General features: G+C 44.1%; 6 protein-coding genes across 18 annotated transcripts in view; 1 reads left to right on the top strand and 5 right to left on the bottom strand.

The window, feature by feature from the left end:
* Positions 1-4,475, bottom strand: part of LOC100688694 (UDP-glucuronosyltransferase 1A9-like) — an 8,139-nt gene extending 3,664 nt beyond the window's left edge. Inside the window, 2 exon segments of the mRNA XM_038573029.1 lie at positions 3,600-3,802; positions 3,805-4,475. Coding sequence (XP_038428957.1) covers positions 3,600-3,802; positions 3,805-4,453 — 852 coding nt within the window. The 5' untranslated portion in view covers positions 4,454-4,475.
* An 18,297-nt stretch (positions 4,476-22,772) lies between these two features.
* On the bottom strand, positions 22,773-25,369 carry LOC119865819 (UDP-glucuronosyltransferase 1A8-like). Its single transcript, XM_038573028.1, is given in 5 exon segments — positions 22,773-22,787; positions 23,610-24,395; positions 24,397-24,471; positions 24,929-25,024; positions 25,268-25,369. Coding segments are annotated over 5 exon segments (1,074 nt in total).
* Positions 25,370-33,535: 8,166 nt separating this feature from the next.
* On the bottom strand, positions 33,536-34,471 carry LOC119865816 (UDP-glucuronosyltransferase 1A8-like). Its single transcript, XM_038573088.1, has one exon. It carries the CDS (start codon positions 34,412-34,414, stop codon positions 33,536-33,538), a length of 879 nt encoding a protein of 292 aa, XP_038429016.1. The 5' UTR covers positions 34,415-34,471.
* Positions 34,472-37,625: 3,154 nt separating this feature from the next.
* On the bottom strand, positions 37,626-44,161 carry LOC119865858 (UDP-glucuronosyltransferase 1A8-like). The gene is made up of 2 exons (XM_038573087.1): positions 42,499-44,161; positions 37,626-37,729 (listed from the first exon to the last, which is right to left on the bottom strand). The coding sequence occupies exons 1-2, from the start codon at positions 43,471-43,473 to the stop codon at positions 37,694-37,696; spliced, it is 1,011 nt and encodes a 336-aa protein (XP_038429015.1). The 5' UTR covers positions 43,474-44,161; the 3' UTR covers positions 37,626-37,693.
* A 10,699-nt stretch (positions 44,162-54,860) lies between these two features.
* USP40 (ubiquitin specific peptidase 40) lies at positions 54,861-132,367 on the top strand. Of its 9 annotated transcripts, XM_038574233.1 has the most exons (32): positions 54,861-54,991; positions 56,747-56,964; positions 59,885-59,952; positions 61,105-61,218; positions 63,669-63,833; positions 65,416-65,562; positions 67,782-67,925; positions 70,355-70,483; positions 77,038-77,136; positions 79,171-79,278; positions 88,271-88,571; positions 91,517-91,598; positions 93,041-93,212; positions 95,534-95,618; positions 96,998-97,068; positions 97,786-98,105; positions 100,593-100,716; positions 102,142-102,199; positions 106,870-106,923; positions 107,832-107,920; positions 109,124-109,210; positions 113,182-113,218; positions 115,266-115,330; positions 117,130-117,204; positions 119,624-119,750; positions 120,991-121,085; positions 122,307-122,425; positions 125,347-125,412; positions 127,204-127,414; positions 127,549-127,644; positions 130,671-130,750; positions 131,578-132,367. In XM_038574233.1, exons 1-32 carry the CDS (start codon positions 54,939-54,941, stop codon positions 131,687-131,689), a joined length of 3,771 nt encoding a protein of 1,256 aa, XP_038430161.1. In that variant the 5' UTR covers positions 54,861-54,938; the 3' UTR covers positions 131,690-132,367. The 9 variants fall into 9 exon arrangements, 8 of the variants coding, with proteins under 8 accessions (XP_038430161.1, XP_038430162.1, XP_038430163.1 ...); XM_038574234.1 differs by lacking the exon at positions 63,669-63,833; XM_038574235.1 differs by lacking the exons at positions 130,671-130,750; positions 131,578-132,367 and adding an exon at positions 128,620-130,494.
* A 3,648-nt stretch (positions 132,368-136,015) lies between these two features.
* Positions 136,016-246,533, bottom strand: DGKD (diacylglycerol kinase delta). Of its 5 annotated transcripts, none has more exons than XM_038574228.1 (30): positions 246,374-246,533; positions 221,176-221,286; positions 219,406-219,486; positions 173,967-174,071; positions 173,588-173,720; positions 172,241-172,347; positions 171,723-171,848; positions 171,510-171,612; positions 170,724-170,886; positions 167,806-167,914; positions 164,943-165,082; positions 163,658-163,742; positions 162,406-162,500; positions 162,201-162,300; positions 161,851-162,124; positions 160,451-160,600; positions 159,529-159,657; positions 158,201-158,297; positions 155,703-155,813; positions 153,345-153,441; positions 153,035-153,142; positions 151,949-152,062; positions 150,797-150,931; positions 150,320-150,471; positions 148,550-148,661; positions 148,371-148,463; positions 147,094-147,213; positions 140,576-140,693; positions 139,248-139,378; positions 136,016-137,978 (listed from the first exon to the last, which is right to left on the bottom strand). In XM_038574228.1, the coding sequence occupies exons 1-30, from the start codon at positions 246,527-246,529 to the stop codon at positions 137,889-137,891; spliced, it is 3,645 nt and encodes a 1,214-aa protein (XP_038430156.1). In that variant the 5' UTR covers positions 246,530-246,533; the 3' UTR covers positions 136,016-137,888. The 5 variants fall into 5 exon arrangements, with proteins under 5 accessions (XP_038430156.1, XP_038430158.1, XP_038430157.1 ...); XM_038574230.1 differs by lacking the exon at positions 246,374-246,533 and adding an exon at positions 245,594-245,713; XM_038574229.1 differs by lacking the exon at positions 139,248-139,378.
* Between the last annotated feature and the right edge of the window lie 2,136 nt (positions 246,534-248,669).

Genomic DNA, 248,669 nt, shown 5'->3' with positions numbered 1-248,669 from the left:
CAGACTGGATAAAAGCAAGACCCATCTATTTGCTGTTTACAAGAGACTCATTTTAGATCTAAGGACACCTACAGCCTGAAAATGAAAGGTTAAAGAACCATTTACCATTCAAATTGTCCTCAAAAGAAAGCAGGGGTAGCAATCCTCATATCAGATAAATTAAAGTTTATCCCAAAGACTGTAGTAAGAGATGAAGAGGGACACTATATCATACTTAAAGGATCTATCCAACAAGAGGACCTAACAATCATGAATATTTATGCCCCTAATGTGGGAGCTGCCAAGTATATCAATCAATTAATAACCAAAGTACGGACATACTTAGATAATAATACACTAACACTGGGAGACCTCAGCACTGCACTTTCTGCAAATGACAGATTTTCTAAGCACAACATCTCCAAAGAAACAAGAGCTTTAAATAATACACTGGACCAGATGGATTTCACAGATATTTACAGAACTTTACATCCAAACACAACTGAATACACATTCTTCTCAAGTGCACATGGAACTTTCTCCAGAATAGACCACATACTGGGTCACAAATCATCGGTCTCAACCGATACCAAAAGATTGGGATTGTCCCCTGCATATTTTCAGACCACAATGCTTTGAAACTTGAACTCAATCACAAGAAGGAATTTGGAAGAAACTCAAACATGTGGAGGTTAAAGAGCATCCTGCTAAAAGATGAAAAGGTCAACCAGGAAATTAGAGAAGAGTTAAAAAGATTCATGGAAACTAATGAGAATGAAGATACAACCATTCAAAATCTTTGGGATACAGCAAAAGCAGTCCTAAGAGGGAAATACATTGCAATACAAGCATCCCTCAAAAAATTGGAAAAAACTCAAATACACAAGCTAACCTTGCACCTAAAGGAACTGGAGAAAGAACAGCAAATAAAACCTACACCAAGCAGAAGAAGAGAGTTAATAAAGATTCAAGCAGAACTCAATGAAATAGAGACCAGAAGAACTATAGAACAGATCAACAAAACCAGGAGTTGGTTCTTTGAAAGAATTACTAAGATAGATAAACTATTAGCCAGCCTTCTTAAAAACAAAAGCGAAAAGACTCTAATTAATAAAATCACAAATGAAAAAGGAGAGATCACAACCAATACCAAGGAAATACAATTTTAAAAACGTATTATGATCAGCTATATGCCAATAAATTAGGCAATCTAGAAAAAAAATGGACGCATTTCTGGAAAACCACAAACTACCAAAACTGGAACAGGAAGAAATATTTTCAATGTTTGCATATGTATGTATACACACACACACAACAGGATGATCAATGAAAGATTCAGGCATAAAAGCAGGTTAAAAACCTATGGCATTGTGGAATAGAAATACAAGCTCAAAGAGATAAAGGAGTGATGGTTGAATGTCAGAATGAGCAAACCGAACAAACACACCCACTCTTCAACCTGTCCTGGAGACACCTGTTCAATCTGTAGACACCCAGACTGTGAGGAAGCTCTTTCTTTATAAAACGACTCAACGGCTGCTCCCTGGTCCTGATTTATTTACTCTGACATACAGAATGGATTCTAATGGCATTCGGATCCCAACTTACTAGCTTCTAAAATTTCATATATCTGAACACAACTCTTGAATTCCCCCAGAAGCTCACCTTCTCTTCTAGGCTTTCCATGTGGTAATGATACTTCCATCTACTTAGTATTTCAGGTCACAAAGTGTACGAGGCATCACGCTCCCACAGCCCATCATTTACTATTCAGGGTTCAATCAGAGACATGAGGCCACCAAAGATTCATGTACTCAAGGATTTGGGGGTTTTTTTCGTTAAGATTTTATTTATTTATTCATGAGACACACACACACACACACACACACAGAGGCAGAGGGAGAATCAGGCTCCGTGCAGGATGCCCACTGTGGGACTCAATCCCAGGACCCCGAAATCACATCCTGAGCTGAAGGCCGACACTCAACTGCTGAGCCATCCAGGTGTCCTTAGTCAAGGACGTGTTACAGGGATTTGATCCAACACTATGTGGGAGCTGATTGCACAATTTCTAGAAACAGTGTGATGCTGGAGCTTAAGGACAGCAAGGTGTGTCTTCAGAAAGCATGGGTGGGTGTGAAGTGGGGGAGAGCAAGGACAAGCTGGGACCCACAAGGATGAGCTAAAACCCATGAGAAGGGACTAGACCCCTGCAGTTGTGCTCAATGCCTCCAACCTTGATGATGTGAGTGTCCTGTAGGAGAAGCTGGTGCTCTTCCTCTCAGAGCTAAACACACATGTCCCAGGTGTGGGGAAAGCTGAAGGAGGAGCCAGCGAAGGGCAGAGCAGTTGAAGGTCCAAATGCTATTTCAGGCAAGTGAATTGAGCCTGCAGATAGGGGACGATGTGGTCTGAGCCAACTAAATCATCTGTCCTGAGCATCTGCGTGTAAGAAAACACTAATGGCTGTGCTTCACTTCTACACTATCATTTCAAAATGATATGACAAAAATACCTGAGACCTACCCTAATCAGAAACATCCAGATTGTTTGATCTTTGAAAGCAACTTGTTGAATTAACTTAAAAAGGTAACATGGGCATGCATTTGGCCAAACAACCCCTACTCCCAAGGACATTCAGCCTACAGAGAGAAGAGCAAGAATGTGGAAATGTGAGAGATCTAAAGCAATTATTTAAGTAGATTAGTGAAGTCTTGCTTATAAAGCACACAGTGGGATAAGCTTTAAAAATCTATCACTATGGCTTAGTTGAGAAGAACTATGGTGCATCCAAGTAAAGAATTTATGCAACTATTATAAAGAATGTGACGGGGCCTGGATCTCTGGGTCAGTTAATTTTATGCCTTGGGCTCAGGTCATAATCCCAGGGTCCTGGATGTAGCCCTGCATTGGGCTTTCTGCTCAGCAAGGAGCCTGCTTCACCCTCTCCTTCTGCTGCCCTCTCCTGGTACTTATTCTCTCTCTCTCTCTCTCCTCTCTCTCTCTCTCTCTCTCTCTGACTCAAGTAAATAAATAAAATCTGAAAAAAAAAAAAAAGGCCACAGATTTTTATGGATTGACTATAAAGATATTCATTATTTATTAGTAAATGAAAAAAGCAAGGTAAAGAACATTAAGTCCAATCCATTACTAGATTTTATTTTAATAAAACATGTGAGAGAATATACATTAGATATATGCATATAGAAAAAATAATTTCAGAAAAATGGGAGAACTACCATAACGAAACTTCTAAGGGCCTTTTCCTCAAAGGATGGCATTAGTTATTTTAAAAAGTGAAATTTCAGTTTTAGTGTGTTTTTCAGTAGTTTCCAAAGGATAGTACTACAAAACCAGCCTAGAAATTATATACGATTATATCAATTGTGTACATATACGTATCAAACAGAGCAGCTTTATAATTTGCTACAGCACGAATCAATGAATTGGCACAAAAGAATTCTTTCTACCAGGAAAAATTTCCAAATGTGGGAAATGTAAATGTCAAATCTGGAGTTTAGTAGGAATCTTTTTTTTCTTTTCCTTTTGTGTGTGTGTGTGTGTGTGTGTGTGTGTCCAAAACCAGGTTATTCTTACTAGGCAAAAAAGAGGTAACTTACCTTTGGCAATGGCTTTCCCTCCTGGCAGTTGATGCCTCCAATGAAGACCATGTTGGGCATCACAGGTTTGGGATAGTCAAAAACAAAGTCTGTTCTTAACAGCCAAATCGACATATGGCTATAGAGATCATAAGGTGTGACAGCCTTTTGGAGAATCTCAGATGCAACTTCCAAAGCGGTTTTTAAAAAATAGTGGCAAATAAATGTTCCTCCAGGTGGAAGATGTGATTCCTCACTCTCTCTCTGAAACTCATGACATCTGACAATATGGAGAAAGGTCTAGGAACATAAGAAGGAGAACTGGGGCACTGTGTGGCTTCTTCAAGATAATGGCAATACAATCTCCTTGTGAAGCCCACGGATGGGAGTGAAAAATACTTGGCTACAATTAAGCCACACACATCAAAAGGATCCAGAAACACTGCATCAAAAGAACTCTCCTTTATGTATTCTACTAATTTTGGATCACTAAACAAATTCTTACAATGTAAAAAAAGGTGTTCAAGACTGTCTTTTAATGGACTTAAGACCAAAAAAAGTGAGCTTTGCTGCTGAGTTTTCCACTGAGAATAAGAGAAATTCTTGAACATCTGATTCAACTCCTCCAGATTGTAAGTTGTGGAATAAGTCTTCACCGTAAAATTGGAGGATTTTCCCAGTTGCCAACTCACCTCTGGTATGATTAAAACCAACTCATGCCCTCTTTGGATGAGTTGCTCCACAACCAAACGCATGGTAAACCAGTGGCTCCCATCCATGGGTACTACCAGCAGCTTGCCTGCCTCAGCAAAGCCAGATGTCAGCAGGAGACACACACACAACAGAGGAAAGCCGGTCAAAATTGTGGCAGCCATTGGAAAACTGCAGCCCGGGGCAATCCAGTTGCTTGGGTCTGAGCTGGTGTAATAGAGTCAGTCCGTGGAAGAAGTATAGGCACAAAGCCCGCCCCAGCAGAGGGAGTGTATTTACACAGTCATGAAAAAAAAAAAACTACACTCATTGCCAGTGATGCACTCCTAAGAACGATAATGAATGGGTAGCATTTGCTGACAAACATGCTTGTAAATTTCCAGACAGCAGTACCATTTGATCTTTGCCTTGGACAAAGATCATGCACTGTATGGCATGTCAATGCTCTTTTGGAAACAGAATTATTAGGCAATGTTTTGAGGACTCAGAGTGATAAAAAGGAAAGTAAATATCAATTAAAGTGATTTTTTTCCAATTTTTTCCAAGGAAAGCTTGGGTTATCTTCAGGATACATAAGACAATTTTGCCCAGAAAGAGATTGGCATCCCAGTTTCCAAGGAGGACATGAAGTCACTTACCACTAGCGTCCTCATGGACAATGGAACTGTATTCACAAGAGCCTCTAAAAAGCCTGGCATTGCCACCGGTTTTTCCACTTCCAAACCCTTTGTGGGCTACAAAAGGTTAAGAGTGCCAAATCCTGCCTCCATGGACCATTCTAGGAATTGATAGATGGAATAGGACTGTCCTCTATATTCAGTCACTTTCCCTACACACATCACATGCAGTGGGTGGTCACTTGCCTGAAGCTTGCCAGAAGCACTCTGCTAGGCATCCTCTCTCTTTCCTCTGGGCTTCTGCATTCCTCTGTCTAGACCTCTCTGCTGAAGGCTGACCTAATTTGGCCTGCTACCCCACCTGCAGGAATCTTTGTATCTGTCTCCCAAACTCTACTGAGCGCTTGTTGACGCCAGAGGGTATATCTTCTTCATATTTGCACTTTCCTTCTACAGGACCCATGCTATGCCTCACACATGGAAAGCACACAAAACTTTTTGTTCCACTGGACTGGATTGCACTGTGTGAGTGCAATCATGGGTGGCTTAAGTGGTGTATGTCAGATAAGACCCTGAGAAACATTTACTGAGGGATTCTAAAGCCAACCTGGGGGCATAATCTTTGTTAGGGGCCAACATGGCTTCTTCTGAGTTGCCCAAACTAATACTAGACAAATAATAATATTTGCTTAGTCACCATTTATATCAGGGACTGATGGACTTTCAGATGAATGTCTAAAAAACAAAAATGAAGGCACATGATCAATCTTTCTGGATGGCTTACTTCAGAATAGATATCAATAAGATATAAAATAGCAGAAAATCAATGAACCCAAAAGCTGGTTCTTTGAGAAGATGAATTAACCTGATGAAGCTCTAGCCAAACTGATCAGAAAAAAAAAGAGAAGAAAAAATTATCAATATCAGGAATAAGAGAGTTGGCATCACTACATATTCCATGGATGTTATAAGGATAATAAGAAAGAATACCAAGAACAAATTTATGTCAGTATATCTACAAGTTAGATGAAATGGACAAATTCCCCAAAGATGCAAACTATTAGTTTAACGGAGAAATATTACATAAATTGAGTAAAAATAATTTGTATATTTTAAGTTGAATTAACTTTGAATCCAAACGTTCCTACAAATAGAATTTCAAACTCAGATGGCTTCATTGATACAAGGTACCAAACATTGGAGGAAGAAATAAATTATTATTCAGAATATATCCTGAAAGAGAAATAATATATTCTAGAGAACAGAAGCAAAGAGAACTTCCTAATCTTTCTAGGAGGCCACTGAGTTTGTCTATGAGACCAGCATTGCCACATACTAAAACTAGATAAAGACATCAAAAAAAGAAAAATGTAAAGACCAGTACTCCTCATAAATATAAATCAAAAATTTGACACAAAATTTAGCAAACCAAATTAAATAATATAAACTTATATAAAATATATTTTATCCCAGGAATACAAAGTTGTTTTATCAATAGAAAATCAGTCAAGGCAATTCACCATATAAATATATCATGCCTATAGAAATGATTATATGGTTTAGAAAAAAATATATATACACACATATATATACCATGTATATGGTATATAAAGATATATAATAATAATATACAAAAAGTAGTGGGTCTTATCTCAGAAACACAAGGCTCTTTTATCACTAGAAATCAATCAAGGTAATTCATCATATAAATAAATCATCCTTATGAAAATGATTATATGGCTTATAATCATTTCCATAGGCATTGAAAAGGTATTTGACAAAAGCTAACATCCATTCCTGATAAAAATTGTCAGAAAACTAGGATCAGAAGAGAAAGTACTATACCTAATAAAGAGCATCTGTGGAAAAACCCATAACTAACAACGCACTTAACGATGAATGACTGAATGCTTTACTCCTAATCACATACAAGTCAAGGATGACCATCCTACCACTTCTACTATTGTTCTGAAGATTCTAACCAGTGCAGTCAGTCAAGAAAAATAAAAGGCCTCCACTTTGGAAAGAAAACTCTAGCTGCCTTCTCCACAGACAACATAATCATCTCTCTAGAAATTCCAGGGGAATCTACAAAATATCCTAGAACAAATAAGTTTAGCATTGTTGCAGGATACAAGATAAATACTCAATAATCAATCATATTTCAGGGCATCTGGTGGCTCAGTTGGTTAAGCAATCAGCTCTGGATCTCAGCCCAAGTCCTGATCTCAGTGTCCTGGGATGGAGCCCCAAGTCAGGCTCTGTGCTCATCATGGGGAGTCTGCTTCAGGATGCTCTTTCTTCTTCTGCCCCCCTTCCCCCTCATTGCTCATGTTCTCTATTTCTCTCTCTAAAATAATAAATAAATAAAAATTTTAAAAAACAATCAGGAGAGAGTCCAAGAAGACAGATGAGAAGGAGACCTTAGTTTCACTGCTCCCAGGAATTCAGCTAGAGAGTCCTAAATCATCCTGAACTCCTGCAAACTCAATCACGGATCTAAGAAAAGAATAGCTGCAACTCTACAAATAGAAAAGTGACCACTTTTTACAAAACAGGAGGCTGGAGATGTGAATCTGGGGCAATATATCAGAAGATAAACCCTGGGAGGAGGGAGACTCCATAAGCTGGCTACCAGAAAGTGCTAGAGCAGTGGAGCACAAAATCTGAACTTTTAGAAGTCTGCTGGAGATTAGAAGGCCGCCTTTTTACCTCTCATCTTCTACAAGGGTGAGGTAAGACCTCAGGGAACAAAAGCCACAGGGAGCAATTGGGAGCTGGTTACTTAGCCTGGCCCCCTGGCAAGGGAGCTGCAATACCCCCCACCCCCCAGGGCAGACACTTGAGAATGAACACAACAGGCCCCTCCCCCAGAACAACAGCAAGAACATCCAGCCAAGACTTTGTTTACTGAACACTGAGAACTGTAAACACCCAGCGCTGAGGGAATATAAGACATAGAATTCATGGGTTTTATCCCATTATTCTTTGTCTTTCCATTTTCTTTTTTTCTTTCTTTCTTAAGATTTTATTTATTTATTGAGACACAGAGAGAGAGAGAGAAAGAGAGAGAGAGAGGCAGAGACACAGGCAGAGGGAGAAGCAGGCTCCATGCAGGGAACCCCACGTGGGACTCGATTCCGGATAACCAGGATCACACCCCGCTAAACCTCTGCGCCACCGGGGCTGCCCTATTTTTCTATTTCCTTTTTCCATATCTTATTTTATCAAGTCTTTTTATAAAATCTTTTTAATATTCATGTTTACAGTTATTGTCATTATATTTGCTTTTATTTTTGTATATATCTAATTTTTATTTCTCTTACAATTTCAGATGCAGTTTCTTCTAACGCACCAAAATACACCCAGAATCTAGTATATAGATTATTCTGTTCTGTTCTCGTCACCTGTCTGATCATATTTGCTATGATTTTCTTCATTCTTTTTGGTTCTTTTCTGTTTATTAAAGTCTTTTTTAATTTTCATCTTTGTCTTTAATTTTATTTGTGTGTGTGTGTGTGTGTGTGTGTGTGTGTGTGTGTGTGTGTTTCTTTCTTTACAATTTTGAGATGTAGTTTCTTCTAACAAACCAACCAAAATACATTCAGGATATAGTGTATTGCTCTGTTCTGTTCACCTGTCTGTTTATATTCCTTCTCTTTATTTTTTTTTGTCTTTTAATGTTCATTTTTACAGTTACATTCTATCTTTTCATTGTATTTTTTGTACATTGATCAGTTTTTCTTTGGTCACAATTTTGGGATCTCGTTTTCTAACAAACAGACTAAAATTCACACAAGATCCTGGTACTGCTCTATTCTGTTCACCTGTCTGATTATATTCCTTTTTTGTTTGCTTGTTTGTTTTTTGTTGTCTCAAGACTCTTCTTATTTGTTTAGTGTATATTTCTCTGGGGTCCTTGTTGCCATTTTAGTATTTTGTTCTATTCATCAATTCTTCTCAGGAGAAAATGACAAGATGGAAAAACTCACTTCCAAAAAGAGAACAAGAGGCAGTACTGGCTGCTAGGGACCTAATCAGTATGTACATAAGTAATATGTCAGAACTAGAATTCAGAATAACAATTATAAAGATACTAGCTGGGCTTCAAAAAGAGCATAGAAGACTACAGAATCCCTTTCTGAGAAATAAAAGAACAAAAATCTAAATAAGTCAGAATCAAAAAGATGATTAATGAAATGCAATAAAAAACGGAGGCTCTAACTGCTAGGATAAATGAAGTACAAGAGGAAATTAGTGATATAGAAGGCAGAATGATGGAGATTAAAGAAGTTGAGAAAAAGAGAGAAAAACAAAACTGGATCACCAAAGGAGAATTCAAGAGATAAATGATACCATAAAGGGAAACAATATTAGAATATGGGATCCCAGAAAAAGGAAGAGAGGGGTGCAGAAGGTATATTGGAGCAAATTCTACATAGAACTTCCCTAATTTGGGGAAGGAAAGAGGCATCCAAGTCTACCAGGCACAGAGAACCCCCTTCAAAATTTATAAAGATCCATCACACCCCAACATATCATTGTGAAACTTGCAAATCTCAGAGACAAAGAGAAAATCTTGAATGCAGCTCAAGAGAAGTCCATATCCTGCAAGGTAGAAACATTAGGCTGGCAGCAGACCTAACCACAGCGACCTGGCAGGCCAGAAAGGGCTGGGACGATATATTCAGGGTGATAAATGAAAAAAATATGCAGCTAAGCATACTTTATCCAGCTAGGATGTCATTCTAAATAGAAAGAGAGATAAAAAGCTTCCAGAATAAATAGAACTAAAAGAATTTGGATCACCAAAATAGCCCTACAAGAAATATTAAAAGGGAACATTTAGCAAAGTGAGAGCAAAAAGTAACACACAGCAGAAAGGAACAGAGACAATCTACAGAAACAGTGACTTTACAGGTAATACAATGTCACTAAACCCATATCTTTCAATAATCACTCTGAATGTAAATGGGCTAGATGCCCCAATCAAGACACAGGGTATCATATTGAAGAAAAAACCAATAGCCATTTATATGCTGTCTGCTAGGGACTCACTATAGACCCAAAGACACCTCCAGATTTAAAATGAGGGTGTGGAAAATATTTATCATGCTAATGGATGTCAAAAGAAAGCTGGTGTGGCAAGCCTTACATCAGACTAACTAGATTTTAAACTAAAGACACTAATAAGAGATGAGGAAAGATACTATGTCATAATTAAAGAGTCTATCCAACAATTGACTGAGACAGAGGACTAACACTTCCTAACACATTTCAAGACTTCTTGTAAAGCTAGAGTAATCAAGTGTTTCATAAACAGATTGTTGAAACAGATTAGAAAGTCCAGAATAAATCCATAGATATATGGACAACTGATCTTTTATGGAGATGCAAAGGCCATTCAGTACAGAAAACAATAGCCTTTTCAACAATCAAATATCTATCAGCCAGAAAGCAAGAAAAAACATCACCTCTGTGGTCTTCCTCCCAAAATAGCTGAAGTCTGGTTTCATCATGATTTTTTTTTTTTTTAAAAAAAGAACAAATTGAAATCGAGGGGCATTCTACAAAATTCCCAAACAATATTTCCCAGAACTGCCAATATCATCGAAATCAAGGAAAGCCTGAGAAACCATCACAATTTAGAGGAGACACTATAATATGATATTCTGGATGGGAACCAGGAAATGAAAAAGGACATTAAGTAAAAATAAATGAAATCTGAGTAAAATATAGACTTTGATCATATCAATATTTGTTCATTAGTAGTGACAAAGGCACTGTAGTAAAATAAGCTGTTAACAATAGGGGAAGGTAGGTACAGAGTATACGGGAATATTTTCAACTGCATTTTGCAACATTTCTGTAAATCTAAGTTTATTCTAAAATTAAAATTTTACTTTTAAAAAAGGAGAATCCAGGGCAACTAGATGGCTCACTTAGGTAAGCATCCAACTCTTGGTTTCTGCTCAGATCATGAGGTGGTGAGATGGAGTCCCAAGTCAGGCTCCATGCTCTGCAGGGAATCTCCTTGAGATCCTCTCCCCTTTGCTTGTCCCTCCCCCTCTGCTTCTTCTCCACACTCACACTTTCTCTCTAAATAAAGAAATAAAATCCTTAAAAAAGAAAATCCAATCCAATGGGTGGAAAATTTGGCTCAGGACAAGAAAGAAAGAAAGAAAGAAAGAAAGAAAGAAAGAAAGAAAGAAAGAAAGAAAGAAAGAAAGAAAGAAGAAAAGAAAGAAGAAAAGAAAACAATAGAATAGAAAAAGAATATAAAGACAGAAAATCTACAGACTGGGAGGAAATATTTGTACAGCATATACCTGATTAAGAACTTATGTACTGAATCTATAAAGAACTCTTGAATCTCATTAATAGGGAAACATTTTTTTTTTAAGATTTTATTTATTCATAGAGACAGAGAGAGAGGGGCAGAGACACAGGCAGAGGGAGAAGCAGGCTCCATACAGGGAGCCCGACGCGGGACTAGATCCCGGGCCTCCAGGATCACACCCCAGGCTGCAGGCGGCGCTAAACTGCCGCGCCACAGCGGCTGCCCAACATTTTTTTTATATACACAAAGATTTGAACAGACATTTCACCACAAGACAATAGAGATGGGAAACAGGCACATGGAAAGGTGCTCCACATCATTGCTCAATAGAGACGTCAAGTTATAGCTACAATTTAATTTGCACACATCTTAGAATGGCTGAAATGTGAAAGAGAGACCACACCCATTGTTGGTGACTCTCTGGAAGGGCTGGGCACTCATTTGCTGCTGGTGAGACCCTACAGTGGATCAGCAGTTTCTTTTTTTATTTATTTATTTATTTATTTATTTATTTATTTATTTATTTATTTATTTATTTATTTATTTTGGATCAGCAGTTTCTTAGAAACCTACACCTGTCATACAGCCCAAGGCTTCCCATTCCTAGGTATTCACACCGGAGAAAAGAAAGTACACTTCCTGAGTGGCTGATACTTTTCATTTTCTGGTGAAGTTCTGACATCTTACAAAACCTTCTGACTGGGGAGACACCAACACACACACATGCTTCCCCAGCCCTGATTCTTAGAGATCCCAAGAAGCCCAGCCCACTGTAAGCCTTTGAGATGCAAACTACCAATCCAGAGCCATAGGAGACAATATTCCTCTGCCTTAATCATCCCAGGCCTAGGGACCAGGCAACCAGGGAACACCCCTATAGCTTAGAACCCACCAGAGTTCTTCACACTAGCCAGTCCTAGGCCATTTGCCCTGCCCTGACTTGCCTTTCCATGAAAACACCAATGAAGTCAGTGACCCAGGCCCTGTCCTGGCTCCTGCTGCTTCTGCCTCCTGACCAACCCTGGTGCTTCCCCATGTAGCCCTGCGTGGCAGCCCCTTTCTCTAGGACTTGTGAGTAATATAAACTTTGTTTCCCTGAGCCTCTCCTGTGTCTCCTCTTATGGCCGCACCTAAGGGACCATCATATAAAAGGACACAGAATGCTTCCATCCAAAAACCATTTGTATGGGATACGAATATTCAGAGCCACTTTATTTGAGCCACAGAAAACTGGGAACAGCACAAAGACTTATCAACATGTGACTGGATAAAGTGCGCGTTATCCACAAATACAATGCTTCTCTACAATAAATAGAAATGAACTACTTACTACACATGAAACAACAAGGATGAATCTCAAAATAATTTTGCTAAAGAAGCTATGTCAAACAAGAGAGTCCATATTGCATAATTTCATGTATGCAAAATTAAGAAAATGCAATAAGTTCTACAGTGACATAAAGGACATCAGTGGTTGGTTGTCCAGGGAGGCGGGTTGAGAAGGGGAGGCTTCAGGGAGGGATGGAGCTGGGAGAATTAAAAATGGGCACAGGGAGGGACACCTGAGTGGCTCAGCAGTTGGTCTGCCTTTGGCTCAGGACAAGAACCCGGAGTCCCGGGATCAAGTCCCACATCGGGCTCCCTGCATGGAGCCTGCTTCTCTGTTAGCCTGTGTCTCTGCCTCTCTCTTTCTGTGTCTCTCCTGAATAAATACGTAAAATCTTAAAAAAAAAAAAAAAATGGGCACAAGGAAACATTTGCAGGTTGTTAGGGGTCAAATCGTGTCCTCCCCAGAACAGATGTACTGATGTCCTAAACCGAGGAATTAGAAGATGGTCTTATTTGGAAATGGGATCATGGCAGATACAATTCGTTAAGATGAGGTCATCCTGAGGTGTAACAGACTCCTCATGGCATATTCCTGGTGTCCCCCTAAGAAGATGGCCATTGCCTACTGTCGTAAGCCACACAGTTGGTGGTACTTTGTCACGGTAGCCCCGGGATACTGATACTGCTGATCATTCTCCTGATTGTCGTGATGATTTCGCTGGACTTTACATATGTGAGAACACATTAAATCCTATATGTCAGATCTGTGCACTTTATCACATACCCTTTACGTCAATGACGTTGTTACACATTACTTAAATACGTATATCAATAGAAGTTCTTCTCTTTGATTCTAGTGTTCTGCACATTGGCGACCACTGGCCCACGCTGTATAAAGTTTGCACAAATGGGTTTGCAGAGGCTGGCACAAGGTCAATAAATGATCAAAGAGAGTGGCTTTCAAACAATTTGGCCGAGGCCTTGTAGCGATAATTTACATATAACATTGAATCAATACACAAATATAGATCTACGTATCTGAAACAAAACTCCACATGACAGCCTTTGTCTTCACAACTCTGCTTTTTTCCACCCAATCCAATCCTACGCTATTGCTTGTCTTTTATTCTCTGTCTCTCTCTAAATGTTTATTCCAACCCCCCTGTGAATACATTTTATAACCCACTTTAATAGGACAGGACCTTCAGTTGGAAAGATTCTTATTCATAGCTTTGCATAACACATACATTGCATAATAAGTGATACAGTGTACAAAGGAAACTAACTGCAAGTTTTTCAGGTCAGGGTCTTGGTTTTTTTAACTCATCCAAGCCAATAGAGGCAAAAATCCCAGAATATTTAAAAAGAAACTATAGGCCTTGGAAGAGTTGGCCTTAAGCAATTCTTGCTTACATCTATTACTGCATCTGTGGGGTCTCTGGCTCAGGTGGGCCTCTGGGTGTGGTGTCATTCTGCATGGCAGGTGTCTTTAACAGATGTCATTCTGCATAACAGGTGCATGACAGGTGTCATTCTGCACGAAAGGAGGCTGCATCCAGGTGGCCCTTCTGGAGCATCCCTCTGGGGAGCAACCAGTGGAAGAGAAACATCCACCCAGGCCCAGAATCTGTAATTTGGGGTTGGTATGCAAGTCTACTAACCTGGTGTTCCTGATCCATGAATTAAGAATCACACAGGGGTCTCTGCCTGTCCTTTCCCTAATAACACCAGTGAAGGGTCAGCTCTATTACTTATCAATAGGTTCTATGCAAAAGCCCTGGGTACGACCATTTATCCAGCATTGTCCTCTAGATATACAATAGGAGTTACATACATCGTTTTAAAAAATTTTGGTAGCCACATGTAAAAACCAAAATAAACAGCTATAATTAATTTTAATAGTTATTTTATGTAACCCAGTCTTTGCAATACGTGATCATTTCAACATGAAATCAAATAGAAATGAGATTTTCAGGTTCCTTTTTTCATACTAAGTCTTCCAAAACTGGTCTATTTTACACTACAGTACATCTCAGGATGAGCCACATTTCAAGTGCCCGTGGTCACAAGTACCTACCCAGTGGCTGCTGCCCTGGAGAAAGCACAGGCCCAGCCCCTGGCAATTCATAGGACTCTTGAGACTAGCAGTGTAGGCATAACCTGGGGTTATGTCGTGCTCAAGCCTGTGACCCTGAGATCAAAACCTGAGCTGACATCAATTGTCGGATACTTAAAACCTAAGCCAAAAAGGCACTCTTGTTAGGAGATTTTTGATTAATGATTCATTTGATTAATGATTGATTAATAATCAAATTAGTCATATTTTTAATGATTCAATCTCCTTACTCATTACTGGCTGTTTAGATTTCATATTTCTTCATAATTCAGTCTTGGTAGGTTGCAAGTTCCTAGGAATTTATCAATTTCTTGTAGGTTGTTCAGTAGTGTTGGTATGGAATGGTGAATAGGAGTCTCCTATGGACTGTTGTATTTCTGTGCTATCCCTTGTGATATCTCCACTTTCATTTTTTATTTTGTTCAATTGAGCCTTCTCTGTTTGCTTCCTTAATCCAGCTGAAAGGGGATCCCTGGGTGGCGCAGGGGTTTGGCGCCTGCCTTTGGCCCAGGGCGCGATCCTGGAGACCCGGGATCGAATCCCACATCGGGCTCCCGGTGCATGGAGCCTGCTTCTCCCTCTGCCTGTGTCTCTGCCTCTCTCTCTCACTGTGTGCCTATCATAAATAAATAAATAAATAAAAATTAAAAAAAAAATCCAGCTGAAAGTTTGTCAATTTATTTATTTTTTAAAAAACCAACTCAAGTTTCATTAATCTTTACAATTGCCTCTGTAACCTCAATTTCCCCTATTTTCTGGTCTGATCATTTCCTTCTTTTTACAAATGTCGGTCTTTGTTCTTTTTCTAGTTACTTGAGGTATAAGTTAAATAGTTTATTTAAGATATTTCTTTTCATAATGTGAGTGTGTATTGTTATGAACTTCCCTCTTAGGACAACCTTTGCTGCATCCCATGTATTTAGGCAGGTTGTCTTTCCATTCTCATTAGTCTCGCCTTTTAAAAAATATCTAGTTCCCTCCCTTTTCATGGATGAACTCCTGTTACTAGGATTTTCTGTCCCATCAGAAGACAGACTCTAAAATAAAACAAAACAAAACAACAAAACAAACAAACAAAAAAAACAAAAAAAACACAGACTCTAATCCTGAAAATATATGCTCTAACACCACAATTCCCGTTGACTGCCATTAAAAGCAAAAATTTTGGAGTCAGCCTATCCCTTCCAAGCTGTACAACCCCACCCTCTGTGCCTGATTCTCATTCCCTCAAATGGGGCTTGCATCTGTACCTCCCTCAGGGGGCTGTGAGATTAGTGAGTCAATCTGTAATCTGTGGATGCCCAGGACAGGTCCCACGGAGGGGCTTCCTCTGGCTGTCATCAGGCAGCTAGGTCCTATGTGATATGAACTAAGGGGCACCCTGGTGGTCAGAAAGTAACCCCTAAAATCTCTCAATGAGTGAAAGAATCAGCTCTGTACCGTGAACACAAGAGTATAGGAGGAATAAAGGCGGACAGAAAAAGAGGTGGAAAAATTAAAGGGGAAGGAACTGTAGAAATATCAAACAACACGAAGGATTCACATGACAAGCATTTGATGGCAGCAACTGACCAGCCAGTACTCAGAACAAAAAGGAAGCTCTAACATCCACATCCCCGATACCTGCAGAACACTTCCTCGCTTGCACTAGAATGGGACACCCTATGGACAGGGACAATATTTATTTTGTTCTCTGCTATATGCCCAGTGTCTAGAATAATGCTGAGCATACAGTAGGCTCTCCAAAAATGTTTGCTGACTAATGAACAAGCCCTTGTTTTGCCTGTTTTATTCCTACACTTAATTGAATTTTCTTTCCTTCTTTTATTAACAGAGGCTCCCTGCCCAGTGTGGAGCCCATCATGGAGCTTGAAAATACAAGCCTGAGATGAAGACCTGAGCTGAAACCACAGGTTAGATGCTTAACGTACCGAGTCACCCAGGCACCTCTCCTACATTTCACCTGCCTGCTTCTTTCCAAGTTGTGAGAATGCACATATGAAATTAAAGAACCAGGTGCTCTATTTTGAGAAGAAATTTATCAATGACATTATGAGCATGTGATTGATCACTTCCCTTTAGGAAATTAAGATTTGAGAAGTTTAAGTGGAGTCAGAAGGTGGTGAGAGCCCTGGAGCAGCCTGGAGTCCCCTTCCAGCCCTGCCACCTGTCAGCCTGGGGCATGACCCATCTCCTGACTCTCAGGCTTCTCAACTGAGACCCAGAGATGGAAGATCACGTTTCTCCTGCCTGATATACCACATGACTGAGGGAGGTTAAAGAGGGTTATGGGTGTGGATACAGGGCTGTGCAAGTGAAAGGTGGTTCTTGGCGTGGCTAGAACAGACTCGCCCACAGCTAGTCATGCACACCTGAACTATCACACAAGGTCTTGCCATAACCTATGCCTGTTGGCTCAGGAGGCATGCTGGAACCTAGGAAAGCAGAAGAAGACCCAGTGATTCTGAATGAAAACCTAAGCCCATCCACACACTCAGCCATCTCCCCACCGCCAAACAAAAGCTCCACAAAGCCAACAAATGTCATGTCCACTGAGTGATTAGAAGCCGTGTAATTTAAGTCAAGACCACCTTCAGCAAATTAAACTTCCTCTAATGTTCCCCAGAGACTAGGGGCACGATGTGCCCTGAGAAGTCTCCAGCCTGCACAGGGAGGCAGTTGAGCAAGGTTAGGCTCGTGGGCTCCAACACAGAAGATCTGGGCTCAGATTCATTGTACACGAATGTTCACAGCAGCAGCACTCATCACAGCCATCAAGTAGAAACAACCAAAGGTCCAGCCACTGATAAATGGACAAGATGTGAGGTCTGAGCAATGGAATATTTAAGCCTTGAAATGTTCGTGTCACAAAATAGACGAACCTTGAAACCAAAGTGAAAGAAGCCTATTACAAAGGACCATACATTGGGTGATTCCATTTCTATGAAATGTCCAGCAGCAGCAAAGACATAGAGACAGAATTAGGTGAGTGGTTGCCAGGTGCTGGAGGGATGGAAGTGATGACCAACTGGCAGGGACTCTCCTCTGGGGGCAAGCAAATGGCCTGGAATTAGACAATTAATGGTTTCTCATCTCTGTGAAAATACTAACCACTGCTGAACTACATATTTTTTAAGGGCAACCTTTAAGATATATGAATTAATTCTTTTTTTATTTATTTATTTTTTATTGGTGTTCAATTTACTAACATACAGAATAACCCCCGGTGCCCGTCACCCATTCACTCCCACCCCCCGCCCTTCTCCCCTTCCACCACCCCTAGTTCGTTTCCCAGAGTTAGCAGTCTTTACGTTCTGTCTCCCTTTCTGATATTTCCCACACATTTCTTCTCCCTTCCCTTATATTCCCTTTCACTATTATTTATATTCCCCAAATGAATGAGAACATATAATGTTTGTCCTTCACCGACTGACTTACTTCACTCAGCATAATACCCTCCAGTTCCATCCACATTGAAGCAAATGGTGGGTATTTGTCATTTCTAATGGCTGAGGAATATTCCATTGTATACATAGACCACATCTTCTTTATCCATTCATCTTTCGTTGGACACCGAGGCTCCTTCCACAGTTTGGCTATCGTGGCCATTGCTGCTAGAAACATCGGGGTGCAGGTGTCCCGGCGTTTCATTGCATTTGTATCTTTGGGGTAAATCCCCAACAGTGCAATTGCTGGGTCGTAGGGCAGGTATATTTTTAACTGTTTGAGGAACCTCCACACAGTTATGAATTAATTCTTAATTAGAAATAATCTGTGCTTGGAATAGTACATGCACCACCCAATTGTAGCTATCACTGATTTTTTACTACATATCACCTGGGTAGAGGGTAGGTGGTAACCGGGTGGTACCAGGCACTTCTGCTAACACAGAGCAAACCTGGAAGGCTCAGCCTCAGAATTATGCAACTTGATCTCCTTGCCATCAAGAGAACCATAGCCTGTTCTTCCAAGAGCAGAAAACCATGCTAATTAGTTGACAGGTCTAATTACCCAGATTTCACAAAGAACATGATTTCACTTTCCCATTGGTGGCTGACAAGTCACTTATATACCAACCATCTGCTGAGAATGTGCTGGAGCGAGAACACAGGACTAGACTCTACGGACCAATAAGGATCCAGGATATATGGTATGTGTTTGCCTCTTCCACTCAACTTTGCTGTGAATCTAAACCTTCTTTAAAAAGGAAACAGATTAAGGAAAAAACAAAAAGATGGAGGCTCAACCCTGGCCTCCAGGAGAGCTCTTCCAGCAGAGAAGACAGATAGGCAAATGATGCCAGACAGGATGAGGGCAGCGCTGCTCTGCCAGCTGGCTTACTAACAACTGCCTCAGGAGCCTGGCAGCAGGATTTAGAGCTGCCTGCGGCCCCATTACCATACAACAGCCACAAACAGGTGCCTCTGAGCAGCCTTTACCTGGCTTCTACCAGCCTGGGTGTACCAGCAGCAATTCCAAGTTAATATGAGCTCAACTCAGGACATCACTGACACCCCTGGGCTGTGCTCAGACTCCCTCTGTTTCCAGGCCCAGGTACCTGACGGCCACTCTAAAGAAAGGTTAGCTCTTACTTCTTCCCACCTCTCCAAGGCTACTGTGTGTCCCAGTTCTGATCTAGCTTGAAGAGAGGCCAGGCTGGGCTGAGACTGAGTGTTCAAGGGGACATTGGCCTATGTCCAAGAGACCATAAAAGGGTAAGGCAGGCCTATCTGTAAGGTCAGACACTCCTTCCACTTTCCAGATAGGCTTCCCGTCCCAGCTCTGAATCATCTCATCTCTGGAGCCCTCCCAGATTTCCCTGGCCATGGGGTTCCATGTTCCCCTTTCTGTGCACATCCATGCACTGTATGGGCACTTCCACTTCCCGACTCTGTGCCCTGGACCAGAGCTCCTCTGGCCCTCCCAGCTGTAGCACAGACCTAGTTCCATTGTATCCTCAATGCAAGTCTGTCGGGAAAGGAAAATGTCAGTGTAGGATCATCACACTGCAACATCTCTTAGTAACATGCCTGATAGCTTCCCAACAAAGTCTATGGAAAGAAGTGTCTTCAGGAAGAAAGAAAAACCTTTTGTTGTCTGTCTTTGCAAAGCACTAGTGGAAGCCCTGCAGGGATGTGCAGGGGAGAGCAAGCCCAGGGATGTGACCCAGGAAATGTCCCATCCCTTTGGAAGTGAGGGACAAGTTCTATGCCTCTGCCCAGGGAAAAGCCAGGAGAATGGGATTCAGATGGCCCAAGACTGAGACCCCATCAGCCACAAGGGTTCAGGGACATGTGCAAATCCTAAAATAGGGGTGCCTGGGGGTCAGGAGCATTACAAAAGTAGCCCTTCCTGCATCCAATGCTCTTGTTATTGATGTGAAGATGGATGGATGATGACGTTGGAATTCCAAATACAGAAACAGAAAACAAGACCTTTGTGTCCAATCACAGTACTTTTCATAAAATTAAATGCACCACAAACCACGGGCCCATTGTGAATCAGGACTTTGGTTACCTCTCGAATGTTTTAAATTCAAATGTATTACTCTTTTAAGTAACTCTGTCTTGTACCAGTAGCACTCATTTATTAAAACTTCTCATGACCTGGTGATGCAATGGCTTTTTTTAGGGTGAGTAGTGTATTACCATATTTCTAAAACTTACCTTTTCTTACTAGATCCCTCTTCTTCCTCAATCATCTTATTACTGACCTTCCCCTAGGGGAACCCAGAGAACTTGTACTCCATCTCCAAAGGGATGGAAAAATCTGAACAACCTATTTTTGTATGGCTCATGAGCTAAGAATGGAGCTTACAATTTTTAAGAACTATAAACAAACAAAGCAATGAACAAAAAAGTTACAAGACAGAGATTGTATGTGACCCTGCAAAAGCTAAAATATTTGCCCTCTTGCCCTTTAAAAAAAAAAAAAAAACTTTGCCAATCTCTGGTGCAGCATCGTTAATTTACACAAACAGACTAACATGTTCCCTCTTACAACACTTATATTCACTTTTTTTTTTCTTATATTCACTTTTAATGTAAGGATGATGGGAGTGCTTAATTATTCTCATACCCCTCCCCAAAATCCCGATACCTAATGGCATGCATTATATAAGTCTGTACATCCTACAGGCCAACAGATGCCTTGGTTCTCATTTGCTTGCAGTTATGCTAAATAAACCCATCATTATCTTCTTAGGTTTCATACATGGGTGTGTGTACATAATCTGAGCACAATTTTCTCAGCTATGTGAAGACCTTGGTGCCTGCAATAGTCCAGACATGGTGAACAGACCCCCGTTACAAAATGCTATCCCAGCCAGAAGTGGTTCAAGCTCTGGGTAGTCTGAGTTATATAAGCAACATGTCCACAACACAGACTCACTGAGGGCATGATCCATTCCCAGCCACTCCTTAGTTCAAAGAGGAAAATCAGGCTCCCAGTGTATGAGAAGATAAGACTTTACAAAATGTAATTAGCCTTAAGATGCCTGATCAGTAGATAAAATGTATAATACATCCCAATAAAGTAATTAACTGAAACATGATACCAGGTTCTTAATTTGGAATTGGATGCAATGCATTCCCTGGGAATCTTACTCTTCAACTTTTCAAGAGCTTATCAATCCCAATGACTGAACCCCAATCAAACTGCCTGGACCAACTATTTAACATTATTCAGGAACTATTGAAAAATTGTTCTGAACTAATTGTTCAGCAATGTTTAAGAGGTACATGCTCCAATAACACAAAATAAGAGGCATGAATATGGGGAGGAATTACTACTGGCAGATGATATTGTGTACATAACAATCTTGGAACTAAGGACAGAAATTAGGAATGTGGCTAGATAAAAGATAAATGTGCAAAAAACCAAAGCTATACATTAATTACTAATAATCAGTTCAAAATACCAATGAAAAATGCCCTGTTCACAACATTTCAAAAGTAATGACATGCCCAGGAAAAAATTTCAATTAAAAAAGTGAAAGATATATGAAGTAAAATGCTAACTTTTATCAAAGGACATAAGCAAGATCTGAATAAATAAAGAGAAATATTATACCCTAAATGGGAAAACTTCAAAGCAAAAAAGAATGCCAATCTGACTCAAATTAATAAAAGTATTTTACGTCATATAAACAGAACCCTAATATTTTATTTTTACTTTTGGAAATAGACAAAACATTTTTCAATTTTGTGAAGGAGGGTAAATTACAAAAGTCACCAAGAAAAATTAGAAAAATAGTGAGTATGACGCTTACCTTACTACATATTAAAACTTGCACTAAAGCTACTACAATCAAAATATGATACTGGCACATGAGTAAATAAATAAATTGATGGAACAAAACTGAGAGTTCAAAGTACGTGCAAACATATGGAAATTTAAAATACAATAAAGACGCATTTCAATTACACACATAAAGAATGGATATTTTTATTACATGATATTGGGACAATGACTAACCATTTAGAAAAGTAACAAAGTTAGATCATTATACCATGTAAATTCTTCACCGTAAAAAGTATAACTCTTAACAATGGAGGAATTAAAAATACTAAGAAATAGTATGGAAAGATATTTGTATATTTCTGGCTTGGAAAGATCCAGACAAGTTGAAACCCAGAAACCACCAGGAAAAACATTAACAAGTTTGACTAACCAAAAATGAAAACCATATATGACAAAAGATGAAGAAGAGCCAATGAAAAAATATTTACACTTCATAAAAAGTGTAATAATAATAGTCCTTCTACTCAAAAGACTTAAAATCATTAGCCGTAAAAAAGACAAATGGCCCTAGAAAAACGATTAAAGGATGTGAATACATAATTCCCATAAGATGAAATTAAGTGGACAATCTTTGAAAATTGAAGCGGCTATATAGAATTTCTTTTTGCTAAAAGAATTTTAAAAATCTGACACCATCTGAAGCTGGAGAGGGTATGGAAAAACTAGAGCTCTCATTTATTGTTGACCAAAGTATCAGATTGTTCAATGTTTTGAAAGCAATTTATCAAATTAATTAAAAGGTAATATGTGTGTACCATTTGGCCCAGCAACCCCTACTCCTAAGGACATTCAGCCTACAGAGAGAAGAACAAGAATGAGGAAATGTGAGAATGCAAACAAATTATTTAGGAATGTTTACTACAGTCTTGCTCATAAAGAAGGACACAGTGGGTAAAAGCTGCAATGTCAGCATGGCTTAGTTGAGTGAATTGTGGTGCATCCTGGGATCTAGCCCTGCATTGAGCTCCCTGCTGAGTGAAGAGTCTGCTTCTCACTCTCCCTCTGCTGTCTCCCTGCTTGTGCTTGCACACTCTCTCTCTCTCTCCCAAATGAATAAATAAATAAATAACATCTTAAAAAAAAGAAATGCAACAGATTTCTATGGATTGACGATAAAGATGCTCATAATTTATTAGTAAGTGTAAAACTAAGGTAAAAAACAACGGTCCAATCGTTATTAGATTTTATTTTAATAAAACAGACGTGAGAATTTACATTAGATATATGCATATATATAAAATAATTTCAGAAAAATGGGACAAGTACCATACTAAACGTCCAAGGGCATTTTCCTATAAAGGATGGCATTAGATTAACAAAGAGGGAAATTTCATTTCCTACTGTGTTCTTTGGGAGTTTCCCAAGGATAGTACTACAAAACGTAGGCTGGAAATTATGTAATTAAGTTATACCATTATATACATATGCATATAAGAGCACAGCTTTATAAGATTTTGACGCATGATGCAATGAATTGGCAAAATATAATTCATTTAATTAGAAAAAGATTTCCAGATGTGATGATTGTAAATGAGAAATGACAGTTCAATAAGGAATCTTTTTTTTAATGTCCAAAGCCAGATTATTCTTACTACACAAAAGAGGAGGTAACTTACCTTTGGCAATGGCTTTCCCTCCTGGCAGTTGATGCCTCCAATGAAGACCATGTTGGGCATCACAGGTTTGGGATAGTCAAAAACAAAGTCAGCTCTTAACAACCAAATTGACGTATGGCTATAGAGATCATAAGGCGTGACAGCTGTTTGGAGAATCTCAGATGCAACTTCTAAAGGAGTTTTAAAAAAATAGTGGCAAAATAAATGTTCCTCTAAGTGGGAGATGTGATTCCACACTCTCTCTCTGAAACTCATGGCATCTGGAAACCCTAAAAAAATTCTAGGAACATAAGAAGGAGGACTGGGGCACTGTGTGCTTTCTTCAAGAAAATGGCAAAATAATCCCCTGGTGAAGACCACAGATGGAAGTGAAAAATAATTGGCTACAATTAAGCCACACATATCAAAAGGATCGAGAAACACTGCATCAAAAGAACTCTCCTTTATGTATTCTATTAATGTTGTGTCCCTAAACAAATTCTTACAATGTAAAAAAAGGTGTTCAAAAATGTCACTGGATGAATCGAAGAACATAGTAAGTAAACTTTGTTGCCGAATATTCCAGTGAGAGTCAGAGAAAGTCTTGAACATCTGATTCAACTCCTCCAGATTGTAAGCAGTGGAATAAGTCTTCACCGTAAAATTGGAGGATTTTCCCAGTTGCCAACTCACCTCTGGTATGATTAAAACCAACTCATGCCCTCTTTGGATGAGTTGCTCCACAACCAAACGCATGGTAAACCAGTGGCTCCCATCCATGGGTACTACCAGCAGCTTGCCTGCCTCAGCAAAGCCAGATGTCAGCAGGAGACACACACACAACAGAGGAAAGCCGGTCAAAATTGTGGCAGCCATTGGAAACCTACAGCCCAGGGCAATCCAGCTGGTTGGGTTCTGAGCTGGTGTAATAGAGTCAGTCTGTGGAAGAAGTACAGGCACAAAGCCCGCCCCAGCAGAGGGAGTGTATTTACACAGTCATGAAAAAAAAAAACTACACTCATTGCCAGTGATGCACTCCTAAGAACGATAATGAATGGGTAGCATTTGCTGACAAACATGCTTCTAAATTTTCCAGACAGCAGTACCATTTGATCTTTGCCTTGGACAAAGATCATGCATTGTATGGCATGTCAATGCTCTTCTGGAAACAGAATTATTAGACAACGTGTTGAGGACTCAGAGTGATAAAAAGGAAAGTAAATATCAATTAAAGTGATTTTTTCCAAGGAAAGCTTGGGTTATCCTCAGGATACATAAGACAATTTTGCCCAGAAAGAGATTGGCATCCCAGTTTCCAAGGAGGACATGAAGTCACTTACCACTAGCGTCCTCATGGACAATGGAACTGTATTCACAAGAGCCTCTAAAAAGCCTGGCATTGCCACCGGTTTTTCCACTTCCAAACCCTTTGTAGGCTACAAAAGGTTAAGAGTGCCAAATCCTGCCTCCATGGACCATTCTAGGAATTGATAGATGGAATAGGACTGTCCTCTATATTCAGTCATTTTCCCTACACACATCACATGCAGTGGGTGGTCACTTGCCTGAAGCTTGCCAGAAGCACTCTGCTAGGCATCCTCTCTCTTTCCTCTGGGCTTCTGCATTCCTCTGTCTAGACCTCTCTGCTGAAGGCTGACCTAATTTGGCCTGCTACCCACCTGCAGGAATCTTTGTATCTGTCTCCCAAACTCTACTGAGCGCTTGTTGACGCCAGAGGGTATATCTTCTTCATATTTGCACTTTCCTTCTACAGGACCCATGCTATGCCTCACACATGGAAAGCACACAAGGACTTTTTGTTCCACTGGACTGGATTGCACTGTGTGAGTGCAATTATGGGTGGCTTAAGTGGTGTATGTCAGATAAGACCCTGAGAAACATTTACTGAGGGATTCTAAAGCCAACCTGGGGGCATAATCTTTGTTAGGGGCCAACATGGCTTCTTCTGAGTTGCCCAAACTAATACTAGACAAATAATAATATTTGCTTAGTCACCATTTATATCAGGGACTGATGGACTTTCAGATGAATGTCGAAAAAACAAAAATGAAGGCACATGATCAATCTTTCCGGATGGCTTACTTCAGAATAGATATCAATAAGATATAAAATAGCAGAAAATCAATGAACCCAAAAGCTGGTTCTTTGAGAAGATGAATTAACCTGATGAAGCTCTAGCCAAACTGATCAGAAAAATAGAGAGAAGAAAAAATTACCAACATCAGGAATGAGAGAGGTGGCATCACTCCAGATTCCACCGATGTTAGAAGGATAATAAGAAAGAATACCAAGAACAAATTTATGTCAGTATATCTACAAATTAGATGAAATGGATAAATTCCTCAAGGATGCAAACTATTATAGTTTAACAGAGAAATATTACATAAATTAAGTAAAAATAAGTTGAATTAAGTTTGATTTCAAAGTTCCTACAAATAGAATTTCAAGCTAGATGGCTTCCTTGATACAAGTTACCAAACATTGGAGGAAGAAATAAATAAATTATTATTCAGAATATACCCTGAAAACAGGAAATTATATATTCTAGAGAAGAATACCAAAGAGAACTTCCTAACCTTTCAATGAGGCCACAGAGTTTGTCTATGAGAACAGCATTGCCACATACCAAAACTAGATAAAGACATCAAAAAAAAAAATAAAAAAGAAAAATGCAAAGACCAATACACCTCATAAATATAATGCAAAAATTCAACACCAGATTTAGCAAACTAAATTTAAAATGACAAATGTATATAAAATATATTTTATACCCCAGGAATACAAGGCTGTTTTATCATTAGAAAATCAATCAAGGTGGGGAATCCCTGGGTGGCTCAGCAGTTTAGCGCCTGCCTTTGGGCAGGGCATGATCTTGGAGACCTGGGATCGAGTCCTACATCGGGATCCCTGCATGGAACCTGCTTCTCCCTCTGCCTGTGTCTCTGCTTCTGTGTGTGTGTGTGTGTGTGTGTGTGTGTGTCTCATGAATAAATAAAATCTAAAAAAAAAGAAAATCAATCAAGGCAATTCACCATAGAAATAAATCATGCCTATAGAAATGATTATATGGTTTAGAAAAAATTATATATTTGCATATATATATACCATATATATATGCTATATAAAATATATATAATAATAATATACAAAAGGTGGTGGGTCTTATTCCAGGAATACAAGACTGTTTTATCTTTAGAAAATCAATCAAGGTAATTAACCATATAAATAAATCATTCCTATGAAAATGATTGTATGGCTTATAATCATTTCCATAGGCACTGAAAAGGTATCTGACAAAATCCAACATCCATTCCTGATCAAAATTTTCACAATTCTAGGATAGGAAGAGAAAAGACTAAACCTAATAAAGAGCATCTGTGAAAAACCCATAACTAACAACATACTTAATGATGAATGACTGAATGCTTTATTCCTAATCACATACAAGTCAAGGATGACCATCCTACCACTTCTCTTCCTATTGTTCTGGAGATTCTTTTTTTTTTTTTTTTTTTTGTTCTTTTTTTTTGTTCTGGAGATTCTAACCAGTGCAGTCAGTCAAGAAAAATAAAAGGCCTCCACTTTGGAAAGAAAACTCTAACTGCGCTACTCACAGATAACGTGATCATCTCTGCAGAAATTCCAATGTAATCTACAAAATATCCTAGAACAAATAAGTTAGTTTAGCATTGTTGCAGGATACAAGATAAATACTCAATAATCAATCATATTTCAGGGCATCTGGTGGCTCAGTTGGTTAAGCAATCAGCTCTTGATCTCAGCCCAAGTCCTGATCTCAGTGTCCTGGGATGGAGCCCCAAGTCAGGCACTGTGCTCATCATGGGGAGTCTGCTTCAGGATGCTCTTTCTTCTTCTGCCCCCCTTCCCCCTGATTGCTAATGTTCTCTATTTCTCTCTCTGAAATAATTAAATAAGTACACATTTATAAAAAAACAATCAAGAGAGGGTCCAAGAAGACAGATGATAAGGAGGCCTTAGTTTCATCTGCTCCCAGGAATTCAGCTAGAGAGTCCTAAATCATCCTGAACTCCCACAAACTCAACCACGGATCTAAGAAAAGAATAGCTGCAACTCTACAAATAGAAAAGTGACCACTTTTTGCAAAATAGGAGGCTGGAGATGTGAATCTGGGGTGATATATCAGAAGATAAAACCCCCGGGGGGGGGGGGCGAGGCAAGATGGCAGAAGAGTAGGGTTCCCATGTCACCTGTCCCCACCAACTTACCCAGATAACTTCAAATCATCCTGAAAACCTATGAATTCGGCCTGAGATTTAAAGAGAGAATAGCTGGAACGCTACAGAGAGAAGAGGTTTTGCTTCTAACAAGGTAGGAAGGTGGTGGGGGGGGGGGATAAAAAAGAATCAAGTGGGGGAGGGCCTCCCCAAAAAGCCAGGCTAAGAGGGGCAGGGACAGCCTCAGGGCAGGAGAGCCCTGCCCCGGAGAAGCGGGAACTTTAAAAATCCGCACCGGATTCTTCCCCGACAGAAAGGTGCTTAGCAGGGAACCCGGGCAGAACCGCAGGAGGGGCATTGGGGCCTCCAGGTACCTGGGGTCACTAAAGAGGAGGGGCACCCTGGTTAGAGTGCTGCACCACGCGGGCTGAGCTCTGTAAAGGCCTGGAGTGCGCACCCGGTGGAGCCTCGGGAGCAGCTCAGGGGGTGGCTCCCTGTGGAAGGGGCCAGCCGGCCGGCAGTAGGATCCCAGCAGCGCAGGGCCCGGAGCCCAGGGCACCGGGGGACACAGCCCTGGACCCTGCGCTGCCCTTGGCACAGGCAGAGGCAGGGAGGGCACAGGACAGTGAGGATGCTCCTGCTGCCGGATGGCCCCGAGCTGTGCAGGTCAGCGCCCCCTGCCCCCTGGAGCATCCAGGCCCTTGTGGACTGGGAGACTGTGGGAGTCACTGCAGGAGCTGACTCTAGGGCTGGAGATCTGGCCGCCTCCAGTGGTGTTGTTCCTCCTGGTGTCACCCTGTGCCTGGGACAGAGCGGGCTGCCCGGGGACAGGGGCCTCATGGGGTAAACAGCTCCCACTGAGCCGTGCACCTGGCAGGGGGCTGGGCAGCTCCCTCAGGTGCACACACCTGAGCTTCAGCACAGCAGGCCCCTCCCCCAGAAGACCAGCTGGAAGGACAGGGGAAGAGCAAGTTCTTGACTGAGCAGCACTGGAAAGTTCCAGGGGAAGTCGAGGGAATTACAGTATATAGAACCAAAGGGTACCTCTCCTTTTTTTTTTTTTCTTTTTTTTTCTTCCTTTTTCCAGTACAACTTGTTTTTAGCCACTGTGCACTGAGCAAAATAATGAGAAAGAAGAACTCACTACAAAAGTAAGAATCAGAAACAGTCCTCTCTGCCACAGAGTTACAGATTTTGGATTACAATTCAATGTCAGAAAGCCAATTCCAAAGCGCAATTATAAAGCTACTGGTGGCTCTGGAAAAAAGCATAAAGGATTCAAGAGACTTCATGAGTGCGGAATGTAGATCTAATCAGGCCAAAATTAAAAATCAACTACATGAGATGCAATCCAAACTGGATGTCCTAATGACGAGGGTTAATGAGATAGAAGAAAGAGTGAGTGACATAGAAGACAAGTTGATGGCAAGGAAGGAAGCTGAGGAAAAAAGAGAAAAACAAAAGACCATGAGGAAAGGTTAAGGGAAATAAATGACAGCTTCAGAAGGAAAAATCTGTTTAATTGGGGTTCCAGAGGGTGCAGAGAGGGACAGAGGACCAAAAAGCATATTTGAACAAATCATAGCTGAGAACTTCCCTAATTTGGGGAGGGAAGCAGACATTCAGATCCAGGAGATAGAGAGGTCCCCCCCTAAAATCAATAAGAACCGTTCAACAGCTTGACATTTAATAGTGAAACTTGCAAATTCCAAAGATAAAGAGAAGATCCTTAAAGCAGCAAGAGACAAGAAATCCCTAACTTACATGGGGAGAAATATTAGATTAACAGCAGACCTCTCCACAGAGACCTGGCAGGCCAAAAATGGCTGGCAGGATATATTCAGGGTCCTAGATGAGAAGAACATGCAGCCAAGAATACTCTATCCAGCAAGGCTCTCATTCAGAATAGGAGAGATAAAGAGCTTCCAAGATAGGCAGAAACTGAAAGAATATGTGACCACCAAACCAGCTCTGCAAGAAATATTAAGGGGACTCTGTAAAAGAAAGAGGAAGCCCAAAGAAATAACCCACAAAAACAGAGACTGAATAGGTATTATGATGACACTAAATTCATATCTTTCAATAGTAACTCTGAACGTGAATGGGCTTGATGATCCCATCAAAAGACACAGGGGTTCAGACTGGATAAAAAAGCAAGACCCATCTATTTGCTGTTTACAAGAGACTCATTTTAGATCTAAGGACACCTACAGCCTGAAAATGAAAGGTTAAAGAACCATTTACCATTCAAATTGTCCTCAAAAGAAAGCAGGGGTAGCAATCCTCATATCAGATAAATTAAAGTTTATCCCAAAGACTGTAGTAAGAGATGAAGAGGGACACTACATCATACTTAAAGGATCTATCCAACAAGAGGACCTAACAATCATGAATATTTATGCCCCTAATGTGGGAGCTGCCAAGTATATCAATCAATTAATAACCAAAGTACGGACATACTTAGATAATAATACACTAACACTGGGAGACCTCAGCACTGCACTTTCTGCAAATGACAGATTTTCTAAGCACAACATCTCCAAAGAAACAAGAGCTTTAAATAATACACTGGACCAGATGGATTTCACAGATATTTACAGAACTTTACATCCAAACACAACTGAATACACATTCTTCTCAAGTGCACATGGAACTTTCTCCAGAATAGACCACATACTGGGTCACAAATCAGGTCTCAACCGATACCAAAAGATTGGGATTGCCCCCTGCATATTTTCAGACCACAATGCTTTGAAACTTGAACTCAATCACAAGAAGGAATTTGGAAGAAACTCAAACATGTGGAGGTTAAAGAGCATCCTGCTAAAAGATGAAAAGGTCAACCAGGAAATTAGAGAAGAGTTAAAAAGATTCATGGAAACTAATGAGAATGAAGATACAACCATTCAAAATCTTTGGGATACAGCAAAAGCAGTCCTAAGAGGGAAATACATTGCAATACAAGCATCCCTCAAAAAATTGGAAAAAACTCAAATACACAAGCTAACCTTGCACCTAAAGGAACTGGAGAAAGAACAGCAAATAAAACCTACACCAAGCAGAAGAAGAGAGTTAATAAAGATTCAAGCAGAACTCAATGAAGTAGAGACCAGAAGAACTATAGAACAGATCAACAAAACCAGGAGTTGGTTCTTTGAAAGAATTACTAAGATAGATAAACTATTAGCCAGCCTTCTTAAAAACAAAAGCGAAAAGACTCTAATTAATAAAATCACAAATGAAAAAGGAGAGATCACAACCAATACCAAGGAAATACAATTTTAAAAACTTATTATGATCAGCTATATGCCAATAAATTAGGCAATCTAGAAAAAAAATGGACGCATTTCTGGAAAACCACAAACTACCAAAACTGGAACAGGAAGAAATATTTTCAATGTTTGCATATGTATGTATACACACACACACAACAGGATGATCAATGAAAGATTCAGGCATAAAAGCAGGTTAAAAACCTATGGCATTGTGGAATAGAAATACAAGCTCAAAGAGATAAAGGAGTGATGGTTGAATGTCAGAATGAGCAAACCGAACAAACACACCCACTCTTCAACCTGTCCTGGAGACAACCTGTTCAATCTGTAGACATCCCAGACTGTGAGGAAGCTCTTTCTTATAAAAACGACTCAACGGCTGCTCCCTGGTCCTGATTTATTTACTCTGACAGTACAGAATGGATTCTAATGGCATTCGGATCCCAACTTACTAGCTTCTAAAATTTCATATATCTGAAACACAACTCTTGAATTCCCTCCAGAAGCTCACCTTCTCTTCTAGGCTTTCCATGTGGTAATGATACTTCCATCTACTTAGTATTTCAGGTCACAAAGTGTACGAGGCATCACGCTCCCACAGCCCATCATTTACTATTCAGGGTTCAATCAGAGACATGAGGCCACCAAAGATTCATGTACTCAAGGATTTGGGGGTTTTTTCGTTAAGATTTTATTTATTTATTCATGAGACACACACACACACACACACACACACAGAGGCAGAGGGAGAATCAGGCTCCGTGCAGGATGCCCACTGTGGGACTCAATCCCAGGACCCCGAAATCACATCCTGAGCTGAAGGCCGACACTCAACTGCTGAGCTATCCAGGTGTCCTTAGTCAAGGACGTGTTACAGGGATTTGATCCAACACTATGTGGGAGCTGATTGCACAATTTCTAGAAACAGTGTGATGCTGGAGCTTAAGGACAGCAAGGTGTGTCTTCAGAAAGCATGGGTGGGTGTGAAGTGGGGGAGAGCAAGGACAAGCTGGGACCCACAAGGATGAGCTAAAACCCATGAGAAGGGACTAGACCCCTGCAGTTGTGCTCAATGCCTCCAACCTTGATGATGTGAGTGTCCTGTAGGAGAAGCTGGTGCTCTTCCTCTCAGAGCTAAACACACATGTCCCAGGTGTGGGGAAAGCTGAAGGAGGAGCCAGCGAAGGGCAGAGCAGTTGAAGGTCCAAATGCTATTTCAGGCAAGTGAATTGAGCCTGCAGATAGGGGACGATGTGTCTGAGCCAACTAAATCATCTGTCCTGAGCATCTGCGTGTAAGAAAACACTAATGGCTGTGCTTCACTTCTACACTATCATTTCAAAAATGATATGACAAAAATACCTGAGACCTACCCTAATCAGAAACATCCAGATTGTTTGATCTTTTGAAAGCAACTTGTTGAATTAACTTAAAAGGTAACATGGGCATGCATTTGGCCAAACAACCCCTACTCCCAAGGACATTCAGCCTACAGAGAGAAGAGCAAGAATGTGGAAATGTGAGAATCTAAAGCAATTATTTAAGTAGATTTAGTGAAGTCTTGCTTATAAAGCACACAGTGGGATAAAGCTTTAAAAATCTATCACTATGGCTTAGTTGAAAGAACTATGGTGCATCCAAGTAAAGAATTTTATGCAACTATTATAAAGAATGTGACGGGGGCCTGGATCTCTGGGTCAGTTAATTTTATGCCTTGGGCTCAGGTCATAATCCCAGGGTCCTGGGATGTAGCCCTGCATTGGGCTTTCTGCTCAGCAAGGAGCCTGCTTCACCCTCTCCTTCTGCTGCCCTCTCCTGGTACTTATTCTCTCTCTCTCTCTCTCTCTCTCTCTCTCTCTCTCTCTCTCTCTGACTCAAGTAAATAAATAAAATCTGAAAAAAAAAAAAAAGGCCACAGATTTTTATGGATTGACTATAAAGATATTCATTATTTATTAGTAAATGAAAAAAGCAAGGTAAAGAACATTAAGTCCAATCCATTACTAGATTTTATTTTAATAAAACATGTGAGAGAATATACATTAGATATATGCATATAGAAAAAATAATTTCAGAAAAATGGGAGAACTACCATACGAAACTTCTAAGGGCCTTTTCCTCAAAGGATGGCATTAGTTATTTTAAAAAGTGAAATTTCAGTTTTAGTGTGTTTTTCAGTAGTTTCCAAAGGATAGTACTACAAAACCAGCCTAGAAATTATATACGATTATATCAATTGTGTACATATACGTATCAAAGAGAGCAGCTTTATAATTTGCTACAGCACGAATCAATGAATTGGCACAAAAAGAATTCTTTCTACCAGGAAAAATTTCCAAATGTGGGAAATGTAAATGTCAAATCTGGAGTTTAGTAGGAATCTTTTTTTTCTTTTCCTTGTGTGTGTGTGTGTGTGTGTGTGTGTGTGTGTGTGTCCAAAACCAGGTTATTCTTACTAGGCAAAAAAGAGGTAACTTACCTTTGGCAATGGCTTTCCCTCCTGGCAGTTGATGCCTCCAATGAAGACCATGTTGGGCATCACAGGTTTGGGATAGTCAAAAACAAAGTCAGTTCTTAACAGCCAAATCGACATATGGCTATAGAGATCATAAGGTGTGACAGCCTTTTGGAGGATCTCAGATGCAACTTCCAAAGCGGTTTTTAAAAAATAGTGGCAAAATAAATGTTCCTCCAGGTGGAAGATGTGATTCCTCACTCTCTCTCTGAAACTCATGACATCTGACAATATGGAGAAAGGTCTAGGAACATAAGAAGGAGAACTGGGGCACTGTGTGGCTTCTTCAAGATAATGGCAATACAATCTCCTTGTGAAGCCCACGGATGGGAGTGAAAAATACTTGGCTACAATTAAGCCACACACATCAAAAGGATCCAGAAACACTGCATCAAAAGAACTCTCCTTTATGTATTCTACTAATTTTGGATCACTAAACAAATTCTTACAATGTAAAAAAAGGTGTTCAAAAATGTCACTGGATGAATCGAAGAACATAGTAAGTAAACTTTGCTGCCGAATATTCCAGTGAGAGTCAGAGAAATTCTTGAACATCTGATTCAACTCCTCCAGATTGTAAGTTGTGGAATAAGTCTTCACCGTAAAATTGGAGGATTTTCCCAGTTGCCAACTCACCTCTGGTATGATTAAAACCAACTCATGCCCTCTTTGGATGAGTTGCTCCACAACCAAACGCATGGTAAACCAGTGGCTCCCATCCATGGGTACTACCAGCAGCTTGCCTGCCTCAGCAAAGCCAGATGTCAGCAGGAGACACACACACAACAGAGGAAAGCCGGTCAAAATTGTGGCAGCCATTGGAAACCTGCAGTCCAGGGCAATCCAGCTGGTTGGGTTCTGAGCTGGTGTAATAGAGTCAGTCCATGGAAGAAGTACAGGCACAAAGCCCGCCCCAGCAGAGGGCGTGTATTTACACATTCATGAAAAAAAAAAACTACACTTATTGCCAGTGATGCCCTCCTAAGAACGATAATGAATGGGTAGCATTTGCTGACAAACATGCTTCTAAATTTTCCAGACAGCAATACCATTTAATCTTTGCCTTGGACAAAGATCATGCACTGTATGGCATGTCGATGCTCTTTTGGAAACAGAAGTATTAGGCAATGTTTTGAGGACTCAGAGTGATAAAAAGGAAAGTAAATATCAATTAAAGTGATTTTTTCCATTTTTTTCCAAGGAAAGCTTGGGTTATCTTCAGGATACATAAGACAATTTTGCCCAGAAAGAGACTGGCATCCCAGTTTCCAAGGGGGACATGAAGTCACCTACCACTAGCGTCCTCATGGACAATGGAACTGTATTCACAAGAGCCTCTAAAAGCCTGGCATTGCCACCAGTTTATTCCATTTCCAAACCCTTTGTGGGCTACAAAAGGTTAAGAGTGCCAAATCCTGCCTCCATGGACCATTCTAGGGATTGACAGATGGAATAGGACTGTCCTCTATATTCAGTCACTTTCCCTACACGCATCACATGCAGTGGGTGGTCACTTGTCTGAAGCTTGCCAGAAGCACTCTGCTAGGCATCCTCTCTCTTTCCTCTGGGCTTCTGCATTCCTCTATCTAGACCTCTCTGCTGTGGGCTAACCTCAGTGGGCCTGCTACCCACCTTCAGAAATCTCTTTATCTGTCTCCCAAACTCTACCACACACTTGTTGAGGCCAGAAGATATATTTTCTCCATAGTTGCACTTTCCTTCTACAGGATCCATGCTATGCCTCACACAGAGAAAGCACACAAGGACCCTTTGATGCATTGGACTGAATTGCAGTACAGAAGTTTTATTGACACCTTTATGGGTGAGCTCAGTTGTGCAGTCAGATAACACCTAAGAATCATTTAGTGAGGGATTCTATAGCCACCTTGGGGCATAATATTTGTTAGGAACCTACATGGCTCCTTCTGAGATATCTGAACTATTACTAGACATTTGCGTCATCATCATTTACCTCAGTGACTGAGAGACATTCAGATGAATGTGTAAAAAATAAAATGGTGGCAAATGATCTACCTTTCCAGGAGGATCCTTCAGAATAGATATCAATAAAATAGAAAGTAGAAGAACAATAGAGAAAATCAATGAACCCAAAAGCTGGTTTCTTGAAAAGATTAATTAACCATATAAACTCTAACCAATCTGATCAGAAAAAAAAAAAGAGAGATAGAGAAGACGGGACCTGGGTGGCTCAATGGTTGAGCATCTGCCTTTGGCTCAGGTCATAATCCCAGGGTCCTGGGATCGAGTGCCACATCAGGCTCCCTGTGGGAAGCTGGCTTCTCCCTATGCCTACGTCTCAGCCTCTTTCTCTGGGTCTATTATGAATAAATAAATAAAATATTTTTTAAAAAGAGAGAGAGAGAAGAAAAAAATACCAATGTCAGGAATAAGAAAGGTGGCATCACTACAGACCCCACAGATGATAAAGGGATAATAAAGAATATCAAGAACGAATGTATGCCAATATATTCTACGACTTAGATGAAATGGACAAATTCCTCAAAAGATGCAGACTACTAGAGTTTAACAGTAAAGAAATATACATTGAATAAAAATACCTTGTATGTTTTAAGTTGAAGTTTGAATTCAGCTTTCTCACAAACAAAACTTTAAACCCAGATGACGTCACTGATACAAGCTACCAAACATTGGAGGAAATAAAACCAATTATTATTCCAGTATATATCCTAAAACGAGGAAATGTCATTTCCAGAGAACAGAATAACAGAGAAATTCCTAATCTTCCAATGAGACAACCGAATTTGTCTATGAGACCAGCATTGCCACATACCAAAACTAGATAAAGACATCATAAGAGAGAAAGAAAAATTTATAGACCAATACCCCCCATAAATATAATGCAAAAATTCTATATCGAATTTTAGCAAATCAAATTCAGTAATATAAATGTATGTAAAAATATAAAAGGTATATAATAATAGTAATAATAATAATAATAATAATAATAATAAACAAAAAGATAGTGGAACTTATCCCACAAATACAAGGATGATTTAACATTAGAAAATCAATCAAGAGCATTCACCATAAAAATAAACTGAAAAAGTACAACCCTATAATCATCTCCATAGGCACAGAAAAAGTATTTCACAAAATCCAACATCCATTCCTGATCAAAATTGTCAGAAAACAAGGTAAGAAGGGAACACTCTCTACCTAATAAAAGTATCTATGAAAACCCGTAACTAACAACATACTTAATGAGGAATGACTGAATGCCTTCCTCCTAATCACATACAAGTCAAGGATGACCATCCTACCACTCCTATTCATAGAAGTTCTGGAAATTCTAACCAATGCAGTCAGTCAGAAAAAATAAAAGGCATCCAGTTTGGAAAGAAAACTCTAACTGCCTTATTCATAGATAACGTGATCATCTCTGTAGAAACCCCAATGAAAGAGAAAGAAAAGAAAAGAAAAGAAAGAAAAGAAAAGAAAAGAAAAGAAAAAAAGAAAAGAAAAGAAAAGAAAGAAAAGAAAAGAAAAAAAGAAAGAAAGAAGAATCTACAGACTGTGAGGAAATATTTCTACAGCATATACCTGATAAAGAACTCATGCACAGAATATTTAAAGAACTCTTGAATCTCAATAATAAGGGAAAAAACTTCTTAAGTACTAAAGACTTGAACAGACATTTCACCTCAAGATAACAGAGATGGGAAACAGGCACATGGAAAGGTGCAAGGTGCTCCACATCATTGCTCCATAGAGACGTCAAGTTAAAATTACAATTTAATTAGCACACATCTTAGAATGGCTGATTGTGAAAGACAGACCACACCCATCGTGGGTGACTCTCTGGAAGGACTGGGCACTCATTTGCTGCTGGTGAGACCCTACCGTGGTTTGGCAGTTCCTTACAAACATAAACCTACACCTGCCACACAGCCCAAGGCTTCCCATTCCTAGGTATTCACCCAGGAGAAAAGAAACTGTACTTCCTGAATGGCTTATAGTTTTTATTTTCTGGTGAGGTTTTTACTGCTTACCTCTATTACTGCATCTGTGAGGTCTCTGGCTCATGTCGGCCCCTGGGTGTGGGGTCATCAACAGGTGTCATTCTGCATGACAGGAGGCCCTCCTGAAGACTCCCTGTGGGCAGCACCCAAAAGGAAGAGAAACATCCACCCAAACACAGAATCAGGAATCTTGGGGTTGGACAGTAAATCAATCAATCTGGTGTTCCCCGATCTGTGAAATAAAAATCAGACATGGGCCCCTGCCTGTCCCTTCCCTAACAACACCAGTTAAGGGTCAGAACTATCACCATATAAGTAGGTTCTATGCAAAAGCCCTGGGTACGACCATCTATCCAGCATTGTCCTCTAGATATACAACAGGAGTTACATAAATAGTTTAAAGTTTTTTACTAGCCATATGTAAAAAACAAAAGAAACAGGTATAATTAACTTAATAGTATATTTTATTTAACCCAATCTATGCAATACGTGATCATTTCAACATGAGATCAAATAGAAATGAGATGTTTCACGTTCCTTTTTTCATACTAAGTCTTCCAAACGCGGTCTGAATTTTACACTACAGTGCATCTCAGGACGAGCCACATTTCAAGTGCCCATAACCACAAGTACCTACCCAGTGGCTGCTGCCCTGGAGAAAGCACAGGCCTGGCCCATGGCAACTCAGAGGGCTCCTGAGACTAGCAGTGTAGGCATAACCTGAGGTTTTGTCAGGAATGCAGAATGTAGAGTCCCAGACCAAACCCCCTGATTCAGAGTCTGCATGAGAATAAGCTCCCTAGGTGATGCATTGATGTGTGAGAGGTCTGTGCCCCTCTCCCCCAGACTGAGCCTTGGGGAGCATCAGTCCTAAGTGGATGGATTTTCATTTCCCAATCTCCCGTTTGTTCTCTTCTAGAACCCATCGGCCTGAGAAAGCATTTGAGGGGAAGTGTCCCCTTGCCCAATCCAATTGCCCTTCCTCCCACTTTACCAAAGACAAGCATCTCTCTCTCCTTTTTATTCTAGGGCATGTATCGAAACATAAAACCCTTTCAACGAGTCACAATCTGAGTCAAGGTACCCACTATTCACCTTACTCATTAAAAGTTGCAGTCACAATAAAAATGTTTAATAATTATATATCAAAATTTTTGATAATGCATTTTTAAAATGCATTAACATATATTTATTTTTTCAATGCTTGCATATGTATGTACACACAGAGCAGAGTGAACTGAAACTTAGTATATCTGAAACGCAACTCTTGATTTGCCTCCAGGGTTCTTCTTTCTCTTCCAGGCTCTCCATCTCAGTAATGATATTTCCATCCACCTAGCATTTCAAATCAAGGAGTGTACAAGGCATCACTCTCCCACAGCCCCACCACTCACCATTCAGGGTTCAATCAGAGACGTGAAGCCACCAAAGGTTCATATAGTCAAGGAATTGTTACAGGGATTTGATCCAATACTATGTGGGAACCAATTGCAGGATTTCTGTATCACTCTGATGCTGGAGCTTAAGGACAGCAAGGTGTGTCTTCAGAAAGCATGGGTGGGTGTGAAGTGGGGGAGAGCAAGGACAAACTGGGACCCACAAGGATGAGCTAAAACCCATGAGAAGGGACTAGAACCCTGCAGTGTGCTCAGTGCCTCCAACCTTGATGATGTGAGTGTCCTGTAGGAGAAGCTGGTGCTCTTCCTCTCAGAGCTAAACACACCTGTCGCAGGTGTGGAAAAAGCAAAAGGAGGAGCCAGGGAAGGGCAGAGCAGTTGAAGGTCCAGATGTTCCTTCAGCAAATGAAGTGAGCCCGCAGATAGGTGGTAAGCTGTGAGAGCCACTACAGCATTTGTTCCGAGCATCTGCATGTAGGAAAACGCTAAAGGCTTGCGCTTCACTTCTACGCTGTATATACGTATATATATATATAAGTCTGTACATCCTACAGGCCAACAGATTCATGGTTCTCATTTGCTTGCAGTCATGCTAAATAAACCCATCATTATCATCTTAAATTTTATATTTAGGTGTGTGTATGTACTTAACCTGAGCACAATTTCCTCAGCTATGTGAAGATCCTGGTGCCTGTAGTAGGTGAGACAAGGTCAGCAGAGACCCCTTACAAAATGCTGTCCTCGCTACACATGGTTCAGGCTGTGAGTAGCCTTGAGTTATATAAGCAGCATGTCCACAACACAGACTTCCCGAGAGCGTGATCCATTCCTAGCCACTCCTTAGTTCAAAGGGGAAAATCGAGAGTCCCACTATATGACAAGATAAGACTTTACAAAATGTACTGAGCCTTGTAAGCAGCCAGATCAGTAGATAAAATGTATCATTTGTCCCTAATAAAATATTATTATTATTTATAACTGAAACATGCCACCAGATGCTTCATCCAGATTTAGTTGCAAGGTATTCACCAGAAATTTACTCTTGAATTTTTTAAGACCTCATCAATTGCAGTGACTGAACCTCAAATCAAATGGGCCAGACCAACTATTTAACATTATTCAGAACTATTGAATAATTGTTCTGAACTAATTGTTCAACAATGCTTTGAAGGTACATGCTCCAATAACTCAAAATAAGAAGCATGGATTCAGGGAAGCATTACTACTGGCAGATGATATTCTATATCAAAGAGTCTTACAAATTAATAAGAGAAATTTGGAATATGGCCAAATAGAAGATAAATGTGCAAAAACCACAGGTATATATTAATTACTAAAAATCACTTCAGATTACCAATGAAAAATACTCTGTTCACAATAGTTTCAAAAGTAATGATATGCGTAGGAATAAATTTTAATAAGAAAAGTGAAAGATATATGAAGCAAAATGCAAATGTTAATCAAAGGACATAAAGTAAGATTTGAATAAAGAAAGAGAAATATTACACCCTAAATGGGAAAACTTCAAAGCAATAAAATGCCAATCTTTCTCAAATTAATAAAAGTATTTTATGTCATATAAACAGAACCCTAATATTTTATTTTTACTTTTGGAAATAGACAAAACATTTTTCAATTTTGTGAAGGAGGGTAAATTACAAAAGTCACCAAGAAAACTTAGAAAAATAGTGAGTATGACGCTTACCTTACTACATATTAAAACTTGCACTAAAGCTACTACAATCAAAATATGATACTGGCACATGAGTAAATAAATAAATTGATGGAACAAAACTGAGAGTTCAAAGTACGTGCAAGCATATATGGAAATTTAAAATACAATAAAGACACATTTCAATTCCACACATAAAGAATGGATATTTTTATTACATGATATTGGGACAATGACTAACCATTTAGAAAAGTAACAAAGTTAGATCATTACACCATGTAAATTCTTCACCGTAAAAAGTATAACTCTTAACAATGGAGGAATTAAAAATACTAAGAAATAGCATAGAAAAAATATCTGTATATTTCTGGCTTGGAAAGACCTAAACAAGTTGAAACCCAGAAACCACCAGGAAAAACGTTAACAAGTTTGACTAACCAAAAATGAAAACCATATATGACAAAAGATGAAGAGCCAATGAGAAAATATTGACACTTCATAAAGAGTGTAATATTAATAGTCCTACTACTCAAGAGACTTAAAATCATCAGCTGTAAAAAAGACAAATGGCCCTGGAAAAACAATTAAGGATGTGAATACATAATTCCCAAAAGTTGAAATTAAGTGGACAATCTTTGAAAATTGAAGCAGCTATATAGAATTCTTTCTGCCAAAAGAATTTTAAAAATCTGACACCATCTGAAGCTGGAGAGGGTATGGAAAAACTAGAGCTCTCATTTATTGTTGACCAAAGTGTCAGATTGTTCAATCTTTTGAAAGCAATTTGTCGAATTAATTAAAAGGTAATATGCGTGTACCATTTGGCCCAGCAACCCCTACTCCTAAGGACATTCAGCCTACAGAGAGGAGAGCAAGAATGTGGAAATGTGAGCATGCAAACAAATTATTTAAGAATGTTTAGTGCAGTCTTGCTCATAAAGGACACAGTGGGGAAAAAGCTTCAATATCAGTATGGCTTGATTGAGTGAATTGTGGTGCATCCAAAGTAAAGAATTTATGCGCTATTAGAAAGAATGCGAAAGGGTCGCCTGGATGTCTCAGTCAGTTAAGTGTCTGTCTTGGGCTCAGGTCATGATCCCAGGGTCCTGGGATCTAGCCCTGCATTGAGCTCCCTGCTGAGTGAAGAGTCTGCTTCTCACTCTCCCTCTGCTGTCCCCCTGCTTGTGCTTGCACTCTCTTTCTCTCTCTCTCTCTCTCTAATGAATGAATGAATGAATGAATGAATGAATAAATAAATAAATAAATAAATAAATAAATAAAATCTTCAATAAAAGGAATGCGACAAATTTGTATGGATTGACTTTAAAGATGTTCGTAATATTTTAGTAAGTGGAAAACCCAAGATAAAGAACAATAGGTCCAATCCGTTATTAGATTTTATTTTAATAAACAGGCATGAGACTTTGCATTAGATATATGCTTATATATAAAATAATTTCAGAAAAATGGGACAAGTACCATACTAAACTTCTAAGGGCATTTTCCTATAAAGGATGGCATTAGATTAACAAAGAGGGAAATTTCATTTCTTACTGTGTTCTTTGGTAGTTTCACAAGGATAGTACTACAAAATGCAGGCTGGAAATTATGTACAATTATACAATTGTATACATGTGCATATCAAAGAGCACAGCTTTATAAGATTTGTTGACACATGATGCAATTAATTGGCAAAAAATAATTCATTTAATTAGAAAAAGATTTCCAAATGTGATGATTGTAAATGACAAATGACAGTTCAATAAGGAGTCTTTTTTTTTTTAATGTCCAAAGACAGATTATTCTTACTTCACAAAAGAGGAGGTAACTTACCTTTGGCAATGGCTTTCCCTCCTGGCAGTTGATGCCTCCAATGAAGACCATGTTGGGCATCACAGGTTTGGGATAGTCAAAAACAAAGTCAGTTCTTAACAACCAAATTGACGTATGGCTGTAGAGATCATATGGTGTGACAGCTGTTTGGAGAATCTCAGATGCAACTTCCAAAGCAGTTTTTAAAAAATAGTGGCAAAATAAATGTTCCTCCAAGTGGGAGATGTGATTCCTCACTCTCTCTCTGAAACTCATGGCATCTGGAAACCCTAAAAAAATTCTAGGAACATAAGAAGGAGGACTGGGGCACTGTGTGCTTTCTTCAAGAAAATGGCAAAATAATCCCCTGGTGAAGACCACAGATGGAAGTGAAAAATACTTGGCTACAATTAAGCCACACACATCAAAAGGATCCAGAAACACTGCATCAAAAGAACTCTCCTTTATGTATTCTACTAATTTTGGATCACTAAACAAATTCTTACAATGTAAAAAAAGGTGTTCAAAAAAGTCACTGGATGAATTTAAGACCATAGAAAGTATACTTTGTTGACGAATATTCCACTGAGAATCGGAGAAAGTCTTGAACTTCTGATTCAACTCCTCCAGATTGTAAGTTGTGGAATAAGTCTTCACCGTAAAATTGGAGGATTTTCCCAGTTGCCAACTCACCTCTGGTATGATTAAAACCAACTCATGCCCTCTTTGGATGAGTTGCTCCACAACCAAACGCATGGTAAACCAGTGGCTCCCATCCATGGGTACTACCAGCAGCTTGCCTGCCTCAGCAAAGCCAGATGTCAGCAGGAGACACACACACAACAGAGGAAAGCCGGTCAAAATTGTGGCAGCCATTGGAAACCTGCAGTCCAGGGCAATCCAGCTGCTTGGGTTCTGAGCTGGTGTAATAGAGTCAGTCCGTGGAAGAAGTACAGGCACAAAGCCCGCCCCAGCAGAGGGCGTGTATTTACACATTCATGAAAAAAAAAAAAAACTACACCTATTGCCAGTGATGCCCTCCTAAGAAAGATAATGAATGGGTAGCATTTGCTGACACACGTGCTTATACATTTTCCAGATAGCAATACCATTTGACCTTTGCCTTGGACAAAGATCATATGCTGTGTGGCACGCGATGTTCATTTGGAAGCGGAATTGGTAAGCAATGTTTTTGAGTACTCAGAGTAATAAAAAGGAAAGTAATCATCAATAAAAGTGATATTTTTGCAATTTATTCCTAGGTATCCTTTCTCTTTCCTCTGGGCTTCTGCATTCCTCTGTCTAGACCTCTCTGCTGTGGGCTTACCCCAGTCAGCCTCGTACCCACCTTCAGGAATCTTTGTATCTGCTTCCCACCCTTTACCTAGCATTTGTTGAGGCCAAGGGATATATCTTCTTCATATTTGCACCCTCTTCCCACAGGATCCATGCAATGCCTGACACAGAGAAAGCCCACAAGGACCCTTTGTTGCCTTGGACTGAATTGTACTATGTGAGTTTTCTAGACATCTTTATGGGTGACTTAGGTGGTGTATGTCAGGTAAGACCCTGAGAAACATTTACTGAGGGATTCTAGAGCTAACCTGGGGGCATAATCTTTTTTAGAACCAACATGGCTCCTTCTGAGATGCCCGAACTATTACTAAACATTTGCTTAGTCTTCATTTACCTTGGTTACTGAAAGACTTTCAGGTGAACGTCTGAAAAATAAAAATTGTGTCAGATGATCTACCTTCCCAGGAGGCTTACTTCAGAGTTGATATCAATAAATTAGAAATTAGAACAATAGAGAAAATCAATGAACCCAAAAGCTGGTTCTTTGAGAAGATGAATTAACCTGATGAAGCTCTAGCCAAACTGATCAGAAAAAAAGAGAGAGAAAAAATTACCAGTATCAGGAATAAGAAAGGTGGCATCACTACAGATTCCCCAGATATTAAAAGGATAATAAGAATATCAAGAACAAATTTATGCCAATATATTCTACAATTTAGATTAAATGGACAAATTCCTCCAAAGATACAAACTACTAGAGTTTAACAGAGAAATAATACATAAGTTGAGTAAAAATAACTTCTATGTTTTAAATGGAATTAAGTTTGAATTCACTTTCCCATAAATAAAACTTCAAGCCCAGATGGCTTCACTGATACAAACTACCAAACATTGAGGAAGAAATAAAACCAAATATTACTCCAGAATATATCCTGAAATGAGGAAATAATATATTCTAGAGAACAGAGGGATAGGGAACTTCCTAATCTTTCTGTAAGTCCACAGAATTTGTCTATGAGACCAGCATTGCCACATGTCAAAACTAGACATCATAAGAAAGAAAACTTTATAGACCAATACCACCCATAAATATTATGCAAAAATTCTATACCAAATTTTAGTACATCAAAGTTAATAATGTAAATGTATGTAAAAATATAAAAGATATATAATAATAATAAACAAAAAGATAATCGGACTTGTCCCACAAATATAAGGATGTTTTAAGGTTAGAAAATCAATCAAGGTAATTCATCATATAAATAAACTGGAAAAGTACAATCATATAATCATCTCCATAGGCACAGAAAAAGTATTTCACAAAATCCAACATCTATTCCTGATAAAAATTGTCAGAAAGCTAGGATAAGAAGGGAATATTCACGACCTAATAAGGAGTATCTATGAAAAACCCACAGCTAACATCATATTTAATGATGAATGACTGAATGCTTTACTCCTAATCAGATATAAGTCAAGGATGACTGTCTTATCACTTCTATTCATATTGTTTTGGAGATTCTGTCCAGTGCAGTCAGTCTGGAAAAATAGAAGGCATTCAGATTGGAAAGAAAACTCTAACTGCCTTATTCACAAACAACATGATCATCTCTGTAGAAATTCCAGTGGAATCTACAAAATATCCTAGAACAAATAAGTAAATTTAGCATAGTTGCAGGATATAAGATCATACTCAAAAATCAATTTATTTGGGAGTGCCTGGGTGGTTCATTTGATTAAGCAGGAGCTGGCTGCTCTTGATTTCAGCTCAAGTCATGATCTCACTGTCTTTGGATAGAGCCCCTCAATGCGGGGGAGGGGAGCCTGCACTCATCAGGGAGTCGGCTTCAGGATTTTCTCTCCCTCTGCCATTCCTCTCACTTGCTTGTACTCTCTCTCTCTCTCAAATAAATAAATAATTATTTAAAAAATTGTTTGTATTTCTATACAGTAGCAAGGAACAATTTGAAATTGGAATTTTAAAATGCCATTTGAATAGCATCAAAAATATGAAATACTTATGAGATAACTCTGACAAAAGATGTGAAACACTGTATCCCGAAAACTAAAACATTAATGAGAAAATTAAAGAAAATCTAAATAAATGAAAGGATAAACCATGTTCATGAATTGGAAGACCCAGAGTTGTTAAGATGTCAATTCTCTCCCAAATTGATCTATAAATAAATTCTATAAATAAAAATTCTATACAATCTCAATCAAAATCCAAGTAGGCTTTCTTTTGCAGACATTGGCAAAATGATTCAAAAATTTATATGGAAATATAAAAGATCTAAAATAGCCAAATTAACTTTAAAAAATTGGAGATGGCATGGACTGCATACATATATCTCCCTAACATTCATATGTTGAAACTCGACCCTAATGTGATGGTATAAGGCAGTGGGGTTTTGGGAGGTAATTAGAATTTTTTTTAATTAAAAAAAAAAACAAAAAACAAAAAACAAAAACAGGGCAGCCCGGGTGGCTCAGCGGTTTAGTGCCGCCTTCAGTCCAGGGCCTGATCCTGGAGACCTGGGATCGAGTCCCATGTCAGGGTCCCTGCATGGAGCCTGCTTCTCCCTCTGCCTGTGGTTCTGTCTCTCTCTCTCTCTCTCTCTCTCTCTCTTTCTCTCATGAATAAATAAAATCTTTTTAAAAAATAAATAAAAATAAAAAATAAGAAAAAAAAAATTTCCACCATCCTGCTGTCTATATCAACCAAGACCTTTTCTGGGATCTGATGAGCATTGGCATTAGGCGCCTAAACCAGTGTTCAGTTTATCCCACAGCACCAGTTCTGCTTACCAAAAGTGGCCCATTAGGCACTTGCCCTCCATGCCAGCAAGCCGGGCTTCTTACCCATTTAAAGTTTGAAAATAGGTTGAAATTGTTTGGGCCGATAATTAGGATTTAGATGAGGTAGTGGGGCCCCCATGAATGGAATCAGTGCTTTTATGGGCCAACAGAGACCTTGTTTTCTCTCTCCTCTCTGCCATGTGAGGATACAAGAAGTCATCAGACTGCAACCCAGAAAAGGGCTCTCACCAGAACCCAGCCATGGTAGTAACCTGATCTTGGAATTCCAAACTCTAGAAGTTGACCATAGTATTGTGTCATAGCAGCTGAACTGACTGAGACAGAGGGCTAACACTTCCTCATTTTAAGACTTCTTGTAAAGCTAGAGTAATCAGGTGTTTCATAAACAGATCATCGAAACAGATTAGAAAGTCCAGAAAGAAGTCTGTAGATATATGAACAACTAACCCTTTACAGAGATGCAAAGGCCATTCAGTAGAGAAAACATAGCCTTTTCAACAATCCAATATCCATAGGCAAGAAAGTAAGAAAAGACATCAGCTTTGTGGTATTCTTCTCAAAAATATCTACAAATCTGGTCTCATGATTTTTTAAAAAAATCGGACAAACTGAAATTGAGGGGCATTCTACAAAATACCTGACCAATACTTCTCAGAACTGTCAAGGTCATCAAAACAGGGAAGTCTGAGAAATTGTCACCATCTAGAGGAGACATTATAACTGCTTCTCCTCCTCCCTCTGCTGCTCCCCCTGTTTATGCTTTCTCTCTTTCTCTGTCAAATAAAATCTTTTTTAAAAAATAAAAAATATAAAAAAGGAGAATCCAGGGCACCTGGGTGGCTCAGTCAGTCAAGCACCTGACTTTTGGTTTCAGCTCAGGTCATGATCTCGGGGTCCTATGATCGAACCCCAAGTCAGGCTCCATACTCCGCAAGGAGTCTGCTTGAGATTCTTTCCCCTTCCCACTCCCTCTTCCTCTGCTCTTCCTCCTGCTCATGCTCTCTTTCTTTGTTTAAAATCAATCAATCAATTAAGCAATAAGGTAACTGTTCATAGTAGTCTCTTCTGGTCCTTCATATTTCTGTGACATCCATTGTAATACCTCCACTTTCATTTCTTATCTTGTTCACGTGAGACTTCTCTGCTTTTTTTCCTTAGTTCAGCTGAAAATTGGTCAATTTTGTTATCTAAAAACAACAACAAGTCTAGGTTCAGTGATCTTTTCAGTTGCCTCTTTAGTCTCTTTTCCCCCTATTTCTGGCCTGATCTTTGTTATTTCCTTCCCTCTGCTCATTCTGGGCTCAGTCTGTTCTTTTTCTAGTTGCTTGACGCATAAGTTAAACTCCTTATTTAAGATCTTTCTTTTTTCTTAATGTAGGTGTGTATTGCTATGAACTTCCCTCTCAGGACAGCCTTTGTTACATCCCGTACGTTTAGGCAGATTGTGTTTCCATTCTCATTTGTCTCTGACACTTTTTAAAAAAGATTTATTTATTTACTTATTTGAGAGAGAGAGAACAGGAGAGAGGGGCAGAAGAGAAGGGGAAAGAATCTCAAGCAGACTGCCTGACCAGTGTGGAGCCTAATGCAAGGCTCGATCTCACAACCTCTTAGGATGTATTATAACAAAGTCAAAATATAACAAGTATTGGAGAGGATGTAGGAAAAGTGAATGTATATTTGTACATTGTTGGTGCAAATATAAATTGTTATAGCCGTTAAAGAACACAGTATAGAAGTTCCTCAGAAAATTAAAAATAGAAGTACCATATGCCAGCAATCCCACTTCTGGGTATATACTTAAGGAAATGAAACCAGGATCTTGACAATGTGTCTTCATTCCCATGTTCATTGTAGCACTATTCACGGTAGCCAAGATATGAAAACAACCTAAATGCCCACTGATGGATGAATAAGTAAAGAAGATGTGGCTATAGATATAGACACAGATATACATGTGTGTCTGTGTCTCTGTCTCTGTGTACATATATGTGTGTGTATGCATATAGAATGGAATATTATTCAGTCTAAGAAAGGAGATCCTGCTATTTGCAACATGGATGGACCTGAAGGACAGTGTGCTAAATGAAATAAGCCAGATACAGAAAAACAAATATCACCTGATCTAATTGATATATGGAATATATATGCAGAGGGTCCTTGACTTAATGACAGTTCAACTTTTGATTTTTTGACTTTATGATGGTGTGAAAATGATATGCCTTCAATAAAAATCTTACTTTCAGTTTTGAATTTGGGTCTTTCTCAGGCTAGCAATATGTAGTATAATATTTCTTTCTCCTAATGCTGGATAGTGTCAGTGAGTCACAGCTCCCAGCCAGCCATATGAACACAAGGATAAACAGCCGATACACTGACAACCAATCTGCAGCCATATAACCACTCCGTTTTTCACTTTCAGTACAGTGTCCAATAAATTACATGAGATAAAAAAAAGAGATGATTAAAAAAAAATTACATGAGATATCCAACACTTAATTATAAGATATGCCTTGTGTCAGATGATTTTACCAAACTGGAAGCTAATGGAAGTATTCTGAGCACATTTAACGTGGTCTAGGCTAACCTACGGTGTTCAGTAGGTTAGGTGTACTAAATGCATTTTTGCGGGTTTTTTTTTTAAAGATTTTATTTATTTATTCATGAGAGACAGACAGAGAGAGAGAGAGAGAGAGGCAGAGACACAGGCAGAGGGAGAAGCAGGATCCCTGCAGGGAGCCCAATATGCCCAATATGGGACTCAATTCCGAGATGCCAGGATCACGCCCTGAACCAAAGGCATAGATGCTCAACCACTTAGCCACCCAGGTGTCCCTTAAATGCATTTTTGACTTATAATATTTATCAGGACATAACTCTATTGTAAATTGAGGAAGATCTTTATTTTTTTAAGACCTCATAGTAACAAAAATGATGGTTATGGTAAGCTTGAGTGTTGGAGTAAAGGGGTGATTTTTCAAAAAGTAGAATGGTGATTGTCAGGGGTTGGAGTTTGGGGGTTACGGTAAATTATTATTTAACGGGTATAGAGTTTGTTTTGCAAGATGAAGAGTTCTAGAGATGGATAATGATTATGGTTGCACAAAATACATTATATTTGATTTTTTAAAAATTTTAATTTAGCGTGTTAAAGTGTACATTACATAAGATTTAACATTTTAACTGTTTTGAGGTGTTCAATCCAGTGACATTAAGTACATTCACACTGTGCAACCCATTAACTCTCTATCCTCCCTTCCTCCTGGTTCCTGGAAACCATGTTCTATTTTCTAATTTTCTCAGTGTGTCTAATCTAGGTAGCTTATAATAAGTAGATCATACAGTATTTGTCCTTTTGTGTCCCTTTGGTAGTATGTATCAGCATTTTAAAAGGTGAATACTATTTCTTTACATGCATATACTACATTTTGTTTATCTGCTCATCCATGGAAGGACATTTGGCCCTGAATTTCAATCAGGAGAAAGTTAGATCCTGGTGAGTATTGCCTGATGCGTTCCTCCCCATTACTGTGAAGTGATAGGTTAGTCAACATCATCCACTTCTCTGGGGGAACTAACACTTTCTGCATCACTGGATTTGTGCTGCTTAACTTATATACAAATTCCACATGCAAGGAAAGACTATCACTCTGATGATACATCATATTTTTACTTTTTATCTCTCTCTTCTCTACCCACTTTGCCCTCCTAAAGGGTACTTCTTGTGTCCCAGTCAGGAATTATATTCAGCTTTGAACACCAGAGACACCACCACACAGTAACTTAAATGACACCACCACCATACTTTTGCTCTTGGAGAAAAGAAATCAAGAGATAAAAACTCAAGGACTGATAGGACATCAGTTATAATGTCATCATCAATCTAAGTTCCTTCTGTCTTTATACAGTCATCTGCATCCTCATTCTCTTAATGGCTGCCAGAGCCTCAACCATCACATCCACATCTCTAGCAGAAGAGAAGAAGGGACAAGGGCAAAACAATTATAGTCTCTTTTCAAAAAATTTTCCTGGAGGCCCCACCCAATGGCTTCTGCTGTTATAACACCTCACAGGATTATGGTAGACAATTAAATAAATTCATTGTAAAACAGAATAAAGAAAATCTTATTTAAAGTGGAGTCAGTTGAGGCACCTGGGTGGAGTAGAGTCAGTTAACCATCTGACTCTTGGTTTTTGCTCACGTCATGATCTCCATGCTGAGCATGGAGTCTGCTTTGGAGTCTCTCTTCCTCTCCCTCTACACCTCCTGCTCATGCCCTCTCTCAAATTAATTAATTAGAGACTGTTGACCAGAAGGGGGAGCTCTCCTGCTCACCCCAAATCATCAATCGCAGACCCCAACAGGAAGAGACAGTACCTTGCATTTCAAGCAGAAAGAAGCCTATGCATTACCACTCCAGTAGGAAGAAGAAGATTATTTCCTTGCCCAGCAACAGTGCAGCCAATGAGAGGCTGCCATAACTCAGCCAATGAAAAGTCACTGTACTTGGAAACTCCAGTTTATTCTCGTGGACTTCTTGTTTATAACAGCCCCTTCCAACTCCCCCCTTCCCTCTATGAAAGCACCGTTCCCCTCTTTTGTTCTCTACTTGCCTATGGTTTTGCCATAGCTTCCATGTCTGGAATAGAATATAATTTTCTGCTATTTCCAAATAAACCCATTTTTGCTGGTAAAATAACTGACAGTTTTTGTCTTTGAGGTTACCCAGACATAAACACACTTACTGCCATGTGTGCTATTGGTGCTGTGTAAGAGCTATCTATCATTATTACTCATTGGCTGGAAGTGTGTCCCATGATGACTCAGAAAGGGAGATCATGCCCCCTATAACATTGGGGGTCTGTTGGTATGGAAGAAGAAGAGAAACATATTGGACAGGCTGGTAACTGTGCTGCCACAATATCTGTCTCACTCTTTGTAATATCACCAGTGCTAGACACAGGGCAAGGGCTCATTAGTATTTGCAGAAGGAACGAAGGGAAGGAAGTAGAGAGGATGACAAACCAGCAAGCAGGTGACTGGCTTTAAAGAGGCAGTGTAGAACCAGTGGTTAAGAGTGCAAACCCTAGAGCCAGATCACCAGGACTCAAATCTTAGTTAGAGATTTACTGTGTAACTTTGTAGGAATTGTGCATCTCCCAGGACATCAGTCTCCTCCCCTATAGAATGGGAATGATATCAGTTCCCACCATGGGGCATCGTTATGAGAATTAAATGAGATAATGCATAGAAACTATCTGCAGTATAAATGCTCACAACTTTTTAAAAGCATCATTGGGCACCTGGGTGGTTCAGTTGGTTAAACATCTGCCTTCCGCTCAGGTCATGATCCCAGGGTCTTGGGATTTAGCCCCACATGGGGCTCCCTGCTCAGCAAACAGTCTGCTTCTCTCTCCCTGCCCCCAGTTGTGCTCTCTCTCTCTCTGTCAAATAAATAAAATCTTTAAAAATAAATAAATAAAAGTATCATTAACCTTTCTTGCACAGCACCTCACTTAGTTGAAATACTGGGTGAAACCTTCATGAGCCCAGAGTCTGGTCAATACTTTTATAGGTTCAACTCAAATTTTCTGGGGAGCAAATAAAGGATTTAAAATTTCACCATAAAGGAGTGCCTGGGTAGCTCAGTCAGTGAAGCATCCAACTATTGATTTCAGCTCAGGTCATGATCCCAGTGTCCTGGGATCAAGCCCAGCATCAGGCCTCCACTTTGGTATGGAGTCTGCTTGAGAATTCTCTCCCTCTCCCTTTGCCCCGCCTCCCATTCACATGCACTCACATGTGCTGTCTCTGTCATAAATAAAAAAATAAATCCCTAAAAAAAAATAAATAAATAAAATAAATAAATCCCTTAAAAATTCTGAAACTTCACCATAAACTACCAAACCATATATCAGTATTATTAATGATAATGCAACTAATATTTTTAATGTTAACTGCCATAGGGGCAACAGGACAGATAAGGTACAACCATCCCTGACTTGGAGATACTGACACAATGATCAGATGTGATTTTGCCAGATTTATGGGTTACAAGAGAGTTACATGTAATCCTGAAGTCTTAATGAAAGAAAAGGTCAGATCTTGTTTAGAGATCTGGAAAACTTTTATGGATGAGTTAGAATTGGAGACAGGCTTTCACTGAAGGCAAGGAAGGAAGGGTCTGGGAAGACAAACATCCCTCACAGAGAGGACAATGTGAATCAGGTCACAGAAGCAGGAAGGCAGATGGCACACTTGGAAACACGTTAACTAGAAAACAGAGAAGTGTTGAGAAATACAGCATGAAGAGTGTTGGGACCACAGTGGACTAAGAACATCAAAATGAGGAGTTTCTACAGTAGACACTGGGGTAACACTGAAGTTTCTGGGTAGAAAACGTGATCTCAGGATGGATCTCATAGTGATGTAGTATAGAGTGGGACAAATAAATGGGATTCCACTGAGAAGGCTGTCGTCCTAATGTAGCTGAGGCTCGGTAAGGGACTGATGGGCAGAGAGAGAAATGAAAGAAGCAGTGTCCAGGCCACACTTTGAGTCACAAATGGTTGACTTCATGCACAAAAGATTAAATTTCAAGTATAGCTGCAAGACTTTGATGCTGGATGAGGAGAAGGATGGTGATGTTAACAGGCCATTCACCCAACAAATATTTATTAAAAACCTATAAAGAGGGGCACCTGGGTGGCTCAGTCAGTTAAGCGTTGGCCTTGGGCTCAGGTCATGATCCCAGGGTCCTGGAATCAAGTCCTGTATTGGACTCCCTGCTTAGTGAAGAGCCTGCTTCTCCCTCTTCCTCTGCCCCTCCCCTTGCTTGTGCATTCTCTCTCTGTCGAATCAATCAATCAATCAATCAATGCAAGCCTGTAATGAGCCAGGAAGCGTTGAGGAGGCTGGGATACAGCTCTGTAGAACAGAGAGCCTGTGTCTTCCTGGAGCTAACCTTCTCACATTCATTCTTGGTCAGGGAATGGAAGGTTGAGGAAGATCTACTTTTAGGAAGAGAGGTATGAAGCACAGCAGGCAACGGAGAAGCAAAGGGTAGGATAGAATGCCAAGGAGCTGTGGGGCAGAGTCATAAAGAGGAGGCTGCCAAAGTACCCGAGGGATGACTGGTGATTAGTGGGAGCAGCCACCCCACAGTGGCTTCCTGTCCTCGACCAGGAGCCTCCTAGCTGGTCCTGTCCCCAGCACTTTCCCTACCAACACTTCCTTAACAGTGCAGCCATGAGAATCTCCCTAAAATCAATGGTCTAAGTACAAATCCCTGAGGATTCACCTGCCTTGCCACCGCATCTATGACCACAGCTGTTCTCAATCCCTCCAACCTTTCGCTGAAATAAAAACGATGCGTTCTCCCTGTTTTGCTCCTTCATTCCTGGATGGAGACTGGACTGGAACAGGGGAGATGCCAGAGTAGAACCTAAGGAGAAGCCCGTGAAATAGTTCACTAAAGGTGTTGAGGTGGGGCGAGAGGAAAACGTGAGGTTTTTATGGACTCCTGTGTAGGCTTCTCGGAGCTGCTGCAGACAAAAGAAACACTGAGGATGTTGCACAGGTTTAGGGGCACCTGGAACACGTTTCACTGGTGACACATTTGGAAAATGTCTTTGGAAGAGCGTGGCAAACTTGAAGCCCTACAGTTTCCAATGTTTAGGTTAACGTGCCAAGAGACAGTTTTGGAGGGCGAACAGTAGTGGGTATAAACTCTAAAATGTGGGCAGCCCGGTTTAGCGCTGCCTTCCGCCCAGGGTGTGATCCTGGAGTCGTGGGATCGAGTCCCGCGTCGGGCTCCCTGCATGGAGCCTGCTTCTCCCTTTGCCTGCGTCTGCCTCTTTCTCTCTTTCTCTGTGTCTATCATGAATAAATAAATAAATAAATTAATTAATTAAAATAAAATAAATCTAAAATAAAATAATAAAATAAAATAAAAATAAAATAAATAAAATAAAAAATAAAATAAAATAAAATAAATAAAAATAAAATAATAAAATAAAAAATATATAAATAAATAAATAAAATAAAATAAAATAATAAAATAAAATAAAATAAATAAAATAATAAAATAAAATAAAATAAAATAAAATAAATAAAATAAATAAAATAATAAAATAAAAATGAATGCGTGCGTCGCGGGCCGCCCGAGAGGACCCGCACCGAGCCCTCCCATCCCTGGACTCCCGAACTCTGCGGGCGAAAGAACTACATTGCCCACAAGGCCTCGCGCGGCGGGCCGGCGCTCCCGCCGGGCATCCTGGGAAACGTAGTGCGCGCCTTCCATAAATGGCCCCCGCCAGCATGGCTGCGCCCAGTTGGGGCGCGTATGTTTGTTTCGAACGTGGGGTTGGGCCGGCTCGTGGGGCTGGGCTGGAGGCAGTAAGTGGGGCTCGGCAGTGGGGCTCTCGGGGTGGGGCCGCGGGAGGCGCGGGGGCGCGGTGGGCGGCACGCCTGAGGACGGTGGGGCGAGGGGCTGCCTCGGGGGGTCGGGTCAGCTGTCCCCGGCCCGCGGACCCTGCGCCTCCTCGCGCCCCTGGGCCCCGTGGCGGCCTGCGGGGCTGCGGGGCTGGAGGGCCTGGGACGGGGGGAACCGCAATCCAGACCACGAACTCGAGGCCGGACTTCCAACCAACTTCCATTTTTTGTGCCTCCCGAGGAACGGGTTGCAAAGGAATATATTGCATTTCAGGGCTTCCTGTCCCTTAGGACCTGTGCTGGGCGCTTTGCATTTGCCGTCTCCCAGGGGCCCTCCTGCTCACGGGAGGGGGCGTGAGCGGCCGCCGTTGGCATCACCCCAGGCGTCACCCCAGGCCAGGCGGAGGCCCTTGAGGCTCCTGGGTTGTATCGGCATCCCCCACCCCCACCCCCACCCCCACCCCCACCCCGGGAACCTCTCCTTGGGGCTCTCCAGCTTCGGGATGCAGTACTCAGCTGCTGTAAAGAGGAGTTTGTTCCATTTCATCCCTTTGAGTGCCATAATCTGGTGCAAGAAGTGAGAAGCTGAGATTTCAGGATCTGATTGATGGTCCCCAAGCCCTTGTCAACAACCCTCAAGAGTCTAGGGTTTGGCTTTGCCACCCCGGCGGGACAGGACAGGAGGTGTAAAGAGGGGTTTTTTCTTTCTTTTTTTTTCACCAGGGATATATATCAATAGGATTTTTTTTTTTTTTTGGTAAAAGCAGCTGTTTATTATTATTATTATTATTATTATTATTATTGTGAGCCAAACCCTGTGCACCAAGTGCCTTTCTTAAAAAAAATAAATAAATAAAAGTCTCTTGTTGGGTTTAAATGACCCTGCATGGTAGGTCATTTAAACCCATTTGACCTATAAGAACAAAGGTTTAAGTGACTTGCCTGAGGTCACGCAGGGAGTGTGGAGCACAGATGAGAAAAATCGAGGTCTTGCGGTCTCCAAAGCCCAGACCTGATGAACTTTCTGATGGAAGCTCCCACATATAATATCGGGAGATGTGTGGAATGTTTGTAGGATGAGTGAATAAAGAAGATGTGGTCTATGTACACAGTGGAATGTGACTCAGCCATTAGAAACGACAAATACCCACCATTTGCTTCGACGTGGGTGGAACTGGAGGGTATTATGCTGAGTGAGATAAGTCAGTCAGAGAAGGATAAATGTTATATGGTCTCATTTGGGGAATATAAAAATAATGAAAGGGGGGCAGGCTGGGTGGCTCAGTGGTTTAGTGCTGCCTTCAACCCAGGGCGTGATCCTGGAGACCTGGGATCGAGTCCCACGTCGGCCTCCCTGCATGGAGCCTGCCTCTCCCTCTGCCTCTGCCTTTGCCTCTCTTTGTGTCTCTCATGAATAAATAAATAAAAATCTAAAAAAAAAAAAAAAAAAAATAGTGAAAGGGAATAAAGGGAAAGGAGAGAAAATGAGTGAAAATATCAGAAAGGGAGACAGAACATGAGAGAGACCTAACTCTGGGAAACGAACAAGGGGTGATGGAAGGGGAGGTGGGCGGGGGGTTGGAGTGACTGGGTGACGGGGACTGAGGGGGCACTTGATGGGATGAGCATTGGGTGTTATGCTAAATGTTGGCAAATTGAACTCCAATAAAAAAAATTTTTTTTAAAGCATTTAAATAACATGCCCTATTTTTTTTTAAGGGCACTGCTTAGTTTCACAATGTTTGGGGATCTGTTTGAAGAAGATTATTCCACTGTGTCAGATTTTCAGTATGGAAGGGAGAAGAAATTAAAGACCAAAGGGTTGGAGCCACCGGCTCCTAGAGAATTCACCAATTTAAGCGGAATTAGGAATCAGGGTGGAACCTGTTACCTTAATTCCCTTCTTCAGACTCTTCATTTCACACCTGAATTCAGAGGTATGCTGTGTTACATGCTTTTGATTAGTAATATGTACCCTTCTCTCTCCATGTAATCAATTATGCAAAGTTATAAATTATGTTAAAGGTGTGTCCCACGGTATGTGTTCATTGTTGCTAACGTAAGAAATAAATTGGTAATTCTCTCTGTAAGGGAATGCGAAGCTTACATTACCTTAAATATATTCTGTGCAATCACAGTAATTTGTAGTAACAAACAAATAAGGCAATGGATTTCTAATGCCTATAATTTCACATACAGCATAAAGAGTTTTGCCTGCCTTCGTTATCGTTATGCTATTTGTATTTCTGAGTTTTAAAATTTCTCTAAAGTAGTAAACGCTCCAGCCAGAGTTACCCAAAAGAATTCTATCCCGCCTTTTGGAGTGGGGATGGGGTGTCATTTATACAGTCCACAATCATTGATCAGCAATTCTGAAATCCAGGACATTGCAACATCCTGATCTGAACTTGTTTGGTGTTGGAACCTGACCTGATGTGAGGTTGTTTATCTCACTTAGGTGGATATTTATATGTTTATAATAGGAATATTAACTCTTTGATTAATGGATACTGTTTTTCCCAGTCTCTGCTAGGATGTAATGTTAACCTATATGACCCCTTCTTCATATTACCTTTCTAAAATCTTGAAATTCCAGAGACCAAGATGTTAGACGACGGACCGTGCATAAGGAACAGAAACACACTCATATTAGCTCAATTGAAAGGGGGATTTACTGTAAGAATATAGGGGAATCTCCTTGAAATCACCTATAGGAAGCCAGCCTGACCTCATGGAACCCTTGATTTCTTGCCCCTTTTTTTCTCTATATGTTTGTCTCATGCCTATCTCTGCAAACTAGCTTCCTCCACAAGGATCTTAGTCTCCGTGAGCCCTTGATTTCACTGTGAACATTATCTGCATAGGGCCCTGATTGGGGCCTTCAGCCACTAAGCTGCATGACTGGCTCAGCTCTCCACAGCATCTCCATATACTAAGGACAGACAATCTGGCTCATCCTGCATCCAGTATCTCATCCCTCTTCCCATCACTACCAAATTCAGCAAATATTCTGACATTTTCTGTTGCTTCTAAGCTTAGAAAGACTTCTCCAGAGATTTAGTAAATATTTACCATTGTCCCCTTCCCAGGGCCAATCTAATGGATTAAACGCATGTGGGATTTCATAATGGTGCTATTGGTCTAGGACCTCATCCTCTCTGTAAAAATACTCAGTTATTCCACCATTAGAAATTTTCAACATAAATTTCAAAAGATTCCTAGGGAGTGTAAAAGTTGTCCAAGTTTTCATATAGTAGAAAAGTAGCCTTAAAAAGAGACTGAGAGGGGTACCTGGGTGGCTCAGTCGGTTAAGCATCTGCCTTTCAGCTCAGGTCATGATCCCCATGTCCTGGGATTAAGCCCCAAGTCGGGCTCTCTGCTCCGTGGGAAGCCTGCTTCTCCCTCTCCCTCTTCCTGCCGGTTTGTCTACTTGTGCTCTCTCTCCTGCTTTTTGTCTCTCTGTCAAATAAGTAAATAAAATTTTTAAAAAGAGTAAAGAGAGACTGAGAAAGGTGTTTGGTGGACAAGCAGTTCAGGTCACAGAGAGGGCCACTGAGCGAGGATAGGGCTGAGTAGAGAGGTCACTGAGCAAGAGCCCAGGCCATCTTACTCTCAGCAAAGGAGATCGTTGGCCAGACATATGGGCTTGTATCTTAGTGTGGCCTATGCATTCCATGTGAGGCTACACATGAATCCTGATGCTTACTAAAGTGGAGATATAATTTAGAAAGGGTAAAAATTAGCGGATACTGGTGGGAAGAATTCTGAAACTTTTTTGGAAGGTATCTTGAGTCGGTAGGGCTGGATTGGGTTCCACTGTACTGGTTCAGGATGGGTAAGAGTAGTGGGAAATGATTATAAAAGTCCTTGTATGGTTTTATGCTTTAACCTTTATGTTTGTAGCTCATTTCTTCCCGGTTCCTGCCAGGAGCTCTAGGAGGAATATAACATTTACAGCAGTAATCATCAGGGTAGCAGTGGTTTTCAGAGGGAGACAGTACCTATCCCATCCCTTCTCTCCCTGGAGTAGGTCAAAGTTTCCTAGTAGGAGTTCCCATCTAGTTTGAGTACAAACTTCCCATAAGATTCACATATGTCGGGCAGCCCCAGTGGCGCAGCGGTTTAGCACCGCCTGCAGCCCAGGGCATGATCCTGGAGACCCAGGATCGAGTCCCACATCAGGCTCTCTGCGTGGAGCCTGCTTCTCCCTCTGCCTGTGTCTCTGCCTCTCTCTCTCTCTGTGTCTCTCTCATGAATAAATAAATAAAATCTTAAAAAAAAAAAAAAAGATTCACATATGTACCAGTGGGCAGCATGCCCAGATTTGGAAGTATAAAACAATTGTGGAGACTGGCCCTGGGTTACCAACTTATTTTTCCAGGTAAGGTCACTACCATCTGTTATTACCTTAACACAGAAATTCTTTTACCAAAAAAAGGAAGGGAGTGGGCTCAGGTTAAAGATGACCTTTTCTCTTGAAAGGAGGGTTGGAAACCTCACATGTGGCTTATAAATGAACACATGTGATACTGTTATATATTGTGTATTTCCTCATGTGGCTTTTGGGACCCACTGCCTTAGACAATGGGAAGCCATCAAAGATTTCTGATGTTTTTATTTTTATAAGCATAGTTTTCCTTTTATAGATCTTTGCTGAAAACTTAGCGTGCTACGTTATGGACTCAGTGGTTAAAAGTAATGTTATCAGGAAGTAAAATGTGTAGAGTAACTGTTTACTGCCACAATCATACTTCTGAATATTTAACAGATTTTATTTACTGGAGGCTTTGGCTTTCTAGAACAGTTTTTAAAAATGAAATAATGTCATTTATGTCTCTGATTCTATGTTTTGTTTAGAAGCTTTATTTTCCCTTGGCCCAGAAGAGCTTGGTTCATTTGAGGATAAGGATAAACCTGATGCAAAGGTATTAAATCTACGATTCACAAGGTCTTTTTGGGGGGGTATTGAAGAAACGTGTTTTTTTTAAGGAAGGAATTAAGTTCCTTAATCATAGAAATTCATAATTTTATCAATTACCGAATATTAATCTTTATTTTCAAAAAGTCACATGGCCTGTATACCGACTAGTAATAGAATCTTCCTTCCAAAAAGAATTACTTCAAATATAGTGCTGCTACTGCTTTATGGACCTAGGTTGGTCAAGAAGATATTTGCAGCTGACCCAACACTAGCCTACCAGAAAATCTTCATGCACGTATTTGTAACAACAGAAAGTAGAGACGGGTGTTCTTTCATTTTGGTATTCTGGAAATAAGCTGAGTGAGCAAATCGTATTTTAAGAACATCTCTAATCTTGTTCTTCCTGGCTTTGAATACCGTTAAGTTTATTGCTTTCAGGCTAAAATCTGCACTTCTTAATAGAAGTCTTCTGTAGTCCGGCCCAGCTCTTCTCAAACCACCTGTGTTGCAAAGAGCCAGTTTTTGAGTATTTCCTTTTGTTCCCAGTCTCTTGCAGATCATACTCTGCAAGATACGATAAAAAATGTGGTGGCAACGTCAAATTGCCGTAAAAGTATCTAAAGTCTTATTCTCACTTTAGCTACAAAAGTCCAGTCTGCCCACCAGGCTCTGAGCATCTTCTCTGCCTGCCCTAACCCTCCCCCTCCCCACACCAAGTAAGGCAGGAAGATGGTGAGGCAGGTGCAGCCAGCCCCGTTCCCCTGTGAGGTATCCAGACTCCACAGTGAGTAGAAGTCATGACCAGGAGATTCCTCACGGGGGTGTGTCTCTGAGAAGTTTCAGAGGAGAAGTGAACTAGGAGAGACTGAAATGACTGGCGGTAATGGATCATGGAGTCTCTTAGGGCCTATGTGGGTGCTCATATTGATCTGTACTGTGTCAAGGCAGAAAAATCCAGATCACTAAAACTTTTTTAGATTGAATTAGAATTTTTAAAAGAAAAGTGAGTCTTACTTCACCCTGTGTAATAGTTACAAACCGTTTCCTGATTGAACTGAATGAACTAGAAGAGAAGAGAAAACTCTTTTGCAGTTCTTTTGAAACATCCCAGGCAACACCAACATTTCATTTAGAAATGCATTTACCTTTCGTTCAGGTTCGGATCATACCTTTACAGTTACAACGGTTGTTTGCCCAACTTCTGCTCTTAGACCAGGATGCAGCATCCACAGCCGACCTCACAGACAGCTTCGGGTGGACCAGCAATGAGGTATGAAGGTCGGCTTCTCCAAGGAGCAAAGTTCTCAGCAACAGAGAGTAAACGCTGGCTTAATAACATTATCTAACCTCTAATTTTTGTCTTAGGATCTCAAGAAGTAGTTGAAATAGTTACTTCCCATGTTAAGTAACTACAAGCCAGAACTTGCTCTGTGCAGGATTTTATGGACGGGTATGATTTGGCATGGGAGAGAGGGTTGTGGGTGCAGGGAGAAGTAACAAGAGCTGGCTTTTACAGCTTCAACCCTTGATAAAGCCTAGTTGGGATACAACATCTGCTACAGAGAAACTGGCATGTATATAACAAACTGCTAATCAGCTCAAAAAGCTGACCGGCAATAATTCTGTCTGCCTTTATGACGTGCTTTTGTGTTTGAGTCTGGGTATCCTCACTGGAACACTTGCTTCAAGCGAAAGGTGCAAACGTTCTTGGCAGGTCTTTTCATTTTCCCTGTCCTGCTCCTCTCTGGACTCTCTTCACTTTGTTCCTGTATCCTCCTGTGTATGGATGCTCTCCCATTTTCCATTGGATGTTTCTAAAGGGTGCTTCACTCTATGCAAACACTGAACATGTCAGCAGTGAGTAAAGGTGCTTGTCAATACTGATAGGCTGCGATTTTTTTCATGGAACCGATGTGTTCTTGCAAAAGAGAGGTGTGGGAGACTATCACAGATATTAAAGAGGCAATGGCAAGAATAAATGTTATATTGCCTTCAAAAATAAAGTTTACACTCCGGTCTCCCTGCAGGGAAGACTCCTAAATCAGATGATGCTGTGGGCTTTGAAGAAAATGGGGTATCACACAGTTAAGTTTCTGGTGTGGAGGTGCTAAGGGTTAATTCTTCCCTTTAAAACAAGAAAGTGTTAAAAATGGCCACTCTGTTGAGATACGATTCACATACAAGAAGATTCACCCTTCAAGGTACAAGTCAGCAGTTTGGTGTATTCACAGAGTTGTTACAACCACCACAGAAATCGATTTTAGAACATTTCACACACCCCTCGAAAGAAGCCCCATACTCTTGGTAGTCACTGACCCCCAGACTCTGGCAACCACTCACCCCCTTTCTACCTTGACGGATTTGCCTGTTCTGGACATTTTGCAGAAATGGAATCATGGGATATGAGATCTTTTGAAACTGACTTCTTTCACTTGAAATCCTGTTTTCACAATTCAAGCCCCTTATATAGTATATGTCAGACTCCATTTTATTGTCAAGTAGTATCTTACTGGAGTGATGGCCACATTGTTTTTTTTAATCTTGTCATCAGCAGAAGGATTTGCCTTTTTGATCCTGAGCTTCCTTTGAGTCACTCATTTCGTACTCTTAGAGCAGTGAAAACCTTACTTATTTATTAATTCCTAAATAAAATCCCTCCAGAAACCTGCTAGGACTGGTAGAGAGGGACTCAGAAGCACCTTTTCCAAACTTAGAATTGTTCAGAAACAGCTTGAAAACTTGCACAAGTTCCCTCCAGAGCCAGTTATACTGGAGAAATTCACATCTTCCAGTGGCTTGTATGTTAACAAACAAGATCCCGAGGCCCACTTTTGCTCCGGATGTCATCCACTTCATCAGCTTTTTTTTCTGTGAAAGTTTTCATTAAAATTGTCCTCCCTTGTGGTCTATACTTCACCTTTCATTGCTACTCTACCTCCTTTCTACCTTTCCTGTCAAAGTTGCTCATTACCTCCACATTCCAGGTTCCTAGAGACACCTCTCTGCTCACCATGGGCTCTCAGGAGCACTCATGCCCCACTCAAAGCAGCAGCTCCCACCGGTTCCCATGACCTCGTCTCCTGGTTCCCCCCTCCCTCCCACTGCTCCCCTAACTCAGCTCTGCTTCTGAGTGTTGGTGGCCTCCCCCAGTTCCCATTTATCTGTCGTTCTGAAGGCGATCAGTCTCTTCTTCACACATAGTTGTGTGACTCATGATGGAGTGAAGCAGGTGCCATCAGAATTTTTCTCAGCTTTCTGTTAGTGGGTCTTTATGTGCGAGCAAAATTCTGGTTCTTCTCAAATGCTGCTCATTCAGATCCCCTGATGTGAGACTTCACCTACGCTGCCAGCTCTTAGAGACTACTCTTTGACCGTTGTGTTTCCCCCGTCCCCTGTGGCATGGCCACGTGCGTGGTGTCCCACACGCATAAAAGCACTTTCCTGTTTTCAAGCGAGTTCAGTTATATGTACACCCTGAATGCCACCTATTCGTATTTTCATTTTGGAGTGAAAATCAGAGTAGCAGTGATCTCTTAACATGGTCTCAGTTCATGTAGCTTAGTCATCCTTATTATTTGATTGAAGCTTGACCTTTGGATTTCTAGATAAGTCTTGTGTTGTTTTGTTTTTTTGTTTTTTTTTTTAACTAATACCACTTTAAAAATCTGTTTTTAAAAATCTGAAGCACCAAATTACATTTAAAAGTTACCTGTTTTATAGGAAATGAGGCAACATGATGTGCAGGAACTGAATCGAATTCTCTTTAGTGCTTTGGAAACCTCTTTAGTCGGGACCTCCGGCCATGACCTCATCAATCGTCTGTATCATGGAACCGTTGTTAACCAGGTTGTTTGTAAAGAGTGTAAGAATGTCAGTGAAAAGCAGGTGAATATGCAAGCGTGTTGTAGTAATAAGTTTTATTGTAAGTTGTAACACACGTACTTAAACCTTTGATCTGTAATACCACATAAGGAGTGAAGTGTTTGTTACTAGAAATAACCTTTTTACGTTTTTTTCTTTTACTGTAATTACACCTCAATCCTCAACTTACAGTCCAGCTTTCTTCATATAAACTGAAAGAAGCAAAGTACTCTGATATTAGAAAATATATTTGGGGCACGTTTATAAGTAGAGATCTATGCCCACATGAGAAAAGCCAAGATTATAGTTGGTGGGGTATTATAACAAAAGTTAATTAAGGAAGTAATAGAGAATACTAAGGGATGTTTACATTGATAAATGTCTATAATTAAATATTGGGTTTCATTAATTAACGTCCCTCAGAAAGTTTATCTGTACGTATGAGTTTATGTTGTCCATTTAATCTCATCGGAAATTAGATATTGGAAATTTGCTCATGACATAAAATAATCTCTGCTTGCTCTATAAATCTTGTACAGCGCCTGTTTGCATCACTGAACAGTTGTCCCTCAATAAAAATCTCTGTTTGTTATGGCAAGAGTTAGAGAAAATTGCTGTGTTTGACTGTATGAGTAAAAACCTATATGCCATTTTCTAAATTTTGCATTAATTGCTTTTTTGAGTATGTATACTTTTTCTATTTTCTATGAAAGAGTTGGGGATAAAAAATGCTTCCTGGTCCTTTTTGGTCCTTTTTGCCTGTTCTACTAGAAGGTTTGGTCAGCCTAGTTTGGAAATATTAAGATGTGTGTTTTTGGGTTACCACATGATTGACTTAACTATAATAATTCACAAAGAAATTTCAAGAAATCATATATATGAAGACACATATTTTCAACATTAATTTTTCATACATACATATTATACATTACATATAAGTGTTGCTTGTATTACTTTAGATTTCCACCATGAACTAGATAGAGTTTTATTATTTTACAGTCCCTGTAATAACTCCTTAGAGGAACGCTAAGCACACACATAAAACTGTGAATGATTTAAGCTTGTCAGATTTTAAGTGTGTATTACTATAAGTAAGTTGTAATTCAAATGTAGTTATAGTAGTGTCGCTAGACTCCTGTTTACAAAATACTCTCCTCTTAATTTTCATAAAAATACCTTTTTATCCTGGCTCAGAATAATTTTTTTCTTAGAACTTCCTTGGTATATCTTAAACCAGCGCTAGCAGAAGAGGAGGAAGCGGGGTTTACATTAATCCGCCCTGCCCATGCTGCTCTAGTCTAGAGACAACTAATAGGCACTGCACACTTGGGTCAGATGTGTGCCCAGTGGTTTGTTTTATTTCCCACTAAAATAGCTTTTATTATAGCTACAGGAACTTAGGAACTAGTTCCTGACCTATTTTAAGCCAAATTGTAATTAGATTTAAGGTAATTTTGTGTGATGAATTTCGCAGTATCTTTATCTTTAAACATACAGTGTTTTACGGAAAAGTTATCCGTTATTCCCAATATATGTAGGAGTTGGTGATATGTTTGTGAACTGCTGTGAGATTGCTTTTCCAATATTATATTCATGTGTATTTCAGGAAGACTTCCTAGATCTAACCGTAGCAGTCAAAAATGTGTCAAGTTTGGAAGATGCCCTCTGGAACATGTATGTAGAAGAGGAAGTTTTTGACTGTGACAACTTATACCACTGTGGGACTTGTGACAAGCTGGTTAAAGCTGCAAAGGTAAGGATAGATACCTGCTGCCTTTCAGGGGGCGCACACAGTCCTTGGTAGCATGAAGTGTTGTCACGTGAAGTCAGCTTGTATGAAAAAGTCTGGAAGATACACATGAAGCTCTTAATTGCAACTAAGGATTTAGACATTTAGACTTTAGACTAAGAAAAGACATTTACATTCTACATATCTGTATTTTAATTTTGTACTATCAAGAATTCTTTTAAGCTTTCAATCTAATAATTCTCTCAACTTTTTTTTCTCCAGGAAAAATTTATTTGTACCTCAGTGTTTCTTAAATATACCTTTTTAAAATAAACTCCCCGTATCCTTGCTTTTGGCAAAGTACCATTAGGAATAAGGTGATATGTTTTTATTTCTCCCAAGAAACTCGTTGAGCTTTCCTTTTTTTGCTTACTACTGCAAAAAAAGGGCTTCATTTTCTGCACATGAGATTATTTTACAATATTGATAGATACACCCTCCCTGACTTGCAAATCTAATATGCCCCAATCCCTTCCCCTAGTGGGAAATGCTCATCTTGCCAGTTAAAGGGCTAGACAGGGTACCTCTGGGTTTCTTACTATAAGGATGAAAGGAGGACAAGCCTTACTATTTCACTGCTGCCAGATGATGTGATGGGCTTTCTAGTCAGTGGTTACTGGGCACTGGCATATAGAGCTATCACATAAGATGAGTTTTTGCACTGACCTGCATGGCAGAGAGCACCATTCCTAGAGCTGACACTTACTGAATTTTGCGTCAAACAAAATGAGGACTGATTCAGATAACACACAATATTGATTTAGATCCTGGAGGTTGTGAGAATGTTTAAAAAAAAAAAAAAAAAAAAACTAAAAAAAAATTCCTCCATGCCGGTAGCTTTCCCAATAGGATTTGAAACCACAGGGTGAATTTTACATTGTTTAATATGTATTTCCATTCAGCCTTTGCCTATTTGTGACACACAAATAAAGAAGTTTATTTTTTGCTTATTTATTTTGTATTTCACCTTTGGTGTTACAATTATGATCTAACAAATCTAAAACTCAGCAGATGAAAATTCTTGGAAGGATACTTAAACGTGTTCTTAGTTTTATTGAACTTAATTTGCACATTGGTAAAACAACCTTTAGCTCAACAAAAGCAGTTCTTGCATGTACTTTTTATGTTTTGGTTTAATTTAATTCTTTTTCAGTGGAAATTTTTTCATCTCAGTACTTTTAAAATTGCACTCTAAATTTCCATGTGGTTGTGCTACCTAAATTAACATAGATTTTCTTATTCTGAGCAGTCTTTTCTCAGCCATAGTATAGATGAGATACTCAGAATTTTTAGATGTATTTTTTTTTAACTTGTTGGAAAATCTGCCATGTTATAATAGCTGTTTTTTCACTTAACTTTTTTTAACCCCCAATTTGTGGAATCATTTTAAATACATTTTTAGGAACATTAGATATATATATGTAAAGATAATATAATTAAGGACGACTTTACAGATGGAAAGGATTTTTTTGGCCACCCCCTACCCAGCATACCATTAGTGCTAGGAAGTTGGGGAAAGCTGATGACTTTTAAATAAAAAGCAGCTTAATTTAGTGTTTTGTTTTAAAGGAAGGAAATAAAAAATAACTTTTACTTGCTTTTAAGGACAGTCATTGTAAAACCCCAATCAATGGATCTTAACGTTTGGGGGGTGAGAGCCCTTTGAAAGTCGAATGAAAGCTGTGGATCTTCTCCCCACAAAAACACATTTGTGCAGACCATATAATATCAAAGGTTCAGATCCGCTGAAACCGGTCCATAGGTCCCAGGTGAAGAGCTGCAGTTCTTTGTGAATAAAGGGCATGCTGGGCAAAGTGGAGGCACCATGGAGGTAGGTGAAAGGCCAGAACTCACAGGGAAGGAGCTGTGTTAGCAGAGCGAGCACCAGTGACACATGCTCATCGGACACCTTTGATTTTAGGGTATCAACACTACAAACATAAATTTGGGTTGTACGTTTTTAGTTGTTAACATAAATGAGCAGTATCACCCTTAGTCCCATGAAATAGATGAATTCATATTAAGAGCTGACTTCAGTCCAAGGAGATGAATTTATATGATTGAAGGACACATTTCTCTTAAAACTGCATCACAGGTTGCTTTTTCATATCTTAAGAAACATTATGTATTCTTTTCTCTAACTCTGCTTTTAAAAAAAACTTTAAAATTTTTTCTTTCAACAGTCGGCCAAATTACGTAAGCTGCCTCCCTTTCTTACTGTTTCATTATTAAGATTTAATTTCGATTTTGTGAAGCGTGAACGATACAAGGAAACTAGCTGTTACACATTCCCTCTCCGGATCAATTTCAAGCCTTTCTGTGAACAGGTTTGAACAATTTTATTGTGAAATTCTTTCTTTTCTCCTCTCAAGATTGAATATTTAATTGACCTGGTTTCTGGTTGGCTTATTGCAGAATATTTCCACCTGGCACTGTTAATATTTTGAGTTGGGTAATTCTTTGCTGTGGGTGCTGTATTCCATACATTGTAGGATTTTAAGCTACATTCCTGGCCTCTGCCCACTGAATGACAGTAGCAACCCTGCCACACCACCCTCAGTAGTGACAAAAATATCCAGACTGTGCCAAATGTCCATGTCTCCTGGGGGAGGATATGGGTAAAAATCAGTGCCGGCTGAGAACTACTGGTTTATTACAGTCCTTTTGAATTTCCAAAGTATGAATTTTTTTCAGTTCTTTTTATTAAACTCTCCTTGAAAAAAATCTTAAAGGAAAAATTAAGAACAAAATAAGAAATAACCCTACATTAAGGAGAAATTACCATTAATTAAGTACTTTGCTATTTGGATTTAGTTTACATGAGATGCAATAATGAATTACACATCTAGAAAGTGAATAGATAATTGGAATTTCACTAGAATTTATAATCCTTGAATCACAGGAAAGTTTTGAAAACAAATTAATGATACAATCAACGTACGATTTTAAAATATTTAAAATGCCATTTTAAAGTATTTTCTAGGGCAGCCCCGGTGGCACAGCGGTTTGGCGCCACCTGCAGCCCAGGGTGTGATCCTGGAGACCCAAGATCGAGACCCATGTCGGGCTCCCTGCATGGAGCCTGCTTCTCTCTCTGCCTGTGTGTCTCTACCCCTCTCTCTCTCTGTCGCTAATAAATAAATAAAATCTTTAAAAAAAAAAAAAAAAAAAAAAACCTTAAGAAAAATAAAGTATTTTCTATATAATTGCAATAAATGCCAAGATCAGAGCCATGAAACTGTTGTATTTATTATAAATCATTATTTATATGTTTATCAAGACCAGAAGGAACATTTATTAACTAGCTATTGAGTTTCTGTGTATAAAAGTTATATTTCCTTTATTCTTAAATGGATGGGCCTTCCTCTTCTTCAAGCCTGATATCTGAGCTTTTTGGAGTTTTATTGGCATATACAGAATGAACAGTTTTTCCAGAGCAAGTTAATATACTTGCCTCACCTACTTTTACTGCCTGAATTAAACAGTTTTGGGGGGCGCCTGGGTGGCTCGGTTGGTTAAACATCTGACTCTTGATCTCAGCTCAGGCCTTAATCTCAGGGTCATGAGTTTAAGCCCCATGTTGGGCTCCATGCTGGGCATGAAGCCTACTTAAAAGTAATAATAATAATAATTTTTCAGGATAATTGAATTAATTCTTTTATAATTTTCCAATTTTATTATGAAATAATTGACAGACATCACTGAGTACATTTAAGGTAGACGGGATGATGGTTTGACTTACATGTATTACAAAATGACCACACTATAGTTAGTTAACATGCATCATCTCATATAGAAAAAATTTAGCCCTTTTAAAACAGTTTGTCACATTATTTTAACAAACTTGGAGATTACAAAATTGAAATAGGTAAAACATTGAGTACTAGTTAAGAAATTGACCATAATTTTACATTTTGATTTCTGTATCAATGAAAAAAATTGTCACTTTACATCGTTTATATCTCTCATCTTTTGCCTGAACCAGACATTGAAAAAAATTACTGTTTGCTTTATAATGTTTCAAACAAATAAGTTTCTCAGATAACTGGCACCCCTTCAAGTAACATATTCACATGCAAAGGATCTTTTAACCTAAAGTAGATTTTTTTTTTTTTTTTTAGATTTTTTTTTTTTAATGTCAGTGTAAGTGTTCACTGATCAGGTCAGTCATAATTATAGAGCACATTATTTATAAAAAAGATGGATCATAGAAGAAAGAACCTTTTCCTCCTACTAAACTGCCTCTGAACAAACAGCTAATATTGGTAATTGCTTAGTTTCCTGTGGTGCAGAGGATGATCATAGGTATGGCTCTGACTTGGAGGTGCATGACCATCTAGTTGGGATACAGGACCAATTCCACAGCTACAGAACACATTTCTAAAGCAGCATAGTAGATATGACACAAAAATAGTGTTCTCTTGCTAAAACTATCACAGACACATAGGGGAGCATGTTGTAATAGCATCTTGGTGCATGTGATCTTAGGCAAAGAACATAAAAATAATATTTTCTGTGTTTTCATGGTTAAGAGGCAGAATTTGCTTAGTTGTTGTGTGATAAGTGTTAGATGAATGATTGTTTTCAGTCTAAGAATTAAAAATTTTTAAATTTAAAGCCAATTGTTCAAATTTATATTAATTTATCCTTAAATAATAATAAGTCTCTTATTTTAAGAGTGAAATTCTTTCTTTCTGGTAATGTATCTTCCCATTTTACTTAAACCATCACCGTTTATGCTCTTTTTTTCTCATAGAGTGACACGGATGACTTGGAGTATGTATATGAGCTCTTCTCAGTCATAATACACAAAGGTGGCTGCTACGGAGGACATTACCACGTGTATATTAAAGATGTCGATCATCTGGGAAACTGGCAATTTCAAGTAAGCAAAGGGATTAGTTCTAGTCTTACTATTTTGGTGAGGATTATCTTTTGTCATTTATTATAGATAGTTACCCTAGAAAATCTTCATAGGCATAGAAAGTAAATACAGCTAGAAGTTTTAGATTATTTCTGAATAGTTTCATATTTAAAACAACCAGCATAGTAGAAACACCTATATATACTCTTCACCTGTGTCCATCAGTTGTTAACAATTTGTGCAAACAGATACACACAGTTCACATTATCTAATGAGTGCTGAGCCATCTTAAGGCAAGCTGAAGACACCAGGCTCCTTTCCTTCTAAATCCTTCAGTGTTTATCTCCTGAGAGCAAGGGTGTTCCCTTCCATAAGCATAGATCAAAATCAGAAACTTTAACATTGAAATGATATTACACTCTAATAGAGAGTTTATCTTCAGATTCTAACTGTTGACTCATCCAGATCCCTTACAGCATTTACATCCAGATCCTTTACAGCATTTTCTTCCCCTCTCTAGTGTCAAGTGCAGGGCCCTGCATTATATTGAGTTAGCATCTCTCTTAGGGCTCCTGTAATTAGTAACTGTTCCTCAGCCTCTCTTTGTCTTTCATGGCACCAGCCAAAGATGGTAACAATTTTCCTCCTATATGGTCTTCTAAAAGTTTTATAGTTTTGCCTTTTACATTAAAACTTCTCAGTCTTTCTGGAATGGTTTCCTATGAATGGTGTGTAATTTTTTTTTAACTCGGTTGCCCATTACCATTTATTGAATAGTTCTTTCTTTCCCCACCAATCCACAGTGCCAGTTCTATCAATTGTTTATGTATGACTCTTTTTTCTATTCCTAGGCCAATACCACATTGTTAATCTCTTGAAGCATCATAATAAGTCATGATACCTGGTAGAGCAAGTCTCCCTATATGGTGTTATTCTTCAGGAATCTTGGCCTTTTATTCTTCTGTGAACATTTCTAGAATTAGCTTGTCACACACATGCAACACCCATTCTCAGAAGTAGGAGAGTTTTGAACCTGCATATATAAGCCAGACATATCTTTTCATATTTTAGAGCTTACTATAAAAAAATTTTGATATTTTTCTTAAGAATTTGCAGATGTTCTGAGGGAGAGTGCTACCTGGAAGTCTAGTTCCAATTATTTGCAATGGGAAGAATCAAAGTGTGTCACTCAACAAATCCGAACTCTCAGTCAGTTTTCTAACATGTAACTAAAACCCAGTGAAATGTCCCAGTGAAATGTATGTTCAAACCATTGTGGTAGGATGTAGAATTTACAACATCTTCCTGATTGTCAGACAGTTGGTATTGTTAATGAATTGTTGCACCACATGTAGTAATACAGCCTCTCTTGGTGCCAGCAGTGTTCCAGATGCACTTTCTCTTTGTTGGCATCATCTGCTTTTCAGAACATCTGTCTGCATTTCTGATGCTCCATCCATTGTACTTTGATATTAAAAAGCATTTGGATAATAAAGAAGTCAGACTTGGTTTGTATATGTGCTGCCGAGGCGAGCACAAAGTCAGACTTGGTTTGATATTTATCAGGGAGATGTTGACTAGGGAGATGTTCTGTGGGGCTGTGTCTGAACTTTGTATTTTTTGGACTATTTGTGGCTAGTCTATGAAATGTAGTTACCATTAGTAACTACTATTATTGATTTTTATCAACCAGCCATCTTCCTAAACCCTCTTATGTTGCAGACATCTTTGGAGAAAGACTTGTTTCACTCTTTCCAGCCCTTTACCTTCCATTTCGTTCAGCTGAGAATGCCATACAAGCAACACTTTCAGATGCTTGTGCCACGTTTGCCAAGACAGTAGTTTGTGGGACACATTCTCAGTCAGATAAAGGGAAGATCTGCCCGCAGGGTTTCTGTGCCTAATTGGAGCTGATTCCTATAGTGCTGCCTTTTTTCGCTGCTTGCTTAGTTGCCAGGATCCTGTAGTAGAGAGCTCAGGTTCTCTAGAGCAGCCTCCTCGCCCCTCCTGCCCACCAATTATATTACTTTAATTTCATTCTCTCTATAAGATGATGTTGAAGGCTTTTTTTAGATTCTGATATAAGCTTGTGAACAGGTCTAATAAATATTTATCATGTGGCCCATTCCTTTTCTTTGCCTGGCCCACTATAGTCCTGGCTTCTTTTTTCCAGGTGTGCCTTCATCTGTGTAACCTTTCTTCCCAATGTTGCCCTGTCTCTTTAGTCTGGGAAAGTGCTCCCACTTTCTGCCCTGGTTTGCTTCCAGCTCGAGGAGTATGCCTCTGCTCTCCTAAGCACTTGCTGCTTTTGTTCAGCCACTGTACGATTTCCAGCACTTTTATAGTTAGATTTATCGTCAGTCTTTGATGCATAAAATAGTTATTTGCAGTTTCATTTTCCAGGTTATCATTGAGATCATGCACAGAGGAAGCCTTATACAGCAGTGAGGTCGTGTGTCTCAAGCGATGATCCTCCCTTCTATGTCTTTATTCTGGCTGGTGTTTCTTTGGACGTCTTTGCCCTTTCGTGTCCATTTCCTCAGAATCGATTCACTCTTTTCTGGCATCATCAGGCTCTTTTGGTTCTGGTGTGTGACTCAGGAGGGCAGACAGGCACTCTTTCATTGGTTTTACTCTCCACACTGCTCTGCTCTCGAAGCTCTGTTATATCAGCAAGGTCGTCCTCAGGGCTTAAATAATGATCAAAGGATAGCTTTCCATTGGTGTTTAGTATATTTTAATATTTTGCCTTCATGCCTTCTATGAAGCATCCTGTTTGTTACATTTTTTTTTCTGTTTGTTACATTTTTTTTCCTTCTTCCACAATCACTACTTTTTCATCCAGAGTTCTATGGTGTTCAAATAATGAGTAGTGCTTTACGGATTTCAACTTTAGTATGCATACCTGCTGGACCCTGCTTGTCTTTTTATTACCATTATCCTGAGAGATTTCTTGTGTCTAGAGACCTGGGATTCCAAATATTCTAAGCATAGCCAGATAGTGTTCTTTCTGCTTATAGTTTGGCAATTTCTTCTTCCCTTTCAAGGAGCTGTTCCCTGCATTCATGAAGTTCTTTAGTAGAAACCATCTGCAAAGAAACAATTTTCGTGACCAATCAGGTATCATTTTCCCTGGTTTAAAGGCAGCGTTTCAGGGCACCTGGCTGGCTTAGTTGGTAGAACATGCATCTCTTGATCTCAGGGTCATAAGTTTGAGCCCCATGTTAAGGGTAGAGTTTACTTAATAATAATAAAGGCAACATTTCAGTCTCTCTTTGTCTAGAAGAAGATGCCTTTCTTCTAGTATGGAGGCCTTTAACTATTCAAAATGTGACTCTAGATCTGGCTGTGAAAAGGAGACTGATCTTTGCTTTCTGCTTCCTGAGAGCCTTTTTACTTCATTGATGGTTGGTATCACTTTGAACATTATCTTGCACATTTGAAGAAGTGGGTGAGAGAAGGCTCCACAGCAACTCACAATAGGCAGCCCGGAACTAGTTCCTACTCTCCCAATAAGGCCAAGGTTGGGCACTGGCAGAGTGGAGGAGGACTGGGTCTAGGCTATTTGTCATCTGTACCAGCCTGTCAGATAAGGGGCAGTACTGGCATGCCTCTGCGCTTGCACCATTTTTAAATCTCTTATTCCTTAGTCATGTCTTTAAACATATTAAACATGCTATTTTATTAATCTTATAATCATAGTATCTGAAGACTTTGTAGGTCTTATTTGGATATCTGTTGATTTTATTTCCTTGTGATTTTGTTATTTTAGACTATAGCCTTGGTTGGTTGGTTTTTGTTTTTTAAGATTCTGTTTAGGGGCACCTGGGTAGCTCAGTGGTTGAGCATCTGCCTTTGGCTCAGGTCATGATCTTGGGGTCCTGGGATCAAGTTCCGCATCGGGCTCCGCACAAGAAGCCTGCTTCTCTCTCTGCCTATGTCTCTGCCTCTCTCTGTGTGTCTCTCATGAATAAATAAAGTCTTTTTTAAGAAAAAGACTTTATTTATTTGACGGCACAAGCAAGGGGAGTTGCAGGCAGAAGGAGAGGGGGAAGCAGTCACCCTGCTGAGCAAGGAGTCCAATGTGGGGCTCTATTCCAAGATCCTGGGTTTGAGACCTAAGCCGAAGGCAGATGCTTAACCAACTGAGCCACCCAAGCACCCCGGTTGGTTGGTTTTTTAAGAACATGATTTACTAAAGTAATTTGGGGGTTGAGTTGAAAGTGCCTTCCTCCAAGAAAGGCAAGTGTTTGTCTCTACCACATGCCTGGAGTCACTTCAGACCCTTAACTTGAAAATCAGATCTTAGGACTTAGTGGTTTTAGAGCCATGCATCTAGTATGAATTTGGACCACAAACACACATGGGCACATGAGAACCTACTTGTGAGTACAAATTATTAGAGATGGGTTTTTTTGGGTTTTTTGGTTGTTGTTTTTTTTTAATTTCAATTATTTATTCATGAGAGGCACAGAGAGAAAGAGAGAGAGAGGCAGAGACACAGGCAGAGGGAGAAGCAGGCTCCATGCAGGAAGCCCCATGTGGGACTTGATCCCGGGACTCCAGGATCATGCCCTGGGCTGAAGGCGGTGCTAAACCACTGAACCACGTGGGCTGCCCCAAGAGATGTTTTTCTACCTTCATCTAGTATCAAGGTCAAAGCAAGCCAGTTCCTCATTGTTCTTTATTGTGGCATAGATTTTTTTCTATGTCGAGTTTATACAGATAGTATAGCTCATTCCTTCTAGCTGTCTGCTGAAGTCTATTTTTGTGGTATAATTAAAAAGTATATACTTGGCACCTGGATGGCTCAGTCAGTTAAGTGTCCAACTCATTATTTCAGGTCAAGCCATGATGTCATGAGTCATAAGAGTGAGCCAGTCATCGGCCTCCACTCTCAGCAGGGAGTCTGCTTGAGATTCTCTCCCCCTCTCCCTCTGCCACTCCTGACCCCACTCTCTCTCTCTCTAAAATAAATACATCTTAAAAAAAAAAAGTATATACTTGGTCTTTGTCCCAAGTTCCTGGAATAGAGGTCCTTGAGGTTTCATAAGTGATAAGCATGTCTTTTGTTGTTCATAATGAATCCCTTTCAAGCATATTGAATTCATGCTAATGGATGACTTGATGGTGACCTAGATATCTTCAGAATGAGGGCTGGTCACCAAAAGAAACAACCATGTACAGAGGGTTGGTGATGTTAGCCACAGCTCCTGACCTGAGGAAGGAAGAGGGGCTGATGATCGAATTTAGTTAATCAGTCATGCCTGCATGTTGAAACTTTGATTAAAACTCTGAAACGAGATTAAGGGAGCTTCTGGGCTGGCAAACACATCCACATGCAGGAATGGTGGTCACCCTGGCTCCACAGGGACAGAGGCTCCTCTTGGGGCCTTTCTTGACCTCAGCCTATGTACATCTTCATCTGGCTATTCATTTATATCCTTTGTGCTAAACTATAGACATGTATATAAGTTTCTGGGTTCTCTAAGCATTACGGGAAATTACCAAACCTGAAATAGAGGTTGTAGGAACCATAAAATTTGTAATCACCCAGGCAGAAGTACAGATGGCCTGGGACCCCATTTGTGGCTATTGTCTGAAATGGGATCAGTTTTGCAGGACTGTGTGAAGTTAGTATCAGAACTGAACCAAATTGTGCCCCCCATATGGGTCAGAGGACTGGAGAACTGGTTGTTTGGAAAACCAATCATTTAACTCTATACTTTGGGATGTACTTGGGTTTTTGTCTCCCAAAACTCATCCTATATGAGCATCAAAGTGGAAACTGTCAGCAGGTTTCAGTGTCAGCTGTCATAGCTGGTGGCCTTAACTCTGGATTTCCTCCCTGAATTCCCATTTCCCTTGTTCTCTGAGGATTTCCCTGATATTCTCTTGCTAATTCAATGTGTATTTTAAAAAGATGCCTTTTTGTTTTGTTGTGTTTACTTTACCCAGCATTTTTGGTAATTGTTCAGTAGAATGGTTGTATTTAGTCTACCATTTTCTTTTGCTATTTCTTTTTATTTTTGTCTTGTGTTATTAGGTCTATTGTATTTATGGCTGTAAGCCAAATTAAAATACTTTTGCAAGATGAGATGTAAAAAAAAAAAATCAATAAAAATACCTTATTTTGACATGTTCCCGAGTAACTTCATACAGTAGGGTGCAGAGTTGGATGATAGGAAATAGAATCGAGCACTAAGCTGCACCTGCCAGGGACATATAACATGTCAGAATTCGTAGGGTGCAGCGGAAGTAACACTTACCAGCAACCTGTCAGGACCTACTGTATGTGTGTTGCCCTGGAAGTTTATCTTACAGTCCCATTCACAGATAATGCCAAAGAAGTTAAATATTTTGTCCAGGATTAGTCGCAGAGCTGGAATTCAAACCTGGTCTGCTGGACTCCAAAGTATACATAACTTATTACAGTGTTTTCATCATTTCTCCATCTTGAAACTTCCATGGCACAAACATTTCTATTTTATTTTATTTTATTTTATTTTTTTCTATTTTATTAATTACCTTTTAAGGAGTTAATGATAAAAACCTTTTATTGTTTTCCTTTCTAGGAGGAAAAAAGCAAACCAGGTATGAATTTAAAAGATCTCCAGAATGAAGAAGAGATTGATGATGATCCCTTGATAATTCTAAAAGCAATCTTACTACAGGTAAAGAAAGAGTTTATATTTATGTATGTTTGGTTCAGACATGCATGTAAAGTGTGAAAGTTCATTGATAGAACTGGGACTATATATAGTCTTTTTTTCTTTGGGACATTTTCTGTGCCTGTTTTTACATTTTGTTTATTGGAGACCTTCTGGTTATAAAAAAATTCATATTTGTAGTAGGAAATTTTGAGAAAAAATTAGGAAATATATAAAAAGTATAAAAGAATAAAAATATTAGTAAACCAAGTACCCAGTCACTGTTAACACTTTGATGTATATATAGTCTTTGCATTCTGTCTTTTGTTTATGTGCATATATTGGGATTGAGATATGGGGTTTTGGTATTACTATCCTTTTAAATAGAATTGGGATTTACCATACGTATTGTTTTGGCATTTGCTATTTCCCCATGTTTTCCTTCTACTGTCTGCTGTTCCTGAAGTTATGCCCCCTTTTTCATTCCTTATATTCATGTACTGATAATGCCTCAAGTGTATGACTTTCAATGTTTGCTTAGTGCTGTGTTGTAAAGGTGGTAGGTCTCCTTTCATGTGTTTATCCATTCTTTTTTTTTTTTAATTTTTATTTATTTATGATAGTCACAGAGAGAGAGAGAGGCAGAGACATAGGCAGAGGGAGAAGCAGGCTCCATGCACCAGGAGCCCAACGTGGGATTTGATCCCCGGTCTCCAGGATCGCGCCCTGGGCCAAAGGCAGGCGCTAAACCCCTGCGCCACCCAGGGATCCCTGTTTATCCATTCTTACAAAGAATTTTTCTTAACTCTATCCGACGAACCTAGACTGGTCTGTGGCCACTGTATCTGTGTGCTGGGGCTGTTGTCACTAAGGACCAAAGACTGGGGGGCTTAAGCCACAGAAATTTATTTTCTCATAGTTGTGGAGGCTGGAAGTCGAAAAATGAAGGTGCCAGCAGGTTTGTTCTCTCCTGAGGCCTCTCCTGGGCTGGCAGATGGCTACCTTCTCGCTTTGTGCTCATGTGGCCTTTCCTCTGTGCATCTGCATCCCTTGCATCTGTGTGTCTATATTTCTACTCCGTATAAGGACACAGTCAAAATGGACTGGGACCCACCCTGATGACCTCATTTTTAATGTAATCAATTCTTTAAAGGCCCAATCCAAATAGAGTCATAGTTGAAACCTTGAGGGTCAAAGAGTCAACACATAAATTTGGGGAGAGGGGGACAGACACATTTCAGCCCAAAACAGAAACTTACTCCCTTTTAGAACTTGTTTACATTTAGAATCATTCAGAAGAGATCTTGATAATTCTTTTTTTGCACTTAAATGTTTCTTGTAAAAATCCCACAAAATATCAGGAATTTACCAAACCTCAGAATACTCTTTGGGTTATTGCTCTTTAAATGTTTAAACTTGAGGCGCTTAAGTGGCTCAGTAGTTGAATGTCCAACTTTTGATTTTGGCTCAGGTCATGAGATCAAGCCCTGCCTTAGGCGCACTCAGTGGGAGTCTGCTTGAGATTCTTTCTCTCCTTTTCCCTCTGCCCCTCCTGTTCATGCCTGCACTCTCTAAAATAAATAAATCATTAAAAATAAATAAATGTTTTAACTTTGGTACAGGAAAGCACAATTCAAGTTTAAATCTACCTTTTTTTTTTTTTTTAAGATTTTATATTTATTTATTTATTTATTTACTTAACACAGGGAAAGAGAGGGGAGGGGAGAACACAAGCAGTGGGGGCGGCAGGCAGGAGAGGGAGAAGCAGACTCCCCCTGAGCAGGGAGCCCGATGTGGGGCTCGATCCCAGGACCCTAGGATCATGACCTGTGCTGAAGGCAGATGCTCAACCCACTGAGCCACCCCTGCTCCCCTTAATCTACTTTTTTGAAATTTATCTTGAAACAATTATGGTTGATCCACTTACATGTATGCTGTCTTAGGCACATTTAATTAGATATAATTCTGTTGGTCCCTTGAACTCATAAATGTTATGGTTTCATCTCCACTCATTTTCTTAAATGACTGGTTTTTTTTTTTTTTTTTTTTTTCCACAAGGAGGAGAGTAATCTAATTCCTGTTGATCAGTTGGGCCAGAAACTCTTGAAAAAGATAGGAATGTCTTGGAACAAGAAGTACAGAAAACAGTATGGACCACTGAGAAAGGTAATGCATGACATCTGTATGGGAGCTCCTGTCCAGGAAATTTTATTATGTGATCCCTTTGCAATGAAAATTAAGGTGAAAATAAAATCAGTATTTTTATTTAATGGTTAAAGTTAAGTTACTTATTAAGTGTTATTAAATAACTTATCGTAGAATCAAGAAGTAAGCCGGAAAAGGAGAAAGACTTGTAATATAAAGCAAAAAATGTCAAGATGTTCATACTCTAAAGCTCATCATTTTACTTACAGAAATGCCTTAGGGTGTTCCCACAATTTTCCCATGGTCTTTCTTTTACACATAATCCTGTTAAACTTGGTGTTTCGGAGGCTGTGAAATTAGATGCAAAAACTGAACACAAGTGAATAACTTGACTGAAAAACACAGTAACACTTAGTAAATATTTTGGAGCTATTTCTTAGAGGAGCAAAGAGCTCACACACTTCATTAAGTGTTTAAGTGCATCTTTTAATTAGACCACACTTCAGAAATGAATGTTTGGCTTAATGATTCTGAGACCATAGGTTTTAAGGTTTCATTTAAAGTGATTGGGTCACTCTCTCTATATTGTACTCTTAAATGTGATATTAGCTATGCAGGTTTTTAAAATATATATATATGCCTTTTATTATAAGTTTGAAGGAGTTAGCTTTTATTCATAGTTGATGGCTAGTTATCTTGAGTAGAGGTTGGGTTTTATCAAATGCTGACTGGTTTTTATTGTATACCTTTTATTATGTTAACGCAGTGAATTCCATCGACCTTTTCAATCTTGAGCAAATCTTAGACTTCTGAGACAAACTCCACTTGGTCAAGAAATTTTATGTATTGCTATATTCATTTGACTCATATTTAGAATTTTTGTTTCTACATTTTTGAGAGGTATTAGTCTGGCTCTTTTTTGTGGTTGTCAGATTTTAGCATCAGGGTTATATAGGACTCATAGGAGAAGTTGGGAAACACTCCCTTTTTTTATATCCTTGGGAAGAATTTAAGATTTTCTTTTCTTAAATGTTTGGTGAAGCTGTTGAGACTTGAAAATTTTTTTATTTTTAATTCCAGTGTAGTTAACATGCAGTGTTATATTAGTTTCAGTTGTAAAATGTAGAGACTCAGCAGTTCTGTATATTACTCAGTGCTAAGTGTCTTCTTAATCCCCTTCACCTACCTTCTCCATCTCCCACCCACCGCCCCCCTGGTAACCATCAGTTTGTTCTCTCTTGTTACGAGTATGTTACTTGGTCTGTCTCTTTTTTCCCCCCTTTGTTCATTTGTTTCTTTTTTAAATTCCACATATGAGTGAAATCACATGGTATTTGTGTTTCTCTGACTGGCTTATTCTAGCATAATACACTCCATCTCCATCCATGTTGTTGCAAATGGCAAGAGATCATTTTTGTTTTGTTTTGTTTTGTTTTGTTTTGTTTTATGGCTGAGTAATATCCATTATATATAAATACCATATCTTCTTTATCTATTCATCTATCGAGGGACACTTGGGCTGCTTCCATGGTTGGACTGTTATAAATAATGCTGCAATAAACACAGGGTTGCATGTATCCCTTCAAATTAGTGTTTTTGTATTCTTTGGGTAAATTCGGTAGTGTGATTACTGGATCATAGGGTAGTTCTATTTTTAACTTTTTGAGGACCCTCCGTACTGTTTTCCACAGTGGCTGAACTGCACCAACAGTACGAGGTTTCCTTTTTCTCCATATCTTTGCCAACACTTGTTTCTTATCTTTTTATTTTAGCCATTCTGACAGATGTGAGGTGATATTTTTTGAGGTTTTGATTTGCATTTCCCTGGTGCTGAGTGATGTTGAGCATCTTTTCATGAATCTCTTGGCCATCTGAGTGTCTTTTTGGGGGAAAATGTCTGTTCATGTTTTCTGTCCATTTTATAATTGGATTATTTTATTTTAGTGTTGCATTGTAGAGTTCTTTATATATTTTGGATACTAACCTTTTATTGGGTATATCATTTGCAAATATCTTCTCCCATTCAGTAGGTTGTCTTTTAGTTTTGTTATTTCCTTCACTGGCCAGAAGTTTTTTATTTTTAGGTTCCCTTCCCTCAGGAGACATATCTAGAAGGATGTTGCTACAACTAGTGTCAGAGAAATTTCTGCCTGTGGTCTCTCTTCTAGGGTTTTTAAGATTTCAGGTCTCACATTTAGGTCTTTAATCCATTTTGAATTTATTTTTGTGGTATGGTGTAAGAAAGTGGCCCAGTTTACCTCCTTTTCATGTAGCTGTCCAGTTTTCTCAGTACCATTTATTGAAGAGACCCTCTTTATCCCATTGCATGTTCTTGCCTCCTTTGTCAAAGATTAGTTGAGCCGTCAAGTTTTCTCAGTACAATTTATTGAAAAGACCCTCTTTGTCCCATTGCATATTCTTGCCTCCTTTGTCAAAGATTAGTTGATCGTGTAATTGTGGGTTTATTTCTGGGCTTTCTGTTCTATTGAGACCTGAAATTTTTTTGGAGTAAGGTTTTTTAATTATAGTTTAAATTTATTTGATTGTAGTATTATTTAGATTTTCTCTTCTTGGGTTATTTTGGAAAATTGTGGGGTTTTTTTAAGGAATTTGTTATTTTCTCTGTGATGTCAAATTTATTGGCATAAAGTTATTCACAATACTCCATATTCTCTGGTGTCTATAGTACCTGAAGTTATTTCCTGTTTCATTCTTAGTAATTCGTATTTTCTCACTTTTTTTTCATCAGTCTTTTTCTTGGTATTTATCAACTTTATTAAGCTTTTAAAAAACAAACTTTTGCCTCTGTTGGTTTTCTGTATTGCTCATCTATTTTTTTTTTAATTTTTTGAAAAATTTTTTATTTATGATAGTCACACACACAGAGAGAGAGAGAGAGAGAGAGAGAGAGAGGCAAAGACACAGGGAGAAGCAGGCTCCATGCACCCCGGGAGCCCGACGTGGGATTCGATCCCGGGTCTCCAGGATCGCACCCTGGGCCAAAGGCAGGCGCCAAACCGCTGAACCACCCAGGGATCCCTATTTTCTATCTCATTGATTTTTGCTCTTGTTTTTAATTATTTCCTTCCTTTTTCTTTCAGGGATTTAATTTGATCAACTTTTTTCTAGCTTCCTGAGTTGATGTTTCAATTGTTTTTGAACTTTTTTTTTTTTTTTTTAAGATTTTACTTATTTATTCATGAGAGACACAGAGAGAGACAGAGACACAGAGGGAGAAGCAAGCCCCGTGCGGGGAGCCTGATGTGGGACTCAATCCCAAGTCTCCAGGATCACACGCTGGGCTGAAGGTGGCGCCAAACCGCTGAGCCACCTGGGCTGCCCTTGAACATTTTTATTTTTATTTTTATTTATTTGTTTTTTAAAGATCTTATTTATTTATTCATAGAGACAGAGAGAGGCAGAGACACAGGCAGAGGGAGAAGCAGGCATCATACAGAGAGCCTGACGTGGGACTCGATCCAGGGTCTCCAGGATCACGCTGAGCCACCTGGGCTGCCCTTGAACCTTTTTAATATGAGCTTTTAAAGCTATAAATTTCCTTCTAAGTACTAACTTAGCTGCAGCCCAATTTGGCATGTTTTCATTATCATTCCACTCAAAATATTTTGTAATTTCCTTTGATTTTTTTTTGGAATTGTGTTGCTTAATTTCCAAATATTTTAGGATTTCTTTTTTCTTATGTCTGTAAGTCGATCTCTAGTTAATTTCATTGTACTCTGAGAACATACTGTCTGTGATTTTAGTTCTTTTGAATTTATTGAGACTTGTTTCACACTTCAGAATATGGTCTGTGTGGCTGTGTATTGTGTATTCACTGGAAAACTTATTTTCTGCAGTTGTTGGGTATATTGCTTTGTAAATGTCAACTATGTCCAGTTGGTTAATGGTGTTTGTATTTCTTCTCTGTACTTACTAATTTTTCCTTTTTTTTTTTTGGCTTTATCAATTACTAGGAGAGTGGTTTAAATCTCCAACTATAATTGTGGATTTGTCCCTCCCTTTACTTTGGACAATTTTGCTTCATGTGCAAAAAAGTTATATTATTAGAAGTTATATTATTAGATGCATACAACACATTTTTTATTTTTATGGCCTCCTGACATACAGTGCCCTCCTTTATCTCTGCTAGTATTCTTTGCCTTAAAAATTTACCTTGTCTGCTATTAATGTAACCCTGCAAGCTTTTGTATACAATTGTGTCTCTTGCAAACAGTATAGAGTTGGTTCTTAATTATTTTAGAAAATTGTGATTTTTAAGTAAATTGTTCTTTTATTTAAAGTAAAATTTGGGGCATCCCCGGTGGCTCAGTGGTTTAGTGCTGCCTTCAGCCCAGGGCCTGATCCTGGAGACCCAGGATCGAGTCCCACGTTGGGTGGAGCCTGCTTCTCCCTATGCCTGTGTCTCTGCCTCTCCTCTCTTTCTCTCTCTCTGTCTCTGAATAAATGAATAAAATCTCAAAAAAAAAAAATAAAGTAAAATTTGTTAGCATAAAGTTGTTTGAAATATCACCATATTACCATTATAAAGTCCATAGGAACAGATGTTATGTTCCTTCTTTCATTTTTGATATTGATCATTTATGTGTTTTAGCTTTCTTTTTCATCAGTCTTGCTAGAGGTTTATCACATCTATTAAACTCTTCAAAAAAGCAGCTTTGTATTTGTTGATTCTTTTCTACTGTTCATCTGTTTTCTGTGAGATAATAGTTTGATAGTTTCTTTAGGTTAAGATGTGTAGCCCACTTTTTTTTTTTTAAGATTTTATTTATTAATGAGAGACCGAGAGAGAAAGAGGCAGAGACACAGGCAGAGGGAGAAGCAGGCTCCATGCAGGGAGCCCGATGTGGGACTCAATCCCAGGACTCCAGGATCACGCTCTGGGCTGAAGGCAGGCTCTCAACCTCTGAGCCACCCAGGTGTCCCAGTCCATTTGTTTTTTTTTTTGTTTTGTTTTTTTGTTTTAAGATTTTATTTATTTATTCATGAGAGACACAGAGAGAGAGACACAGACAGACAGACACAGGCAGAGGGAAAAGCAGGCTCCGTGCAGGGAGCCCGACGTGGGACTTGATCCCGGGTCTCCAGGATCACACCCTGGGCCAAAGGCAGGCGCTTAACTGCTGAGCCACCCAGAGATTCCCTCCATTTGGTTTTAATGCAGTAATTAATATGGTTGATTTTGAATTTACTATTGAGGTATTTATTTTTTATTTGCCACCTGTTTTTTGCTCCTTCATTCTTCCTTGCCGTTTTGACTAACCAAGTGATTTTTAGTCTTTCATCTTAATCTCCTCTGTTGGCTAATATATTGCTATATTTCTTTAATATTTTTATTCCAGAAGTTATACTGTACATAAATCAATCTTACCACCTACAAATAATAGTATACCACTTTCTGAATAGTGTAAGATGCTCACAGTGGTAGAACTACATTTTCCTACTCTCATCCTATCTGCTGTTGCCTTATATTGTACCATTACATGTAAATTCCACTCTGTTATTTTTATTATTTTTTTTTACTTTAAACACTTAAGCAACTTTTAAAGAAATTAATGAAAAAATAATGTTTTCTATTTATATATTCTGGTATTCATTGCTGCTTCTCACACATTCACCGGTGCATCTAGTTGCATTTCCCTGCAGCCTAACAGAGCTTCAAGTCTTTACAGAATGACCATCTTAGAGTCTTGGTGAAAATATTCTCAGCTCTTGCTAGTTTGATTGAGATCTTTATTTTGGGTACGCCTGGGTGGCTCAGCGGTTGAGTGTCTGCCTTTGGCTCAGGTCATGATCCCGGGATCCTCGATCGAGTCCTACGTCGGGCTCCCTGCATGGAACATGCTTCTCCCTCTGCCTGTGTCTCTGCCTCTTTCTCATGAATAAATAAATTTAAAAATCTTTAAAATAAATAAATAAAAGTTTTTATTGTTTTCCTTTCAGCACCTTAAAGGTGTGTCCTTCCATTATGTTTTGGCTTACATTATTTTGGCTCAGAAGTGTAGTTTCACTTGAACATAATGTGTCTTTTTCTCTGCCTGCTTTTAAGATTTTTTCTTTTTCTTTGTTTTTTAACACTTTTACAATAATATGTCTCTGTATGTTATTTGCTTTGTATTTGCTAAGTTTTATATATTTATAGCTTGAAGTCTCTCTTCAGTTTTGACTATCATATTTTCAGTTTGTCCCATTTTCTCTTTCTTCTCTTTCTAGGACTACAGTTACATATAAATTAGACCATTCAGGATTTCCTCACAGATTATAAGTAACTGGGTTTTTTGTTTTGTTTTGTTTTGTTTCGTTTTCTGATTTTTCCCTCTCCTTCAACTTGGATAGTTTACATTCTTTTTTTTAATTTTTTTTTTTATTTTTTAATTTTTTTATTTTACTTTCTTTATCTTCAAGTTCATTGGTTCTTTCTTTGGATATAGCCAATCTTCCATTAAGTCCTGCTATAACTTCTTGTTTAGATGCTGTAGTTTTCGGCTATAGAATTTGCATTTAGCTCTAATTGAGAGTATCCATTTCTCTGCTGAAATTTCCTGTGTGAACCCACTGTGTTCATGAACCTTTCCTGTAAATTAATTTTTGAAGATTAATTGGCTTTATTAAGTTATATAAATTAAATATTTTTAATTAAATATTTTTAATAGCTGTTCACTATCATTTAGATTATTTCTGGGTCTCTTATTAACTTTTATTTCCTTTACGAATTGACTATATCCTTTTTTGATTATAAATCACATTGACCGGGATCCCTGGGTGGCGCAGCGGTTTGGCGCTTGCCTTTGGCCCGGGGCACGATCCTGGAGACCCGGGATCGAATCCCACATCGGGCTCCCGGTGCATGGAGCCTGCTTCTCCCTCTGCCTGTGTCTCTGCCTCTCTCTCTCTCTCTGATGACTATCATAAATAAATAAAAATTAAAAAAAAAATAAATAAATAAATAAATAAATCACATTGACCTGTTTGTGTGTCATTTAATTTTATATTGCCTACCAGACATTGTGGATTATATCATTGTTCTTTAAGGAGTTTTGCATTATGCTCTAACAGGATGTTGAATCTCCTTGATCCCACGGAAGCTTCATTTTGGGCTTTGTAGAGTGGGTCTGTTGTAGTAGCAAATGGTGGCCTGTGGGCAGAATATGGCCTGCTGCCGGTTTGGTTTTGTTTTGTTTTTGTTTTTGTTTTTGTTTTTGTTTTTGACAGCCCTGAGCTCTAAGAACTGTCTTTACATTTTTAAATGGTTATCTTTTTAAAAGTTATATAGGCACCTACATAATATCCTCAAGTTTGCCTCTTAAACTCACAAAGCCTATAATAGTTACTGTCTGGCCCTTTATAAACTTGCCAGTGATGGCCCTTCTAGGATTTCAGTAGAAAGCCTGAAATGTTTATCTATGCCTCTGTCTTGTCAGGACTTCAATTCCAAGTTCTTTCTACCCAGAAATCTCTGATCAAATCATGAATCTACCAGCTGTTGCTTTCCCTGGAGTTTCTTGGGTTTCAGGCTGTCCATGTACCCATCAGGAGTTAGCCAAGGATTTGAGGGTGATTTGGTATAGATTCAGGATTCCTTAATGTGACTCTTTCAATTTCTAGTCTCGCTGGAATTTTCAAATTGTTTCCTCAGCTCAGTAAGACTACTGCCCTTTGGGGCGCCTGGGTGGTTCAGTTAAGCATCTACCTTCAGCTCAGGTCACGATCTCGGGGTCCTGGGGCTTTCTCTCAAATAAATAAATAAAATATTTTAAAAAAATTTTTAAAAAAGACTGCTGCCCTTTGCTTGAAAACTCTTCAACCATGCACCACTATAAACTGGGAAGCAGTGGTTTAATGTAAAACTCACCTAGTTTACTTCCCTCTTGAAGGATTATATCCCCTCTGCCTTATGCCTGTTTTTGGTTATTCTCCAAACATTTGTTTTCATTATTTTGTCCAGAGTTTGTCATTTTTTATTAGAAAAGTTAGTACAATAAAAGTTCTCTGCCATTACGGGACCAGGCTATGGTAAATTTTGAGACTGAAAATTAATACTCATTTCTCAAACAACAGAAAAAAGGGCTAGTAGAGAGTTCATTAAAGTTTTCAAATCATTATTTGTACCTAAACAAATTAGCTATGAAACTGTTTTACCACCTTTTACACACAGTATTGTCTTTGAGGCATATACCTGTTTCCTGATACAGGTATAGGTGATAAAATAATAACTTTGATTAGAGAGTTGGTACTTTCCAAGTGAAAAATAAGAAAGTCACCTTTCCATATTGATTGATGGGCTAAGCAGATGTTGCATATGCCTCCCAAGTGATTTTCCAAATAAACTAAGTTTGTGCTGAGAGAAAAGTTGTTGCAGGGCCACTTAGCAATCAGAGAGTGAGAGGAACATAGGGATGGAAAGGGAGGGTAGGCAGTGAGGAAGAATGCTTTTTTCTTCCCAATCCTTCAGCTAGAACTTAAGAAATCATTTTTGGGATTAAGACATTAGCTTTCTGTGCTTTGATTTCTTGAGCTAACCTGCCAGCTTCCTGGACAGACAACCTACGGTTTAGTTAATGTTACATGACATTGGAGGCTTATAATTATTACTTTATTCCAACAGAGTTTGTCTGAGTCACTAGTTTTAAAATTCTCTTATGTAGTACTTCACTCTGTGACTGCTTTTGTTTTGTGCTCTGTATGTGTAGGTTGCTTAAACATCTTGGAAGTGTTTGTTCTAATCTGTTTTAGTAAACTACTTTTTAAAAATGGTGTTAGTAGAGTATAATGAAAATATTCTTTAGACTGTGGCATGGCAGCTTTCTCCCTTGATCTGACTTTCATTAAATGTTTTCTCATGACTCAAATGGATTTCTTTCCCCTCTTAGCTTGCTAGGCCAAAAATAAAGGTAAAGTACAAATATCTAGTCACAGAGAGGAAGATGTAGTTTTTTTATTGTGTCCAATTAAAAAAAAGTTATTAACCTCGTATTTGTTCTTTGTTTCTGTATAGTTCTTACAGCTTCATTCCCAGATATTTCTACTCAGTCCAGATGAAAGTACAGTTAGTCTATTAAAGAACGGTTCTCTCCAGGCTGAGTCTCATTTCCCAAGGAGTGATCAACACATTTTCAAGACACTAACTTCAGAATCCCCAGGACTAAATGATGGAACCTCCTGTCCCCACTGGTTTGATATAAATGATTCCAAAGTCCAACCAATCAAGGAAAAGGATATTGAACGGCAGTTTCAGGGAAAAGAAAGTGCCTACATGTTGTTTTATCGGAAATCTCAGTTGCAGAGACCCCCTGAAGGTATGGAAAGAGAAATGTGCCTATACATGATGTTAAAAAATAAATATTGAATGCTATTTGAATTTTTACCCTTTTAAAAGAAAGTTTACTCTTGGAACATTTTTAAGTATTTTCAGGCTAACAGTAAGAAATACATTATGCCAAAAGAAATCCAACAACCTGTTGTTTTATAATTATATATTTATTTTTTCCCTCTCTGATGATACGAGGCCATCCATGGTTGGTGTTTCAAAATTGGTTTTTCTTGGATTGCATAATGGTTTCTTGTTGTGTGGACCAACTTGCATACAATTGCCCTGTGCTTGACTTGGCTCTACCATTTGGGCATGTACTTGTTGCCTTTGAATTGTAAGTGTCCCTTGGTCTTGTTTTTGTATGTTTTCTTTTATTGCCCTCCTTTTTCCTTTCCCTCAAGATAATTAGTGTATTTTATGAGCAATTGAAATATCTTCTTTGTTAAATCTTCTAAGATGGCTTATACTAAACACTGAGACTCACAATGATTAATTTTTTAATGAAACCACTAACATGAATCAGTATGTAAGACTTTGGTCACTCCCCAAAGTCCACTCAAATAAAAAAATCCTCGGAGACATATCTGTAGTTATAAACAGGGTGCTGTTCTTAGGGAATGAGAATAGTAATCATTTTTATAAAGGATAAGAAGAGGAATACCTGGGTGGCTCAGTTACTAAGCATCTGCCTTGGGCTCAAGTCATGATCCTGGGATCCTGGGATTGAGTCCTTCATCAGGCTCCCCATAGGGAGCCTGCTTCTCCCTCTGCCTGTGTCTCTGCCTCTCCCTCTCTGTCTCTCATAAATAAATAAAATCTTTAAAAAAAATAAAACCATAAGAAGAAAGCAGTTACTAATTTGCATGTGAGTCAAAGGAAATTAACTTTCTGGTTTTAAGACAGTTACATAATTACTTGGTTTAACCAGGAATTCTAGGCTTTATTTTTCTGAGGGGGAAGAAACCTATAGTCATACTAATATTCTGAAGCAAAATTCACAGTTATAGAAATATATATCAACAAAAAAAGAATATGTTCAGATGGAGTCTTGCCTTTTTGTCTGAATTGGGATTTTAGTATGTGTATGACTTGACTATATACTGAATGATAGTTTTCTGCTTAGTTTAGGACTGAATAAAAGTCGGCAGATAAAGAGATGGAACTTGGCAAAATGATTCTAAAATTCATCTAGAGAGGTAAACATTAATGAAAAGTAGAGAAAGACTCACCGAACAGGATTCACTCCATCATTAAATACCTATTTGTAGAATTCCAGCAGTTCAGACAGTGCAGTGTTTATGCGGAGAGGTGGACAGGTCACTGGAGGAGAGCCAGCCCAGAAATCTGTCCAAGTATTTTTAAGATTTTAATCCACTGTAAGGTGACTTTTCAGATAAATGGGAGGAGAGTGACTTATTCAAATAGAGCTGGGAAGTTGGTTAGCTGCCAATCACTTGAATTAGCAGTGTAACCCAAGTGACTATAATCATCGCTTAAATGAAATTCTAGTTTCTTTAATATTTATGTTAAAAGAGAACCTTAAAATGTATAAAATATATTTTCTGATACTAAAGTAGAGGAGACTTCTTTAAGCTTAAATGCAAAAAAAGAAGAATTAAGGAAAAATGTTATAAACCTTAATATAAAAAGCAAATGACAAGTCTAATGGGAAACAGCAAAGTAGATGACAAATTTATTTCCCATCTATAGCGTGCTTTTACATATATTCCATTGTTCTTAGTAGAAAACTGGGAAAAGAACATAAATAGGCAATGTACAAAAGAAGAAATAGGAACAACCAACAAACTGGAAAAAAAAAATCAAGCGCACCTGTGTGGCTCAGTCAGTAAAGTATCTTCCTTCAACTCAAGTCATAATCCCAGGGGTCTTGGAATTGAGCCCTGTGTGAGGCTCCCTACTGTCAGTGGGGGAGTCTGCTTGTCCTTCTTCCTCTGCCAGTTGCCCTGCTCATGCTCTTGTCTCAAAAAAAAAAAAAAAAAAAAAAAATTATAAAAACAAAAAATTCAACCTAATTCATAATAAAAAAAATAGGAATTGAAACAGCAATGAGATGCCACTTTTTTCCTACCAAGTTAAACGTTTCTGTTAATCTTGCTCTCAACAGTTGGCACCTCCTCTACAGTTGGTAGGTAAATGAAATCTTATAACCAGTTTGATTATATGTATTTAAAAACCCTGAACCAGTAATTCTACTTTTACAAATTTGTTTTGAAATAATCAGAGCTGTGTATAAATATTCATGTTCAAAGATGTTTGTTATTCTCATTATTTTATAATGACTAGAAATCACCTATACCTAACAGATACAGATTGGTTAGATTAATTACGCTGTTTATAGAATGGGCTACTATGCAATCATTTAAAACTTTCACAAATATGAAATGAAAATCATGTTATGGATTTATTAAATAGAATCCCAGTTGCTTTAAATAACTGTGCACGTGTGTGTGTGTGTGTGTGCATGCATGTGCATGTGTGTGGGTACATGTGCATATACACATTGTGTAGGTATAGAGGAAAGACCAGAAGTACATATAACAGATTTGAGCTTGGGAATGGGATTACAGATAATAGCTATAAAAATATCTTCTATATTGTAAAAATAATTTCCAGAATTTTTATAGTGGCAATTACTGTATTTGTTACCAGGAAGAAAATAGTGGGTGTTCTTTTTAAAAAGTATATTTAAAGAAAATTAAAGAGATGGAATCCTTCTAGCTTGGCATAAAGAACTGTTTATCTTTCATTTGTTCTAATGTTCTCATTTTTCAAATGGGAAAATTGAGATGCTACAGGAAGTTAGCATACACAGATAGTAAAGGCTTCCTAGCTCCCAGCGCGTCCTTGCCAGATTCCCAGCAGCCAGATTCCATTTAGTCAGCCCAACTTAATGAAATGTTTTGTTCACAGCTCGAGCTAATCCAAGATACGGGGTTCCGTGTCATTTGCTGAATGAAATGGACGCAGCCAACATTGAACTGCAAACAAAAAGGTAATTTTAACTTACTTCTAGAGTTGGAATGTTTTTTTCCGGAGAACGAGGATCTCATTTAGGTCTTAAGTATTCAGTCAGGAAAATTAAAAAGGAAAAAAGCCAATTAATCAATGCCAGTGTCTGTGTAGCTGCTGAATTTTTGTAGGGAGAGTATCTTACTTTGAAACCTGTGAGAGTGAATGAAACAGTGTCACACACTTGGCCGTTGCTAAGTAGAGATGAAGCCTACAAAGCCTCTCGAAATCGGTGAACATGTAGAGCGTTAAGTGAATTGCGTCCTGGCCCGTCAGGTGATTCCCTAGGTGCAGGGAGAGCCTGCATGAAAGTCACCCCTTAGTAGTTAGGTAGTTGTGTAGAACCAGAACGCAGTGACTGAAGGCTCGAGGTACGTATAAGGAAGGAAGGAAAGGGTTCTGCAAATTCCCGGCCTTACTGCCAGTCCCAGCAGAAACCTCTCTCAGGTAATTACAGGCATAGTTTGTGAGAACTCGATGATCTCACGTACTCCTTTGAGGTCTCACCGTGGACCCTGAAGAACTGTATCTTTATTTGCTCTCTGACAGGGTCGGTGGGACACTGGGTTAGGGTAGTGGATGTTCTCGTGGCCTCCTTGTGGACCACCATGGCTGATTGATTATGTAGCCAGGATGTGTTCAACATTTGTATCATTGGCTTCAAAGTGGGGGAAGAAAGAACAGGTACGCTGAATGGCAAGCCAAGAAAGGAAATCAGGACACTAGAAATAGAAGAACTAGGGTAAAATATCTTAAACAGGAAAAATAACCTGCCTGAGTGGGTGCAGACCAGCAGTGGGTGTTCACGATGACAGCAGCAGCCGCTGAGGGGGTTTTGCCAGCCAACAGTAAACTTTTTTATGTGGCCATCAGAAAAGCTAGTACTGTCTTCGATCGCATTAACAGAATTGGGTCTGGAGTATCGGGGCAGGGGCAGGGCCGTCGTCCAGCCCTCCACGGGCCGGACTGCCCGCAGTGGCCACTGCTGAGGATGTTCCACCTCATAGAGTTGACTGGAGGACCACGAGATTCACTTTAAATATTTACAGAGTGTCCATGGGGTCTAGTAGAAGTGAGGATGAAAAAGAAGTTTGTAAATCTGGCAGTTAACACAATTACGGGAAGAGGTTCCCCCTTATTTGTAACTGTAATCTCAAGGTTGTAAGATTAATCAGAGTAGCCCTGCACGGTGTGGATTAAAATTCGTTTTCCTTGGAATTTGTGCTGGCAGAGCTGAGATTTTGCTGTTCATTGAAAAACTAAAATGAGTAAATTTTGGAGCATGGAAGAGAAGGACATTAATAATAATGTAGTTACTTAGGTAGGATAGAGAACTTATTTATATTGTAAATCAAGTATTTTTGGTTTGGGATGAAACTGTTATAAAAGCATAGCATTTACATATTTTTTTATGACTCTTTAAAGGGCAGAATGTGATTCTATAGACAATAATTTTGACTTGCATCTCCACCTGGGCCCTCATTATCATTTCCTCAATGGGGCTCTGCACCCAGTCGTCTCTCAAGCAGAAAGCACATGGGATTTAACCTTTGATAAAAGAAAAACTTTAGGAGATCTTCGACAATCAATATTTCAGGTAATTTAGCCTTGCTTCCTCTTAATTTAGACGTTAAGGTCCATCTCAAGCTGGAGTCTCCCTTTCAGAAATCCTATTTAGGATACAACTATTTATTTTCAAAGCACTTAAAATCCTGCATCTGCCTCTCGTCCTAAGAGTTGACCCAGATGTTCTCTTCTTACTTACACATCTTTTAGAGAGGCTTTTCTGCACAGGTGAGACCCACACTGTCCTGCCAGCAGGCTTTCAGGGGAGAATCAAGCCTGGCATATCTTATTTTGGAGAGTATAAAAAGAGTATAAGACTGTCTCTTTTTTGGAGAATAAAGAATAAAAGAAAATTATTTTTTGAAAGGAGTAAAAAGATAAAGATAAGCATGTTGCTGTGGCACCTAGGCGGCTCAGTAAACGTCTGCCTTTGGCTCAGGTCATGATCTCAGGGTCCTGGGATCGAGCCCCAGTCAGGCTCCCTGCTCAGCGCGTGTACACGGGTGTGTACACGTGTGTACTGCGTGTGTACACGGGTGCTCACTCGCAAATAAAATCATTTATTAAAAAAGAAGATAAGCATGTTGCCTAAATCCAAGAGCTAAATGAACAAAAGCAACTAATATTTCTCCCTTTCCTAAGTATAGAATAGCATGTTATATTTCATGAAATATATAAAATAGCATGTTATATTTCATGAAATAGATATTTCAGGGAAGGAAAATACTTTCTGTTGTGCAGCAAAAACAAGCATTATTATAAATCCTTGCCTCAGAGTAATTGATCCGAGTGTGTTTTAATGGCAGCAATGGTACTGTTCTTTTACTTCTAGTGCCTTCATATAAATTTTGTCCTTTGGTTCTTTAATCTCAGGGCAACCTAAAGGCAAGCTAATTTTAAAGGTGAAAAACTTGTGATGTAGAGAGATCTAGTGGCTTACCCGCAGTCAGACTTCTGGTTGTGGTAGGACTAGGCCTCAGCCCTGTCTTACTCTTTCCTTCCTTTTGATCACACTTCTTCACCTGTCACTACTTCTTCCTCTTCAAGGAAAAGGAAAAATAGAAGATGCAGGCTTTGGAGCCCTGGGTGGCTCAGTTAAGCATCCAACTCTTGATTTCAGCTCAGGTCATGATCCCAGGATCGTGAGATCAAGCCCTGAGTCAGACTCCAAGCTCAACGGGGAGTCTGGTTGAGATTCTCTTTCTCCCTTTGCACGTACCCCTAGTGCATGCATGCTTGCTCATGCTCGCTCATACTCTTTCTCTCTTTTTCTCTATCTCTCTCTCTCTCAAATAAATAAATCTTAGAAAATATAAGCTTTTGTTTTTTTCAGAAATAATTTTCTGGAAAATTCATATCAAGCCCCAAAATTAATAGCTTTATTTTTCTCTTGTACAAAGAAAAGCCAAGCCAGTTTCCTTTTTGACTTGAATATTTCAGTGTTTATATTAGTATCAGGATTTCTAAAATTTCCTAATGTTTCTGAATTTTTGCACTTTTAAAGTTCATTACTGAGCGGGTCCCGCAGTGTTGGGATAGGTGGTCTTGGGGAACTGACCCTGTCTAGAGAACCTTTCAAATGGAAGAGACCCATTCATCTTTGTAAGTTTTAGATTTGCTGCAGTCTGCTTTCTGGGGTTTGAAGTGCATATCTCTATTATCTTAGAAGTGAGCCGCTAGTGGGAGGCTATAAGATTGGTGTTGCTAACAAACCACTTATAAATAAGAAATTTCTTATTAAAGAACTATCTTGTGCTGTTATGGAGAGAGGTGTAATAGGACTGACTTTATGGGGGGTGTTATTCTGGTGTGATAACCAGTCCCCAGAGTCTTGGATCTAGAAATTTAAAAAACAAATCCGTGGTCACATACAAACTGGTAATGCCACTTTTTGAATTTATGGCATGAAACATTCCTTTCAAGTTCATGAGAATTTTGATGTGTGCTAGAGTCAATGCTGCTTTTCCATGAACAGTGCTAATTAAACAAATAATTTTTGCTCTTTTGGACAAAGATTTCTGGGCTGCCACATGGATCAGTTCACCTTCCAATAAAAGTGTGGTCTTTCCATAAATTAAGTACAATTGTTCTGGTGGTCATCATGTTTGTTGTGTATGCCAGCATTCTCCAGTCACTAACGGATGACATTAACCATTTTAGGATTTGGCTAATTTAGCAACAAGTGAAGTCTTCTTGCCACAGTTTGGTGTTGGGTGGGACGGGCGTACTCATTTGCCAGCTCCCTGTATCATCTAAACATACGGAAAATAGTACAGTGTTGTTCTTTCACCTGGAAATGTGACATTCATGTTACTTCTAATTGTTCTCTTTTCTTCCATTAATAATCTGTAGCTGTTAGAATTTTGGGAAGGAGATATGGTTCTTAGTGTGGCAAAACTTGTACCAGCAGGACTTCACGTTTACCAGATGCTTGATGGTAAGATAAATATTAAAACACTGCAACTCATTTCCTATATTTATATTTTATGGGGCTCATCAGTGATTTTCTGCTCTTAGCCAGTCTTTTCCTCTAACGACTACCTTTTTAACTAGGCTGTCATCACATGGTCTATTTTCAAACAATTTATCTGATTTCTGTAATATGTAGACTTTGCTAACAAATATTTTATATTTTTTGAAATTAAGGCTACCTCTCCATGAAAACAATTTTTTTAAAGGCTGTAGGGGTGCTTGAGTGGCACAGTCCATTAAGCATCCTACTCTTAGTTTCAGCTCAGGTCATAATCTCAGGATTGTGAAATCAAGCCCCATGTCAGGCTTTGAGCTCAGGGAGGAATCTGCTTAAGACTCTCTCTCTCTCTCACTCTCTCTCTCCCTCTCCCCTGCCCTCCTGCTCACACTTTCTCTCTCTCTCGCAAGTAAATAAATCTTTTGTGAAAATAATAAAAGTGAGGATCCCTGGGTGGCACAGCAGTTTAGCACCTGCCTTTGGCCCAGGGTGTGATCCTGGAGTCCCGGGATTGAGTCCCACATCGGGCTCCCTGTGTGGAGCCTGCTTCTCCCTCTGCCTGTCTCTCTGCCTGTCTCTCTGCCTCTCTCTTTCTCTCTCTCTCTCTTTTTCTCTCTTTCTCTGTGTCTCTCATGAATAAATAAATAAAATCTTTAAAAATAATAATAATAAAAGCCTGTGGAATTTTATTTGTTTGTTTGTTTAACCCAACTCTCAGCTTCAGGTTTTGTAGCAAAATGAAAGTACTTGGAGAGCTTAAAAGTATTTACTACCCGTGAATAACAGTAAAACAATAATAATAGTAGCAGCTCCCATAACATTTATTTTGCACTTCACTGCACCAAGTACAGAGATAAGTTTTATATAATTATCTCATTTGATCTTCACAAAATTCTTTTTTTTTTTTTTTTCTTCACAAAATTCTTTTACCTGATTTCCTAAACAAGAAAACTGAAGCTTGGCGATGAAGTACACAGGACAGACAGCTCATTCGTGCTGGGTCTGGGGCCACGTGCTGCCTGAGCCTGGCTCCTGCCTGCAGTGTCCAGGACAGTCAGTGCCTCCCCTGCTCTCATGCTCGTGGAGCTTATGTAACAACATGGGGAGATGCTTACATAAGGTGGAAAAGGAAAAAAACCTAAAGAGTGTGATGAGAACAATAAAGATAAAAATAATCTTAATACCAACATAATAAATATAATTACGCCTTTTTCTTTGCCTTTTTCTTAATTTTCCTTGATGAAAATGCTTTTTCAAACAAATATTTAAGTGTCTTGGCTCTGTCTTTAGTTCAGTTGTTTTTGGTGACCATGACACCTGGTCTCACTGATGGCCTCATCTTCTAGGAGATGACCTGACGCTGTGTGAACTGGAGATTGCAGACGGCGAAGACCTCTTTGTGTGGAATGGGGTGGAGGTAAGAACGGATTAAAGAAATATTCACGATGGTTTTTGAGTTTTTTTAAGTGTCATTGTAAGAAAACTTAATTCAGCATATGGGAAGGCAACTAGATGCTAAAAAACATCTGAAACATCTGACAAATTTTAAGTACAATCAGTGTTAGTCGTATGCAAAGGAGATGTTTATCAAGTGCATTGGCCGGGCCAGAGGCTCCATACGAAGGAACATGCAGTCTGCCCTTCAGGTGGTCCAGGTGTAAGTAATCATACTAACACAGGTGCTGCAGGTAGAGTTCTGCACATGCTCCCTGAGGGAGTTCAGAAGGGGGCAGGTGGCTGCCCTAAGTCAGGGGTGTGACCTATAGGAGCAGATACAGGGTTCTCCAAGTAAGGCAAGGAGCATCTCACCCACTCTGTGGTCTGTCCTTGGTCTGTCTCAGGTATTTCCAAGGCTTTCTTTCTTTCTTCCTTTCCTTCCTCTCTCCGCCCTGCCAGGACTTGTACATATCTGTCTCCACTCCACATTGCTCTCCTAGAAAATAAAAGATGGATAAAATAAGGTTTCAAAGGAAAAAATCTCAAGTTTTGATGCATACAAGACATTCGTGAAAACTTTATTTCGCTTGAAAAGAAAAGAAATAAGAATTCTTTAAGAGTAATCTCCTACGTGAATATGTTGACTTGATTTTGCCAAATAGAAACTATACTAATGGTTGTCTTACTATTATCATAGGTTGGTGGCATCCAGATTCCAACTGGTAGTGACTGTGAACCTCTGCTCTTAAATGTTCTTCATCTAGCAACAAGCAGCGAGGGGGGAAAGTGTCAGCAGTTGGTAGAGTCACCACATGTCTTTCCGTCCAATGCGGAAGTGGGCGCTGTGCTCACAGCTCTGGCGGTCCCCGTGGGTGTCCTCTTCATCAACACCACTGACCCTGCCGGGGAAGAGAACTGGGTTGCCATTCCCAAGGAGGACCTGAAGAAGACGTTCAGAGAGCAGGGCCTCAGAGACCGGAGCTCGGTTCTCGTGCAGGATTCCAGTGATGATAACAGGTACCCTGCTGAAACATAAGAGAATTCCTAGTTTAAGTTACTTTAATGATAGTTCTGTCCCTTAGAACTCTAAAGTTTTATTTTAATAATGATAGGAGTTCAGTATTTTTTTTTGTTCCCAAACTTTGTATCCCGTATATCGTATACAAGAGTGTTCTGGGTTTGGCAGCTTGGAGGAAGGTGATATTATAACGTGATTTTTTAAAATTTTTTGTTTATTGGTAAATGTGGTAACTAAATAATATAAGGATAGATGAGTTACAGTCTAGATTAGTTGTTTATAAAGCAGAATCCTGTCAGATGAATTCTGATTAGCACTCAGTACAAAACTGTAGGTACATTCTCACAAAGAAAGTTCCTGAATCTTTTCAGGAGGAGGAGATTAGGATGTAGCTAAATATATGTTTTGTCATAAGACTCCCAAAAGGGAATTCAGGTTTTCACTGTAATCCTTTTCCGGACTCTTGCGACCCTCCTAGCTGCCCACATAGGGCAGTTATGTAGGGAATCATTCTCTTGGTTCCCGCGAGTCCCACTGGAAGCTCAGAAGTGCTGCCCATCCGTGTTTGGTCATCCGCGTCTGTTATGATACATTCTGTCCTCAGTCTCTCCTACCCTGTAACCCTTTGGTTTCCATATATTGAGGGCTTGAGGTTGCAAGCCACAGACCCGTTCCCTGCTTGATCGGTGCTGTGAATATACTTAGGTTACAGAGTCTCCACGTTATCACTCATAGGGGCTGTGACACGGAGGCAGAGCACTTGAAACAGTCTTTATTTGGTATTTATCACTGTTGCTTTTCAGGACAAGTGTTTTCCAGGCACTTATTTCTGCACTTTGTTTAATTTAAAAGTTTATTATATGTCCCTTTATAAAAAGTAATACACGTGAGGCGCCTGGGTGGCTCAGTCAGTTGAGCATCCAACTCTTCCAGCTCAGGTCGTGATCTCGGGGTTGCGGGACTGAGCTCCATATCGGGCTCCACGCTCGCTGTGTAGCCTACTTAAGATTCTCTCCCTCTGCCTCTGCTCCTCCCTGTCAAAACTTAAATATAAAAACAAAGTAGTATAACACGTATTAGGACTTGGGAAATACAGAAGTGAAGACAGGAGGCCCAAAACAGTGTCCCTGTCATACCTGGGCAGTGGCAGTCACTGTTAGCTTTCCTGTTGCCCTGAGCTCAAATAATGGGCTTTTTGTTTTGAAGGTTTTTTTCCTTTTTCAATTTAATAATGATTATTTCAAAAAAAAAAAAATAATGATTATTTCATGGACAGTTATATCCTGCTCCCCACCACACCCCCGTGGTAGACACTTCATAAACCTCGTGGTGTGGCTCTGTCACAATCTCTGTTGCTGTAGTTTACCTAAACTGTGTTCCCGGGCTAGGCAGTCTGTGCAGGGGTGAGGACGAGGACCCGACCCGGCCCCCTAGGCTTGTTTACAGCTTTATCACTTCCTGACATAGTGACTGTGTGCAGGTCACCTCATCATCCTCCACTCAGTTTCTTCAGCAAAATGAGGATAAAAATTAGCAGCAGCTTCCTAGAACCGTAGGGTTCAGGAGTTCAGTGCTTATAGCATGTCTGAACATGGTAAAAGGTAGTGGTGTCATCACTGTCCTCATCCAGTCGTTCACCATTTCAGGATAGTCTTCAGGGAACATCTTTGTGCTTAAAATTTTGCTATGTTTAGGATTGCTAACTTAAGGGGTACTCCCAGGGTGGAAGAGCTGAAATAAAGAGTAGAATTGTGTTTGGGGCTCTGAGACACAGGCCCAAGAGGACTTCTGCCCCCCCTTGCAGGGCCTCTGTGTGAATTAGGAAGTCTCTCCTTCAAGATCCTTTCCTACTATGTGTAGGAAAATTTTGTTAGAACAAGACACCCTACCTGTTCTCTTAGGCCATCTGCTGTCGTAAAATAACACTGTAATAAAAATACACATGTTTGATGGAAATGATACCCCTTATATGTGGCACTTTTAAGCAGTGTCTGTCTACACAACTGTGTATGGCTGTCCTGTTATTAAACTGAATTTAAATCCTGTGGTTGGACTTCTGGCATCAATACTCTAAAAGCTCACCCAGTAATTCCAGTGTGCAGGCGAAAGTCCAATACAACACTTCTCTTTGAAAAAAAAAGTAAAAAAAAAAACAAAAAAACAAAAAAACAACACTTCTCTTTGAAAAGTGTGGCAACACAAAAAACAAAACAAAAAAAGTGACAACAAATTATTTGTATAAGTCAAAGAATACTTGGAGTCCTAAATATAGACTCCATGCACAACGGCCTAACACTGCCCTAAAAAGATAGCTTTCTTAAAACCAACTCAGGAGACCTTGGTCACCTTTCATTAGTCACATCAAAGGACACATACAGGATTTTGGAAGTGGTACCTAAGGAAAAGTGTTAATTTTCTGATCCCTTCTGAAAATCCATAGAAGCACTGTGTAAAGACATGTTTTTAAAATGTTTTTATTCCTACAGTCTGTTGCTCAAACAAGGGAAATGGTTCACTGGTATGAATGAGGTCAACTGGCTCCAAGTTCAAAACTTATGCGAATTAGGATCCGAAGAGAAGCAAGTTAAAATATCAGCAACTGTGAACACAGTGAGTAGATCATAGTTTTAAGTGTGGTGGACAGTTTTCCAGTTTACCAGAGTTTAATTTAGAAAGCAGTTCCTGAAATCTTCCAGAACGCTTGTCTCAGTGGGCTTCTAGATCTTAAAAATCCACTTCTTGGGTCGCCTGGACTGGCTCAATCCATAGAGCACGTGATCTCAAGGTCATGAGTTCAAGCCCCACATGGGGTGTAGAGCTTACTTTATGGGGGAGGGAATCATTTTATTGTTAACATTTGATTACTGCTTGTTTACCTGGATTAGCCCTCAGTGTATTTTAAGAAAATATATGCCTTTTTTCTACCCAAAGCCTACAATTAGAATGTAGGGTTTGCCTATTGAATTAGTTAATGGGATCCGCTAGCTTTGATAAATATAAAATACTATTTTCCCCACAATATTTTCTCTATTTTTTTAAACCAGGCATATATGTTTTGTTTTTGTGTGGTGTTTTTTTTGTTTTGTTTTGTTTTTAAGCTTATCTTAAATTGCTCTACATGGTACTCTGTGTTCTGTATAAAGCCAGCTGCTCTTAAAGGGAGTCCTTCAGTTCTCCACTTGAAGACTATGACCCTGGTCTCCTTAAACATCATTCTGGGAAACATCTTTTCATATTTATGTAGTCTCAATTCATTAAGGTTTTTTTTTTTTCTATAACATCAAAAGAAACCTGTTAAAATGTTTTCTATCAATATTATAATCTCCTAAGGTGCATGAGTATTTGTTTGTACAATAGAGGGCACACTATTAAGCCAGTGCTCTGGAGCTCAGGCGACTTGCCACCCTGACCCTAAGTGGGAGGCTCTGGTGAAGTCCTGGTTACTTCAGTCCTGTGTAGGACACTGCTGGGAGGGTCCAGTCTGTGGTCGCTGACATTACCTTTACCCCCAAATTTCCACAGTTTTACAGCCTAGAGGCAGTCTAAACTAAAAAGAAAGAAAACAGTCTACAAAGTGATTTAAACAAAAATTTTAAATAGTGCCCTTGGATTAGTGTTGTACATTTTTGTATTTTTTTAAATCCTCATTGGCCCTAAATTCATCATTCTTAACATAAAGAAATAGGATTAACTGCATCTTCTCTTGTTTGCTCTCATTAGAAATGTTAGTGTGGGTTTTCAGCTTTTTGCCTCTGTAGCTAGAACTGTTTCTTCAGCTTTGTGTCTTTCTGTTCTAGTTACCATCAGTTTGGTAAAGCCTTAGCTATTAAGATCCCAGTTTCTGTTGTTAACTGAGTAGAAGGTAGAAAATGAATGTCAGAGGTGGAAAAAAAATATTTTTTTCAAGTAGGCAGAAACTCTGTCCAGTAATTGGTAAGTCAGCTGAGCTGTGGATGCGCCCACTGATGACCCTCGTGCCCTCCTCTCCCATTGTTCTCACACACACAGAGTCACAAATTTATTTCTCTGTTTTAGGTGGTGTTTGATATTCGAATTAAAGCCATAAAGGAATTAAAATTAATGAAGGAACTAGGTAATCATTTATGTTTGCTCTCATTTTTTTTTGGTTTAATTCAGTTGCGTTTTGATTTTTGGTTAAAAAATATATATATGGGAGTACAAAAAATATTCGGGAAAATTCATGCACTCTGCCACCCAAAATGGACAAATGTTAACATTTTATCATGTTTTTATTGTTGTTTGAAGCATTGCGAATGAAGTTAAATTTCTCTACATTCTCCTCCTCAGACCTAGTCTCCCTCCCCAGATGCAACCAGTAGATCTGATTTGGGTGTGTATCTACTGTATGTGTTCATATTGTTCCGTTCACCTTATGCTTCCATATATAGGTGTATGTCTCTATTGTATTTTCACATTTAAATCTGTCATACTGAGTATAACGTTCTGAAACTCGCTTTTCACTCAGCACTAGGTTTTCTTTAACAGCTCTATTGAGATATAATTTACCCACTCTCCATCCACACAGTCCAGTTTTAGAATATTCCGTTGCTCCAAAAAGATTCCTCGTGCCCCTGTTGCATTCCCAGCCCCACCAGCCACTCATCTACTTTCTCTGTCTCTAGACTGACTTTTCTGGACATTTTAAGTAAATGGAACCTTATAGTATATACTCCCTTGCATCTAACTTCTTTCACTTAACATACTCTTTTTGAGGTTCATCCATGATTTAGGGTGTGTCAGGAATGTGTTCCTTTTTATTGCTGACTAGTATTCCATTGTATGGATGAATCACATTTTATTTCCCCACCACTTGATAGACATTTGGATTGTTTCTGCTTTGGGGATTTTATGAATAACGCTGCTATACACATTTGCATGTTAGTCTGTGGGTGGACATGTTTTCAGTTCTCTCAGATAGTTATGCAGGATGGTAATTGCTGGCTTGTATGGCAGGTTTGCATTTAACTTTATAAGAAACTGCCGTTCTACTTTCCAAAGTGGTTTGGCTGAATCATTTACGTCCCCACTGGCAGTGTGCGAGCAGTGTGCTTTCTCCACTGCCAGTATTTGTATCTATCTTCTTGACTATAGCCAAGCTAGTGGGTATGAGTGACTATCATTGTGTGTTTGATTGGCTTTCAAATGCAGTGGTAGTGAGCACTGTTGATGTGCCTACTGTCTATATATCTAAAGGATTCTATTAAAAAGCTACCAGAACTAGTGAGTTTAATAAGTCAAAATCAATACACAAAAATCCATTGTATGTTTACTAACAACAACAAAAAAAATGGGAAATGAAATTAGAACATTTATAATAGCATAAGATATGAAATACTTGGGGATAAATTTAATGAAGTATGTGCAAGATTTATGCACTGACAACAAAAAATATCCCTGTGAAAAGACAGAGAACATGTATGAATTTTTTTTTAAGATTTTATTTATTTATTTTTTCATGACAGACAGAGAGAGAGAGGCAGAGACACAGGCAGAGGGAGAAGCAGGCTCCATGCAGGGAGCCTGACGTGGGACTCGATCCCTGGTCTCCAAGATCACACCCTGGGCTGAAGGCGGCGGTAAACCTCTGGGCCACCGGGGCTTCCCGAGAACATGTAAATAAGGGGAATAATGCACCATGTTCTTGGATTGGAAAACATGACATTGGTAAAGAGTGGATTCCCCCCAAAATCAATTTGTAACTCAGTGCATCATCCTCACTCAGAATCCTGGCACTGTGTGTGCGTGTGTCTGTGTGAAAGAGAGAAATTGATGAGGTGATTCACTCTACATGGAAATGCAAAGAACCTACAGTATCCCTGAGGGGAGAGGGAACAAAGTTGGAAGAGTTACACTACCTGATTTCAAGACTTACTCTAAAGTTGTAGGCGTCAAGACGCTAGGTCCTGGGACAGGAGCTGATGTAAAGCAGGGGTCAGCAAGCTGTCTGGGCCTATGGGGAGGACACTACAAAAAACACCTACCTTCAGCATTTACCTACGGAAGACCAACAAGTTCAGGGAAAGATGCTTTTAGTGTCATTAACTATCAAACTGAATCCATGATGATACAGTGGAATGGTTAAAATTGAAGGACCAGCGAAACCAGTGTTAGTGAAGATGTGGAGCAGTTCCACATGTTGGTAGTAGGAGTGCAAAATGGTAGTCACTTTGGTAAAGGGTTAGCTTATTTCTTATGAATTTAAACATTCACTTAGCAATCCGAGGTGCTTACCCAAGAAAAATTAAACTATATTCTTACAAATACTGTATGTAAATGTTCATAATGAAAAAGTGGATACAATCCAAAAGTCCATGAGTCCACAAATGGGTGAACAGACTGTGTTGTATCCTTACAACAGGATGCTGTTCATCAACACAAGCTGCGAACTTCCACCACTTGCAAAACCCAGATGACTCTCAAGTGTGTGCAAAGCAGAAGAAGCTGGACACAAACGAGTACATACTCTTATGACTCCACTGGCATGAGATTTTCAAAACAGAAAACCTATGCTTTAGTTACAGGGGCAGAAAATTGGATTGGGGGGAGGTTGACCAGAGTGGCATGAAGGAGTTTTTGGGGGTGATGCGAATCCTATCTCGGTTTGGCGGCTTTTGCTCAGTGTTTAGATCAGACTCCATATACTTAAGCAGGATGTGTTTTATTGTAACTTACACCTCAAATTGATTGAAAGCGTATAGATTATCAGAATGAACAGTTCATCATCTTCCTGTGAAACAGCCTCCCTTTCACTCTTGCCATCCTCCAAACCATTCTTAAGGCAAGTGGTCTTCTTCCATCTTAAATGGATGCGAATCAGATCAGTGTCCTCGCACGCTGGCTCCTTCCTCACCCCAGCCTTCAAGGTCTGGCCTCATCTGACCACAGCCTCGCCACCTCCTTGTGGTCCCCTCTCCTGCTTATTCACAACACGCTTCCCACACTGGCTTTCAGAGGTTCTAGTGCACCAGCTCTCCCGCCACACCCCTCCATGCCCAACTTCTCAGGGCAGTCATCTCCCTAAACTCTGTCCCCTTCCCTCCTCTCTGCTAACTTCAGTCACTCAGTTGCCTGAGCTAAAATGTTACTTGCCATCATCCCTAAGCACTCAATCTCAGCTCACATCTGTTTTATTCTCCCAGAAACCTGTACTTTTCCTTCATCGTGCTCGCACCTAACTCCCCATGCTTCATGTGGGGAAGAAACACTTCCTCCATCAAACAAGGCTGTTTCAGGGCAGAGTCCGTGGCTGTTCTGCTTACTGCTGTGCTGTCCGCTTCTAGTGCAGCGCCTGGCACATAGAAGATACACAGTTTGTGAACTGAAAGGATACTTTAAGGAGGCGTTATTTAAAATGCCTTTTTTTTTTTTAATTGAAGAACTCTTCATAAACTGTTTCAGTGGTCAAGATATGTGTATTGGAATGGTTTGCTAGCTTCACAGGACTGCAGTGTAACATGTAGAACTCCAGAATCTCAGAGATTTGCTGTGGTCTGATAGAGTGCAGACCCAGAAGGGCCATGCCATTCTTGTCCTCCTAGAAGGCTTCACCCCTCGCCCAAACCCTCACTCATTCCTGCCTTTGTAAGGATTCCATTTTGACTCAAAACCTGGCATGCTCCTTCCTACAAAGCAGGAATCTTCGTATCTGCAAAAATGGGGCCCATGGGCCCCAATCCATTTAATAAGCATAAAAATCACCTAACATATTTTACATATAGGCAGTCTGCACGAAATTTCAGTTACATGACACCGGCCACCCACCAACGTGGTTCCAATGTCCTCTATACAGGATGTGAACTGAGCAGTTGCATAAAATACAAACTGTGCTACTAGCTCCTCGTTCCACAAATCACTACTTACAGATAGCAGATGTGCATCAGGGTGAGTGCAGATTACCTCACCCTAAAGTGTTGTAACCATTTCTGTCTGTCGTCCCCTTACTCCCATGGTAAGCCCACGTGACCTTTTGCAATAATGGTTCAGGTTCATCAAATGGTTTCACAAAGATGAAGGTGCAGCAGAGAAAGCACATGGAGGGATAGAAGAAACAGCTCATCATGGGAATGTTGACACTGCTGTCACTTGAAAGACTAGATATGCAGCCAGGGAACATTTAGTGAACATGAGGAAAGTGGTTGCGACAAAAAGAATGATGATATCCCAGAGGAGGTGATGCTGCAAAAACCCTCATGTTAAAGGAGCTCCTGGAGGTCCTTTGTGAGCTTAGAAGCACAAAATAGGAAATTTTGGAAGCAGATCCAACTTAGTGATGGTTTGCTCAGGGATAGGAAAGATGCTCATTCCATATTGCAAGCTCTCCAACAAGAAGCGAGCTCTTGTAACCTAATCTTGATTTTTACCAAAAAAAAAAATTCAGTGTTCCTTGTGTTCTAAATTACAGTGTAAATATTGATTTTACTGTTTTGTGAATTTCACTCTACCTGTATAACCGACAGAGATTTAAATGTTTGAACAACAGTGTTGAGAGGTGTTGAGATGCTGTGGTGTCCTCACGGTGACTAAGCCCGCCTCGGTGGTGTGGGTGTGGCAGGGCCTCACGCGGCCCCGCGCTCCTCTGACAACTGAGGGCTGCCTGTACTTGGGGTTTTTTTTGTTTTTGTTTTTGTTTTATTGATGGGGATTTTTTGTTTTGTAGCTCATTGTAGCTTTCTGCTAAATAACACGGGAGAGCATCTCTCTTTAGTTTTTTTGGTGCACTAACCAGCTTCTTTTTCTTCGTAGCTGAGAACAGCTGTTTGAGGCCTATTGATAGAAATGGGAAGCTGCTTTGTCCAGGTAAATCTTCACAGTAGCTTTCAAAAACTGACACACTCACGCCATCTGTCTTTCTTATTAACGCTTTTGCTTTAAATGATGGCTTCAGTACCTAATATACTCAAATTACCTTTTGCAAACTAATTTTATTGTCACAGTGCTGTCTTCATGTATTACCAGAAATTCAAATACTTCTGTTTTCTGAAGGAAAGCACTGGTCTTTCTGATGAGCTGATCCTCATTTTTGGCAATTTTTAAAAAATTTTTATTTATTATTCATGAGAGACGGAGAGAGAGAGAGAGAGAGAGAGAGAGAGAGGGAGAAGCAGGCTCCACACAGGGAACCCAATGTGGGACTCGATCCCGGGTCTCCAGGATCACACCCTGAGCTGAAGGCGGTACTAAACAGCTGAGCCACCTGGCCTGCCCTAGCAATTGTTTTTGATCGAGTAGTATCTTTTTAGATTCATTGTTTGTATTGCTCATGTTATTGCGATAACAGTTGTGGGACAGTCTTTGTTCTCACCTTTGTAACACATCCTGTCATTAGACTTCATTAACTAATGGTCATCACAGCAGCTTTGAATGTGGAAGAGGCTCGTCCATCATTCATAAATCAGTTCGGAATATCTAGCTTTTGATCTGTGTAAACAGCGGCTCTGTAATTTTTACTAAGTATGAATCCAGAACATTTGTAGCTGCCTCTTATTTCTTAGCATTGTTGTACAGCTAAGAATATATTTTAGAGTGTAGAAATTGAAAATTAAACATAACTGTAATATAGGTCATCTTTTTGCATGGAATACACCTCATATTTTTTTCTTTCTTGATATTCTTGATTTTCAAAGAAAGGCGGATTCCAATATATCATTTTGCCCAGGGAGGTAGGAATTAATAACATTCATCTTTTTATCCCATGTTCTTTGTAGTGCCAGACAGTTACACCTTGAAGGAAGCAGAACTGAAGATGGGGAGTTCACTGGGGCTATGTCCTGGGAAAGCACCAACTTCCTCCCAGGTAATATAGGGTCACCTGCTGGAACAAAATCAACCTCCCCAGAATTAGAGGTTCTTAACTACTGCACCAATAATCATTTTTCTTAGAAGTTTTTCTCTCTCTTAAACAATAAATTTCATGTTAGGCATACAAAGACCCATCTGGTTCTTTGTGTTTAAATAAAAAATATTAATGTCAGAGGATATTCATAAGGTTTTTTGTGAAAATTTTGTGGCTAAGGGGGACCTATAAAGTTGAGTGGCCACCTGTTTGAACCACCATGTTTATAAATTCTAAAAAGCACCCTTTTCTCCACATTTTGCCATCTATGAGGTTAGGATCCACCTTACAAACTGTGGCATCTGTGATTGCAGCTGGCACTGTTTTTCTTTCTTATAGCACAGAAAGTGATGAGGAACAACCAGTGATCTCTTAGGTTTAATGAAATAGAGCGTATTGATTTTGGACTGAATCACTCTCTGCGGTAATATAATCATCTCATAGCAGCTTTGTTTTTAATCAGTACTCATATTCTATCTGAAGTATGAGATCGACCTCTGCCAGGAACCCTACCTATTTAATAAACTTTCATTACAGTCCAAAAGTCACCATGTCCTTATTGGTAAAACTTTGTATCACAGGAAGCTGGACTACTGGCAGGGTCCCTGTGGTTCCTGGATCCACTTCATTCGTTTCCAAAATACCTCCTCTTTAATTTGTTCTTCCCCTGAACTTGAAAACATAGGAGTGCATGACAGAGTGGTAGGAGGAAAATGCGACAGGTGAGATTGAGTTAGAAAGGAAAAGGAAGGCTGTAAGGAGCTGAACTGACAGGTGATCAGATTCCCTGTACAGAAAATAAGATCACAACCAAGTGACACAGAGGAAAAAAACCCAATTTATGATTACAGCGTGTAGCACATTGCTTTGAGGAATGACCAAGAAAGAAATGAAGATCATAGTGGAATAAATAATATCTGTGAGAGAAAAACAATGACGTCACACCTGTGGGAATAAAAACACTGGCATGAAGCATCTTACACTTCTGGGTAGTTGAGATTATTGCTCGAATTGCAACAGTAAATTACCCAGCGTCCTTGTTTTTATATAATACGAGATTTTTATTAAAATTTCATGGACCACTGGCTTTTCTTTTTTGGAAGCAAGTAATACATTTGTAAAATTTTAAAATGTAGATTAAATTGCATTCATTTATCTGTTTAGCTGTTCCTGTTTTTCACTGTGGGGAGTGATGTTCAGCCCGGTACAGAGATGGAGATCATAGTAGAAGAAACGATGTCTGTGAGAGATGTAAGTAATTTTACTTTTTCTGGTGTGGGGAGAGGTCTGTGGGCATTTGGTATGGGGAACCATGGTAACCCATGTTCAGATTTTGAGTCTTAAAGCTAGTGTTCACATAATATACTTTAAAGAATTCTGTACATTCACTAAAAGAGTAGTTTGGGAAACTTGAAAATTGGTGAACCAACCCAAATTTTTAAAATGAGATTATTGTCTTTTTCTTTTCTGATTATCAGTAATACTTGTTTATTATAGGAATTTGGGCTATGTAAAAATGGATTAAGACAAAATTTAAACCCCTCATTATCCTTTATCCCATTGTTATTAACATTCCAGCATATCTCCTACTGGTGTTTTTAGTTTGTATACATACATAATCACACACATGGGCATGAGTGTGTGTGTGGGGGGGTAACAATTATGTTACAGTTAGGGTCACTGAGAACTAGGACTTCAAGAGAGACACATAACATGGGTGTAGTTGAGTAGAGCCTGTACTCCTGAATTTGAATCAGAAGAGGCAGAATGAACTTGGTGTTTGTTTTTAAAAAATTTTTTTCTAGCTATGTCCCCTGAACATAGTGACCAACCCGGTAGGAGTGAGCACCCCAGCACCCAGATTGTGGTTGCTAAATACCATTTCCTATTAGAAGGAATCAGGGCTTCTTGGAGTAGCGGCTGGTTCCGTATCCAGGTCAGGAACATGTCAGGTGAGCCTGGAGCATCTTGTCCTGACAGAAGCAGTAAAGCCAGCAGAGATCTGAGATCTGCAGAGAAACTCAGGAGCCAACTTAAGAGGCTCCTGCTGGTCACAGATGAGATAATTTGAACCTTTGTAGGAAGAGTAGTAAGACTGACTAGTAAGTATGCATACTTAAAATCCATGAGTTCGTAAGTGATCCTAAAAAGACATCTTCCTTGTTAATGCAGAGTGGATACTAGGGAAACTTCATGAGGAGAAGGGTCAATCATTTATCGTGCTTTTCTTTTGGAAAGTATACCACAGGGTAAACAAATAGATAATGAGGGGTTTTTTTATAGACATATCTCAGCTAATAACATGAAGAAAGAATTTTAGATTATCACAGTTTTTCACTCCTAATGAATTAATGGGTCTAAACAATTATCCTGAAAGACCACGAACAACCCAAGAAGAGTAACACTGAGACATTATAGAAGTTCAAAATGATACCCCTGCTTTTCTTGGCCATAAAACAAACAAACCCGGAAGTGGACCTGAGCTTCTAGATCTGTACTCTCTGAGAAGTACAGGAGAGCGGGATGCGTTACCGCAGCAGGGGACCACCATCTACGCAGAAGGGACTTAGGAGGAGCAGGTACAGCATGTGTACGTTATCTGGCTCTTGACACAAACCAGGAAAACTTTAGTAACAGTGTAAGAAAACTAAGGGAATGTGGGGGCGCCCGGCTGGCTCAGTGGGTGGAGCTTGCAACTCTTGATCTCAGGGTTGTGAGTTCAAGCCCCTACGTTTGGGCATAAAGATTACTTAAAAAAAAAAAAAGTGAATGTGGATACCAACTGGGTATTTGTTATAAAGGAGTTCTTAAGTTTTTCAGATGTCGTAATTGTTTTAAGCTTATGTTTTTTAAAAGAATTTTTATCTTTTTGAAATGAATACTAAATATTAATAAGTAACATGTTAGCTGACACTCTTGCATCAAAGACCCTGGGAGGCGAGACGGGAGGTCGGTGGGAGTGCTGACGGGCAGGATGGGTCACAGCAGTCACTGAGATCGATCGGGTCATGGTACCGGACGGTTCACGTGTACCACCCTCTGCATGGTCCGAAACTGGCCATGACAAAACATTTTTTAAATGATTTTTTTTATTTTAATTTTTTTTTAACTTTCTGTTACCTGATGTAAATATTTTCCTAGCTTTTCACTTGGCTTTGAGCTTTCTGGTGCTCTTCAATTTCAAAGAAAGGAGGACGCAGAACTTAGCAGAGGAGCGGCATGTCTGGCTGCCGTCTGCTTCTCTCTCAAACCCACAGCAGGCAGACTCGCTCTGCTCCACGTTGCTGTGTCTGGTGAGCGGTTCCCGGTCGTCCTCTTCCCACCCTCTGTGGCGTCCGACGCAATCGATGCCTCTCTGTGCCTTCAAATGCTTTGGTCACTCGCCTCAGGAAGACCACGGCTCTCCCCAGTGTCCTCTTCCCTCACAGGCCCGGCCCTCCGCAGTTTGCTCTGTGCTCTCCTCTCTCCCTGTGAGCACCCCAGGGCTCCCTTCTTAGATGGGACCTCGCCCCGGCCTTCTGTGCTTGCGTGTCCAGCTGCCACCTGGTTGTCTGATTGCCCCCGCCTCGTCCTCCCTCACACGCACCTCTCATTTCCCTCTTCGTCAGTCCGTCATGGAAGCGCTGTGTTCCTGCTTGCTCGGACCAGGACACCTTAGGGTCATCCTTGATTCTTTTCTGTGTCTCACATCAGGTTTTCAGAAAATCCTTTTGGTTCTACCATCAAGGTCCATGTAGGATCTGCCCACAGCTCATTCTCGCTGCTGCTTCACCCTGGTCACCTCTCATCTGGATTATTCCAGCAGCTTCCCAACTGATCTTTTTCTTTCCAGCCTGGCATTTCCCAGGGTCTATTCTTACAGAGACGTCGAGTGGTCCTTTCCCTGCTCTCACAGCCCTGCCCTGCTTCACCGTCTCTCTCTGAGCCCCAGCCAGAGGCCCCGAGTCCGAGTGCTCACTCCGCTGGGCCCCCGTGGCTCCATGCGCTTCCTCCCTAGAACACAGCTGAGGTGAATGCCCAACTGTTCGTTTTTCTTAAATCATAGAAGTTGTCTATGGTTGCAGCCTTTCTCCCTTTCCCTGTGTTTTAATATTTTGTACTCATTGCCATCCTTTCCTAAAGGATCTTTAGGTATATTTTAAAGTCTTTGTTTATTTTTAATCATGCAAGTAACTATGGACTTATTTTTTAAACTCCAGGGAAGGGGTGTAGCTAAAAATCCTCCTTGGTCACCAGCCTACCCTAGTCCCTCAGCCAGATTGGGGTGGCGTGACCTGATCGCACCTGTGAGTGTGTGTCCTTCCAGACCTTTCATGAAGGGGATGTGTCTGTGGGTACAAATGAGGAGCTTGCCTCATTCGTATGGGATCACACTGCATGTATTATACTAGAACTTTGTTTCACCCCAAATATTTGAAAGGTCCTTTAAGATTAGTATATAATCTATTATCCTTTAATTGTTTTAAGACTGTTCATAGTTAAGCTCCCCTGCTAATGGATATTCTGATCCTTTGTTCTTTTTCTTCTTCCAAGCGGTACAGTAGTGCTCTTCCCTACTCTTGTTTCCTTCTGGGCTAGAGTAGTAATTCAAGTTTTATTTACTCTTTTGCCATAGATTTATAGGTAGGCAAAAGAATAGGTTTTTCCCCTCAGGAAGTTGGGAGTTTCTGATTTTTATTATTGTTATTTAAGTTTCTGTTAATCGTGTCTCACTTGTTGCACTGTGCCATGGAGTTGCTGTCTGCACAGATCTTTCCTCGGGTGTTTATACATGACCAGTTGTATCTCTTGGCTGCTACATATAGGCTAATCCCTTTTATAGGATTCAGAGTGTAATGTGTATCTCTGAAATCAGCCTAATCAGTCCTATCCAGTCAGAACCACACTGTTGGCCCTGACAAGCAGAAAGTCATGCTGCAGACTTGGAAGTGGATGAGCCAAGTCTAAGTCTCAGACTTAGACCAGAAACTTTTTTCCCCCTCCTGGGTTGGCCCCACTGACCTCTTGGGAGGCAGAGCTTCTTTAAATCATCTTAATTGGGTCCATTTTTATCGCTTCAGGAATTATTAAACATAATAAGACAAATAGGTCCAGAGTCCAAAAGGGGCGTCTGTCCCAATACTGTGACTCAGAAGCAGAGAACCAATGAACTAACGAACGTGGTCTTTCTTTCTTTTCTTTCTTGTCTTTCTTGTCTTTCTTTTCTTTCTTTTTCTGAACAGTGTTTACAGCTCATGCTGGGGAAGTCTGGCCTACCGGGTAAGTTACAGACCATGACGATGCAATCTTACCTCTGACCTTACAATAAAGCATCTGTAAGCCTAAGGAAAGCTCTTCAAATGTTTTTTCCTCCAGGTCTGTCAGTTACACCTCTCACTTCTGCACGTACATAGGGAATTCTCTTGGTTCCTTTACCAGCTAACAGCTAGTTATGGGTTAGCTGCTGTGAGTACAGAGAACCTAGACAGAGTCCAGCACAGGCACAGAAAGGGCAGTGCTAGGACATATGGCCTCCCAAACTACGCAGGCCCTTTGTGGATTTTTTTCTTTTAAACCTCATTGAGAATTTCAGCGCTTTGTGTTTTGTGCCAGTATTTTTGTGGTGTACATTAGGGAATTAATACGACCAGAAAAAAATCCAAGTTATCTTAGAAGTAGCTCCCCGGGTGGAATCAGGTGAGTGGGCCCCCAGGGGTGTCACGTCGCTCTCATTAGAGGCATTGGCTGTCCTCAGACTTCGCTGAGGTGGAACCTGTGGCTCCATTAGCCAGAAGGGAGGTTAGAGGCCTGGCAGGCAGGGCTTTTCTAGGAGCTGACAGGCCTCCTGTGCAGGGGTCAGCACCCATCCCCATCTCATGGATGATGAAGACAGGCTGAGGATGGTTACGGGTTTACCCAGAGTCCTACAGCAAGTAGCTAAGTCTCTCGTTTCAGAACCCACATTTTTCCTTCCACGCTGTGCTTCGAAGGAATGGTGTTCACATCTAACTTATTGGTTGGGTTTGGTGGTTTTGTGTTTTTGTTTTTTTTTAATACGCTTAGAGGGGCGCATGTTTGGCTCAGTCAATTAAGCGTCTGCCCTGGGCTCAGGTCATGATCTCAGGGTCCTGGGATCGAGTGCCAAGTCAGGCCTCCTGCTCAGCGGAGAGTCTGCTTCTCCCTCTGCCCCTCCCCCCTGATTTTCGTTCTCTCTCTCTCTCTTTCTCTCCCTCTCTCAAATAAATAAATAAATAAATAAATAAATAAATAAATAAATAAATAAATAAATAATCTTTTAAGAACACACTCTTAGATTAAGTTAATTATTAATACAGTTCTTAATGTACTTAAAACTAGAACTAATGGCAAGAGACAGTCTACAAAGAACAGTATTCTAAAGGCTCAAAACCTGTGGCCTGTGCAGGTTCAGTATTAGAACTGTGTTTACTCCTTCGGCTGTAGCTTCTCTTTGTGGGTGGGGTGGCTGTTTTATAAGACATTGCTTTTTTTTTTTTTACTTTTTTTAATAACCAGAATTCCCAACTTTCACTCTGTTCAGCTTCCCTCTCTTCAAAAAACTTCCCATTTCATCAGTAAAGCAAGCAAATTGAGAGAAATCTAATCAAAGACTATTTAACATTCATAAATGTTCATTTATACCAAATTCATTAAAATGCTATTTCAAAAACACTGTTTTTTGTTAGATTAACTGATAATTGGATAGGAACAGTTTAGTTGTGCATATTATCAGTTGCTAAGAGGTATTAGCGTATACTTTCAACTAAGACTATGAGATAAAACAACTTCATGATGATTTTATTTTTTTTAAAGATTTTATTTATTCGTGAGAGACAGAGAGAGAGAGAGGCAGAGACACAGGCAGAGGGAGAAGCAGGCTCCACGCAGGTCCTGGGACTCCAAGATCATGCCCTGGGCGGAAGGCAAATGCTAAAGTGCTGAGCCACCTGGGCTGCCCTCATAATGATTTTAGAAGGGGTTTTATACCTATGTGTACAAATATCTGTACTCCTGTGGGATGTGTGTGCACATGTAAATAATAAAGGTAGAACATAAATATTGTGTAATAGTAGCAAGTGTTATTTGTTTGCAGGTGTGCAGATCTTGGTGGACTAGAGGGGAAATTAACCACATTGGAGGAACCATTTCATTTTTTTTCATGCTTGGAAGAGTGAATTTACTTTAAAAATTAGTTAAAAGTTATTTGATCAAATCCCATTTGATATTTGTTCATCCAAAAGGGTCATTACTGACCAACTCTTTAATACATTGTTAATTTTTTTTCATCCTGATTTTAATTCCTTCATAGGAGACAGGTGGCATTTACGAAAAATGGATTGGTGTTATGAAGCTGGAGAGCCTTTATGTGAAGAGGTAAGATTACTTTTATACATTCTGTTCTTAGAAATGATTGTGTTTATTTTGTGTTTCATATGGGATACCCACCCCACTTGTGAATAAATTCTAGAGAAAACTTTAATGTTTTTTAGGATACAAAAATCTGTGCATGGTCTACTTCCACTTCCTTACTGTAGGTCTTTGATAAAGTCAGAGGGAAAGTCTCTGCCTGGTGGGAACGTTTCTAACATCTGTGTTAAGTCTTCTTGACTTATGGGGCTTCTGGGTGGCTCAGCGGTTGAGCATCTGCCTTCAGCCCAGGGTGTGATCCCGGGATCGAGTCCCACATCGGGCTCCCTGTATGGAGCCTGCTTCTCCCTCTGCCTGTGTCTCTGCCTCTCTCTCTGTGTCTCTCATGAATAAATAAAGTCTTTGAAAAAAAAAAAAAAGTCTTCTTGACTTAAACTATGTCCCTAGAAATGTCCCCAGAAATAGTTCCTCACGAGGAGGCAGAGAACCTCAGAGAACAAAAGACCTTTGGACCAGGGAAAGAATGTGGAAATATACTCTGAATTTTGAAACCAATATTTTAATCTCCATTTCTCTGTGAGTTAATGATGGCAGAGTTCATCTTCCCAGCCCATCACGTAGGCTCTGATTGAAACTGCATCTTAGATCCAATGAAACTCTTCGGGTTGCCTTAGGAGCCATTTTACCCCAGGACAGTCGGAATCTGGTTAAGCATCTTATTGATCCAGATAGCGTCAGACCTGCCGGTCCACACCCATGGCCTTAGAAGTCCCAAGAGGAAGCCCAGTGAGAAGGCTTCCCTCAACCTTTCTACGTCTGCCAGCCAGTAGTAGCCCGTGGCATTGAACCTCAGCCGAAAGCTGGTCTGGGCGGGTGGCCTGGGGCCTTCGCCCGGAATGTTCTGCTGTATGGGGCTGAGAGAGTCGGCGCGGAGAGGCGGCCTGAGTCTCGGCCAGGACTCTGACTGCCCGGGTAGGAAGTAAACCACAGACAACCCGCAGGACATACGGTTTGGAGGTCAGAGAGCGTAGAGTCTAGTCATACGGTTTCCGTGTCTTCTCCATTAATTCCTGAATCAGTATCAGACAATTCACCTCAAAGCACACTTACTACCCTCAGGACTTCCTACCCTCTTTGCAGATACTCTCTGTTTCCCGGCCTGGTGTTTGCAGCTCGCAGTGCTGCTTCCCCTGCTCACCGGCGGCCTGCGTGTTTGCTCTCGTCTTTTCTCTTTTTGGCCTCTTTCCTAAATTAAACCAACTGGCCTCCCCAAGTCAGGTGCCCCCCACTTCAGTATACGGTGCGTGGAGCAGCCAGACTGGTCTTCAAAAACCTCTTCTCAGAAAAATTGAGTGGCTTTTGTTCAAAGGAGCTAAAAATTCCTTTATTTCTCGTTCACAGCCTTCCCATCTGTGACCCCCGTCTGACTGGCACTCTAGTCTGTCTCGTCTCCTTCCCCTTATTCCGGATTTGACCTTAACCCTGCTCTTCATGAGAACTCCTTCCCTGTTGCCTCTGGCTTTCCAAATCCGACATTTCATCCTCTGAGGCTCAGTCCTGCGTTTCTCAGCCCATCCGTCTCCCTCTCCCGAGCCTTTATGATACTCCCAGTTCATACCCTGTAATTCCAACCAGAATGAGATACCAGTATTTTATAGTCTTAGTTTACTTCCTGTCTCCCCGAGACCTGCTTTATTGTTTGTTTCTTTCTTTCTCGAAAGGAAATAGAGGTATAAGATTTAAAGAAAAGGTCCAGGGTCTGTTTGCTCCTGTCAGAAGTCATAAAGGAATTTCTGTTTCCCCAGGATGCAACCCTGAGAGAACTTATGATATGTTCTGGAGATACTTTACTTTTAATTGAAGGAAAACTTCCTCCTCCGGTAAGATTTTGCTTCTGAATTGAGTTTCTGTAAATAACAGTTATTGTTTTCTGATGACAAAGATGATATATTGTCATTGTGGGGAAGTACAACCAGGCGTGAAGAGGGTGCCAGGACCTGGGTAAGTGGTCTAATCCGACAGCTGCCGTCTTTTAGGTCTTTATAGATTTCCTTCTGATAAAATCAGTTGTGTGCACCATATTGTTTCCTACTTTTCTTATTTCATTTTTTAACCTGATTTGCAGAATCCAAAACCAATCATCGTATCCAGTGTGCGACTTACCACAGTTTAATTCACATACTCCCAGTTTGAAATTTAAATTTTTTGTTCTTTAAAACTTTTTTTTTTTTTAATTTTTATTTATTTATGATAGTCACACAGAGAGAGAGAGAGAGAGAGGTGGAGACATAGGCAGAGGGAAAAGCAGGCTCCATGCACCAGGAGCCCGATATGGGATTCGATCCCGGGTCTCCAGGATCGCGCCCTGGGCCAAAGGCAGGCGCTAAACTGCTGCGCCACCCAGGGATCCCAAATTTTTTGTTCTTATACATGATACTTAAATACTTAAATACTCCTCAAGACTTCCGTAGTCAAAATTAATAGGTCAGAAGGTATGACCGTTTCAAAGACTAGATGCTGACTCTGTATTGCCACGTTGTTTTCCCAGGAAGCTGCACCAGACCAATAGCCCTATCAGCTGCCTATGAGAGCACTCGCTTTACTGCTCTTAAATAAACTCTGTGGGCTACCACTTCATAAGACCATTATGTATGTATTAGGTTTTTTTCAATGTGGACAAATGTAAAGATGAAAATTTAAAAAATGACCCCAGATTCCAGCACTTAGATTAACCATTGGCTTATGATTTGGAAACTCAAAAGACATGGCAGGCTATAAAATGAAAAAAGTTTTTCCCATTTTTTTCTCTCCAAAGAGTCACAATTAACTTTCCCTTGTATATCCTCCCAAGAAAACAATTAGTCCTGTTTGTACAGGATGTTAGTGCAGAATGTAAATGTGTGCATGTCCCTTTGAAAGTTTACCTAAAGGGCATCGTAGTCCATATGTTCTTTTATACTTGTTGGCTGTTTATTTTTATTCACTTAATATATCTTGATCTCATATCTGCACACACAGGCCTCATATTCTTTTATATCACTTCATAGAATTGTATTTTATTCCATGATCTTTAAAGTTAACTTTTTAATTGGTAATATTTATAATACAAAATTTTAAGTGTATAAAAAGCTGGGTCAGGAAAAGTAAGTATCCCTCCTGCCCTCCGGCCACTCAGTGTCCTCCCACTATAAGCAGCCACTTTCCACTATACCCTTCCACAAGTATGTACTTTTTTAATGCACGTGTATACAGGGTTGTACATATACACATTTTTTCTATACAGAGAAGATCAGATGCTAGACATCCTATTCTCTTTTTTCATTAATATTTTATTCCCATATGTATATTATGTTAGAACACATATAGCTCTTTGATTCTATTTGATGGTTATTGAGTATTCCATTGTGTGGAGGTACCGTGATTTATCCAACTAGTCTCCTCAAGGATTTAGATGGTTTCCAGCCTTTTGTTGATACAAATAATACTGCAAAAAATACATGTGTGCCATTTTGCACGTATATATCCTAGAACTGAAATCACTTTGTCAGAAGTTGTGACCTACATAATATAACCCGTCTTCTAAAGAGGGGCCTTGAGGTTGGTTCATGGTCTTGGCTACCATAAACCGTGTGCATCTGTGGCTGTGTGTGTAGGGGGGCTAGTTGGTCAGGTTTATTTCATGTAGTTTGTATATAGGAATCCAACTTAGAGCAATGGCTTCTTCTTTATAAAGTTCTGTTAGGAATTTTAATGAGTGAAAACCGCTTCTCACTGGCGCGTTGTGCTAGAGGTGCCCTTACCAGGCCTGAAAATATGTTTTGATATTTTGTTTATATTTTTCATTGATTGTCATAAGATACTACAAGTAAGTATATTGACTAAGCTCCTTCTAAGCAAAGAACACGGAGTCCTAGTCAATCCCAAAGGCTAACTTTTATAACCTTAAACTTTTGGTTGTAAAAACAATAAATAGGGGCGCCGGGTGGCTCAGTCAGTGAAACATCTGCCTCCAGTTCAGGTTATGATCTTGGAGTCCCGGGATCGAGTCCTGCATCGGGCTCCCTGCAGGGAGCCTGCTTCTCCCTCTGCCTGTGTCTCTGCCTCTCCCTGTGTCTCATGAATAAATAAATAAAATCTTTAAAAAAATAAATAAGTAGCTATAGTGTATGGCAGTTAATAAGTCTAAAAAGAAAAATAACTTCAGGAACATTTGTTGTAACGAAGCTATTTCTCCGTGTGGAAGTAGAAATTCACTTACTCCGTGTACCTCACAGTGGTTAGAAGTGCTCTCTTCTTCAGGGTTTCCTGAAGGTGCCCCTCTGGTGGTACCAGCCTGGGGGTTCCCCGGGTCACTGGAAGAATCATCAGGACCAGAGGAACGGTGCCCCTTCTCCAGGTGGGGTCTGGAGAGCTGCTGCCACCCAAGGTGAGGACAGAACAGAATTGTAGCAGCCACCATGTCATAAGGGGAGTAGAATGACCGCCTTTGCTCTGAGAGGCAAATGAAGCACGTATCTGAAACGTAAGGTTGAAAATCAAAACCTGTTCATTCCATAAGAGCAGCCCCTATTTTCATCCAGGGCTCTGTAAGCTCTGTTGAGGGCTGTCTCTGTCTTTAATATTACACAACATATTAGAGTTTTTACATATCATCTTGCAAGATCCCCGTGCGGCGTGCCCCACTTCCCATGGTGGACTCGGAGACCGAGCCCTCCGTGCGTCGCAGGGGCTCCACTGAGGCAGGCCCGAGAGGCGGGCTGCAGTCCACACTGTGTGCCCCCCTCTCTCCACCACCACGACCCCAGGGGCTGCAGCCTGTGGGATGCTTCACCTCGTCTCTGACTTCTGAGGAGATACACAGCATACAGACCTACTGTTTGACTCTCGGTTCCTTCTCCACATTCAGATCCACACACATACACCTCAGGATGAGCAAGAAGTCTAGCAGTGAGTCTGAATTACCATTTGTAAAAAGTAGATTTTCACTTCATTGTAAAAAAACACAAAGTAATTTACTTTGTAACTAAATAGAACTCTTCGTATATTTTTCCCATTTATTATGTTTTACTTAACTAACTATTCAGCTATATCTAGCTTTTAGGTAAGAGAACATTTTGTTTTCACTTTTTAGGCACTAACCATCTGCTGGCCATTTACTGTGTGGCAGCCACTGTCCCAGGCACTGGGAGAGAAACAAGATAGATGGGCTGCCCTCTCTGGAAAAGAATACTGTTTTGGGGGAGACAGATTAGGAAAACTGTAGGTGCACACCTACACAGGAAAACAGCTAAAAGACTAACATGTTGGGATAAGTGTTAGGAGAGAAAGAAACAAGAGGGTAAAATAAAGAGCCAGGAGAGTCCTACCAGCATAGTCCTCTCTGGGGAAGGAGAAAATGTGAAGAGTATTCTGGGCGGAGAGCACAAGTGTGCAATTCCTCGAACCCACTGCAGTGAGAAACCAGTGCATCGTGCCCATGGCGTGCTGCCTGCCTGCTGACGTGCCAGGCATGGCTTCCTCCCCTCTGAGGTCACGAGGGACCCAATTCGAGGAACTCATGCCCCCAGTTTCTCGAATGGAGCTCTAAAATTTATGACCCGGTATGTATTTCAGAAATACAAAGGAGATAGAAAGTTCCTTCCTGACATCTGGCTCTGTTCGTGTAGGCGCTCCTGGTGACCTGCACGGGGAGGTGTCCCTCCGCTACTTGGGGGACCTGGAGATCTCAGAAGAGGCCACCGTGGCAGAGCTGAAGTCCCAGGTCAGACTTCTTCGTGTGGCGCATGGTAGTGGTGGCCTGGCTTCTTCCAGTGAGATATTAATACCTTCTTCTATTTCCTTTTCCCTCACTTACAGTCTGTTCTGATATGGCATGTGTTATATGCCATGTTCAGTGGTAAGTACCCACCAGGCACCCCCCCGTCCGGCTCCGACGGCGCTGGTGTTTGTTTCTGCCACTTGCCCTGTGGCTTTCATGTGTCCCCACTCTGACGGGCATGCTGTGTGCTTTCATTTGAATTGATCCTCAGTGACTTGCAGCTTATGTTCATTTTGATTTCTTAGGGAAACATGATTTATTGAAACATCTGTCAAGCATTCACTCTACCCCTTTATTTACATCGTTTTTGTCCCATTGTGATCCATGTGTTAAATGTTGTCAGGGTGCTCCGAGGTGGGATGTGTAACTAGATACCGTATCCTTTTCTTACCTATTAACATTCATAAAGCGAGTGTTGGGTCCAGATGGAAAGGCTGGGTTGAGGAGAACACGAAACGCTTAGGCATCTTCACTGTTGCCGGGCATCCCTTCGTCCTCTTAAAGGAAAAACTTCGGGACGCACAACAGAAGTACCAGCCATCCATACTGGATTTTCCTGTGTGCACTCAGCGTTTGGAAAAAAAAAAAGCAGCAAATGGTCTTACTGCCATGAAAACGAGAGACTTTTTTTTCTTGGATTGGATTGACAAATACAAAATTGCTGTTTTCATATCTAAAACAGCTAGTGTTCATTTTTCATATTACAACCCAAATCTATAAATAGGTATCTGCCCTGCAGAATTAGTACGGAAGGTTAGGCCTAGCATTTGCATCCACAGATTCTGGAACATTTCAAATAAAGCTCTTTCACTGACAGAGCAAACTTTGAAGAATTAGCCCTCAAGAAAGCGGAAGGTGAACCCCTGGCTTTCATGAGTGCTCTTGCGAATTATACTCACAGAAATTAACTTCTGAGTTTCACTTTCTGAAACATAATTTAAAAGGAGCTTTGGCTCATCAGCAGATTCACTTATCCCTCAAGCTGGCTTCCCTAGAGAGGAAGACAGAAGTGACTGGACTGACGTCACTGGGGAGATGCCCCGGGCTCGCCCTCCTCGACGTGCTCTTCCCTCAGGTGTCACTGTGTAGGCCCACTGACTTCCTACAGCAGGGTGTCCGCTAGCAGTACTTGTTCAAACCATTGGAGAACTATTTCTTTTCTAGGCCATGACCTTGTTCTCCTCCTCGGGGTTTGTCATCCCGTCCCCAGCCTTCCTCAGAGCCTGGACCGTGGAGAGGAAGCGCCTGGGCAGGCTTTTACGAATCAACCGCCAGCAGCTCAGGTGGGTCCCTCGTCGGGAGCCTGGTCTTCCTCTCCTCTGCCGTCTTCCCTCTCATCCTCCTCCTCCTCCACCACCACCACCACCACCGCTGGGCCGTGAGGGCCGGGGCAGGTCAGACAGCATGTTGTCAGCTGGGTGGCACTTCCAGTCAGAAACTCTGGGACTTTGTCTGTATTCAGCATAAAGGCAGCTCCACGTGTTTTTACTACGCTTCAGACATCATGAACAGAATTTTGAGCTTTTCTTCAAGCTTTACTAAGATCTAATTGACATACAGCCCTCCGTAAGTCTGAAATGATTGCCACCTTGGCACTGGCCAGCACCAACACCCGCAGCGCATCACATCATCACTGTTTCTTTTTCGTGGTAAGAACATTGAAGATCTAGCCTCTTAGCAACTTTCAAATCTGTGATACGGTATTGTTAACTGTACGCACTGTGCTGGACTTCAGAGGCGCCAGACTTACCTTATAACTGGAAGTTTGGCCTCTGACCAGCAGCTCCTCTTTCCCTCCACCTCGCAGCCCCCAGGAGCCACGATTGTACTCTCTCTTTCTGTGAGTCTGGATATTTTAGATTCCATGGTAGTGCTACCTCACAGGATTGGTCCTTCACTGTCACATTTCACTGTTAGCATCACACCCTCATGGTCATCCACGTTGTCACAAGTGACAGGATGTCCTCCTTTCTCATGGCTGAATGATACCCCGTTGCATACATATGGGGACGACTCCCTGAGGTCCATCCATCCATCCACAGGCACCTGGCTTGTTGCCGTGCCTTGGCTGCTGTGAACATGGGAGTGCAGATGTCTCTTGAGGTTCTGTTTTCATTTCCTTCGGATACAGACCCAGAAATGCTAGATCATATGGTTAGTTCTATTTTTAATTTTTTGAGGAACTTCCAAAAAATTGGCTTCACCAATTTACATTTCCACCAGCAGTGCACAAGGGTTCCCCTTTCCTCCACGTCCCCGCCAGCACTGATTGCGTCTTTTTGATGCTAGCCATTCTGACATGTGGAACAAGATATCTTACTGCGGGTGTGGTTTGCACTTTCTTGATGATGAGTAATGGTCAGCACCTTCTCAGGTACCTGGTGACCATCTGTAGATCTTTGGAAAAATGTCAGTTCCTCTGCCCATTTCTTGATTGGACTGTTTGGGTTTTTTTTGCTCTTGAGCTAGATGGGTTCTTTATTAATCCTCTATCACATTCATGATTTGCAGATTTATTCACCCATTTCATAGGTCATTTTTTCATTGCATTTTTCATTTCATTAATGGTTTCCTTTGCTATACAAGATCTTTTTAATATGATATAGTCTCACTTATTTTTGCTTTTTTTGTCTTTCCCTTTGGTATCAAATCCAAAAAAAGTCATTGCCAAGGACAGTGTCAGGGAGCTTATTACCTCCTGTGTTCTCTAGGAGTTTTGTAGCTTGGGGCCTTATGGTCAAGGCTTTTAATCTGTTTGAGTTGATTTTGGGGTACGGTAGAAGGTAGCTGTCCAGCTTCATTCTGTTGCACATGGCTGACCAGTTTTCCAGCACCATCTATGGAAAAGACTGTCCTTTTCCCTTGTGTGCTCCTTCATTATAAATCCCTTGGGTTTATTTCTGAGGTCCATTGATCTTTGTGTCGGTTTTTATGCCAATACCATAGTTTTTGTTTTTAAGATTTAAATTATTTATTCATGAGAGACACAGAGAGAGGCAGAGATACAGGCAGAGGGAGAAGCAGGCTCCCCTCAGGGATCCTAATGGGGGACTCAATCCTGGGACCCCAGAGCCGAAGGCAGACGCTCAACCGCTGAGCCACCCGGGTGTCCCTGCCATACTGTTTTGAATACTATAGTCTGAAATCAAGAAGGGGGATGCCTCCAAGTTTGTTCTACTTTCTCAAGGTTGCTGTGGCTCTTTGGGAGCTTTTGTGGTTCCATACAAATTTTAGGATTGGTTTTGTATTTAAATGAAAAATGTTGAAGTTTTGATAGAGATTACACAGAATCCGTAGCTCACTGTGGGTAACATAGACATTCTGACAGCATTCTTCCAGTTCGTGAACATGGAATATCTGTCACTTCTTCGTGTCTTCAGTTTCTTTCATCAATGTCTTACAGTGTCTTACAATGTCTTACAGATCTTCACCTCCTGGGTTAAGTTTATTTCTGCGTATTTTACCCTTTTTGATGGTCTTGTCAGACTTGTCAAGATGGAGTTTTCTTGATTTGTCTTACTGATAGCTCACTGTTAGTTTATAAAAACATCAAGCGATTTTTGTATCTTGATTTCGTATCCTGCAACTTCACCGAATTTATTTATTCTCACAGTTATTTGGTGTTTAGGGTTTTCTACATATAATGGCACGTCACCCATAGGGAGAGGCAGTTTTACCTCCTTTCTGATTTGATGCCTCTTATTTTCTTTTCCTTGTCTGATCGCTCTGGGTAGGGCTTCCAGTACCACACGGAGTAAGAGTGAGAGTGGGCATCCTTTTCTCCCTGATGGTGGGGGACATGAGCTGCCAGCTACTCATGTGTGGCCTTTACTGGGTTGAGTTAGGTTTCTTATCAACCCACTTTGTTGAGCAGAGTTATCATGAAAGGATGTAGAATTTTGTCATTTTTCCTTCATCTACTGAGATGATTTGATTTTTTTATCCTTCACTTTGTTAGTGTATCACATTGACTGATTTGCAAGTATTGGTCCAGCCTCGCATCCCTGGAATAGATCCTACTTGATGGTGTAAGATTCTTTTAATGTACATATTTTGCATCTTTGCCTCTGTTCAGCAAGGATGTTGGTCTGAACTTCTGTAGTATCCTCGTCTGGTTTTAGTATTGGGGTGATACTGGCCTTGTAAAAAAATCTTAAAAAATTAAAAAATATATCACTCGGTGTTATTTTGTTTCTTTTATCAGAGACTACAAACTGGGACGGAAAACTGAGATCTGCTTAGAGCCCCTTCAGGAAGAAGAAAACTTGGGGTAAGTCATCCTGTCCCATGTACGTGTCTCTTCATGGTGGCTAGTTTCCTGAAAAACCTAACGGTGGGATCAGTAGTAAAGGGTTTTTCCCCACTGCTTGAGTAGCATGGCAACTTAAACCAGATTGTGTCCTACAGGTGTGTTTGCATGCCTAGTGTCTGGAACTTGGAACTCATTTTGCCATGAAAACAGTGAGTCACAGATGCATATTGAATCCCTAATGATCTCAAAGTGTAAGCAGGATGCTCATTCCCAGCCCTATCAGTTGTCAGACTGACTTGCACAGCACCTGTCACTGTCCCCTTAGCCTACTTTTTCATCCTCACCCCACCTGACGTAGTAGATACTGAATTGTGTGTTACTTGTCTCCTACAACAGGTGTAAGTTTTGGGAGAACAAGTACTTTGGTCACTGCTCTGTCCCCAGTACCTAGAACAGTGCCTGTATCCTAATAATTCATTAGTGACTAAAGAAACACCCCACAGGGGTCTGTAATCAAAACTTCCTGGTTCTTTTTTCATTATAAAAAAATCTTTTCTAAGACCTCCTGTGAGTATCACCAGCAATAGGGTTGGTGATCGTCTGCCCGATGAGAATACCATTCCTGCTGCCATCCTGCTGCGTAGTAACGGGAGCTCCCCCTCAGCTGTGTCTACCCTTCATGCAACCCCACTGCTTTTATAAAAGTGCATTCTTACTGCAAACCGTAATACCAAGCGTGGTGTCCCGGAGGGGGATTTCTGGGTCAAATGGTATGAACGTTTTAAACATCTTACAGCAGTTAAATTCCTTTCCAGGTAAGTTATGCCAGTTTATGGTCCCACAAGCAGTGGTGATGAGTATTACTTCACCCTCAAACCAACATTGAATATTTTCATTGTTTAAACGTTTGCTAAATTGATCGCGGAGAAATGGTTATCTTGTCTCATTTGCTTCAGTGCTTTGATTGCTAGTAAGATTGGGCATTTTTCTCAAAGTCATTTTTTCCCCCCCAAAGTCTTATCATTTACAAGCCTTTTGCCTTTTCTGGGTGTGTGAATTCATTCATATATTGGGCGGGTTTTAGCAACGGGGTCTTAGGAGAAGTCTGATTTGTGAGAGCTCTTTCTTAAATACCGACACGGGCCCTTGGCACATTTGTTGTGAGTGGCGTCCATGTGAAAACCGTGCTGGGCACCAGGTGGCCTGTCCCAGCGGTTGCGTCCCTGACCAGCCTCCAGGGCTCCCCCTCTCCTCAGGGAGCCCTGTCACTCCTTGGCATCCACGCCTGCCAAGAGGTTCCATCTCCTTTCCAATCGGGCCTGCCCTCTCCCTGCACCTCCAGGTCCTTTGCTCCCATAGCGTCACCTTTCTTTTTGGTAAAAGCTCCCATACAACCAAAATCCAGCTGGTGCGGTCACAGGGCCTCACCGGCCTAGACACGGTTTCCCTCCCCCCACCTTCCGGCGGGCTCCACATCTGACTTTCTCCCCCGCCCCCTCCCAGCGCTCAGCCCCTGCTTCTCTGGCTGCCCCACTGTGACTTCACGTGCCTGTAGCGGAGCTTTTCCTGCCAACCTCTGGTTCTGAAATCAGCCCCTCCCGGGGCGCAGCTGCAGCCCTTGTCACACCGTCCCCGGAAGACACCGCTGGGGTCCAGGATGGGAGAAAACCAAAGTAGAGAAGAGGACTAGAGGGTTTGGGGATAAATCTGTCCTCCTAAAAACCAGAAGAGAGGAGAGGAAGCCTTGCCCATCACACTTCGCCATGGTTCCTGCGAACTTCTCATTCTTCTTATTTGTTTCCGGTGCAGCCCTCAGGACGTGGTACTGAGGACACGGATGCGCCTCCCGGGCGAGAGGGCGTACGCACCGTGCGTGGACTTGGTGTGGGACACCGCCCGAGGCTGGACTGCTGGCTCCCTGAGACAACGAGTTGCCCACTTCTGCTCTCTTCCCATGGAGAAAATTGAAATTGCCAAGTACTTCCCCGAAAAGTTTGAGTGGCTTCCGATATCTAGCTGGGTAAAGTTCCAGGGCTTTCTCAGAGAGATTGGGCCTTCCTGGTGTAGTGAATAGGTTAACTGCTGTTTTTCACAGATAGGGAACTTAGTAAGAATTTGAGTTTTCTGTATTCAGGATGCTTGATTTTTCTATAGAACCAGCAATTTACCAAGAGGAAAAAGAAGAAAAAGCAAGATAATTTGCAGGGGGCGCCTTATTACTTGAAAGATGGAGACACTATTGGTATTAAGGTAAGTTATTTATCAGCAAATTTACCACTTTAGTAAAACACCAGGATCAGTGATTTTTTTTTTTTGTAAGATTTTATTTATTTATAAGAGACAGAGGCAGAGACACAGGGAAAAGTGGGCTCCCTGCGGGGAGCCTGATGTGGGAGCAGATCCTGGGATCCTGGGACCCTGGGATCACACCCTGAGCCACCCAGGCATCCCAGGAGCAGTGATTTTTATAGAGAAGTTGTATCAGATCTTCAAGGCTCTGATAATCCTATGATGATCCTCTCTTACATACATTGGAAAATAGGGAAGGCCAGACCACTTATATCATGAGGCCAGAAGAACCTTAGTATCAAAACCTTAATCCTGGGTTGGATTTGTGTGAAAATGCTTCTGAAGTTTTATCATTAAGTGCATTGCTGCAGGTTTGGAATAGGTTCCTGTGTCAGGGGGAGATGTTTCCTTCCATTCCTAGTCCCTGTGAGCAATGTCCTATTAAATTCCCACTGTTTCTGCACCTGTTGAATAATCTGGTGTCGGGCAGCCCGGGTGGCTCAGCAGTTTAGCGTTTGCCTTTGGCCCAGGGTGTGATCCTGGAGTCTCAGGATCAAGTCCCATGTCGGGCTCCCTGCATGGAGCCTTCTCCCTCTCTCTCTCATGAATAAATAATAATCTTAAAAAAAAAAAGAATAATCTGGTATCAGTAAATGACAGAGGTATCCTCACCTGCCCTAGACAAATTTACTTTATCACAAAGTGATATTTTTAAGAATAACTTTAATCCTTGATTTAAGAATTTATTTGTGGATATCAAAATAAGGATTAAATTGCTAATCAATATTTTCACATCAAGGAATAAGCATTCCCTTAACCACCACTTCCACTCAGCATTGTGCTAACCAGGGTGGTATGAGCCTCCTCCTCCCCAAAGTTGAGAGAGAAATAAAGGACCTTCTAAAATGAAAGCACAAAACCATTCTTCATATGCAGTTCACCTAAAAGAAGATTCAAGAGACTATACAGGTACCATCAGATCTGGTAAGAGAGTTCAAAGGTTACAGGATCAGAATAAAACTACAAGATACCTAGGAATACATCCAGCAAAGAGATTTACAAGACCTTTCCAGAGAATATTCCCAAAATACTGAGTGGTATTAAAGCTTCGGTTAGATACAGAGCAACGTCGTGTTCTTGGAAGGAAGCCTCACACGATAGACCAGGAAACAAACATATAAATTCACATGGAGAAGCAACGGGCAGGGAGATTTTTAAACACCATGATGGGCGCTCCCTGGCCTGGTGCCAAGAGCGACCGGGCAGCTGTGTCAGCAGAGTAGCTTCGGGGGGGCGGATGGACGTCACGCCAGGAAACTTGACGGGTACTTGAGGCGACATTAAAAACTGATTATTCAGTAAATGGTGCTGGGGAAACTGGTTATTCGTGTAGGAGAAATTAGTTTCCAAGTTTATGTGCACCTCAGGCCCCAGGAAGTCTGCATCCAGTCTGCCCACACCGTGTACATCAATCTGAAAACTTAAAGGTGAAAGGCAGTCATTTCCAACCTTTAGATTTCAGAGGTCCTTCTTAAACAAAAAGCACAGACCATAAAAGGATGGCAAATGTGACCGCATTGGTTCGTCCGAACAAAGGATACCAAGTGTAAAGACAAGCCACAAACTCACAAAGATGGTCACCGGGTGTAGGTGTGGTCCTTACATCAATGCCAGGAGGACACCCTGATGGGAGGCGGGCCGAGACGAATACCCCCTCAGTTCTCAGGAGAAAAGTGGGGAGCCGAGAAGCAGGGGCTGGTGCTGCCAACCCCCCACCCCGCGGCCCTGGACACCATGTGGTGACGGTGATGGCGCTTGTGCGCAGCAGTGCTTGCGACTTTGCTCCTGGACAGCCCCTGGCACAGCTCGTGCGTTCACGTGAGGGGGTGTGCAGAATGTTCGCTGAAGGACTGGTTGTAACAGCGTAAACTGGAAAGGACAGTGACCCTCAGGAAGAGGACAGATGAAAAAAAAGTGTGGATATGGTGGCGTAGAACACAGCAGTGAATACACCGGAGCTCCGTGGGTCAATGTGGAAATTGGTCACAGTGGTCATCACCGGGAATGTGAAGCCCGTAAAATGCTGTGGATCAGTCGGTCACACACCTGGGGAGCCGTCCAGTCAGAGGGAAAGTGGGAACAATGTCCGGGGACATTGTCTCCAGTGGGCTGAGAGCCAGCGACTGAATCTGTGTTTTCCTTGAAAAATGATCTAAATATGGGCAGAGCTTACGACGGTTAACCGCTGGCTCGCGCTGAGCACTTTTCTTCTCCACCAGCCCCGTCCACGCGTGCATCGAGCTCTGGTTTTCCCAGGACAAGGGTAGGAGCAGGTGCCGTCTTGGGATGAGCCGGTCACGTCACTGGGGCACCTGGGCCCCCAGCCACTCGCCGGCAGCCCTGAGGACGTGGCTGTCGCCCCGTTACCCCTGTATTTCCTCTTTGTAGCGTTTGACAGTTTTTTAAAAAGCCCATCACGCACAGCTCGCTGGAATCCCACGTGTCCTCCACTTGCTGGAGTAGAGATCCGCGCGTTTGTTAGTTTTCTCCCCCGAGAGCAACGTGTATAGACAGCAGAACCCTCCTGCGGCTCCTCGCTGACCACTGTGGTCCTGAAGGGCGCTGGCGGGGCGCTGGCTACCTCTCCCCATGCCTGGCGTGGTGAGGAGCCGGGGGCGCTCACCGAGGCAGCCCGGGGCGGCCAGGGTTCGGGTGAATGACCCGCTGCGACCCCGGGGACCGTCGGGGCAGAGCTGCGCCCACAGCATCCGGGGAAGCCAGGGAGCTAAGGGACCAGGCGCACGGCGTCCCCGGGCTCGCGGGCAGCCGAGGAGGCGGCGGGTGGACGCGGCGACGGGCTCGGACAGCGGCTGCGCTCCCGGGGGCAGGGTCAGCTCCGCGGGGCACCCGGGCCAGGCTCCCCTCAGTTGTTTGGCTCGAGCCTCTTCAGCGGAGGCGAACCCCCTGGTCGCTCTCTTGAAACGCAGAATGTCCTGCTGGAGGACGACGGGGACTTCAGTACCGACGCGGACGACCTGGGGAGAGGGACGCCGAGGCGGCCGAGCAGGTACGGTGCGGCCGGGGCTCCCCGCAAGCCGCGCTGGGCCCCCTACCGGGGCTCCGGGGCCAGGGCCTGCCCCGGGGCCGCCTCCCTGCCCCCTCCGCCCCTCGCTGGGTCTTCTCTGGGGCCTCGGTCACCCCAACAGGTGAGCACGATGAGCACGCGGCGGGCTCCGCAGGGCCCCCCACCTTCCCCTCCTCCCTCCTCTCCCCTGGCCGCGGGCCTCCTGCCCCTACCGCGATCTACTGGAACATTCCACCTCCACGTGCTAGGACCCGGCTCTCCCCCTGTACCCGCATCCCCCTGCAGGCCCCACGGGGTGCCTCCATCCTCCTTACCTGCCCCCCATCTTAGTCCTCCGCTCCCGGCTGAGGGGGGCGGGGGTGCTCCCCGATGCACCTGCCGGCGCGGCCCCTCCCGGGGGGCCACGGGGAGCCGCACGAGGACGAGCGGGCCGGGGCGGTCGTGTCCGTCACCCGCGCACAGCAGCGGCGACTCGGCGCCGGACACGGAGGTCCCAGGGGCCCCCGCAGCCGGATAAACGCCGACCCGTGGTTTCCGCTCAGGTCATGAGCTCGGGGTCGTGAGATCAAATACTAGGGCGGGCCCCCCCCCCCCCCCCGCACGCGCTCTCAGAACCTTACCCTGCGGGGAGGCGCTGCCACCCAGCAGGTTGGAGGGTCCCCGGGGCCGGCCTGCCGCGTGGACCTGGGCCGCCGGGCTGGGGGTGTAAACACGTCCTCCGACTCCGCAGTCTGGGAACCCGTGTGCCGAGGCCACGCAGTGCCCGGGGCCTGCCGGCTCGGCCGTGACAGCCCCCGTGTCTCCCGCAGCCAGGACGCCCTTCGTGAGCGCAGCCGCGACCTCGGCTGCGGGGCCACGACGCCCGGCCGGCCCCGCGCACCAGAAGCTTCTCTTTCCATCCATGTGCGGAGCTTCAGGTAGCGCCTGCGCCCGCGGGACCCAGCAGGGCCGCGCCTCCTGCCCCGCGCCCTGGACGCCGCGGGTCGGGGTCGTGCTGTGGCGGCGGCAGGCGCTGGGGACGGCGCAGGGGCGGGGGCAGGAGCAGGAGCAGGGGCCAAGCTCGGAGCCCCCGCCCCCGCCCGGAGGGACGTCGAGGGCCTCACCGCAGGTCTGTCCTGCAGGAAGCACGAAGCGGACGCTCCCGCCCGAGCCCCACAGGGTCCGGGTCCGGGTCCGGGTCCGGGTCCGAAGCAGGATTCCCGGGGCCGGCAGGCGCTCGCCCTCTTGCCGCAGATGGGGCTGCGGGGCAGGAAGCTGGGCGGCCGCGGGCGGGGGCGGGCGCGGGGGTCGCCGCCGGACCTCGGAGCCCCCGGGGCGAGCTGGAGGCCGCCCCCTTCCTGCGGCGGAGGCCCTCGGTCACCCCTGCGCCCCGAGGGCCGGAGACGCTACCCTGACGACCCCGGGAGCTTTGCTTTGGAGAAAACGGAGGCCTCGCGGGGCCCCTCGACGTCCCTGTGCGCGGGCTCCACGTCCCTGTGCGCGGGCTCCGCGGGAAGAGACCCGCCTGGGGGGGGGGGGCTCCCCGAGCCTGCGGGCCCCGCGCTCCCCTGCGCTCAAGCGCGCTTCTCCTGCTCAATAAACGTTTATATTGAGAAATCACTGTCCGGGTGGTCCGGGGGCTGCCTCACACGTCACACGGAGCTTACATAGACGGGGGGGCGGGGGGGTATGGATTGTTCTGGAAGGAACTGTAAGTGGTCGGGCTTTCTTTTCCTCCAGGGAAAGACGTGGCGGTTGCATTACAGCAAACGGCTTCCCCTGGGATATTTTTCGGGGGGGGGGGGGGCCGTGCACGAGAATTTCGTGATGATCCAGAGTCACGGGGCAGCCCCGAGGGATCCGGCAAGGCCGGCAGCCCCCCACCTCCACCCCGCCCGCAGCGGCGCTTCGTCCCCACGCAGCTTGGGTCAGCAGCAGGCACCGCGCGTTTGCTGGGGGGTTCGAGCCCCGCCTCGGGCAAAGGGCTCCGAAGGGGACGGAGGGCTCTGGCTCCCCGCGGTCGCCCCATCTCCCTCTGCCCCCCCCCGCACCCACTCCCCGCGGTCGCCCCATCTCCCTCTGCCCCCCCCTGCACCCCGACAGCACCCACTCCCCGCGGTCGCCCCATCTCCCTCTGCCCCCCCGCACCCCGACAGCACCCACTCCCCGCGGTCGCCCCATCTCCCTCTGCCCCCTCCTGCACCCCGACAGCACCCACTCCCCGCGGTCGCCCCATCTCCCTCTGCCCCCCCGCACCCCGACAGCACCCACTCCCCGCGGTTGCCCCATCTCCCTCTGCCCCCTCCTGCACCCCGACAGCACCCACTCCCCGCGGTCGCCCCATCTCCCTCTGCCCCCCCGCACCCCGACAGCACCCACTCCCCGCGGTTGCCCCATCTCCCTCTGCCCCCTCCTGCACCCCGACAGCACCCACTCCCCGCGGTCGCCCCATCTCCCTCTGCCCCCCCGCACCCCGACAGCACCCACTCCGCGGTCGCCCCATCTCCCTCTGCCCCCCGCCCCCACTTACCCCATGAGCGCAGCCACTCACCACGGCCGCCGTGTTGCGGGCTGCAGAGCACGGCAGCCAGATGACCGAAGCCAGGCCCTCAGGGGGCTCCACGCACCCCAGGGGGGAGGGTACCGCGACTGTGGCCCAGGAGAGCTCCAGCGCATCACCCCAACACCCCAGCACCTCTGCCCCACAGAGGGGGCTCTGAAGTACGGGGTCCAGCGCCAAGAGGGCCTCCCAGCTCAGCGGCCAGTGCCTGAAAGACAGACGTCGTCAAGGCAGCCCCAGTGGCCCAGCGGTTTAGCGCAGCCTTCAGCCCAGGGCGTGATCCTGGAGACCCGGGATCCAGTCCCGGGTCGGGCTCCCTGCATGGAGCCTGCTTCTCCCTCTGCCTGTGTCTCTGTCTCTCTCTCTCACTCTCTCTCCCTGTGTTTCTCATGAATAAATAAAATCTTAAAAAAAAAAAAAAAAAGACATCATCAGAGCCATCGTGCACAGGCTGGGCTGGCAGGTCACAGCACCCCCCGCCTGCTGGGTGAGCAGCTCCTCCGTCCAGGCCCACCGTGGAGCTCTCGGACCACGGCTTCCCAGAGGCCTCCGGCACCAACACCTGCCCCACAGGTGCACTGCTCTTCTGCCCTGAAGTGTTCTTTGTGCCGGCTCACCCCTCCCCTCCCCTGGGGGTCCTGGCCTCTTTCTTCAGCCTCACACCTGTGTAATACATAGAACTCGCGTCTCTATTTGCTTTAGCTCTTGCCTTCCCAAATACAAATTTTTCTGGAAGGTCTGCTACGGGGATTAGGGTCAACTCAGAGACAAGACATGTAGTTCTCACTCATAAAAGAAGTGTGGTGGGAGGAGGCGGGGAGGTGTCAGGAAAATTCGTAGAGACCACAGAGATGCCAAGGAGTGGGCTTCTGTCTCTGCCACCCTGACTACGTGCCTGCATTCTCCCCGCCACCCCATGGCCCAGGCTGGCTCCTGGAGTGCCACCCATCACGTCCACCCTCCTCGCTAGCAGCAGGAGGAAAAAGAAAGGTAGCCCCATGTTTTAAAGGAAACTTTCTGAAAATCTCAGTTAATGCTTATGTTCTTTTGTCCAAAAGCTGGTGGCATCCCTAAGGTTGACCGCAGAGGCCACTGGAGGATGTGGTCACATTTGCAGGGGACTCGCTTGGGCACGCTGCCTTGCCCACGTGATGTGGGGATCTACAAGGGAGCAGGAGACAGAAGCCTCATGTTCACAGGCCTCAGGCGGTGGCCTCCACAAACGCCGAAGAGTCTGAGCCTCTAACGTTCCAAAGCAGACCGTGCAGCAGAGGGCCGGGCCTCGGGTAAGCGGAGGCCGTGGGCACAAAACTGGAAGGTGCCCCAAAACCTCAGCCATCAAGACAGATCAGTTTTGAATGATAGCTTTTTTTAGAAATGAAAATTAATGCAGAAAAATCCACGATGAATGAAATTCTAAGATTTTTAAACACGGGATCGGTACAAGTTAAAAAGTCCTGCCCGCCCAGGGGCCTGGGCCACTCTGTTGGTTCTGCGTCTGGCTCCTGAGTTCAGCTCCAGTCATGGTCTTGGGGTCGTGAGATGGGGCCGCGCTGGGCGTGGGACCTGAGGCTCCCTCACTCTCCCTTGCCCCCCCCCCCGCCCCCAACACACACACACGCTCTTAAAAAGCCCCGGCAGCCTAGAGATGATCTTTGGGAAAAAAACCTCAGTCCTCCCCGCACCCAGCGCTCTGGCCTACGGGCGCCCCCAGCAAGCCCCGGGCGCTGGGCTTCGGGGCCACGATGCCCGCGTGTTAGTCCAGGCCCGATTCTCTCACCTGTCGTGTGGGTGGAGCTTGGTGGCAGGCCCGGGACACCGGACAGGTCTGGTCCCACCTTTGCCCCATGCTGTGTGCCGTGCGACAAGCCGGGAACCTCTCAGCCTGTTCCGCCTGTTCCTCGTCTGTGGGACGCAGGGCTGTTGGGAGCGAGGACGGCGCTCACACCGCCGGGCAGGGCATGCTGCGAGTGTGTGAGCATCAGAGTCCTGCACGGCCCGCTCCTGTCACTGCCTGGTACAGTCGTGGGCTTGTCACGCAGTTCTGGACAATGAGACGTGACGGGGGAGGTCAGCGGCACCCAGGGCTCCTGAAAAGATTCCTTTTATTTTAGAAAGAAACACAGAAGAACCACCACGTGCTCACACACCTTACCCTGGGCTTGGGTGAAACGTGGGTGTGATGGGAGTGGTGGCCGCCACCTTGTACCATGAGGCGTGATCCCGGGTAAGCCCCCCGGGGGGAGCACACCACAGTAGGACTGGGGGTGAACGAGGGGCGGGACGGAGAGCTGCAGGGGCACCCAACACGTGCAAGGCCCACGCAGCACTCTGGCCCCCGGCCCTCCCCCCGGACAACGGGGAGATGATAGAGGGACCTGGAGCTCGGAGCGCTCCTGGCCTACAGCGTCACGGGGCAGATGTGGGAGGATGAGAGGCCCTGCCCCCGCCCCTCCCTCAGCAGGCGGTGCAGGCTGCGTGCGGTGGAGTCTGACCCCTGCCCCCCCCCCCGCCCCCCAGGCGGCCCGACCTCCTTGCTGAGTCTTTAATTCAACAGACCGTAAACCTGCGCCCACAAGGACAGTGGCTTTCCGTCTGCCCTCCAGCCAATTCACCCTACTTTTAGAGTGGCTGAAAACCATAATCCTAAATCCCGTTTGGAAAGATCTGGGCAGCTTTTACAGGAAAGCACGAAGGACGACGACAAGGAATGTGACAATGAAGATTTTATTTATACACAGAACCACCTATTTACAGCCCCAGGTCGGGTATGTACACGGCAATACAGGAGGCGTTTGCTTCCACGGCGGGCACTGTATAAATTAAGATCATAAATATGAGGGGTCAGCCCCACCCGAGGGCACAAAACCTTTTCTCCGAGACTCCCCAGGGCCCTCCCGCCCCCCTGCACCGAGGCCGGGGTCCCCGCGGGAGGAGTCGGGGCAGGCAGGGCAGCGGCCCGCGGCAGCCGCAGCGCCAGCCCCACACCGATGCACTTTCATGCGACACCACAGTTACGCCACTCACCTCTAACTTACTAGAATGGGTTTTTACGTAAACAGTGTTGTTTTAATCACTGACAACATACTAATTTTAAACACCATGCTTGTCCCAACCCTCAGCTTTCCTGAGGGGTGGCCCCGCGGCTCCAGCACCAGCCGCCGCCACTGCGCTTGTCCCGAGGACCCGGGACCCCACAGACGTGACCACGCAGACGCGGTTCCAGTACCACGGGCTCGGGTCCCCAGCCTCCTTCGTCAGCCTGTTCTACCTCAAAAGCCAGTGACTTCTGGTGGCCAGACGACCCCTCCGCCTTCCACGTCCCAAACGGCTGACTGCTGGCACCCAACTCGGGGGGGGGGGGCCACGCGCAGCCCCCCAGCCTACCTCGGATGGCGCAGCTGCACACCCTGTGGGGCACGGGTCACTTCGCCCCAAACCCAGTGCCGCCACTCCACCCTGGGACAGGAGCACCCCAAACCGGAGGCTGGGGCCTGGCTGGGCTCACAGGTGGGCCCACCGTGCACACCAGGAAGGGGGGAGGCACAGGGGCCTGCAGAGCGAGTGGCAGGTGGAGGCTGCAGTGGTGACTGACGGTGCCCTCGGCCCAGCACCCCCACACGGTCGCGGGGGGGGGGCACGAGCTACCGGGTAGGGGGTGGTACACTGCAGACACACGCCGTTCCCCCACCCGGGGCCCCAGAGGGCTGTGGACGAGGGCGAGCATAGCTCGAGACAGAGAGCCGACCGCCCACAGGGTCAGAGAGCGTGGGGACGCGGCGCGGGCCCAGCTTGGGCTCCCCAGCGCCCAGGAAGCGCGCCCTCCAGCCACGGCTCACGCACACGCGTCTTCTGCCTGCACAGGCAGGAGGCCTGGCAGCTCTGGGGCCGACGCGGCAGGTCCCCGGGCCAGCAGCTCCACAGAGGGTGCCAACTGGGACCAGGGACCAAAGGCAAACGGGGAGGGCATCTGTCGGCCCAAGGTCACAGCCACCCATGCACCTGGCGTCAGGAGGGCGAGTCGGGCCCCTCACGGCGCCGGTGAACATTGGGGGCGGGGGGCGGCAGCGCACCCCTGCCGCTCTCAAGCCAGGACGGGCAGGATCTCTGTGAAAGACTCAGCAGTCAATGGGGTGCAGCAGTGGGTGGCCTCACGGGGCTGCTGCAAAGATCCAGGCCAGCGGCACAGAACTTTCCAGTGCAGGAGGCTGCCTGCCAGCGGGGCCAGCATCTGCACGCCTGGGAGATGCCACATGGTGTAGGGTGACCAGGCTCGCAGGGAACCCCCAGGACAAGCGCGCGGCGCCCAGGAGGTCAGGCCTGGCCTGCGGTGCAGGTCAGCAAGAGCAGAGGTGGTGGTAGTTGCCCCACATGACGCCGGGCTGGACAAGGTGCTGTTTCAAAGGTAGCTATGTTGGTGTGTTCGAGACCCCGGAGCGGTCACAGAACGGGCGTCTGTGAGGCTTCCTGTCTGGAGCAGAGGGAGTAGCACCATGAGAAGGGGCAGGCGCTGCGCCGGGGCAGCATCCCCCCGGCCTCAGTTGCGGGGGGCGCGGAGGACGCAGGCCGACAGGGCCAGGGCTAGGCCTCGGTGGCAGGAGTGCTCCGGCTCAGCTCCTTGATGCCACACAGGATCCTCTTCATGTGGCCCACCTTGGTCACGCCGAGGTCCTGCAACGAGAGGACAGCGTCCTGACACCGGGAAGCAGGCCGGGCCCCCGCGGGCCTTCTACCCGGCGTTCTGAACACAAGGGAGGGGGAAGAGATGAAGACGGTGACACCAGATGGAGACGGCACACGCATGAACAGTGGCGCAGACACCCTACACCTCCCCGTGAGTCACCAAGTCCCCGCCGTCGTGCAGGACAGACACGGCCCACAGGCCCGGCGGCAGGTGGATGCAGTGACTCGAGCAGGCTGCTGGCCAGGACGTCCCCGGGGGCCCCTCAGCCCTCAGGACACCGCGCTGAGCTCCGGGGTCAGGCCGGTCCGAGCAGCCCGCCTGGTGGACCCGCCTCCAGCCCCGCTGCGGGCGCCCCCGCCTCACGCACGCACTGCACGCACCTCCCTGCGCGCCCCCCACGCTCCGGGCTGCCGGCAGCCTCGACAGCAGGTCTATCGGTGCCAGCTTCCCAGCAGCATTAGTTCAAGCCTCTGTACCACCGGTCGGTAATTCTCATGGTGTTTCAGACATTTTTGCTACTAGACCTGTTATGGTCCCGTGACCAGTGTTCAGAGCTCACTGACGCTCCTGACGGCTGGCAGTTTATAGCCATGAAGCGTTTCTTCATTAGGGAGGCACGGTTTGAGACAGAATGCTGCCGCACACCCAACAGCTGCAGCATAACGTAAGCGTGACCTTGGTGTGCACTGGGAAACCAAACAGCTCGTCTGACCCGCTTCCTCGCAGGGGTCTGGGCCGGACCCGTAGCATCTCCGGGGGGCGCCTGGATGGCAGCTCCAAAGGGACTGGGACCCGGGTGCTGGGGCCGCCACCGCACCGAGCTCTTGGGCTGACTGACTAGCAGAGCTGCATCCCCCAACAGGGTTGTTTTTTCTTTTAAGTGGGCTCCACCCCCAATGTGGGGCTTGAACCCACAACCCTGAGACACAGAGTTGCATGTTCTACCCTGAGCCAGCCAGGCACCCCCTTCAGTAGGATCTTTAATGTTAAAATATTTCACCTGTCCGATCAGGTTAAGAAAAGCAAGGCCACCCCCCTGATGCCCACTTTGGCTTTGTCTGGCTGTGGGGGATGGAGACATCACTGCCGGGGGGCAGGGGCGGCCTCTTGGCCACCGCCGTGCATCGCCCCAAGCCGTGCACGAGAGAGAAGCATGAGGAGAGCCCTGATGCTGGGCCATGGCCAGGTCAGAGGGAAGGGACAGAGGGAGCACAGGGAAGCCCAGGGCGGGTTCCCAGGAGACGCTATGGAAGTACCTTGAGGTCCCTCCGCTCCAGGTGCAGGAGCTCGGAGCCCCGGATGTCGTGCCGCGTGAAGATGTCCTTATACTCACAGAGACTGAGGTGCTCCAGCCAGGCAGCAACCTCCTCTGTCCCCCAGAGGTGAACTGTCAGAGACGGAAAAGCACGAATGCAGTGAGTGCCCAGAGCCCAGCGCGAGGCAGGTGGCAGCTGGCGCCTGAGACACCCCAGCAGCAACGTCCTAAGACATCCCAGCAGCCAGCACCCAGATGCCCCAGCAGCAGGTACCCCAGACACCCCAGCAGCCAGCACCCACATGCCCCCAACAGCTAGCACCCGAGACAGCCCAGCAGCCAGCACCCGAGACAGCTCAGCATCTGGCTCCTGGGATGCCCAGCTCCCCACATGCCCGCCAGTAGGGACCCCACACAGGCCCCCCGCAGCCACACGGCCGCCCAGCCACAGGCACCGCCCAAGCCACCCAGAAAGCAGCAGGAGAGCCTCCAGCTCCCAAGGGGCGTGAGCTACAGCAGGGGCTGCGGTCTGTTCCTGCCAGGACGGCCCTCAGCGTCCCTGGAGGGACTGGGCAAACACCCATGTGACTGTGCCGCTGAAGCCAGCCTGAAGCCAGCCTGCCGTCCTCTCTAGAGGCATCGCTTTGCTTCTGGTCCACGGCAGGAAGGGAAACAGGCAGAGATTTCATGGAGTCAGAGCCACCGTCATTAAAAGAAACCCAACTGCTGGACAAACATGCGAAGAAGAAAACTCTAACGGAGCGACCACTACCCCCAAATCCAAACCCGGGGCTGCCCGGCACCTGAGCGCACTGGAGACAGCCATGCTCAGAACCGGCCCTCTGGACAGAGATTTTAAGCCCCGATTTACAGACTCCCCCCAAAAATGTCGAGTGCCATTTTCTATCCAGGTCCTGGCCCACAGGCGCTGGTGGCCTGGGCACCAGCACGGGGCCTGGGTGCAGGAGCCAGCGGCTGGGGACCAGCAGCCCCTCCCAAAAGACAGGCCCAGGGGGGCCTGCACAAGACTCGAGTGTGAGCTCCGCGTCTCTGAGTGTCCTGTCACCTCTGCTGTCCCCCTCCCACCTCGCACCCCCCATCCAGGGCAGGCAGGCAGTGTGGGGTCAGTCCCCGGAGGCGGCACAGGGAGGGCCCTGGGGTGGGAGCGACAACGAGGGGCAGGAAGCCAAGGAGCAGTTCGGCAGCCACAGAGACACCGCGGCACAGGCCGCGACAGGGCTGGTGGTCGGGGACCACGGGAGAAAGCAGAGACCACGGGGCCCCCGCGGGCGGCGCGGGCAGCCAGAAGGACAGCGGGAGGGCAGGTACCCGGGGCTCCCAGGCTGCTGCGAGCTTCTCTGTTCTTGCTGTTTTTCTCTTTCTTAAACTTGGTCACCAGGCGGAACTTGCCACTGCGGCTGCGTTTTGAAAGCTCCAGCATCACATTCTGTGGGGAAAGCAGAGACAGCGTCAGGCCAGAAGAAGCTGGGTGGGATGGCTGGGGGTGGGGGGCGGGCTGGGGTCCCTGCTTACTCAGTCTGGCACCCCCTGGGGTTCTGTAACACCTTTCACAGGTGGTTTCACAGTGATCACTCAGTGTCTAATTTCACATCCCATTTCCTTCATTTTAGACCCTGTTTCTCATGTGATTAGAAAGCTCCATAAATACCAGTGCATTCTACCAAGATCGTCCAGTGGGTCACAGTCCCGCACAATACACGTGTGCACACGTACTCCCCCTGTATTCACAAACAAGCATAACTTCCGTACTTCCCAGGACTGCCCGTCTCGTCTTGCCCCTGAGGGCCAGGACTCTGCCCAGGCCCAGTCTACGACGTCCCCACACTGACCCACACAGACTCGACAGCTTTATGACACTTTCAGACCTGAAAGGGACATGTGGTCCCACTAAAAAAAATGCCACAGGGATTTTCATTAGAATCGCACCAAATCTCAAGTGGGGGAAGAGTACGTGTCCTCACGCTCGGGAACGTGTGTCATGCCTCCAACCCTCCCTGTGCCCGACAGGCCCCCTTGCGGGTTTCCCATCAGAGGCGTCTCAGGCTTCAGGTGAGAGACCTCTCACAATAGGATTTCTAACCGATGGCTGCCGTACTCCGGGAACTTACCTTCACAAATTTCTTATACTTTGCAAAATTACCAACCATCAATTCTAACAGCTGCTGCACGAAGACAGACCACTGGCTCCCAGGTGACGGGCTCTTCCGTGCAGACACTGGCAGGCGCCTGCCTCACTCCTCAGTGCTCCCGCAGGAGGGGCGCCCAGTGACCCGCAGTGACCCACAGCTGCCCTCCTGCATGGCCCAACAGCATCCTATGCCTGACTTTACAGTTTCTTTTATTAAATGCATATGAGGATTACATTTATTTCTAACTTTTAATGTATTTTCATCCGTTCATAAAATGGGATGACCAGCAGAATGAGGCTGATTATCAACATGTGATCTTACTCCATCTCCCCACCTTTTAAATTAAGCAAATTTCAGACATCAAACTACTCCCCGTCCCAAATACTTCAGTATGCAACCCTAAAACAGGAGCACTCTCTTAAAGCACCTAACCACAGCACCATCCTCACACCGTCACAAGTCATCTACATCTAAGAATGCTAAATCTCCCTGGCCGTTCAAAGGCTTATCCTCACAGCTGGTATGTTTGGATCAGGACCCTCACAAGGGCCACAAGGGACATTCAGGAAAACCAGCTGTCTATTATCCGGTAAGACGGTTCACGTTCTGACTCAGACCCACACAGACACGGGGCCAGCGTGGAGCTGCTCACTGGATCCAGACTCACACCTTCAGACATGACGAGGTCACCGGCAGCACCACAGGCTTGCGACTGCCTCCTGATCGGTGAGGCCTGCCGTCCACTTCCTGGGGTCAGTGACTTCTTCCACCACCCACCTACAACCCTCCGGAAGTACAGCGCTCATGGGGGCGGGGGGGGGGGGGGGACGCAGGGCACAAAATGGCCTTTCCATCCCTCTGCACTTTCCAGCTGGAAGTCTCTTATAAAGAACTACTTTTAATTGATTTAAAGAAACTGTTTTTATGGATCTACTGATAATATGCAATTTTGAGATCAGATGTGCTAGTTTAAAAAAAACTTTCAAAGTTCTGACGATTTGCTTCATGACATGTGAATATGCTCAACACTACTTGAACTGTACACTCAAAAACAACAGATATGGTAAATTCCATGAGTTTCTTATCATGACTTAAAACAGGAACTGAGATAATGTCCATCTTTTCCTAGCTTTGATGCTATTTCTCATATATGGAAATGACATATCCCTTGACATTTTTTATCTTTTCAAGTTGTCCTGTGGCTATTCTTCCTTAAACATCTTCAGACTTCACTCTGTATAAATTTTTTTCTGAAAATTCATCAGTTTCAGCAAGATTTTTAAATTAGCATTTCTTTGAAAATAGTATAATTGATTTATTCTCTTATCTATTGTTACCTGACCCTTACCACTTCGTGTTGTCCAATCTTTCCTTGATTATATGCCACAGAGTGATTTAATTTCTTGTACTTTACAGTTAACTTCTGAACAACATAGAAGTCAGGGATGCCATGAAGTTGAAAATCCATGTGTAACTTCTGACTCCCCAAAGAGCCTTACTGATAACATAAACAGTCACTGCATATTTGATATGTGTATCACATACTGTATTCTTACGGGAAAAAAAAAAAGCTACAGAAAATAAACCGTTAAGAAAATCCTATGAAAAAAATACATTTACAGTACTGGACCATATTTAATGGAAAGAAACCTGCATATAAATGGACTCACAGAGTTCAAACTGTATTGTTCAAGAGTCAGCTGTACTTGCTAAGAACTAACTCGCAGATTTGTCAGCTCTTTTTTTACTTTCAAATAAATAACTGTCCTATGTTTATTCTAGTAGAAATGTGGCACCATCCCCTTCACGCTTCCCTTTGCCCACTCTACGTCACCTCCATCTCTCCCCCTGTGTGGGCGAGACTGAGCCGGAGTCCCAGAGGCTGGGAGCGCTGAGCTGTGAGGCAGCCAACAGAAAGGGTGGAGAAGTCAGGAGCCCTGGGGAGCCCAGAAGGTCCCAGGAGCAAGTGTGGTTTTCCTTTCACTCCTGGGATGCCTGGGTGCAGTTTCTGGCCTTAGGTTCTCTGGGATGAACACCTACAAAAACACTAGCCCAGTCCCTGCTGGCTCTACCCTCTCTGGCTCCAGAGGGTTTCTGGTTTTGCAACTAACCTGCCACTGACACCACCTGTTATCCTGCACTGTCTCACCAGCCCACAGCTAGGAGCCCTAGAAACCAGGGCCACTATAAACATGGCTTGAAGGATTCCTTAAGTCAGATACCCAGGGGGGACTTGTGCTGATTTGTCTTTGCAGTGGCCATACATTTGGTGATATTTGTTTGAAAATATTTTTTGAAAAAAAAATATATTTTTTGGCTTAAAGTTTTGGAGCCACAATCCCTGAAACAGGAGCTTTTAGTACTAAGACCTGAAAAGTCCCAAACAAACCAAGTGGTCTGGTCACCCTGCAACCAGGCACCTGCCTGCAAGTCTCCCCGTGCAGCAGCTGCTACACTGGTCATGAACTGAGGAAAACCCTAGCCCTCCGCCCATCCTCAGAGGGAACCTGCATGCAGAAGGAAGCTACCCACCACGGGGAGCGCACGGGAGCACAGCGCCCACAGCTGACAGCTGGTACAACGTCTATTCTGAGTTGGTATCTGAGGTTTCCTGTGGCCCAGCACTGCACTGCTCAAACCACCCCTGGAAGGGAACCAACTGTAACAATTCCTCCGTAGTGGACTGATACTTTAACAAAATACAGTAAAATAAATCACTAAAAAAAAAAAAAAAAGAAAGAAAGAAACCAAAATGGGACGTATAAAATATAAGCCTCAATTTTTTATTATTTTCAGGAGAAATAATATTTTTCTGTAAGTTGCTTAAAAGTTTCTAAACTCTTCCTCTCAATTTCTATAACAAAGAGTTTTCTCATCAGTAGCACTTATCTAGAATATGATCCAATTTTGAAAATGTCCTGTGGGCAACAGGAAAAAATATATATATTCCCTCTTTACAGAGAATAAAATTATCTCTAGAGAGACATGATATACATATACACATATGCATATATATATATATATATATATACACACACACATAATTTTTCAATTTTCTTTTGTCTGTATACCATGATACAGTTTACTTCATTACTCATGGACTGACAGTGATGGTTTCTATCACTTTCTCTCATTTCAAGAAATTTTTGCTTTAAGGATTTTTATCTAAGTTAAAATTAAAACTTGGGGAGTGGTCACTAAATGAATAGACAGATAGTATGTATTTCCAAACTACTAGAAGAGACAAGGAGAGTTGTGTGTGGGAGGAAAGAGAGACTTAACAAATCAAAAAGGAGAAACTAAAACAAAAAAAAAGTGAAATAAATACTAAATACAAAATATGGCAAAATATACAGATAAATAGGTCAGTAATCATAACGAATATAGACTGAACTCTCCAGTTTTCCACAGACTGGATAAAAACTCAATTTGACAATATACTATTTGTAAGACACTCCACATGAAGCTAGAAAGAAAAAGTATGGAAATGAAAATACCAAACAAGAAACTTAAAAAGAATTACTAAGGGTCTTTACGTAATGATTAAAACCTACATGCAGCCAGTAACATAACCTTGAAACACAGAAAGCAAATACAAAACCACAAAGATATACTGAGATATCTACATTCATGGTCAGAGAGTTCAACAGTTAACGGATAGACCAAGAGGACAAAAATAAATTTTATGATCATAGAATTATTATATTTTACCAACATAAAATGATCTTATCATTTACTGAATTTCTATTTTTATGTTAATATTTACTTTAACATTTATGTATTTTCTTAAAATTGTTTTAATCTTTGTCAAAGTTTTAACTAGGAATAGGGAGAGAAAACTGGATTCTTGTGATTGTGTTAAAAAGGAAATCTAACAATATACCAACCATAATAATTTGCTTTTAAGAGGGGAAGCTATATCATTTTCTATTAATTTTACTTGTATGCTGTTAGTTACATCTTTTAAGTCCTTCTTTTTTTTTAATTTAAATTCTAGTTAGTTAACACGTCGTGTAATATTGTTTTCAGAAGTAGAATTTAGTGATTCATCACTTACATAGAATACCCAGTACTCATCACAACTAGTGCCCTTCTTAAGAGTCATTACTCATTTAGCTCATCCCCCCAATCTCCCCTCCAGTTCTCTGTAGTTAAGAGTCTTTTTATTTTTTGCTGTGGAAAAACTGATTTGGAGAACATAAATATTTTCAATTCTATTAGAAACCAGCCTTAAGATTTTTTTTTAAGTTTTTAAAGATATTATTAACTCTGCATTTCCCTAAGCATCAAAGTCAAGAACCTTTTTTAAAAGTTTCCACCTTTGGGACGCCTGGGTGGCTCAGCGGTTGAGCATCTGCCTTTGGCCCAGGGCATGACCCTGGAGTTCCGAGATCGAGTCCCACACCGGGCTCCCTGCATGGAACCTGCTTCTCCCTCCGCCTGTATATCTGCCTCCCTCTCTCTTTGTCTCTCACGAATAAATAAATAAAATCTTTAAAAATAAAAATAAAAATAAATAAAATTTTCCACCTTAATATGCCTTCATTCCTCTGTCCATATCTTCTTCCCAGCCTCCCCACCTCACTATTTCACAAGCTTTGATAACTTAATCTGGAAATAAAGAGCTATGTTACTGTTACATCTATTAATTATTTTATACTTTTAGTATAAAAGTATATTATTATTTTAGTTGTTATTATTATTATTATTATTATTATTATTTTAGTAATTATTTTAGTAATTCTCTTTCAAATGAAAACTTTATAGTTAACAAACTAATTTTGATGAGCTTGGCCAGGCCTTTTTAACCAAAATGTCCTCATACTTAAGCTGCTGAGTTTTGTTGTTTCACTGGAAGGCCTTGGAGTCAGTTTTCCATGCAGGGTTTGCATTTGTCAACCAATGCCTGCATACTCAGAGAAGAGTGGGATAGACTGCTGTAGCCTTCCTCTGTTCCCTTACCTTACTGCTGCCACAGCTTCTAACAAACAAAACTGGCAGTAGGAGTGCCAGATGTGTCATGTCTAACAGCTCTTTCTCTTGCAATACTGCAGTACCCTAACCTAGATGAACTTTTCTCCTGACCCACTTCTGTTCTATCCCTGAGAAAAAAAACAATCTATAGTTCACCTTTATCAAGACGCTGCCCACAAAACTGACCATCTAAACAGGCATCTCTCCTGGGTTCTTCACCTGCTGCAGGAAGCAACAATACCAGAGTGCAATATGCCCAGCATCCTATCTGTCCCTGCTAGAGGGAGTATGGCAAGCTGAAGACTCTAATACGTGCAAAAGAAAATTGTGAATGAGTGGAATATACCAGCTCTGTCCCTGTCAACAACAAAGAAGCTGCCATTTATCCAACCAATGTGTCTTGACACCAGGGACAAAAGTGTGGCTAGGCTCAGCCTTCCATCAACTTCTTAGCCAGCCCCGCCCATCTGTTTCTGAAGGCAACAAGGGCCCTAGTCATCAAGGACTGTGCTCGATACTAAGTCCCAACTCCTTCCTACCTGCCAGTCTTTTTCCATACCCCTGAGGCATTTTAACAGAGAAGTCTTGAGGAAGCCACCACAGGGGCTGCAAAATGAGACGCCACCTTAACCTCAAAGCCACACAGATCACAGTGATTACAGTACTGAAGGAAGAGGCACTACATGCAGGGATGCCCAAGCTGAAGCCCTGGGACCCACATACCTCTTCATCACCAGGCTCCATGGGCTGGCACAACCAGGGGGTGTCCGCCAGCTTCCTGAGCTGCTGGTCCATCTCTGTGAGAGCAGCCCCAAGTCGTTCTTTCTGAGGAGGATCCAACTGCTGCTCCAGGCAGGAAGGAAAGAGACACACAGCTGGTTATTAGCAGTGAGGAGTTAGGGACACAGCAAAGCCCCCACACAGGCACGCAATCTGTTCCAGGGGAAGCGATCTGTTTTTCAGAGAGTTCTTATAAAAAAATTCCTAAGGATGGGATGCCTGGGTGCCTCAGTGGCTGAGTGTCTGCCTTTGGCTCCAGTTGTGATCTCAGGGTCCCAAGATCGAGTCCCACATCAAGCTCCCTGCAGGGAACCTGCTTCTCCCTCTGCCTATGTCTCTGCCTCTTTCTCTGTATCTCTCATGAATAAATAAAATCTTGGGAAAAAAAATTCCTAAGGAAACTATGTCATACAGCACTGGATAAGGAGCCAAAGTCAGAACCTCCCCTTCTGAGCAGGATCAGGTGAGGCAATTAAAACTCTCCTTTCATAAATAATGGAATAAACCAAGCTTGTCTAAAAACTGAATTAGCAGAACTGACATCACACCTATTTCAGTTTAACCGGGGACCTCTACATCAGAGAGAGACAGGACCAGTCCACCTGCACCAGAGCGCAGGAAATGCTATGAGGTGGCAAAGGGGCAGCTGTCACATTCAGAAGAGCAGACTATTTTGAAATGAAGAACAGAGGACACGGAAACCTTTTGGAGTGGTTCTCCAGAAGTGTGATCTTCAAGTCACTCCATCTCCTTTATTTCCATGTCATTTTTTAAAATAATAAGGTTGGCCAGGCCATCCCTTGAGTTTTCCCTATTCTAGCTTCAACAATTTGGTGAAACCCCACCTGCATGCTTGCCGAGGGCTGACTCCTCAGCCAGGTTTGCAGGCCTGAGTGAGAAAGGATGACACACTGTGTGTCTGAGCGCAAGGCCCACCTGCCTGGTCACAGGCTGATAGCTCCATGCCTGCAGACTTCTAAAGCAGAATCCTGTGTGCGGCAACAAAGGTTCTGTCCTCTTGTTAGGAGTCTAACAAGCCTGAGATGACGTGCTTGAGATGTGGCCAGAGGGTTTGAGAGCCAATCATATGGCCAGATCAGATGACCTCCAAGGCCCCTTCCAGCACGGAGTCTGGAATTCTAAAGTGTGCTGCCCTCTGTACAACAATGGTCACTGCATGCGCACGAGAAGCCAGCCTCTCGTGGCTTCTGGTGGCTTACCAGGGCCATCTTCCCAGCCAGCAGCAGTTCCGTCTCACTGCGCAGAGCTTTGATGTTATTCACCATTTCCAGGACAAAGCTACAGTTCAGCCCCTGAGAGGAACCAGAATGACACCCATGTAAGAAGGCCTAAGGGCTACAGGACTCCAAAGGAGTTAAGACCCAAAAAGCACAGGCACCTCTGTAGTTCTGGGCTTGCCGTACACCCGGTCCATGGACTTGGAGCTGGCATTGACGGCGTGGGCAAGTTCCTGCTCCATGTCTTGATGGGACTGAGCTATCTCTCGGATACTAAAAGGAAAGAAACACAGCACTCATCAGACCAGGTGAAGGGGCAGTCTATAAGGTCACCTTGCTTGAACACAGGCCCAGGGTCAGCCCAGAGGGCCAATGCAGACACAGCTTAGCCAATGGCAAACAGACCAGGTCTTAACCAGGAGATGTGACATCAAAATCCAAGTTTTTCCAGCAACTTGACCAAGGAGAAACATGCCCAAAGTAAGACTCGGGCCCTGTACAACAGCAAGCTAACAGGTAGATGGTTTGCAGGCCTGCTGTGTGGAGACAGCTGATCAGTCCTGAAAGGAGACTTTGCCTCCTCACTCTATAAATGAGGATGACAGGACGCTTCTCAATGGGGACGACCCTGGATCAAAAGGCCCAGACGCCAGGACACGGCCCCAGGCAGTAGCCCCTTGCCCAAGGGACCCACATGAATATAGGGTGGTGACGGGGTCAGACACAGCAAGACCACCAGGGACAGAAGGAGCACACAGGTCAGGGAAGCTGCATGGGGACCACTTGTCCTTCCCTGGGGAAAACCAGAAGCTGGGTTTTAAATAAGACAATAGATGGCAAGCCCCGCTCTGTGGGGCCACCAGAGACTTTGAGGGGACGAGAACGAAGACAGAAGGAAGCTCAAAGCCTTTTATACAGCAAGGAACTGAGAAAAAATGTTAAGCAGTGAAGTCATCCAGCCGGGATACGGATTTGGCCGTGGGGGCGGGCGGTGGCAGAAATGGTGCCGGCCACTTGAGACAGAGGACACAGCACAGGACATGCTCTCGGGGGAGTGGACCCCGAAGGATCCATGGAACCAGAAGTGCCCACGAGAATCCTGGGAGAGCTCCCCACCCACAGACCGAGGGTCTGAGGCCTGGGGAAAGGGCAGGAGGAGAGCTGCCCAGGAAGGGCACACACAGCCCAGAACCTACAGGGCTGCGGTGCTTCTGGCGGGGGCAGAGGAGGAGGAAGCCACACAGCAGCACAGAGGCAAAGTCCAGGAGCACCAAGCCAGCGTGCAGCCTCAGGGGGTGACTGGGGAGAGGAAATATGGTTGAAAACCAGAACCAGTCAGCAGCTGAAGAGGGTCAGGGGATCTGGCAACTGAGAGGACAAAGGTCACCAGTCTGAATGACCCCTCCGGAGTGAGGCACGACGGCAGCCAGCACCTGGGGCAGGTAGAAGGGACAGTGGCAGAGCAGGACCACCGTCCTGGAAGGTCTTCCCCAGGAGCCACTTCTCAAAGGCAGAGTAAGAGAAGGAAATGCCTTTGGGTCTCAATTGTTTTGTTTTCTTTTAATAACTGTAAGATTTGTTTTTTAGTAACAAACCTGCTCTCTGGGATAAAGTATAAGAGGCAGTAGGTGGACTAGTCTGTGGAATCCAGGATAGGTTTTTAAATCTGTGGGCTGGCTCTGGAAACACCTGTGGATTTTAAGCTTCCATCCGAGCAATCTCCGAAAGCCAATTTGTGGAAATGAACCACAGGTAAGGGCCAGCAGAAACCCCAGCTGGGGGCCCTGGGATGGAGGCAGACTGGCACATAAGACGGGGGAAGAGGAACGCCACGCCTGCCCCCTGCGGCGAGCACGGAGCCCGGAGGCCATCAGGGGCCCAGGAGCTCCAGCAGGGAGGAGGCCAACGGGACAGGGAGGGCAAGGGCCCACCTGTGGATGAGGGCTCCTGCCGCCTGCCCGAACTGGTCCATCTGGGTGGCCTCTTCCTCAGACAGGATCTCCGGGTGCAAAGAGAAAGATGGGGGGCGAGGAAGCTCGCACTTCTGCTTGTCTTCCCAGGACTTCAGGGTGTTCTCAAATGCCTAGGGCACAGGACCGCACTATCACACCGTGCACCGCTCTCTCTCGAGAGGGGCAAGCACATGTCCAACAGCAAACACTGCTGCGACACTAGCTGAACAACAGCCAGAAAGGGAGAGCCAGAATTGTTTCACGCTGAGGAGGGGAAGGGTCCTGGAAATTACACCCCTGTTCACTTAATCTCTGTGTCTAACAAAAGTCAGTTCCTAGAATAAAACACTAGAAACTCCAGGCCTTCTTCGAGGAGGCACACAGGCGTGCCCCGCAGCCAAGCCCTGGGACTGGTCTGCTCTCTCCGGGGCCCCACAGGCAGCCTTTCTCACTTACCCTATCTCTGGTGAGTGTCTGCGCCCGGTTCTTGTGGATGATCCGAATGTATCCTGGAGGCTGGATCCAGGCTTCTCCGTCCACCTGCACAGGTACGCCCTCATCCCCCAGGATGGAAATCTTCACCGTGCGACACTGAGCAAACATCACAGCCATTAGCTGTACACCGCGCAGAACCAAGGAGCCTAGAGGCTGCATCTCAGCACCGTAGGGGCCTTCCTATCCTACACGCCCCTGCACACAGCAGCTGACGTATGGGGTGACACCACGCCTGCCACCAACCACCACCGCAATCAAGGCATCCCTGTCTGGGCCCAGCTTATGAAACCCAAGGGTGTCCCACCCCTGCCATCCCCAAACCCAGCACTGCATCTGTGACCACAGCGAGGAGACCTCAGGGGTCAGATACAAGCACAGGGCCCTGCACACATGCAAACACCTCCCAGAACAGGGTAAACCCTGTTAACGATGCACTGTTTCTCTTTTCAACAAAAAATCCTGCTTGAGAGATAAAGTCATAAAATTCAAACACCCCACCCTATATGGGTGCAGACCGAGGCCAGAAGGACTGGGAAGCGTTTGCCTGGGGTCCCAGTGGGCTAGGTTATCAGCCTCCCTGCTCCTTATGCATAAGAACACTGCCCTCCCCAAGCTGTCACCAGAAATAATAAGTACTAGGGGATCCCCTTCCTGCCTCCCCTCTCCAGCGGGGCTGGAGAGCAGCCAGGTGAGACCACACTTTCTCCATGGCTCACTGCTTGGCCTCATTCTCAAACTCAGGCTGCTGCTGCTGAAGCTGTTGCCATGGGCCGAGTTCAATAGGGCCTGTCTCATCTCATCCCACCTCGACAAGAGGGGGCAGGGGACAGGTGGCACCCACAAAGAAAACCAGAGCAGGGAGCTCAGACAGGATTCACGTTGGCCCCAACTGTGAAAGACTGTTAACTGTCAAATACAGTGGGTGAGGAAGGGCTCTGGGCCCGGAGGCAGGGAGGGCCGAGGGCGCTCCTAGAAGATCGCCCATTCTCTTGGGCTCTGTGTAGCAGGAATGCACTGATGGACACTGGTTCTGGGCCAGGCCCTGCCTCTCCAAACATGTATGAGCCAGACTGCCTCCCAGGGTCTTCCCACCTGCAGGACCACGGCCAGTACCTGGGCGATTCGGTGATGCTGCAGCTTAATGACACGAGAGACGGCCATCTGCATACTGCCAAACACAGCAACCACCTCCAGGATCTTATCATCAAACGACGGAGCTGCAAAAGTCTGCAAGGACCAGTGTTAAGAGCTGACCTCTGCTCCCGAACTTCCCTGCACACCCCTCTGTGCTCACTTTCTGGGCTGCTACTCTGCTTAGAGAGAGACAGGGGCACTGCCAGGGGGTGGTGTATCCTAGCTGAGAAGCAGCTGTGGGGTGGATGTGCTACTGAGGGGTTTTCTAGGAGAGGCCCTAACACCAGCTGCCAGGAATCAAATCTCTGAGCTGGACTAGTAGTGTGACCCCAAGCAAGTCACTTAATTTCTCTTGTCCTCGGTCCCCCCACCTGTGGAAGAACACTGGTACGCTCTAATGAGGACTGGGGTAATGTGGGCCTGGTGCTTAGAACGGCTCCCAGAGCCTCTCAAGGGTGTAGTTCATGTGAACTATTTTTGTTGGCTATTATGTATGAAGGAAGCCACACCCCTGGTTAAAGGCAATCAATGCCTCACACAGTTCTTAGCAGAAACTCCAAACTTCTTCCCCAGATTACACAACTGCACGTGGGCTCTAACTTGTCTGCATCCCACCCACTGCGCACTGTGCAAGAGAACTTTCTCCACACCACATCCTGTCTCACCACTAAGCCTTCTCATACGCTGTTCCAGCAATTCCCTGGAGCAGCCTCTCCAACCTGCACCCTCCCCTCACCTGACCTGCCAACCCCAAGTCTCCCTTCAGGTCTGTGTAGATGTCTCCCCGAGAGGCCTTCCCAGACTGCCCCACATTGGAGTCGGGCCTGGCTTCTACATCTATACCCCTGACCACATCTGTCCTACTCAGCTTCTCTTCTCGTGAGCAGGGGACCCTATCTGTCCTGTTCTCCACTGTACCCCCAACTGCCAGCACAAGGAAGGAGTTCTGTCCACACCTCTGCACCACCAGCAGAGCCCTAAGAGCTAGAATGCTCCACCGGGGCCTGAAGTGGTGGATACTCACACCCAGCTTGGGCCCATGCCACCCAGGACCCCAGTACGTACGTCATCTTCCTTGGTGCCCCCCCAGAAGTTGGTCCCTCCAGCATAGCTGGGAATGTTGAGGACGGCAATTCCCTGGAGACTGGGGAGTGGGATGGGTCGACCATCACACTGAGCAGTGGAAATCCCGGAAAAAGAAAAAGGGAGAGAGAGAGATGCACAGGATGGACCTGGTCCTTCTTCACTAGAAATCCTGCCTCCTGCCCACTCCTGGCCCAGACTGAGGGAGTCTCCACCCGGCCAGGAGAAGGGCTAACAGGAGGGCAGACGGGCCCCTGCCTGCCGCAGTCACAGGAGACCCCCCCCCACTCACTTCCAACAGGACCTTCTGCTCCAGGTTCTTGTAGGTTCTGTGTAGCAACTCTTTGGTCCCGAGAACTCCGTACCACATCATGTTCTTGGTCCGACTCCTGTGGGCGGAAAGCAAAGAACACATAGCATCTCAGCTCTGTTTCTACAGAGAACTACAGTCGCTGCTGAGAACTTCAGGAAGGCATCTGATCACACACCGGTCAGATGCAACAAGCACTCCCAGCACCAAGACTTCCCTCGTGACGTGTCTGTGAGCTATGCAGAAAGAAATACATCTGCTGATGGAAAATTCTGCTAAAAAATAACACTCCCCAGAAAGTAATTTCCAGACATTACAGAACCTCACAAAAAAAACTGATGATGAGCAGCTCGGGTGGCTCAGCGGTTTAGTGCCGCCTTCGGCCCAGGGCCTGATCCTGGAAACCGGGGAACAAGTCCTGCATCTGGCTCCTTGCATGGAGCCTGCTTCTCCCTCTACCTACGTCTCTACCTCTCTCTCTCTTTGTGTCTCTCATGAATAAATTAAAAAAACAAAAAATAAACAGATGTTTTTTCCAGCTGTAAAATTATGCTTATCACAGAAATTGATAAGTGCAGAAAAGCACAAAGGAATGAATAATCCTCATAATCCCCACATCTGTACGACTGGCAATAAAAAACTTCGCTGTATTCCCTCAACTTTTTCTAGGTATTTGACTTATGGGTACAACAGCCGTCTCCAGTCTCCTGCCTGACTCTGTGCACTTGGCCCTGCAGCCTGTGCCCCGAGGTGGGGCTGACCCCAGCGGGGTACCTCCCCACCATCGCTGCTCAGCCTCACCCCTCTGACTGGACCCAGCCAGTTCCCACTCCTGGGCTCTGTGTATTACATGGCACTGGTCCCTTTGCACAACACCTCTTCTCAAACATTTCCAGTTACTTCTTTAGGAAAGACTCATAGGTGGGGCGCCTGGGTGGCTCAGCAGTTGAGCATCCGCCTCTGGTTCAGGGCGTGATCCCAGGGTCTTGGGACAGAGTCCTGCATCAGACTCCCTGCAGGGAGCCTGTGTCTCTGCCTCCCTCTCTCTCTCTCTCATGAATAAATAAATAAAATATTTAAAAAAAAAAAAAAAAAGGATAGACTCATAGAATTGGAATTCCTCTTAGACCTTTTCAAAGCCCTTAATACAAACCCAGGGAGTGTCCTATCAGGGTCCCACAGCTCTAAGAATGTATTGTCTATTGTCCTCCTCACCTATTTTACTGTTAAATTGTATACATTTTAATTACTTTTTCAGTTATTCTTAAATGATTTGGACTCACCACCACGTGCTATATAACAGAGATGTCCCTGGGGGGCCTCTGAGGCCCCTTCCTCCACTCAAGAGCCCCAGAGCTCAAAGTTTCTTGAATTCTTATACTTGATTTTGTTTTCCCAGAAATTTCCAACCACACAGAACGTGGGTGATCACCAGAGCAGCTCCTCAGGTGTGTGACCCTCTCCCACCCAGCTCCCCCAGCCACCCCTCCAGGTGATAATGGCACCAAGCAAGCAGGGGCACACAGACCAGATGGAACAGCGAGCGAGTCTGCAGGCTCTCCAGCAAGGGGCCCCTCAACTCCTACGTCAATGGCTGTCTCTGTCCACACTCACGCCAGCTTCTCCCTCACTAGTTCTAGAATGTCAAAGCTGAATAGTCTCCTCCTCCAGGAGGGGTGAGGAGGGAGATGCTAACTCCTGCTTCACTTCTCATATTTCCACGGAGACAGAATCTCCACTTCAACCCAGGAGGAAACCTGCCCATTCTTCTCCATCCCCTCCCTAGGCCGGGAGGGGCGAGCAGATGTAATTTAGAGGAAGAAACTGAACGTCTCCAGGGACACCCCTCGGGCCTCTCATGTGGCTTTCTGTGGAGGGCGCCTTCTCCTGGGATTTGTGGGGAGCCAACCAGGCCGCCCAGGGCTGCCTGGTGGTGAGGAACATACAGACCCGCCACCAACGTTGCCAGGGCCTCTCAAGTCTGGCACAGTAACTTCTTAGCACACTGTACGTCGCTGGGCCCTTCACAGCATCACCACGGACTGTTGACTCTCCAGAGACTCGGACGAGGCCCTTCCAACTGACCACAGTCACTCATTTTCTCATGTGGAATTTGAGAGATGGAACCCTCCTCCAGGCTGCCCTCTTAGACTCCAACTTGCTCCCAGCCACATCTTGTAAAAGCACCTTCCTTCCGACAACAAGACATTTGGGCTTTACATATGCCTTCTGCCTTAGCACTGTGTGCCCTTTACCTTGCTGACTCCCGAAGTCCTCGCTTCCCGGAAGAAGAAGCGAGGAGGGTGCAAAGGGCAGGTGTGCACACAGGCCACCACCTACCTGCACTTCTCTGGGTGCTCATCACGCTTGTTGTTGAAGTCCAGGGAGATCTTCGCATCCAGGCCAATGCCAAAATAATTGTTCATGACGCACTTCTCTGTGTAATACTCTCTGCAAAGGGGGAGTCAGTCCAGTGAGAACAATCCTGGCTCATTTAGCAGCCTCTCAACCTCCAAGCATCTCTCACTGAGGGCAAAACTCATGGCTTGTTCTTCGGGAGCATCTTTATTGACACAGAACTCATCCCACCCGACATAACCATTTAAAATGTAGGACTTGGTGATCTTTAACATACTTGGTCACGTAACCGTCGCTACTATCCATTTTAAGACATCTCATCACCCCAAAAGCAAGCCCTTAGCCATCAGTCCCTAAACCCTCAACTCTGGCAACCACGAATCTGCTGTCTCTATGCTGTGCCTATTCTCAAGTTTCATACAAATGGAATCCAGAGTGTGAGCATCATGTTTTTGGGGCTCGTCGGGCTCAGGACCTCATCCCTCCTAATGGCTCCACGGCACTCCGCTGTAGATGTGTGAGCACCAGTACACATGCCGGAGTGAACACGGTTTCCCTCCTCCTGGGCGTGGCCCCAGATCATGCTGGGCCTCATGGACACTGGGTTTTGAGGTACCACCAGACTTTCCCAGAGCGGCTGCACCGTCTCACACTCCCCACCACGCTCTCAGGCAACATGAAACCTGACAATATCTATGGCACATATACTCACACACCTTCAACCATGGGTCTCAGAACGTGCCTCAAACACCCCCAGACCTGATCAAAGTCATCTCCAAATGTGAAAACGTCCATCCCAGCCCCTGCCTTCCCCGTGTCCACCATTGATGAGACTCATTTTACTCCAGCTTCTCAGCCCATCCCCTCCCCTCCGCAATCATCGTGGCTGCAGGGGTCACACTAGGGCTCTGTAGACCCTCCTCTCCCTCCAGGGCAGCTGGTGTAAAGGAGTCCCTGACCCTCTGCCTGGAGAAAGCAGCAAGGAGGGGACATGCCTGGCATTCCTGGTGGCGGCTCCCACACAAACTGCACAGAGAGTACTGTGTGGGTCAGAACTCTGCCACATTTAGGTTAACAGGCGTTTGAAGCCTGATTTGAGAAGCAATCACCACACGGACATGTTTTTATGACATATCTAATCCAAGTGCCTAAAAGCTTAGTGAGAGCAAAGCTCAAGTCAAAACTGTTTTCTGAGCAGAAGACCACATGCTGACCAGTATTTATAGGTCCTGGGAAAAGTGAAGGATCTGATCCAGAAAAACAGCTTGGGGACAAGGGAAGGAGAATGGAGAGACTGGGCACAGGGACCTGGGAAGTGGGAGGCGGCCAGGCCCCGGAGGTCCCGGCAGCATGACCATGAGTCTGGGGCCCCCCTGGCCATGGCCCTGGCGCGCCACCCTGCATGGACAGAGGACAGCAGCTTGTCTCCCCAGATGAGTCTCACCCCATGTGGACAAGAGGAAAAGACGATGCCTCCGCTGCCAGGTGTGGGACCTCACTGGTCTTAGGTGAAGGGAACAAAAGAAGTATCTAGCTCAGGAGGCCCTATTGAGTGCTGCTCATGGAAGGCTGCAGCCCCTACTGAGGAAAACAGTGTCAGGAGGGTCAGGACCCAAGCCCCAGAAGGGCCAGGGCAGCGGGTGAAAGGCAGGCAGACAGCAGTGTCAGGTCCGGGACAAGGACGCTGACGTGTCTATGCAGGCTAGCATCTGGCAGCAGATGTCTGAACCGAGGCCACTCTGCACACTTCTGGCTCTGCTCTCCAGAACCCCCAGAGTCTGCACAAAGCTGCACATTTCTGTCACCCTCCACCACGCCAGACACACATGGCACACATTCAACCAACTGCCACCAGCCACACTGCCCAGACCTTGCTACCAGCCAGCAGAAGGGAAACCCTAGAAGACCAGGTTTTCAAAATACCATCTGTTTCCACCATGGCCTGAATAAACTCCACTGACAGAGGCCTCGGTGCCTGAGAAACAGGGCAGAGGACATGGCAATGGCCCACAGAGCAGCCTGGGAGCCTTCTTCCCTGCGATCCCAAACCCAAGTATCTCCTAGATTTGGCCCCAGAGCCTAGGCCCCTGCAGGGCCAAAAGGGTAGAGCATGGGAAGAAGGGTGTCAGGACGAGGCACCAACGCAGGGCCAGCCAGGGTCCTGGAGAGTGACAAAGAACAAGGCGGGAGCTTCTGAACCCTCCGAAAACCTCAGATGTTGAAGGATGTTCGGGAGCCACTGACACAAGATGGGGAGCTGGGATGAGCCAGGACAGGCTACTCCCATCACAGAACTTTCCAGCCAGACGCTTAGCTGAGGCACCACAGTTTCTAGGTTTTCCTTCTCAGCTAACAAAGCTGGAGGAGGACCTCCTCGTCAACGGTACATGAACTCCTCTGGCCAATTCCAAACCGGCTTTCTGGGCTCCAACATTCTTTAGCAACCCGTGCACCCGCACCTGCTTTACCCCCATACTCACAGGTTTTCCGGTTCAGAGTTAAAGGGATCCGCGTTAATTAGTAAGCGACTGATGACAGAACCTCCAGGCAAGGAACCAGACATCCCAGCCCGAACATCTGGAGGGAGGGAACAGGGACAGACTGCAGGTCAGGATTCACTGGATTAGGAGACGCTCACGTCTTCTAGGCTGAGGGACACGTACTCTTTGACATGTTACTGTAATTAAACATCTCTCAATAATGTAGAAACAGATCCAAATGTTGACAATTAAGTGTTTCAGGCCAAAGATTACCACCATAAATCCATATTCATGGAGCAAAAACACACACACTGGGTGGCAGAGACCAACACCTAGAAGACGTGTCAAAGAACGGCTTACAAAGTCAGTTCCATCACAGGTAAGAAGCTCCACTTAACGATCCCTTAGTACAAGTCATCTTAGCATTCAGCCGCACGGCTTTGAGAGGCTAAGTTCAGGAGACGTAAATAGGGAACAGCCCAAGTGACCAGAACCCTCAAGGAATCTGCATTATAATTTGAAAATGTCAAGTCCTGAGCACCAGGGCAGAACTGGAGCCCCGCCAGTCCACCCATTCAGGGACATGTGTCTCTGATTAAACAAATACAGCTCATTGGCCTCATTGCCCAAGGGCTTCTGGAACTTTCTATTCAGCTGAGATTCACCTAGAAGTTGCCCAATCACTTATGGGAGCCGATGGTGTGACGTGCACTCTGCCAGGCCCAGGAGGACTCAGGAAGTCACCTGAAGCTGCTTAAGGGGCTCCTACTGGCCATCTCAGTCCCAGTGCTAACCCTTCCTTCTGCAGACACAGAGAACTGTTACTGCCCTCTGGAGGGACGGTTACCTCCACCCCTACCTGGGCAAAATGAAAGCAAACATAGGAAGGTGGACTGGCCCAACTCCGTGGCCATTTGTGCCCTCCTACAATCATGCTAGAAATGACAGGATGACTCAGCTGGCTCCCCACCACAACCTGCCCACCCCTCCCTCCTCACTCAGGATGACTCCTATTCATCCTTCAGGACCCAGCTCAACTATCGCCTCCTCAATGATGCCTTTCTGGGGCCTCTGGCAGCAATCTGGGGGCTGGCTGCCCCTTACAATAAATAAAAGCACTTTTCATGCCATAATATCACTTTGAAACCTAGTCTCTGTTTCCCACAGACCTAAATATAAACTCTTAAAGGACAGGAACTGGGTCTCATTCATTCCCACAGACTCCGTGCCAGGCAAAGCAGGAGGCCCCTGACCTCACTAGCTGGCAGGGTAGCACCCCACCTGCACTGGCCCACAGACACACACGGCCAACCTGTGGGGACACTCACTGGAGAACAGGATCTTGGTGTTCAGGGCTGGCAGGCCATCCCGGTTTCCTGACTGGGAAGGAAGAGAGGCAGAACTGCCCAGTGACAGACTTCCTTTGCTTATCAGCTTCTCACATGGGGATTTGGACACTACAAAAACAGAACAGAAACCCGTAAAACCATCCAAAATAGAACATTCCTGAAGCACTGGGAAAGGTCATTAGAGAAACAACTGCTGCTAAGGGCTGAGGGGAGTAGGGAATGGTCACCAGCCCTGGTCAGGCCCCAGCAGAGGGTACGAGACAAATCAAGAGTCCAGGAGAGAGGAGGTGACCTGGGAAGGGGCCGGAGAGGCAAGTGGGTCTGGACACCCTCTGGAGGCTGGGACAGGGGGGTGGGGCTGACTCCCAGTCACAGTGGGGGCTGTGGGCGCCCGTGGAGGGCAGAGTGGAGCTCAGAACAGTAATGATCATGGAGTAAACACTCAGGCAGACACCTCCCAGCGGGTTGCACAGGCTACAAGGAGGGGGCTACACAGTCAGTCGGAAGGTGGTGCCTCTCCACAGCAACAGCCTGGGCTGGGAGCTGTTCCAAAGGGATAAGGAGCTCCAGCGGACAGCCCGTAGGGCTAGGTGGTACCATAGCCAAAATGCCAGGTAGCCTGGCCTGCAACCACCTGCACAGGAATGCCTGAGCCCTGCTGCGCCTGGCGTGCATCGGCAGGTTCTGGGGAAAGCACACTCTTTCCTATGGGGTCCTGCAGGGACTTTCCCAGACAAGGGAGGTGGTGCACGGAAACAGGCCATGCATTCGTGACTTTTTATACTAAGAAGTCAAAGCAACTATGAGAAGGGAACCTAAACCTTCCTAGGGCCAGCTTTCTGACTATGGCAAACCCCAGAGGCCTGAGCACTGTGATGGGGTCATCAGGACTGGCTGGTACCTTTGCGGAGGCTCCTGCCCTTGGCAACCCCACAGCTCTCAGTGGGACACACTCTGTCATCCGACTTCAGGTCTTTTTTCTCCTCTGACTCAGAGAGACCTAAGGTGAAGCCCTCCTGTTCTTGGGTCTGGGCGTTCTGTTCGTCAACAGCTGTGCAAGGAAAGAACGACTGCAGTTGAGTGCATGGTGGTGAAGTACATGGATGGCACGTGGCCCAGAGCGCCTGCCCAACATAGGCTCCTCTCCCCATCTCCGTGAACTCTGTTTAGACATCCTCTCAGCTGAGGGCTCACAGCCCAAAGTGGCCAGCCCGTCCCCACTGTCCTCTGAGCCGTCCAAGAATGTCGGGCTCCGGGCATCTGCGTGGATGGGCTGGGGAGAAGGAGGAGAGCCAAGCGGCTGGAAGACGTGGAGAAGGGGAGTGGACTAAAGGCACATGGGGCCTCCACCTGACCATCAGCCAGAAGCAGGCCTGGCGCACACACACCAGCGGGGATCACAACCCCTGATTCTCACTGATGGACGAGGAGGCGGGTCTGCTGGGAAGGGTTTGGGGTGAGTGGGAGTGGGATGAAACGGTTTCTGAGAGTCGTGAGAGCACACAGATGGAGGACAATACAGCCCGAGGGAGGCTGGATGCCTGAAGTTCACAGGTCACACTGCATTTGCAGCATTCCCTTCAAAGCTTAGAAATCAAGTCTACAAAAAGGAAGCTACCAGCCAGTGAGTCTTTAATCCTACACAGTCCACCCACCCTCTGCCTGCAGGCTCATCATGGAGAGTTGGCAACCTGGCCCCCAGGCCCGGAACACCCTCCACACCGCAGCAAGGCCCCCCACTGCTCTAACCACCTCCCGCCCAGCCTCCCACCCTTCAACACACAGCAGTGCCCCGTGCCAGCCTCTCTTTCCATCCCACAGCTGATGGCCTCACCCACCACCCCCAGCCAGGCCCACCTCTCATAGGGTCCTCCTCTCAGGGTGTCCTCAGAGCTCCTAGTTCCACCTCCAGAGTGAGGTTCTCTTCAGAACACCCCCAGCCCCCGTGCAGCCCCTGTCCCCTCGGCAAGGTCCCTGCACACCCACCGCTAGCATCTGTTTCTGCCAAGCTGCACCCGAGGCCTGGCAGCTAGACAGGTCAGGCCCCTTGCAGGGAGTGGTCCCCCCAAGCAAGGACCGGTTCACACCCAGCTGGGGTCCCACCCTGCCCTGCCCTCCGCTTTCTGCTCCCTCTAATCCTTCCATCAGACACAAGTGTGGTGAGGAGGGCGGATGTGCCTTGGGGTGTCTGGCTGTGGCCCCAGAGGTGGATTCCTGTTTGTCTGCCACCACGTCTGGGGGGAAAACAGAGTGCCCAGTGCTTGCTGAAGAAAGCTACTTGATCGTTAAGAGACCCGTTACCTTTTTCTGTGTGTTCTATGATCTGACGGATGGCTTTCTTCAGGCTGTTGGCTCTGAGCATGAGCTGTTCCCGGGGACGAAATATCTGCGGCCGGGTGGGGCACGCCGACCCCACGGAGCGCTCCCCTGTGGAGCCGCAGCCGCTGCCCGCCCCGTCTCCATCTTCCGCCTCCTCGGCGATGGTGGGCGGAGGGGTGGGCAGGGAGGACGAGGCCTGGGACTCATCGTCCAGGGTCTTGAGGAGAGAGTCCAGCTTCTCTTTCAGGACAGAGCACTGGTGGAAAACGAAGGGAATGGGGTGGAGTGCTTCTCCGTCCGACACCCTCCCGCCCAGGAGCCCAGGCACGGACCTTCTTGGCCATGACCTCTGACTCCTCCGAGCTCTCGGTGGTCTTCTCGTAGGCTTTCCCCACCCGAGCCACGAAGTCCTTCACAGTCTCGCAGAGCACTCTGTGGGAGGAAACACGGAAAGACACTTCCAGAGAAAGTTCTGCCTGGGACCCAGGCACCCTGCGAGGTTGACCCCTGGCTCCTCCAAAGCCACCGGGCACTCACTTGGCCGACGAGATCACCACCGAGTGCTGGTCGGAGGTCAGGATTTTGGAAAGATGGGCTGCGACTGAGTCTTCATAGAAGAGAATTTGTTGCACCTACAGTTATCACGAGACAGGGTGGGGTGACTGAAAGGTCCCAGAGAGCTCCTCACCCACTTCCCCAGCCAGCCGGGGCCTCAGCTCACTTCACGCGCCAACCTGAGATCCGCCAGTGCTGGCTGAAAGGTTTCAAATGCTTCACCAAGCTGTGAACAGACAGGTCTTAACAAAAAAGACCGTGTCGATATGGCGCTACTTCAGTCTCACGGCCCGCCCCTGCATGTGCCAGGAAGTGCAGTCTCTAGTCCTGGCACCTTCTGGCAGCAAGGTCGACAGGCAGGGCTACTTCACTGAGCTTCCAGTCACAGCGGACCTATTTTTCTTCCTGGTTGAGACAGGGCCCTGGCCCCTCGGCTCCCGGCGTAAACGAGCCCCTCCCCACTCACCTCCACCTGCTGAAATGGGATTACTGTGTGGCCAACACAGGCTCCAGGGCCCGCCACCCAGCCAGTAAAGATCTTAGGCTTTGCACTCTGTGTTCTTTCTCTCTCAAAACATGCAAACCTTTGTTTGCTCATAGGCCAGGTCAAGGCCCAGGCAGACTGGAGCTGGGGGTCATCGTTTGCTGACCGCCACCCTAGCCCATTGTCCTGACCCTCCTGACAGGGAGACAGCCCGTAGCAGAGCCCTCTCTCCGCTCAGCCAGCAGCCAGGTCACCAGTGGGCATGAGCACAGCTACGTGCCGGGCACTGCATGAGCAGAGCCAAACCTAGGCCTAGGCCCTGGGGGACCAACAAGTCACAAAAGCAATTGTAAAATGAGAAGAACCAAACATTGGACACTCGACCAGCACAGGCTAAGCACAAGGGTGGCAGGATGGAGGGATTCTAGAGGAGTGGGACGAGAGAGGGAGCCTGGAGGCCACTGGGAACAACAGCAGTAGGGGCAGACCTTGGGAGTGCACAGTGCAAAAACAGGAAGTCGTAGGAGACCATCGTCACAAGGGACTCCAAGTCCTGGGGTCACCCCGGGAAGCCCCCAGAGGACCCCAAGGCCCACGAGATAGTTGGAATTCACTCAGCTCCCACGTGACCCTGGGCTGAGCCTGCACCTCTGCGGGCCCAACCTCAGGCAGGACGTTTAAGGAGCGGCTCATCAGCGAAGGGCTGGGGAGGTGGCGTGAACAATGCTAGGTGCGGGCAACAGCAGATACCTCAGAGCCCTCACTGAAGTCTTCGGTGCCCGTGGAAGAGGAGGCCTGCCGCGGGAGTTTGGTCTCGTAAGCCATGACGCTCCACCTGCACACATAAAGGCAGCCCTCAGCAAGTCGGCCCAGCCCTGGGCAATCTTACAGTCTGACTTCATCCGTAAGCCCTTTATCTCCACTCTGCGTCCCATAACTTGGCTCCTCACTGAGCTGAGAACAAACGTCACAACCAACAAGGCCCTGCAGGCCCCTGAGGGAGGGTAAAAGGGATCCCATGAATGAACACCTGGCTTCTGTGAGCGATGGGTTCCCCTTCTACAGAGTGCCAACACCCCCCAGCCAGCAGCCAGCTCCCCCAGAAAGGAGCATTTCACAGGCACCAAAGACAGGCACGGACACCTCCCTTAAAGGGAGAAGACGCGGCAGGGACAGCCAGAGTGCACCCAAAATCACACTGCCAATCACCACTGCAGGATCCTACCCAAGACCATGAAGCACTTGTCAGTGAGACCAATTTCCCACAGGCATGTGGTTAGTGGGATTCCCTACATCTAGCTCAGAACTAAAAGTAGTTCACTCAAAAAGGATGCCAAAGTATTTTTAAACCTATACAGAACAATTACCCAGAACTTAGCTTCTCCTGGGAACAGAGTATGGGGAAATGGGACCGCTCAGCCTTATGACAAGGATGACTCTGCTGGCGGGGGTCCGCCAGGGGCACCCCTCACCCAAGGCCTCGCCGCCACACTTGAACCACTCAAGGGCAGGTTGCTCACCCGTTCTGTTTATTTTAAACTTCTGCAGAATCTGATGAAAAGTTAGAAACTATCAAAAAATATCAAATATCAAAACCTGACCGTGCTCAGGTCCAATATTTTTTTCAACAAACACTAGTTGAATTGACCAAATGAATTAAACTCTCATCCCTCAACACCCCCACAAGGTAGCTGGGATTATTTTTCCCTTCCTGACGAGGAATCTAAGACTCAGTGAGACTGAGGAAAGTGCTCAAGTTCATGCAACTCTCAGTGACAGGGCAGGGATTTACATCTCAGATGCGTCTGACTGTCCTGTGTTTCTTTTTTTTTTTTTTCTGTGTTTCTTATTGAAGCATAATTAATGTCCAGTGTTATATTAGTTTCAGGCATATGACACAATGATTCAATAATTCTCAGTCAGGTCCAATCTCTACAAACAGCTGCACAGGACTTCTGTCGTCCTGGGAGCCCAGGCGGAGAACACCTGGTCGAGGTGCCCTGCCCTGTGTGGTGCGAGAATGCCCTCCACTCACCGGTCCAGCATCTTGGTGCTGGCTCGTTCCAGCTTTTCTAAGATCTGCGGGAGCTGGGTGTCATCGTCACAGGCTGAGCCCCAGCCTAACACGCGAGCCAGGTCGTTTCCTGTGCCGAGGGGCAGCACTCCCAGCTGGCACTGGCAGGACACAGAGGGAAGACATGACATTAAACACCCTCCCTGTTAACTGTGACAATAGCCAAGTTCAGCAAGAGGTCTCCGCTAAGACAGGGTGGCTCTCAGAGTCTAGGCAAAGCCCACCACACAGACGGAGGGTCTTTTAATCCAAGAGAAGATTCCAGAACTATGCCTGTTTCTCGTCTTGACACTTAATCCTCTAGGACCACCCTGATGTAGATTTCCAAAATCTCCTCCCTTCCCATTTTCACTGCTATGGCCACAATCCTGCCCCTTCCTGTGAGTATCTAGGAAGCCCCACCTCTCTGAGTCCCCACGACCTCTCCATCCACTACACCTTATTCACTAATGCCAAGATCATCTTTCAAAAACATCACTAGTGTCATTTCATTCCTGGCTTCTAAGTCCACCAGAAACAGGAGCCAGGACATGCACCTAACCTGAGCATGCCCCAGTGCTTGGCCTATAGCCTTCCACCTGACCCTCCCCAGAGCCACGGTGTGTGCTGCTCAGGCCCGGCCTCCACCTGGAACTCTCATCAGGCCAGTTCGGGCTCAGGAAGCTCCCCGATGCTGGATGCCGAAGAACTCAGCCTCCAGCGCTGCCATGCAGCGTGTGGAAGCGCTACCAGTCCTCCCCAAGCACAGCACGGCCTGGGACCACCCACCCCAACCACCCTCCCGGGGCCAGCAACTCAGCCAGAAAGCCCCGCCAGCCCAAGGATGAGGACAAGGAAACCCAGCACACCAGTCGGAGAGGACCCGGTGTTGGAGCCTTAAGAAAAGGGGCAGAGAGAGCACTAAAAGCACAACAGTGTTCCAGATGGAGAGGTGACCCACGTGCCAAGTCAGGAGACAGGAAGTCTGAGAAGCAGAGACAAAGGAGGAGCCACACAGGGGACTCTGATAAACTAAGTTTAAGTCTGGACTTTATCCTAAAGTCAACGAGCCACCAGAGAACACTCAGCAGAGTGGGTGAGTGAGCAAAACTGCCCATGGGGAACAGCCCCAGTGAGCAGCCTGGACAGAGTCCCCAGGGCAGCTGAGGTATACTCAGCAGCACACAGGACGTGGCCCAGACACTCTGGGGTGGCAGCTAACTGGAAATGAGGGAGGGCGAGGGAAGGATCCAGAATGATGTCTGGTAGATGATATTTTCAGGCTCCGTGGAAAAAAAACACAGGGTGGTGGGGCTGAGTGGGGGGCTCAGGGCCAAAAATGCCAGGCTTGAGGCACTATGGGCACGTAGACAGACCTGGGGCAGCCAGGAAGAAGAAAAACACAGAGAGAGGGTGAAGGTGGGGTCTCAGGGAAGCCGGGCAAGCAGGGGAGTGATCAGGACCAAGTGTGACGGAGAAGCCAAAGGAGATGAATGCTCGCTGGACTGAGCTGAATGGATGAAAACAAACGACTGGCCTCCCTGCCTGCCTGATTAGTGATGGTGAACTTGTAAATAATCCTGGAAGTCCACAGACTTAAATGAGGGCGCAAGTGTCCTGGCCCACCTCCACCACTAGGGGGCAGTGTGCGCCTGCGCTGAGCAGTTGGCGGGCACAGGCCAGTTCAGACCCGGTTCAGACAGGCGCCTCTCAGCATCATCACAGAGTCCAGGGCTAAACAGACAAGTCCCCCACCTACCAAGACCACCCACGCTAGCAGCCGGGAGAGAAGGCTAAGTCTCTGAAAAACATGCTCAAAGTCAGGTCAAAGATCTGGCAAATGTGTTGAAAGCAAATGACAAACCTAGAAAAATACGACCGACAGGAGTTGGTCCTAATATATAATAATATCCCTAATGTAACAATGATCCTTAGTATGTCTTAAAAAGGTAAATATTCTAATAGAAAACTAGGCCAAAAACATGGACACCTGATTCACCTAAAAATTCATAGTTAACGGAAATATTTGACTTGATCAGTATTAAATAAGAATCAAACATACTGTTCTCTACCTAGTTGGGCAAAAGAAAGATGATGAGCAAGAGACAGTGAAGGGGAAGGGTGTCTCTGCAGCCTCAGGAAGGCACACGGGCACAACCCCCCAGGGCAGGGAGGTGAGCCAACCTGTGCTGCACGGCTCCGCCCGGCAGAAAACCAGCACAGAGCTCTCCGTTTACTGGCGAGGATCACAAGGCAAAACACAGTAACTGGACAGCCTGGGGAATGTGGGTCTGTGTAAATTAAAACTGCATCATGTCTTATACATATATATATCTTGACCGGAGGTCTGAAAAATAGTTACGGCAGTGGTTAGCACTGGAGGGTGAGGAATGACGATGGAGCACAGTGGGAAATCAATGAACACTTTTTTGTTTTCCAATCAGGAAAATTTAAGAGAGAGAGAGAGACACGAAGTCCAATGAACCCTGTGACTTGACTTTCAAGTCTACGTCTGCCGCCCCACCACCACCACCACCACCACCACCACCACCAAGCAGGAGGCACCGGCAGCAGGGCCTAGCACTACCCAATAAAAGCTGGGGGGGCACCGTGGGATGGCAGCCCCACCCAACTTGTTCCTGGCCTGGGACCTCCAAGGAGTGGAAGGTTCTTTCATAGCTCCCTTCACTTCTAGCTGAAGTTCTCATTCCTACATCACAGCTCCTGGGCCCTGTGACACCTGCTCTTCCCTCCGAGACTTGAGCCGCACCCAGTTGAGAGGACAGGGAGATCACGGTACCACAGCATCGAGCTCCCCTGCCCGGGCCCCTCCACGTCCACGTACCTGTTTGTGAAGATTGAGGCTGTCGATTTCAGAGAGGACCCAGCCAACACTGCCATCCCCACCACAAACCAGAATCCGGAATGTATCAAACTTCTGGAATAAGCGTAAGCTGCAGAGAAATGAAAATGTCAGAGAAATGAGGTCCATTCTAAAGGCCAAATGATGGCCAGTGAGTCCTGGGCCAAAAAGTCCATCAGCACTCCTCGAGACTGAACTGTGCCCCTGCTGTGAATACGCTTCTGGGAGCAGAGCCCAGGTGTGCTCAGGCCCAGCCTGCAGGGCTGCCCACCCACACCTCTGTGCCCACTGGCCCTCACTCCCATAGCTCAGGAGCCCTAGGCTGTAGGAGTCTCCCTGCGCCCCTCCTTCCCAGGTGTGGGAGCCATCCCGGTCCCCTCAAATCTTATCTCCATTACCTCTCCCTCCTGTGATCCTCTTGATCACCTTGCTACATGAAATGTCCCTTCAGAACACCTTACAGCGTTCTGCTCATCCCTCACTCACCCTCCTGAGAGGCCTTATCCACATTTTGGCTTCAGGGACCACACGGATCCCAATGACCCTGCATGAGGCCCCCAGGCCTTCCTGAAGGACAACACTTGCACCCATCTACCAGAACGTGTCCCTCCATGTCTCATGGGCACCTCCTCATTCTAAGCTTCCTTCCTTGGAGAACTGCAGCACTATGAACCCAGTTACAGAGCCAGACTTCATCGTCCCCTTGGAGTACAGACCACCACAGCTTCTCTCCTAATCCCTACAAGGGCCTCATGTCTCCTCCGGGACTCCAATTAGTGCCACCAGCACAACCTTCCCAAAAGTTTCGAGTGTCTAGCTTTATTACGTTTTTAAGTACTTCATAACTAGTGCGGAGCCCAACACAGGACTTGAACTCACAACCCTGAAATCAAGACCTTAGCTGAGATCAAGAGTTGGATGCTTAACTGACTGAGCCAACCAGGCACCCTGAGTGTCCAGCTTGAGAAGTTGCCACCTGTCTCCAGGAAAGGTTCAAACCTCTCAGCCAGGAGCTGCCTGCCGGCTGCCCCAGCTCCACGCCCCCCCTCCCCCAGCCACCCCACTGTGTCCTCGCCTCTCTGCAGAGAGCATCCTCTGCCTAGGAGGCTGCTACCCATCTCTCTGCCATTAAAACACTAACTGTTCTCAAATGCTAGCTCAGCAGAGAGACTGAGAGTCTCCCCAGTTTAATCTGTATGCTCCTTTCCCTGGGTTCCTCAAGAACCTGTACATGCCCCGTCCATGTGACAGATCACTCTGCCTTGCGACCTCTATCCGTTCGTGTGCTGCACAATCTGAACACAAGGACCCCAAGCTACCTGGGCTTGCATCTGGCACAGAGTCCCGACCAGAGGAAGTCCGCAGAAAACAAACAGGGATGAGTGACACAGCTTGAAACTCGGGCTATCAGCAGGGCAGAGGTCCTGAAGCAGCAAGGTGGTACCTGACCTTCAGGTGCTAGAGAAATGGCCACGTGTGCTCCGCTGGGAACACTGGTCTCCCTCAGGCCTCCCTTCTCTGGAGAAGACGTGACACATCCAGGCTGGGAATCGGGAAAATGAAGCAGTATCTCCAAGTTCTGTGGTGAACTGCAGGAGGGCAAGGCTGCTGCCCAGAAACAGGAACTTCCTCAACCAACTCCACGGCCCTTCCATGGGGGCTTCCAAAACCAGCCCGTCCCCTGCTGCTAACTCCTCTGGCCGGTGGGGGTCTGTGTGCTCGCCCAGATGGGCACTCGGCTGCTCCCGGGTCATGTAGTGTGGCCAGCCGGTCCCACCCATCCCACGGCACCCACCTGACGACCCTGGTGCCCTACGGGGAAACAGCCCAGACCTGTGTGGGATACAAGGGCCTGTGATGACCCTGCCAGTGGTCCCTTTTTTCTTTTTTCTTTTTTTTTTAATAACTACCTATCAAGCCAACAGCAAATATGCTCCTGGGCACAGACCACCACTTCATTGGTGTCTCCGAAGAAACACAATGAACGCAACCTCTGAGGACCAGGCCAGCCCCAGCCCGTGACTGTTTTCCAACAGCGCCTTATGCCAGTGGGGAAAAGCGACATGCCAGATAGACGACCCCAGGCACCATTGGGCACGTTCCTCTCCTCTGCGGGGTACCCAGGCTCCTGTTCCAGCAACACCCTCCTCCAAAACAACACACTCCTGGGAGCCTCGGAGGCAAATACACCCCAGAGAACACTGTCTGCAAGCACCTTCCACAACAACCATCCTGGACAATCTCCCTTCCAAGCAAGGCTCCTACCTCAGAGCTCCTACGTTGAATTGGTGCTGCCAAGCAAGGAAGCTAAGAGTTCCTTCAAATGACACAATTTACAGCAGCAAATGTTCTCCACAAATGACACAATGTACAAAAGTAGAAAGAACACCCATCAGATGTCCAAATTACCCTGCCCCACACACACTGGGCTTCACATATCTGCATGTGTCACCGTACCTGCAAGTACAGAGTGCTCGCAGCGTACCTGTGAGGTAAGAGACCTCTAGTGCCCTCCCAAAATGAAGACTTGCCCTTGCGGCCCCCTTAGTACCACGCACCATTGAAAAAGAGGCTGATCTGTAATCACGGACATAAAAACATGTCTGTGCTGACACAGGCGCAAAGCAGAAGGCACGACAGGAGGTCCCAGTAGGTGACCTGATTTAAACGTGTCTGCACAAGTGAAATCCACATTCAAAAGCCAGAAAGACAGGCGACTCTATTCTGCTGTTAAGGGTGGGTGCCTTCGCTAATGGGATCTGGGGAGGGGATGGTTCAACAAAGACTTTCTACCCCCTATTTAGATGTTTCTGTATCTCTGAATCTTTTTGTTCATGAGCATGCATTATCTTCAGACAGCTTTAAAGTTCCAAGAAAGATCTATTTTGCTGGCTTCCTACCCGAGGTGTGGTCCTCCGTTCATGAGGTCAAAGACTTGGGCAGGGTTCAGCAGCTGTTTGAATCTTCTGAGGAACTTCACACCCTGGTTGTCCCCACTTTTGGAATTGACAAAGACCAGCAATGGGCTTGTGCAGGATGGAGGGCACGTGGCCTTCCAGAAGCCTGGACATGAGGGTGGAAAGGGAGAGGGGACAATGAGGAAGCTACCCCAAGAGCCCATTGCGGGGCTCAACCATAGAAAAAGCAGCTGACCCCTGCAAGAGACCTGTAACTTCCATGCACACACCCAGTCACCAACAAGATCTCGATAAACAGTCTTCTGCATCACCCTTCCCCACGGAGAAGAACGGGAGTCCCATCCAGTTGGACCTTGTGTTTAAGTGACTCGATTTCAGCAAGACCATGCGCCTCGCTGCTGTCCTTCCCTTCTACTCTCAATCTGGAGGAGCTACCTTCTGAGATCCGTGCCCCAGTTTCCCACCTCCTACCGACGCCTGTTAACACACACTGTCGTCTACCATCTGGACAGGTGAGCAGGTTCAGGTAAGCATGCTGCTCCACATCTGCTGCCAGATGAAAGCCAGCAGATGGAGCATGAGAGCACCAGCTCCCGTCCAAGTGTGCCCAATGGCCACAGGACTCCACTTAGCACCCCTGGGCTGTCTCCTCTCCCCAACCACATCCTCAAATCACCAGGGTAACCCCCTCTGGCATGGGGGAGGGGAGGATGCCCGGAGAAGGGAGGCTGAGGAAATGGGTGATCCAGGACAGCGTGAGGCACCCACCGTCAGAATCGATGCTGTTGAGTGCGGTGGGTGGGATGACAGACACCTTGCACAGGCCCAGTGGGCACTTGGTCTGTAAGGACTCCTTACAGGACGTGTGCACCTGGAATATATCACAAGGGGTCACTGGCATCCCCTGGAAGTCTCCCTGGCACTGTGGGAGTGGGCGCTTTGAGGGGGGCTGAGAATGTACTGGGGGCTGCACCCACTCACCATGGCCTTGCACCAGAGGCAGCGCCAGTCCTGCAGACGCAGCACGCTGCCACATGTCTTGTCGCACACTGTGCACTTGGCACTCACAGGCAGGTTTCCCTCCAGCCATTGGTGAGGCATGGCAATCTGCAAACCATAGAAGCCTGTGCACTAGGGACATCCCCAGAGCCCCCCACACAGGTGAAGAAGCCCTCACGCAAAAATGCCCTGGAATGAACTCAACCTAGACTTTCTCCTCAGTACAAGTGGGGGGGAGAGGAGGGGCAGGGTCTGCGGTGCACTGCCTGGCACCCCACTCCTTCTGCCCAGGTGGCACAGCACGACCCACGGGGGCTGGCCAGGCTGAGGTGCAGCGGCCAACACAGAGCTCCAAACACACAGTGGGAGCAAGGCAAACAAAAGCCTAGAGCCAGAGAAGCATGTGCAGGTCAACAGAGGCAGGGGGCCTCTTGCCCCAGTGGGAGCATGAAGTGAAGAGTGTCTAGGCAGGATGGCGGGCAGGCTCCCCCAGTGCATACCCCGTCCTCGTCCTCAATGATGTCCTTCCCGATGGAGGCCAGGGTGGTCCACTTGCAGTTGTTGGTGGCACGCACAGCACACCGTTTGTGTGCCTTAAATTTGCACACTGTGAGAGGACAGACAAGAGACTGTCAAGCCTCGACCTTTTCAAGCCTCGTTCAGGACAATGCTCCCCATGCTTGAGGAGCGGTCCAGCATGACCTGTCCTGCTCTTCTAGGACAGCTGGGAAGGAACATGGAGCACTCCCCATGTTGTCAACTACATAGCTAGGGAACACGCTGTCTGATCACAGTGAGACCAACATGCGGGATAGCAGGAGTCAGCTTCACGGGCCATACACAGGCCCTGACCCAATTCCTCAGCCCTGCCCAGAGGCATGAGTGCCACCATGGACCATGCTACATGTACGGTCACCAAAATTTAAAGACCACAAGGTTTCTATATCACAAAGTTGTTGTCTTCTTTTTTTCTCCACCACTTTTTTTTAAGACTTTATTTATTTAGGGGCGCCTGGGTAGCTTAGTTGGTTAAGCATCCAACTCTTGATTTCAGCTCAGGTCATGATCTCAGGGAGTCGGGCTCCCTGCTCAGTGAGGGTGTCTGCTTCTCCCTCTCTCTCTGTCTCACCCTCCCCCTGCTTACACTGTCACTCTCTCAAGAAAAAGATTTTCTTTTTTTATTCAAGAAAGAGGGAGAGAGAGAGTGCAAAAGCGGGGCTAGGCTGGGAGGGGTGGCAGCAACTGAGCAGGAGGGAGAGGTTATTAAGCAGACTTGCGCTGAGCGCCAAGCACAACGTGGGGCTCGATCTCCTGACCCTGAAATCATGACCTGAGCTGAAATCAAGAGAAGGATGCTTAACCAACTGAGCCTCCCGGGTGCCCCACACCATTTAAAATGTACAAACCATTCTTAATCTCACAGGCTATACAAAACCAGGCACTAGCCCGGGGTTCACAGCTTGTCCGCCTTTGCTCCCGCCCTCTGTTCTTGAGCAACCACTGTAACCCACTCTCCAGATCTGGGAGGTCATGTTTAATCTGTTTATTCACAGCCCAATTTACCCAGGAGGGTGTAACTACCCGGACTGACAGATTTTTAACCGCTTTCCCTATGTTCTTCACATTTCCTCTCTGTGTCTCCCTATTGCCACTTCCTTTTTTTACGTTGTTCCGTTACTGTACAAAATAATAATTTACCAGACTCCCTGGTAGGTAAAATAAACAAGCACAGAGTCCCAGAAATTCTTTATACTGACTGATTTGTGGTGACCATTCAAGGGTTTCTAAAGCTTTGTCAAGTGAAACCTCAAGCCATGTTTCCCAGCAGAGTAACACGCCATTCGTACCTTCACAGGACAGTCCGTGTGATGTGACCCCGGACAGAGCCTCTCGGCACACGTTGCAATAGGTCGGCCTTGCATGGGAACAGGCGTACCAATTGTGCATCCCTGAGAAATGGTCCATGCTGTACTGAGTAGGCTGGAAGAACAAAAGAAAGATGGCAAAGATAAGGTGTCCCTTTGACATCCCTGAATGTGGTAACTTGAACAAGATTCAAAAAATATCCAGGAGAGGAGAGGAGGAAGGGTCAGCCAAAAGGACGAGCAACGAGCCTTAATTTTATAAAGAACATCCTGAGAAAGTGAGTGCCAAGCTGCTCAGTCCAAATATGATTGATAATCGACAGCAGAGTTTCTACAAGAACAGACATTCCTCTTTCCGGACCTCAAAGTGCTCCCTGTTCTGGACGGTCTTCAGCGCTGCAATCCATTCTTCCATTTCTTTCCTGTTATCAGCACACAAGATGAGTTTCCTACATGGAGTGATGACCTACAAAGAAACAAGAAACACAAGCAATAAAGCAACGAACAAAAAACAAATGCTAACAACTATAAAAACTTTTTCAAAATCTACTTTCACTGTATCTATTTTTTTAATGAAAAGAGACTGATTCATTCAGAATCTCAAATGAACAGGATATTAAAATGCTCATCATGGTCATTAAAAACCAAGAAAAGTCTCAAACCAAAAACAAAAACAAAAACAAAAAAAAAAAAGGAATTTAGTTTATACATTCACCAAAAATCAACATAGTGGACATTCACCAACCACCTACCACTTAGACATGGTAATGAGCCATAGGAAAATTTTAAAAAGGAAAGAAAACACAGTTGCTATCACACTCCAACGAGTTCACGAATTGAGGTCCAGCACGTGAACAGTTTAGGGAAAGGTGGTCCAAGTTACTCTAAATATAATGTTAGCATTTCAAATGTATCATACATAATGTCCTTGTACAAAAATCTCATACCGTGGGACAAGAGAAAAACCACCAGCTACTACACTCAAGGGCCTGAACAACTTAACTGGAAATGAGGTCAGGAACCTGGTAATAATCAACAAATGAAAATTGTATCTACTACATATAACTAGTTTTTACAAATCAATAGAAAAAAATCTTCCTTACAAAAAAAAAGGCTATGAACTTGCATTTCAGAGAAGAAATACAGAAGGGCTAATAAACAAAAAGATAGTTAACTGCTCTAGTCATCAGGAAACACAAATGAAAACAGCCAACTATTTTCCACCCATCAGACTGGCAAAGTTTTGAAAGATGGTAATCCAGTGTTGGCAGAAGTATGGGAAAAAAGAGTCCTCCTCCAGTGCTGACAAGAGCTAGGTAGGGTATAAACTTTTTAGTGAAAAATTTGACATTATTTACCAAAATTGCAAAAGTCCTAATATTTTATGTACTTTTGTTTTATAATGATGTAAAATATCTACATGGTTCCAGAATCAAATCTACAAAATAGGTACAGTCAGAAGTCCAGCTTTTATTCATGTCCCCTCTACCCAGCTTCCCTCCTTTCCCCATAGGCAGCTTTAAAAAAAAAAAAAAAGAAGAAGAAGAAGAAAAAAAAATAAGAGTATGGTTTTTAAAAGACACAAACACATACATATATATTCCTATTCTCCCTTTTTAAAACAGTAGTATATCACACATATGTATCTCCACGTTTGCTTTCTCATTTAATTCCCTATTCTGCGTACCTCTCCTTAGCAACACGGAGCATTTCCTTGCTCTTTCTTATAGCTGCAACAGAGCTCCCTGGACAGAAACACCAAAATCTATTCAACCAGGTCCCTATTAATAGAAATTTACGTTGTTGAACATCCTTTTCTATCTCCAACAGTGCCGCAATGAGCAGCCTTTTCACTGACCTCATATGCTTCCCAGTGTATCTGGGGGAGAAGTTCCTAGAAGCAGAACCACCCTGACAAAGAGTAAGCTCCTGTCATTTTGCTGCCAAACTCCCTCCCCAGGGCTTGTGCATTGCAACCAGCAGTGTCAGGAAAATACCTGCTTCCCAAGGATTCACCTATAAAACATGTTACTTAACTTTTGGATTTCTGCCCATCTTATAGCTTTAATTTAAAATTAGCAACACCCAGTTTAAATTATTAGATGATCATGTTTCTGGTTCAGAAATATTAGAAATGGTGTTTTATAAACTATCTCTAGTGATTTCTATGACCACCTATAAAGCTTAATCACAGAAGGGGATAATTAGAACTGGGTCACAAATGCATAGTTCATTTTTTCATGTCACCAGGATAACCACACATAGGGGCCAGATTGGGGAGGGAGGGGAGCGGGAGGAGGCTGGAGGACAGATGACAGAGGATGGGAGAAGCTCGGTGCCCTCCTGAGGGTGGGGGTACAGGGGGCAGCCACTCTCCTTTATACATGGAGAGTACCAAGAATAGCCCATATCCCAGCATCTGCCCAGCAAGCACATGCTGAGTGTCTGCTCTAGACCTGAGATTCCAAGACTATGACAGGCAAGGTTCCTACTCACATACAACTTACAGTGGGGAGAGACAGAAAAACAAGAAAACAATTTCAGACACTGACAAGGCCCTGAAAACAAAGTGGGCACGTGAATGGGGCTGGTGAGTGCTTTGTACAGTCAGGGAAGCCCATGGGAGAGCTGGCCACTGCCAATGGCCTGGGGTCTGTGCTTTAAGAAATTTTCATCAGCAACTGTCTATAAAATATCAGCAAACATTTCTTTATTATTCATCCTGGGGTGAGTTTTAATATTAAATAAAAATTTTAAAATTCAAATTTTTATCAGTGTAATAAATACAGTTCAAGAACTCAGGGTTCCGAGTTAAGAGTTATGCAATATGATAGTTAACAGAAGAGAACAATGACATTTTTTATGTCCATTCTATTTTAGGTCTTGTTTCTGCTGCTCCTGTGACAACCGTTACAAGATGAAGTGCCCACGTTATTCCAGAACTCAGCTATGTTGTCCGAGAAGATGGATCTTTGGGCCCATCATCTTCTACATGCCAAAAGAGAGGGGTTTCATGGAATAGCTTCGTGAGTACTGGGCACCACAGGGCGGCAAGTTATACACAAAACTGTTGTGTTTAAAGGGAGCTAATATGAAACAAATGATAGATGACCTCACTTCCTCAATCTGTGTGATTGTTTACAGGGAGGAAACATGGACAGATAAATGTCCAAAAACCTGATTTAAGTCGTTTTAAAAAAATTCTTACTTGTGTAGCAGGTTTGAAGAAGCCTCAGACAGACTCAGAGCTGAACCCTACCCCACCACCGAGTGGCCAGGATACGTGGGCAGACTGTCCGTGTTTCCATTCTGGAAATCGAGGATGACAGGAGTTCACTACCTGAGTTGTCAGGAGACTGAAAGGGACCAGTGTGCACAGGACTTGCACAGCCAGACACGTGGCTTCTAGGATACTCCTCCAGGTCTGAAGCCCTGACGGGCTGTGTAACTGGGAGCAGCTACATCCCCTCCCTGTGCCTCCACATGCCCCTCTGAAGGCTGAGGCTGTAACATCGATGCCACATCCCAGCGTCACACTAGCACGGAAGCACGCTCTCACACACAGCAGCCACCCCGACTCTCTGCGCTACTTCAGTCTCTAGCCTGATCTTAGGGCATTATCTCTTTGATAGGGCCATGTGACACCTCCCCACCCCTCCAGACTATCCTAGTACCAACAGTCCATGTCCCAGATCATGAGAATTGTCACAGAAGACTCCCACAGAGGACTCCCACCATGTTCTGTCATCTTTGAGACAGAATCCATATTTCTTAGCAGTCCACAAGACTGGTCATGACTCCCAACTCCTTGAAAGACTCCTCTTCACCCTGGTTTCCCCGGCAAGGTCCTCAATAGCCTCTGGCCCTGAGGAAGCTTCCAAACACCAACCAGCAGTACCTCACACCCCAACAAAGGCTTCTTTGTTTCCTTAACACCAGCCTGGAGCCAATGAGAGACGGATGAGAGACGTGAGGACAAAGGGGCCTCCTCAGAAGAAAAGGAAAACGAGTGGGTGCTAATAAAAGAGCAGTCTTGGATAAGGCTTCTTATTATTCAATTCCTTGATTTTGGAGACAGAGTGGGCAGGACAGGCCCCAGGACAGAAGCAGGTACTGGATGAGACCGCTCTTGGCTGCTCATGCAGCTCACCAGGACAGGAAGAAGGCGCAGGAAGAGATATTCCTAGAAATAATAAAACTGTCCCTCTGGACTGCAGCCAAGACCATAACTCTTAGACACCAAGGAATGATGCAAAAAAGGTGAAACTGTTCCCAAAATCCAGCCTTTACACCGGAAAGACTTTAGAGACCAAAATGCTCTGTATTTTTCAAGCAAAGAAATGACTCACATAACTACATCAACGAAATGCATTTACCATTCATGTAAATGCATTACCATTACCATTGGTATGACCTTACCAAGTAAGGTCATACATGAATCAGTGACATCACAGAGATTCAGTGGGCCGGGATCCATGACTGGAATAAGCAGACTTGGTACCAAGGGAGACTAATACTACAGAGCAAGATGACAGACCACGACACAAAAACCCACTAACTGGAAAGTGAGAGCACACTACAGACCTTGGAGCCGGCAGGACAAGAGAGACTAAAAGATAAAGGGTATCACAGAGAACATGGCAGAAGCAGTTCTCTCCTAGTCTGCAGAGGCAGGCCACGAAAGCAATAAACAGAGGTGAATCTTCAGACACTTACTGAAATTCTCCTGAGGGTAAGAGAGCTTAAAAACCACCAAGAAAAGGGGTACCTGGGTGGCTCAGTAAGTTACCAAGGGGTGCTTGGTTTTGGCTCAGGTCATGATCTTCAGGGTCATGGGATCAGGCCTTGCATCAGGCTCCCGGCTCAGCATGGAGTTCGCTTGAGATCTGCTTGCTTTCTCTCTCTCTCTCTCTCTCTCTCTCTCTTTCTCCTGCCACTACCCCCATGTTCTCTAATAACTAAAATCTTTTTTAAAAACTAATTAAAAAATAAAAAACAATCAGTAAGAAAATAGACCAACTAATCAAAAAATGGACAAAAGACTCAAATACCTATTACACAAACGACCAATAAGGCATATGAAAATGGACCCAATCTTGTTAGTGATCTGGCAAGTGGCATTAAAATCCCAGCATGGGGATCCCTGCCTGGGTGGCTCAGCGGTTAAGCGTCTGCCTGTCGAGTCCTGCGTCGGGCTCCCCGCAGGGAGCCTGCTTCTCCCTCTGCCTGTGTCTCCACCTCTATCTCTGTGTCTCTCATGAATAAATAAATAAAATCTTTAATTAATTAATTAATTATTAATTAATTAATTAATAGAAAATCCCAGCATGGAGTAGCTTTCATGGTGGCTGAACTGAAAAGGATGGCCAATACCAAGTATCGGTGAGGATGATTGACTAGAATACCCATACAGTGCTGGTAGGAAGATAATTTGGTGCAACTACTTTGGAAAACAGTAAAGTTGGACTCATGTATACCCTATACCTCAGCAATTCCACCCAAACACTTCCCATCAAGACACAGACAAATATTTATGGCATCACTACTGTTAATAGGCATACAGTGAATACAACCCAAACAATCAGCATTGGTAGAGTGGATACATACACTGTAACATATCAGTATAGTGGAAAACCACAGAACAATGAGAACAAACCATCTATTGCTAATAACAATGTATTTTACAATACTGAAATAAAGAAGCCAGACACAAAAGAACATTTATTGTTCATATAATTTTATTGGCATATATAAAGTTAAGATAAACCAAGCAAAGTTAATTGATGGTGCTGGAAGCTAGCTGCTTCCTGTAGTTGTCTTGTAGTTGTTCTTGGGGAACAAGGGTCCACAGGAGAGCTACTAGAGCCTATTGATGTTCTATTCCTTAATCTGGAACATCTATTAAGCTGTGCACTTGTAGTAAGTGTACTTTTCCGTATATATGCTATATTTGAGTAAAAAGGATACAGAACTTGGAATAAAACCAACCACATAACTGAGTCAAAAGAAAAATGGCATAGCTGCCCAGACTCTTGAACAAAGTCTGGCTAGAAACCCAAATGTACAAGAAATAGGCAAAAGAAGATGGAACTGTGTGAATGAACATGAGAGACTGACAGAGCTATACTAAAATAGTGTTAGAAATGGATCCAAAGGCATCCGACTGGCTCAGCTGGTTAAGGATCCAACTCTTGATTTTGGCTCAGGTCATGATCTTAGGGTCATGAGATCGAGCCTTGCCACTGGCTCCACACTCAGCACTGAATCTGCTTGTCCCTCTCCCCATCACTCTGCCCCGGCCCATACACATGCTCTCTCTCAAATAAATAAATAAATAAATAAATAAATAAATAAATAAATAGGAAGGAAGGAAGGAAGGAAGGAAGGAAGGAAGGAAGGAAGGAAGGAAGGAAGGAAGGAAGGAAGATAGATGGATCCAACACGGGAAAATGTTTAGTCTTACTCGTTAGATAAATGCAAATTAAAATTACGAGAAATACTTAACCTACTGTATTCATAGAGATCAAAAGTTTGATACTATGCCATCAACTCCCATATGTTACAGTATAAATTAGTACAGCTCCTATGGGGAACATTGGTGAAATCTAGCAATTTTTTTTTTTTAAGATTTATCTATTTATTTGAGAGAAAAGGAACACATGAGTAAGCATGAGTGGGAGGCAGGGGGCAGAGGGAGAGAATCTTCAAGCAGACTCCCAGCTGAGTGCAGAGCTTGACACTGGGCTCTATTCTCCTGACCCATGAGAGCCTGACCTGAGCCGAAACAGTCTGATGTTTAGCCAACTGAGCCACCCAGGCGCCCCAATCTAGCAAACTTTAAAATATACATCTTTTGTCTTAGCAATAGTGCTTCTATAAATTTAACCAACAAATATATCTTCATGAGAACTGCCATTCACAGTATATACAGGGTTATTCAGGGCAGCATTCATTATAAGGACAGTAAGAAAAAAAAAAGAAAAAGGACAGTAAGAGTGTAAATAATTCAAATACTGATCGAGGTAAGCCTGACAGAGACTAGCTCCATAAATTGTGGTGCATTCACACAAAGGAGTACTACACAGTCATTGAAGAGATTGAAGCTACTTCTTAACGCACTTTCAGGGAACAAGTGCTCAAGTAACAATGTGGGTACAAAAGGAAAAAAGACTAGTGGCCTCTAATAAGGGAACCTCTGAGAACCTGGAAATTTCCTGCATAAACCTTTTTTCCTTTCAATTTCTGTACCATGTACAGGCAGGAATTCTTATTTAAAAATATAATTATTAGGGGATACCTGGGTGGCTTAGCGGTTTAGCGCCTGCCTTTGGCCCAGGGTACGATCCTGGAGTCCCGGGATCGAGTCCCACATCGGGCTCCCTGCATGGAGCCTGCTTCTCCCTCCTCCTGTGTCTCTGCCTTTCTCTCTCTCTGTGTGCGTCTATCATAAATAAATAAATAAATAAATAAATAAATAAATAAACAAACAAACAAACAAACAGATAAAACTTTAGAAATAATAATAATTATTATTATTATTAAAACAAACAAAGCCTCGTGACTCATCTCTAGTTTCACAGCACTGTGGTCAGAAGAGATGCACAGAATGACTTCAATTTTTTTTGCATTTGTTGAGATTTGTTTTGTTTTGCCTAGTATCTCATCTATTCTGGACAATGTCCCATGTGCACTTGAAAAAATGTGTATTCTGCTCTTTTAGGATGGAAGGTTATAAATATGTCTATTAAATCCATTGGGTCCAGTGTGGAAATTTGGCAAGACCATAAATACATGGAGGTTAAACAACATGCTACTCAACAATGAATGGGTCAACCAAGAAGTCAAAAATTACACGGAAACAAATGAAAATGAAAACACAATAGTCCAAAATCTTTGGGAGACAGCAAAAGTGGGTTCTAAGAGGGCAGTCTATAGCAATACAAGCCTATCTCAAAAAACAAGAAAAATCTCAAATAAACAACCCAACCTCACACCTAAAGGAGACAGAAAAAGAACAATCAGAACCCAAACCCTGCAAAAGGAAGGAAATCATAAAGATTGGAGCAGAAATAAATGATAAACAAACAAACAAACAAAAAAAAAACAGATCAATGAAACCAGGAGATGATTCTTTGAAAAGATCAGCAAAATTGATAAACCTCTCGCCAGATTTATCAAGACAGGGGGCAAAGAGAAGCCTCAAACAAAATCACTAATGAAAGAGGAGAAATAACAGCCAACACCACAGAAATACAAACAATTATAACAGAATATTATGAAAACCTATATGCCAACAAATTTGGACAACTTAGAAGAAAAGCATAAATTCCTAGAAACATAACTACTAAAACTAAAGCAGGAAGAAAAGAAAACTTGAACAGACCAGTTACCAGCAATGAAATTGAATCAGTAATCAAAAAACTCCCAAAAACACAAAAGCCCAGGACCAGAAGGCTTCACAGGCAAATTCTACTAAACATTTAAAGAAGAATTAATACCTATTCTTCTCAAACTATTACAAAAAATAGAAGAGGAAGGGAAGCTTCCAAATTTATTCTATGAGGCCAGTATCAACCCTGATAACCAAAACCAGATAAAAACACAAAAAAAGAGAACTACAGTCCAATCTCTCTCATGAATAAAGATGCAAAAATCCTCAACAAAATACTAGCAAACCTAATCTGAAAGTATGTTTAAAAAAATAAAACAATCAAGTGGGATTTATTCCCAGGATGCAAGGGTAATTAAATATTTGCAAAACAATCAATGTGGTATGTCACATCAATAAGAGGATAAAAACCATATGATCAATTCGACAGAAAAATGCAGAAAAAGCATTTGACAAAGCACAACATCCACTCATGATAAAAACCCTCTGCAAAGTAGGTCTTGAGGGACCTACTCAACATATCTCAACATAATAAAGTCCATATATGAAAAACTCACAGCCAACATCATCCTACCCTCAAAAACACTCAAGAGCTTTCCACCTGGGGTCAGGAAGACGACAAGGATGTCTACCCTTAAGATTTTTATTCAACATAATATTGGAAGTCCTAGCCACAGCAATCAGACAACATAAAGAAATAAAAGGCATCCAAATTGGCAAAGAAAAAGTAAAGCTCTCGGTATTTGCAGATGACATGATACTATATATAGAAAACCCTAAAAGCTCCACCAAAAAACTACAACTGATAAATGAATTCAATAAAGTCTAAGAATACAAAATCAATGTACAGAAAACTGTTGCATTCCTATACACTAAGAATGAAGCAGCAGAAAGTGAAATTAAGAAAACAGTCCCAGGGACACCTGGGTGGCTCAGCAGTTGAGCGACTGCCTTTGGATCAGGGCGTGATCCTGGAGTTTCGGGATCAAGTCCTGCATCGGGCTCTTTACAGGGAGCCTGCTTCTTCCTCTGCCTGTGTCTCTGCCTCTCTCTCTCTGTTTCCCATGAATAAATAAATAAAATCTTAAAAAAAAAAGTCCCATTTACAATTACATCAAAAACAATAAAATATCTGGGAATAAGCTTAACCATAGAGGTGAAAGAGCTGTACTCTGAAATCTATAAAACAGTAATGAAAGAAATTTAAGACAATGCAAAGAAATGGAAAGACACTGCATGCTCTCACGTTGGAAGAACAAATATTGCTAAAATGTCTATACTACCCAAAGCAATCTACAGATTGAATGCAATCCCCATCAAAATCCCAATGGCATTTTTAATAGGACTAGTATAAACCAATGCTAAAATTTGTATGGAACCACAAAATACCTCAAATAGCCAAAGCAATCTTTAGAAACAAAACTGGAGGTATCACAACTCCAGACTTCAATTTATACTACAAAGCCATAGTGATCAAAACAGTATGTACTAGCCTAAAACAGACACAAAGATCAATAAAACAAAATAGAAAACACAGAAATAAACCCACAATTATATAGTCAATTAGTCTTCAACAAAGGAGGCAATATGCAATGGGAAAAAGACAGTCTCTTCAACAAATGATACTGGGAAAACTGGCCAGCTACATGCAAAAGAATGAAACTGGACCACTTCTTTTCACCATATACAAAAATAAAATCAAAATGAATTATATCTAAATGTAAGATCTGAAACCATAAAAATCTTTGAAGAGAGCACAGGTAGTAATTTCCCTTGACTTTGGCTGTGGCAACATTTTTCGAGATTTGTGTCCTGAGGCAAGGGAAATAAAAGCAAAAATAAACTATGAAGACATCAAAATAAAAAGCTCCTGCACAGTAAAGGAAACAATCAACAAAACTAAAGGGCAGCCTACTGAATAGGAGAAGATATTTGCAAATGACATATTTGATAAGGGTTAGTATCCAAAATATACAAGGAACTGATACAATTTATAAAAAAAAAAAAAAAAACTCCAAATAATCCAATTTTAAAATGGGCAGAAGAATAGACATTTTTCCATTGAAGACCTACAGATGGCTAACAGACACACGAAAAGATGCTTGACATCACTCATCATCAGGGAAATACATGTTAAAACTACAGTGAGGTATCACCTCACACCTGTCAGAAGAGCTAAAATCAACAACATAAGAAACAACAGGTGTTGGCAAGGATGAGGAGAAAGGGGAACCCTTCCTGCACTGTTGGTGGGAATGCAAGCTGGTGCAGCCACTGTGGAAAACAATATGGAGGTTCCTCAAAAAATTAAAAACAGAACTACCCCAAGATCCAGTAATCACACTACTAGGAATTTACCCAAAGAATACAAAAATATTCATTCAGAGGGATCCATGCACCCCTATGTTTACTGCAGTATTATTTACAACAGCCAAACTATAGAAGCAGCCCATGTCCACTGATAGATGAATGAATAAAGAAGATGTAGTGTGTGTGTAAAAATACATATATTATAGAGTATTACTCAGCCATAGAAAAGAATGAAATCTTGCCATTTGCAACAACACGGATGGAGCTAGAGTATAATGCTAAGCGAAATAAATCAGAGAAAGACACATACCATTATGATTTCACTCATGTGGAATTTAAGAAAACATGAACAAAGGAAAAAGAGAGAGAGGCAAACTAAGAAACAGGCTCTATAGAGAATCAGAGGGGAGGTGGGTGGGGGAAAGACAGAAAGAGGTGATGGGGATTAAAGAGTACACTTATCATGATGAAAAATAAAACAAAATAAAACCTTAAGTTTATAATATATGCTAAAGGCTCCAAAAAAGAGCTTTAGAAGTTTTATTTGAAATGAGAACTTTTGCTTCCATCCTTTCATACAAATGATCTTACAGGAGGTATGAGGGAACACCCAGCTCCTCCAAACAAGTCTAAGACACCCCAGCCAGACAAATATCGTCCAGTGTCCTGGGAAGAATTAGCCAAGGAGGTTATTAAAGTACAGGCAATGATCTCTGGGAGACCAAGGGGAACAGGGCGCCAGGCCAGAGACCTGCAGAAGTGGTGTTTAAATAAAGAACATGCACTTGAAGCTCACACACACTAGCTCCTATGACAGGGACAGAAACAGAGTGTCAGACGACAGTGGCAGCACCACAGTCAGGCACGGAGTAGTCTCGGGAAATCTGCTGCGTGTTTACGGATATCTGCACACTACATCTTCTCCACAACCTAATAAAGTAGATGTTGGGAGAGGAAACTGAGGCCCTACATCCCTGGGCTGAGGAAGCAGGGGCCAGAACACCAGGCAGGCTGGCTCCTGACCTCTCCCCAAGAGCGGCATCCCACCTGGATTCCCGGCAAGACCGCACCAGGAATACGTCCAGGCACGGAGGGCCTGAGGTAGGGGAGGAACCAGCACTCGCCAAGAGTCCTCCTGCACTCTCAGACTCGCAGTGTCTGGCACGGAGCATTTCCTTTTTGGCAGGGGCACTGGGCTGGAGCATCGGGGCAAGGACGACAGGGACATCTCACTGAGTCATCTGCCCACTGCCCCGCCCACTCTGACCAGGTTCCCCAGGAGTGTTCAATGAGAACAGAAAGAAAGGAGGTCTGGAGGAGGATGACGAGGGCAGTCCCTGACTCACTAGCCACATCCTGTCCAGCAATTTCTAATCACAGATTTATCTGGATGTGCCTCTCCTTCGTAAATGTGACCTTAAATGACAAAAAGATCAAGATCCCGCAAATTGTCATGCTGGAACCACAGGCCAAACCAAACAAGCTGAACAGCAATAAACATGAGGCTCTGGGCCTGAGATGGGCCCAAAGCCACGATGAGCAGCGGGGACAGACATGCAGCCGGGACGGGACTGAGGGCCACTCACACTCCTCAGATCTGCAGGTCCAGAAAATAGATACAAGTAACAAGCAGACTTCTGCTTCCAGGAAGAAGCTGAGAGGTACTTTTTCCTATTCTTCTGGTTAAGTGCAACTAAAACCCTGGATGTGAGACATTTTTTAAATGTGAGAAGACTGTGAAAGGTGGAGAGAGGAAGGCCCCAACAGACTAGGGGCCCTCGGGGCCTCAGATGGACTTGCAGCAGAGCTCCCTGGATCTCTGTTGGCCTCATGCATGCAAGAGCGGAGCTGAGGAAGCCAGCAGCCAGAAAGAGTTAAAAAGCCTGCTCTCTAGCCATGGGACCAAGAAAGGAACAGCCTAACAAGACAGAAATCAATAGTAGTGTTGCCAATAACCACTCTACTCCAACCAAACACCACAGAAAACACAGTGGCCCTCACCCCCAACAGCACCAGGCAGAAACGAGGTGCTCCAGCACCCCAAGAAGGCTAAGTAGAAACATCCATCCCTGCAGGCCACACCCTGATGGTGTCAGGGGATGAACGGAGGCAAATAAGCATAACAACAAGTATTCCACCCCATTAGCCAGTAAGGAAATGCTGATTAAAATCACAATGCACTATTACTATACACCTGCTAAATGGCTAAATAAGAAACAGTAACAACACCAAATGCTGGAGAGGATGTGGAGAAACTAGCTCATATTGTTGGTGAGCAAGTAAAATCACACAGCCACTCAGCCAAACAGTTTGGCAATTTCTTAAAGAACCAAACATGCAGTTACCACGTGACCCAGCAATTCTATTCCTGGGAATTTATCCCAAAGAAATGAAGACTTGTGTTCACACAAAAACCTGCCCATGAATGTTCATAGCAGCTTTATCTGCAATCACCAAAAACTGGAAACGAGCCAGGTGTCCTTGAGTGGTAAATGATTAAACACACTGTGGCACACCCATTCCATGGAATACTACTCAGTAATAAAAAGCAACAACTATCATAGGACAACAACCCGGGTGGAGCTCCAGGGAGCTATGCTAAGTGAAAAAAGCCCATCCCCAAAGGGTACATACTATATGTTCCCATTTTTGCAGCATTCTTGAGATGACAAAATTACAGAAATGAAGAACAGATTGGTAGTGGCAGAGGTTAAAGGGAGTGGGTGTCTTTCAACCACTTTCAAAGGCAACCCAGAGATCCTGGTAGAGATGGAAACATTCTGGTGCTTGACTGTATCATTGTCAACATCCTGGTTGTGATGTTGTACTACAGTTTCCCAAGGCATTACCACTGAGGGAGACTAGAGAGAGAACACAAAGGATCTTTGTATTATTTCAATTCCATGTCAATCTACAAATGATCTCAAAGGCTTAATTAAAAATAAGTAACCGGGGATCCCTGGGTGGCTCAGCGGTTTAGCGCTTGCCTTTGACCCAGAGCGTGATCCTGGAGTCCGGGGATCGAGTCCTGGGTCGGGCTCCTGGCATGGAGCCTGCTTCTCCCTCTGCCTGTGTCTCTGCCTCTCTCTGCCTCTCTCTCTCTCTCTCTCTCATGAATAAATAAATCTTTTAAAAATAAATAAATAAAAATAAGTAACCGAAATCAACTTTCTAATATCTAATATGTTTAAATTGGGAAAATAGGGAGTAACTCCAGAACAATGCTGTATTTCTTAAGGACAAGGGCATCTATGGTCTCCCTTGGCACAAATTAGAAATGTAATCTTATCTTGTTAAAGTCATTTGTAGGTAGTGCAAACTCATGAAATGTCGGACCCGCCAAGGAAATATGGGGACACACCTTTGGTGCACATTCTCTAAGAAATCCAAATCTAGTCCTCTGCATATGCTGAGTCCAAGTAAGAACACGTGAGGGTCACAGAGCTCTGTTATCCAGCTGTGACATGTGGCTTGGTCCTTGAGGCTGCACAAGAGAGTGCACCGGAAATGGCAGGACTCATTTCTACACACAACAGTGCTTCAAAAGTCAATGAAGCTGTGTCTCGTGTCAGCCTAGAAGGGAGGATGTCAGAACCACAGGTCCTGCCCTCACACGGCACTGCACTTCCTGGATGGGCCAAGCCCAGCAGCCCCACCTCTACTGCAGGTGCACTCAGGAGTGACCCAAAACACATGTATGACAAGCTGCCCCCCAGCTCCAGACCCACAGATCCCACTGCCAACCAGGCAGGCCTCTTAGGGTTCCTGCTCCCACATTTAGACATGTCCTTCTGCCAACACTTCCCCCACAGGCCAGCTTCACCACCTCTCCCACACTCAATCCTCATGTTTGGGCTCCAAATTCTTCCTTTCTTCTCAGAAATAAATTCAAGCAGCTTTCACTTGAACAAACAGACAAGACCCCTGCTCCCATGGAGCTTTCATTCAAACATAGACAGGAAATAAATACTAAATACTACCATAAAGTAAACTACATAGTATGGAGAGTATGGTGACAATTCCATAGTATGGAGTGACTGGTGACAAGTCTATGGAAAAAAGAGAGATCAGAGAAAGGTCAGGGTCAACAGAGGTCTCACTGGAAAAGACTGGAAGGACAAGGAATGGGCCACAGCCTGAAGCAGGAGGACCACAGCTAGTGGCAAGAGCCAAGTGAACCAGGGGAGAGGAGCTGGGGATGAACAGGACGCAGAGCATCACACAGGCACTTCTAAGGCCTTTACACCAAGCACTGTGGCACTTTTTGAGCAGAAGGCCAACATTTGACTTAAGTTTAAAAAGCAACATTCTGGTTGCTTTACTAAAAACAGAACATAAGGGGCAGGGCAGAAGTCAGGACCCTTTGGGGAGGGTGCTCAGCAATCCTATTGAGAGAGAAGGGAAGGGGAGCGGCCGTGCCCTCAGGTGTCCTGAAGGTAACAGGGTTTCTGGACAGACCTGATGGGGTATGGAACAAAGAGGAGCCAACAACTACCCCCTTGAACAGCTGGAGATGGAGCTGCCATTCTGAGATGAAGAAGGCTGTGACCAGGCCTTGCAGTTTTAGAGAGCAATGAACAATATTTCATCACGCTGAAGATGTTCATACCTGACAATTCTACCCTTAGAAACACATTCCAGAGAAACTCATGCCCCTGTGCCCAGGAAGGCGAGTCTAAGAATGGTAATGCTGTTTATAATGGCCAAAGCTGGGAAATCCAAGCCAAGAGTGGGACACTCTGGACACTGGACCACTATGTAAGCCACCAACTAACAACTAAGCACTATGATCCTTTGACAAGGGCGGTATTTGTAAAAAGTTCTCAGGCCCGTGGGATGCCTGGGTGGCTCAGTGGTTGAACATCTGTCTTCAGCTCAGGTCGTGATCTCTGGGTCCTGGGATCAAATCCCGCATCAGGCTTCCTCCAGGAAGCCAGCTTCTCCCTCTACCTGTGTCTCTGCCTCTCTCTGGGTGTCTCTAATAAATACATAAATAAAAATTTAAAAAAAAAAAAAAAGTTCTGAGGTTCATGCCCCACTTCCCAGAAACCCTGATTTAATTCCAGGAATCCGGAATCCGTCATGTTAAACCTTGAATCATTTAACTGAAGGCAGACGTATCCACACAGATCGACCTTGAAAACACAACCCTGGGTGAAAAGAGCAAGTTGTGGGAGCTGATAGTATGACACCATTTACTTACAACTGAAACCTGGCCAAATACTATATGCTACTTATACCTACATATGGGAGAAGAGAAAGGATTAAAGTGTGTGCGCGCATGCACACACACACACACACACACACACACACACAAATGATAAATAACAAACTCAGAACTGGGATGACTCTGGGGAGAGGGCAAGAGGGGTAGGTAGGATCCAGAATATAAATGACTTCAAGTACATCCACACTGTTTCGTTCTCAGGCTGAGAAGGATTCATAGTTGTCCATTGTGTTACTTTTTGAATGCCTGAAATATTTAATAATTTTTTAAATGTTAAACATTTTGGCACAAAAATATGCTAACATACCCAAGTCAGAGCTTGAGACACACACAGTATGTCCTATATTTATAGTTAATAGTTTACTGTATGTATACAGATGAAAATACACAGTAGGTACAGTTTACAGTACTTATAGTTTATAGTCTAGCCTTAGAGAAGGGAGTGGGTCAGCCCGAAACCATGTCTGCAGATGGATTCTGCTGGTCAAATGGGGGGACCGCCAGGGAGCCTGAACGTGGTGTGGTGTTCACGCATGCGTTCACTCAGCCACAGAATGCCCTCCTCCAGGGGCTCTTGTGGCTGCTGCACGCCCAGCCGCCTCCACAGGCTACTGGGCATTTCAAGGCAGTCACACGTTATTCCTAATTGGCCTCTCCAATTTCTCATCCTGTAGTAGGCTCCTGCTAAAGAACTGGCTGAGTGTGTGAAAATAAGGCTGATGGCTTCTGAAGGGAGGAAGGGCAAGGTACTGGCCGGACTGCTCAAAGGGAAGCTACTAGAGATCAACAAAGAAACCTTTCCAACACACCCCTTTCCGTGAACATTAGGGTGGCAGCCGCCGGAAGCTAATATCAAACCATAGAAACTTCCTTTCTGAGGATTATCAAAGCAGGCAGAGATACACGTCCCACTGCTCAAGAGCAAGCCAGCTCCCTAAGCCTCAGTGAGGGTAAAGGGCATGGCAGAGACAGCACAGCAGTTACGACAGAGAGAGAGAGTCACTGGTGCAAATGACTTGTCTCTAGGCCTCAGCTTCTTAATCTCCAAAACAGGTACCAGCGCCTGTCCCTCGGGGTCATTCTGAAGGTGCACAAGGAAGGCCATTATTGCTGCTGGCGGCAGGACGGTGCTGGCTGGTCCACAGGACAGCACAGATCAGAGCACACAAGGCGATGCAGGACATGAGAGCCAAGGGTTGGCTCCCCAACTGCTCTTACAGCGAGCTGGCACAGTCACAGCGGACAGCGGGGAGCAGGGGACACCGAGCAGCCCATGTGGGCATCTGGTCAGCAGCTGCCTGAAGTACTATCCAACACCACTGGGGGAAAAAAATCACTTGTCTACGACACTTCAAATAAGGAGTGAGACTATTTCCAGGCTCCACAGTGCCTTGTCTTGGGGATGGTGGGCTGAAACTTCTCCTGTGACAAAGTTCAGACAATGAAAATTCATCACAGAGAAGTTTAGCTGACCCGCAGGCTTTCTGTTTGACCAGGTGGGAACCAAAGATGTTTCTAGCATGTGGGTGAAGTCACAACACCAAGTCTGTGGCTTTAAAAACCCCAGCCTGTTGGGACGCCTGAGTGGCTCAGCAGTTGAGAGTCTCCCTTCAGCTCAGGGCGTCATCCTAGAGTCCCGGGATCAAGTTCCACATTGGGCTCCCTGCATGGAGCCTGCTTCTCTTTCTACCTGTGTCTCTGCCTCTCATGAATAAATAAAATCTTTAAAAAAAAGAAATCCCAGCCTTCCACCTCTAAGAAATACAAGACAAAAATCAACCCTCTGGAGATGCTTACAGTCATCTTCAATTCCTTCCACTCATTTCATTTTAAATCCTTACATTTCCACTGCTTTCCCATACAGCTTCACACAGTTTTACTGCCAATACCTGTAGCTCTTACCTGCCGCTCTCCCCGCTTGCAGAACATTTCCCAACTGCTCAAATGGGTCAATACGGAAGTGGCCCAGCAAAAACAAAAACTGAATTTTAAAATCGACGTACAAGACCCCGTGGCTCACTGAAGGAGACCAGAGACGCTGGAATAACAAATCAGAGCCTCGAAGTTCAGCCACTGACCAAAGGAGGAGCAAAGGGACAGCGTCCGGGCAGGAATGGGAACCTGGAAATACTGTGCTAATTATAGTTCCTCAGCCCGAGGGACTCGGAAAGGTGGCCAAGAATAAGTATCTGGCGCATTTGGTAATTTCTGTCACTTCCTGTTACTCACATCCTGCTGTTCCAATGCTGCCCAAAATGCTGGATTCGCCATACACAAATCCCTACCTTGAAGCCCCCTGAGACCCAGACTATTCAAAACAGCTGGGATGTGCGTAGACAACAGACTTCCTCAAGGAGCGCCATACCAAACACAAAAATAGCACCATGCAAACAAGCACCAGGAGGTCCCTGGGCGAAAGCAGCCCCAGAATGCAGGTTCAGACGCCCCAGGTACCCAACAGCATGGGGCCCGACCTCCAAAGGAGCCTAGGTATGAACTGCTAGCAGAGTACTTGTTCTCTAAAGCTCTGCTCATGTCTAGTCTCAGGGCAGCTCTGAGGGCAGAAGGGGATCCCCATCACCACAATTCTTACACCTGCCCAGGGGCCCACAGCACACAGTATAAGCACCCTCCGCCACACTCAAGCTTTCAACCCTCCTGAGGACACCAGTCCCCAGGAACACAGGACACTCGGGTAGGAGCAAAGCCAACTGGGCCAGAGGCCAAAATTGCTTTTAATCCATCAGAGAACAGATTTTTTTAAAAGAAGAAAAAGCAAGATGAAGCAAAAAGGAAAGATTATACCTAAAACTGAAATGCAACAAAAATATGTTGGGGTTATTGATCAATATAGTATTTCTACAGCTCTTTATTAAGCTTTGAAATGTCGTGCTTATGTGTGGAAAACTTTAGAGACTACAGGTGGCCCTAAGTAGGGTGCTGGAGGCAGACAGCCCCCCCGCGGGTACCCCACACATCCCCTCCCCCCCCACAGCAAGCAGGAAGCAAGAAGCTGATATACAGAAGGCAAAACACAAACAAACCACCCTACCATGCCTCCAACAACGAAGCACTATGAATATCCTAAATCTCCAAAAACTTATGCTGTGACCACACAGTGGAATACCATACAGCGAAGTTTCACAAGTGCAATGTGAGCATGTATTCATGGACACAGATGTTCATAATATAATGCATTGTTTTGATTTCCCTTTTTTTTTTTTTTAACGTAGGCTTCACGTCCAATGTGGAGCCCGGCGGAGGGTTTGAACTCACAACCCTGAGATTATGACCTGAGCTGAGATCAAGGGTCAGATGCTGGGCAGCCCAGGTGGCTCAGCGGTTTAGCGCCACCTTCAACCCAGGGCGTGATCCTGGAGACCCGGGATTGAGTCCTACATCAGGCTCCCTGCATGGAGCCTGCTTCTCCCTCTGCCTGTGTCTCTGCCTCTCTCTGTCTCTCATGAATAAATAAAATCTTTACCAAAAAAATCAATCAGCCAGATGCTTAACTGGCTGAGTCACTCAGGTGCCCCATAATATAATGTATTTCTTAGTTTTATTTATTTATTCATGAGAAACACAGAGGGAGAGGCAGAGACACAGGGAGAGGGAGAAGCAGGCTCCATGCAGGGAGCCCAACGTGGGACCTCATCCCGGGATCCCATGACCACGCCCTGGGCCAAAGGCAGGCACCAAACCATTGAGCCACCCAGGGATCCCATATTTTCCACACTTTCTAAAGTAAAACGTGTTTAAAATACATCTATGCCTTTTTCTTTTCTTTTTTTTTTTTTTACCAACAAACTCATTATCTGGGACAAAAAAACTATCAACTGCCTACGCAATTAGCTTCGTGCCCTTCTACATTCCAGAATGGCCCTGCTGTTCCTAGTAGCCTCCCGCTCAGCCTGGCTACCAGCACATTTCCCACCTTCCCTACAGGAACAGCACTGGGGGAGCTCCCAGGAAAGCTCTTTGAAGAGATGAAAAGGTGGGGGCCGCCCCAGTCCTGGCCCAAGCCCCTTCTGCAGCTCCTGCAGCAGGCATCTAGCCACACAAAAGGACCCTCAGAGTGGAAGTTGGGTCTCTGGCGACTATCGGGCTCCACACTGGCCCCAGACTGCTGGCCCCTGGTCTTTTCTAGGGAGAGAAACAAACCTCTACCGTATTTAAACCACTGCTAGCTGTGCTTCCTCTTCAATACCCCCAAACCTAACCTGAGACACCACCCTCATCATCACAGACCAAGGCACAGAAATGGAATCTCCTTTCTCCTCCAGGTTAATAACATGATTTCTCGTTAAGTAAAACTGAAAATTCTCAACTCAAATGGACAGCAACACCAAGGGAGCCTAATTTAACAGAGTCACAGTAAGGCTGAAATAATAACACTGAAAATCAAATCTGAGGACACAAGTCAGGGCCAGGCAAACTACAGCGCACCACCTGTTCTTTTTAAAGAAAGTTTTACAGGAACACAGTCATTCCTGTTTATTTACATATTGTCTCCGACTGCTACATATGGCCAGAGACCCTATAGCTCACAAAGCCTATAATATCTGGTCTGCTATAGAAGTCTGCTGCTAACCTCAGATATATAAATTGCTCACATGTGTCTCAGGAGGAGCATAAAAAGAATTTGGTGTGGAGGGGTTAAATGCAATTTGTTGCAAAAAAAAAAAAAAAAAAGATGGAATTTCCACCTTGTCCCTTCTCTCTGCCTCTGGATCCACAAAGGAGGAGTCTCCATCCTGCTCCCTGAGGAACCCCTGAGTACCTGGCAGGTAGTACATGCTCAATAAATACAGAACTGAACACATCCCATCTACATGAAGGTCACTCACTGAGCAATTTAGGCTGAAAACCCTTCTGACTGTGGAACACAGTGATGTATCCTTGAGCTTAACTCCCCTGATGCACCCTATCCCCACCTCACGGAGAACATTTCCAGGTGGTTTACCCTACACAGTGAGGAGTCCCATGTTCCCCCACTTTCCTGTGATTCAGTCCGGGAACCTCGCTGTCTGGGAAGAGACCCATGCTGAGGCCGCGTGGCAACCTGTGTGAGGACGTGCTCAAATCGGCAAAGCACAAGGCCAGCAGGAGCAGAATCGGAGGTGTGGATCCTAGCCACCCCTTACCCTGTCCCTCACGTCCCTCCCCTCCCGGGCAATCCACACACAAGATGCAAGGGGCAGCCATCTCCTCTTCTCCAGGATGAACTCTGAGGAAAACAGCTTCAGACGTGTCACCAACACCACAAAATGAAGGTTTCAAATCTGCTGGTCATGATGCAAAACTGGAGAAGAAGGAGACAAAGATGCTGGATGGGAGCCCTTGCTCTTCATGTGGCCCTGCTGAGGTTCAGCCGGAAGCTGAAGTCACAGACTCACGCGCACGCCCATGACTGGATGACCACGTGTCCCAACCCTGTTTCACACGCTTAGGAAACAAATACCCAGAGAGCACAGATGACTCCTCAGGGCCACACTGCTTGTAGGAGGCAGAGTGGGGGCCACAAGACAGTTGGCCAATGGTCACATCCAGAGCATGATGTGACCTGTGGAGCTCCCTCCTGGAAGGATGGAGTAGCTGACCCACATGGTCTAGGGGAGCTGCTGAGTGTCAGCTCCCATGCCTAATCTCTGCAGCTGTTGAAGGTACAAAGAACCAGCCTCTGAGACACAAAGGTGGGAGGGGGCACTAAACCCCTCTAGATGCCAGGGACCTGAACAGAGTCATATTCTCTCAGAGATGCCCGGTCCAAATCACACTGTCCTTTCTAACTCTCCAAGTGACTAATGCACTTGGTCCGCAGCAGTCATGTATAAGTAATCCAGGAAAAGGACATCTCAGACCACATTCCCAGTAAGGCAGGTAAATCACACACAACGTCAATTGCCGTTAGGGATAATCTTGCCCCATGTATAACCCCCTCTTCCTAACTTTAAACAATTTATCCCTCTCCTCTGACCATGCTTCCTGTATTCCTCTGGTATTTCAAGTATATTTCAAAACTGAAAAGAAGTCCGACCACAAGATTTAACATTTTAAAAAACCGAAACAGAAAAAGGTTGAAAATATATTTTTCTCCTTGGCAAGTCCTGATTCAGAGGGTCTGTCTACCAGGGCTGTGGAGGCATCACTGGGTATTTGAAAAGCCACCATGAGACAGCATGGCATGTGGGTTGGCTGAGGCCAGCTGGCCTGACTCAGGACCCATCTCCCTTTGTCATGGCACAGCTCTGACACAGTCCCACGCGGATGGAAAAGACAGGAAAGCGTCCCAGGGATGCCAAGTGACAGAAATACAGCAACAACAAACCAGCTAACCCAACAGATATTTATAGAATGCCTACTTTGTGCCAGGCATGGCTCTGGGGCGCTGGAATAGAGAGTGAGTCAATAAGCCCCAGGACATCCCTTTTCTCTTAAAGTTTACACCTCTCCCTCCAACAAACAAATTAGAGGGGGGAAAGAAAGGGTGCATATAATGTTACTGCTGACACAAGAAACAGAATTATATACATTAAAAACTTTAACTTATGGGAGTGCCTCAGTTGGGCATCCAACTCTTGATCTCAGCTCAGATCTTTTTTTTTTTTTTTTTTTTTTCCAGCTCAGATCTTGATCTCAGGGTTGTGAATTCAAGCCCCGCACTGGGTTTTAAGCTGGGTGCGAAGCTTATTTAGAAAAAAAAAAATTTAATCTGTGATAAAAAATGTCAAAAGATACTACCAAAAACCTTCCCCAAAAGAAAACTCCACACCAAGTGTTACTGGGAAATTCTAGCAAGAATTTAAGAAAGAAATAATAAACTTTATCAAAAAAACAGAGGGGGTAACAATGATATCCCCCCCTTCTGTTATGATGCTAGTTTATATGTTTTATAAAGCCAGCTTAACCTAAGTATCAAAACCTGACAAAGGTAAAAGAGAAAATTACAAACCAATATTATTCATGGATATAGATGCAAAAATCACTAACAAAATAAGAGCAAGTTGAATTTAACAATAAATAAAAAGGATAATACATCATGAGGATTCAAGGTTTGTCTCAGGAATACAAGGTTGGTTTACCATTCAAAAATCAATTTCATTTGCCCTTTTAAGAAAATTAAGGGGAGGGCAGCCCTGGTGGCTCAGCGGTTTAGTGCTGCCTTCAGCCCGGGGCCTGATCCTGGGGACCCGGGATCGAGTCCCATGTCGGGCTCCCTGCGTGGAGCCTGCTTCTCCCTCTGCCTGTGTCTCTGCCTCTCTCTGTGTGTCTCTCATAAATAAATAAATTAAATATTTTTTAAAAAAAGAAAATTAAGGGGAAAGCAAACATATGATCACTTCAGTAGAAGCAGAAAAACATCTGATAGCATTCAACACTCATTCACAATGAACATTCTCAGCAAATAAGAAAATCCTCAAACTGAAAAAGGGCACCTACAAAAAGCCTACAGCTAACATCATACCCAATAATAAAAAGCTGAATTGTTTCCTAGTAAGATTAGAAGAAATGAAAATACTCCTGCATACACTACTTGTATTCAACATTATACCAGCAGTCCTAACTTTTTCAACAAGGCAAGAAAAAAAAAAAATACAAGGCATCTGGGCAAGATAGAAATACAGAAATACAGTGGTCCCTATTTGTAGATGATACAACTATTGATATAGATATTTCTGAAGAATCTACAAACCAACTACTAGAATTAATAAGTTGTTTTCCAAGGTCACAAAATCCATTATATTCTTATATATCTGCAATAAACTATGAAACATATTTTTAAATTTCATTTAATAGGAACAAAAAAAATACACTACATAGGAATGAATCTAACAAAAGACATTAAAAATATCTACCCTGAAAAAACACAAAACTGTGCCAAGAGAAATTAAAGACCTAAATAAATACGGAGTTCATGGGAATACCTAAATATATAAATATGTTCATGAGAAAATTCAATGTCATTAAGATACCGATTCTCCCCAAATTGATATAGATTTGATGCAATTTCTTTTTTTTAAGATTTATTTATTTATTTATGATAGAGAGAGAGAGAGAGAGAGAGAGAGAGAGAGAGAGGCAGAGACACAGGAGGAGGGAGAAATAGGCTCCGTGCCAGGAGCCCGATGTGGAACTCGATCCCGGGACTCCAGGATTGCGCCCTGGGCCAAAGGCAGGCACTAAACCACTGAGCCACCCAGGGATCTCCTAGATTTGATGCAATTTCAATCAAGAGTCCAGCAGGCTGAAGCACCCTGATCTCAGGGTTGTGAGTTCAAGCCCCACGCTAGGTATAGAGATTACTTAAAAATAAAATCTTAAGAAAAAAAAAAATTCTAGCAAGCTTATTTTGTAGAAATGGACTATTTTTAAAATTTACACGAAAATGGAAAGGACTTAGAAAGAACCAAAGCAATTTTAAGAACAAAAGTTACAGGACTTGCCCTGTCTGATTTCAACACCTACTGCAAAGTTATAACAATCAAGAAATTGTGGTATTTGGGTAAGGTTAGACATATAGATCAATGGAACAGGACAGGAAGTCTGGAAAAGAGATTCACAAACATATGGTCAATTGATTTACAGCAAAGATGTCAAGGTGATTCAATGAGAAAAGAAACATCTCTTCAACAATGCTACTGAAAAAACTGAGCATCCATAAGGAAAAAATGAGCATCAACTCCTACCTCACATTATGCACAAAATTAACTACACTAGTCACAATCCTAACTTCTAGAAAAAAACCTTTGTGATATGGAGGCAGAAAAAGGTTTCTTGGATTGAAAAACACGCAGCATGAACCATAAAGAAAAAAAACTGATGAATTCAATTTCACCAAAAAGAATGACATTGTCCTTCTAAAGATGTCCACACAAAAAAGGCAAGCCACAGATTGGAAAAAACATTCATAACACATGTCACACAAAGATTTATATCCAAAATATACAAAGAACTCTTACAACTCACTAACAAGACAACCGATTCAACACAAAAATAGACAAATGATTCTACTACACACTTCACAAAGACAGACAAACGGCCAACAGGCACATGAAAAGATGCTGACATTATTTGTCATCAGGAAAATGGAAATTAAGACACAATAAGATACCACTACGCATCTATCAGGAAACATAAAATAAAAGACTGACAACACCATGTGCTGGTGGCTGCCGAACAACTGGACCTCCCTGCACTGCAGGTGGCCACGTAAAATCCCAAGCACCTTGGAAAAGAGTTGAGCAGTTTCTTAAAAAGTTAAGCATGGGGGAAATCCCTGGGTGGCTCAGTGGTTGAGCTCCTGCCTTCAGCCCAGGGCATGATCCTGCAGTCCCGGGATCGAGTCCCACGTCAGGCTCCGGGCATAGGGCCTGCTTCTCCCTCTGCCTGTGTCTCTGCCTCTCTCTGTGTGTCTCCCATGAATAAATAAATAAAATCTTAAAAAAAAAAAAAAGTTAAACATACACCTAGTGTATGACCCAGCAATTCTACTAGGTATTTACCAAGGGAAACAAAAACATATGTCCACACAAAGACTTGTATACAAATGTTCATGGTAGGGCAGCCCCAGTGGCTCAGCGGTTTAGCGCCGCCTTCAGCCCAGGGTGTGATCCTGGAGACCCAGGATCAAGTCCCACGTCAGGCTCCCTGCATGGGGCCTGCTTCGCCCTCTGCCTGTGTCTCTGCCTCCCCCCCACCTCTGTGTCTCTCACGAATAAATAAAATCTTAAAAAAAAATGTTCATGGTAGCTTTATTTGTAATAACTCAAAACTGGAAATGGCTCAAATGAACAACAACAGGTAAATGGATCAGCAAATTGGGGTAAAAGAATAAACTGAAAAAAAAAAAAAAAAGAATAAACTGTCAATATTCCCAAAAAGGGAAAGTTTCAAAATCATTATATTGAGCCAAAGATGCCATAATAAGGGGGATACACTTTCAATTTATATTGAATTATTATTCAATTTACAATGAATTATTCAATTTATACAGAATTCTAAGAAAAGAAAGCAAAATAATCTTAAAGACAGGGAGGGTGCAGAGAAAGGACGGCTCACGAGGAAACTTTCAGGGGATGGAAATGTTTGTCACCCTGTCTGGTGACAGTTTCAGCAGGAGCGGGGGTGAGGGAGTGACAACTCAACAAGCTGTACACTTTATTAAACAGTGCGGTTCATTGTACAGCAATTCTACCTCAAATGAGTTATAAAAATAACATCAACCTATCTCAGTGCACTGGAATATGCTCTAAAGGACAGGGTGAACCTTTCTCTGAATGGCTGGTATGACCATATAGTTTTATCATCCACAGCCAGGAAATTTCTGCAAGTCAAGTGGGTGCTAAAAATGATTAACGGTATTATCTCCTGTACGACAGGGTGTGTGAACTGGCAGTGCCCCGTACAAAGCAGCACTCACAGCTTTGGAAACAACCAATCCCCAACCTATCCCTTGGTGCGATTCGATATTTGCTGCATAAAGCAAACCGAAATGTTCATTCCTCAGAAGACAGCCATCCGGAGCGGGCAGTGCTGGAGGGCCAGCGTGGCCTGGGCCCCTGCCTCCCAGTCATGGAAGCGGTCCTGGTCCTCCGTGTCCGGGGCAGGACAGATGCCAAGGCTCCTGCATCAAGGTCAGCATCCCTCTGGCCCCACCAAGGACGGGGTGGGGACCAACCCCACTGCTCACTATTCTCCAAATGTGCAATTACTCTGACCCACCATCTTTGGACTTTTGCAGCCAGCAAACATGAGGCAGCAGTGAGGAACAGGGCCCCTGAACCGGACCAGCTTTTCCAATGAAGGTCCAGCAGGGGGCGCCCAGCGGGCTCAGTCAGTGCAGCCTGAGACTAGATCTGAGTCGTCAGTTCCAACCCCACTTGGGCCACAGGGCCTACTTTAAGAAGGAAAAAAAAAAAGCCAGCAGGCACGGAGGCCGGTGCTGTGCAGGAGACTTATGTGAGCCTTACGTGAGCACCTCAACACCAGGCTGAGGTCTGGAGGTTTAGTTAAACATCCTGTACAGAACTGGTACAGTAGCTCCTAACGTCCTCCTCCTGACTTAAAGGGGGGGAGGGGCCGGAATCACATGTTTCATTTCTGAGTTTACATTTCAAAGCAGGTGCTTCAGCTGTGGAAGGGGAGAGATTATTGAGTCAATAAACAGCAACCTCCCTGCCACAGAACAGCGAATTATCTTAATTTGATAACAAGTTGTTTCAAGGAAATAAAAAGCTCCTACTCACTCCTCTACCTACTCTGAAATACTAAGTAATTCCGGGACAGGAAAGCGGGGTTTTTTAAACATGATCTCCTAAAGAATGATTATCATTTTCCTAACTTTCAAGGAAAGAAACAAGACAGGACTTGGCTCTATCATATCCCTGGCACAATGACCAAAGAACACTGGGTAAAGGAGGACTAAAGTTAATTTCCTAGACACCCTAAGAAAAAACTCAATAATATCCACATACCTTCTCCACTGTTTCTTTTCCCAAAGAACTCTTTACTTTATAAAAGTTAAGGGATCCCTGGGTGGCGCAGCAGTTTAGCGCCTGCCTTTGGCCCAGGGCGTGATCCTCGAGACCAGGGATCAAATCCCACGTCGGGCTCCCGGTGCATGGAGCCTGCTTCTCCCTCTGCCTGTGTCTTTGCCTCTCTCTCTCTCTCTCTCTCTGTGACTATCATAAATAAATAAATAAATAAATAAATAAATAAATAAATAAATAAATAAATGTTATACTATAGTCTTTAAACTGTCCATTTTGGTTTTTGTTTCTTCTATCATTTGTAAATAAAAACAATTAGAAGTATTAACATTTCACACACACGTACTGTAAAAACGGCTTAGATTTCACAAGCAACCTCTACTCGATAACACGCACAGCCCAGACAAGCGAGAGTCCTTCCCCACCCTGAATCCTAAATACACGTAACAGACACCCACCACTGGCCCCAGCACTCACCAGAAGGCTGCCAGAAGACAGTGCCTCCTCCCTCCGCCTGCTTGGAACAACTGAAAGAACAGAATCCTAAGGAATCCTAAGCCCTCGTGTGGAGTACCTGGCTCTCAGGACCCAGAGGCAGGTGAAGCCTTCAGCAAAACCCCACACTTAGCAAACACACACTACCAATTTGGCTCAACGCCTGCTTCTTCCTACTTCTTGAAACTGAGAACACAGAGTGGATTATGAAGCAGAGAATTCACTGGATTCACTTCCTCCTGCAGCTGCTCACCTAGTCCTGCTTGCCCTGTCCAAAGGGTGTTTTAACGATCATAGCCTTTAATCAACTAAGCACCTACTATGTGCTGAGCGCTTGCCCACACCACCGTGAGTGAGGTAGTGGTGCCCCTATTCTGCCAATGGGAGGATGAAGCCACAGGTGTTAAGATGTGGAGATCCCCAGCTGACAGCTGGCACAGCCAGGACGTGAGGTCAGTTCTCCTGGAGCCCTGCGTTTCAACAGGAACCACGGTGGGCTTGCTCATGGCAGTGAGCCCAGGCAGCAGGAGCTGCTATCCTAAATATGTAGGGCTTCCCGTCTGGCAGGTCTTCTAGCTTCAGAGGACTCATGGGACACCCTCTGCCCATGAGGACAACTTTCCCCACCCCAGCTCCAGGCCTGCAGTCACAGAAACTGGGAAGAGTTTCCATGAAGGAAATCTGCCAATTATATATATAGCTTTTCCTTTCTCTAAGCCAAAGTGACCGGCACAGGGGTTTTGCCCAGGAAATATCTGAGTTCCAAACAAGCTGAGAAGGAAAACTGATGTTGAAATCTGGATAAAGGTCATGGTTCCTCACCAAAGGAGCAGCACTGACCACCCCACAGGCTGACGTCTGCTGGAAACAGCTGAGAAAGACAGGTCCAGGGCTCCACCCTATGCAGTTCCACTAAGGAGTTCATTCATTCAACAAGCGTGAATGACAGAGGAGATTTAAAACAACTAAAAATATTACTTAAATCCATTACATAGCTTCCTTTTTATTTAGCGTTATTGGGCAATAATTACTAAAAACAGGAAAAGTAAAAGGTTAAGGAAAACCAAAGTTTTTCTCCTGTTTTTAGTAGTTTTGGCCGCTAGCTCTAAGGAAAGTAACTCTCCCGATATCTACTCTTCATTTTTTTTTTAACATTTTTATTTATTTATGATAGTCACAGAGAGAGAGAGAGGCAGAGACATAGGCAGAGGGAGAAGCAGGCTCCATGCACCGAGAGCCCGACGTGGGATTCGATCCCGGGTCTCCAGGATCGCGCCCTGGGCCAAAGGCAGGCGCCAAACCGCTGCGCCACCCAGGGATCCCCCGGTATCTACTCTTCAGCTCCAGATGCTATCTTTCTACACTCTCTGGACCTCATCTGAAATCCTCTGAAACTCCTGTACCTCGGAATAACTGCTAAGTGTGGCAAGTTGAACTTCTACCCTCACTGACGAGTCGTGGTGCAGGTAAAAACCAGGAAACCTTCAGGGGGCACTTTTCTGCCAACCCAGTGACCTATTTCACAGATGAAAAAAGAGAGTCATGACAGCTAACAAAGCCACCTTTATAATAGACCTCGTAAAACCTCTGGATACCATTAAATACTTCAACAGTATTCTTTGGGGAAAAGGAAGTTATAAATACAGTCACAACAAATCACTCCTTGTTTTGTATGGGATGGCTATTCTGACACAATCACTTTAGGGCAATCATTAGGATGATGCTACGAGGAAAAAGCCAACTACATCAATCCCTACCCCAGTAAGCTACATGGTATGGACACACAACTAAGCAGAGGTGCCACATCCTACTTTGGGACAGTTGTGTGAGACTTCAATATGGCATTCCGCAGAAGCAGCCCCCTAAACACGTATATGAGTGAGGAAATACAGATTAAGTGATCAACTATGCGACATCTACAAAATATCCCACCGATAAAGGTGATCAGTTAGAGACTCATGCTGTGCAAGTGTTTACAATGAAAATATAAAATTACACACATATTGATGTGTGAAAAATGTGTGAAATGTAACATACGCCTCTGACATGTGATTGAAGGGGACCCAAAGAAAGCAGCTGCTGAGCTGCTGTGACCTTTCCGCCCCGACCTGAAATCTCCTCCAAAATCATTATTACCATGTACACACTCTACAAAATAAATGGATAAGCTGCCCTGCACACGGTTCCAATCCTGGGACCCTCCTGGACCCCACTCCAGAGCCCATGCACACGCCCCTTCTCCGTGGCCACGTCCAGACCCCAGGCACACACAGATGCTTCTGTCCCCGAGCACGCACTGTGTTCTGCACCCTCCTCTGCAATACTTGTCACCCGGCACTATATTCTCTTCTTCTCATGTCTAACAGGCTCTGAGAAGTCCCTGAATGCAGGCAGCATGGTTGTCCACCTCCGTCTGCCCTCAGGCACCCAGTGGAGACTGTGCCACCACACTGAGTGGTTGAAAGAAGGAAAAATGAGTCTTTCCAAAACATGCATCTTTTCCAACTGGTTTCTATTTGATTTCAGAAATCAGACTGCCCAGGTAAGACGGTGCTGTTGCCAAATTATTCCTGTATTCCTCAGAGGTAAACAAGAAGTTTTCAAACTGTCAAACTTGCTGGAAACACACACACACACCACAGGGATGACACACACACCCGGACACACTTACACATGGACACACACACAAACAGAAAGAAGCCAGCCCAACCCAAAGCTGCTCACCCGAATCCAGAGACACAGCTTCTGGGAAGCTCCTCGGCCCAGCACTCAGAGCATTTGTATGAGGGTAAGGGCAAGAGGAAGGGGCCTGGCCCACAGAATTGTCTACAATGACGAATGTTTGTTCTGTAGGACTTCAAAAATATCCTCTCTGAACAGAAAGGAGCAATGAAACCTACTTCCTGGCTCACGGTCGCTGGCACAGCCAGGTGTGTATCCTGCACTGAGGACAGCAAGCCTCAAAGAGAACCCCTGGCCTCAAGTCAAGACCCAAGAAGGTGTAACCAAGAGTGCAGATTACCAAGGAGCCTGTGCTCATCTGGCATCACAAGTGTGGGTCCCAAATGAGGCTGCACCTCAAAATCAGGGAAAGCTCTAAAACCTCACCCAATTTTCAAATCAGAATCTCAGGGGATGGTGCCAGAAACTTTTTTTTGTTTCCCCCAAAGTGTCCTCAGGCACAGCCAAGTTTGGGAGCCACCACCCTGAAGGAGATGTCAGCGTGTTCCCTCTGACCACAGAAAGACCCTATAGAAGAGAGAGTTCTCACCCTACCTGAGGAACGGACAGGGGCTACAGAGCGAGCTTGGGGAGACGGCCTTCAGACTGAGGCGCCCCACCAAGACCAGGGTGACCTGGACACTGGGCATTTGGTCCCTACAAAGAACAGGTTGGCAGGAGCAGGTCTGTGGTGAGGCAAGAGGCTGGGACAGCTGGGGAGCGCCAGGTCCCCTGGACCGTAAGAGCTAAGAACAGAGGTGGCACTCAGTGATTTATACCACATTTAGAAATGGGCAGAATGTGACTCTTTTTTAATGGTTTTATATTTCAGGTATATTCCAGTCAAACTTGTCTTTCCTCTTCAAGGTCCAGCTCAAAAGCAGTTGCTGCCAGGACCCCAGGGATAAGGGTAAAACATCAGACTGCTTTAGGTCCAATAAAGTCTAGAATAATCCACAGTAACTTTAATTAGAAGTTACTATTCAGCAAACACAGAAGGTATGAAACATTTCACTTAAGAAAGTAAGTAAGCAAGGGTGGCTCAGCAGTTGAGCATCTGCCTTCAGCTCAAGGTGTAATCCCAGAGTTCCAGGATCAAGTCCCACATCGGGCTCCCTGCATAGAGCCTGCTTCTGTCTCTGCCTGTGTCTCTGCCTCTCTCTGTGTGTCCCTCATGGATAAATAAATAAAATCTTAAAAAAAAAAAAAAAAAAAAAGGTAAGCCAAACTAAAAGAGAAATGTCTAATTAAGTATCAAATGACATCATAAATTAATTTGTTTCATTTTCAATTCACCCATTGAATAGATAGGCACTGAGTGCCTACAACCATACTATTAATAGCAGCAAACACTTACATCATGCCTACATTGTATTAACTCATTTAATCCTCACAGCAACCCAACAGTAGGTAATGTTACTATTCCCCACTTCTCAGATGAGGAAACTAAGGCTCTGAGTGGTTTAGTGACTTGATCAGGGCCACTCAGCTAGTGAGAAGCCAAACTGGGATTTGTGGCCAGGCCTCCCAGTCCTTGTCCCGGAGCCCTGGCACAGAACAAGGACCCATGGCGGGTACGGTCAACAATAAAGAAAGGAATATAACCTAGTCCTAGTCTAGGCCCTAACACTTGAGGAAACATAAATCCTGGCTATTCAAAGACATAGTCCCTTGCTTCCTCTGGGAAAACTAAAACATGGAAATACCACTAAATTTTCCCCATAAATGAAGTAAAAAAGTAACTGAAAATGTTACAGCATGAGTCCCTAACACACAAGCAGCGTAACTCATAAAGCACGATCCTTCCCTCGGGCTCCTGTTCCCCCACAGTATGGGCTTTCTGGATCCCTGCTGAGAACTGCCCTAATCCCTGCCCTCCGGGTGCTCAGGGGAGACCCAGAGCCCCAGTGAGGGAGGGTGTTGTGAGCACCCACCCACCTGCCCGGGGAACTGGATGTGTGCCTCGACAAAATCAGAGCCAGCTGCTGCTCCCAGGGCCAAGGTACCACCCAGCGCCAGCACAACCCGAGGAGTTGGAGGAAAAGGGCTCAGGCAAAAGCCCGAGGGCCATGAGCACAGGACACTGTGATAGGAGGTGACGTCCCTGACAGGGGTGAAGGGCTCCAGGCAGTGAAACTTCCAGAGAGGCACCGTCCTCTCCCAGGCAACATAGGCACAAATGCCTCGCAATCCCCCATGCTCCGGGCTCTTTGCCATCCGAGGCCCCGGGCCAGTACTCACCCCACACCCTGCCTGCAGGTGGCCCTCGTCCTGCTTCCCGCTATCCAGCAGTAGCACCTGTGTCCACCTGCCATGAGTCCCTTTGTCCTACATATTTTAGAAAATTTTCACTAAATTCAATTCAGCTGATTCTGCTTCCCTCAAAAGGGACAGTGCCTCTGACATTAGCAACCATGAAGTCAATCTCTCAGGTGAAATTTCTAGAACTGGAGGGGCCAGTAATGTGCCCTGGTAAGGGGAGGGTGTCCAGAGCCACTTGAGTTTGGCCCTGCACATGTGAGGTGACTGTGGGGCCTTGTGCAGAGCGGCTTTCTGGGAAGCAGTGATTACCGACTGCTCAAAACCCCATTTTTGCTTACCACCCTACTGAATTCCCAAGTCATGTAAAACAAGGGATGGCACTGGTAAAGAGCAGTGAGTGTTTAACCAAAGCGCCTGCAGCTCTGCTCCCCATTTAGCCCTTTCTCTCCACTGTGGCTCCATACCTCCCACCAGATCACAGCAAAGGCCACCCCACCCGCCTGACCTCCTCACATCCATTCTGGCCACCTCCTCCTGGAAGATCTAGTCTTTGGCAGCAGCCAGATCTGTAACAAAAACTGTTATCACCTCTCAGCTTTCAAAATCTTTTTTTTTTTTAAAGATTTTATTTATTTTATTCATAGAGACACACAGAGAGAGAAGGAGAGAGAGAGACAGGCAGAGGGAGAAGCAGGCTCCACGCAGGGAGCCCGACATGGGACTGGATCCCGGGTCTCCAGGATCACACCCCTGGCTGCAGGCGGCGCCAAACCACTGCACCACTGGGGCTGCCCAGCTTTCAAAATCTTAATGGCTTCCCAGTACCCAATGGCAAAAAAAGTTCAAACTCCGCACAGCCTGAAAAGCATTTTACCTCTGACCTCTGCCCATGTCACCACCCTCACACACTCTGCCCCACTGGGCAGAAACCACTCCTACCCTCGGACACTCACACTTGTTGGCCACGGTTCCCTCTCGGCCTCAGGCCTCCAAGCCTCTCATCCCTGACACCTGCCTCCCACTGCAGCCCTGAGCCAGTTCCTCCCTGGCCTGCTGTTTCTGGGAATGCCCAGCCCCACTGCACCCAAGGGGCTGCACACTGCATGAGGGAGGACCTGCATGGCTCCCCAGATTGCAGCCCACTGGAAGCACTCTACTGAGTGAGATCAGTGAGGGGAACAGGACCCAAGTCATCCTGGAATTAGCGGCAATCAAGTCACTTCTCAACAAATGCTCTGTGCTCTTGGGTAAAGCAGTGAACAGAACAAACAAAAACCCTTGCTCTCATGCAGCATACACTACAGCACTGGAACAAATAAAACTGAATGGACTTAAAGGAGGGACTGTAAGGCACGGATTGGGTGGAAGCATGAGAACAGAGGTGTGCTGTGCCCCACTGCTTCAACTTGTTTTTGCTGCATTATGACACTAAAGGAGGTGATGAAATTTCATCACATCTTTATTAAAATAGGACAAAAACTGAAGATGATGAAAACAATGACTTCAGAAATAAATCAGTAAAAGCACTAAACTCTGATGGCCCTGTGGGGCCTGGCACACTCTATAGTTCCAAGTTGCTACAGGAAGCTCATGGAAGAAGCCAGCACAGAACTGGAAGACAACTAAAATCATTACAGAACTCAAAGATGAATATCTCAGGCAGGGGGGAATATCCAAGTTAACTAAAACATTTGGAAACCCAAAAGAATATGGAAAATCTTTCCCTGAAGCAGAAAATGACCATATTAAACAAAGTATTTTTAAAATACCACTCTATCAAACAAGAAATAGCCAGGATAAAAACAAACTAAAAAGAACATGAAAGAGGGCAGCTCTGGTGGCCCAGCGTTTTAGTGCCGCCTTTGGCCCAGGGTGTGATCCTGGAGTTCCAGGATCGAGTCCCACGTCGGGCTCCCTGCATGGAGCCTGCTTCTCCCTCTGCCTGTGTCTCTGCCTCTCTCTCTATCTCTCATGAACAAATAAATAAAATCAAGGAAAAAAAAAAAAAAAGAAGAAGAAGAAAGAAAGAAAGCACAACATGGTCAGCCACTAAATGCGGTAGTCCGATGTACAAAAATCCTGACAAGCAGAAAATGTCTCAAGTTCACTGTTACAAAGAGTTTCAGGGTGAGGTTAAAAAAACTTCTAACAATATATTGCTTATAAGAATGAAATCTAAAAGAGCTATAAAAAAACTGAAGATAAAAGTGAGGGTGGAAGACAGAAGTATGCATTATCAACAAATTCTGAACAAGGAAACATAGCAATATTAGTATCAGAGTACAGTTAGGGGTAAAGTCTGTTCAGCTAAAAAAGATGTAACCTTGTTGACAAATAATTACTCCGTAACGAGGATACTAACATTTATGTGTTTAAAAGAGCTTCAAAAATGGTGGTGAAAAGTGTTGCAAATATAGGAATAAAATGACAAATATAATTGTCCTGAAACACAGTAATTCCTCATCAGTCTCTGGAAGATTAAGTAAATTTAAAAAAGGATCATAAGATCTAAACAACAAATTTCATAAATTGTGACATAGACCAAACTTTATTCCCTTTAGTAAATAGATTATCCTTCAAGTAAATGGTAAATGGTATCTAACATTTCTCACATTTTATAAAAAGTGATCTTAATGTCCGATATCATTGAGTGACAAGATACAGAAAAAATTAAACTAGCAACAATTGCCAATTCATCCATTAAGTGGAAGAGGCTGAGAGGCTCTGGCAGTACCACAGGACTGGTGGGGAAAAACAAATTCAGAGCCCAACAGAGAATGAATACCTCAATTTACAGCTGAGAGTCTTAAAGGAGTAGCCATGAAAGCAGGACAGCAATCAAAAGGAATGAAATCTTGCATGGAACTAGAGTGTATTACACTAAGACAAATACCATATGATTTCACTCATATGCAGAATTTAAGAAACAAAACAGATAAACAGAGGAAGGGAAGGAAAAATAAAGTAAGATAAAAATAGAGGGAGAGGCAAACCATAAGAGACTCTTAACTATAGGAAACAAACTAAGGGTTGGGGGGGCAAGGGGAGAAGCTTGGAAGGCACTTGAGGTTATAAGCACTGGGTGTTATATGCAACTGATGAATCCACTAAACTCTACCCTGAACCTAAAGACACACTATATGTTAACTAACTTGACTTTAAAAGGGGGGGAGGGGCAGAGAGAATAAAAAGAGACCAGCCAATGGAAAAAGTAAAGCCCATATTCAAATTAGCTCTATCACAAACTGGATTTAAGACAATCTGCTAAAAAAAATAAAAATAAAAATAAAAAATAAAAAAGAAAGACAATCTGCTGCTACTCTGCCTACCTACCAGAAGCAAAAGTAAATGCCAGCAGAAGACATCATCATCTCAGCATAAAATTATCTTGACAATTTTTCCAACAATGCCTGTCGACCAAAATTAACAGACATACCAGGAAAAAAGACTAAAGGAACAAAAGCCAAGAGAAAAACTAGACAATAGAAAAAGACCCATAAAAGAACCAGATATTTGAGTTTTCAAAGACTTTAAAATAAATATGCTTAATATAGGGACTTTGGCAGGTAACTAGAAACCTTTTTTAAAAAATCAAATGAAAATTCTCAAGCTGAAAGAATAAAGTAACTGAAAGTGAAAACTCAATAGATTTAATAACAGACAAACCTGAAGAACATCAGAAGATAATAATGATAATAAAGCATCCAGAGTGAAAAGAATAGAAAATATTTTTTTAAAGAATGTAAGAAACAGGGCAGCCTGGTAGCTCAGCGGTTTGGCGCTGCCTTCGGCCCAGGGTGTGATCCTGGAGACCCCGGATCAAATCCTACATTAGGCTCCATGCATGGAGCCTGCCTCTCCTGCGTCTCCCACTTCTCCCTTTGCCTGTGTCTCTGCCTCTCTCTCTCTCTCTCTCATGAATAAATAAAATCTTAAAAAAAAAAAAAAAGAATATAAGAAACATATGGAAGACAGTGAAAAGACCTAACATACAAGCCCCAGAATAAAGGGGAAAAAATTGGATAGAAGCAATACTTTAATAAATAATAACCAAGCGTTTGCCCAAACTGACAAGAGAAGGAATGTAAATCCACAGATTTCAGAAGTGCTAGGAATGCTAAGAAAGATAAATACAAAGAAACATGCCTGGAAAAATCATAATAAAACATAACAAAAATCTTAAAAGTAGTAGACAATAGGAAGAAAGGTATATTACCCTCCAAAGAGCAACAGTAAGACTGATATATTACTTCTAACAGAAGTAATGGAAGCTAAAATACAATGACTTTTTTTTTTAAATGTAAGCCCTCTATCCAATGTGGGGCTTGAACTTACAACCCCAAGATCAAGAGTCACATGCTGCCCTGACTGAGCCAGCCAGGTGTCCCTACAAGAACATTTTTAGATTGCTGAAGAAAATCCCTGCCAAGCTGGAATTGTAGAACAAGCAAAACTATCCTTCAAAAAAGTGAAATAGGGCAGCCCCAGTGGCTCAGCGGTTTGGCACCACCTTCAGCCCAGGGCGTGATCCTGGAGACCCAGGATCGAGTCCCACATCAGGCTCCCTGCATGGAGCCTGCTTCTCCCTCTGCCTGTGTCTCTGCCTCTCTATGTGTGTGTGTCTCTCATGAATAAATAAATAAAAATCTTTAAAAAAAGAAAGTGAAATAAAATATTTTCAAGCAAAAATAGGAACCCCTACAAAAGAAATACTGAAGGGAGTTTTCCCAGACAGAAGGAATATTACCCTAAATGGATGAGAGAAATACAAAAAGAAATGAAGAGCAACAGAAAGGGCAAATAACCATTATAAATCTAAATGACCACAGACTATATAATAATGACCTATGAGTTTTCAAATATTTGTTAAGATTAAATAAACAATAAACAGAAAGGCAAGAAGAGAGCATAGAGGTTTGTTGTTTTTTTAACTACCACAAATTAACTGTAATTTCAATTATAATTTCAGTAGCAATGAAGAGTATAGAGAGTACAAACACTCTGAGATCCCTGCATTATCAGGGAAGCTCTAAAAAAAGTACTAACCATATTACAATTTAATAAATCAAGGATATATTTTATAATCTGTAGAATATCCACTAAAATAATGTATATGAAACAAGCTACTAGAAAAGGGAAACTGAAATAAGTAATCCATTTAAGAAAGGAAGAAATGTGTGAAAAAAATATAAAAAGACAAAGAGAAAACAAGTAACATTTTAGATTTATACCCAAGTACAAGAGTATCTAAAGTATAGATTAAACATAATCCAATCCCATCAAAAACACTGGTCCATTTCAAAATTAAATAATACAATGGTCAATCTTAAAAACCACACAACCATGTGCTGCTGATAAAAGATACACCTTAAATATAAACAAAAAGGCTGCAAGCAAAAGAAAATTATATATAATTACTTACAAAACAATTACCAACCAAAATAAAGCTACTGCAGCTATAGTAACTCAAACTTTAAGGCAAAAAAAATATAAAGAGAACAGAGAGTTATTTCATAAAAGATTCAATCTAGTAAGAATATAAAATAACCTTAAATCTATATGCACTTAAATATAACCCTCTAAATACATAAATCAAAACTAACAGAATGAAAACAAACAAACAACAAAAAAAAAAAAAAAAACAGGGAAGTCCACAATCACAGTAGGAGATTTTAATAAGTCTTACTCAATAACTAATAAGACAAGCAGAAAAAACAAATCAGTAGGTTATAAAGTATTTGAGAAAAATAACTAATCCTTTGTCCTAATCAAATGCATACAGGAACTACTGAATCCAATGTTATGTTCAAATGCACATGGAACTTTTATGAAAACTGGTGGGTCATAAAAAGTCTCAACAAGGGATGCCTAGGTGGCTCAGGGGTTGAGCATCTGCCTTCAGCTCAGGGCGTGATCCATGGTCTGGGGAGCAAGTCCCATGTCAGGTCCCCGTGGGGAGCCTGCTTCTCCCTCTGCCTGTCTTTGCCTCTCTGTGTTTCTCATAAGTAAGTAAAATAAAATCTTTAAAAAAAAAATCTCAACAATTCTGAAGAATTAAAATCAAAACGTTTATTTTCTGATCATAGTAGAATGAAGCTAGAAATCAATAACAATACAAATAGAAAAATCCCCCAAGTGCCATATTAGGAACTGCACAGATCACAAATAGACACAAAATAGGGCAGCCCCGGTGGCTCAGCGGTTTAGCGCCGCCTTCAGTCCAGGACATGATCCTGGAGACCTGGGATCGAGTCCCACGTCAAGCTCCTTACATGGAGCCTGCTTCTCCCTCTGCCTGTGTCTCTGCCTCTCTCTCTCTATGTGTGTCTCTCATGAATAAATAAATAAAATCTTAAAAAAAAATAGACACAAAATAATATACATTATGGGTCCATTTATATCAAATAACTAAAAGTCAAAACTAATAATCTAATAATGTTGAAGGTCAGGATAGTGGTGAAAAAAATATAAAAAGACAAAGAAAAAACAAGTAATATGTTAGAAAAAAACATATTTGTTGAGGAGGGCAACAGATCATGAGGGGAGACTTTCTGGACCTGGAGATGTTCTATCACTCGATCTGAGTGGTCATTACACATCAAGCTTGTACTTATATTTGTGTATTTTTTGGTATGTAAATCGTTTTTCAATCTAAAAACTTATTTAAAATATGTAAGTTCCAGTAAAACAGAAATTCTGCTTTGACAAACTCCTTTGGAAAGTTACAGTAGTAAAAATATACCTTCAGTACAAATATGTAATTTTGTGATCATAAAGCTGAAAATAATCTTAAAACATGTTAGAAAATGGAAAGAAGCATAAAGGAAAAATGAACAGCATTTTTACCAGTAACCTCAGCCCCCACTACTAGTGTATGAAATATATTTAAAAAAAAAAAAAGATAAAGCACTAAAACTATCACAACCAATGAAGGCAGATTTAGAAAGAGAGTGAGGTAATTTTGAGCTCTAAAGCCACAATCTATCTGAAAGCATATGAAGAAATCAATTCACAAAGTGAGAAATTCAATGGTCAATGCTCAACCTCACTTTGATAGTCAAAGAAACAAATCAAAACAAATTACCATTTTTAAACTATCCAAGTGGCAAAGATATTCTAAAATGTTAACTCATGTTGTTTGTAAAAGGATAGAGCAAAAGAACTTGCATGAAGTCCTGTTGACATAAGTTCTAAGGGCAAGGGGCAATGAGATAGCAGAATCGTTAAGTTTTCACTGATTAGTATTAACATGTTCAATCATCAAAAACATACAATTTGGGACGCCTGGGTGGCTCAGTGGCTGAGGCACTGCCTTCAGCTCAGGGTGTGATTCCTGGGGTCCTGGGATGGAGTCCCACGTCGGGCTCCCTGCATGGAGCCTGCTTCTCCCTCTGCCTATGTCTCTGCCTCTCTCTGGGTGTCTCGCATGAATAAATAAAAGCGTTTTTAAAAAAATACAATTTCATGTTATTACAGAGGCTGGAATCTAAAGCTGGAAAATCCCTTTTCTCTTCATGTCGCTCTGTTCTTTGGCCTTGTGAGGGGTGGCCACTCAAAGGTGAGAAGGCAGGAACACTGTCAGCTCTCCTACCCATCTTCTGAAAGCTCCCACCGCCGCCACACCACCTATGAGGACTCTAAAGGCAATCTGTCTTTAGCTTCACCCCAGCTTCACTTTGTTCTTAAAGAAGAGAAGACAAGCAGACTCCTCTCTAGCATAAGTCTCCTTTGCTCCACCTCTTCCATCCACCCTGTCTAAAAATCTCTCCTCTCCCAAATATCTCCACCCATCTCCCTTGAAATCTCTTGTCCAACAGGTCCCCATCTCTTTACAGTACAGTTCTCTGGCCATTTGGAGGAGGAATAAAAATGGGAGACTTTTGTACCGTGCAATAAATGTATTCCTACTTTTCCAGCTACGAAAGGTCCACAACCATTAGTTGATTCACAATAATAGCAGCTTTCGCTGATTGGTTGTTTGTATCAGGCATGCAATTTTAGTAGAAATTGTGAAACTGGAAAATTACTACCAGAATAGCTGGATAACCAAAGATGTCCCAGGAAATGTAGAAGCTTCTGGGCAAATACATTTGTTCATTCTGCACTTGCTCCTTGAGCACATGTGCCAGTCACTGGCAAAGTCCATGAGGGAGACACGCACAGAGACTCCAGCAGTTCACTGTATGGTACACAACCAGTTCAGGGTCCAGACAGTAAATACCACAGGGGTTAGTGAAATGGACAATCATTAAGTGTGAATTTTAAGCAAAGAAAATATTTCTATCACCTGCAGCCCTAGAACTGACGGAAACATGACTACAGAAACATGACTGGGAGGAACTGGACCACAAGCTCTCCCCAGTTATCTCCATATTCCATATGCCATCAAGAATCACTCAGGGGATGAGCTTCCTTATCTTGGAATGTTTCTGCGGAACCTCAGTATTAATCTTTCTCTGGTCCTTTCAGCACATTCTCAGATGAAAAGGCAGTTTTTAAAGCACCAAAGAAATGGAAAATAAATGTGAAAGAATCAGTGCCTCTGCCCTGAAGGCTGGGAATCATCCACAACTACCTGACAGAGATGGAGTTCCAGAGGTCTCTCCAACACAAAAAGTCTCTACATCTGGAAGTCAAGTGTTTGGCACTCTGAACACATTTTCTCATAGAGACAATGTATGAATCAGGGTTCATTCTCAGATTGGGCTGACAAAGCTCCATACTAAGTCACATAGTACCTAAAGCCATAATACCATCCTATTTCTTCCACAACATTTTTACTGAGATACAATGTCCACAATTCACCCTTTTAGAATATACAAATCAGTGGTTTTTAGCATATCATAAAGTTGTGCAACCATCACCTGTATCTAATTTTAGAACATTTGTCACCGACTCAGAAAATCCTGGACCTCAGGGCAGTCATTCCTCTCTCCTCCACAGCCCCTCCCAGCCACTCATCCACTTTCTGTCTTGATAGATTTGCCTATTGTGGCTTTCATATCAATGGAATCACACAATATGTGGCCTTTTGTGTCTGGCTTCTCTCAGTCAGCATCATGTGTTCAAGGCTCATAAGTTGTAACATGTATTCAGTACCTCATTTATTTTTCAAAAGCCTTTTAAAAGTTCATACTTTGGGGATCCCTGGGGGGCTCAGCAGTTTAGCGCCTGCCTTCGGCCCAGGGTGTGATTCTGGAGACCCAGGATCGAGTCCCACGTCGGGCTCCCTGCATGGAGCCTGCTTCTCCCTCTGCCTATGTCTCTGCCTCTCTCTCTCTGTCTCTCATGAATAAATGAATAAAAATCTTAAAAATAAATAAATAAATAAAAATAAAAGTTTATACTTTGTACCTCAAATGGAATTCCATTTCTAAGAATTTATAGAAATAATTAGAAATGCACCAAAGAATCTGTGTGCAAGTATATATTACAATATTATTTATGATGGGGAAAAATGTAACATTCACTATAGGGATTGGTTAAATAAACTTACACATTTATATGACAGAATACAATGCAACATTAGTAGTATATTATAGTACAATGCAACAAGATTTTTTTTTTAAGATTTTATTTACTGGGAAGACTGGATGGCTCATCCTCATCGGTTGACTGCCTGCCTTTGGCCCAGGGCATGATCCTGGAGTACCAGGATCGAGTCCCGCGTCGGGCTCCCTGCATGGAGCCTGCTTCTCCTTCTGCCTATGTCTCTGCTGTGCTCTCTCCCTATTTCTCATGAATAAATAAATAAATCTTTTTTTAAAAAAATATTTTATTTACTTATTCATGAGAGACACAGAGAGAGGCAGAGAGAGAGGCATTGACAGGAGAAGCAGGCTCCATGCAAGGAGCCCAAAATGGGACTGGATCCCAGGACTCTGGGATCACTCCCTGAGCCGAAGGCAGACGCTCAACCGCTGAGCCACCCAGGCATCCCAGTAAACAAGATTTTAAAGGATATTATGAGAGGAAAAGCTCATTGTTAACTAAAGAAAGAAGGTTAAAAACTGTATTTTATAAAATGTATTTGTAGGATGACATCAACCAAAATATATTATGAGGTATCTTTGAGTAATAGCAATATGGATGGTTCTAAATTTCCTATTTACATACTTCAAAATTTTCTTCAACAACTTGAATGATCAGTAAAGTAATTTGTCTTTAATAACACTTTTCTAGGGGATCCCTGGGTGGCGCAGCGGTTTGGTGCCTGCCTTTGGCCCAAGGCGCGATCCTGGAGACCCGGGATCGAGTCCCGCGTCGGGCTCCCGGTGCATGGAGCCTGCTTCTCCCTCTGCCTATGTCTCTGCCTCTCTCTCTCTCTCTCTCTCTCTGTGTATGACTATCATAAATAAATTTTAAAAATTTAAAAAAAAAATAACACTTTTCTACTGGGAGAACAAAAAACAACTTTTGGAATGTGAACAGAATTGAACTCAGAGTTCAATTCAGAGTCCCTCATGTTTTCATTATAGAGAAAATTTTATTGCCTATGTAATTATATACACACACATACACACAACGGAAATAAGTATAAGCTAATCAGTCCATTTTTAAAAGTTGTGAAAAGCAGAAAAGAGACAATAAATATAAATGCAGAAATTGAATTAGGTACCAGAAAAATGGAACTGATCAATAATCCAAGAACTGGTTCCTTTACAAAAACAACAAAAGGGATGGAGTTTAAGAAATCAGACAAGAAAAACAAAAGCTAAACAAATAAAATTAGAAATGCAAAAGGATGATACAACCAGAGACACTGAAGTTTAAAAGTGCAAATAATATATGCTACTAAATTTGAAGGTGGGGTTAAGTGGGAGGTAAATTACAAAAATGGAGTCAAGAAGTCAAAATGCAGGGGTGCCTGGGTGGCTCAGACAGTTAGGCAGCTGATTTCAGCCCAGGTCATGACCCCAGTCAGGGTCCTGGGGTCAAGCAGGGCATTCACTCAGCAGGGAGTCTGTTTCTCCCTCTCTCTCCCTCTGCACCGGCCCCACTCATGCTCTCTCTCTCTCTCAAAAAAATAAATGATCTTTAAAACAAACAAACAAACAAAAAGGGTAAATAAGCTCAACTGATCAGAAAGCAAAAATAAACCTCTTCACAGCTTTACCTCCCTTTCTCATACTTTCAAGAAACCATCAGTTCTAAAGCCATGTAAAGTGTTCTAGAACACATAAGGTTATGGAAAATTACTAAATGAGTTTTATGGGGCTAGTTTAACTCTGAGATAAAAACACAACAAAAGTTACCTCCTACCCCAAAGGAAATATCCATCCATACACATTAGATAGGAACATTCTAAACCCAAAATTAGGTTGCAAAATTTAACATTACTAAGAACAATTTATTATTAGGAAATGTACAAATATGTAAAACCAATGCAATCAACTAAATTAAAGCTCAAAAACACCCCAATAAAATACCTATTCCTATTAAAAACTCTAAAAGCATGGAATCCCTGGGTGGCTCAGCGGTGTAGTGTCTGCCTTTGGCCCAGGGCGAGATCCTGGAGTCCCAGGATCAAGTCCCGCATCAGGCTCCCTTCATGGAGCCTGTTTCTCCCTCTGCCTGTGTCTCTGCCTCTCTCCCTCTCTGTGTCTTTCATGAATAAATGAATAAAATCTTTAAAAAAAAAAAACTCTAAAGCCACAAATCACAAAATAATCCACTTACAGTTTTAGAAGTTTCTCCTCAGCCAGTAAGTAAACAGTAAAACTAACAGAGTAAAAATAAAAATATTCCAAGTAAAATGAAGGAAAAAATAAGAGAGACCACCAAGAAAGCCTGACTAATTCGATATGCCACAAACCAAAACCAAAAGCAGTTAGTTTTATCAAAACAAAATAAGTTTAAATGGAGGAAAGAAAAATCCCATTTGCATCAGCCACATCACTAATCAGCCCATAAATAAGATAAAACAAAACCTGAAAGTATCTGAAACTAACACTAACCCAAAATGTCAGAACTTAAATGTAAAGAAAGCTATCCCCATTGACCATGTTGCATTATAAAAGAATTGAGGGGAAAAAAAAAAATCAGGGAGCACACTTTACTTCTAGATTATCTAGCTTAATAATACAGAGAAACATACTTTTAAATATTCCATTCCTGCCATTAGAGTCATACTCTATACAGATAGATTTTAAAGTCAGCCCCTGAAACCAAAATTGTAGTCATACCAGAAATGCTATCTATATAGCCATTAAAACATATGAGGAACATTTTGATCAATCGACATGGAAAAATGTCCAGCATAATTTGTCAAGAGGAAATAAAAAGGATAAAATAAAAGGATCATAATAATGTCATGGGGTATGTGGGGGAAGGCACAGGTATTTAGAAATAAAGATGAACACTCTCGAGTGTGCACTTTAGCTACCTCTGAGTGGTGAGGTGGCATGATTTTAGGCACTGGGAACTTTTGCAAAGAGTACAATGTAACTTCTGTAAATTTGGAGGTAGGGAGGGGAACAGTTTAAAAGTAAAGAAAAAAAGAAATACACCAAAACATAAACAGCATATGTTTTCAGGTCACTGTATTATGGTTGTTTAGTTGCTTCAACATATTTTCCTGTGTTTTCCAAATTTTCTATAATAATCATAAAAAACAAACCTCTGTGCAAAACTGTTAGAGAAATGTAAACAACATGTTCAAAAAACTCACTTGGAAAAAAAAAAAAACTCACTTGAACCCACTCTTGTTCTTTTGAGCTTACATGGGCCAAATTCTCATTTTTTTCTCCAACCACTCTATTATTTTCAACATTAAATTCAAAATTTGCCAGGAAGCATTCCAATCAGAAAAAAAGAATAAGAAGCCTGAACTGCTCATACACACTTGTCCAAATTAAAAAGGAAAGCAAAGTGTGGTGAGGGATCAAGGTGTGGTCCAGAGTCTTACCGTGAAACTGTTGTTGACGTTCTTGGTGCTGGATTCAGCCACGCTGGCATCTGTCAGGTCCACCTCATCAAATATGATCGACTGGAGAGAAACACAGGCGCTGTAGTCAGTGTGGGGCCAAGACACCCCGGCCGAGCAGTGCCCCCCACTCTCCCTCGACCCCAACCAAGTGCCCACAAACACCCCAGTGCCTTGAACCTTGAACACTTGGTAACTACACGAATACTGACTGCGTCCACCCCACCTGCGCCTAACGAAGAGCACAGAGCTCAGAGGTAGAGCTCCAGGTGTTTTTTAAGCCAGGCATTCATTAGCGATTGCATTCATGGAGAACAACAAAACAAAACATCCCTGGGATTTCTGTATTTATTTCTTGTAATCAGCATTTCACTTTTACATGTGATAATATGCCCTCACACAGAGTCCACCTCAGGGAGCAGGGCTCCAAATTATGGATCTTCTGTCCTTCCAGCTAGCACACTTAAAGGGAAAGATCCTGGCTAAAATAAATGATCCTAGGAAGAGAGACCAACCCAAATAGAAGGGATCTGGCCATGGGAAAAAAAAAAAAAAAAGAGGGAACAGAGCAGAAGGAATCTAGACCTGAAGAGACAGACAGCCAAGCTCCAGAAGGAGGACTGGGAATTACACCTGGGACTTTCCTCCCAACCTATTTTCCTCTCCACTCTCCCCCAAATCCCCTCGGCACAGTCCGCATCTCCTGTTTACCTTACTGTGCCCTCTAAGAAGACTCCGTTGGGAATCCCTGGAGGAAATACTAATGACTTAGAAAAGAGACTCAGCCTTTTAAGTAATGAACCTCCTACCCCGTGCCCCCCCCCCCCCCACACACACACACAGAACTAAAATAACTTATAAGCAGTCTGTTGCCTTTTTTTTTTTTTAAATGAGGGATGTGGTCAGAACCCTCTCTAAACAAGTCGCTCTGTTCAATTTCAAAGTTTAATGCACTCTCTAGGGATACATCTCAAAAAAATCTGGAATCTGAATCACTGACATTTTAACACCAAAATATCAGTATTGACAACAGTGGTATTCAAAATACCAAAAGCTAGCTTTGCCACCACACCACATTCATTTAAACACAACGGTAACTGAGTGGCTTTCGCTGGCTCCCTGTCTTCCACTAGAGCTGCCCGGTGACTCGCTGCAAAGCTTACACACAGGCCAGCATAGAGGAAGGAGGAGCTCGTCTAGGGGCCTCGAGACAGAATGTCACAGTCCTGTTCACACACCAACAAGCCCAATAAGCTCCAAAAACAGCTTCGATTAGTTTCTCAGCTATGTACTACTTATCTCCAAACTCATTAAGTTGTACACACTAAATATTTATAGCTTTTTGCTTGCCAATTATAACTCAATAAAGTGCTTTTAAAGAAAAAAAAATCTATTTTAGCCCATAATAAGATTTATAAGCCTGCGACACTCTCCCACCCCCCCACCCACCCCAGAGAAAGATCTCTAACCGTAATTTGGTTATTTCTGTGAGACTTCCCCCCTTTCCCACTGGTGACATAGGACACTAAAGAAAAAGAAAGTGAGTCGAAGTCAACATTTATGAGAAACCAAAGTGCTCTAAGACAAATTAAAGCTAACACTCCAGAGCATTAGCAAGCCCACTGGAAAGAACAGATCCTAGCGGTAGAAGTCTGTCCCAGGATGTGGACTAGGCATAGAACCTGTCCCGTCGTCCCCTCACCCCACAGCTCCTCCTGAGTCTGTTCTCAGGTGGTCTCCACTGCACCTCACCTTTGCGGTTTTTGCATAGTACAGCGTTCGCCCCCGCAGCTTAAAGTATCTCCTTTTTGATCGCTGGAATGAATTGTTCTGTTTGGTCAGCATCCCCTCTTTGATGACAGTCTGAAAGCACAGAAACGATTCATGAGCAAGCGCCTGCACGATGCCCTCGAACCTGTCCCGCGGAACTGCACACCAACGGGCCGGGAACCTAACTGAAGTACTTCTCGCATTCTCCCTAGACCCTGGCCTATGGACAGGCCGAGCGCACTGCCTGCGAGGGCTACATAATTCTCCAAGGGCCGATGGCATGCCTGAGGGCTGAGGGTACCCTGGGCCCAAGGTGTGCTGGGCCATGCCCAGGGGATCAGCAGGAGGGAACATGAAAACTCGCAGGGCCACAGTAAGCAGCAAGGGGCCAGAGCATTCTCCAACTTCAGCATTTGGTATTCTTCAGCTATTCTTGGCCTTGTCTCCGTGTTCTCTGGCCTCCTGCCATTTCTCAGGATCCTGTTGCCAAAATTGTCGACGTAGGTTGCTGTGGGGTTCAGCACAGATCAAGGCCTGCGCCCCACTCAACCCTCACCCCAATTCACAAGCTAGGCATGTGCCTCTGCCCACACCGTCAAGGGAAGTGCCACAACCAAAGTCACTAAAACTCCTCTCATCCTGTAAACCTCATCAGTCCACCATGAAACTGGAGTTCCCTTAAGAAACAAGGTGGACAGCAGGCCACTTACCTTGGCTCAATTAAAGCCAAGAATAGGGCACGGCTTTTTCTGGAGCTGATTCCCCTCTTGTGCTGTCCCCGGGGGCTGGTCTAATAGGACAAGGGAGGCCACTTAGAAGTTATATGCTCAAAGAACTACTTGATCATTAGAGGTCTGAACCACTGGGAGCCACTAACGGGCAAAATGAATAAACAACGTGCGTGGCTCTCCACATGGGCATACCTGGTTTTCCCCAGCTAACAGAAACGGCCGTTCTACATGGAGTCTCACCATGGAATCCAGCAGAATGCACAAAAACTCTGCTCAAGTACACAAATACTGGCTCAGACAAGTTTTGGATGAATTACCTAATCCTGTATAACTTTGCACTTTAACCTTTTAAAGAAAGTATCTATCCCAAGCACTTGAGTACCTGTGGCCACTCAGCACAACAGAATATGAAACCAAGACACCCCATGTAACCTAAACACGTCAGAAGACAAGAGCAGAACACCAGCGCGGTCTGGTCCCTCCATCGGCCAACTCCAAACAGAGGGAGGGCACTCGGGATGCTGTTAACCCCCCCTGCCCCCGAGAAGAACACCAAAGCAAGCCCCCCCGGTCCCGTACGCACCACCAACACGGGGCCACGCACCAGGAGCCCCGCCCGAGCAGCACAGTACCCAGGGGTCCTGGGAAGGCACACGGCTGCTTTCCGCCTTATCACCGCCACAGGACATCCTCTCTGTGAGCTCCCTGGGCAGGGGGAGCCACACGTGCCAGCCCGTGACCAGGCGCCAGGTCAGGCCGGCCTCGCAGAGAGCAATGTGCTCCAACTCCCAGAGGCAAACTCCTGAGGGATCTCCCTCCTCATTCTGTGGCACATGCCTTGGCCTTTCCTTCTGAGGACATCACCGCCGGCTCTCCCAGGTAATTAAAGAGTGCCAAGCAGGAGAGACAAGAATACAACGTCACCCAAAGAACAACGGAACAGACATGCCAACCCCCGTCCCAGAATCTGAAACTGCCATCGTTAACTAAACGAAGGTGCTGGCTCTTCTGAGGAGCGGGAACGTGCTGAACCAGGGGCCGATCCAAGGTGAGAGCAAGGCCCACCTCTGATGGCAGCAGCTGCAGGGAGAAACCATCCCCAATACAGGACTACCAGGCTGCTTCCTAACATTCTTTTCAGAGCCCAGTACACACGGACACTTGTGTCAACGTGCTCCTCAGAGACCCAGAGCACGCCCGTGTGCGCACAGCGATGGGACCACGGGCGCCAGGGCTGTGCTCCAGGACAGCCTCCTCCTTGACCTCACAGGACTTGCTCACAGATGAAGGCACCTCTCCTCGCCCCCACGCGTCTTCCTTACCTCTGCAGGGGAAGTCACCACTTCCATCTCTTTCCTAAATGCAAATTTAAAAACAAAACAAACCAAAAAAAGACGACGACAAAACCAACAAGCCCAGACCCAGAAAAGTTAAAATAAGTATCTTTAAAGGATAAACGCTAGAGTATTTTTTCTTGCATCTCCCGCCACACATCTCACACATAAAAGAAAAGCAAAATTAAGACATAATCCACTCCACCACACACACACAAATCTTTCAGAAAGCGGATGAGAGCTGCGATCTTGGGCTACCCAAGGAGGGCCGCTGTTCTATTTATAGAACAAGAGCACTCAGAAAAAGACTCTGGTGGGTTTCAGCGGAAAAGGCTGGGGGAAAGATAAAGACCAGCATTTCTTTGAAGCTTTCTCAGAAACTGCGTTTCTTCTCCTGATTCGCTGCTCAAGAATACTATAGATATGCTGCAGAATATTTTTAAACACTCAGTCAAAAGCAATGAACTAAAAGTGGTCAAGAAAATAACACCCCTGAATAATCTGCTGTGTTTTGCATTTGGCAGCTTGTAAATGGCACCCACAGGAAACACTGCTCAGCTGGCAGGGCTCCTCCTCATGCCCAATGGAGCAGAGAACCAGAAGTCAAAAACCCAGACTCAAGCACAGCTCGATCAGGACAGGCTGGACAGCCAGGCTCTTAGAACCATTTTGTCAAGTTCTCTGCACAAACCAAAGGGCCCACCCACTCTGTCCTTCAAGCAATCCAGGGCACCTTCATTACCATGGGGAACAAGAAAGAAGAGACTGGAAACCCGTGCAGGCACCGAGAATCAGAGCGGCAAAAGTGAGCCCCACGGCCACCTCCAGAGAGGAAGTAAATCCCCAACCTGGACTCCAGGGACAAAACCAGCAGGCAGTCTTCAGCCTGAGCCTAAGCGTGGCTCTGGGTGCCACAGCCACCCACGGTGAGCACAGAGAGCACCTGGCCCACGGGGGCGAGACTGGGCACCTGTTGTGGGGGAAACTCAAGTCTCTAAGTCATCCTGCTCAGAAACAAAGGACTGAGGAAGGTAGCTCTGGAAATGCCCTTAAAAAGGCTTCAAACGAGGGGCGCCTGGGTGACGCAGTCGGTCAAGTACCCGACTCTTGGTTTCGTCTCCGGTCGTGATCTCAGTGATGTGGGATCGAGCCCTGCATACAGGCTGTGTGCTCAGCGCAGAATGTGCTTAAGATTCTCTCTCCCTGCCCTTCCAGCTTGTGTGTGCGCGCGCTCGCTCTCTCTCAAATGAAAAAATAAAATCTTTGGCGGAGGAGAGAAAGGCTTCAAACCAGTGGGCAGGAAAAGGAAAGAGCAGGCCCCTCGAGCCTTGGTCAAACCCGCCCAGATCATTGACAGCCAGGCCTATGGGTCTCAGGCCCTCATGTACACTTTGGAAAGATGGTTTTGGCCACAGTCTGGACGAAAGGGAGAGGGAAACCCGGAGGCACAAAGAACACTTCAGAAACTCTTGTGAGAGGGCGGCCAGGAACACTGAGCCTCTGGGAGAGAGGGGCATAGACATGAGCGTGCTCAGGAAGACCACCACCACAGATGGAGGCGAGGAGGACTCTGGTTTCGCGGGGGAGGCTGGGGGCTTCATTTGGGACATGCCCGTGAGGTCCTCAAGGGTGCCGGGGGAGCTGAGCAGAGAGACAGCAGCAGACAGGAGGTCAGGCTGTGAGAGGAGGTTTAACAGGGGAGACACCTTGGTACGGTCTCTATGGAAAAGGAGCGAAGGAGAGAGGCACAGGGAACCAGGAACCCCGGGACACCAAGCTCGGGTACAGAGAGGCGGGAACCCAAAGGAGGACAGGAGAAAGTGGGCACAAGGCCAGGGGTGAGGAGAAAGCACCCAGGCGGCCACACTGATGATGCCAACTGGGAGGAATCCGAAGAGAACATGCCAGGGTGAAGCCAGAGCACAGAGCACCAAATGTGACCGGAATGGAAGGAAGCAAAGATGGGAGGTGGGTTTTTTTAACCTGCATGTTTCTTAACTTTCTATAAACATAGAATCATAGTGCACGTACCATCCTTTAAGTTCCTATTTTTTCTGTCATGATACATGTCAACACCCTTCCCTATTAGTGAATATATCTTTGTCGGCCACAGTTTTTCCGTGTACCGAGGTGCCTGTGTCACTCAACTCACTCGCGCAGCTGGAACATATGGGATGCTTCTCGCTCAATACTATCAACAGCGCTTCAAAGAATATCCTACAACAAAGCATCTGTACCTGTCCTGGACCATTCCTTAAAGAAAATGACAAGAAGCAGCATTTGGGGCTCAGTACAGCCCAGAAATAGCTGCTTGCAGATGTGAAAGCATGACGTGTGACAGCAGCAGCTTCTCCAGCTGGGGACGAGGAGGGACCAGTCAGTGGCCGGGCCTAACACAACAGGTTATCTGAGGGCAAAGATGCCCTTAAGGCCCCCCACCTCACACACCACAGACACAAGCCAGCTCCAAGTGCGCTACTGACGCAATGCAAAAGGCAGAATTTTAAAAGGTTCATCAGACAATATAGGAAAATTGCCTTATAACCTTGGAACTGGCGGGCACGGGTCTTAAATAGGATTGAAAAAATACTAAACACAATCTATAAAACTGCTAAAGCCTACTATATTCCAACTGAGAACTGTTGATCAAAGATACCTTACAAAGAAAGGGAAAAGGGAAGCCACAGTCTGGGAGATGATACACACAATACTGCCAACGGCCAGAGCCAGCATCCAGAGCATTCTAAGAAGGCCTACAGAACAGTAACAGGAAATAGAAACTACTAAATGGAAAACTGGAAGAAGGCATGAACCAGAGTAAGTCCAATGGTGACTAGGAGATGCTGAAGGGCAGTGGGCTGGACAGGACGGCTCCCTGGAGGCGACATCCTGATGCTCTGCTGGATTCACACACGCAGTTTATTATGCACGTTTCTGTTGCATTGGCATTTATGTGTGTGTTATGCAGTATGTGAAAAGAAAGGGGAAAACAAAGCTAGTCAATAAAGGAATAGAAGTAAAATCTCAGAGCTCTGCTGGTGCCAGGAGTGTCTGGTGTGTGTAAGTGTGAGGATTTGCACGTGTTCCTGACGGTCAGCCTGCCTACACCAGCAGACAGGGCTAGGGGCTGCACACAGGCCAGGAAATAACGGGGCGGGAGGAAGATACAGGAGAAGACAGAAGTGAAAACCTAGCCCAGTGTTCACATCAGCGATCTGCCTGTCCTTCAACAAAAACCTGCATAAGCCTGATTACGTTAGTCCACATCATCCAAACTCACCAAGTTCCAAAAACGTGGGGATATTAGCATAAAAGTTAATGCACAAAAGAATTATTAAAATGTTTCTGAGGAAAAAAAAGCTGGTAAAACTTATGACCTTAAATTTGCATATAACTTGAAATTTTCATGAGCATTTTTACATCTGCTTGCCTTAATAGGACAAATACGTGCTAATATTCCAACTGACAAATAAGAAAACCCAGCACTGAGAGACTGAGAAACCTGCCCACGGTTAAACAGCTAATAAAAGACCACAAAGACATATGAGGCCCCCTTCACTCTTATCTTGAACCTTCTACGGTTTATAGTACATGAATACCATAAACAGTATGGTTTGCTCACAGAAGGCAGGCATGTAGGACATAGCCAAAGACCCAGAGGTTACTGTATTTTTTTCAAAGATTTTATTTATTTATTCATAGACACAGAGAGAGAGAGAGGCAGAGACACAGACAGAGGGAGAAGCAGGCTCCATGCAGGGAGCCCGATGCAGGACTCCATCCCGGGTCTCCAGGATCACACCCCAGGCTGCAGGCGGCGCCAAACCGCTGCACCACCGGGGCTGCCCGAGGTTACTGTAAATGCTTACTGAGTACCCATCACATCTACTAGATACCTATGAGGCATTTTTATCTTTTAACCTTCCATCAACTTCGGAGTTATGAAGTAATACTCCCATTTTACAGATTAGGGAACTGAGGATCCGAAGAATTAAGTTAAGTCACTCAAGGCCACACAACTAGTAAAAAGACCCAGAATTCAAACCTAGGGTCTAGACAGCAGGCCAAAAATATCTGTTGGCAAAATGAATCATAAAAATCTACTGATAACTGATTTAAATAAATTAAGCGAGGGTAGCTTCTTCCATCAGTTCAAAACATCACCCACAAATTCCTCCCAATTCATCCTGATTCAGAACTACCTGCAGCTTACCTACAACTCCCCTACCTATCACCACCTGGTCTTACCCCATCCTATGAGAATCTGAGAAGTCCGCACACCTCAGGCCACAACCGAACATCACACACATTAGTGTCTCCACAGCACCAACAACCAGCAGGAGCAAGAGACCAGGGGCACACGTGGGTTACTGCTATGCTGGAGGATTCCTCTCAACTCTGAAGAGCCAGATACTGTATCTGGTGCCACCAATCCAACACAGAGGTGCCCCACATGAATTTTTTTCCCTTAAAGACCCCCAAAAATGTTAACTCACGAATAAAGGACAGCCATTCTTTTCTTACCAATCAAGAGAACCCAACTTCCCCTTTGTCACTAGCCTGCAAGACTGAAAGCAGCCATGTCCCAAAGCCCCTATGTCACAAGAGGTTCTGCTGTTAGGGAGATGTCCCATTCCTGTTCCACTAATATGAGGCAGGACCAAAGCAGAAAAGCCAAAAAATGTCCCCAAAGTGTAATGCCCAAATTCCCCAAAAGAGCTGCTCCTTGACCTGCCCTTCATTTGGAGTTCACACCCACTTTCCCTAAAACTGAGGGCCCTCCTATGACCATGTATGATCCGACTGACTCCCCCACCTCTTTGCTAAGGCACTCTCAATTCTGAGTGGGCTGGTTGTACCACGTGTAGCCAACATCACAACACTGATCACACTTTCCCAACCCTAGCCACATGGTTCAGACTTGGTCACAGAAACCTACATGAATGTCCTGCCAGGACCAGGGAAGCAAGGGAGTTGCTTTACTAATGTGTGAGAACACATGTGGCTTCAACTCCCGCCACACATTCCACCTTCAGTCCCCCATTCCTAACCGGTCGTTACCAGGGTGGACTTCACTTTAAAGTCACTCAAGATTCTGCTCCATCTTCAGGCCCTCTGCCATCAGCTTAGTTCAGATCCCTACCTTGGGCTTAAATTATTCTGTCTCCCGCCTCAGTGTCTCCCAAGGGTGACCCAGGCCACCACCACCAGAACCCCTGGAACACTTGTAACAGTAATCCACTACTCCCTAATCCTGAGAATGTGAATTTCTGACCAGAGCCCCACACTGAAGTCAGGGAACCTGGGTCCTTTATTCTCCACTATGCTCCCTCCAACCTGCAGCCAGTACTCCGCTGGCACTCAACTCGCACTGCCAGGAGCATCACCTAGCACGTTCTGAAACTGCCAGCCGCCCCCCAACAGGTGCCCAGGGAGCCACAGAGTTTAAAAGTTCCCCTGAGGAGCTGAATAGGCACCCTGCCCTAAGCAAAGTGCTGGGGCCCACTCACAAACATCCCCTTGCTTTCCTGCATCTTGGAAGGAAGCCAACTGTGGCCTTCAGGGTTCCTTCCAACCCGGACAGGCCCCTCTCACATGCATTCCAGGGTCTACTACCTCAGCTCCAGAACCATCTGACCCAAACACACTGACTTCTTTCTAGCCTCTGCTTTTGGAGAGATCTTTCCTCTACCTGGAATCTTATTATGGACAGAAAACTCCTATGCCTGAGACCCAACTCAAATGCCACCACCTCCAGGAGCCTTTCCAACTCCCCAGGCAGAGCCAGCTGTCAATGCTTTACAAATCTATGACCCTCTATCATGTGGCTGACTCCCTGGCCAGATCAAGGGATCCTAAGGGCTGAGGCTGTATTAGTGATCTCAATCACCCCAGCACCCTAGCACAGCGCATTCTGAGGAAACTTTCTGCAAAATATCATAAAGGGCTAATCTCCCTATCTGTAAGAGCTTCTAAAATTTGAGAACAAACTAATATCTGGTAGGAAAATGAGCAAAAAATAAAAGAATCCATTCACAAAAAAAATAAATAAAAATGGTCCTTAAAAACACTCAAGCTACCTCATTTAAAAAAAAATACTAAACTAAAATATATTATCATCATTAGATTGACAGAAAAAAACAAACAGGCACTGTGGTCGAGGCCCTGAGGAACTTTTCAGCACCACTAATACAATGGGACATGAGGTGAGCCCTGAGGACGGGGACCTGCCAAAACCTAGCAAACCCATGCATCTACCCTTTTACCCTGCACATCTACTCCAAGAAGCCCACCCATAGATACTCTGGCGAGGAGCATAAAATCAAGTCTGTACAAGGCTATCTGCTGCAAAATATTACAGCAAAAGACTGAAAATGATGCAAGCAGTTGAATAAGCTATGGTATGTTTAAAAAAAAAAAACAGACTACTTATGATTGTGAAAGAATGAGGAAGATTTTTATACAGCTATGGAATGATCCCTGGACTCTATTAAGTGAAAAAAAGGTGCAGAACATGTATGGAGCATGCTACCTCTCGTGTAAAGAGGGTATTTGTGTGTGTGTGTGTGTGTGTGTGTGTGTGTGTGTGCAGAGATAAAACTCAAAAGCAACTATGTGCATTTATTATTTTTAAATTTTCAAACAGGAACAATGGAAGAATTAACCAAATAAAGTAATAAAAATGGCTGAATGGTTCCCTCTGGGCGGGGGAGGGACACAGCAGACGAGACAGGGAAGGAAATCAGCCCCCTGGAAGGTACAAAACTGTAAAAGGACTCCCACGGAAGGGAGGTCACAGCCGGGCGCAGCACACAGGACAGCCCCCAGCTAAGGGCTCCCACAGATGATCCCACTTCATCTACACAACAAGCCGCCTCAGAGAGACACTGCGTATTCTCATTCCTCACACACACAGGCAGGGAGAAGACAAGAGTCCGTGTTTACACAGGGCCCACTCTGCAGCAGAAAAGGATAGTGTTAGGATCTCATATAATCTTCACCACTGTAATGAATTCCTATCCCATTTCCTTTATGAAGAAACTGAGATCCAGAGAGGACCTATGTCCACAGAGAAGGGACAGACGTGGGGTTCAAACCCAAGTCTGACATCAACTTTTTCCACATTTCGACATCAAGTGGAAACATGAAGTATGCGTGATGATAGGTTTTCTTTGTTTGTTCTTACAAGTGAGACTAAAGCCACAGTCAAAACTACTCCCCCACTTCTCTGGGGTGAACACAGGGACAGATGTGCACTGCCCACCACGTGGGCGAACCCAACAGCGGGCAGCAGGAGTGACTTCCAAGTACATGCACGCTGTGGTGCAGTCAAGGCACCAGAGCCTCACCCGGCTGCTGGGAGCCTACAGAGCGCGATCCATCTCCCCACGGACCTGCAGAGTGAAACGCACTCTGGGTTTCAACAAATATTTATCGAACACTTAAGTGCAAGTGTGGCTGGGAATATGATGATGAAAGAGACAGGACCCTTGACCCTTAAGGAAATTGTGCAGTGATAGAGGGATACTTTAACAAAGTAAAAGGTATCATAGGAATTCGCTTTGTTTTTTTTTTTTTTTTTTTTTTTTTTTTAATCTTTTTTATTTATTTATGATAGTTACAGAGAGAGAGAGAGAGGCAGAGACACAGGCAGAGGGAGAAGCAGGCTCCATGCACTGGGAGCCCGATGTGGGATTCGATCCCAGGTCTCCAGGATCGCGCCCTGGGCCAAAGGCAGGCGCCAAACCGCTGCGCCACCCAGGGATCCCGAGGAATTCGCTTTGAATACTAAGAAGAAAGTGAGACTTGGGGCTGGGGATAGAGGAAACAAGAAAGACACAATGTTGATGACTGTTTAGACTGGGTGACTGATGAAAACTCCTCTGCCTATTTTTGTGTACATTTGGAAATTTCCATCAGAGGTACAGGCAGGGTGCCCTGGAAACTCAAAAGTGAATGAAACACACCAGAGGCCTCAATGCAAGGCCCAGAGCTGCTACCACTGTGGCTAAAGGCAGCTTACTGCCCTACACCCCAGTTCCTGACCTGGCAATCCCACCCCAGGGGGGGCTGCCCAGAGCAGGAAATGCCCAGGGAAAGCAGCTCACATGCACTGCAAAGCAGTGTCATAACCCCCGGTACTCAAATGCCTCCTCCCTGGGTTCTACTGCCCCCTTGCCCGTTTTCAGACAGAAGGCAGAAATAAAGTCCTGTATTAAGCAGCAGCCTCTGGGCTGCCGTGCTTACGGGAAGTGCTTTTTCTTCACTTGAGAACACTCAGTCCAGCCACTGCTAGCACCTGCCACTGACATCCTGCGATAACATCCTTCCAGTGTGTTCTCAGTGCGTAAATAAAACAGAAAAGTGGGGTTATGTAATATACAAATTATTTAATAACCTGCTATTCTAAATTTATTGTGACCAGATCTGGTTTTGGGGGTTTTGTTTCTCTATAGCCTATTTCCGGTTCATCTTTTCAAATGCTTAAGGACACTGAAATTATTATGAGCAAATCTAAGAAACTGACAGCATTTCATGTATGCAATAGTTTCAGCGTCAGGCTAAAATATATCTTTCCAAAAAAAGTGTATCTTATTTATATCAAGACCTTGAACTCTGCTTAGATAAATTTAGCATTATTTTCAACACAGGAGTTAAACATTTAAACAAGGGGAACATAACTAAGATACTGCATATAATGTATTCATTTATTAGGATACTATGAAGTTTAAATCCTATGTTTTTACTAGTGATGCCCTTTTGTATATCTGGCTCCTTAAACTTCCTCTGTTTTGATCTGACAGTTGGAACTGTTTCAGAACATTCCAGAGAACAGACTAAGGGCAGACTTCTGCATCTTCTACTACCAGAGCACTGCATCCTATACTATCCATATCAGGAATCCTCAAGTGAAGGATAGCATGTTAAGCTTTTGTTTTTGTTTTCTTTAGCATACAATAATGCTTATTTTAGAAAATTCAGAAAAGTAGGGCAGCCCAGGTGGCTCAGCAGTTGAGTGCCACCTTCAGCCCAGGGCCTGATCCTGGAGACTTGGGAATTGAGTCCCCACATCAGGGTCCCTGCATAGAGCCTGCTTCTCCCTCTGCCTGTGTCTGCCTTTCTCTCACTTTCGCTCCCTGTGTGTCTCTCATGAATAAATAAATAAAATCTTCAAAAAAAAAAATTTCATAAAAGTAGAAATAAGAATAATCCAAATTGTACCACCCCTGGTATCAGGGCACAATCCCTGACATCAGTTTGAAAACTTTCCTCGTCTTACTTCCTATGCGCGGTGTTTTGCACACAGCTGAATGGCATTCTGTACACACTGCCTCTCTGTTTCCCCAACATCAAAAAGTACTGTCCTCATTACTGCCTTCCTCAGTCACCGAAATGGCTGCAGCAGGCACAAGAGAGCAGTAACTCCCTCTGCCACCTCCCAGTTCTGTGGCCTGGGCACTCAGCCACCTCATGGCAACATCCGCGCACTCGTGAAAGTGAATTAAGACCACCCGTGCATGGTGCCTGATGCCAGCATGAAAGAGCTATGTCAGCTCTGGTCATTAATCCACTGAGTTGTTCCACTGGAGTGTCTTAGAGTTTGCATTTTTATATTTAATGCTGCAATGAACATAATGTCATTGTATTTTTTCATATTTAAGATTATTTCCTCAGCATATGATCCCACCAGTGGAATTACTGAGTCAAGAGTATGGACTTTTGGGATGCCTGGGTGGCTCAGCGGTTGAGTGTCTGCCTTTGGCTCAGGGCGTGATCCCAGAGTGCCAGGATCAAGTCCCACATCAGGCTCCCTGCGTGGAGCCTGCTTCTCCCTCTACCTGTGTCTCTGCCTCTCTCTCTCCATGTCTCTCATGAATGAATGAATGAATGAATGAATGAGTGGAATAAATAAATAAATAAATAAATAAATCTTTAAAAAAGAAAAAAAAGAGTATGGGCTTTCCTGTTTTTCAAACATGCCATCAAATCATTTCCCCAAATGGTTGTACCCATATGTGCTGATGGAGACTGAAGAAGCTACAGGGTTTCTATAAACAGCAAAATCCAGCTCATGCACAATACTGGCTAGATATAAAAATACGCTTAGACAATTATGACTAGTACACAGTAAAAATACACTTGGACAATCAGATTCCTAACTCAGTATTGGGTTTTACAAAACTGGGTTTTACTTGCCCTCTTAAAGTACCTGAAAACATAGAGAAAAGAGATAAAGAACAATTTCTTAGACTTTCTTTTTGCTCAGTTTCTGAGTATCAATCCATCTTTATCAAAGAGTTCAAATACAAAGACCACCAAGTGGGATTAGATGTACAAGAGGAATAATTTATTTCAAATTTTCCCAAACTATCAAAAGAAGTAAACCAAGTCCACACCCCCCAACTTGAAATATAGGAGAGTTCTAGGATGACAGAAAGTCAGAAATACAGGGATCCCTGGGTGGCACAGCAGTTTGGCGCCTGCCTTTGGCCCAGGGCGTGATCCTGGAGACCCAGGATCGAGTCCCAGGTCGGGCTCCCCGTGCATGGAGCCTGCTCTCCTTCTGCCTGTGTCTCTGCCTCTCTCTCTTTCTCTCTCTGTGTGACTATCATAAATAAAAAAAAATTAAAAAAATAAAAGTCAGAAATACAATTGTTTCTGTTCAAACCCTTCAAATGTGTAACTGTCTCACAACCATCCACAGGAATGATGCTATTATGAATCCCTCTGTGAACTCCACTGAGGCCACTCCAAAATGGTCAAGATTACCAACCAATTCTGAGAAACTCATAGCTGATTTTAAGTATCACAGGATATGTAGCTTGAGAGGCTGAATCCCACTGGAAAAAAAGGTAGCTTTCTTCAACAGTGCTGGGACATCCAAATGCAAAAGACTGAAAACTGGACCATTACCTCACACCATCTACAAAAATTAACAGAAAAAGAGCTAAAACCATAAAACTCCTAGAAGAAAACATTAAAGTACATCTTCATGACCTTGGATTCAGTAATGGCTTTTCAAATAGGACACCAAAAGCATAAGTAAGAAAAACGTAGATAAAACTGGACTTCGTCAAAATTTAAAACTTTTGTGCATCAAAAAACACTATCAAGACAGTGAAAAGAGAGGCGCTTGGGGAGCTCAGTCAGTTAAGTGTCCTATTCTTGGTTTCTGCTCAGGTCATGATCTCAGCGTCATGAGATCAATGGCTCCATACAGAGTATGCCTGGGATTCTTTCCCTCTCCCTCTTGCTCTTTCTGCCCCTCCCCCCATTGGCATGCATTCTCTCTCCCTAAAATAAATAAAGTCTTTTTTTTAAAAAAGACAGTGAAAAGAGAACCCACAGAATGGGAGAAAATTTGTTGATCTGATAAGGGTCAGAATACCCAGATAAGGGTATTCAGGATATATAAAGAACCCCTCAACTCAAGAACAAAAAGATAACCCAACTTAAAAATGGGTAAAGGATTGAAATAGACACTTCTCCAAAGAGACACAAGTGGCCAAAAAGCACAGGAAAAAATGTTTAAAATTATTAGTTACCAGAGAAATGCAAATCAATACCAGGAGATACCGCTTCACACCCACCAGGATGGACATAACATATTAAAAAAAGAAAAAAACAACCAAACGTTGGCAAGTGTGTTGAAACTGGAACCTCCTACATCGCTGTCGTGCTGTTGGAAATATAAGAGTGCATGGCCATTGTGACAAACAATTTAGAGGGTCCTCAATAATGTAAACACAGAACTACCCCACAATTCCACTCCTTGGGTAAATACCCAAAAGAATTGGAAACAGGCTTTCAAATAATAACTTGTTCACAGCAGCTCTATTCAAAACAGCCAAATAATAGGAGCAATTTGAATATATATTAGATGAAGGGATAAACAAAATGTGGTATATCCATACAATGGCATACTATTCAGCCATAAAAAGGAACAAAGTGCTGACACACGCACAACATGGATGAACCCTGAAAACATGATGCTAAGGGAAAGATGCCAGACACAAAAGGCCACATGCCGTGTGATTCCACTGATATGAAATGTCCAGAAGAGGCAAACCCACAGAGACAGCACATGAGTGGCTTGGGGGGTAGGGAACAAGGAGTGACTACTTAACGGAGAAGAGGTTTCTCTGCAGGGGATAAAAAAGTTCTGCAACTAAATACTGGTGACAGATGCACCACCGTGGTAATGTACCTAACAGCACTGAACTGTATACATTTAAAATGGTTATGGGGATCCCTGGGTGGCTCAGCGGTTTGGCACCTGCCTTCGGCCCAGGGTGTGATCCTGAGGTCCCGGGATCAAGTCTCGCACCAGGCTCTGTGCATGGAGCCTGCTTCTCCCTCTGCCTGTGTCTCTGCCTCTCTCTGTGTCTCTCATGAATAAATAATACTTTTTAAAAAAATAAATAAAACAAAATAGTTAAAATGAGGGGGCACCTGGCTGGCTCAGCAGTAAAATGTGTGACACTTGATCTGAGGATCATGAGTTCAAGCCCCACGTTGGGCGTGGAACCTACTTGAAAATAAGTAAAAAATTTTTAAAAATAAAATTGGTTAAGGGACACCTGGGTGGTTCAGTGGTTGAGCATCTGTCTTCAGTTCAGGGCGTGATCCCAGGGTCCTGGGATCAAGTCCCATATCGGGCTCCTTGTATGGAGCCTGCTTCCCCTGTCTCTGCCTCTCTCTCTGTGTGTCTCTCATGAATAAATAAATAAAATCTTTTAAAAATAAATAAATAAAATGGTTACAATGGTAAATAAAGAAAAAGAACAAGTGTGCCCCTCTTCCATTTTGCTACAATGGACAAGGCACCACTCTACCTGGATCCTGGGGTGTACTTCACCATCGTAGGGCCAGAGGAGCCAGGCTCAGGAAAACCACCACAACCCAGGTACCGTGACATTCAGATGCAGAAGAGCAAAGCCAGCCAGAAGCAGGTGGCAGGGCACCCAAAGCACCACACTACTCAGACTACTCAGAGGTGGTGGGAAGAGCCGGCCCAGAGCAGCACAAGCTCAGCACTGGATGTGGGGCCAATCTCAGGCGGGACTCACACTCCCTGTTTGAACAGCAATTCAAACCAACAGACCAACAAACATTCCAGGACTGATAAATCAAAACAAGAAAGTTAGAGGTAGGAGGGTAAAGATACACCATAAAACACAGGCATAAATCTGAATTAATATATTACAGAAACCAGAAAACCATCTTAGCAAATACGTGTTTCTTGTTGTAGGATTACAAGACACTGACTCTACTGAAAAATTAAAGTTTTTTCAAGGACAAGGAGCACCAAAATGAGAACAGGATGAAATTAAAGTACAACAAGCTGCGATACAGGCCATGATTAGAAAAGGAAGCAAAAACAATCACGCCCCAGCAGAATTAAAATCCACATGTAAGGGGCTAGAGGGAAAAATGTACACTGCAGAAAATGTCATAGATCGTGTACAAGACAAAACCAAGACCAAACTGAGAGCTACAGGATATAGTGGAGAGAACACAAGACTGGAAAGAGCTCACGTACAGAGGGGTGAAGAGACAGATACATCTACGAATATTAAGAACCACAGAAAAGGAACACAAAATAAATGGAGATGCAAAAGTCAGAGATACAACCCCCAAAAAAGAAAGCAAAGACCTGCCAGGTGGATGTGCTGAAATCACTGGGCGCTGCATGTCCCAGGCAGCACGGAGAGGAGGGCAGCACGGCTCATGGGCCTGGGCCAGCAGCCTCAGCCCCAGGACACCGTGCCCCACATCCCCACCACGGGGTTCCATCCCGAAAGTTAAACAACAGATGGCGATCCAGCAAGCAAATGCTCCAAGGCCAAAGAGCCAGCTTGTAGGGGCTCTCCTGGGAAAAAGTGAACAATGTGGGCATCAAAAGGAATGACTGTGACCGACTGTAAAACACTGGATAAAAATAGTGAACCTCTGGTGACAGAAAGGGAGAGAAGAAGGGGAACATTTGCCTCTGCCGGGGATGACTTTCCTACCAAATCTTGACTTTGAAAATTGGTAATTAAACAGAAAGAATCCAGCAATTACCCTGCCCTTTTTTTTTTTTTTTTTAAAGATAAATTGTAGTCCTTCCCCAGTGGAAGTGGGGAAAATTTACAGAAGAATACCAACAGATAAACATGGATGAAGTGAGTGACGGGGGGGGGGGGGGGGGGGGGGGGGGGGGGGGGGGGGATATCTCCATTTTGCAAACTCGTTAATTGATTTGGGCAAGTCTTAGGAAGGAATGCTGAAAACCGCTGAAGAGAAGGATATTTGCATAGTGCCCAGGAAGCACCTCACAGGTTACCTCCTGACTGCAAAGAGGGAAATGTACATTTCTGATGGAAAGATCTAGCATCTCCGCATAAAACAAATGATGACACAGCAGAGGGAACAGGCTGAAGGACACTGAGCATCCAGATGGAGGAGATCTGCCCAAAACATCAACCTGAATGTAATTGACTCTTCAAACCACTCGTTTCCAGTTTACAGCCCATAAAAGGATCAAAGAAACCACAAGGAAACAATCAGACAAATCCAGACACAGATTTTACAAGACCACTGCCCCTGTCTCTTCAAAAAGTCAATGTCATAGTGGGGAGGGGAGGGAGAAGGTGCCCATAGGGAGCTGTATAAGCTGAGAGACTCCTGAAAAGGTACAACAAAATATAATGCATGAATTTTGATTGGTATATGGTCCCCCGAGGGAGGCTAATAAAAGACATTTTTGGTTCAACTGGAGGAATTTAAAAATGATGTGCTTATTAGATATTAGAAAATTACAATTAATTTTTAGGTGTAGGAACGCCTGGGTGGCTCAGTCAGTTAAGTGTCCGCCTTTGACTCAGGTCATGATCTCAGAGTCCCAGAGTCTGCTTCTCCTTCTGCTCCTCACCTTGCTTGTGCTCGCATGCTCTCTCAAATAAATAAAAATATTTAATAAATAAATAAAACTTTTAGGTGTAATAATGGTACACAGGAAAATATCCTTATTTTTAGGAGTCCTTATTTTTAGGAGCTTAGATAGAATAATGGTATTTTTAAAATGTCATTTTTAGGAGGTGCATGCTGAGCTATTTAGGGTTAAAGTGTTGTGATGTCTACAAACTACTTTCAATGGTTTATCAGATGATTTATATTCAATACATATAGATAAGGCATTCTTGGCAATATGCAAACAATTACTGATTCTTGGTAGTAAGTTATTAAGCACACACTGTACTATTATTTTTAAATTTTTCATAATTAAACACTGAAAAAGAGCTTTCCTTGCAAAGATATTCTTCACAGAATATATGGTACAATGCCCATAAAATTCAAGTGAAAACTTACATATACTTTCATTCCAACTCAGTTATACATACCCAGAAAAATGGTCTAGAAAGAAATATAAAAGTAACAGTAATGATAGTGCAGGTGGGCCTCCAGGTGCTGAAATCAGGAACTTACCTTCTTCCCTTTCTTTCCCTCCCTCCCCTCCTCTCCCCCCACCTCCCCAGCTTCACCCACTTCCTTCTCTGACTGGTCCCCTGCTCTGCCCACATCCTAAAGCCAGTGGCTGAGTTCCCACATTCAGACAATCTCTAAATGGGAGAGAGCGGGCCTCTCTCCCACGGTGCTGCTGTTCCCTCTCTGGCTCCAGGAACCACTCCCACTGTTGCCACAGGACCATCAAGGGGCTGGGAAGGATCCAGTAGGAAGAGGTGCAATCTGGAAATCTATGAGGCTTGGGTGGCTTCATGGCATGCTGGCAAGCTACCTAACTGCTCTGAGTCTGTACCCCTCCTCTGTGAAGTTGGGATAGTTGAGAATATGAGGATCCAGGGTACCACTGCAGCAAAATCCCAGAGCTGGTCCTCACGTAGAACTCCAGAGAAGTGCTCCAGTATCCAGTCAAGGGAACCACAAGCCACCTCTTCCCAATCCCCACAACAAACCATCATTAAGTTCTCACAATGTCAAATCCAACTAACTCTTATCACCACCACCCCAACACTGGCCTAGGCTACCTGCACCCACTCAGGTGGCCACAACAGAGCCGGAGAAATCCTTTCAACATAGATCAGATTATGTCTCACTCCTTCCTAAAAGCAGGGACAGTTGGCTAGCTCAGTTGGTAGAGCATGTGACTCTTAGTCTGGGTGGTGAGTTTAAGACCCATGTTGGATATAGAGATTGCTAAAAAAAATAAAATAAAATCTTAAAGCAACAGCACCCCACTCCTACAGAGCCCCCTAACACAGCCTCCTACCCAGCCCCCCCAGCCTCATGTCCCTGTCAAGGACACCTTAAGTCTTGCCAACTCTATCCACACCAGCTTTCTTTCAGGCCCTTGACTTTCCCAAGCATCCTCTCTGGCCACAGAGCCTTTGCACACCTCTTTGACCAACTACATCTTCCTCATTCTTTTATTAATCCTTTAAAAAATGTTTTTCATTATAAAATAGCACACATAAATATAAGCCCACAGAACAAAAGTGCATATAATTACCACAAATTGAGAACCCACTATCTAGGTCAAGAAACAGAACACTCTGGAAGCTTCCTCTCTCATGGAGCACCCAAACCTACCCAGATTTTTCCATCATCCAGACATCTCTGATAATCATTTCTTTGCATGCAAGCTTAAAGACACAAGCCGGCAAGACTAAACACCTAAGTGCCCTATCTATTCTGTACACAACTTTCTTTCATGTCTGGCTTTTTTGGCCAGACTACATCAATGCTGTGATTAATCCTTAAATCAGCAGGTAGCAGCAGTTCGTTTTCACTGATGCAGAATATTCTCTTGAAAGAACATACCATAAGTTATTTATCCATTCTACTGCTGACTAATGTTTGGGTTCCCTCCACTTTTGAGCTATTAAAAAAAATACACTAGTAATACTCTTGTACATGCCTCTTGGAGTACGGTAGCTTAGCCATTAGATACACACACCTAGAAGTAGAACTGCCGAAACATAGGATATACATTTCTTTAACTTTAATAGACACTAGCGAAATGTCTTCTAATGTGGTGTCGCCGACATAATATTCCCACTAACTGTGGTGAGCTTTCCCTTGCTCCACCTCCTTCCTAGCACCCAGAAAGAGACACCAAATGAAGAGAGATGCACAGGGCAAGGTATAGGAGTGGTAAGGAGCAGAGAATGTCCATGCCCTCTCTGGGCATGCCAACACACACACACACACACACACACACACACACACACACACACACGTGTTCGCCAACCCAGAAACTCCTTGAATCTCCTTGTTAAAAGAGTTTTTATAACTCAATCTCCAAGCCCCCTCCACTCCTACGAAGTCGGAGGTAAATGCTGAAAGTTTACACTTCTAATCACTTGTTTGGTCTTTCTGGTAACCACCTCCCATCATGAGTCACCCCGTTAGCATAAATTCAGATGTAGCCAAAAGGAGTTCGTTATGAATAAAAGAAGACAATCTTATCACTCACGTTCCAAGTGAACATGAATTTTAGGGGAACACTATTCCAACTATTACTGACTCCAAGGTAAAAAGCAGTCAGCCCTAGATGCCAGCTCACTTCCACAGACCTTCGTCATCCTGTTTCTAGCCCTGTAATTCTGCAGTATCTTATCAACTGCCTCCTATTAGGCGACGGTGCTTAGCAGAATGGCTGGTCAGTTACTCAGCCCACCACTAATAGAAGCAGAAGTCACTTTCCCCTACTCACCTCCCCCTACCGCCCCCCCTTCCCAGTATCAGGTCAAAATCACTGATTACATCCTCCCAAAGCACTCTGGCTGTCACCTGCTTAACGCTCATCCCCAATCACAGTGCCACGCTAACTGTGTGATCACCTTACTAATGTCTGTCTTCTCTTCAGACTATTAGCTCCAGGGGTGTTTATGGTTGTCGTTCAGTAAGGTACACCAAGAGCCTAGTACACTTAACAATATTTGCTGAGTTAAAATGAATCTGTGAAACAAGAAAAATAATGACCAGTCCATGGTATTCCCACTCATATTCAATAAATTAACATTTTAAAAAGATTTTCATTGCTAATTATCTGCCAGATTCATTTTTATTTGCTCTTCTGGCTGCTAGAGATGAAGAATCAGCCAGCCCAAGCTAGGGAAGGAGAGGTTCAGAGAGAATGACTAAAAAGACAGAAGTAGGGCAGCCTGGGTGGTTCAGCGGTTTAGCGCCACCTTCGGCCCAGGATGTGATCCTGGGGACCCGGGATCGAGTCCCACATCAGGCTCCCTGCGTGGAGCCTGCTTCTCCCTCTGCCTGTGTCTCTGCCTCTCTCTCTGTCTCTCAGGAATAAATAAATAAAACCTTAAAAAAAAAAAAAAAAAGACAGAAGTAATCATAAAAGAAACCATTTACTAAAGGCTGATAATATGCCAGGCCCTATGCTAAATGTACGTAGATTGTTCCATTAACTTCTATGACTTAACATCATTTCTATTTTAAGGATCTGACAACTAGTATTATCCTTCCTATTTTGCAGATGTAGTGCTCGCTTCAGCAGCACATATACTATTTTGCAGATGTGGAAATTGAGGCTCAAGAATACATTTATTGTCATTACTGACAACCCAGGAACTGGTATTTTCCCTGTTTCAGATCAGGAAACCAAGTCTTAAGTGGGAGTAGAATGTGAATCAATTTGTTTAACAACAAAGTTTAGACTCTTAAATATGCACATGAGCTTTAAAAACCGTTCATACCACTACACACCTGCTAGGATGGCTATAATTGAAAGACGTAATAACTGAAAACATGGAGAAACTAGAACCCTCACACAGTGCTGGAGAAAATAAATGTAAAATGGTACAGCCACTCTGGAAAACAGTCCAGCAGTTTCTCAAAGGTCAAGCACAGAGTTGCCATGTGACCCAGCAAACCTACTGCTAAGCAGACACTCATGAGAAATGACACACCACATATGTCCACACAGAAACAGGTACGTGAATGTTCACAGCGGCCTCATCCAGAATGGCCAAAAAGTGGGATTAACCCAAATGTGCAGGTGCCAACATGGGTAACCTCTGAATGCTAATGCTAAGTGAAAGAAGCCAAACACAAAAGGCAGACATACTGCATGATTCTATGTATGTGAAATGTCCAGAATCGGCAAATCCTCAAGACAGAAAGTAGATCAGCAGTTGTTGAGGCTGGGAGAGTTAGAAGGAATGAGGAACGGATGCTAACGGTTATGGGGTTTCTCTTGGGGGTGATGAAAACATTCTAAAATTGACTGTGGTGATGGTTGCACAACTGTGCATACATAAAAACCACTGAACTACATACTTTAAAGGAGTTAACTGTACGGTATGTGAATTATATCTTTATAAAGCTATTTTTTCAGTATTTTACAACTTAAACATTTTGCCTAATTTCTACTAGCCTTCATTTCACAATGAGAAAAATGCTTTGTTTAAATTTGAAATCAGGAATATGAACATTTTTCTGCACAAAGCCAAAAATGTTGGCTTTTTAAAAACTTTGAAATAGATTAAACTCTATCTTAACTGAGATGCTTTACAGAATCACACTGCTCTTTATTCAAATTTTAAAATGCCTTATAATGTGCTAGTGAATTAATTTACCAGTGTATTAGCCTATCTTCCCTTTTCACACTAACTATGAGGTCCTATAGAGTCAGTATTGTGTGCCATGGTTAGGAAATACAAATGAAGTAATGGGCTTCCCAGGGGCAGCTGGAATTTGGGAGAATATCAGACATGCATGACATGCTAAACTTCTAAATGACCATCTCAAATCTCCACTCATCAAGTTTTCAGTAACGCTAAAGGCTTGGGGGAAAATTTTAAAAGAACCTCTTAAACTACAGATTTCTTTGGAGTTTGGGAAAGCTTCTCTCGACACATATGTCATAAGGACTTGTTTCTCAAAGTCTGGTCCATGGACCAACAGCAGCATCTCCTGAGAGCTGATTAAAATGTAGACTCTCAGACCTACACCCCGGACCTACTCAACCAGAATCTGCTGTTAAACAAGATCCCCAGGGTATGTGCCTGCACAATAAAATCTAAGAAGCACTGTCATAAGATACTTCCCTTCCTTTTTCCATTAAGACAGCTCTTACCTCGCACTGGACTGGTATTTCAAAAACTTGACATGCACACACCTCTAGTACCTGGGCCAGCGTGTCCTCAGTTCCATTCCTTGATCTTCTGCTCTATTCCAAATTGCAGAGGGGCTGATCCCTAACAGGCTGGGTTTCCCAAGCAAGAAGGGGATGGGGTTAAGACTCCAGCAGCAGCTGTGCCCCCTGAAAGGCACCAGGGCCCCCCAGACAACCGACAACCCCAGGCAGTTCAGCCTCTTGGCAGGTGGAAGCTGCTCCTGGGGTCTAAAACGCCACCTCCTCCCTGTCCTCCAGCTCAGGGGTGACAGTGGTTTCCTATCTGTTGCCTCATCTCAGGGTTGCTTCACTGGCCACTGTTTGCATCCTCAGTTCTTTTATCATCTGTGCAACCACTCCCCTACATTAAATTCCCTCTGTTTTAAATACTTCAAGTGGTTTCAGCTTTCCCATTTAGAATCAGAATGATACTCCTATCATTTCAGAGATTTCTCTTATGCACCACATACACCACAGCAATTTTCTGAATGGCTTATATGCTTTAAAAATGGGGGGGGGGAGCTACTGCACACAGAAAACCTCACACTTCCCACATTCAGACAATCTCTAACAACACGAAAGAAAAATTAGCCTTAAGCTATCTGTACAGCAGATGTGACTGTATTCAGCAACTCAAGTCCTCAGGGTGTATTTTTAACACTCTACCCATCACTCCTCCTCAACCAGAACAGCTGGTAGGTACAGCAGCTATTGTTTTCTTTGTTTTTTTTTTTTGTTGTTGTTGTTTGTTTGTTTTTGAGGTGGGGGAAGCCTCCTAAGGAACAGAATTCTGGACAAATACTGGAATCTCTGAGAGATCTAATCTTTTTTTTTTTGTTGTTTTAGGTTTTTTTTATTTATTTATTTATTCATGAGAGACAGAGAGAGACAGAGAGAGAGAGAGAGAGAGAGAGGGAGAGGCAGAGACCTAGGCAGAGGGAGAAGCAGGCTCCATGCAGGGAGCCCGATGTGGGATTTGATCCTGGGACTCCAGAATCACGCCCTGGGCCAATGGCAGGCGCTAAACCGCTGAGCCACCCAGGGATCCCGAGAGATCTAATCTTAATCACACTTGTAAATCACATGATCCACCCCACACTGGGCACATACCATGCTCCAGGACCAAACAACAGGGGGGAGCAACTCTTATCAGTATCCTTTAGGGCTACTTGGAGATCTTCCTAAAAGCACATCTTGACTGGTCACTCCCATGCTCTGAATAACCCTCAGTGGTTCCCTCTCGCCCAAGGCCAAAAACCCAACTCCACAGCTGGCCCTTTAAAATCCAACCCAATCTACCTTTCCAGCCTCTTCCTAATTCTTCTCCACCTGACCCACTCACCTTCTGACCATTCCCAGGGGTGCCTAAACCTTTCGATACAATACGTGTGGATATGCATCAACTATGTGCAAAGCCCGTCCTTCCCCAGTTAGCCTGGCAAGCTCTTTCCCTCCAGATTTGTTTTAAAGGGGATGTCCCCTCCCTGCCTGCCAGGGTAGCTGGATTCTCTGCCCCCTGAGCTTCCACAGGACTTACTATGTCTTACTGTCCCATGCACAGGCGTCCATCTCCTACAGACTAGGATCCAGACTCCTACTGTCCATCTTGGGATCCTGACCACAGTTCAGATCCAGATCCACCTCTACAACCTGTGACGCCCTGAGCAAGTCACTTAACCTCTCTACCTCGATTTCCAATCCCATGTAGATGGGGGCTGATAGACAACAGCCGACTCAATGGGTTCTCACTAGCACTAAATGAGTTAACCCGTGTAGACTGCTGCACAGTTAACCCAAGAAAAGTGCCTGGCACACTGCCTGGTAAGCAAAGAAGAACTGCTACCATTACAGTTATGACCATACCGCTATGCCTGGAACAAAGGAGGCGTTCGATACCTATCTGCTGAACAACTGGAACGCTTCTCAGTTAAACTTGTTTGTAACACGTTCAGACCAAAGATTAGCCCCAGCACAAGGATCCAAGGCTGACAGAAGGCAGAGCAAGAAATGGCTCCCACAGTGAAAGTACCAGCGGAACCTCACTGGCCCCGGAGGAAAAGCGCAGTGCAGCAGGATGAGCGCCTGTGCCAGCTGGAGCGGCCGGGGCTGCCCACAGACCAGACCCAGCGTGCCCTCAGCCACCTGTGCGGCCACCTGCCTGGGGCAGCCGTGTTCTAACAGAGACGGCTCACCTGTGGCGAAAACCATAAGCAGCCTTCAACGGGAACCGCCATGGGAAAACAAAGGGCTCAACTTTCCTCCCGCAGAAAGGAAATGCGTCTTTCTCGCAGCGAATCTTCAGCCGTCGGGAGTTCTCCGGCCGGCGAGAGTTCGGTGGCCAGCGGGGGCGCGGCCAGGATAAGCCCCCCCGCCCCGACTCCCGGCTTTCCCCAGGGACCGCGCATCCCTGCCTCTCGGGGCACGGAAACGCGCGCGAGTCCGGGAAGAGCCCCCACGCCCCGGGCCAGCTGGGTGTCCCCGGGGACCGCAGGCGGGTCTGCGGAGCACCCCGCGGGCAAGCACCCGGCCAGCCCTCGGCGGCGCGCGGAGCCCGGGGCTCGGGGGCGTCCGTCTGCGGGGCGCAGCCGGCACCCCTGCTCCCGGAGCGCCCGCCCCGCGCCTCTGGGCCTGCGTCCTCCCGGCCCTCGCCGCGCAGCCCCCCCCGCCGCGGGCGCCCCCGGCCCGGCGCCCCGCCCCGCCCGCCCGCCCGGCCCCGCGCGGCGCCCACCTGCGCCCCCTGCGCCCCCCGCCCGGGTCCCGGCCGCCGCCCCGCAGGGAGGGCGCGCTCCCCCGGGGCGCGGGGCGGGGCGGCCGGCCCGTTACCCCGCGGGGCGCGCTCCGCCCGGCCCCCGGCGCCCGCGGGACCCCGGGCCGGGCTGGGCCGGGCCTGGGCGGCTCTCGGGCCGGGCCGCGGGCCTCACGGGGCTCCCGCGGCGTGAGGGGCGCGCGCCCGGGCCGCCGCCGCGGCTCACCTTCTGCCGGATCTGGCCCGACGTGGACACCTTGCGGATGAGCTTCTGCGGGGAGCCGGGCTCCGCCTCGGGCTCGCTGTCGGACGACTCCTCGGGCGGCGGCGGCGGAGGAGGCTGCGGCGGACCCGGCGGAGGGGCGCCCGCCGCCGCCGCCATGCTGCCGGGCCAGCGCGCGCACAGCGGCCGGGGGCGGGGCCGGGGGCGGGGCCCGGAGGGGCGGGGCCTGGAGGGGCGGGGCCGGGGCGGGGCGCCGCGCCCCCTGCCGGCCGCGCGCGCAGCCGCAGACGGAGCCGCGCTCGGGCCCCTCCGCCTCCACCCCCGGGGGTGGAAGCGCGGGGAGGCGGGGAGGGGGTGGAAGGGGGGGGGGGTCTTAGCGTCTGTTTATTTTCTTTTTTCTTTCTCTTATTTATTTTTTTGATTTTCTGTCTAGGACACAATTTGTGTGGTTTTTGTTCCATGTTCACTTTTTTTTTTTTTTTTTTTTTTTAGTCTTCCAGTTCAAGAATGTTAAGTGATGGGGCAGCCTTCAGCCCAGGGCGTGATCCTGGAGATCCAGGATCGAGTCCCGCGTCGGGCTCCCTGCGTGGAGCCTGCTTCTCCCTCTGCCTGTGTCTCTGCCTCACTCTCTCTCTGTGTCTCTCATGAATGAATAAATTAAAAATCTTAAAAAAAAAATGTTAAGTGATCTCCGGGAGGCTTGGGACCGTGTCCCGTCTGGCCCTGCATTGTGTCGCGTCTATAGCAGCGTCTGGTATTTAGTAGTTAGTTGCACCACAAGCAGCTGGGAGTGGATGGCTGCATGCGTGAATGCAAGAAAGAAAGAAGAAAGTACTGGCCTCTGGGGATGCCAGAAGAGGGACAAGTGATTCCATCTGAGAAGGGTTCCTGGAGAAAAGCTCCCTGAGTTAGAAGGAACGGGTAGCAGGAGTTACCACTCCAGGGGACGGGGTGAATTGTGTTCTAGGAGGAGGCACCCGATTGTGCAAAGGCCCAGAGGCCAGAAAGAACAAGTGGAGCAGGGAGTTGTGGCCTAAAGGGAAGAAAATAATGGGAAGAGCTGTGCCTGGGAGTGGGCAGGTCAGATAGGGCTTTGTAAACCTGATAAAGGGGTTAGTCCCGAGTGCAACAGGAAGCCCTTGAGGGATTTTAACCCTGGGCGGGGCTGAGTCACAAAGCTGGGGCCCGTGAATTAGGCTTTGAAGTAATCAGGCCAAGTGGCTGCCCTGGGTCATTGGGAGGGGCTGCAGAGATAGAGAAGTGGACTCAAGATGGGAGGGATTTGTAGGTGGAGGCAGGAGGCACAGGTAACTGGGATGAGGCCCAGGGTGCTGGCCAGGACTGTGGGATGGCAGATGGGTAGGTGGGACCATTCACCTGAGGGCACAAGAGAGTGCACTTGTTTGTTTTGCTGCCATACAGCTGAGAAGGGCACCTCCTTAGAAGGTTGCATGACTTCCCCTTGCCCTTTCGGAAGGCTGCTGCTAGAGACTTAGTGGCCCCTGGCCTGCCTGCCAGTCAGCATGTTTTGGTGCCCCCACCACGCTGGGTGATACTTTCCAAAGGCAAAACAAGTGAACCCTCCCCGAGGGGACACAGAATAGCATCTAGCACGGGGACATGGCCAGGGGAATGGACTCACTGCCAGGACACAGCGCGTCAGGGCCTAATGCAGGAACACTCTGACAGCCCCAGAGCCCCTGGGACATTGCCCAGTGCTATAGCCACTAGGCACATGGGGCTTCTTCCATTTTAATTCCAATTAATTAAAAATAAATGTTCAGTTCCTCACACCAGCCACATTCCAGGTGCACAATAGCCATGTGTGGCTTAGCAATTACTACAGGAGACAGGACAGATACAGCACATTTCCATCATCACAGTAAGTTCTGCAATGCACGAAGGTAGTGACGGCTCTCAAGCCGACCACCTGGCACGCACGCCGAACACTTGACCAGTGATTCTAATCCTCACACCAGCCCCACAGAGCAAGCTCACTGGGCTCACTCTGGAGATAAAGACTGCAGGGGATCCCTGTGTAGCGCAGCGGTTTGGTGCCTGCCTTTGGCCCAGGGCGCGATCCTGGAGACCCAGGATCGAATCCCACATCGGGCTCCCGGTGCATGGAGCCTGCTTCTCCCTCTGCCTATGTCTCTACCTCTCTCTCTCTCTGTGACTATCATAAATAAATTAAAAAAAAAAAAAAAAAAAAAAAGACTGCAGCCTGGTTCTGATACGTCTCCCAAGGAGGGGAAAAGAGACAGAGTTTGGACCGGGACCATGTGACTCCACCGTTCTT

The sequence above is a fragment of the Canis lupus genome, chromosome 25, assembly GCF_011100685.1.
Source record: "Canis lupus familiaris isolate Mischka breed German Shepherd chromosome 25, alternate assembly UU_Cfam_GSD_1.0, whole genome shotgun sequence".
NCBI classification, from domain to species: Eukaryota; Metazoa; Chordata; class Mammalia; order Carnivora; family Canidae; genus Canis; species Canis lupus.
This window is presented reverse-complemented; position numbering and strand designations above follow the sequence as displayed.

What these genes read in the sequence shown, in the direction of transcription:
- LOC119865816 (XM_038573088.1), bottom strand. Translation starts at nt 34,414, where the DNA reads ATGGCTGCCACAATTTTGACCGGCTTTCCTCTGTTGTGTGTGTGTCTC.
- LOC119865858 (XM_038573087.1), bottom strand. Translation starts at nt 43,473, where the DNA reads ATGTGTAAATACACGCCCTCTGCTGGGGCGGGCTTTGTGCCTGTACTT. An exon ending in AGGGAAAGCCATTGCCAAAG is followed by an intron (nt 37,730 to 42,498) that starts GTAAGTTACCTC and finishes TGCTGCCCACAG; the next exon opens with GGAGTCTTCAGGAGGGCCTC.
- USP40 (XM_038574233.1), top strand. Translation starts at nt 54,939, where the DNA reads ATGTTTGTTTCGAACGTGGGGTTGGGCCGGCTCGTGGGGCTGGGCTGG. An exon ending in GTGGGGCTGGGCTGGAGGCA is followed by an intron (nt 54,992 to 56,746) that starts GTAAGTGGGGCT and finishes TTTTTTTTTAAG; the next exon opens with GGCACTGCTTAGTTTCACAA. An exon ending in GGCTTCCGATATCTAGCTGG is followed by an intron (nt 127,415 to 127,548) that starts GTAAAGTTCCAG and finishes ATTTTTCTATAG; the next exon opens with AACCAGCAATTTACCAAGAG.
- DGKD (XM_038574228.1), bottom strand. Translation starts at nt 246,529, where the DNA reads ATGGCGGCGGCGGCGGGCGCCCCTCCGCCGGGTCCGCCGCAGCCTCCT. An exon ending in CAACAGCATCGATTCTGACG is followed by an intron (nt 170,887 to 171,509) that starts GTGGGTGCCTCA and finishes CCTCATGTCCAG; the next exon opens with GCTTCTGGAAGGCCACGTGC. An exon ending in CAGCAGCCTGGGAGCCCCGG is followed by an intron (nt 139,379 to 140,575) that starts GTACCTGCCCTC and finishes CGTCTCTGACAG; the next exon opens with TTCACCTCTGGGGGACAGAG.